This window comes from Gouania willdenowi, chromosome 15 (genome assembly GCF_900634775.1).
Source record: "Gouania willdenowi chromosome 15, fGouWil2.1, whole genome shotgun sequence".
Classification (NCBI taxonomy): Eukaryota; Metazoa; Chordata; class Actinopteri; order Blenniiformes; family Gobiesocidae; genus Gouania; species Gouania willdenowi.
In genome coordinates this window covers 12,092,068-12,314,713 of record NC_041058.1, presented here as the reverse complement: position 1 = coordinate 12,314,713, position 222,646 = coordinate 12,092,068, and the positions used below count along the sequence as shown (strand labels likewise).

The following is a 222,646-nucleotide window of genomic DNA, read 5'->3' as shown; positions in this document are numbered from 1 at the left end:
CAGCTTTGAGCAACGTGGTTGTGGTTGAGGCAGCCTTTATATGGGAGCCAACACTAGCCGTGGTTCTGGTCCTTGTCCCTGTCCCAGCCCTAGGTTGCCAAGAAGCAAGTCTCACAACTAAATCTAATGGATAGATGGAATTTTTGTTCTCAGCTACAACTCTGCCTCTTTCTTGTGCATCTGTTGATACCTTGCCCTTCTGGCAGGGCAGGCAGACATTAGACACATGAAAAATATTTGTCCACACGGCAACATAATTATTTGTTTGTGCTATGGTCACAGCTGTGTAAGCTCTGGATTATGGCAGATGAATGTACCAGTGAGTTTGAGCGAATCCACCTAAAAGTCGAAGGAAATGTCTCAGGGTTTGGTCCAGAATGTCAATAAGTAACACAAAATATTGTATTGTGGTCAGTTGTCATTTTGTTTGCTTTTATTGAAGGAGAAGCAATATACTACAACAATTTGTTTCTGTTCTAGCAGAGCAGATGAAGGGATTTTCTTTATACTGAAGTTAGTACAGCCAAGTTTCCTTCATGTGGTAAATGTTGGACTTTAACGGATGACTTCATCACAGAAGGACCTGCGACCACAGCGGGAATATGCAGGGAACACCAGCATGGATCAAACTAGTCATGTATTAGCCACCCCCGATGCACAAATCCAGTATAACAATTTGGTCCCTCCGACAGCAACAAGACACAAGACTGTGAACATTTCTAAGCACACATTTTAAGGCAAAATATTATCAATCAAACACATAATGGCCAAACTCTAACTCTCATTATTAAGTCAAACAAAGCTGTCATGTGTTTGTTTGAACAGAAAGCTATAAGAGCCTCTTATTAGAGCAGTTTTTTTTTTGGCTGATATTGAAGTGGGGTCAAGGCCAACTCTTCCCCAGCATGAAGCTCTCAGCATGTTGGCACAATGATAGACTTTTCAGGGTTGAGCTAGTTGATATTGCATATCGAAAGCATGCAACTTTTGGCAGGATAGTAAAGTATAGAAGACAGACAGGCTAAGCATTTGTTTAAAGAGTTACTGCAACATAGAAGACTGGCATTAGCTGGGCCAACTATGCACAACGATATGTTAGCACCTTTACGTCCAATTTTTCCAACTACAATAAATCACCATCTTGTTTCGTGTGCCATGATCCACTCACTGGATCATTTAGTGAGTAAAAAAGTTCAATGCCAACTTTTACTGCCTCTCAGTTTATTTCATGCACACGGTGCACGTCTAATTTTGGTCAAAAAGTGAGTTAACATAAATCTGATGACTTTTTCATTGAAATACTAACAATTTATGAATATTTTTGCCATTCTTGATTTGCCGGTGATTTTTTTTTATCCTTGAACAAAGTATATGTCAATATGAAAAGAATGACAAAATACCAAAATACTGGGAATTTGGGATGCTTGCGAGACTAGGTAATCAAATGTGTAAAACATAATAAAAAAAAAAAACGACTTTCTAATCAATGGCTCATTGTGAAAATCCTTCTTCTATTACTTGGAAAAGTGCAACAAACCATACTCTTCCTCTTCATTCATACAGTGAACATATTGAACTCAATGAGGTAAGCTTTTTATAACTATTATAAGAGACAGGGAGATTACCCCTTGTTGCTCAATCAAACTGATTTTATAGTTCAACGATGAATAGTGAGTATTGTGTTTGGTTTCAATGAAGTGATCAGTGCCAGCGAGCAGTCGTTTGGCATCGCCCTCTAGGAATTTGTTTACACAGGTTCTTGGTTTAATGCCAATAAGTTTGTCATCTCTTTCATCTGACAAAATAAAATGTGTTGACTTGGTGTACTTGGCCTGTTTCATGATTTCTCTTTCATCTCTGATGAACCTCCCATAAGTTTATTATCTCCGGGATATCTACTGGGATAAAAACACACAACAATCCTTTTCTTTTTGGCTACAACATAGAAACCACATGAGAACTGTTTTCTCCTTAAGTTTTATTGTAGTGTTGAAGCAGCAGCTCAACAATGGTCACGTTTACATGGGAGCTTTATTTCCTCTTTAAAGCGGAATAAAAGTTAATTCCCCTTTAACCTGACCTTGTAAACAGTTAATTCCTAATGCTAATTTAATTCCGAATTTAACTTAAATTCAAATCGAATTGGATAATTCCTCTTTCTTGTAAACATTTAACTTGGTTAAAGCCACTTTAAGGTAATTTGGATCATTTTGCGCTTGCGGCGATGACGCGCTGGTGACGACATAATCCAAGATGACAGCGGCCAGGACTCCAGCCAAGACTATTTAATATGAGCCATAAAAGACATGAATATAATGAAAAGCGTGGATGGACAGAGGCATAAACATGCAGACTTTCACATGGACCTCGGTAAACGCAGTAAACGGAACAGGCTTCACCGGACGGCTGGCACTAGTAAATGCATCCCTGCACTGCTTGTACAGGGTGTAATATCACCAAGTTTATCATTTTACCAGTTGTTAGATGTACTATCTTTACCAGGGAGCAAATATTTATTCCTGGTGATTGTTTCCAGAATTTTACTGGGCATAGCAGTGATTGGTTTCTATCTCCCTTCCGCTCCGTGGTCCAAACTGAAACCGTGTGTTATTGTCGAGCTGCTGCTTCAAAACTACAATCAAAATAAAAGTGAAAACAGTTCTCATGTGGTCTTCTGTGTTATAGCCAACAATAAAAGGTTTGTTGTGTGTTTCAGATGTGATACGTCATGTTCGCAAACTGTCCAATCAGAGCCTTCCCAACCCCCAGACCTAAACGGGATTATCTAAAGCCAAATAAACCGGTTTTCCATGTAAATCTCAGTTCGGGAATTACGATTACCATGTAATCATGAAGCAGAAGACTTAGTATTTTTATAAACGTATATCCACCATCCTCCATTTTTTAAAAGAAGTTACATCCACACATCATTGTTTAAAAAAAAATTCGACCCACACAAAACCTCCTTAAATGTGCTTTCCACAAGTGAATGGACTTGAGGTCCCAAGTGCACCGTTATAGCTTTGCACACCTGCCTAACAATGTTTGAGACCCGGTCCATGTAGGAGGCCTGTCTGGTGTGAGCCCGGCCCGTCCATACAGCGGGCCACCGGACAGAATAGAGGGCGCAGACGGTATGTGGCCGCTCAGGGACGGGTTACAGCGGGGCCGCCCACTGGACCGCTGGGTGGTGTGGCTGGCGCTGTACCTGGGGAGTGGGGGGTGCCACCGTGCTTTGTGGAGTTGGTACGGTTCGGGGGGTGCCGCGGGGTGGGTTTCGGCAGTGCTGCTCGGCGCGTACCTGGGGCCCGCAGTGTCCGCCCCGCCGCAACAGGGAGCAAGCGTGCAGCAGAGAAACCTGTGCCCGTACCTGAACCAGCACAGGCCTGCACGATACAACACTGTCCACTGGGAGGTGGCCCCCCCGATGAGAGAGGACGCCATCAACCACCCAAGCAAGGCTACAGTCTGCCAACCACAGACCGACAAGCAGGCGTACCGAAGCCCCCCCAACTCCTTGTCTCTGTTCCAAGGAACTGAACAACTTTCTGCTTTGGAACAAAATCATTGCCTGTTTGGCCTGTTGGAAGTTCTGCTGCCTCCCATACAGGATAATTGGCTTTAGATCCCACCCTGGCCACTCTGACCATTTAACTTCTTTTGAACCACCTTTCATTACTCCTGCTAAGTAATCCCCACATTCGCCTGGGGTCAGTGTATCCCCGCCTTGGCCTGGGGTTGAAGCATCTTGCGTCTCACCGCCTACATCAGTGCCTAAGTCAATGCCTAAGTCGATGCCCTGCAAAAAGCCAGAACCCAAAACCAGGATCCCTACATCACTCTGCAACCTCATCCCATCCCTGACCAATTGAACAGTGACAAATTTTGGACCAAGTCTCTCCTCATCTCCTGCTGTTCCGCTCTAGCATGTCTCCTTTGATCAGGGTTTAAATCCTACCTCAAACACTCTTATCATTCTTCCTGTCTTGTTTTGAACCACCTTAAATGACTCATGCGAAGCCCTTCAATAAATAATATCGTAAACTGTTTTTGGAGCTACTGTGTTATGTTTGAGTCCTGCCACACCCCCGTGATAGACAGGGATATGGCACATGTGGCAATGTATTGGGATCTTGCCAATAACTTTAAAGAATATGTCTGTTTGCTATATTTGCATGATCTCAACATACTTCTAAAAATTAACAGGTTCTGGAAAAGAAAGGTACATATATTAGAAATTAAAACACTTTTGAACATAAATCTAGGAAAAAGAAATAAAAACTAAGTGAATTACAGTGATTGATCATGAACAGCATGTTGTTTGAGATGTCAATTTTGTGCAACAGCAAGAAAATGCATGCCAGGGGAAGTGCTACTTCATTCTTGTGGTATGACAACACCGAGAGTTGTTAGTGAGGGTGCCGCTGCGTGGGCGAGTGTGCTGTTACACCAAAACCCTTCACACCCCAAGATTTACCCCTGAGAGGGTGTGTGACTGTGTGCAGATGTGTTTCTAAATGTGTAAAAGCTGTCAGGGTGGCATGTGGGGACATGACTACATTGTGGTTCTGTTGTTGTTGCTGTTGTTTCTCTGCCGTCCACAAAGTGTACCGTAGCTACATGTGGAAAGCACGCGCACACAAATTTGTGCTTGGGTACATGCCTGTGGCCTGTGTTAGTCTGTGGTTGGTGTAATGATGACACACGCACAAAACACACACACAAACATGCACACACACACACAAACATGCAGAGTTTCCAGGACCCCCACAAACATGACTTGGCTGAGCCTGCATGGTATATTGTGATGCTGACAATGCTCCCATTACTCTTAATTACTCTTAGGAATGGACACTAAATTGTTTAAATTGAGTGTGTCTCTGTATGTCTGCCTGCGTCTTGGTCAAAATGCCTATTCTCAAAAGTGCTGAGAGAAATATCCAGTGTTTACTAGAGTAAAATTAGAATTACCACAATGTAAATGCACTTGACTAAAAGCAAAATGTAATTAGGTAGTTATAGGTATAATAACCTAAATTATAAATATTATACTGGTATGATAATATTGTAATGATTTACAGACAGAATGGCTCCTGGCAGTGCTATATCATCTTATACTATACTATTGGGTCATTATTTTTGATCATAATCTCCACCTCTATACTTATCAAAAATGTTTCCTCTATTGTTCCAGGCTGTTAAAAATGTACAATCAAGTGTTTTATGCAAGTTTTGGGAACATTCTCTATCCATCCATCCATCCATCCATCCTGGACCCCATGTTTTGTTGTCTGTTCTCACTAATGCTCAATGACAGGCAGCTATTTGCTTCAGACAAACTTCAAATTAATGTCTTTGAATGTAAACAGATGAAGGTTCTCTGTCCCAGTGAGATATCAAGAGAGTCTTTTGCTCCCTTTGATCTGACAAGAGAATCAAACAAAAAGTACAGTAATTTGCTTGCCATCTTCTAATCCAAACAGGTCTAATTACAGGCACTAAGGTGTATTTAAACAGATTCATAGCCCACATATTAGAGCACATCCATCCATTGCTCAACAGTCAGGAAATGGGTTGGAGAGATGTTGAACCCAGATCTTCTTTTGGGGTTGCGTCACAAAAAAGCGCAGCGGTACACCTAATTTCATGATTCCTTGTGTAGATTGAGTAAGATGAAGTAATTAGAGGCTTCAGCTTGGATGGTTGGCTATCTGCTCTGCTGCACATGAAGGCAGGGAAGTTATAATTACAAACGAGCCAACACCAAAGCTTTAGGTGGCAAACACGCAACAGGACACATGTTATTAGCTCTTTGCAGTTATCATTTCATCCAGATCAGCATCCTGTCCTCTTTTCAATGGTGATTTGAAGACAAGGACCTGATTTCCCATGTTTCCATAACAGGATGTGGCTTTTTGAAGATTGAATACTGACTTGTTTTCCCTTTTGGCGTAGATCTTCTAACTTTTAGAATAAACAATCATTTTTAGCGTTTTAAAGTGAACACCTTTAGAAATATGAACAAAAACCCTTTAATTATGTTCATTAGTTGTCATGTCAACATACTGTATACCAACTATGAAGCATTGTTCAATATAGGTTTGAAATCTACATCATATATATCTTTATATTATATTTACCAGGTGGATAAAAACATGTTTTTGGCACAAACGCATTTGAACGTTATTCCCGTGTTAGACTGGAGTCCAGGGTGTAACCAGCCCTGTGCACTGAGTGAACTGGGATCGGCCCTATTCAGCATAAGCCATTATAAAAAAGGAGAGGAACGCCAAAGAACAAAGATGACAAGAGTAGTAATATTCTTAGATTACATTTATTAAAACAAATATCTTCAAATATCCTTTATAAGACTTTTATATATATATAAAAACAATACATATTTACAGGGCATGCAGCACTGTGTCTGTATAATACTGGTATTGACAGAATTCAGGTAAGTGCCACCTCCAGAATATTTACAACACAGTAATATACTGCAATAACAGCGGCAAAGAGTTCCATAAAAAGAAACCAAACTGTTCTCCATTTCCTGAAACCATTGAATGGATCTTTTCAACACTTTTGCAATGTCACTTCCTGACTTCCACCTTCTCATTTGTTAATGGGGAACTGGATCAGTCCATCTTGCACAGTTTCATCCCTCCGGACATATCACTTTTCCAGGAATCATGTCCGGGTGATGCGTTTGTGTCAGCGAGTTTAGCAGGAAAGAATGTCTCAGGTGTTGGATGACTGGGTGTGTGTATGTGTGTGTGTCAGCATCTCTCGTGCATGTGGTACTAAACGTATTGCTTTGCGGTGTGTGAGTGTCAGCGTCTTTGACAGGTGTGTAGGTTCCGGGCTGCAGTCCTGCTGACACTGTGGTCTCGTTCTCCTTTCTCTGGTCTGCAGGTCAGACCCTCGCCACAGTCACAGCGCTGGAACAGCTCCAAACCATGATTGCCTTTCCTGCGATGGCGTGTACACACCTGGCCCTCACTCAGCACAGGTTTACAGATGCGGGACCAGAAGTGCCGAGCACAGCAAAGACCCTCGGAGCAGTCTGCGGATCGGAGACACGTATCTCCTTCTTGTCCTGGGGAGAGAGAAAATCACATGAAAATTACTTTAATTAAAGATTGTCTGGTTGTTTTTCAAGGGAGATTGTTTTTGATCATCCTCAACCAGACAATTACCTTTGACAGAGTTCTGTTGATGGTTGTGGGAAGTGTGAGTTTTCTTGGCTTGATGCTCCCCAGTGACATTGTGCTTGTGCCCACCTGTGGTCTTTATTATATCTGTGCCATCCATGTCATTGGCCTGACAAACACCTGGAAAGTGCAAAAAAAAAAAAAACACAAAAAAAAAAGCATTTAAGTCACGCCTTTACCTCAGTAATCCATCCATGATGCTGATAATTAATCACACACATATTTAAAGGATAATGGCAAATAACCCAGCCTCTAGAATAACACCAGCAACCTAGTAATTAAAGTGTCAGTGATGATATGCAGTGCTTACCATTGCTGCAGCGGTTTCCTGCACAACACATGGAGTCCCTTGTGCAACGCTTCCGGATTTTACGGCATGGCAGACAGATGCCCCGAGCATCATTGCAGAATTCCTCCCCTTCACACTCTTCATCAACAGTGCAGACACCTGACTGCTGTCATGTGATAGAATAAAAGCACAGAATGTCAACAAACGCACAGCTACTACAAAGCTTAAGTTGTGCGTAAAGTTCTAGTTTTACGCACAGACTTTTACGCATCATTTACCTGCAAACTGTCCGTGGGTATTTTGTGTCCAAAGCTACCCGAGGCGGGTGTGCGCGGACTGGGAGTGACGGTGTCGGTGCCTTTGGCTCCGGGTGCACCGGGGAGGTTTTTAATGGCATTGGAGTTCATCATTGTTGGCCCTGCGTAAACCTCCCAAAGGTATCCAAACAGCGTGAGATACACAGCCAAGAAGCGGCGCGCTGACAGCATCATCACCAAAGAGGAGGAGAAAAAACAACTCCTGTTTAACTGAAGAGGGGAAAAAAGTCCAAAATGGTCCTGAATCCTCTGAGAGTTCCCTGGAAGTCTCAGCGCGATGCTGTGGAGTTTTCTCCCTCCTGGTTCTGGGATGTCCTCCTTTATACACGCGAACCTGTTTGTCTCCCCGCCCCTCGCTGTGTACTACAAAGGCGGAGGAGTGGAATTTCAGAGTCACTGTACGGGAACTCTTTATTCTCACTGCGCAGGAGACCGTGTGATTAATGATTATCTCAGTCTCCATCAGTAGATTTTAAAAAACAAAACGGACCCCATAAGACGTATAAAATGGGATTTAGTCATCACAAAATATGATTGTCTGTTTGGCATTCTTCTAAATTATATAAAATCACGCGTTTTTAAAATGCCATTGGGTGATCACAACAACTGGGATTTAGATTATACTTCATTTTATCCCGCAGTGGGGATATTTACATGGTATTGCAGCCAAAGACACAAAGAACAAGCAAGCAAGAAAGCTAAATACAAATATAGAAATGAAAATTAAGTGGGAAAAAAAATCAAATGAAAAACAGTAGATATTGGCCAAGATAACATAACAATACAAAAATATATAAATAAATAGAGTTTGCCTTTGATAAACATCACATAATATATTCCCCCCGACACAGATGGAAAAATAAATCATCAATAGAAACTAAAAATGTGTTTGTAGATCAGGATTTTAGCGAGAAATATGCATCCATGCTTAAATTGATTTTTAAAATTGATTGATTGATTTATTTTTAATACTGAGTGCCCATTCTGAGAGATGTCTTATCTGTGGAACTCATAAGGCTGCTGGTTTCATCTCATTGTTGGTGTCAAAGTTATCCTTATCATTTTCTGGAGCCACATTCTGACCAAAAAGCCAAAGCAGTTTTGTAAAGAAATAAGAATATTTTACTTATATTAATTTATCATTTTCAATCGTAAATTACTAGCCGACTTACAGTAAGTAAACTTCTGCTAAACATAGTCACAAACATCTGTAAATGAACTCCATAAAGTTAATGAAATTATGAATGTTTTTTTTTTTTCATTAATTTCATGCAAAATCATGACACAAATTAATATTGACGCAAGAACTGACTTTAACACATCCAACATTTGCTCTGCAGCATCATTAACCCTTTAGTCATTGGGGTTAGTGGTTTGAGACCCAGTGACACAACTATCATCATCTTTTATAAACATTTGATCAAAAACATTTAAGTATCATTATTCTTTCATAGATTTTTTTCCTTTGGATTCGAACCATTATTTCATAAAACTGCTTGTATGCAGATAATGTACTTCTTTGATCAGAGGTAAAACATGTTCAAAGAAATCTCCAAAAACTTCAATATTCTTACATATAAACTTGTTTTTCTGAAGTCACGTTTTTTTTTTTTTTTTTGTTGTGTTTAACCCTTAAGAAGCTGTTGGCTATCTTATTTAAAAGCTGCACAGGATTAAAGTGTTTTTCCCTTTGTAGTGGGACTTCTACACAGCGTGGGGTGAATTCATACCTGCTCATCTTTGTAGAAGCTGTTTAGTTCTCCACGTCTCTTTGACATTCAACCTGCCCCCCCTCGGCTGCGGCAGACAGTGATTGAAGTCACTCGATTAACTACTTTATTTGATCTTTCTGATTGCAAAAGGGGGGTAATTTTCCTCCAAAGTGTGCTTGATTACACCAGTGGCGGACGTCAACGTGTGGGATATGCAGAGCAGAGCAGAGCAGAAAGGCTCCGGCTGTGGAAAGTTTACCGAATTAATGGACTTCCGCTGTGAGGCCTTTCAGGACAGGCTGGCACTTGGAGATTAAACGTGACTCCTTTGCGTGCTGCTCTCTGACCCTTTCATCCTCTGATCAAATATTCCTGTTTAGAAAAACTAAGGTAGTTCAGTATCAATAAATGTTTATCCATTTTTAAATCATCAATATTTGACATTTTATTCTTGTCATCCAGTAATCTAAAAGAGTGTAATGCTTTTTCCCAGTGTCATTGAATGTCTCACAATTACATCCGAGTTTTTCATCTTTTTTTTTATATTTATATATTTTTTTTATTTCATTCATACGTTTTCAAATCTTATGGAGGTAGAATTGTGTCTTTATTATTCAATCGAAAAAAAAAAAACAAAAAAACTTTTCAATCAAAAAAACATTTTTAAAACGCAATAATTGCATTTAAACACTTTTTTTCTTTGATTGAAAATGTTTTTTTTTTAATTGAAAATATTTGTTTTTTTATTGAAGTTATTTATTTCTTTTATTGAAATTATTTCTTTTTTGATTTTTTTGATTGAATAATAAAGAAACAAATCTACTTCCGTACCATCTGAAATGCAGTGATGGGAATCATAAAGTAGGTTTATATATATATATATATATATATATGGAGAAAAAAAAATTACAATGCAATACAATACGATATACAATACTGGTGGGCCGAATGTGATGTATTAAAGGGGGAAAAGACAACAACAACAAAAAAAAAAACATTGCTTTTGAAAAATAACCATGCCTTTATTTAACTTTAACTCTGGATATACTTACATATTTACTCTGGGTTATACCTTTTCAACTTAATAAGAATATAAAAAGTAAAATAAACAATACCATTGAAAAACAAAACAATTTATTCCTATTGAAAGTGCCACTCTGTAAATAGGACACAAAAACAGACTCAATCTAAAATAAAACCAAATAATGTTGTCATCATCCCATAATTCATCTGTTGATCAAAACCAACAGATACAAACACTTCTTTATCACTTCTGACATTTCCCTTCTTAATTCCAGTAAAACAAGATAACTGACTTAATATATCCCTTTCTTCGCTGGATTTACTGTATATATATTTGTCCTATTGTTTTTATGTTACCTTGTGTGTTTAATGGGTCAAATTGTACTGCTACATGTTTTTATGTTGTTTATATTTTACTGTACCATTTACTCTAATGTGTTTCATTGTGGCGTGTATGTCTTTTATGCTCCCCCATATCTTTGCTCTCTGAATCGAACCTATTTAGGACAAATACAGTTGATTTATTGATTCAAACACATTTTCCCATCTGTGCAGAAACACGTTTTTTGTCAAATAATAAACTAGAACAGTCTACACAGTTCAGACTTAAGATGTAAAAATGTAATTTCTCAACAATATTAGAATGTGTATAATCTGGCAGCAGGGGTGGAGCAGCGATTTTAATAGTGAGAGTAGGGCAACCGTCACCTCCCAATTTAGTTTATTATATTATTTACTAAAACCATGATAAAGCTGTTATTAAGTCAGTGATACTCAACATGTGGCTCCTTGTGTCTTAATTTTAATATTTTTTCACCTAGAAAACCTTAAAGGAGAGACATTTTTAACCCCTTTTTTACCTTTTTCTTTGACCATTTTGCAACTTCCACTGTCCCATTTTTACCCCTTTTCCCCAAAATTTTAGCTTCCTTTTGCCAATAAAAATCCACGTTTTCCTGAAGTACTTTTTGACATTTGACTTGACTTTAACCCTTTTTTTGCCATCCAAATAAGCTTCCTTTTGCCCAATAAATAACACTTGTTTCTTTTTTTCCTACATTTTGCCTCTTTTTGTGCCACATTTTTACCCTTTTCCACTGTTTGCCACATTTTGGGCCCATTTTAGCTCCTCTTTGCATTACATACCACCTGTTTCCTCTTTCTTGGTCCATTTATTGCCACTCTTGACTGCTTTTGTCCCATTACAGTCACTTTTCACTCTTTTCCTGCCACGTTTTTTGCCACGTTTGGACCTTTTTATGCCACCTGTTACTAATTTATTTAATGTCACTTTATTTAAATTTTACTCATCGCCGTTAACTTTTTGTTTACCTTCTCGGAAAAGCAGCTTCGTCAAATGGCTGGTTGTGATTGGCTTGATCACCGTTCAATCCATCGAACTGGACCAATAGGTTCTCAACAACGAATCCCTCTGTAAAAAGTGAGGGGGGATGAATTTTAGTTTTTATGAAAGTGCGGGTGTCACATCCCCCACGGGTGAGACGCGCCTGTCTGGCAGCAATCGAGACCTTTGAACATTGACTACGTCTCCTGCAGTTGAAAAGAAGCTCGCCTGGGACAGATGTTGCAGTGGTGGAAAGCTATATGCTTCATCCCCCATTTGTGCCATTGACGATACATCTTGTGACATTTTAATATCACAATATGTAGCGCGATAAATCGTCCCACCTCTAGTACACATTACTTATTTATTCAAAGAAAGATTGTAGATTCATCAATGTGTCCAACTATTTAAAGAGAGCATATATTTGAGTCATTTTAAGCTTTATTCCATGAATGAATCCATGCTGGCACTTGGACGTCATCTGCCCTGGCCGTGAAAGTGATACGCGTGCGTGCGTGTTTCTGCTGACAAACACACTGGCACTTTGCTCGTTTGAATTGCTGCATATCTTTTGAAGTAGCGCTTTTATCTCCACTTTAGTAAATGTCAGTGCTGGTAAGGTGAGCCCCTTTGATGCACTTTGATCCTCTTTGATCTTGTTAAAGTGTCACCCTGTTGTTATGGCTGAAGCCATTTGCCTGTCCCCACAAATAGATTTGTTGTGCGAAAAACAAGGAGACCAGAGAGGATGAATCATCTGCACTTACCTCTAAGTGGATCACATTAACTCTTAAGACTGATCATTACATCAGGGAAACCTGACTGAACCGAAACTCTGGAGTCGGGATACATTAAAAGCTCATTAGTGGCTCCCCCTTGTGGCAGCACCTGTGAAAGCACAGACTTAAATAAAATAAAATAAAAAAAGAATAACAAGAGAGAGACTCAAACCACTCAAAAGTATTGTTTTTACTTTATAATTTCAAAAATCTTACAGGTGGCACTGCAAAAATTATTTTACAGCAGAAAAACAACATACTATAACACAAGGCAGACATCAGGTAACTTTGCAGAAGGCGGTCAGAAAAAAACATAAAATAAAAAAAAAATATCCAAACCCTTTTTTTTTTTTTTTCAAAAGTGGTACATACGTAAGGCTTTGTGACAAACACAACCTGCTTTTTAACATCGTAAAATACACAGTATATCTACAAATTTCATTTGTTTTTCTTTTCCTATACTATGTTGCTCGTTGTCAACAAAATCGCATAATAAAGAAATGCCAGTTTGCCTAACTCTGTGGGGTGAAGAGAGTTTGCAGACTCATACGACTCTATTTCAACATAAAAAGCGTGGTGATAAATCCCGAAGCACTATGGGTGATGTTGTTTTATTACAGATTGTCTCTAGTGAATATTATGACTTTCTTTTTAATACATATTTGAAAGTTATTTCAAGCTGCAAATCATCCTTGCCATCTCCGAGTGCTCAGATCATGATGGATGTAATGATGCTCACTGTGGTAAAGATATGATTTGCTACTTTGGATCCCTTTAGACATTTAGGAGAGAAGCATGTCATTGCAGCCAGAAACAAAAACAAAGCAAAACAGATCAAATATGTTGAGATAAATCAAATTCAGATTTTTGTGAGCTATTAAAGAATTAGCAATTTTTGTGGTGATTAATGTATTTATTCGATATAACAAAGATTGAAAAGCAGCCATTTTAAAGGACACATGTTTTTGAGGTGTATTAGTGTTCATGCAGCATTGAAAAGGTCTCGATGTTGAATCTTTTATGCCGTTCAATTAAGGCACTTACATACCACCATCATTTTAACGCTCTGGTTTCTGGATGTGATGAGCGACGAGCTCGGTGACAGCACAAGTTTTTTCACAAAATAGAACTTTTGTCTTTTGCTTGTTTGTCTTTACGAAATATTTTCACACGGTGCTAAGTCAAGATTAGCCTCAAGATATAAGGAACGTAGTCACGTGAAGCCTCTAAGGAGAACAGAGGATTGATACGGATAAAAAAAAAACTAAGTCAAACCGACTGGAAACACTGACTCCTCAAGTTCACCGAGTTACTAAGGTCTCCACGATTCAACGGAATGACGTCAAAATACATTAAAAACACAATACAAAAACAATACCCAGCACTAGTGTCTCATTATCGCTACCATAATTCATCAACAGCACCAAAGACATTGAAACCATGTTCACAGTTATGTCAGAGCTGTACAGGAGCAAACGGATGATTGTTTGAATTGAGTAAATGAATGGAATGAATGTCATTTGTGTGAAAATACAACTAAAGACAAATTTAGCAAGAAACACAATCGGGGAAGCTTTATGAAAGAAAAGTGACTTAAAAAGAGGCTTAACATGAGCTAAAATTAGAGGCAGGGTTGGGGTCAATTGTAATTGTAATTGATTATAAATTACAATTACGCAATACAATAAATTCATTTATTTAATTGCAATAACAAAACATGCATCGCTGTCTTAAAAAGACTGCACTTCTTGTAGTGTTGACCTCTGACAGCATGTGCAAAGAAAAAAAAATTATGACGTAAATATAACTGTAATTGTAATAATAAAAAATGCTGATGTGATACTCATAATTAATTGTAAAATTAATTATGATGAAAAATTATAAAAAATTGTCATTTATAATTCAACGCAAAACTGAGGAACCATGTTACACGGTTATTAAAATGTGTTATATCAAGCTTTCCCATGTTTCACCGTTTAAAAAACATTGAAATCTAGGGGTATAGTGACACAAAAAATGCCCACACCAAAAATAGTCAAACCTATATTTTAATTGATTAGGAAGCATAACAAGATAACCAATAAATAGCAAATAACTTAGACAATAGATACATGTATTTAGTGTATTTTACAGCTGATTTAGGATGCGTTATCATAACAGATGCTAACAGAAAGCTAACACAAGAGGAAGGTTAACTTTTATTAGATTATTTATTTCAGGCTCCATTATTGTGATTAATTGTAATTTAACTTTAGTAATTGGGAATGTAATTTTAATTGATTTTCGAAGAGTTTAGAAATCATTGTAATTTAATTTTAATTGGTTAAAATGCTGGTCACTGTAATCATAAGTGAATTGTAGTTGAACATGGGTAATTAAAAATGTAAATATAACTGAAAAATGTCATTGACCCCAACCCTGATTAGAGGTGAATGGACTTGAGTGCATATTGATACTTACTTTTTCTTAGAAACAATAAATGATGGTTTTATATGTGTGCCGGCATATGATCTATTAATTTTTAGAATAGGGCACTTTAGGAGTCACGTCTCCCTTCACAGACTGCACAGTGTTTGTGCTTTTCACGATAGAATAATTTCACATGTGTTACAAGTCTACTTGGTGTTTGTGTTCAGTGTGACAGTGGAGCTTGTAAATTCAAATACGCCGTTGTCCCGCTGCACTACATACTGTTCGTCATACGTAGGTTAAACAGATAAATCTGACATTCATCTTAGTCTTAAGCACTTAACGTCTGTGTTTCCTGCAGACTGTCGTGTACACCGAATATATCAGAGAAGCAAATCATCAGTTTTGCACTCTGAGAAAGCCCTCAAAGGCTCACCTTACTCTTGAAGTTTCCAAGCATTTAGCATCCATCCATCATTCTGGGTGTACTGTTATCTCGTGTGTGTGTGTGTGTGTGTGTGTGTGTGTGCGCGTTTGTAGCCCTGCACTTTCTCTGCCTTTTTTTTGTTTTTGTTTTTTTGACCCGAGTGTAAGACAACACTGAAGAAAAGCTTCAGCGTTCCCGTTAAAAATGCTTGATCCACAGCCACAGTGTAATAAAGGCATATCGGTGACCCAGAGGGCTTGACCATCCATTCCTTCCTCCTCTCTTTCATTTTGCAGTTGTTTTTTCCCATGATGCCCGTATGTTCCCCTAGATGGCCTCCAAGCCATCACAAGCCAACAAAAAGAAGAGTTTCTTTTGGTTTGAATGTGTTACTGTTGGACGTTAAAAATCAATGTCCCAGCCAGAGTTGTCATCAGGAGGAGGGTCTTCATTGTCCTCCGGGAAGCTGTCAAAGTTACTTGTGTCAGTTGCTGATGTCACCTGTGTGCGAAAGCACATTTCATCACAAATAGTGAAATACATGAACATGATAACAATCCGTGTACTGTTTGTTCTTTGGTGATTCCGTTTTAAAAGCAAATCAAAATAACAAATAAACAGTGTGATTATTGTGTTTCACTGACTTAAAACCATACGGAAAAATCAAAAACCAGACAAGTAGCGTTTTTTTTGTTTTAAAATTAAATATTATGTTTGTGTGATATTTGGGTATTTATGGGAAAACTATGGATGAGACCTTGGTGTTTTAAGCTCACCACGCAGACGGGACCCACAGACGGGGGCAGAGTTTTACTCTGCTGCGTTTGATAAAATGATCTTATAGCATGTTGTCCACCTCATATCGATGGTGTAATTTCTGTGTGGTGAGATTAAAACATGAAACTTGCGTCCATAGTTTCCCCGTAAATATCCAAATATCACACAAACAGAAGATTTAATTTTAAAACATAAAAACGCTATTCATCTGGTTTTTGATTTTTCTGTGTTCCTGCTTTGGCTTTGATTCACTAAAACAAAATAACCACAATGTTTATTTGTTATTTTGATTTGGTTTTAAAAACAGAATAACCGAATAATGAACGGTCCACGGATTGACAAGCAGCGTTTTTCAGTTTTAAAATTAAATCTTGTTCTGTTTGTGTGATATTTGGATAATTACAGGAAAACTAGAACGAGAGCTTCATGTTTTGATCACCACACAGTGGGGACCCACAGACGGGGGCGGACTCTTTCTCCCAGACAAAAAAAGGAGCAACGCATAGGTCACACAACTGATGAACTGGTGAACTGAAACGTTATTAATACATAAATGAATCGAAACAAAAACTTGAATGTTACGAAAAGCATGCACATGATTTGTGATTAAAGGAAGCAGAGGTGATGTAATGAATCTACTGGTGCTCCTTGTTTCTTGTGATCAACATTAGTGGCTCACGGTACTAAAACAAGCAAAAACAAGTTCTAACATCTATTGTTTTTCACACCAGCCTCACAGTCAATAGTAAGTCATCAGTTTATTTGGATACTATTTGGATTTTAACACAACAAAACATAAACGTGAGCAACTTTTTACGAGCTGAAACATCCACAGACAGCATGAAAACAGGAGCAGAATAAGAAAACTGCTGAAATAAATCTTAAACAGTCCTATTGTTTGCAGAGACCTGGTCCAGGACCTGAGGAGGGAAACCAGGTCCTGTTTGCTCTGACAGAATGTGACGTGCTCAAGCTCTCGCCCTAATTTTCCTGTAAATATCCAAATATCTCACAAACAAAACAAGATTTTGCCATTAATATTTCAATTTTAAAACAGGAAAAACGCTGCTTATCTCGGGCTTTTGTAGTTTCTGTATTTCTGTTTTGGTTTTAAGTCAGTAAAACAAAATAACCACACCGTTTATTTGTTAGTTTTGATTTAGTTTTAAAGCAGAATGACTAAAGAACAAACAGTACACGGATTGATAACACTTCTGTGAATAACTATGTTGTTTACTTACATTGGGAATAATAGGAGGCGTCAATGTCCCCTTCTTTAATCCCTCCCAGTTAAAGCCCTCAAACCACCTAAAAGAAAACACAAGTGTTCTACTCAAACACACTGATTCTGCAATAAAACACTTCTCACTGTCACTTTCTTACTTGTGCTTTTGAATGTCTTTGACACCATTTTTCAAGTTTCCCAGTCGTTCCGAAGGATTATCCCTGTAGTGGTAACAGGAAAGCTTTTGATGATCCAGCACTCTCAGACCACTTAAAAGTCTATCAGTCAAACTGCTCGAGGCATCAGCACATACCTGCATAGCTTTTTGATTAGGTTGGCAGCATTTTTGGTAATTTTCTTTGGAAATTCAATCATGTCAATGCCTCTCAGGATGATGTTGTAAGTTTTCATCGGATCAGGGCCAGAGAATGGAGGACTACAAAACAAAAGACAAGAGAAAAGTTTATGGTAAATAAAATTCACAATTTCCCACAATAGAAATCCTGAAACAATTGGGGCGTGCCCAAGCTTGTGTGTACCTGCCAGTCAATAGCTCAAACATGAGAATTCCTAGAGACCAGTAGTCTGCTGAGATGTCGTGGCCTTTGTTCAGGATGATCTCTGGTGCTACATACTCCGGCGTTCCACAGAAAGTCCAAGTTTTCTTTCCAAACCCAATTTTTTTGGCAAAACCAAAGTCAACCTGAAAAAAAAAAACAGAGTTTGTGGTTTTACATTTTTCTTGGAATACAAACTGATCATAAATCCACATCCTGTGTTTACACAGTGATTTCAGCTGCTGATAGTATCTGATTGCTACAAACTGGTTCCAATATATATAAAAAAAACGATTTTTATTTTACAAATTTGAGTTAAGAATAAAAAAAAATGTAATTTTTTTTTAAACATTTTTCTTTTTCCCACCACAGTTTTTTCAGACTTTTACGCATTCCGATGTGAGCCAGAACCCTCTTTGTTTACATTTGTTTACCCTTTGAGTAGGCTATATGTGTGCCACCGGCATGTTCAATGTTTTATTCACACTATGCTGAGATGCTTAGGGAAGAGTTTATTATTTTTTTTAATATTATATGTTATAAAATATGCAGTTATCTGATTTCTTAATCAGAAAATTTAAGCTACTGTGAAGTTGCTGTTGCACCTTTGCTTAAACCTGGTTTAAAGCTTGAAATTTCATTTCCTTTTTATTTTGGGATTGTTCTATGCATTTTAACTCTTGAGGACAATCACAGCAATAAAGTTGCACTTTTGACAATATATCTGCAGTCATTTTAAGTGCATTGAAAAACCAAAACAAAAAAATCAAATCAAAACTCGAATTTTTCTTTAAAAAAATCGGGGATTTTTTTTTAGGCAAAATCGTCTAGCCCTAGTTTGAGCATACATCGGTGATATTAACCATTGTTAAGCTTTACTAGTACTCTACTGGTACTCAATGCAGTGCACGAGTAGACTATACCAGTAAAGCAAAAAGAGTCACTAGTAGTACTAGTAAGCATTATATGTTAATAAGGGGTGGGGAAAACTAGTTCCAGCTTGTCATTGGCTTTCCAAAGTATTACAACCAATCAGGGACCTGGATTTGGTTATAATCCCTCCTACTTCATTTGCATTAGGTCTACTAGTACTACCAGTTGACTAAAAACGATCTATTTGTACTACTAAGTTTAAGTGTACTATAGTAATCGTAAACAAACACTTTGTCTTACTAGTAAAGGTTGTTTTGTGCACTAGTGCGAGAGGAGACCACACTAGTAAAGCAAAATATAGTTTTGTGTTACTAGTAGTACTAGTAGACTTGAAATATGTTACGGGTAAAAACTCTAGCTTTACTGGTAGTAGTAGTAACGGCTAGTCTACTCGTACATTAACCAAAATTTAAAACATGTACTTAAACTTTGAGCACTAGTAGAGCTTAACTATGGTTGATAATACTGATTAGGGATGTTCTGAAAATTTAATCGCAGTACTTCTTTTATTTATCCTCATCCAGAAGTGTTGGCGGTGGGCGGAATCTGCTACTACTTTCTTTCTGGCCGCTATCTACTCTTAAACATGTTCATAAATGATTCCTTACCCCTTTAGCACCGAAAGAATATCTGTAATATTACGTGAATATCTGTTAAAGTCACGTTTTTCTATTAGCTGTCTGCTAGCGCATAGCATCTCTTCTTCACTGCAATAATATCTGCATGCCAACCGACCACTGGGTTACCAGCGCCCTCTGCTGGTCCAAACAAATATCTGATGTAAATACAGTGCAGACTTTTTTTTTTTTTTTTTAATAGTTTAATTGTTAAGGCACAAAATATATTTTCAGTTACACTTTTAAAAAGAAAAATAACTATTATGTTGTTTTGCATTGTTTGCTATAGAACCAGAATTTAAATTAATAGGCTTCTTCTTCATTTGTATTATTTATTTCGTTCAAGATTTATTTTTAGTTAAATTGCATTGTTTTGAATAGTTTATCAAGGGATTCTTTTGACAATGAAATACAAAAGGAAAATAATACAGTATTTTCTAGTTTTATTTCCCCAAAAAAATAAAGGAATATTTTTCAGTCATCATTTGTCCACAGTGAGAGAATCGTATCGTGAACCCAGTATCGTAAATCGAATCGTATCGGGAGTTGAGTGAATCGTTACATCCCTAATACTGATGTAAAATAAATGTTGAAACTGAATATCATGGTGCATGAAGTAATAAATGGAAAGATAAAGGTTGTTTCTTTCTCTTACCAGTTTAGCATAGCCCCTGTGGTCCAATATAAGGTTCTCTGGTTTAAGGTCTCTGTAGATGATTCCTTTGGAGTGCAGGTAAGCAAACGCTTCCACCACACAGGCAGTGTAGAACCTAGTGGTTGCGTCCTCAAACGAACCCCTGGAAACATAAGAAAGTTGCACCGTTGTTTATCCATTAAACATTGCTCTGTAAATGCTTGAATATATCGAGTAATTCAAGCAATGTCAAATGAGAATGTAATCTGGTAATCAATAGACTATAGTTAATTAAATTAAGCTATAACAAGGTTTAGGTATAAAAGTACTAATAAAGCCCTCTTTAAGACAAATTAACGCAAAATCAATCTTACCGATCTCGAAGAATGGTCCACAATTCTCCTCCTAAACACGCTTCCATTAACATATAGAGGTACTTGCTGTCCTTGAAAGTTCTATAGAGTCTGAAAACACATCAGAGAAGTAGATTTTTAGATATATTTTAATAGAAAAATCTATAGATAAACCAAGTAAAGAAAAAGGCAACATGTGCCCAAAAAGTACTTTTTAAAATTCCAATCAGGAGACAAGCAAAGCAAAGCCAAGTTTTCCCCCTTTTCAAAGAATGTCAGGAACATATCTCCCACCTGGCAGACATTTTGAGGTTTGCACTCATCTTTTCATTCACTATTCTTGTATACCAACATACAACCACCTGCAAAAACCCTTCTCCATCTACCTTTTCCAAGTTTACTTCGTTACCAGCTTCAAGTTTTCCAGTGTGCAATACACAGTCACTCTTAAATTGGATGACATTGAAAAAAAATGAATGTAGACACACTCATGTGCTGCCAACACATGGCATCTTCCTTTTTTGTCATTTCCCTTTTCCTGCCTGGTTTTAATCTCTTAGATTTGAGCCATTTGGTCATGAATGGTTTTCTTGGACTTGGAAAGGCAGAATCTTGGGAGTCACTTTGCCACATTTATTCCCCTGAAACTTTATGCTCAGCAACTTTGTTTTGCAACTTTTATTTTCACAAAGTACCACAGGTAAACGTAGTTTGGTTCTACTGAAAATAATTGAAAAGTGTTCAATTAGAAAAGTACAAACAAACAGTGAAATAGTGATAGTGGAATAATTTGCTGTTTAATAAAAGAAGGGGCTCTTTGGAACCTTGTGTAATAATTTCCTGATTCTCAAGACCTGAGTTGTATATACTCCAAATGACTTGTTTTTCCTTATAAGGAAGCTTCTCTGTGGGGTATACCTAACAATGAAGTCAGAGTGGGCCTCTTGCATGATGAGTTTCTCTGAACGGATGTGCTCCTGCTGTCTCGTGTCAACAATGTGTCTCTTCTTCAAAATCTTCATTGCAAAGGTTTTACTTTCATCGCTCTTGAGCTGAACCTTAAGTGAAAAGAAAAGCCAGGAGACTTAAACACAAAGTCTGGTTATTCCTTTTTCAACACAAATGGCTGAAGAAGAGCGATTGTCTTAAGGGTCACGATCAAATATCTCATACCAGCTCCACTCGTCCAAAGCCTCCAACTCCCAGTGTGTCGATGATGTTGAAGTCTGCGAGATTGAGATTGAAGAAAAATGCATTTTCTGCTTCATATCTGTAGTAGCGCCAGGAGCGGGAAAATGAAAACACAGTGGAACAGGATTAGGAGATAAGACGAAGGATGAAAGAACATGTAATCCACTTTCAACAACTGAAGACTAAATATTCATTTCTCCTTGAGCTCATTTGTTTGCAAATCCCCCCCGTAATCTATTAGGGATGTTATTGAGGATGTGGTGTGCACAAATGTAGGTGAACAGGATGTGTGTGAGTTTTCTCAGCGGGTAAAATGACTTGCAACCGTCAACCAGTTTGTCCTCAAATCGGAAACAAATTTCATTTCTATCATCAAGTTGCCGCTGTGTGATCATTTGGTTTAGAAATTATTGGTTTGGTTTCACTACAGCAGAGTAAAACAAGCCACCGCTGACCTGCACATGCTGTCAGACAGGATTGTTTCCACGTGTCTATCCTATCTCCAGCTGCTCGCTGTCTTTTCTGGTTATTGTTTTATCCATTTATACAGTTTTATTAACTCAGTCTCTAGATCAGGCGACTTAGGACAGAAAAAAAATCTCCACGTCACTAAAATACACACATTAACTTGTTAATTAACTTGTTACATTTGTACACCCAACCGTTACTGAGTGAAAAAAAAGTGAAAGACAAGACATCAAATGCATCACATCATAGCCGATCAACCAGATTAAAAGTAATGCATGGCGCCAAAACAGCACTGAATGGCAGTTATTTACTGAGTTTTAAAGTTAATAAATTTAGCTATACTTAGAGCCTATATATATACTGTATATATATATATTTATTTAATATATATAATTAATTGGTGTTATTTTATTTAAAAATTATTGTACATTTTGACATCCTTTTTATACATTAGATGTTTACTGTATTCAAGGGAACCGTGGCAAGATTTATTACCAAAAATAAATATGGGAGGTGAAAGTAACTAGTAACTTTTACTTTGAGTACTATTTAATTGAGCTATTTTTTACTCGTACTTGAGTATTTTATGTATGACGTACTTCTACTTGAGTAGAATATATCAGTACTCTTTACACCACTGTAATTAACCTACATATTTAGGAAACACCTACATGAAAGACTGTTTTTTAATAAAATGTCATAATTCTTTGACTGAGGAGATTAGTTTTGATTCGACAGAAGCTCAACAAATTACATTTTTATAAGCATTTTATACTGATTTATGGTGGCAAGTGTTGGCAGGTTAATGTCACCGTTTAGGAATAATATTTGGTTACCAGGGTGCTCGTGCTGTATTTATGTGTCTCTAAAGACACTGGTAGGATATAACGTCAGATCTGTAGGTTATCCTTTCATCTTTATTTCCTATCCTCCACACTGGATGACTGCCCATAAATCTCTTCAAATCCCTAACTGATCTTGACTTCAGGGAAAATGACTGAAAGTAAAAACAAACAGTCCCATTCAGCAGAGTCGGTAAAACACGACTGTACAAAAAGGTAAACAGACAACTTTGAATAGCTTTAGACTGTTTAAAAAAATACACAGTTTAAGCATGTTGAGACTGGATTTTGTTTGCAAGGACAGTTTTCATATATTGGCAGATGTGAGAGAAAAATCTGGAGTTCATTTTTATAGCATTTGTTTGCCAGCAGAGGGCAGTGTGACTCTATCATAAATACCGACCATGTAAGGAAAAAGTCAGGAGATATTACTTTTTTTTGGCTGAAGTACCCCCTTTCTCTTATTTCTGAATCCAAGTACCTTTTTGGAAAGAAATGTTATTTAGTGCCTCCTGAATAGATCTATTTTTCATAGTTTTTATTATTTCTGGTCATCTTCCGCCTGGTGTAGGACCAATACTGACCCTTGTATTTTCAGTTCGTGTTCTAATCAAGATCATTTCCATCATTATTTTAATTTTTTAACTAAAAAAAACGTTATAAAATCCCAAATTTCTAATGTTTTCATTTGTCAATTTTTCAGTATCTCTCTTAAGTACCCCCTGTAGTGCTATCGCGTACCACATTTGAGAAACACTGTAATATAGTTACATTAATTTTTAAAAAGAAGACATACTATATCCACTATATATACTATTGTGGTGCTACAATGAATTCCATCAAATTCAGCCACTGAACATGGACACAAGGGTAGAGTTTCAGAACCAAGGCATTCAATCCAACTGTGACTCAATAAAGAAAAGGAGACATTAACAAAAGCAGGTTTTGTTCCTGTACATGGAGATACTCTGCATCCATGGAGTAGCCATAATATGTTGTAAACAGAGTTTGATTATAAACCATACATCCATCTCGAACTGAATTAAAATCAACCTTGGGGTGTCAGTTTTTTAAACTGAAGCATTAATTTCTACTGCCCGTAATGTTCTTTTTAATTTCCTCTTATGTGGAAAATGCATTTACATGGATACAAGGAAGTATCCAGTTGCACCCCAGACGGTGATAATCAGTATCAATAGGCAGATGAGGTCATAAAGATGATGTAATATGTGAGCAGAGCTCATGAGTCACCTGACCTCAAAGATAACTCTCCTTAATATTCACATTCAGTCTTTCTTACTTCATTTCTACAGTCCCAATATTTAGGCTAAGTCACATTCATTAATTTTCAGTTACGAAATATTTTCTTGCTTGATTAACATAAGTGGGACCCCAAAATGAAAATGACAGCTTGAAAGTTCAATGCAAAGTTGAGAGTAAATCAGGCCATAACTGTTGGAGGACGCTCAAATTACTTTGTTTAACTTTTGCTCAAATAAAAGAAAATTCTTTTGGAACAATTTATGCACTTGAGGAATGTGAAATAATGGAATTTTACATCAAATACATTTTTCTGAAAGAGACTTCTGACTTGTATTTTCCCTTTTTATGGTGGCTCTGCGTCGTCTGAGATATTCTTTCTTTCATCCGCAGTGATAGATCCTCCTGACAGCAGAATTAAATTCAAGTATTTCTTGCAGGTTGTGAAGGATGACTTCTTTATTTGATATATTTGCTACAAATAATACATTTGACAACCCTAAGATTCAGTTTTGCTGAAATACAACTATTACTATAAATAAAGCATTACATAATCACAATAGGCCTATATTGATATTTATCTTTAAAACAAATACTATGTAGGACAGACATGGGCAACTGGCGGCCCAGGGGGCCACATGTGGCCCTCGGTCTAATTTTGTCCGATCCCCAAAAATTGTATTTCTAAAAGTTGGAAGGAATATAAAGCCTGACAAAAAACACAAAATAACTTCCAAAACACACAAATCAGCAGCAAAATGCACAAAGTGCACAAAAAATACACAAAATGACAACAAGGACAGACAACAACCACTTAAACAAAATAATGACAAAAAAACACACGAGAAAACAACAACGCAAAGTGTTTTAATGACAACTGTCAATTGCACAAAATAGCAGGAAAACAACAAAAATACAGAAAATGACAGCAAAAATACACAAATCGACAACAAAAATGCAAAAAATGACAGAAAAATACACAAAATTACAACAAGAACACAAAAAAACTACAAAAACAAACACAAAAAATGACTAAAAACTGACAAAACAACAAAACCACAGACAGAGACAAAAAACACATTATTCTAAATGCTGACATGAATGCTTGGATCAGATACAATCACATTCGTGTGGCCAACGCTGTGATACAGTTGCCCATCCCTGAAGCAGGATATAAAAACTTCCTAAAGCAAAACCTTCATCCTGACTGTTTTGGTTGGATTAAATCCTTCAGCAAAGCCAAATTGTGATTATGTGTAAAAATAAATAAAAAAAAATAAGAGTTAGCATCCATAGTTTATAATCTAACTCAAACCAGCTGATTATCTACAGTTGAGTAGCATTAGCATATTGAAGAAGTCAGCGTTAATTGGAGAGGAACGAAATAATAAGTTGGGATAAATACTTTATGTCAGAGTGCAGAGGAAAGCGATACAATTATTATGTGTTGCTTTAGGAAAAAACTTGCCCTTTTATCACACTTTGTAAAATAAAAACTTAATTTTACAATTAACTTGCTTAATTTGGCTACTGTACAATTCCCCTCAAGCCCATATGCATGAGTCATACTGATAATAGCTGCTCCTCTAATCGAGTGATTATTGTCAAACCAGTTGGCAAGTAGAGAAGTCATCAAGTACACGGAGCCCTGAGGGACTCCATGCCTGGGCTGGAAGCCAGACATACTATATAACTAATGCACTCTGCATAAAAATCCCTTTCCAAAAAGCGGCCCCTCCCCAACAACACAGGTGCTCTCGTCAGGTTGTGGCCTTCGCTGACCAAACGCTACAGAGCTGCAGAAGATGAATGACACTCTCAGTAGTCTGTCAGAAATCCCAAACATTGGAAACGAGTCGGGTCGGCTTTGTCACTCTTCTTGTTCTCCCTCCCCCTCTGGGTCTCTACATTTCAGAGGAGCTGCTCTGCTTTCTCACTCCGTGTCATCTGTCGTTGGGGAATTCTTCTCACTCTCCACTTTGATACAAACATAGCGAGTGCCAAGTATTGTACCACATTACTGCAATACGAAAGCACGTGCCTGAGAGAAGCGCACCACAATGCTACAGTGCCCTTTGCCCCTGCATTTTGTTTCCATAGCGATGATCAATAGAATATATTTGAATTTGTCCAAGAATCATAGTGAGGGTCAAAAACTCTGCTCTCTGCTTAGCCACAGGGGTATTATTATGTACGAGACCTAAAGGCATGTGGCATTATTACCATGTTGACCTGGAACATGTTCATTCATGAGCTGTGGCAACGAGTTAGAGAGATTATAGAAGAATATTTCAAACTAAATTCATTTTCCACAAAGGCATCTGTATAAAATAGGTTTGTCAAAATATCTAATTATTTTTTGTTTTTGTTTTTTAATAAAAAAGCAACAATTAATTAGGAAAGGTAAAACGGAGAAAATAACCTCAATATATGTATAACCATCCAATAACCAATCAATGATGTTTTGGTTGCATTATAATCTGGTTGATCAGCTATGATGCGATGTATTCTATTGTTGTCTGGTCATTTTATTTTTTTTTTTGAACTTTCAAAATGTCCGTTGATCATTTCAAAACAAAAACAAAAATCATAATTTATTTAATAACGGTTTGGTGTAGAAATGTAACAAATTAGTTTAATTAGTTACCTTCAAGAGTAACTAAACCCCAAATACAAATGTATTTGGATATGAAATATTGATGTTGATTGTTCCTGGTCCAACTCTCTACATTTTAGTCAAAGTCAGAGTGACTGCCCTCTATGGGTTTAAACATGGCTATTGCAATGGATTTTTGCTGTTGGCTGAAAACAAGATCATGTGATGTTTTGCTGCCATCTTGCATCAAACAAGCACTGTTAGCCCCGCCCCTTTTATATAAACTAGCACCTGTGAGCTCTACAATCTGTGGTGAGTAGGTTGGATTGAGAGAAGAGTGAATAGAGACCTATATTGAGTAACAAATAGCTAGTTAACATAGCATAGATTGTTTATTGGAGATTTTATAGTATAGACTGGGCGTGTCTTAACTGCTCCAGGAGCCCCGCCCATAATAAAGGCATTTTTAAAAGTCTCCTCCTAGTGGCAGGTCAGGAGAAAGCAGGGGTTTTTAGTTACTCTTTAAAAATATTTAACTGATTGAAAAATAATTTAATCATTTACTTCGTACCCCACTTCCAAAAGTGGGGTACGCAAACTGTCATGGGGGTACGTGAACATTTTTATAAACAGCGGCACTCAGGAGCCTCCATGCATTACCACAAATGATACATTGGCCTCTGTAAGACTAGCCTCTAGCGGTGATAGAAAAACAATCTCATCAAAAAAGCACAAATATGGCAAGAGCTACATTGCTTTGTGCAAGCCAAACGTGCTTGACGCCCTTTGCCACCACTTACTTGTGTGAAAGTGGATTTTCAGCTTTGAAAAACATGAAAACAAAACACAGAAAACTATTTAAGAGTTAGATTTTCTCAAATTCAGCCAAACATTGCAGAGTTCTATACATCCTTTCAACCTCACCCTTCTTATCACAGCTGTAATCAGTTGCCTTTCACAGTTTCAGGGTGATCAATGTGCTATATGTTCAATCAACAAAGGTTTGGTAGATTTATTCTTCCAAAATAAGAGACTATTTCTCAATGAAAATGCCAGTAGGCAAATTAATCAAATACATTGAACAAGTGATAATTCTGAATAAGGTATTTTCTTGTGGATTGTTATGTTAATCAGGTATGAACCCGGTATGAAGCAGGTCTCTCAGATCTATGAACACAGGTCAGATAGTGGAGCCCAGAGCTCACAGTAAACATAGTGATGCTGCGTTTAGTTGTTATGTTGCAAAGAAGTGGAACAATCTGTCAGCAAAGCTGAAGTCAGCATCCAATGTGAACATTTTTAAATCAAAGTTAAAGTTGCACTGTTGCACTTTTTGATCATGTAAAGCACATTGAGTTGCCTTGTGTATGAAATGCGCTATACAAATACATTTGATTGCCTTGCCTTGCTTACAGATTATTACTATTTTTTTTATTTTATATATTATTCCTAAAGGATTGGTCAAATTCAGAGACAAATTTCCTTGTAGGAATACAATGTATATGACATTATATTATTGTGTTTTTTAGGTGTGCAGGAGTAGGGGGTACATGGCTTTAAACTAAAAGTTTGGGAACCACTGCTTTAATTCATATTTTTAGTCTTACTTTGCTTTGGCGTCGGCGTCCTCATGGCCTTTGTTGGACACGTCCTCCAAACCTCCGATCAGGTGCTTGAATGAGCTGAAACACACACAAACCAAGCCTTAAAACTCTTTGTTTCCAATTATCTAAAAAAAACACAAAGAAAACACATTTACCAAAGCCAAATGTTACAAATGATGAACTTCCAGGCATTAAAGCTATTTTAGACCTTGCTGGGACTTTATAGAAGTTGGTGCAATGATGACAATTACTGAGTTTTCAATAAACAACCGCATAAAACTTTTGTGTTTGCTTTTTGTTAGCATCTCTTATAATAACAGGTCGGTTTTGACTCATGTCTTAAATCAGCTGCAAAATACACCAAAAAATATGATCTATCATCTCATTAGTTTTTCATCTCTTGGTTACCTTTTTAGGCTTTCTTATCCATGAAAATATGGGTATTGATATTTTTGGTGTGGGTGTCTAAGCCTTTTTTCTGTCATTTTTAAATGATAAAATGATCCTTAAGAGAACAGACAGAAAGTGGGAAAAGTTTATATAAAACATATTTTATTTATTTATAATATATTTATATTTATTATAAATTACAAATTTTACAGAATTTCCATGCCAATTAGAATTAAAAAGTCAATTATCTGAACTCAATTACAATTAAATTATGATTACAACAGCAACATAATTTTCAAATTACAATTACTGTACTATAGGGATGTAAAGATTAATCGTGAGGCAATTAAAAATCGATTCAAATGTGTCACAGTTCACATCGATACTCTGAAATTGAATTGCAGTACTTTAAAAAATAAATATATATATATATATATATATATATAAAGATTTTTTTTTTTTTACAGCAAAGGGCGCGATCTATTCAGAATTTGAAATTCAGGACGCACCACCGTGTTTTAAATCAGAAGTGTGGAAGCATTTTGGCTTCCCCAAGACAAAATGAAAGAGGTGAGAAAGAAAGAACATGTGAAATCCAAAGTCAGAGGGGCACAGAGACAAAAGGGAGAAACACGGGAGAGAATGAAAACCATCGTTTGTTTATTCATATTATTTCTTTTATATGGGATTTGCTTTAAAGTCCAATAGTTAAAGGACAAAATACATTTTCAGTTGCACTTTTAAAAACAAAAGGAACTAATATGCAGTTTTGCATAGTTTACTGTAGAGCCAGAGTTTAAATGAATATGCTTTTTTTTAAATTTATTTCATTCAGGATTTATTTTTAATTAAATTGCATTGTTTTGCATAGTTTATCAATGGATTCTTTTGACAATGAAAGATGAAAGAAAATAGTACAGTATTTTTATTTTTGAAGAAAAAAAATGAATATTTTTCAGTCATCATTTGTCTACAGTCTCATTTTGTAAAATAAATCGTGAATCGAATCGTATCGGGAGTTGAGTGAATCGTTACATCCCTACTGTACTGTATTATAATTGTATTTAATTATCAATTACACGATTACAACTATAATTGAACCCAACCCTGGTGTAAAGCCTGACATATGAAGAATTATATAACATCTATGATTACTTTCTATTACTACATCAATACTGATGAGTAAATACACACCACATGTTTTTACTGAAAATAAACATTTTCTGCATTCATTAGGGAGACTGTAAAAAAATAAACCCCACACAGCGTTTTCATGTTAGTTTCTTCAAGCTGTCAGCGAGATACACACCATAGATCTGCTCTGTTTGTGACCATGATGGCAGTTTGTGCCCTGAGCTTTTCTTTGAGTGTTTGCTTACATCATCTCTCTCAATGCGTCAAAGACCTCTTGCTGTTTGCATATACTCACTCTCTACCTCCTGTTGCTCTGCCAATTATCCTCATCTGACCTCTTGAGCTGAACTGTATGAAGCCAAAGCATTACACCTTCCATTAATATACACCAAGGCCAAGCTAGGTGACATACTTAGAATGTGACTGCAATGAACCAGCTTTCAGGGCTGTGATGGCACGAGTTGCTTGTATGACAGTCAAGCGTGATCACCTTTTGCTGGATGACTCACTCACAATCCCCTCTGTGGGCTCTGATGATGCCCATTTGTGCCTCTTGCATTCCCTGAGGCCAGAGGGAGGCTCTGAGTGAGATAATAGTATATCTACTCTTTGCTCACTCCATCTGTTTCTCTCTTTTTCAGTAATCAACTCAAGGCTAGAGAGACACAAAGTCACCATCAACTGCTTTCGATATATGCTTTTATGCCAGGTCGTTACCATAACAACTTGATCAATGTAATAAAATGAGATCTTTTACAAGATGAAACTGAATCTTGCCTGTGATTCAAGCATGAAACGGTTGCAATTTCTTTTTGAGGATGGAAACAAGGACACATTTTTACACCCATCTGTCTGTGTTCATCTAACAAACCAAGGCCAGACCTCAGAGGCGTTTCCTACACCTGCAGCTGGAAAACATTCACAAGACAATGAAAAGTGACTCCTGGACATAAAAGCTGGATCAATCTGGAGATTTGATGAGATGGCCGTTTGTAGCTGTTACGTCTTCTCAGGGTTGTGATAAAAGTAATACAGCACTGCTTTGGCTGTCAGTTAAAACATAATTATAGTGATGATAAATGACAAACTCAGGCAAATGATTAATGGCAACTAGTAAAAGTAAGAGAAGACAAGTTTTTCCATCTACTACACAAGCTTTATCTAGAATCTAAATCTATGAGGTCACAGATCAGGGGTTCATTAAGAAATTACTTTTTGATTTCTAGTTTTCATCTGTATTCAGACGTTCATAAGTGATACAACTGAGGTAGATATAAATGTCATGTTGAATGGATGAATGGATGATCAGGTTAACAGACTATAACACACAACAACATTTTCTTTTATTCAGCTAGGATTGCTTTTCTTTGATGATATTTTATTGTGTTCTGAACATTTGCTTTTCTTCAACTGTGTCAGAAACAGTTAACAAAGTACTGATAAATAATCAGGGTCTGTTGATTGCACTCTGACTTTACTTTGCATTTCAATGAATAAAAAGGAAAGCAGCCCAAAAGTTGGGACAGAAGAATAGCTTTTTGCCGATATTGTCCAAAACTATTTACAATATTAACCGATACCTACTGTATATATACTCAGATACCCTCCCCACCAACCTGCATTTAGGTCACATAATATATATTTCCAGAGAAATAACAGGTTAAATCCCCATTCTTATTATCTGGGGACCACATGTAATAAATAAATGACCCCCCCCAAAGTGTGCTTTTTATGTGGCGCATTCGCACGGGATATTGTGTAACATTTGCTCACATTGTTTTCAACATGGTGGGCACTAAGAAGAAAAGTAAGTACTGGAAGCAAGAAGAAACCTTAAAATTAGTAACAAATAAACATGCGTCCCGGAAACAAAACAACGTGATTACCACACATAAGATCCCGCCCATTTCTGTCCAAATCACAGAGAGGCCTATTGGCATTGATTAGTATTATCGCAGGACCTCGGAGTTTAGCAAAATATAGTAGGAAATTTGCGGGGGAATTTTTACTTTACAAATTACTGACATGGCCGATTTGCACTGGATTAACATCACAGACATTCTCCGTGATTGATACAAATCACATGTGGTCCCTAGGTAAAACTAATCATGTGTGAATAGGGCGTAAGGCTACTTTTCATGTGACTCCCTACTGGATGGATTCCACAAAAAACATAATTGGTGCAAAATAAGAATACTTATTCTATAAAAGTGCCATATTTGTTTTGAAAATGTTGTCTCAAACAACATTTTTATTTACAGTGGAAAAAACGATACAGATATCAAACAATATCACATTTTATGGCTAATATCAGACGATAATGACGCCCATCTCAACTTTTATTGATACTTACTCTCGATCGATGACCAGACAGGTGACGGCCTCTGCTGCAATGACGTTGGCTGTTCTTACATCCTCCCTGGAAAAGATGAACACACAACATGGTCAGACACAACAACCATGTGAACATTTAATCTGGTCCTAACGAGCTGCAGGTCCTTTAATAAATCATCTTTAATGCTTCATCAGAATCATGGCGATAACTCTGTCAAGGCCCCACATTTAGTCATGTCTGACTCAACTTCACTCTCTCCACACATGGACCTTACCGACAAAAGATGCATCACTTTCATACCAAAGCACACATTACAGTCATTACTTCTTCCTCTGATAATTTGAGATTCTCTCGGAAGAGTCGTCTGAACCACATGAATCATCTGAGTCAGTAATCCTTGTGTTCATTCTTCTCTTTAAGCTATGACACTGATACAGTGATATTTTTTTTAATATTAAACCAACAAAGCAGGTTTGGTGCTCTCCTGTCTAATGCTATACACAGTATACCTGCTAACGATACTTTCTATCTATACCTTGACAACAAAATAAATAAATGCTCCGGGAAGTAATACTTCACGATAAATTTCAACAGTTTAAAATCCAGATGTTGAAAAGATCAAGAACAATAAAGACAATTAGGAAAAAAAAAAACATTGAATCCAACGAAAGGGCTACTGGCAACCACTGCTTTAAACAAACGGATTTGGCAACCAATTTCAAAGAACCGAGGCAACAATTTCCCCTCCAGCCAAGTCAATTCTCTCTGCTCCTGTTGTCCAGAATCAAACCCGTCTACACACCTTTAAAAGCACACACAGCCCTCTCTCCCACACACACACACACAGATTGACCTCTTTGAATAAAGGTCACAGCTGGTGATGGAACAACACATTCTGAAAGCTGTGGACTCCAGCGGTAAAACTCTGCAGAGGGAGGAGCAGGATTTGTCAGAGGTAAAGGCAGATGAGTACTGAAACTCTCGTACTGTATTACATTCACTTTGCCTCTGATAAGCTACTGTGACCGCCATCTACGCTCTGTGCTCAACAGTCTGCTCAACAGTGCTCCACCTGTCTCTGTTTCAGTATTATTTTACATTTTCTATTCTTTGCTAATGGGTAAAGTTAGATACTTTTGTCCTTCACCCAGCATTGACAGTTTTCCTCTTGTCTGCACAGACTGTATTAATCCAGTCGTCATATTATAAGGATGTATTTTGATTGATTTTGGAGCTTAACATGCATTCACCCAATCAGAAACCTTGCAGTTCTTCCTTTTAATTTAAAAAAAAAAAAAAACATCTGTGCCGTCTGTCTTTTGCCTAGCTTCAAACTTTACAACAATAAAGGGCTACTTAGTTGTTATGCTGCAAAGAAGTGGAACAAACTGCCAGCAGAGCTGAAGTCAGCATCCAATGTGAACATCTTTAAATCAAAGTTAAAGGCACTTTTTTTCTCTACTGCATATGATTGAGAGAGAGATTTTTGGTCATGTTGTTGTTGATGTTTGTTGATGCTTTTAAATGTTTTTACTGATGATTTTAAATGTTTTGTTGCCGACTTTAATGTTCTTATTGATTTTAAGCTGTTGTCTGTTGCACTTTTTGATCATGTAAAGCACATTGAGTCATGTTGTTGATGTCATGATGATTTTACTGATGATTTTAATTGATTTTTACTGATGATTTTAAATGTTCTTATTGATTTTAAACAATTGAATGTTTTATCATGTAAAGCACATTGAGTTGCCTTGAGTATGAAATGCGCTATACAAATAAATTTGCCTTGCCTTGCCTTGCCTAATAATGTGCTGCTGCAGCAATCGCAATTTGATAACACAAATGGACAATGTTCCACTTTGGGGCTACAGCCGCTACATCAAAAGGTGGATGTATAAGAATTGTCCTTGAGAGAACTCAAAGATTTAGATTTATTAGAACCCGTGTTACATTTGTAAACTGCTGCTTGACGGTGATTTAAAAAAACAAAACATCTTGTTGATTTCTTAACGTCAACGCAAATGACAAACTGTGAGAATAATAACACGTTAACAATACCTGTCAGTGAGATTAGTTTGTATACGAGTGATTTAAAGCCACCGACTGAGCCAATAATACGTTTGCTGTTGATAACTGCAGAACAAACAAATGGGAAAAGGAACACACTGCGAGGGACTATAAGCATCTGCACTCTGTGTTTGAAATACCCTTTGGACTTACTTAGAAGTATTTCTGTGTTGAATTTCAGTGGATTGTTGCAATAAGCAGGATAATTGGAAAGAGGGAAGATGGGGAGTGATGTAACACACAGGTCAGAACAGGGGTGTGCTGTGGGACACTGACAGCAACTCGTGGTGTGTCTCTGTAGATACTATGATTTATGGGGGGGGGGGGGGGGGGGGGGTCAGAGACCTTTACAAATACAATTTGTAAACAGGACAGACGGTAAGGAAAAAACATATGTTGCAGGAGGGTTTCTATTGGTACTCTATAACTCTGCATTTAAAAAAAAATGTAGTGCCTATTTTTCAGATTTCTGCATGGTTTCAAGGAAACTATCTTTTAAAATGACAAAACTGGAACCAGGTTTTTCTTGTGTCCCCTGCAGGTTTCTGTATGATAGCGTCATCTTCTGTCTATCTCAGCTGGTGATTAGGTGCAGTTTCACAGCTTCTCCTTGTTAGTTCTAAAGTCTATGCCTGCTCAAAACCGCTCTTGCAAGTTGTTCTGATGTAGAAACTTCTATTTTTTTTTTAAATTTTCTTATGGATTTTTCTTTTGATTAGAAAAATAAAATGTCAAACAACCGGAGCTGTCTAAATGTAGCCATGGTATCCAAACAAGACACCTTTGAGTCTCTGGCTGCCACTAAGCTACAGTATTATAAATATTTCCTATAGCTAGCCTTGATAATTCAACTCTCAGAATTAGATTAAAAATACACAATAAACTTTTTTTCAGGGTTGTGGATTGTACTGCTCTGCTCCATTATTGACCATTTAAACAAGCCTCAAGCCTTCACTCAGGCTGAAATTTCAACATTTAATCTCACTGTGAGTCAAGCCTTTTGCCGCTCTGCACAATCTGCATATCCTCACATAGCTGTAGAGTGACAGCACACTCTCAGGCTGATTTCATCTCCTTAATACTCAAGGAATTCGTTGCTTTCTATTCATGGAATGGTTTTAAAACATGTCCTTTTTTGTGCATTTGTGATTCTAATCAAGAAGGGTTTTTCAGCATTCAGAAGATTACTGGAAAAAAGATCACACCTGTAAAATAACTTCCATACACGGAATTAAAAAATAAATAAACAAGGAATACAGTTACACAATCAACCCCTTTTACAGAGTCATTAATCAACCTAGCAAACATAACTTTGGACTGGAGGTGCTCTTAGAAATCTTAATCTTGCAAAACCAAAACAGTCCATTGCAAATGTTACACTTTTTCCTCTTTGCTTAGAGAAATAGTTGACAGTTCTTTCACAGATGAATGGCTCGTGTACCAAATCTGACTCTCAGAGTTTAACTTTCCAACTCCCAAAATAAGATTTAGGACCAGCAGGTCAGGGCTCCATTGGTTTAGAACAGTTGTGGGTGTTTCCGAATTAAGAAACGCATGTGATTTCCTCTGTCAAAATATTTCCCAAGAAGAATCTCAAAAGGTTTGGGTTTGTGGGGTTTGATTTTTTTTCCCCCCAGTTGTGGATTGCGCAGAAGGAAATGTCTATTTTCTACTAAAGTCAACAAATCACACTACAAATCTACTAACAACACAGATTAAGAAAAAAGCCAATACAGACAATTGAAGATGGCAGATGATAAAGATGGGCTTTTGAGTTAAATTGAGTGGTCAAACTCAAGTGAGACATACAAAGTAACGGATAGGGTGCTTTGCACCTTAAGGGATTATAGAAGATGTATTCTGCATACTGAATATAAAAAATGAATAGCAGTTCACCTTAGATGCAATTGCACTCGTATTTTTTGCCAGAATGATTTATGAGTAGAAAAGTAATAAATCGTAAAAAATATTTATATATTTAGCAATAACACAAACGGGGTTTCTGAAGGTTTTATTATTTAGAACAGAGCTTTGCAGAGGAAAAACTGTCAGGGTTGGTGAAAGATGAAGTGTGTGGAGGTTTGGAACCAATTGCAGAGGGGAAAAAGGGGAGGGCAGGCATCAAAAAACAAAACAAAAAACAAAAACCAAGCCAGACAAAGTACAAACAAAAGGTTGTCCAATAAACATTAGTACTCACTGAAATAAAACTAACTCAAAGACTGGCTGACTAAAAAATTGTACCAGCTGCACGCCAACAAAACCAAGCTATTTATATTACAATGAACCTAAAAATGATTTATGTTCAAGCACACCTTAAGTAGTGAGGGAAAGCAATAAGTAAATTCAGCATACTTGAATGGTCTTGTCTCTTGCTCAACACATACATAATGACAAGACAGGGACTGAACTGAAATCATACCATCTGACAACAAAATACCTAGAAAACCAGCAAGATGCACAGAAATACATAAGAAGCATGATTAAAAAATCTACAGGACTTAAACTATCTATCTATCTATCTATCAATGAAGATGTAAAGAATACATTTTAAGAACTGGTCCTTATTATTATTATTATTATTTTTTTTTTTCTCCAGCATTTTTACAGTAAGCTACAAAAGAAAAATTGGATGGTCACATAACTCAATATAACGCCCTCCAACGTGAGCACAGTTTTTTTTTTTTATTGCTAAGGTGACTTTTAGCCTTAATTTGAAGGACACAATTGACTCTGCTATCAAACAGCACCTGTGAAGATAAACTTTTTTCTCTATGCCTTTTATGTCTTTATTCGATCAGTGGCAAACATGACCGCTGTAACACAAGCTGAATAGGTGATTTATCAAAGAGATGTTTTAAGGCAGAAAGAGCCAGACACGGTCACCAATGCCACCTCTGCCGGTGTTTGCACACTTTTTTGAGAAAAAAAAGGCATATGCTAACATGACTACAAATATCAACTGACATACAAAGAGAAAACAGGAGGTGGGTGTGCATGTTATCTGTGCCCATGCAGTCTATTCTGTTTACACTTTGATCTGACAGGGAGAAAGAGTCACATCAGATCGATTCACTCGGGGAAAAGACGTCCTTTTCTGAAACATCCTCCTACTGTAATGTTCTACAGTAGATTATTTACTCACTTATTCATTTGGCCATAATAATAACACATTATTCAAAAAGAAGACAAAAAGCTTGCTGGAATTATTACATGAAAGTCAAGGAAACATTAAAGTGATCAGCAGACGCCTCTGAAGAAAACTGGCAGTTGACAGTCTAAACGTGTCAGGAGACCAAAGTAAATTTCCCGAAGAACAATTGTCTGAATAAATGACACCTTAACATATTATTTAAAAAAAAGACTAAATTAACTTATTGGAATTATTACGCAAAAGTCAAGAAAACATCTATGCAATCAGCAGACGCCCCTGATGAAGACTGGCAGTTGACAGTCAAAACATGTCAGGAGATGAAATTAATTTCCTGAAGAACAATTGTCTGAAAAAAATAAACCATAACATATTATTCAAAAAGAACTTGCTGGAATTATTACGCGGAAGTCAAGCAAACATCAAAGCGATCAGTAGATGCCTCTGAAGAAGACTGGCAGTTGACACATGACAAGAGATCAAAGTAAATTTCCTGAAAACCAGTTGTCTGAATAAATGAAACCTTAACATATTATTTAAGAAAAGACAAAAAGAACTTATTGGAATTATTTCGCAAAAGTCAAGGAAACATCTAAGCAATCAGCAGACGCCTCTGATGAAGACTGGCAGTTGACAGTTGACACGTCAGGAAATCAAAGTAAATGTCCTGAAGAACAGTTGTCTGAATAAATTAAACCTTAACATATTATGCAATCTAATACATTCTCTGCTCATTGTAATGCATATAAAACAAACAATTATAGCTAGCAGGAGAGCAGACTTTGATTTGTAAAGATGTTTTTGTCGCTGATCAAAGGAAAATGCCTTCTATGGACAGAGCTTCTTTTGGGTGGATAGAAAGAGGGCTATTGAGTTTCATGAGCAAGACCACATGCAGTCACCACCTAATTAGTAAGATGGCAAAAGAACCCTCTGATCAAACGCCTTCATGCCTCACAGACAGCCAGTGTCACCATTATTTGAATTTGTGAGACACGCGTGACCATCAAAGGTGGAGGTAAATGAGATTTTCTCACTCGAAACTGTGGATGAAAAAAAGGTGTCTATGATGACGGATAGATGCCGAGGTATAAGGAGCCCTTTTGTTAAAGGATTGATTTTCTTCAATAAAAAAAAACAAAGGAGAGCTGAAGAAAACCAAAATGAGAAAACCATGAAACTAAATCACTATAAATTGAGCATTGCGTTAGTTCAGGCACGGAAGTCAAGCTAGCCAGTCCCACCAGCTGACAGTAGCAATTCCCTAATTAGTTAATCATCCAGCTGATCATGTCCCATGCTTCCCATTGGTTAGAGTGAGTCACAGCGCTGTATTTAAACCACCACAAACACCCCCACCCCAGTTCCTCCTCTTCTGTCTAATTAAACAGATGGCAACGGCTCAACTAATCCAGGGCACTCTGTTGTTCTATCTCTCTAACCTGTTCTGTTGTCTTCCTTTTGTCCACTAACCCCAACCAGTCGAAGCAGAGCCACCTCTGAACCTGGTTCTGCTGGAGATTTCTTCCTGGGAGTTGATTCTTCCCATTGTTGCTAATGCTTGTTCATGTGGATTAGTTTGGTTTTCTTTGTTCTTACAATTTATTTTTTTTATAACTTGATGACTTTGTTGTAATTTGTGCCAAATAAATTGAATTGAATTGAAGATACTAACGCCTGTGCATCTGTTCCAGGGGGTTCTGCGACCGCTCTCTCTGTTTATGCCTCTCCATGTAACTCATGGAAATGTGAATGGGAGCTCCTTTCGCTTCGGGGTTTCCATGCAGCTGCTTGAAAGGACAGAGAAGTCCCAGAACAGAGACATACTGCCAAATCAAAAATGCCTGCTAAATAAAGCTTTTTGACTAAAGTGATCCTGACTGAATTGATGTTATTCCAACCATGACTCTTACACATTACATGTTTTCCTGCTGTAGGGATTTTTATTTATCTTTTGGTTGCTCCAGTCATCAGTGTGCATTCTTTACAAGGTATAATTCAATATGAAAAGCTTCAAAGCTCAACACAAAAGAGAATAGCTGCTTAACTGAATAGAAATGTTTGTTTTTTTTCTAAATCCTTTCCTTCATCAAACAGCCAATATTTCAATACACGTTAACCAAAAAAAAAAAAAAAACTTGATTTATGTTTGAAAAGATACATGAAATCAGTCACAGATGTGTTAGATTCTTCACCCGGAATGCTTCAGGGCAGCTGTGGTTAGAGATGTAGCTTACCTTTTACCAGCTAATGAGTTTATCTTTAACACTTTCTTGAAGTTTGCTACATAAATGTAACTTTTGATTTCAGTGACTGAGAAATACTTGAATCCACCTTAAACTTTCTCCAACCACAAGGAGGCAATATCTTCTTCTGTTGTAGTTCAACCTGCTTAGTGCACGCACACATGTGCACGTACAAAAGCAGTTGTTATGGTACCTGACAGTACGTTTAAGGCTAGCTTTTTCTCAACAATTTATCTGTTTAAATAATACATTGGGCCTTCACAAGACAGGACAAACAGCAGGATAAAAATATCCCTTCAGGGCTGTCTTTTAAGGCAGATGGTCCAAATAAACTTTTACAGCAGAAGTTTGAAGAAAATACAAGCGAGATAAAAAATGTAAACAACCCACGTTGATCATTCTACTTCCATTTAGGCCCTATGCTACAAATCTAGATAATTAAATCCTGGAATAATCTCTGTTAGTGGGCTTCAACTAACCAAACATTCTGTGTCAGAGAGACGCTGTCTTACGACAGTCGATCACAACACGCTAATTTAAGCCAAGTGTTTTCAGTCTCGGTACGCGCGCGTTCACATAAAATGGGTGGAGATTGCACCGTCTGACTAATCACTACAATGGAGAAAACTGTGAGAGCAAGCGTGTTCACAGGAGGTACAGCTTATGATCTTAAACAATAATCATTAATTTAAATCCATGATGACCAGGCAGGAAGCTGCTGACACTATTAATGTGTAAAAGCGTGATGTTATTCATCATATTAATCCATTCAATGGGCTCATATCATAAATAATGAGACGTTTTTATGCATTCACAGAGTCAGCTGATGAAGCCTGTGTCTCGATCCGTATGCGCAGACGAGTGAAGTTATATATTAATTAATTGAATTAATATGACTTCATCCATCTGTAGATCAGTCCATCAGATATACATCTATATCTTTCCTAAAGGCTGTCATTTGTAAATGAAAGGATTGCAGAGAATATTTAGACATTGATGGTGTGTGGATCTGATTTGTTAGCTGTCAGATCAGATGCACACAGTGACGTGTCCTTTTTTTTGGACAGCTCGTTCTGTAAGAGAAATGATTGATCAGGATGTGGGACTCTATCGCTCGCTAAAATCCTAGCCAGAGCAAAACCTGCTCCCAAGCAGGCTAGGCATTCAGCACAAGTTTCCATGGTGATTTAGCTCTGTAAGATGTTAACGAGCTTCCTGTCCAGCACACACTGATGAAATCCTGGAAGTTAGCGCGATAAGAGGTAATCTTGCTTCGTTACATACCCCCAAAATGCTCAAGGCATATTGAAAACATTCTCTCAGCTGCTGATAGAGCCTTGCATTACAGAGGTGTGTCAACTTTGTGGAAGATACACACTAGTCTTACATCTGCTTACAGTAATCAATGCATTTCTCTGCAGACATTAAAAGGAAAGACCAGAGAAAACACTAGTTAAAACATAAGAAAGGCAACAAAATACACAAAAATTGCTTCAAAGACAACAACAATACACAAAGATAACTCCAAAAACTCACAAAAGGACAGAAGAATATTCAGGAGACCAAAAATAGACAAAAACAAAACAACAATGACTCAAAAACTCAAAACAACAACAGAAACACACAAAATGAGATTTCTTTTTAACAAAACAAGAACAAAAAAAAAACAAACACAAAACAAATTGAGCATAGCTTTAGTTCAGGCAGGCCATGGACGTCAAGCCAGCCACACCTCCAATCAACCAACAGCCCAGATTGGCTCCCTATTGGTCAAAGCATACAGTAAGCACTATTTAAACCTTGACAGCTGCCTCTAATGACCTCAGCAAGCATCTCGCAACCCACCTCCGCCCCAACTCCTCCAGGTCAGTATGTATCCAACTACCTGGGTGTCATTTTTTTTGTCATTAACATGCTCTGATCTGTTCCTTTGGGTTTCTGCTAACTGCTCTCCTTGCTTTAGCCTTTAGCCGGAGCTCAGGGAAGGTCAGGGAGGAGTGCTCTCCCTACCTCTGGCATGGAGGTCCCGGAACAGACCCATACGATTGCATGCCTATCCATGTAAAGGGCTCAAAGGTGCTATATAAATTCTAATGCACATTTATTGTAAATAAAAAAATTATTTTGACGAAAGCGGTCCTGACTGAAATTACATTTATAACAAAAATATACAACATGACTCCCAAAACCACAAAACCCTTTGTTATTCCCGTATTAATACTCAGATTGGTAATTATCCTAAATGCTGACATGAATGTTGACAATGTGGCCCTCGGATCAGATAATCCCAGTTGTGTGGCCCCACTATGATAAGAGTTGCCCATCTCTGCTGTTGTATGTGTGGCTTATTGTATTTTCAGTGCAGAGAGGTTTTGAACTGGTGATGTCATTGGCATCTCCGATAAATTGCAATGCTTTCTTTAAATCTTGACTTATGCAAAGTGCGAGACAGTAAGTGATATGTTGTTGGAAATATTTCTGCTTTGCAAAAAGAAAGCTAGAGATAACTATGTGACATCCTCAGTTGTACTCCTTCTATGGTGGGAAGTGGTTACATAAAACATGTCATAACACATTGTGAAATGTACAAAAATTAATGTATCAATACAAATTGTAGATACATTTCTTTTTCAGTGACTGTTTAGACTCTTACTTTAAATCGACTTTATCCAATGCCATATATTTACTAAATTATCAAAGCTGTGACTAGGAAAGAAAGAATACATTGATGAAGGCTGCAGGCTATTTTGATAGTAAATTTGAAGGCAGCATGTTTCAAATGCAAGGGGAGATATTGAAGACAGATTGGGAGTGGATATTAGATGGAAAACAGGGGAAGAATGCGAGACACGAGATGTAAATTGGAAGAGGCAGCGTTATTAGGTACAAATCCTACCCTTGAAGCGCCTTCTCTCCAAACCAGTCTCCTTTTCCAAGGCTGCGAATGTAGACGGGCTCTCCGTTGGGCAAGTCTTCTCTGGTCACATTAACCTGGCCAAAGAGCAAACAAAAAATAAAAAATCACTCGGAGACATCAGGAGAAAATTAGGGTGGCACAAAGAAGATTGAACGCAAAGTGGTAAGAAACAGGGCAACACAAACAAGTAAAAATAAAAGTGGCAAGTTAAATGAAGAAATCATCTATCATTTCAATCTCACTACCTACATGTGACAAGTCTGAAAAAGGCAAATTAAATGGCAGTATTACAAAAGACGGAGAAGCAGAGCTGTGACAGAAGCATGGGGTAGAGTCAGGTAAGGTGGGGTGTCATGTCGTTGCGCGGATGTGGGAGGCTTCTCTGAACACTTCATTTGCAACATGCCATGCGAGTGATGGCACTCTGCTGTGACAGACGGCTTTACAAATCAAACTGATGGCACTTCAGTAGATTTAGGAGAAGCTGAAGGGAAACAATCAGTCCGCGCCCTTGCAAAGGGTCTTGTCTTCCTCTATTATTTAAGCTCTGCATAGATGAAGCAGCAGCATGCCAGGATCTCCTCCACACCTGAGTGACAGTGTAATTATTCATGATCTGATCAAAGGGTGTGGATGCAGACAAACACAAGGAGAATAAGCCAAAGTGTGAATTGTGTGGAAAGAATGTGCAGCAGATTGTAACACCTGGAAAATTGATAGCTGGAGTGAAAGATGTGGGAATAACAAAAATAAGTAGCTTTGATGAAGTCTGGTGAGTACATACTTGTGTTAAAGTGCACACGTGCATGTTGTCTCCTCTGTCTTAGTGAAGCCTTCACAGATGTTGTGGTACAGGATAGCTTTGCTCATCAAGGGAAGGGGAGTACATTTGTTTTTTTTGCTTCATAATGTTTAATGACATTTCCTTATTTGATGAGTAAAATTGATTAAGCGTAAAATTATCATGACAATATGCCTTTTATCCAAACCATTCCTCATTGTGCTCTGTATGTATTGAAATTTGCACACTGTCTCTGTCTCTCTTGAAAATGTCCTCTAGGAAAAGGTTTACTGTCAATGAGGTTCTGGAACAGCTCTTTCACAGTGAAAGTGACGTAGAGGAGGATGTCTGAGACACAAATATGTTACAAAAAAGGATATAAAAATAAATATTTTTTTAGGAGAGGAAAGCGGGGGGGTCAACAACATCAATCATTATGGTTTATTGTGTGATAGTCATACATTACCGCCCCAAATTATAAAAGATATGAATGAAAGATTTTCAAGATACACTAACTCTAAAACTGAAAGTGAGACCTGATGGTGGCACTGCAGGAAAGTCATTTGTGTTCCTTATTGTTTCTCTATCAGCATATGCTCATAACTTTGTGCAAGGCATAAGGAATTAGGAAACTTTTCTTAACAGACGTTCTCCCCGAGATGTTCACACTTTGCTGCTTCGATTAGACCAAAATCAGATTGAGTGTCGTTGTTCTGTTAATGCAGCTGTTCATCAATTCAAAATTCAACTTTTTGAACAGCACCTCTGAGCACACTTCTAAAGCCATTTCCTAAATGAACTCAGTGTGACTCATTTAAAGCAGCAACTTAACAAGTGATAAAGACTTCTGAAGGAACCAAACAATTGCAAACATTACCATCTATGTACTTTTTTCAAGTATTACCTTTGCTTTCATGCTTTATTCATTTATAGGCTGATGTCATTGAATTCATGATGCAGCTCAAATGGATTAACTCTGGCAACACTATTTCACTCTTGGGTACTATTTTGAAAGTTGCTTTCATTATATCTGATGAGCACTGAGACAAGCTTTTACACAGGCATTGATGATTGTACACGGTGAAAATTAATATCACAGATATTGTATAAAATCTTAAAAAATACAATGTTGTTTTTTGACAACAAATACGAAAAGAAAAAAAAAAAAACATCTGGTTGAAAAATCAACAATGGATTGAAGGACAAGGAGCTTAAAAATGAGGGAGAAAAAGAAATAAAAAATTAGTCATCAAGAAAAAGTTAATCTTAAGTTTCAAAGCTGCGTGGTAAGAAAGCTATAGTTGTGATTATGGAAAGGTGAAATCAAAGTGACTCTGTTTTCCATTCTAGCTTCAGCTGGAGGAGATGATGAAAGAGGATGCATTTACATCAGTCTTCTCCTCTTATCATCATGACAGATGAGTGCCAAGCCCAAGCCTCCATCAGAAATATCACCCCATGCTCTGTGGATGACTTCCGGTGTAACTTCACTCAAATGTCTGTGATGATTAGCTCGTTGGTCGGCTTTGCTCACCTTTCCTTTGCTGATGATGAAGAAGGTGTCTCCTCTGGCCCCCTGTCTGATGATGTACTCTCCGTCATCATAATGTGTCTGGACGGAGGAGAAGAAGGTGATGAAAAAGAAGGGGAAGCAGAAGAAGAAAGAGAGATAACTTTTATTGAACCACATTTCAGATAATTAAAATACTTAATAAGAAGAAGAAGGAGAAGAAGGAGGAGGAGAAGAGAGAGGGAGAACCCTATTTACAGGACCATACTTCAAATAATTACAATTATTCTTAAACACATATCAACATTCAGAAATGACAAAATAAGAAAAAAAGAAAAAAAAAGAAGATGAAAAAGAAAAACAAAAAAGAAGAAAGAAGAAAAAAAGGAGGAGGAGAGAAAAAGGAGAAAAAGAAAGAGATAACCCCCTTCATAGGACAATACATCAGATAATTACAATTCTTCTGAAGCACATATCAACATCCAGAAATAACAAAAGAAGAAGAAAAAGAAAAAGTAGAAGACAAAAAAGAAGAAAAAAAAGAAAAATAAGGAGGAGGAGAGAAAAAAACAGAATCAGAATCAGTCCTTTATTAATCCAAGGGGGAAATTGCTTAAAAGAAGAAAGAAAAAAAAGAGAGATAACCTCCTTTATAGGACCATACATCAGGTAATTACAATTCTTCTTAAACACATATCAACATTCAGAAAACAACAACAAAAGAAAAACAGAAAAAAAAAAAAAAGAAGAAGAAGAATCATTATTATCCAGCAGTGAAATAAGCTAAAGATGAATTGAGCTGGACTACTTTCTTCACCCAGTGGCAAACTATCAGGACATTCCACAGCCATCCTCCCACTGCTGGTCTCTGTGACCTTGAGCTGGAGGTAAAACATTAATGAATAAGAGAATACCCCTACGTCCAATAGGAAGCTGTGAGAAGATTCGTCCCCCAGAGTAAAATTAATATAGGATATTCATCCATCCATCCTTCCATTCTATTTCTCTACCCTGTAATCCTCTCCTATTCAGGCTTGAGTGATTAAACATGGTACAGAGCAACATGCTATGGTCTGGAGTCTGGATTGGCTGCTACAGCTACCAGAACACGTCCACACTCACATTCAGCTCTCTGAGCCAAATAACCTTGAGCTGGAAACAGTTGCTAAGGACAATAATACAGTGCATGGGACATAATGAAACCATACATAAAATAAGCTAGAAAAAAAAACAGTGCAGCAGGAAAAAATACCTTGACATCCCATAATGGGATAATCTCAGGGACCAAAGTACAAGTAGTGTTTGAAAAACTGTCTAAGAACCTCAGCCATTATGTTGTTGTTCCACTTCAGACCTTAAGATCAGTTGAAAACCAGGGTTCACTGTTCTCTGAGAGCTCCTGAGAGGATTTCATGCTGCAGCTGAAATTTATGATGTTTTTATCTTCCTTTCATTTCACACAGGAAATAAAAGTTGCATCAAACATTACTATGATGACTATAAGTCATCCTGAGGCACATTGGTTCGGTGGGGGCGCTTGCAATTGTATTTTATAGTAGCCTACTAGTTCATCTATTTCTATCCTGGTGTGCTATTTTCAGGAATTCTTTTAAGCTCTGTCACAGACTCACTGAGCGTACGTTTCCACTGATCAAAGATCAATCATTGACGAAAATCAATCAGTCATTGCTGCTTATTTTTAGTTTGTCAAAAAATCTAGGGAAACCAGAGAGTAACTAAAAGCAAATATCACGCTACACAAATGCACTGCCTAATTATTGCAGCAGGTAAAATGGGATTTGACCTTTAACAAGAAAAATGTTTGTTGCCATTTCATGTACTTCTATGATTCATGTGCGGAAAGATCAATATCGTGATTAAACAATAACTGATTTGACATTAAATGTGTTGGCTAAAGTCTATAATTACAATGATTAACTCAGACAGACCTGCAACGTATAATTATGGAAAATTGCTGTTAGAGGTGTGACAAAACAACTCAATGTTTATCAAAAAAAAAAAAAAAATAATAATTGTTTCTTAAAATGTGGGATTAAATCAGGATGGGATTTAAAACCCGGTGCATCAGCAGAATTCCTCAACATTATTAAATTGTAAAAAGCAGATGCATTGATTTAAAAGGGGAATATTTTTGTTTAGTGAACAACCTGTCAGGTGTTACAGCTATTTAGGCATAAGGTTACATGGGTCAGGCCAACGATGTTTGTAAGGGTAATTGTAAAATACTGTATTTAGCAAGGAAGGATAACTTTTAGGATATGATTCTGTTTTACTAAATTCCGTAGGGTAGTTACAGCTAGTATAATACAGGTAATAATATAAATAAACCACAACCCCCAACCACCCCACCCCAAATATATAAATAAACTAGTACTGAAAACTTGACTTAACGGTACACTTTGTTTATCCTCAATAAAGTGGCCTACATGTTTGGGTAATGATTGAACCCATTAAATTAGTATTTGTTCTAAAGGAATAAGTTAGTCTGTATTTTACCCTTTTTTATTTTTATTTTAAACAACTGCTTTTAACGCCTGAAATATGCAGTGTGCTGAATTTTCATCTTGGCCTTGCAAATACCTTGGCACTCAGCTTTGAAACAAAATTACATTTTAAAATTACTTTTATTTTTTTGTAAAACGTGGACTGTTTTGTAATTAAATATTTACATGTTTCTGAGCTGTTATTCAAATCACTTTCATCCTCTTCTTCTTTTTTATATGAAGTATTTCTTAAGTAAATCAATTTGGAATAAAGGTTCTCACTTCCAAACTGGGGTAATCTGTCAATTGTTAAGATGGCTGAATGTATAAATACCATGTGTGTCCAAATATTTGTAATTATGCTAAATTGTTTAAATCTTAATTTCTTACAATGGGGTGCTCTACCCTGGCCCACACCGAACAATGTATGCTTAATATGGAATATGTCATTTCTACCTAATTAATCACATTGACGATGTTGACCTGACACATCAACATTTTTATGTTTTAGGTGGAAATGCTTTCCGCAATCTTATTATGTCCAGCCATCAAGTTATTGTTTGAATAAATCTGAACAAATAAAAGCTACACTCAATTCTTAGGTTGAAGTAACAAACTGCTTGGTTGTTTTTTTTTTGTACTTGTGAGGAATGAGAATGGTTTTCAGACTTTACTACACTTAGTATTTAACGCTCTGGCATAAATTTGTTCCTCAGAATGAGCAGCAAATCATTGAAGTGTGCAAACATAAGAACCATTTAAATGCTATTTTCTTCAGGCAACTGCCAGCTGTTTATGTTTATATGTATTTTTGAGAAAAGTATGAATAAATGAAAGTAAAAGCAAGTGTGTTGATCAATAAAATATTACATTTCTTTCACCGTGAAATACCGAAGCTTAAAAAACACAGAAAAGAAGATCATATAAATATATATAGCGATAAAAGGTGCTTTAAATGACAGATTATAATGATATAGGATCCAAATGAAAACAGGCATCAGCTCTTAACAAAACCATTACCATATACCTGAGCTTTCATAGGTAGTTTGACCTCCTTTTTATATGCTGGAATAGCTTGTGGAAGCTTTCATACGTGGACCATGTAGCCATACATCACAACGCAACTGACAAGAAACCCCAGTAAGATATTTCCTTGATCCTTGTCCGCTTGAACTTTTTGTTGTGTGCTTTTATTCTTTCCTTTCTGTTTGCTGAGGGAAGCGGAGGAATGGAAATGTAAACTGTAAACTGCAGCTGTCAGTGATTGAGTTGCACTTTAGTGTCTTTGTGCTGCAGATGTCATGAGCAATAAGGCACTTACCTCCTCTAGAACATCAGCGAGTTTGCTCAGAATATCTTCCTGGAGGCCGTGGAAGGAGGGGACGCTGCAGGAAGAGGACAGGAAAGAGTTTTTTAGACTGTACGAGAAGTAAAATGGTACATACCTATACATTTTAAGATTATTTGTGACGCTCATGTAGGTGAGACTGCGTTTTTTTTTTACTGGACTAGTACAGTACCCGTTGGAAGTATGCATTTATGTGGGAGCATAAGTGGAGTGGTCAAATATGTGTACATACTCTGTCTCTGTCGTGTTATAAAGGGGTATAATTGCCGGTGCAAAATGTGGGTGCAATTTTCCTGGTTTAATTCTATGGGACATGTGCATTGTTGTTGTTTTTTTACTCACTTTTATATTTTTTTGTTTGGTGTATTTTTCTGTGACGTATGTTTTTTGGAGTCATTATGTGCATTTGTGAATCTTTGTTGAGTTTTTGTGCATTTTTTGTATAATTATTGTTTTTGTTGCCTTCGCAGTGTGAGTTTTTGTGTAAATATTTAGTTTTGTGATGCTCAGGTAGGTAAAACTGCTTTCTTTATTTATTGGATATGCAAACAAATGAATGAGGCACATGGCTGGGCTGATGTTATGTACAAATCCCAAAAGAAGATGATATAAAAAAAGCATCAGAAAAAAATGGCTCAGTTGAAACTAAAAGTGAATGTGAACATAAAGATGAGGACTAGAGAGATTACACAGATGAAACAAAGAACCAAAGGGGTTTGCCAGTGAGTCAAACACAAACCCATAGAGAAACTGAGACGCCTGGTGATGGAAATGCTGAAGCATGGCATTGCTGCCTTTGCCCCGGGCACAGGACAGCTTGCAGGCACTCTTTCAAACACCAATTCAGTGTGATTTCAAAGAGTGCTTGAAGATAATGGGATACCATCTGTCCGGACATGTGATTTGAACCACAAGTGGACTTTTTATTGGTTAAGGATCATAGAAAAAAATGAAAGATCTATCAGAGGAGTATATGGGAGGAAAATAGAGCATATTCAAAGCCAAGTGGAATCAGAGATCTTGGAGTCATTTAAATGTTTCATGACTGATATGAAAAAGGGATACTGGATATGAATGAATTTTCCAATGCCTGTGGGTGTGTTTTTTGTGTAATTTACATTCATTCATTTTTCAATACCCCCCTAGTCCTTTACAGCAGTAGTTTTCAACCTTTTCAGCCCAGGACCCCCCACTGTACATGAAGGTGGTTGAACACAGACATGAAGGGGAAATAAAGGGGAGAACTTTTTGGGGCCGATCTGTAAAGTCAGCAAAATGATTCTCCATTGTTCTATGAATCTGTGATAACCACATGTATTTATTTATTTAAATAATATCCACCGTTATCTAGGAGGTTTGATATTATTTGCACCAAGTATATATTCATCTTAAAAATGGAAGTCTTTGTTTTAATCTGAATCAAAATGGGTTGAAAATGAACAAAAAATGGTGGAAAAGGTGGTGAAATGGGATTTTAAAAACCACAGAAATTGGTAAAAAGTTGCCAAAAACCGAGACAAAAAGTGTTACAAAAGGGTTAAAATTGTCAATATTGTCTTAAAAAGTGGCAGAAATTGATTGGGGGAGGGGGGTTGTGGCAATGTATTTTAAAAAGTTGGAACAGCTATTTAAACTGGCAAATAATGGGCATGACGAATCGTGAATGTGGTTAAATTGTCAAAAGTAAGCATGAAAAATGGTGAAAAGAGCTTAAAAGTAACAAAAATAGGTCAACGTATGAGACATTAGGAGGAAAAAGTGGTGAAAAGGGTTTATTAAAAAAATGTGCATAAAAAGCAGTGAAATTTGAGGGAGAAGTGGAAGAAATGGGAGTAATGTAGCAAAAAAATGCATTAAAAGGAGCAAAAAACTTGACAAGAAAAAGTGATTAAGATATGGCAAGTTTGGTTTAGTTGCAGAAAAATGGTAAAAAAAAAAAGGCAAAAATTATCTCTATCACTCCAGTCCTAAGGCCTTCTAGAGACTTCATACGTGCAGACTTTAGGGGAGAAACCAGCCTACCAGGAGAAAACTCAACCTTGAATCCTGCTCATCTAATTTTATCTTACTTGGTTTAATAATTAATCTATTCTCCCAATATAACATTATATGATAAACAAATGAAATATCAGCAATCTATCTTCATTTTGTGGAAAATTAAGATGCAAAGGACTTTACTAATCTGAATATTCTGATGTCTTTGAATCGCACTATATTTACCAAAAAAGTTACACACATTAATGGGATAAACATACCTATTCCCACGACCGTTTAAAGTGGCCATATTCAGACCAGTGGTCACACGGGAAAAACAGAAATGCCAGCAGCAAATCCTATAATCAATAATTTTCTATAGTAAGTGGCTTACATGGTGTATTGCATTACAGCAAGGGAAAATAAATATTTCAACAACAGCTGGGAAAAAATGTGCACTGCGCCGTCAGATCCTTGGTTTAAAAATACTGGCGTGACATAATGTTTGTGCTGTTGCTTCCTGGCAGCATGATTAAGCACAATGTGCTTCTTATCAAGCTTACTATATAAAACTGGCCTAATATTTATCAAGGAGGAAAGAAAACAACCCATGTTAATGAACAAAGTCTTATCACTCTGTGTCATCTCCACGGCCCACACACACACACACACACACACACACACACACTGACCCTGCTTTCAGAGCCAGTAGACTGGGTAAAAAGAAATCCGGTGCTCAGTTACTATTACCCAGGGCTTTGTTGCTGTGCTAATCTGTCACTGTGTGACCCTTTTTCTATGTATAACATTATGTTTGAACACTTTTAGCAGTAACGCTTTGGTTCTTAACCAAAACAGCCATATTCATCAAAGTCATAGGCACACATTATTATTCATTACACTAAAAGGTCAGACTTATTACTCTTTTAATGTGTAAAAATACAGATACGTCACCTTTATGCACATGTTACTGCTATCAATACACTATAGTGCTGGTAGAGGGATGACATTACAGTGAGGCTGATATCCGAAGTTTCTGAGAAATCTATGTTTACGTATGATTCTTTTGAAATGCGGAAAAAAACCTAACTAGTCTTTTACTATGTTCTACTGCCAGTGGTCGTTCATTTACATTAATGTATAGAAGTCCCTCCTACGTCCTACAGACCCCTATACAAATGGAAATGATCGCCTAGTGCATTCAACCAATAGCCTTCAACTTCCTGTTTTTGAGACTGTCAATCAAAGTGAATGCGGAACTGTGCACGGAAACAACAACAAACAGGTAAATATGATTTTGGCTCTTACCTGACCCATAGACCTATATCAATGCAACCTTATTATGTTCCGCGATGCGCGTGTAGAAAAGTAGAGGCGTGGCTTCTGGTAGATTGGCAGAGGCAGTGGGAGGAAGTGAGGCTGTTTAGGGCGGGACATCGAGACGTTTTTCAGAAACTCCAGTTAGCAGCTTTAAGGTAAGTGAGTGGAGAACAATTGTTTATAATTGTTTTCTGTAGACCCTTTGATTGTTTGTAAACATTGTGATGCATTTTTTTGGGCGGGGCTTAGTCTGGAGGAAAAATCACAATTGTCTTCATTTTTTCTGAGCACGAGTGTTGGCTGGAAGCCTATAAAACTTTAATTTACGTCCACTATTGTTATTCCTTCTATTCTTGCACCAAAACAAAAAAGCTGTAACATTACTAGTCTCCACAGTCTTTAGCCAGTGGCGCTTCCTGTTTTTGGTATGCTTGTTTTTGATGCACTATATCTCAGATTGTGCAGCATGGTTATGATTTTCAGCAGTAAAAAGCCAAAAAAAAAAAAAAAAAAACAGGGTAAAGGTAAAGCACGTCAGTGACCAGCTCACTCACTTCTCTCTGGCACATCACAGCCTGTTGTCCTATCAGGCAGCGCTCAGGGAAAACTTAGCTTAATCATGTGCCCTAAACATGCAAAAACCTTGTTTTTCAGGTGAGTTTCTTTAAACTTTTACACACTCCTGGCCCTATTCACAAACTGTAGAATCCACTACCAACAGAACTCAATACAATATCAAATTTCATCAAATTATCTCCAGATAAATTCAAACAAAACAGAAACTCTGATCATCGCTCCTGATAAAAAGATCCCACTGATTAAAAACTGGGCTCATCTGTGAAAACCAGCTTCAGAAACCTTGGGGTTGTGTTTGATCAAGCAATGTCCTTAAGTGACTAAAACTGTTTTTACCACCTGACAAATATCTCTAAAGTGAGGCATTTGTTAACAAAATCAGATCTCAAACTGGTCATACACGCGTCTATATCATCACGCATTGATTATTGTAATTCTGTTTTCACTTGTTTTAATAAGTCGACCCTAAACAGACTCCAGATCGTCCAGAATGCTGCTGCCAGACTTTTAACTGGTGCTCCCAGAACATCCCACAATATCCCCATTCTTTTTACTCTGCACTGGCTTCCAGTTAAGTTTTGAACAGACTATAAAATCTTAGTTCTTACTTTCCAAGCGTTACATGGTCAGGCCCCTTAAAATATCTCAGACTTGTTGTGCACCTACACTACAGGGCACAGTCTTCTGTCTTCAGGTCAGAATCTCCTAAAGATCCCGAAAACTAAATGTAAAACCCGAGGAGACCTGACGCTCCAGGCTGTGGCCCCCAGACTCTGGAATAACCTGCACCAGTCTCTCAGGGAGCTCAACTGTGTGGACACTTTTAAAAAACTGTTGAAGACTTTGCTTTTCAAAAAAGCTTTTAGTTAACTGGATTTTAATTTTGTATTATCCTTTTATGATGTTACTCCTATGATGCATATGCACCCATGTTTTATTATTCTATTATGATGTTGTACTTGTATATATTTCTCCACAGCTATGTACAGCACTTTGTGATTTTATCTGCTTAAAGCGCTTTATAAATAAATTACTTACTGACTTACTAGATTTTAAAACGTTCGCCTGTAGACTTAAGTCTCAGCTGGAAGAAAATTGAAATCGTACGCATTTGTAAATAGCTGTGTGTATGTGAATGTTTTTATAATCTTTGTATTGTGGGTTGGTAAGCTTTATTGTTTTGACTGTAGTGTAGAAAGGCCCAATCAGGGACAGGAGTTGTAAATTAGCACCAGCTACTGTACATACTGTACGTGCATCACATCAGCTGCAAACTTTTGTAACCATGTTGAATTGCATCGTCTCTGCCAAATAAATAAATAAATAAAATATGAGCAGTTTTTTTCATGTTTAAAGAGTTTTTTTTACCTTTACTAGCGCTGCTGTCAGTCGGCTCTCGATCACAGGTGTGAATTTGATTGGAAACACTCCGAGTCACAGTAAAACAAACGCTCTAGAATTTGCTTGCCTGATCTGCTTTAGACTCTTTTGTGTCCAAACGAAGCGGTCCGAGGCAGGGAACATGACATGGAGTAACCATGAACGTAAACATGTTGCAAAATAGCAGAGATTGTAGAATGTGATGTGATAACTTAAGGGAAAAAAATTGAACTTTTATGTAAAAATGTTTACTTGTATAAAAAATTTCATGTCACAAATGATGGGGGAAAAATGTGAACCTGTAGTTTTAGAATTTAAACCTAAAGAAAATATTTACAAATGCGTGATGTGAATGTGAAATAATGCTAAGGCAAATACATGCAAACTCCATAGATCACTAAAATTCCATGGCATATTTGTATGACAGGTAAGTGATTGCCAATCCATGTTAGCTCTGCTTCAGAGGGCAGAAGGTTGTAAAATAACAATATTGTATGTTGAACTGTGAAAGCCAGTAGAAACAGGAAAGCTGACAGCATCACAGCAGAAAAATAAACCTGACACAGAAAAAAGAAAGAGGTCAGGACATTGGAGTGAAAGAACAACCTTCTTCTCACAGAGGATGAATGATGCCCTGTGGTGAGGAACTCTGAAGGGCCAATATTTGGAACAGTTCTCTTTTGATGACATTTTGTTAGGAGTTGTTTTATTGTGTCTGCAAGAACAGCTACTGAGTGCACATATAGGTCAGGGTCAAACACCATGCTGCTGCTTATCTAGTAACTGAGTTCAACATTTGAAATACAGCCTTTCTAAGCACTCCCGCTGCAGTGGAATTTGTGTATAAATCCTTAATTGTCCTCCATCCAAAACCCATGAAAAGAACTACACTACATTGTAAAAGTCAGGAAGGGAATTAATTGAAAGGCACATGTGGGTGTATTTATAATTGATTTCAAAAGAACAAATTTGGCTCCCACAAGCAAAAGATACAATAATGATCTGCAGGCTGTGAATAAATAAATGTTCATTTTAATCATTCTCCCCCTTTAGACCACCCATTGAAAAGCTAAACACTCTGCCTGAGCCAAAAACAAGCACTACCAAGGTCTATCAAATATTTACTTTCCTTTTAAAATGTTATGCAAACGGTTACTGAGAGGCTAAATCTGCCCAGTTGGTCCTGATACAGTATATACACCAGATAAAGAAGCCGCAATTGCTCGCTGTCTTTATTTATGCCAACATGGGCCTGAAATAGCCTCCATCTTGACATTAATGATGAATTAAAATGTACGACGGAAATCCATCTTTGAGATCTAAGGACCTCTGACAACACAGCAAGGAATCAGAAGGTTTTGCTGTCCTTACATAACAACTGTATTCTGCTCTGACTTCAAAAGCCTGTTCATGAACAGCTTCTCTTTCAATTATGGTATTCTTTTATAGTTTTTCCATATTCTTTGACACATACAATAGATTTGGATGATTGCTTCCAAACAAATGTAACATTGACAACAGAAAATACCTATAATCAAAATGCAGTATTTCTTTAAACAATGGTGCTTTGCTGGCATTTAAAGTAACTAACATGAAACAAATTACTGTGAAAAGCATGGCCTTCTATTGCATTTGATGGAAATGCCCAATCACTGCATCACTTTGCCTGCCCTCTGTCAAAGAGTGAGAGTTTGGTCATGATCCCAGCGGTTAAGAGTATTTTATTTCACAAGAAAGACAAACCAAAAGAACAGATCCATGTGTGCATTTGACTTAAGAACTGGAACATTTTTAAATTCTAAAATAAAATAAAATCAACAAAGCAAGGCTCAGTGGCCCATGCATTAGATTGCAATTCAAATCCCGCTCTATCTCAGCCATTGTTGTTGTGTCCTTGGGCAAGGCACTTTACCCACATTGCCTGGCATGAATTGTGCATGAATGTTGGTGGTGGTCAGAGGGGGCAATGGTGTGAACTGGAAGCCAGCTTCAGTCAATAGGCCCCAGGTCAGCTGTGGCTACAGTGTATCTTACCACTACTGGTATGATTGGTGTGAATGAATAATGTTTTCTGTAAAGAGCTTTGAGAATTACATAAATCCAAGCCATTATTATTATTATTATTATTATTATAAAGATGCTTACCCCAGTCAAAAACTGTATCCACCACAATATAACTTTGTGAGCCTGGAAAGCCACAAGATTTTTGAATTTGGTGCAATTTTTTAATTTTTTTTCCATTAACATAAAATAGTACTGATCATTTCTAAGAAACAAGCACTTTATTCCCAAGCTTGGGAGCAGCAGAGTTTGTTTATGAGGTGTGTGTGACGTTCTGTGTGATTGCTCTGTAATTTGAGGTCAGTGCAAGTTGTGTTGTTTTATTTTTGCTCTTGGATAAAGATCTGCATGATGGTTGTGTGTATTTGTTCAAGTAACAAAGACTGGTTAATGTAGGTCACTTTGTCCATGTCTTTGATATGTTTAACTCTTAAGTCTGACAAATAGCACCAAGCAGTCCAACCTAGTCCTCCTGTAGTACAAGTGATCGTGTAGTTCCAAGTTAAAGGAGGTAATGCAGTTTTTTTTAGTTACATTACTGTAATAAAATCATGAGGAGGCTATTTAAAATGTTGATCTGAACAAATCGTGTGCTTTCCAATCTCCTTAAAACATTTTCATGGTTTAATATCTCCTTCCACTGCGTCAAGTGAGAAAATGTCCCTCTCTGTTTTCACTTATTCTAACATTATGTTGTTTTGTCAAAACTCAGGGAGGCACATGACATGCAGCTGCAGAAGGAGTTCTTGTACCTAGTTGTACTTGAGTGAACACACCTCATCAGAACAACATTTATCTCTTCTCACACAAATTTATTATAATGTAGATGTTGGTTATTTTTTTTGTTTTATGCTGATGTATCAAAAAATAATAATATATTTGTGAAGTATATCTGTAGGTCTTTAAAACCAACAATACTTTCAGGGTGCTAAAGTTGGTAAAACACCAAGAATAAAACTGCATTTATGTAACCTCATGTTCCAACTAACGACTAACCTATAATAATGATAATGCTATACAAATATATAATTTAGTAGTGGGGTAATGGAGTGGAAAAGTGATATGTTCTTGATAATTGACTTAATGAGAACCAAAGAATGGCAGTAAAATGGAAAAAGTTGAAAAGGGATCGTGACTGATTCTGTAATTGGGTCTCATGCATTTTGATGATCATTTTGATGATTATTGGCGGCTCTTTTGATGCGTTTCTCTTTTATTCTATATTTCAAGCAGGTCGAAAAGGAGCCTGTAGACCTTTCAAGTGACAATAGGATTTTCCATATGCGGTTAAGTCCAAGGATCCTTCTACAGAGAAGGTCAATAAAAGAAAAAGGCATCTATCTCTAGGTAATCTGCGTCACACTTAAACTCATGCATAGCATTTAGTGATTAAGTGTTAAAATAAAGTGAAATATCTTTTACAAAGTCCTTCATTTCTTCATATAATCACTTTGCTAATTAATTTGCTGCATGGCAGATCAAAGACCCATTGAGTCCACGCGTCTGTCACTGTTAAAGGGTTTGTCTTGGATCCTCACCTTTTCAGAAACTCCATATACTCTGTGTGCTTGATTAGACCCGTCCTCATCATGATCGTCTGAAAACACTGTCGGTCAATGGCCCACAGCTTCACGTTTGTTAGCGCTGAAAAAGAAAAATGCACAGAAACGCAGTGAGGAAGGAAAGATTTGTTTTTCTACCCTCAAGCAATCTGAATAACTAAACACTACATATCACACTACATTTCTGCAGTGTGCGTGCACAATGTAGACTTGGTGATTATATCTCTTGTCGAAAAGGGCAGAGGAATCAAAGCTGTCTCACTGCATGAGGCGAAGTGTGATTACATTTGAGAAAAACCTCTAATGAAGTCACTGCAAACCCTTCGGCTTAAGACACCGTCGTGAAAATATGTTTTCTAGATAATGTTTTTTATATCTTTCGACAAGTCGTGAAGAGAGAAAACAGAAGGTTTTCTTGACAACGACTTTTTACTCAGCAGTTGGGATACATTATGGTGCTTTCTAATAAGTATAAAAATTGTATTTCAGCAGTTGATGAAGTAACTTAAAGGTCTGAGTGAGTTTCTTTCAGGTTTCTGCTTTAGTGAAGGCAATCTAAAGCTGCTATTCTCCATCCGACCATCCACCCATCCATCCAGTTGCCAACCCAGGGTCGCGGGGGTCTGCTGGTGTCTATCTCCAGCTGTCATAAAGCACTACACACAGCCTGGACAGGTTTCCAGACCCCTGCTATTCTCATTAAAGTGAACCTCAATCATTGGGTTTCTTGTGAAGTCATCACATCTCCATCTCTAAAAAATAACACTCTAATTTAGTGTATAATTTTATATTTTCTGCCAACCTAAAATTGTAATTTTTGTTATCAATCAAACTACAATGACTTTAACGTTAGTACAAAAAGTAATTTATTTCCATTAAACCATGGTATTAAGTCTGAAACTGAGAGGTGTCTTAATGGTTATGAAAGGAGACTTGTAGCCAGTGGGTCATTGGTTTGAACCCCAATGTGGGTTATTGCTATGGGTCCTTGAGCAAGGCCCTTAACCTAACTGCTCCTCGGTGCTGCAGCATCAAGGGGTGTCGACAGAAAATGAGGAAGAAGATAGTGTCAGGTTAGAAATCTGTTTTTTTCATTGGTTTCCATACAAGTGAGTAACCACAATGTAAATAGGCCATCATATTACAGTGGGCAAACCCAGATAATTATATATACAGTACAACATTAGAGGAGGAGGAGATTTTGGTGTGCATTGTAAATCAATAAGTATATGTTAGTTTGAAATACAAATGAACTGTTTCATATTGTTGTGAAATTACAACGGGTTAAAAAGTGAAGTCACCCACCAGCTCCAATCATTGATCTACAGTCACACGTTACAATTCTTACTCAATTTGGATAAAGTACGCAAAACGGGAAAGGCACCAGGTAGGCGGTTGTGGTTACTTATGAAAAAAGAGCCACTGTATTGCCTTGCATATAGCATAAGTAAGGCTAAAGTACATACAATGCTTTGAGGTCACACATTTCTCTGAGTCTGCATATTTTAAACATCTAATATCACTTCCCATTAAGAGCAATCAAAGTTGAGGTTACAAAGATATGCAAATCTTCAAAAACACAAGCAGCAACCCAGATATCCTGTTATACAATTTACTGGAACACTTACAGATTATTAGTTCTCCCTGATTTTAATCTGTACTCTCTCTGAGGCACAAACAGGAAGTAGATAGAGGGGAAAATGGCTGTTTGGAAAGGATCTGAGTTGTTATCAGTATCTTGGATTTTACCTACTTAATATAGTTTAGTGCAGATAACCATGGTTTATCAGGGAAAATGTTCAGTAACAGTTGCTTTTTCGTTTGTAACTTTATGTATAAAAGGTTATTCTGTCATGATTTTCTTAAAAATAACCTCCAGGTCTGACATTAGTCAGAGTGGGGCATGTCTTATACTGTTATCCAATGTTTCCAGGACTCCTTCAGAATGATGTTTTGACAATCATTTTTGAACTGTTTTGAACTGTAAAAGCAGTGAATAAACTTGTGAAGGAGGCCTTGGTTGAGCATGTTTTACCTCAACAGTTCTTTGCCGAGCAGAGCACTCAATAGAATGCAGGCTTTATGAGTCGCAAAAGACCTTTTACTGTCACCAAAATAACATTTGCTTCTTACTCTCACTCACTTTTTTTTGTTAAGAACCCCCCCCCCTGTAAAAAAAAAAAAAAAAAAAAATTACATCATACTTCAAACCTTATCATGCTTTATATGATTATTAGCCAAACGTAACTCTCACAACTGTTAACTGCTTCAAGACCGTTTTTTTTTCGACTTCAGTGCTTCAATTGTCCGTGAACCAACTGTGGAGAATAAAGCGAGGGCAAGATGGAGAAAATTCTCAAGGTGACCCACCCAGAAATACTCAGAAACCCCCAGGGGGCCCTCTGGCCTCGGGAATGTGTGGCAATATTGGGTAAAAAAAAAAGGAAAAACAACATTGTAGATAACAGTCTACTTGGTAATTTGTCTCAGTTATTCAAACACATCCCTTCCCTGAGACACTCCAAGATGTTTTTTTTTTTTACAAAAGTCTGGATTTGTTGATAGAAGTGTGGTTGAATCGATTATAACAATATTTTTCACTTGTCAACAGTAACAGAAAAACACAACAGCAGCTGAAGGGGAACTGGTGTGACATTTCAGGAAAAGCATTTCTACAGACAAATCCTCCCAGGTGTAATTTCACATACTAAATGTGACGTGAACAAGGCACAGCTGGCACCGCAGTCTATTGGTATATTAATTCAGAGAAAGGTGAGACTGCTGTTTGTAAATGGCACACTTGTCTTGCAACAGTCCCTCGGTGCTCGCTTAATGCATGGCACCAGTATTTCCATAGGATTTGTTTCTTCAGGCCAAAATTTCAGCAGCTGCTGTATAAAATTGGGCCACCCCCACCCCCCACCCCCCACGAGAGATACTCTCATTACACACTTACCCTGTTTTACTCCGAAACTCTGACTGAAATGATCAAAATATGACCTTAAAAAAAACACAATGTAGTAGGATAAAGCTTAAACATGCAGACAAACAATAAACATACTATTCCGCAGAATTTAATATACTACTTTTAGTCTGTAAATGTGTGTGTTTTTTTTTTTTTTTTTCCTGTTTATTGTTACATTTACTTATTTGCTACTACAACAAGCACATTTGCATTTTTAGTATTTTTGTGTGTGTATGTGTGTTGTGGATTGTTACTTACACCAAGGTAGAAATGTTTTCACTTGAGTTTATTTATTTGTCTGTTTTTCTGTTAGCAGTGTAATGTCAAAGTACTTTATTTGTATTTTAACCAAATATAGACCTGATGCCATGGAAGATTACATACATTTTGGGTGGGATCCAGATCAAGATACTGATTCTAGATCAGTTTGAATAATCTAACAATCCCAATCTCTCATCATTGGTGGGATTTCAAAAAATCATGTCTCGGTTTGTAATTGACCAGTATTTATTAAATTTGACCTGTCGGGTTGGTTCCTCAATTAGCTCAACAAGTTTTATCCAGATCTCAGAATCAGATACACTTTATTTATCCCAGGGGGATATTGTTTTTTTTTTTGTTCACAGATGCTCCAGAAATAATTCAAATTAAAGGACGAAATACCAAAACATAGAAAAGAAAGAAAAGAAAAAGAAAGCAAACAATTAAACAAAAGACTCTTAATTAAATAGGGCTTATTTATTATTATTATCTCATCCGGATTGCTCATTTTATTGTGCATCTTACAAAAAAATGGGGGTGCCCATACATGTGGACCTACTGTATCATTATTAATAGGAAAATTAATCTCTTCCAAGCCTTTAAAGTGCAAATGATCCTAGTACCATGATCACTGATCCAGATACTGTAACTATGAATATCTGGCAGAAGATATTTGGCGCTTGGTGGAGGTTTGCTCTCTCTGATTGCTCTTGTTAAAAATGCTAAGTTTTGTGATGCTGCAGCACAATTAGAGCAGCTTGAGAACAACCCGCTCAGTCTCACTTGTTAATTTGTGTAATTTGTCGCATTGCTTAATAACAGATCTTGGACCTTTACTGGAGAAGTTTTCAGGGCAAGAAAACATGTTATTTTTAAAGAAGGGCTTATTATGAATCGCTATTGAAGGTGAATGTGAGGAATTCTGATCCAGAGGTCAGTTTCAAAACCCTGAAAAATTCTCATCTGAGAAGAAATCATCATCATTGCAGCCTTCTAACCCGACCCTAAAGCAACATGAGTGGGAGGCCTGGCGTCACTGGGCTCTGTGTAGTATGCAATGAAGCACTTTGGTAGGAAGTGGGAGTATAGGGCACTGGGAAATAAGATATGTGAACGAGCCTGCAGCGCACTGTAGTAGGTAAACGTGTTATTCAGAGACTTCGCTAAATTGCAATGAGATTTAGGGAGCTAGTTACCTTGTATGAGTACACAAATAAATCTCTTATTACTCGTGGGTTGGTGAACATTACTGTAGCTTCACAACCTGCTGACAGCACTGCAGGACATATTCTCCAATGCTGAGTGCAGTAAATACACCAGTGGGAATTTATTACAGATACAATGTAAATCCATGGCCACAATGTAAACTGTATAATTCAAACCTCGAGGAAAACATACAATATGCATGAAGAAGAGTGATTCTGAAGTGGATATATTATTGGATCACATGGGATCTGTATCACCCTAGTCACAGCGTGTGAAGACAATCATTAGCTTTAGCATGGAGGTAAATCTGTGCCATTAGAGTTTGAATTTGTATTTCTAAAGCTGAATCAAAATCTGACTTTTAATTTCAAAAGCATCAAATTTCTAGCATGTTTTTTTTAATTTTTTATTCCTGATGCTTATTTTTTAACAATTGAATATAAAAAAAATATACATAAAATAATTCAGTGTCAGAAAATGTACCTGCAAAAAATCAGTCATAATTCGACTGCAGTCCAAGAAAACATTCAGCCAACCAAGGAAAAGCCATTGATCTCCTCCACAATTAAAACCCCAACATTTTATATTGAATTTATAAAAACTTCTTAGAAATAAGTGTCAGGAATAAAAAAGCATGCTAAAATGTTGATGGTTTTATAATTCAAAGTCTAATTTTGATGCTTAAGAAAAAAAATCAGTTTTAAAAATAGAAATTTAAACTCTGATGGCACAGATTTACTTCCATTCTTTAGCCGTGTTTGCATTGGTTTGCTGTGAATATAATGATACAACGTTTCAAACACCCACATCTACTCAGTGAAAAACACAAAATACTGTGTGAGCACAAAACACCTTTGTCAGTGAATACGATAAAAGGGTTTTCTGTGTGTTAGTTGGCACTAAAATAGCACAAACACAAATGGAGGAGGATGAATTCGACTTTGAAAATGTGATCAATATGAGGTTTTTGTTGAAGCGCTAGTGCTGGGAAAGTACGGTAAGCACTGCCAAGCTTCTGTGTGGGTAAAACAGAATAGGTTTAGATTAATGCTGGAGTTTTTGTGTAACAGTCAGCTGATGTGTGCATGTGCGTGTGTGATCGTGGGTTCTTTGCACTTGTCAATGGTTGGATTTTGTAAGGTGAAGTTGTTTAATTAAAAGTTAAACCAATGGCACACTAATCTCAGTATTATACCCTTCTGATGACTATTTAACACCACTTTGTCTTTGGCCCTGAAAGCTCCTCTGAATTGATTGTAATCCCACCTCAGGATGAAGATCAGCTATTCATAGTCAAGCTTGCCCACAACTGGGACACGTTATCTTTTGGTCATGTTTCCTTCCCTCACCGATTAATTATTTGCATCAATAGACAAATACTTTCATCTATACAGCCAAACGTGAACAATGGCTTCCCTTTACGCTGAAAACACTGGAGCTATGATTAAAAATAGAATGAGATAAAAATTCAACTGGATGTTAAAGCCGGACAAAGAACAAATGCAATGGAAGAACTCAATCATTCATTGGATTCGCTCATAATTCATTTTGAGCAAACTTCCCTCGGTAGCATTATGTAAATGCTTCGTGCGTGGTTGTTATAATCTAATTTTAGTTTTATTAAATTATACAAACACAGGAGCACACGTGTTCCTGGTTGTGACACTTAAATCCAGAAAGACTTCTGCATTGATTTAATATATTTTATTATTAAAAAAAAATCAATATTTTCCACTGAGCATGTCTTAGATTGTCTACACGTGGCCCATATTTCGACTGAAATACAAATATTCCATTAGTATTGTACGAAATTCCTATTTATATCCACAGAGCTGCATTAGAGTGGTACTCAAAGAAGAGTTCCAAGGGAGATAAGTGGTGCAGAAAGGCCTATATACTAGCAAGCTTGAATATGGGGCTATATTAAGTGTACATCTTAATGTAAATAGTGCATACGGTAGAAAACATTGTGGTTAATAGGCTTCCCACTTCTTCAGTTCTGCATATATTCTGTAATGCTCTATATTTGCACACAAAAATACAGTAGAAGTATACTTTCCCCTCATAAATATTCTTCTCAAACCTAATATACAGTCAATGCCATTCCTCAGTACCTTCCTACTGTATTATCCTTGAAAGAGAAAGTCAAGGATTTTCCACTCACTGACTTGGACACACGCAGTCATATAAGAGCTGTGTTTACTAAAAATATATGATCAGCTAAGATGTCACTTCTGAAATGTAGGAGAGTGGATACAGCAACAGAAACTTTACCTTCCTTAATTGACATATCTGTGGCAGAATGCAGGGATTTTTTTCTCTCTCTAAGAAAGCTGAAATATAAACAAGAAAAAAAAAAAAAAAAAAAACAAACCGCCTAAATCTCAAGAAAACTCATGAAAGTTCCAACATGTGAGTGTTCCCAAACTCAAGGCAGCAGCTGCTGTGGAAATGCTGACCTGAGTCTCTTCCACCTGCTGTCTACTGCTGCCAGATCACATTATGCAGCTATGGTGAGCCATACGGAAAGCCATTTTTAAAGGTTTCTTTTTATGAATGTCAAAACACTTTAATTGTGACATTAAACACGGGCCATAGATGAGATAAGGCCATTACACTGCATTTAAAGACAAGTAGTGTTTCTAACCATGCAATATATGTTTGCTGTGATTCTGCTGAAGTGTTGTTGCCTTATTTACCACAAAACTCTGTAACATTAGGAAAACTCTTGACATAGCCTTAATTAATCTATTGCAAGTAGGGATGTAGCGATTAATCGTAAGGCAGTTAAAAATCGATTCATAGGTATCACGATTCACATCGATACTGTGAAAATTGATTCGCAGCTATCCAGAAGTATTGGCGGTGGACGGAATCTGCTAATACTTTCTTTCTGGCCGCCTTCTACTTTTAAATGTTTGAACGATGTTCATAAATGATTCCTTACCCCTTTAGCACCAAAAAATATCTGTAATATTACGTGAATATCTGTAAAAGTCACGTTTTTCTATTAGCTCTGTCTGCTAGCATAGCATCTCTTCTTCACTGCAAGATATCTGCATGCCAACCGACCTCTGGGTTACCAGCGCTGGTCCAAACAAATATCTGACGGAAATACAGTGAAATGACTTTTTTTTTTTTTTTTTTTTAAGTCCAATTGTTAAGGCACAAAATACATGGAGGTCTACAGCAGGGACCATTCTAGCTTTCTGAAACATACAGGGTTTAGGGTTTTAAAATGTTTCATAATGCTTAGCCTAATATGCAGTTTATTATAGCTTTAAATAACTACTAGACTGCTTATCCCCAGATGAGTTCCTTTCAAGTTATTTCAGATTAAAGTGAGAAGTGAGCGTTTTTCATCGTTCATTTAATTTATAGGGTATGTTGTTTAGGGTGACCGTATGATGATTTCCAAAAAAGGGACACTTGGGTCAACCTCTTCATACTCAAATGGCACCCAATGTTTTCTTGAATTTACCTTATAACGACAAAATACAATATAGTAGATAAATAAGTAGTTATTGTCCTTAAAATTTACATGAAGCTGGCCGTAAAGAGCAAATCATTAGCTTTCAGAAACTGGTGGATTTTCTCAGATAGAGCAAATGTTTGCAGAGTTACGGTGTTCCCCAAGATGCGTTCAGAGTCCCTGGAAAACCCAGACAAATTCATTAATTGAACAAACATCCCTGAGTAAATCTGGACATATGGTCACCCTAATGTTGTTGGCATCACAGATGGGGAGAATAAAGAGATTTTGTCACTCTGTTGTTGTGCGGTAAACAAGGGGCGTTCAAGGGCCATCGGAAAGTTGATTTAAAAAAAATAACAATATATATTCAAGGCTAAATGAATAATATCTGGGGCTTTAGCCCTGAATAAAACAGCCTAGTGACACTACTGGTCTACAGCTTAAATGAACATCTGATTAAAGACTTTAAAGAAGAATTGTTGGGTTTTTTTTATATAGGAAGGACATAATAAAGAGCAAGGTTGTGTGCAGGATTTGTGAATGCGAAGTAGAGGTAAATTACACTGTCAAAATTAGACCTCTACGTTATCTCTGTGTGATTTGCTCAAGTCATTTAAATATAGCCTGCTGGGATGTGCCCTCTTCGCCAACAATTAGTCATGATGCTGGATACTGTCACAGCACAGATCCATCACTCGCTTAAAAGTCACTTTAAGTTTGGTTGTGAACTCTAAAGTTAACCCCCCTATTTCGCAATAAGTGATGGCTTTATTTATTTGTATTTCTGTTCATTAACCCTTTGATGGCCTGGCGACCTGCCCAGGTTATCTACTGCTTTGCACAATCAAGGAAAAACTTCCATCCCACAACCCTGAATATGAACAGCGAGATAGCAATAACTCTCCTCAGGCATGTAATAGGGAAATGCGCACACACACGCACGCACGCCCTCACACACATGCTAGATAAGGAGTGTGTTGACTTAAAATATTATCTAATTAGAGCGGTTTCAGACGTAAACCTCGTGGGGGCTGAATATGAAGAGTTCATTTGCAAAAAGCAGATAAGTCAGTTATTTTTTATACATTTTCAGAAAGTAAGTTTTCTCATGATTTATTTTAGGTGATATGAGTCAAGTCTGAAGACCAGGTTGACCAAGCAGAGGATATCACCTTTCAAATGCTTCAAAAAGTTTGATTTGACCCAGATCACCTGAACTGATGAATGAAAAAACTCATTGACTGAAAATGTATCTGCTTTTGTAAATAAACTGTTTTTTGGTTATTACTGTAAGGTAGGATAATGTACTGTAATAGAAATATAACAACTGATTATATTTTTTAATAAGGTGGCAAAAAAAAAACTTTTTAGTTGAAAAAAAGCATTGATTTAGCTGCCACAGGTTAATATCAGTTAAAGAACAGGTTTGATGATGGTTGCTAAATAGTGCGCGAACACACGCACACGCACACACACACACACACTCCCACTAAAGCATCTATGAGTATTTCTAAAATCTTATTTCATCATATACTGACAGGCAGCTCCACTACCTCAGTGCAAATTATTGCCTATATCAACATGTTTGTTGGCCACACTTGGCTACATCCGAACACTGCTTTTAAATAAAACATTACATTTAGCGCAAATTGCTTTTTTGACAGATTTTGATACACATTTTAATTGTTTGTTGTCCTCACCATTACAAACAGCCATCCAGAAACTATTTGCCACACAGGAAATCACTTTGAATAACCTGATGAATATATGAGTCTGCCTGGCTGTGGAAAATCAAATGGAGGAAATGAATGTTTGTTATTCATCTGCTCAGAGTTTATTTTTAGGTGGTGAACCAGGTCGTATCAGATGAAATTTACTGGTGAGGACTGTTCAAACACAACTTGAATAATAATAATAATAATAACAATAACAACAACATTTATGGTGCATACAGTATTAAGGAATTCAAGTAAGCAAAGATGAGGTTCTTTGGAGGGTTTTTTTTTAACTGACAAACTCCTTTATATAGTTATAACAAAGCCCTGGCCCCCCAACTCCCCAAAACAACATATTAACAAAATAAGTAAACATTATTTATCTCCCTATAAAAGCAAGAAAAGTCTGTGTGCATGCATGTGTGTGCGTTTGTGGAGCAAATATCTCCCCGACGTGGTATCTGATCAACCTGAAACTTTGTCAATGGCTTCCAAATACCCTGAGTGTGTGCATCCGTTTTTTAGGAGTAATTCGGACAGAGCTGAGAGGGCGTGGGGGTGGGCTCTCCAGTGATTGGATAACAACATTAGAACATAGGGATGACATCATCACTGTAGAAAGTAGGACTGATGACATCATCGCTGGAGAGGTAGGACCAATGTTCTAATATTAATATACCAATGTTCCAAAATGGGTGGGGTGTGGGGGTGGGCTCTCCAGTGATGTCATGATAAACACCAGGTTAAACCAAACGGGAGAGGAGCCGCACGCACTACTATTATTACTTCTACTACTACTACTATTCTACAAATATTTGGTTGTACTATGCTAAAAAACCAACCTGCAGAGAAAGAGCAAAAACGCGAGGCAATGCGCCAGGCATGTGATGCTAAGTCACCTGGAGTCCGAAATACCCACCTGGCCTGCAACGCACAAACAGGTGAAGAACAGAGTAATGGTCTGGCCAGCAACGCTGCGCGTGAGGCAAGAGGGAGTGCAGCAGAAACACCTCAGCAGCAGTACGTACATCTCTTTGTACATCCAACCTTCAAACACCTACTCATTTGGCCATAGTTAACAACTCTAGTTAAGCTCTATATGAATACATAACCTCACATTGGACTAGCAGACCTTAATTGAGGGAAGTTATGAATGTTGACTGAAGTGCAAACACATATTTCAAAATAGTAATAATTATTGTTCTGAGTGCAAAAAAAAAAAGAATATTAATTTCATGCTCAATGTTCAACAACGTCACGCCCTAGTTGTCATTTATTCTAGTCATGTTTTCGTTATTTTCTATCTTGGCATAATTTACCATTTTTACTGTGTCGACTCAAAATCCACACATACATATATAATCGTGGATTTCCTCCCACACTGACAAAGAGGAAACAGTCTGATAATTTTAAATTTCACAGCCATTCTTTCATTCATGTCTCGTATTTTGCCAAAAAAAAAAAAAAAACCCTCTCCACCTAAAAAGAAAAATACATTTTTTTCATCCATTCAGCACTGTCACAATGAGATTAACAGATGCGTGTGTCATTGTGTGAGTGGCTTGATGAATACTGTTGAGTGAGCACAGGCATTGCCGTGTGCCTGAATAACATTTGTGTTCTTTTTTTTTTTTTTTTTTTAGATGAAATTTCAATTATCCTGATATGACGCCACGTTGCTCTGGCAGAGTGTGAACATTCCTTGAAGAAAGTGATTGCAGTGGGAGGAAGACAAATAATCACACAAACATTAGAGACACCGGTGAGTATAGCTCAGGAGGAAATATATTCTGTTATTCATGAAGTGAAACTGGTGAAGAAGGAAAATGTACATTCAGACACAGCTTCAGCGGGAGAATTTTTTTTGAGCACACTCCAATTTGTCGCCCTGCGGCCATTTTAAAGCTGTGTTATCTTACAGCCGCCAGGAGTTAGTTCCACTATTGACTGTGTTGCTGATAGCAAACATTTATAGCAGACATTGTAAATCCATTTGCCTCCAGGTGGGGCCATAGATGACTGTGCTTTATTTACAATAAGGAGATTATTTCTCTTCTGTCTTTCGCTGTGAAGTTTGCATGTTCTCCCTCAGTGTATGGGATTTCTAACAGGATAGCAGAAGATAGATCCATCAACTCAATGAAATCATTTAGAGATGTATAGAGCTGTATTCTACTTAGCTGATATTTCAAATACTGTTGGTGGACATTATGTTTAGATGTGAGGAGGTATGATGAGAATCTACTGTGGTTAATAATAAACATATCATTCAAAAAGAAGACAAAATGGAATTGCTGGAATTATCAACTGTGGTCAGTTCTAAAACACCCAATGTGTTAAATCGAAACTAACATTCCACCAAATCCCTCAAACTTGATAAAGTAGATCATTCATTTAATAAATTAGTTTCCTAAATTAAGTTTCTTATTAACCAGATAGAATATTACAAATGAAGCAGAGGAATTGGATACTTGATAAGATCTGCCTGTGTGTGAGTTTTCTTTGGTTACTTCAGGTATATCTACCTTTTTTCATTTTGGAGAAACATGATGGATGGATGAATGGATGGATGATGGATGGGTGGATGGATCTCACTACATTTAACTTTTAATAGTTCATCACTCAGACTCTCTTTAAAATCCAGACTTTTGAGCATTACTGCCTCTATTATCATGTCTTTCCTCCTCAATAAGCAACACATTTATGATCACTTCACTGTGTTTGATATTTGCTGGGAAAGGAAACATCACTAGAGGCCAAAACTTCATCAAGTTTTATGATTTGTAACAGACGCCATTTTCACCCCCTAACAGACACATAAGCATGCATCATATCCATCATATTTATACTGTTCTCGAGTCATTTCCTGCACTAAGATACAGTTTCTATAGCAGTGGCAACACGAGAATGACACAAAAACACGATAAAAAAAAGCAACACATTGATGATCCACCACACCGTATTTGGTAACCTTGTGACATAATATAACATCTTTTCAGTTAGAAGAATATTTAGTCATAACCTTTATTTTGAAGCAGTTCATTTTCTATGATTGAAGCAATTTGGTGACAAATGATAATGTGTGCCTGTGATATTTGTACAGCATCCTACAGCTTTCCCACAGGGGGAAGAGGCTTACTTTGACTTGATTGTCTATTGTATTCTGAAAAACCATGGTTTTTACATTAGTCTAAAGCAGGATTTGCCAGAACATCCACTTCAGCTAATGGGATGATATCACTTAAAGTCAAAATGACATTAAAAATATATTCCTGATGTGTCAAACTCATTTTATATCAGGGGAAACGTTCAACCCAGGTTGACATTAAATGAACCAGACCAGGAAATAAGAATTCGACCACAATTGTGCCTACGTTGACACTAATCGATGTAAAAAACAAAAATATAAATCTATTTAAACGTCAAAAAGAGTCTGCTGAAAAGCAAAACAGTGAAAAACATCTGAAATGTTACTATACAGGGTTTTACTGCTTCATTCCTGTTTTCCCAGTTCCTTCCTTAGATTCTATGATGGGTTAAAAAAAGACCACGGGCATTTGGTAAATTATCACATACCTTAGTTCCAAATATCTATAACTGCATATATTAAACCTTAAATAAATGTTCAAAGATAATGTCTGAGTAAAAAGACTCAGTTACTTCTGTCAGTTCAATTGTTAAGAAACAGATTATGCATCTACATTCCAGTATGTCTGCTTTGCTTCAGTTTTATGCATTTACATTCCATTCTGCTTGACATGTAAACGAAAACATATGAAGGAGCTGCTTTTAGAATTTTAACAAGCATGAACAAAAATGTTTTCTCAGTGTATAGATTTACCAAATAACCGTCAAACTTTCCCCAAGCACTACTGACATACTGATCAAACTAATTAGTAATTCTCAAAAACTTGATTGAAATGAGTTAAACTATCTGTGGCCTTGGGGGGATTTATATATGGGCAATGCAGTCTGTGAGAAGAAGCCTGGAATAACTTTTTTTTTTTTTTTTTTAAATATTTCATTGAAAGTTCTGCTTATTTATTTATGGAGCTGAATACAACACTGTCATCCCACGGTACACATATGAAAGATCTTTCAAACCCATTGAAAGGTCTAAAAGAAAATTCACCTTTGATGCATTGAAACCAGACGTCAGGGTTTCTGAGTCACGTCCCCGTTGACACCGGCGTGCGGCTTCAAGTTTTTTGTAAAGCAAATGTGTCCTTTATATCAAAAAGACACGTTATGCAAATCAGTCCTAGATGATGCAAATCAGTTAGACTGCAAAATACAGAGAGCGGCATTCAATTGCCCCCAGGAGCAAGCTTGTAGTTAGGCCAATCATATTGTCACAGGTCACAATAAGATCTGCATAGAGACCTTTAAGAAAAAACAGATGTTTGAAGATACATTTATAAGAGTGTTTTCTAATGGAGGTACCCGATGGCACTACAGAGGGTACTTGAGAGAGAGAGAGAGGAAGATTAACAAATGAAAGCATTAAAAATATGAATATGAATGAAATGATAATCATTCTAAATATTACCAGCAACTCACAAAACACCAGCATAAATACACAAAATAAGACAAAAATATACTGAATAATAAAAAGAACAGACAACAACAAAATGACACCAAATACATATGCACTAAGAGAGAAAAATACTTACTATTACCAGCAACACACAAAACAACAAAGACACAATATATGAGAGAAAAATAGACAAGATCACTATGAAATATACAAGATTAACAGAGAAACATACAAAACAACATAAGAAACAACCAAACGACACCAAAAACACACGTACTGAGAGAAAATAACCTAAATAATACCAACAACACACAAAAACGACAACAAAAAGACATTAAATAGAAGGAAAATATACTGAATAATAAAAAGAACAGACAAACAACAACATAATACACAAAATGAAACCAAAAAGACACAAAATGATGATAGAAATTATCTTGAGAACATGAACTGAAAATACAAATGTCAGCTTTGGTCCCACATCAGGCAGGAGATGACCGGAAATAAATCTACCGTAATCATTTATTTACTAAATGAGATTCTTTGAAATGTGTGTTATCACTCATTCATTCCATCATTACAATCTATAGGTGTTTTTTCACAATAGTCTCATTCAGAAATAAAAGAAAGGAGGTACTTGAGCCAAAAAAGTTTGAGATCCACTGGGCTGTTTTCCAACTGGCGTAACTATATATTGCAGCTGTCTGAGGTTTTAACCTTTCAAGCCATCTCGGCCGCAGAAAAGCATCTTGCTGTGGGCTCACACCTGCGCTCCAGCAGAGTATGAGAACAAAAACAGCAGCAGGGGCTCCACAGTCTAACACACACACACACACACACACAAACACACACGTATAGTCATACACCAACAGACCCAATGTATTTTATGCTGTCACACTTCAAACAGGTTGGTGAAGGCTATACTGCTAACTTCCCTGTTAACCATCACAAGCCCATGCTGCACACATGCGTTACCATGACAACCCCAATCTCATCCCACTGGAATTATATCTACCACTACATTTCCATGTGTATGTCTGTCTCTTCTATTTACTTATTTAATACATTCCATTGTCTCACGGCAATAGTGCCCCCCCCCCCTTTGCATACATCAACATGAGATTAGGTTTAGAAAATAAAATTTCACAATTGAATAGTTTGCAACATGTCAGGCACAAAAGATACATTTTAATTGAGTTTTCCTTAATAAGCATCCATTAGCAATTCCCCTCTTGCCGTTTTGTGGTTCGATTTAAGTTATTTGTGCTTTTCAAACAACACAGTTCATTGGTTTTTCTTCTCATTAGTGTGTTTGCACGTTTGACTACATTTGCCCGCCGTCACCATCAGTCTTTCACACGTCTGCACATGGAGTTCCAGTTACCAAACTGAACCCGTCGTCTGTATTGTTTGTTTAAAGCATGCTTTATGCATTTTGACAGGCCTTATCATGAACTCTTCACAGCCTGGTCCTGCCTAGTCATGGTACTAAAGACCACCCTGAACCACAGCTGGCTCCCAACAATGGATTTAATTACTGTAGCTTTGTTCTCCTAACAGCTTCAGGGGATATGGATATAAATCTTGCAAATGATATAATGTATGCACATATACGTATTCACATCAATTCATATCAATCAAAAGTAGACAAAATATATATAATTACCTTCGTCAATGAGGTATTATTGTCACCATGGTTTATTTATTTATTTGTTTGTTAGCAGGATTACTGTATATCGAAAGTACGGTATTTAATGGATTTTGACAGATTTTACCCAAAGATGGACCTCCCACCATGGAATATTCTATGAAATTTTACACGGAGTATGGGTCAAAATACTGATTCTGGATCAGTTTAAAAAATTTTAATATTCACAAAATTGGTGAAATTTCAAGATTTTGGTTCAAAATTGATCGATCATTATGAAATTAGACTCAGTTATGTTGGGTTGGTTCTTCAGTTACGCCACCAAGTTTCATCGGATCAGATTGGATTCGGAGTGCTCATTTATCGCTATTTTTTTTTGAAAAAATGTTGACGTCCATACATTTGGACCTACTGTATTGTAGCCTTTAAAGTGTGAATGATTATGGTACCATTATTAGGATCACTGATCCAGATAACGGTGAATATGTGGACAACTAGAACATGATGTGGCTAGAGAAAGGGATTAGTCCAACTGTGGCGTTATTTGCTAAATTGGAGTTTTTTAGGGCGATTGCCCAGTGCCATTATAGGTGGTGATTGAAAATTAAATGTAGTCATTAAAATAGCTTTAGGAAAAGAAAATTTAAATATTGATGCAGTAGGAAAACACACTCTTGGGTGTTTTCGACGGCACATGATGCACTGAACACGACCTTCCAGGGTAATCTAAGGAGACATCTTCTTGTCACTTATGCATTCTCACCCATTTACAGGTGTCAGCACAAACTGTGGACACATAAATGAAGGATTGCTAGGGGAGGGTGTGTACAGAGTGCAGATAGTATCATATCGAACAATTCAAATTGGATTAGAGATTAGAAAATAGATTAGATTATTCTATTATTTTTAAGGTATCCTGGAGTATCAATGTGCACAATCATAAAAAAAAGACTTTAATATAGAGCATATACATGGCCCAATGCTTGGTTCAGTGAAAAACAGTTATTTTGCTGTCACATTATAGTTTGTATGATTATGAATGCTGCCAACATACACACTTTTGGATATTACACATATCATAAATACCTTCGTGGTCTGTTCATTCTGTTTCCAAATGAACTCTAGTGGAGTTCAATTGGGCCATTAGTCTGCAAGGACCAGCATCAAAACACAGAGTGCAAAGGAAGCTTTGTCCACTTTTACGAACCTCTTGCGGCAGAGCTTAACAGGTGAGCTTTTGACCTTTGTATTGATGTTCTGATGAGTGCAAAGTAGTTAAAAAGCGTGATAGTCTTACAAACACATTTAGCTCTCAATAAAACTTAGTGATAAACCCTGCTGCTTCACAGAAGCAACTGGTTCTATGGTTAAAAAAATATCTCAATAACATGAACCAATGCTTTCATTTTTTATTTTTGATCTCATCCACTCCATATCAACACGTTAAAGCTATCAACATGCAAAAAGTGGCACAGAGCAAGAACAAGGCAAGTTTGCCAGAGTTTTCTCTTTCTTTTCTCATCAAACAAGCAATTGAGCGCTGTGCCAATGTGGCTCATGAGAAAAGAAAAGAGACGGTCAGAAATGGAAAAAAACAGTTGGTGCACTTACAGCAGTGGCGGATGCTTTAAGACTACAAGGGAACCTCAGCTTCCCCTAAAATCAGTGGTCAAATATGTAGTGTTGTGTGTACATTTCATTGACTAAATATATGACAGAACACATGTATGTTTAGTTCAGAATCAGCTTCTTATAACAGGAAAGTGACAGCGTGACGTTCTTCATTCATTACCGCAGCGTCACAGTGTTAATAAACAGTGGTGAAGTTCAGCTTCAATTGACTTCAATGGGAGAGGATTTAGAGGTTGATCCACTGCAGTCAAACTAGACGCTCATTGGATAAATGCTCGGTTATGACGCACTAAGTCCCGCCCATCGGACGCCGGGCTTCACAGGAGGTCTATGGAGCAGTGGGCTGGATCTGTCTGTTCCGGACGCTGGAATAATGGATGATGATTGGATGATCTGTCTCAGGCTAATTCAATTTTGATTGACAGCGAAATGAGCCAATCAGAGAGTATGACGTTGTAAGCACACAGGCGGGTTTTTCAAATATTTCAGTCCGTTGCTCTGTGTTGACACGGAGACATTGCTGATCCTCTCATAGCGAATTAACTTCTGACAAACCTAGTGTCTGTTTTTGGTGTTTGTGGAGACTGTTACTGCTTGTGTTGTGAGACTTTTGACCAAACACTCACACTCCAGTGCGCAGCAGCTACGCGCGTGCGTGCGTGATAATCTACAAATAGTTGTTGACAACAAAATGTGAATTCTACTAAAATTCACATTTAAATAAACAGATACATTTTCTGAAGTAGGCAGAAAATGAGCTTCCCCTGCATGAAAGACCAGCAGCCGCCACTGACTTACAGATATATATATATATATATATATTTTGTTATTATATGCTGTTAAACTCCACTGTTTAGCTGCGTAATTCCCAAGCAAATCCATTCAATTGTCATTTTCACATTTGTTGTGTTTTCCAGTTATTGTTTTTTTTTCCCTAAATTGTCTGTCCTACAGTTCTTACGTTTTGCACTATTATCCTGTGTTGCTATTTATTTTTGTTCTAACTGTTCTTTTTTATTGTATTAATTCTTTATTGCTGAAACATGTGACTTTCCCTTCCGGGGATCAATAAAAGTGTATCATGTTCTATTATATATACACACATGCACACACACACGCACACACAGGCTATAGAAGTAAAAATAGATTGACTGACTGTGATTTAGCATGAATCTCACTAAACAATACTTTGGCACCATGGTAAGTAATGACTGGATAACTACAAAGAGCCTTTCTTCAGTCCGGCTGAGGCATGGAAGCTAATTATCCTGTGGTGTCTTGACAGGTGACTGCATTTATGGTTTGTTCTGCTGGAAACCATGTCTGGCTCACAAAAAAGCAGAGCTTAACACTTGTATCCGGCGAATAAACATTCTTCAGGAACAGGAACAAGTGTATGACTGACTGCTACTAAGTGTTTCTGTGAACTTTCTACCTATGTGTGGGTTCTATTTCTAATCTTTTCGCTTGCTGCCAATCGCTAAGTGCCAGAATAAATGTAAAATAAAGCTAATAGTTTAGCCTGTATAAGCTTACAAAGCATTTGCGAAGTAAATTGAAAAAAGCTGCTTCAGTGGATTACCATTAAACGATAGCGTCACGTGCTTGCACTAATCTTTAAACAACTCAGTCGCAAAGTTTTACAAAAAAGGCTGATTTTCTTCAGTCACAGTTAAAACATATTGCAATAACTCCTGCTGTTTTCTTCGGCATCTAGCTATTGTTTGATATTCTGTTCCACATGTAGACTGTTGATGTTATGAAGTCTGAAATTGGCCAGGGAGGTTAAAAGAAAGGTGGGACGTGAACTTAATGTTTATAGTTGGAGTATTAGTAGAAGATGTGGAAAGAATGTTCTTCTTCTGGATACGTTTTACATTTCCCCGCAGTACATATAAAACATCCGAGATTAAAACATTGTGAATTACATTAGGCCCATGTAAGAAAAACCTGTCGAGAAAAACAGTTAGTCCTTGATTGAACACAACAAAAGCATTGTGCGGTCCTTGTGTTTGCCTCTGTGCCTGGTACTCCAAGGGGCTGAACCTGTAACGTATCTTTCTCTGGCAAAACAGAACTCACTCTCGTAAGACAGGCTAATTCCTGAGACTGAGCAGACGAGTTTACAGCACACACACATAGATACACACACACACACTCACAGAAAACTGCCTATTCCCCTGTAGAAGGGAGAGAACCTTTATAGAGACAAGTTATCTCTGTGTTGCAAGCACCATCCTCAAGGTGCTGTTAGTCTTGTTTAATAGTTTTTTTCTTTCTGTGATACTTTGGTATGATGTGATGTTTCCTCCCTATGATTATTAAGACAGCCCTACATTTTTCATTATCCCCTTGCTAGCCATTGTGTTACATCTTGCAGACATGTTTGCATCTAAAACTCAATGTGCACACACACACAGATGGTCTGTTGTTGTTGTTATTCACTGTTCCGTCTTTATGGATTCAGGACATATATGCCTTGTAAAGTTCACTGGAGCCTGAAACCAAGACAAAAATCTGTGAAAACAAGTTTAATATACTTTTATCAGTAGGCAGTTTTTTCTTTTTTCTTTTTCATTTTGCATTTAATCTGAAACATACTCATTAATGGTTTGCTTGACTGTCAGTTGTGGGAAATGAAAATCCTCCATCATACTAATATCGTCTCATGGCCACATTAGGTGGGAGAGAAATGGTATAAATGTAAAATAATGGGATCATTAGGCGAAGGAAAATGTAAATTTGAGATGATTATCTAAAACCCAGGATGATGACATTGAAATAGACGAGCTGAAATAAATATGTATTGAGCGCATTAATGCAAATGGTTAAAGTAGCGTATTCCCACACTCTTGTCATTTGTGCACAGGTAACTTTCTACCATTTTGTGATCTTCAGAAAGAGTACTTAACAAGGTTTTACGTACTGTACAGTCCTATTTATTTGCAGATTAGCCCAATTGTAATGAAATCAGGGAGATTCATCAAGGTCTCCAAAATCAATGGGATCACCCACTACCTCCATTAGTGGTTTGATTTCAATATGTGGAGCTGTAAATTGTAGGCTGCATTATTCTGCATGAGTTTCTATTTTGTCCATTGTTATTGCTATAACATGTATTTAAAAAAAAATCAGAATGATTATGAATAGACAAGATTGCACATATGCAAGGCCCATGAGAACCAATAGGCCAAAGCATGACTGCCTTATTTTCTCTCATTCATAGCATGTATAGCTAGTCTGTGAAAGCATTCAAACCAAGCATTTCAGTCTCTTTCAATAACATCACTGCAGTGCACTCTACACGCCTTTTAGCACACTGCTCTATTGCCATTAATGCTCATATAAAACTGTTGTTGCACCAAGAACCTTGCCTGATGACGCTCAGTTAAAAAGTCCCTCCCGTGAGGACTTGGCTAATTTGTTTGGTTGATAATGTGAGCAATGGGTGGAAGGTCTGATTGTAATGAGCTAATGACACCAGCTTAGCTCACTCTGTGCTGCACTTTGCACAATAAAAAAACAAAAACCTTTCGATATTTGTTCTTGTTCACAATCCCTGACTTCTCACTACCTCCCACAACCATAATTCTTTATTTGCTTGATTAGCATTTGGCATTATCTATATTCTCTGATGTCTTTATTTCCTTTATTACAGCAAAATAAACTTATTTATCAGCTATCGGTGGAAAAAATGGCCATTACCGATTATTAGAAAAATGACGATTTTCTGCAGATGTTATCGGCTGTGCTGATTATTGGTCGATCCTTAACATTTCCATTAAACTTTTTTTTCTAAATCTGTCCAGAATAGGTAAATTACTCCCAGGTGAATCTTGACTTCCTCTAACAAAGGGGAATCTTTGAAGCAATAGATCAACCAACAACACAATGTTAAAATACCTGACAATGGAAGGACAAGGAATTGGATAGGATTATAATAGCTAGAGAGAAGAAGAGGATGAGGAGTAGGGCTGGGTGATGGAGGAGATTGGAGGTAAAACAGAGGAGAATGAAGAAAAGGCAGAGGACATATGAGTGTTCCCAATGAGATTAGAGCAAACAGGTAGAACACGTTCTCAATCATTGGCAATGACAATGGCCGAGGCTGGTCCAGAGGAGCAGCCAAATGTTTGTAGAATACTGTCTTCAATCATTCAGACTTTTCATCGACAACATATCCCTGACTGTACTGTTTACCCAATGGAGATTGTTCTTACATGTTCACAATTCTACTTCACATTTTTTTCTTTGTTTATCGCAACGACATGGTCCGTCAACAAATTACAGTACAAACACTAAGGGGGTATGCTACATAGCGAGATGACCTCTTATCGCGCTAACTTGCGGGAGTTAATCGGTGTGTGCTGTCCTATGAAGCTCGCTAACGTCTTACGGAGCTAAATCTCCATGGTAACTTAGGCTGAATGACTAACCTGGTCGGGAGCAGGTTTTGTTCTGGCTATGATCGTAGCGAGTGCTAAAGTCCCGCCTCCTGACCAATCACTTCTCTTAGAAAGCGAGCTGTCCAATAAAAGGAGATGTTTGAACACATCACTGTGAGGATCTGATCTGACAGCTGACAGGAGAGAGAGAATATTAGACATCGATGCAATCCGTTAAAGGAACCAGACTGAACTCAACACGCTTAACTGCTTTGTAAGACAGCTTCTCTTTGACAGGTAATGTCTGGTTGGGTGAAGCCCGCTAACAGAGATCAATCCAGAATATAATTATCTAGCTTTGTAGCATAGGCCCTAAAAGTGTAAATGTCCAGTCTCTTACAATAAATGTCCCACATAACCTAAGACGTCCAAACTTTAGCCGTAGTTTACATCAGAACGTTCCTCCAGATTACACTGTTATACTGACGACATTACTAAGCATTTTCACTCTTATCTTTGCACAATGACACAAGGACTTGTTATTGTGATGCCACTGACATGTTCATTGACACAGATATTGACTTTTTGAGAGATGAACTAAGGATTTTGAGCACTAGACTGGCTTTTACAGGTGATCCACGGTGTTTTACTCTTCATACACATTGTTGTGAGGAATGCACTGTTGGGTAAATGTTGAGAATGATTCTAGAAATGTACCAAAGTGACAACTGTAAGCACAAAATGTACACTCCAGATTGACTTATATGACCTGCACTTGTTTATTTCCTCTTCCTCAATAATCTGTATGTGCATATGTGCACCAATATCTATGTATGTATAAAGATATATAGATTGATTTTGCAGAATACAATTTAGCCAAATAATTTTTTACTCTGAGTGGCTAACCTGTATGTTTTACCAGTGCATCCAATCACATCAATCTAGTATTTATGATTCATCTGCAAGCACAGCAACCACTATTTAGCCATTGGCTATAATCTGGCAAATTTACATTTTTTGAATGTTCAATAATATGTACTGTCCCTACTTAAATAAAGAAATAAAATAAATATTTATAGTGCTTCAATATACTGTATAGTGTATATATACTTCAATTGCTGTGTGTGGAGTTTCAAAGCTGAGTATGGCACTAGAGATCACACTCATGTAAGTCCAATTTAATTTATTTGTTTTCCTTATATACTCATCAATCTGAAACGTGATATTTCAGTAAATAAAGCGCAAACAGATGAGCCTCTTCACGTTTTTCCAAGTACCTTCTGGAAAGTAAAGTGGTATCCAATGGGGTAAACCTTTCAATAGCAGTGGTTAATATTGGTTTCCTATATATCATTATATACACATCTATAATATTACATTTGTTCATGAGCAGCGAGAAAACAATTAAATATTATTCCATTTATATTACTTGTTGTTAATTGTTTTTAAGAATAGTTTATTGAAACTCAGAACTCAACATTAAAAAACCATGCATGGAGGGAGCATGGCAAGGTTTGCTGATACGGAATAAGACTTTTCTTTTTATACTGATTTCACTTTTATGCACACATATGTGCAGCCTGCTCACTGGGCTTCTATGAGAAATCAGAAAGTAATAAAATATCATAATTATTACCCTTGTGTATTAATAAAATTAATAATAAATACTCAAATTTCCCTTCCCCCAACCAGACTGGAAGGTACCACTGTGCATGTACTGGCCACCTAAGTTATTATTGTTAATGTTTAGAAATGCAAAACATACTGTATATTAGTAAAAAATATGAATATTTTCTATACAAGTGAAGAAAAAAATAAAAGAAATAATGTGGTTGATTATATATATATATAGTATATTTATAAATAATAATAAGGGAATAAACACTTCTCATTTTGAACCTCACTATGAAGTCTCTTTCAGTTCTATCCATTATTTATTCTTATTATGAATTTTATATTTTGATAAGTGCATTGAGATGACTTTGTTGTAATTTGCGCTATACAAATAAAGCTGAAATGAATTGAATTGAATTATTTCTCACATAATTTTTTTTTATTGAATTAACTAACAATCTCCATAAAATCTGTGGAAAACTCAGGCTAAAGGCACTGACTATGTCTCCATGGCAACTAATGTGTTTTCTTTTTTGTGAAACAGCTGTTCGAGTCACTCTGCATGAAATTGTCGATAAAATGCTCACAATTATTATTATTATTATTGCAAAAAGCTTGTCAAAAGTGCTAAAAACCTGCTCTGCTCTTGGGTGAGCGTAGCAGTCTGTCTCTCACAGATGTGTGTCAAAGGGATGAGTATCGTATCAGTGCTAAGCAGAAGTAAGCGTAGCATGCAGCATGCATGCAAATGACAATGTTTGTTTAAAACCTATGTTGGCTGTCAACCTTTTAAGAAATAATATGATCTAAAGTCATATATGTATTAATAACCCATACATCACAAGTGACTTAACCCCATTTTTACCCTAACCCTTGTTTACTAAGCACATTATCGATATGGTTTTAAAATAGTCATGGTGCTTTTTTTATATGACAGATTGACTCAATCTTTGTTACAATCTCCTGCATCGGTTACTTTTTTGTTGATGGATTCATAAAAACATTGTGTTCAGACCTTCGCTCAACTTTCTGCCAGAAGACATTGAATTGCATCCTGTTAAGTTGTCCAAGATGGCAAGAACCGCTGACATTGAGATGCAATAAAATGATTTTTTTTTTTTTTGGAAGAAGGACAATGTGACTTACTACACATACACACAAAAAACAATATTTATCCCATGCTTATCTCAAGATGGTTCCCTCATTTTGGCTGTCGATGTTGTCGTGTATTTATCACCACTCTTTTTTTTAATCCGTCACTTACACCCACTTCATTGTCTGTTGTCTTCAGGGGTGTTTTTTTCTTTTCTGTTGTTACTATGTGAAAATGGTGTGATATGGATTTTATGATGAGATGGTTTCTTTGTACGGGCTCAGGCAACGCCAGGCTGATTCTAAGTTCCCGTTTTTACTGGATGAAAACAACTCCATTACGGCTAGACCGCCACGCTTCTGAGTTTTAAAACTAAATGCATTGATCGGTAGAGCTTATCAGTGTTGCAGCACAAATCTGGCACTTGCTACTTAGAATGTGTGCAAGTTGCTTCACAGTGTCCAATTATTTTAGGGTGACAGCACAATCCACACCATTGGATGGGAGAAATTCTTCCTTGTCCCTCGACACATTTACAACCAAGCAAATACAAATATTTGTATCTGTTTAAAACAATTTTTGTATTGGGTACATCAGTTTAAATGCGATACAGTCATGACAGAAAACCATACTATTTGAGGATCATTAAAAGGGGCTGAAAAAGGGAACTCTTCTCTTTAAAATACTGCAATGCAGTTACAATGTGGCCAACTTATTTACAGTATGAGTTTGTCCTGATTTAGTACAAACAAGATTTGTATTAAATTCCTAATTTATCTAAAAACGTTGCCTATACCCACAAGACTAAAGTGGTTTTAAGCAAAAAATAGAATAATTTAAAATACAGTATTTAACAGAAAACAAAACATTTTAACACCAATTTTAGATTTTACAAAATGCATTATTATAATAAATATATAAAAAGTGGAAGTATGCCACTCTCATATTGAGAAAATAGAGTTATAAATAAACCTATGGAGGTTTTTTGTTGTTGTTTTTGTTTTATTTTGAATAATGGACATAATGAGTCAATGTATTTATTTAAAAATTACAATTAAAAAAAAAGGGTTTATACAATTATAATAACATTTTGATTCATAATTAATGTTCCAGTTGCTTCACAGGGTCAAATTATTTTTGGGTGACAGTACAATCCACACCATTGGATGGGAAAATTCCTCCATGTCCCTCTACACACTTTCAATCCAGAAAATACTAATATTTTTACCTGACTTAAACAACTTTTGTATTTGGTACATCAGTTTAAATGCAATACAGTTACTATTTGAGGACCATTCATGTTATGTTAATAAAAAGGGGGACCTCCTCTCTTTAAAATACTGCAATGCTGTTACAATGTGGCCAACTTATTTGTGCTTTGAGTTTGTCCTGATTTAGTACAAAAAAGATTTGTATTAAATTCCTCATTTATCTAAAAATGGTACCTACGCATAGCAACAAGACAAAAGTGGCTTTCAGTAAAAAATACAATCATTTTAATAGAAAACAAAACACACAAATTTTAGATTTTACAAAAATAAATATATATATATAAAAAGTGAAAGCTTACCACTCTAATATTGAAGTAATAGAGTTATAAATAAACTTATTTTCTTTTTTGTTTTATTAAAGGTTTATACAATTATGATCATTAATGTACCAGTCATAAAAATGTTAGTTATATTATTAACTGAATTAAAATTATTGTTAGCTTTCATATTCTTTATAAAGGAGGCATTGCACCTAATTGTTTCCATGGCTTTTTTCTATAAGTGACAGACTGCAGTATCTTCTAATTATGCCAGCAGGCAGTAATGTCATTATCTTGTGAGTTACACTTACCGACAAAGGCAAGTTGAAGGGAAAATGTGCACAGTTTAACGATGAGATCCACAAGGTAATGAAGCATGTTCATCATCAGGTCTGCCAAAATGTAATAATTACTTATGCACATAACTTGGGGAGACCACACAGTCCCCGATTAAAATTCCACAGTAGATATACAGTCCTACAGGGTTTTTAGTGAATCAAATAAATAGGTTTTATTTGGAGCTCGGAAGTAGAGCTGTCACCTCAGATAGTGCAGCTGGCGGCCGAAATTCCAGTACATTCACGTGGAGTGACATATACGTTAAAACAAAGACAGTCATTCTTGCAGACAGAGCCAATGACCCTGTAAGACTGTAAACACACTCGAATCTGTGTACAATTACATCATTTGTTCCAGACGTGAGATTTTACAAACGACATAAAAAAAAAACGCTGAAGGGGTTGCTGCAGGAAGCCACGGCGCCGGTGGGCTGCAGGAAGGCGGAACATTATTTTACCAAAAAAGAAAAACAGAAAGGCACTCTGTCACCAGTGGGAAGAGGAATATTTTATCCCGTAAGATTTGGCTCGTCTCCCCCGTGGGTACCCGTTGCTATAGCAACAGGAGCTGGGAGTTTAGTCAGGTTGGCTGGTGAGTCGTAAGTGGGATCACTGGACTGGAAGAGGGTTCAACAGTCGGACAGGCAACCTCACAGTCCTACACCGTCACCTACATTTATGTTTCCTGCACAACTGGAGTGTGATTCTGTAGAGAAGTGCTTCTACTCTCAGATACTTTAACGTCTGCATCTCACACACAGCTGGAAATCACCAATGTGTTCTCACTGTTAGTAACTGAACAGTGGCTCCAATCTGCACAGGTGAAAGTACTGACGTTACTGTAGCTGAGTTGCTTTTATGGGTACTTGTACTTTTTTGAGTACATTTCTAAAAAAATAAATAATTTTTATTTTCTTTTATATTATTGTTATTATTATTATTATTATTATTATTGTTTTATTTTATTTTTATTATTAATTTGTATAATATACACTCTACACCAAACCGTTACTGAGGAAATTATAATTTTTTTTGTTTTAAAGTAATCCAGAGACATTGTGAAACTACAAAAAAAAATGAAATAACCAGACAACAACCTCATGCATCACATCATAGCTGACAAACCAGATAAAACGTAATGCACGGAACCAAAACATCAATGAATGGTTATATATTGAGGTTATTTTCTCAGCTTTAGCTATACTTAGAGCCGAAGAATTGTATTTATTTTGAATTTAATTTATTAGTGTTATTTTATATTAAAAAAAGAATTGGACATTTTGACAAACCTTTTATTTCATACAGATGCGTTCTCTTCCTTTTTAAGTTTATACATGAGATGTTTACTGTACGCAAGGGAACCGTGGCAAGATTTATTATTAAAAATAAATGTGGCTGGTGAGAATAACTAGTAACTTTGTGTACTATTTAATTGAGCTACTTTTCACTTGTACTTGAATATTTTATGTCTGACTTATTAATTTCAATTAAGTAACGGTACATCTACTTGAGTAGCATATACAGTATCAGTACTCTTTACACCTCTGCCAATCTGTGTGCTGCTCTCTGTAGACACTTCCCACCAATCACGTATTCTGATGGAAATAGGATGGAATAATGTGCATCTTCTTGACTGACAGCTTGTGTATTTTTTATGTATCATTCTGCAGTTTAAATGTCATCCTTTTTCTAACCCAAAAGACATTTTTTTGATCATGACTCACTAATGGAGGACAAAACCAGTGCCCAAATGTGTGTATTTCTGCCATCTGCTGAAATCTTCCAATCCTGAGTCTCTTCTGCGTACTTTGGACAGCTGACTGTTCGAAGCGGCAGTCTGATAGATTGCCCACTCGCCCACTGCAGACCCTTCACAGATACACTTTTGACACATGAGAAAGCAGACGCAGTAAGCCTTGACTTTCAGCTCCCCATGGGGCTCACAGCACTTTCTAACAGGGGGTGTTGTCAAAAATATAGCCAGGTGATGGGTGTCGTTTAATCACAAATTGGTGACAATGCTATCATCTGGGCTCCACCACAGCTTTTGCATACAATGATAGTGTAAATCACAGAGTGTTGACTATAGATACACAACTTTAAAGCTGCTAATCCCCACCGCCTGCCAGAGGCAACAGATTTCGATGGTTTTGAAACTGTGAGCGTTTTATCTGTCACTGACTGAGCACAGGCTGTATATAATTAATGTTTTTTTGGACTGAAAGCCCGTTGGACGTGTTTCAATCCGTATGTGGAGACTTACTTTTGACAGTAGCAGTCCTGGTGCAGTTGTAGAGAATGGCCAGCTCTCCAAACACCTTTCCTGGTCCCATGGTGCAAAGCTTCAGGCTTTCCTTTGTCACCTCCACCTTCCCGTCTGAAACAAGAGCACAAAAGCCAAAAAGCCATTAGCAGTGGAAGAAATCCAAAAATGGCATGTTGCTTTATTTGTATGCCTAGTGGTCAAAAGTTTTTTAAAAAAACACATTACTGTTATTTTCATGTCACAGATGTTAGTTCTACCTCAGGTGTGTAGTATAAGTTAGCAAATGGTTCCATACTTTTGAGACTTTAGGTTGGTTCGTCTTCTGTTGCGCAATTCTTCTTCACAATATTAAAGGTGAAGAGACACGGTGCCCAGCAGTTTATGTATGGTACTGCAGCAAAAATTAAGTCTGATTTTATCATGAATTTACAACATTGAACGACGTGTTGACGCAAATTTTTGCAGTCAACATCATCATTTATGGTATGTGCCACACACATTGTGGTTGGCACGAATGTTGAGAGAGTCTATATATTTAGTTCTATGTTTTCTTTTGCTCCGCCCTGGCAATAATCGCAAACTCTGCCTAAGTGTCTGAGAGCTTTTGCTCCATTCTGGAAGCTTGGAGTGGTTTACACTCACTGCACTAAAATAAATAAAAATAAAAACATTATTTTTGCAGTGTGGAGTCATACAGCTTTTGACCTGCTACCCAAGCCTGTGCATAAAAAGTACTTAAAGCCGCCGTCTTGTTAATTCAACACACTTCATGTGAAGACATGTATGTTAAGCAGGAGGTTTGGACAAGAATTTAAAGCAGTCAGAATGTATTGCTACCCATAACACCAATGAATAAACTCTTCCTCGTCTTACATCATTTCTGCTCAGAAAAGCCCAAGGTCGGATCAAAAGTGTTTCCGTCCAATTAGTAATGCATGAGAGCTTGTAATTCATTGTATTAGCATGTTGGCATACATTAACACAGAAAAGTATGTTTAAGACATTTTTTTAGGTGAGTTCAGCTGCATACAAAATGTTTAATCGAAAGGGGTCAGAGCAGGAAATTATAATAATGTATAAATCAAGGAGAACTTACATAATGGTGTTGTCTCTCATTTATCCCACAACTTTGAATACAAAGGCCAAATCACAGGATTTATCCGATGCAGAAAGTGGTAAATCCCACTCTGTATACTGCCCACGCTAACACAACATGTCTGAACAGCCACTTAGAAATGACTGAGAGAGGCCACTCTGAGTTGAACTGCAGTGCTATTATGTTAACTCAGGTGTAAGAGTGGTGAAAATGAGTGGAATTACTGTAGGTTACACAAGTTAGTCTTCAGTGTCCCTCAGTTGACAGGCCAATTTTCAAGTTCTCCTGCCACCCCCTCTGCTCAAAACCTGCACTCCCACTCAACACAAGAAGCAACTATGGCGGACACACGTTAAAGACGATATCCAGAGTTTCTGAGAAATCTATGTTTATGTATCATTTATGTTTTGAAATCCGAAAAAAAGGCCTAACGAGTCTTTTACTATGGCCTACTGCCGGTGGTCATTCATATACGTCAATGTATATTATATTATATTATAAGTCCCGCCTTCATCCCACAGATCCATATACAAATAGAAAATCGTGCCGCGATTGCCCAGCCAATAGGCTTCGACCTCCTGTAGCGGAGACTGTCAATCAAAGTGAATGCGTGTGTGTAAACTGTGCACGGAAACAAGATCCTGCAGCTACTGATATCTGTCACTTATTGCTTTGATATTATAAGTGCCTTACATACTTGGATTTTTTTTTTATTAGACGCTGAAGTGCAAACAAGCACAAATATGATTCAATTACTCATTTTGCCACCTAAAATCTGCCACCCAGTCAAAATGAACTGCTTTGCATTTGGCCCGTGAACTAAAATGAGTTTGACACCCCGGTTTTAGAAGGTGTGGATGTCACCCTACTCTAAAGACTATTTTTTCCTACAGGCGGACGTTCGGGCGTTAGTGTCCCATTATTACTACAATGTATAGACTGCATCTGATAAATAAATTAAGAAAAAGTGGTCCTGAAAAGAAGTGGAACAAACTGCCAGCAGTTCATTGCACTCAGCTCCAGCTCAAACTGTGCGACTCATATGCAGAGCCTGAATGTGCTCAGCTCAAGATGCATGTTCTCACACTGTACGGACCGACACACTGATTCGATCTGACTGCACACACTGTACATTCATACACGACACGTCGGGGTCTTGTTTCCGAAAATGCAACGTACAAATTAGAAGAAGAAGAAGAACTCTGAAGCGTCGCCATTAAAACAGACGAAGAAGAAGTGGAGAGACACACATAAATCTCAGCAAAAAGAGCTTTAAAAAAGAAAAGACAGCGATGTGATGGACCAGGAGCTGGATGGACAGACGTGGGCAGTACAGTCCGTCAATTTTACAGCGGCCCTACGGTGTTCGCGCATGCGCAGTCTGAGAGTTTAAGGCGCTGCTTCCACAGTGCGATACCCTAACGAGGAGCTCATGAGGAGTGACTGGATTTCAAACATATTTGATTTCCTTACGACCATACGATTGCTGATCGGGAGCTGGTTGTGAGGTGTTCATCGCTTCTCGTGACCCCATGTATACTACACGATGCACAACACACAATCTAGCAGTGACTTGCACAATCCCAAAAAACAGACGCACAAGTCGAAAATCGGCTCAAAATGGGCCAAAAATGGCACAGTGTATGCCTGCCTTTAGCAAACAACACTTAATGACAGCCTTCATGACACCTTATTCATGCTAATGTCAGCCTTCAGTATAAAACGTCTAGTAAAGTGTTACTCGTTTTTTTTTTTTCATTTTGTTAGGCATGGGATAGTTGAAAGTAAAAGAACACAACTCTTATTTGTCATGTATTGTAATACTTTGATGTATTTTGATTATAATGACTTTTTATTGGGTATATCGGGTAAAATACACCCGGCGATAGTGATGTTACTGATTTTAGCGATAGTGTTCTATAGGGTTAATGGGTGTAGACAACACCAACATGGGTTTGAGCTCAAAGCAAAGCAAGCAGGTTTATTTTCCTGCTGATTATGAGAGACTCTCTTCTCCACTGATGGCAGGGTTGGCAGCAGCTGCCGTTGTGTTTAGACAAGCCTCATGGAGGATGTATGTTTTCCTGCTAACTCAGTCCATTCCAGCACTATCTTTACACTGACTCACAAAGCAAAATCTGAAAGAAAACAATAAGATTCCGCCGTAGGCAACAGAACAAAGCCCTGGCTGGTGATGGGAGTGAATCGTCGATAATGAAACAATTTTACGCATTACCTTGTTAGAAGGTCGTGACACTAACTGACAGAAAGTCCCCAAAGAAACACCTCTTATTGCAGGAGTTCTTTGTGATTTGATTTGTTTTACTGAACTAATTTTACTGAAAAAAAAAAAAAATCGTGATGCACCTTTTTCACCAAGGCCACCATCACATTATCCATTAGCACCCAGCGTGAAGCTACACTTGGAGAAAAATCTTCAGCTCTCCTACTGTGTTGCCATCTCAGTGTGCACTCCCCCGTTGCTCTTGCTGTCACTGTTTAACAGCTCTTTTTGCTTTTCTCTTACCCTCTCTTCATTTTCCAGTGAAATGAAGAAACAGCTGGGGATGCGACAAAAATAATAACTAACCAATATCGCCTAATATAAACCTCATTTAGACAGTTAACCGTGTATTGACTCTGAATCTCATTCTTAATTTGTGAATTCTTGAGTTTTTACGATGAAAGTCAACACGAAAATTACAGAAGCCTGAGAAGCAGAGAAGGTCCATAAAACAGAATAGTGTATGAACACAAAACATTGTACATTGAACGTTTTCAAATCCAACTCAAATAATTACAGCTTATTACTATTTCTACTACTTCATTATTTACCATTGATTCCAACACCTTCAACCTTAAATAAATGATACAATTAATGCTTTCAGATATTTTGAAATTACATTTTAAATCTGAACTCAGTTAAGCCAGAATAATCATGTATGGAAGAGCAATGAATGGATGAATGGAATGATGGATGGATGAGCCATCGAGCATAGATTTTGATGCATAGTTCAATGACTGTGTTTAGTAATTTTGCAGTAGAACTAATTTAGACTATATAGTTACTTAGTGTTAGGATAATCATTGGAAAAGTTTTTTTTTTTTATCACATTCTCTTTTTTAAATGACATTTTGTAATTAATTAAATCTGGTAGTCGTTTATCATTATCTTTACACATTTATCACGTTGACAGACTGTCATCTCATTTGCAAACTGCACCATCTTTTTTTTTTTACTTTTTTTCTTTGAAAATTCCTTAATTTAGTTTACCAACATTAAAGGTCCCATATGATGCTATTTTTCACCCATTTCAATTTGTTCTAAGAACCCCAAAAACATAGTTTTTGAGGTTTATTTTCCCAAACTCGCCTGTTTTCAAGAGTTTTAGCCTCTGAAAAGTAACTTTCTGAGCAACTCTACACAAACAGGCTGTTTGGGCTCACCCTGCAGTAAGAAAGGAGCAAATCACCCTCTAACTAATGATTGAGGGAATCAATGAAAAAAACACTTTGGGCATGTGTATGAAGCCCAAATAGCACTTTTATGATGTTTAAAGCACAGAAAAGGTCATTTAGCTTAACATGGGCCCTTTAATTGACAAACCTAGAGAAAAAACGAATTGGTTAAACCCAAATTAGTGCAAAACATGTCTTTCCATATAGTCGTAGTAGTTATATAAGTGGATAAACATTGTTCTTTGTACTAACATGATCAGTTTCCTTCAAATTTTCACTTTACAACACCCACACACTTGAAGTTCACTAAATAACAACCCTGACCATGTGTTTTCCCATGCTCCCTTTTCTATTTTTGATTCATCCATTCATTCAAACAGATGTTTATCACACGCCTAAACCACATAACTTCCTGTGAAGCTCAAGAATTTTCCCCATAACTCAAGCTGTTTGTTTACTATATGTGGGATATTTTAACAAAGCAGCTAAAATTATGTCCTGCTGTTTCAAAAATGTCAATGTAAATTGAATAATTATAGCTTAGACTTATAACGGGGGGAAGCCATTGATTTAAAAAAAAAAAAATAAAAAATTGCTGAGCAGTAATGAGTGAACTGCTAAGATTATGATGCTACGTGTCACTTAAAAGAATTCCCCAGCTCCAATTACAAAGCAATAAAGCAAAGTGTTGCATAGTTGATAAGGGACTGTGTGACAAACAGCTGGGAAGAAAATTGCAGATGTGAATGCACTGCCTACAAGATTGCTTGGGTTAAGAAAGAAACATGGTTGAAAAAAAAAGAAAAAAGAAAGCTAAGCTAAGACAGTGTGTGTCGTTGACAAATGAAGTGTAAAAGGAGTTGTTGTTTGTATTCCAGTGCTTTTCTACCCAATTTATATGCCTGCTTAACCACATTCTGCCATGCAAAAAAGAACCTGCAGGCAGCAGTTGAGCCATATTGGAATAATCAACGTGCTTGAAACAATGAGTATCTCAGCTGTAGTGAGTAGATAACTACACAGATAATTACAGCCCTACATGAAAGGTTGCACAACACGGAAACTGGTAGGAGCGGTTGAAGAGCCAACCTTGATCTAAGCATTGGGTGAGTGGGTTCATGTGAGGAGAGACACTGGCCTGCATCACATTTAGTAAAAACCTCATGCCTCACTTTGGACAAAGCTAATAATTTCCTGTGGCAAGCCGTGTAATTAATTCCTCAGGAAGGTGAGTAGTGACGCATTGTGCTTATTTTGGATGGCTCACTAACCACAAGCAAGGACACTGTGTGGCCCTCTTCTTTTTTTTTTTTTCTTTACAGGTATCCAAAGGTTATTTATTTGGAAAAGCCATAAACATATATAAAAATGTACACAGCATTGTCCCATTTTTTAATTCTTAACATTTGTTTGTGTAAATATTCAAAGCACCTTAATTCTTCCTAAGAAGTTGGTTAAACACGGTATAATTGATTCCAGTGTATTTAAACTTACAAAGAAGCAAAAGCACACAGAGAGCACAAACCTCTGCCCAGTGCCAAATATCCTCTTAGCTAGATAATGGCAGTTATCTGGATCATTGATTCTGATCATGGTACCATTATCATTCACACTTTAAAGGCTTGGAGGAAAGTTCTATCCTTAATAATAACGATACAGATAATGTATGGGCATCTGCATTTTTTTTTTTTTTTAAAGATTGCGATGAAATATACAATCCGGATCCTATCCTTATAAAACAAACAGACATAACTCAAGTCAAATTTCATAAAGATTGATTAATTACAAATTGAGATGCGATTTTTAGAATTTTCACCAATGAGGAGAGATAGGGATTTCTTTTTTTTATTTTTCTTTGAAACTTTACTAGCCTACTGGAATTTTCATTGAGAAAAAAATCTGTCTTTTTCATCACCCTGAAACTGTGAAATACAACTCACTACAATTGAAACGAGATGGGTGAGGAGGTTGAGACAATGCACGCAACTCTGCAATGTATTTGAGAGAGTCTGAAATCTTTCTTTTTTTATTTTGTTTTCATGGTTGTCAAAGCTGAAAATCTACTTTCACACAAGTACGTGGTGGCAAAAGGCATCAAAGTCTTGACAGCACGTTTTGGCTAGCGCACAGCAATGTAGCTCTTGTCATATTTGCTCTTTTTTGTGTCATTTTGTAAATTTTGTGTATTTTGTGGCAATGCATGCAGGCTCTTGAGTATTGGTCTATTTATATTCTACTTTCTAATGTTGTTATGCTGTTTGATATTTTTGTTCCCGTACCCCCTATGACAATTTGCGTACCCCACATTAGGAACCTAGAGTGTAAGGTCTATCTTTGGTGAAAGGTTTGTCAAAATCTGTTAAGAGTAACTAAACCCCTGCTTTCTGCTGATGTGAAACTCACACACGGCCCAAGACACACTATATCACTCAGGGGCAAACAGCCCTGCTCTCCCACCATCAGCCTCCCACCACCTCTATATTAATACGGCAACCGTACGGATAGCCACTGCCTTACCACAATGCGCTACTCGTCTGGAGCAGAGTTTAATACAGCTTTGGTCTAAATCTGTTCGCCATGGAATCAAAAGTATGTCCATACTTTTGATTTAAATCGTACAGGTTTAATCACGGTTGTTGGTTTGTTTGCCAAAGGGAAACCCCAGCTGCTGCAACTCTTCTCACATACTACTGAGTCTTCCTCGTGTTTACACTCACTTGTTGGTGCATTACCACCACCCAGTGGAAAAATGTAATTGAATAAAAATTGATACTGGGAAGCAGAATCGAGTATAAAAATTGACACCTAAATGATCGCGATAAATCGTAAAATCGATTCTTTTTCCCACCCTTACTTAAAAGGCAGTCATTAACATTTTATAACTAAATACAGAAAATAAAAATACTTTTACCACCAGCCTGAACCATAACACATGACAAGATCTATCCATGCTTTCATACAGTTTGCACCCTACTCTGACCACGCGACCAGTGTGTCACATCAGTAGATTGTTAAGACAAGACACATTTCCAATTTTCCAGTTCCAATAACCCTGTCGGAAACAAAGCCTTGGTTTCCTGTTTGGTCCTGTTCTCACAGGAAGAAGCTCCCCAGTGGTGTTGTCTGCCACTATCCAGTTTTTTGTTTTGTTTTGAAGTTCAACGTCTTCTACGTAATGTTTCCTGCCATTAAAGTTTTTAACTGTCGATAAATCACAACATGTCATTGTCCCCCCAGAGGCTGTGTCGCTGTATTAATGGCTGATCATTTGAATGCACACGCAGGCTGCGCTTCACTCAGGAGGATGTCACGGCAGACAGTCTTCCCTCTGGCTGGAGATCAGATGTGATTTGGCAGCATTTCAACTCGCTGTTGTCTTTTCAACTGACTTTATCACACTCTGCTGCTGTAAACCTATTAGATAAAAAAGCAGCATCAATTGGACTCTTCTGACTCCTGACACAAATGGTTTGAATTTTTCTCTCTGAATGAAAACAAAATCTTATCACTTTTGGACCGCTTTTATTTTGGTAAATCAGGCCTGATGTTGGTAACAGAACATGCAATAATAATAATAATAATAATGTATCTCTGAGTGAATACAAGGGCATATTTATTTATTACTGAGGAGTGTTTTAGAGCAGTAGACTATGGCACAATGGCAATAAATAAAATACATAAAATGTGTTGTTGTTGTAGCTCAGAGTAAACATTGTAACGACGAGGTGACCCTTGACACATTAATACACAGGATGTCAGGGATTTCATAAGCCCATGTGCCACCTTCCCATCTTGGTAGGCCATAAACTTCAGTAAGTGAGCCAAGGCCAATGACGCACTGATCCTTGCACATTAGAGCAGTGGTTCTTAACCTTTTCAGCCCGCGACCCCCAAAATAAAGGTGCCAGAGACCGGGAATCCCCACTATACCCGAAGGTGGTTAAACACAGACATGAACATTGAAGAACAGTCATGTTGAGATGGGGCCATCTACGTATAAGAGGAAATAAAGGGGAGAGTGTTTTGGGAACTGATGTTTGATTGTTCTATGAATCTGTGATAACCACATTTATTTATTTATCTGAATAATATCCACTGTTATTCGGGAAGTTTATTATTATTTGTGCCATAGTATATAGTCGTCTTAAAGATGTAAATCCTTGTTTTAATCAGAAATAAAATGGGTTAAAAGTGACCAAAAATGGTGGAAAAAGTGGTGAAATGGGATTTTAAAAACCACAGAAATTGGTTAAACGTATCAAATTAGAGCGGCCAAAACCGGACAGAAATAGTGGTAAAAAGGGTACAAAGTGTGTTAAAAGTTGCAGAAATGGGTGGTTGGGGATATTTAAATTAAAAGTGACAATAATGGGTCAACAGACGCAACATTATGTGGGAAAAGTGGTGGCAAGGGTTTATAAGTCCCTAAAATGTCTTGTAAGTGGAAAAAACGTGCAGAAAAGGCATTGAAAGTGGTAGAAATGGGAGTAATGTAGCAAAAATGCATTGAAAAGAGGAAAAATATATGACAAGAAAAGGAGATCAAAATAGGTTCAAATATGGCATCTTTAGTGTAGTTGCAGAAAAAGCGTAAACTAAGCAAAAATGGCTTAAATTGTAAAAAAAATAAATAAAAAAAAAAATGCACGCAGTTTCTTATAGGCATGTGGCGACGCCCTTCCAGTGTCTCACAACCCCAAGGTTGAGAACCCCTACATTAGAGGAGGGGTTTAAACTCTTTATGTTTGGGAAAAATGGATCTAAAATCGGTGAAGTGTTCAGCAGCACTTTGGTTGACAGCTCTGATAAAACAATCTTTTTTTTTCACCTGAAAGCTTAAAATGCACAGCTAAAGAAATATATAAAAGACACAGTATTTGATTTTAATTTGCTGGGAAAAAGGTGGAATACATATCTCATTTAGATTATTCAAAATAAGTGGCGCACATGAATCAAAATTCCAGTGAAATGGTAACCTTTGAAGCCACTAACAGCAACTTTGTGTGCTTTGACCTTGTTGTTATTAAAAGTAAAGTACAAAAGCAACCTCTTAAAAAAAGAGACAAGCGCCTTTCGTTGAAAAGGAAATGTGATTCAAGCCTGGTTGCTGACGCCAGAAAATGAAAAGCAAGGCAGAGGTTTGAAGGTAAATGCCACACTGCACTTCAAATTTAAAATGAAAAGGTATTCAAAGGGTCTAAGGCAGACCTTGGAAAGTGTTCAGGTCTGGCTAATTAATAACAAATCATTTGAATTGAAAAGGAAGAAATTTGGAAAAATGCCTCACAAGCTGATTTAATGAATTTCTCCTGTTGTTCACAAAACCGTGACAGACTCAGCTGCATTGCAAGTAATGTATTATCCGTCGCCTCGGGTTAAAAGAAAGTACACCCTGGGGTTTAAGAAAACACGGATGTAAGCTGAAATGCATAGTAAAGAAAGCCAAACTGAAAATTGAGGGGGAAGAAGAAAGAGCAGAAGGATGAGAATAAGAGCAACTTTTTTTTTAGGGGATTCAGAGCACAAAGGCATTCACACAACAATCACAAGAAGCAAAGAATCCTTGTTTGTGAACGTGTGAGCTGAGAGAGGAATGGCAGTCTGCTCGTCTGATTAATGGCAAGACAAGGACACAGACTGCTGTTGATGAGGTTTGACAGATATATGGGCTCCATTAGAAAATTGGATTAGAAATGCATTTGATATGTTTTTCTCTCTGTGACGAAGGTGACTTTTTTGTTTGCAGTTTGGAACAGCCACGAAACTGACAGACGTGGTTTTAAACTTGGGTCTGTATCATAAAGGTGTCCATCAAAATCCTTATTTACAATCTGAAGGTAAGTATAAAATCTGTAAAGTAGGCCAAATCACCCACATGCTTATTTCAGTTTGCTTCCATACAAGTAAAATATGCATGTCATTACCTCCAGACCTTAGTTGTTCAAATCATCCAGAAAACGGATATTGGATTTTATCGGTCTGCATCTAAAATCACCGATATAAGCCCTCCGATAAAATGTTCCGCTTCAGCACATCTATTCATAGGTGACTGCGGTTCATACTGCAACAAAGTAGGTGGGGGTAATGCACCTTAACGGTGGTGCTGGTCTGATAATTTTTTTTTTACTTTATTCCATTGTAGAATACTGCAGATCTTATGTTGAAGGTTAAAATGTATGCAACCAATTGGTTAATAATGGGTCAGTTTTTCTCATACCTACTGTTGCTGACTATTGTTCTCTGTTTGAGTAACATCACTTGATCAAGCCTTTTCTAATATTCCACACTACAAAATAAGTAATAAAAGTATGTATGACTCATGCTGAAATAGCATCAAATCAATATCGGTATCGGCCAACACGCAAGGCTGCAATATTGGTATCGTATCGGAAGTGAAAAAGTTGTATCAGGACATCCCTAATGATGTTCATTGAGTTCCTGAGTTAATTTATTGTTGTTTTTAATCTGTTTAAACCCTATTGCCCCAAAGGGACATTAAAGATTCAACAAACTTTCATTCTTTGAAAGAAAAGAGGATAATTGCAATTAAAAACTGCATAATAACAAGAACTGTTGGCATGGCCCCTTTGATCTGCATTAATATTTCATTTGGTCAAGAAATCAAAAATATTTTCTCATTCCAACACTCTTTACAAAGTGTATTATAAAACATATGTGTGGGATTGCACTTTTGCCATTTCACCAACTACTGTCATCTGTTGACATGGAGGAGTCATTTTACTAAGTATACTAAGTATTCAAACGAAGCACATTGATTTGCATTTAAGTATTTGCAGTCGTTGCAATACAACATCTTTGGGCCAACTGAGAAAAATGGACATTATACATTTAATCAATTACTACTTAGCTTACACAATCATTGTTAAAACTGTGGTTTCATAGACTGGCTTACCCCTCATGGTCTCAAGTAAACCTTCAAAACACAAAGCCAGAGGAAAAAAAGGGACTTTTAATAAGGATACGTTGGAAATTAATTATAAACAATTATAACAAAACCATGCATTGTAGTTTAGTTTATGACATTATAGTTCTATCGTTTATTTTTAATGGATTTAAATATATTGTTCGACAAAGCACAGGTAATTTAGATTTATTTAGATAACTTTATTTATCCCAAAGGACAGTTCAGTTTTTGCAGTCCACCAGGCCATACATATAATAAAAACAGCAGACAAGACAAAAAAAAAAAAAAAAAAAAAGTCAGTACATTGACAGAAATGCTCATTCCACATCAGTTTCTGTCCACCATGTAGGAACATAATACACCTTTTTCAAATAATTAATAAATGTTGAAAAAGGACATTCTAAATTTAGTTGGATTTGAGGTAAACACATTTTTTAGGTTCAAATGTAAAAAAAATTAAATAAAATACAAAAAAGACTGATTATAGCTTTCAATAAATTCACATCCGCATTCTTTTCCGGTCGCATCAAAACAACAGCAGCAGCAGGGATGAAAACAACGATCTTTACAATTACCCAAAACACAAGCTGTCATTGTGCAATGAATGGGATGAAAAAATAAATGATAATTATAAAACCACTAAAGCATAGAAACAAGCTGAAAACATAAGCTACTGCTACTGTTTAAACAACACCATCAAATCACTCACTATCCATCGCAGCTGAACGGAAGCTACAAGTTCACTACACATGAGCGTCCATTTGCCCATTAAAGAGCCTGTTAATTCCTCCATCCAGGTTTTAAACTCTGCTTTTATGTCCTTCAGGTTAATGACTAAACAATTTCAATAATAACTTTAAATGTACTGGAAATAAGGACTGAAATTAGCTGCTGTTGTCAACCTGTCCTGGAAAAACTAGCTATCCAGGCACCCGATGGGCAATTTGGAGTTTTTTTAATAGGAGTTTTCTCGAGCTAGCACTCTGCACATGTCTAACAATGCTAAATACATTGCTTACACCAGTTGTTCTCAACCTTGGGGTCGGTACTCCATTTGGGGTCGCGAAGCACTTTTTTTTTTTTCATTTGCTCCCATTTTTGCTCATTTTTACCCTTTTTCTACAATTATACCAAACTTTTAACCCATTTCAGCCACTTCTCCATCAAACGTCAATGCCTTTTCTGCACATTTTATTTCCACTTTCCACATGGGTTGGAAACCGGAGGGTGGCCAGTTCAAGTCCCAATGCGGACCAAAATAAAGAAGTTGTTCTGGTAGCTGGAGAGGTGCCAGGGCACTTCTCGAGCACTGTCGAGGTGCCCTTGAGCAAGGCACCAAACCCCAACACTGCTCCCTTCATATTAAAACCAGGCCCATTCTGACATCTCTCCATTAATGTCCACAAGTCCTGTTTGTGCGTGTGTGTGAGAAACATGTCCCTAAAAAAATAACAGAGTGCAATGTAATTTTCCTTCAGGGATTAATAAAGTAATTCAAATTCAAAATTATTCATTATCCATTTTTAACCTATTCTCAGGCTTATTTTTGCCAATTTTTGCCATTTAGCCAAGTTTTTTTTTTGTTTTTTTTGCCACTTTTAAGCCAATATTGACACTTTGAACCCTTTTTTTTTTTTAAACCACTTTTTCTGTCTGTTTTTGCCAATTCTAATTTGCAACTTAACCAATTTCTGTGGTTTTTAAAATCCCATTTCACCACCTTTTCCATCACTTTTAACCAATTTTATTTCTGATTCTGGCCGTTTTTAAGATGACTATATACTAAAGGCACAAATAATAATAAACTTCCTGGAAAACAGTGGATATTTTTCAGATGAATAAATACATTTGGTCATCACAGATTCATAGAACAATGGACCATCGTTTAGCTGACTTTATGGATGCTCTCCCCTTTATTCCTCTTTATAGATGGCCCTGTCTCCACATGACTGTTCTTCAATGTTCATGTCTGTGTTTAACCACCTTCAGGTACAGTGGGGGTCCCTGGCACCTTTATTTTGGGGGTCGTGGGCTGAAAAGGTTGAGAACCACGATATCATCGTGTGATCCAGATGCTCGAATATCGTGTGAATATTCGAGCATTATTATCATGGTATGCTGATGTCACTCCTACATATGTTAGCCAACTATATGCAATTAAGCTAATTGTGCTAAGCCAAGGTTGTAGCTGAATCCGTTAGCAGTAACTGTTAGCAGACTTTGCTAACACCACTACTTATGCCAAAATTAGGCTAAAACTACATTCTTTATGTATTTTCTGATAGTGTTAAGAAGCTGTGTATCATTATGAACACCGACAGCCGCTGCAAACAGCTGTGAGCTTTCCCAGAGGCGCAGGTTTAAATCTCTCGACCCTTTTCCACCTCCAGCAGCTGTCATGTTTACATTTGAACATCCCTCTGAATCCTTTGGACCTTTTTCTACGGAAGTCTGCAAAGTCTCTGAAAATTGTGCTTGTTTATTGGAATCAGCTTTAAAGCTGCAATGTGGTAATAGCGCCAGACCTCTGGAGCGAAGACAATTTTCAGCAGGTAAAAATAGAAGCAGATGTAAAAAAGATCCTTTGCTCTAATGTAGGTGATACGCTGAAATCAAGTTTGTACAAATTGGAATCAAAATCACATTGGATATTGCTGCATTGCTCATTTCATCTTACTCTCGCACATTTTGAAGTGCACAAAGTCGGTCCATGACTTTAAAAAACAGTTAAGTTACGGCTGGTATTTCAGCTACAGATCCAGTTAGCTCAGTTCACCTGGGCTACATGTTTTAGTGTCTTGTTAAAACACACTGCTGTCACTTTTCATTTTGAAATTGACAAGCGCTGACAGGTTTTTTTTACTGGATGCTCAGCAGGGCGTCTGAGGGCAAACCCGCTGACGTCAAGCAAGCCTTTTCAGACACGCGCGGCATGTTTTCTCACATGAAGAAAGTCTCCAAGGTTGAGCAGGTTTGGATGAAAAGTCTCAGTGTGAGTACATTAAAGGGGGAGAAGAGAGGGACAGCAGGGGGAAAGAAGAAGGAAGATGAGGGGGTGCTTATTTCTATAGCTGAGCTCTGTTCAACATCAACTCATAAGTGGGACCCCTTGGCCTCTTTTTTTTTTAGTTCAACTGATGCACTGAGACACAATAACGACTGATCTAATCTTGGGGTCGCAAGACACTGGGAGGGAATCGCTAGATCCCTTCAACAAATATTTTTTTTTAATAATTTGAGCCCATTTTTGCTTTTTTTTTTTTTGCCTTTTTCTGCAACTACACCAAAACTTGCCATATTTGAACCTATTTCCATCACCATATTTTTCCTCCTTTTAATACATTTTTGCCACATTACTCCCATTTGAGCCAATTCTCCATCAAATCCCAGTGCCTTTTCTGCACATTTGTTCCACTTTCAAGACATTTTCAGCACTTATAAACCCTTTCCACCACTTTCCCTACCTAATGTTGCATATGTTGACCCATTATTGACACTTTTTTACCTCTTTTCACCACATTTCATGCTTATTTTTGCCAATTTAACCACATTCACGATTTGTCATGCCCATTATTTGCCAGGTAAATTTAATTGTTCCAATATTGACACTCTGAACCATTTTTACGTCTTTTTCTGTCTGTTTTTGGCCACTCTAATTTGCAACTTTTAACCAATTTCTGTGGTTTTTAAAATTCCATTTCACCACCGTTTCCACCAATTTTTGTCACTTTTAACTTTTGCTTCTGATTAAAACAAGGATTTACGTCTTTAAAATGACTATATACTATGGCCCAAATCATAGTAAACTTGATTATGATCTTCAATATTTATGTCTGTGTTTAACCACCGTGTTGTTCAATGTGAAAATCTGCACTTTTATGGTTGGACAAATTAAAAAAACATGAAAAGTGAGTCATTAATGGCACTCGCAGGAAAACAGATTTCCACATTTTACATCATTTTACTTCGGAAGCATGGATTTCCTATATATAGCGCCGTCAGTCTGATTCAGAGCACTATGGATGACCACTGAAAACTAACTTCTTCTTTAACGTTTGAAGTGGAATATGACAGTAAAATCGGGCGCTATCATGTCGTCTCCTCCTTTGAACCCCCTGTAACATTAAAAAAGGATCAGTAACACTTCGATTGTGTCTGTATGTTGATGACGGCAAAAATGATCATCGTGTCTTCACAAATCACGTCACAGCCTCGTAATTAGCTGTTAACATCCTTGCCTTGTGAACATATTCATGTTATCAATGCAGAACAAACTTAATTAGACATCATCAGCATCAGAATATAAATTAATAGCCCATTCTACCAGGACATATAATAGATAGAGCGCTTCTGTTGCATTAATAAGGGACATTGTATACAGCTACATTATGTCATCCCCGTGAGTGTTCGAAATGTTGAAAAATTAACTACTTTCACAAAGGTATACACGTGGGATTTTAATGCATCAAATTACAATGGCCACTAATAGGAAAAAAGGAGGCTGAACACAAACTGTCCATCTCTGTTTAGTTTGCAATAACAGCTAATGGGTGAATGTATTGCCTTTCAAAGAGCTGAAAGTGAAGGCTATCCTGATATATAACCATAATAGGTTTAACAAAAGACATGATTTGACAGCATAAGTAGTTGTTTACATGAAACCAAAATCAAACAGACCAAATATTGTAGGCGTCTAATTTTATGACTGCTCTCTCCTTATGTTTCATGGACATAATGGTAGAAATTTTATGCGACAGTAATGTATGTAAATGAGAATAAAATGTCATTTCTAGATAATATATTATCTGGTACTTTAGATCAGTGATTCTCAAACGTTTTTTGCTCGAGTACCACCTGTCTAACATTTGAATGCAAGTACCTCCTTTGTCTGACAACAACATTTTGCTCAGAATTCTGTGAAAAAACAACTATAGAGCATAATGATGGAATGAATAAGTGATAACACACATCTCAAAGAATCTCATATTGTAAACAAGTGGAATGAAACAGTATTTAGTGCCTCATTAGATTTATTTCTATATTTTTTATGAATTCCGGTCATCTCCCACCTGGTGTGGCACCAAGATTGACTCTTATTTTCAGTTCATGTTCTAATCAAAATCATTTCCATCATTCTTTTGTGTCATTTTGTGTATTTTGTTGTTGTCTGTCTGTTCTTTTTATTATTTCAGTATATTTGTCTCTTACTTTGTATGTTTTTGTTATTGTTTTCGTGTGTTGTTGGTATTATTTAAATACTTATCTCTCAGTGTGTGTTCTTGGTGTCGTTTCTTATGTCGTTTTGTATGTTTCTCTGGGTTTTCATGTGTGTATTTTGTTGTGATCTTGTGTGTTTTTCTTTTCTTTAGTGTATCTTTGTTGTCGTTTTGTGAGTTACTGGTAATAATAAATATTTTTCTCTCTTCGTGCATGTTGTTAGTGTCATTTTGTGTCTTTTGTTGTTGTTTGTCTGTTATTTTTATTATTCAGTATATTTTTCACTTAATTTGTGTTTTTGTTGTCATTTTGTGAGTTGCTGGTAATATTTAGTAGAAAGTGTCTATTTGTACGGACAACTCCCGGTGCTATTGGTACAGTTACCAAAGGACAAGTACGTAGCGTCTTATGGTTAGGGTTAGGATTAGGTAATAACCCAATATCCAACCATTTTCAGGATTAGGGTTAGGTTTAGGATAAAGTTTGGTCTTAGTCACGTGACCTAAACTGGCCAAATAGGGGCGCTGCGTACGGATAGAACTAAAAATTAACTAAAAAATAAACATTATAAAACTCCATGTTTTTAATGATTTTATTTGTTAATTTTTCCCTCTCTCTCTCTTTCTCAAGTACCCCTGTAGTGCCATTGTGTACCCCCATTTGAGAAACACTGCTTTAGAGTGAGTAAAAGTCAGTTTGTGTGTTAGCATTAGGTGCAGTGTTTTAAGTCAAACAAAACCCCAAAATATAACTTTCTAACTTGTATATAAAAACATAATAAACATTGTCTTCCAGATCACAAAATAAAGTTTTGCTTACAAAGTTGATGCTAAATGCAAAAACACACCCAAGATTTTGTAAAGTATTATGTCCATTAGGGTGGTTCACAATATGATGGTATAAGTAAAAATTTTCCAAATTTTGCCAAATCGCAATTTTCCTTGTTCCTATTGACTTTTTGAACATCCAAACGTGTTTTCACTATTTTTATTGCTCGACCAAAGAATGCACAACTTTCACAGATATCAGAAAGTTTAACAATATAAAGGTAAGTATAGTCATTAATAGTCTATCCCTGTATTTATACCAAATGAGTAAGAACATTAGAACAGTTCAAACACTTACTGAAAATAGAAAAAACATCACCATTGTGAAAAACTGTGCCTCCCCTAGATGTGCAGAAACTGACAACATTTTTGGTTCCGATGCTTACAACGTCAACTGGAACAAGGCAAAAAGCAATCTGGCAAAATATGGTGAAAATGAATTTTGTCCATTTTGAAGTTAAATTTCAGATTTTACTGTTGCTTTTTATGCAATGTCGCTTTGCTTTTCAGAGAATGACTGTATTCATACAGTACAGTACAGTGGTTTGTGCTACGCAAGCATATATGGATCTCGTGAGGTTTCTTCATGAAAAAAGATAACGTCAACATTTTTATCATTACAAGAACTACTCTGAAATAAGCGTCAATACTGTGTAGCAGCTCATTGAAAGAAGTTTTCTGTGAATGGAGTTTCCTTCATTGGCTCTGCGTAATGAAGCCTCCGAGCCATCATTCAAATTTGTCACAACATCCATCTACAACGAAAGTCATTGATAAGCATTGTGACAAATTATTTAACCCAACAGAATGATGGCCCGTGTTTACTTGTGAACTTCGGACGTCATTGAGGAGTTAAAGCCGGAGTCTTTAATGGCTTTAATATAGATTATAAAGCTCTACTATGAACTAATTATACTCTTCAGTAATTTCCAGACTGCCTTCTCCTACAATTCACATTTTTGAAGCGTATTCCTTCAGAAATCAAACTTAGAGTGAGAAACAGAGTTTCTCCACTGACTTTACTGGGATTTCAGCAAACCTAAAAGAGGACACTGGGTAGAAGTGAAATATTACATAGTTTAATTAAAGATTACAGTTAAACCAAACATAATTTGTCACTTTTATTACCGTATAATAGCATTACTCTTTTCATAGAATAAGTGTTAAAACATGAGATGTCAAAAAGTGGGTCATATATGAAGTTTGGAGGGTTTGTTTGACTTTAAGGCAGTGGTTAACACTTTGTGTTCACATAAACAAAGGTCCTGGGCGCTGCTTTTGAATTCAAGTGGAGTTTACATGGTTTTCTACATGTGTTGTGTATACAAAACGCAGGGTCTACATAGTGAAGCAAAGACTATTTGGTTTTGGCAATTGAAGTTCAGAAGGAAATCAGTAAGATGGACTCTGACTCATTGGCCCTGGTAGAATATTTGCAGCAAGATATTCAAAATTCCAAACCTCTATTTGTCCCAGAGGGGCAAATAGTTTTACAGCAGTAGCAGGACAAAAACATAAACGACAAAAATGACAACAGGAACAAGGTTAGTACACACACACACACAAAGTCTCATTAAAAAAAGACACCAAAATCAGGTAAAAACAAATAAACAAATACATCTTACTTACATAAGTGTTAACTGACGGTGTATTGTCCAGAGTTGAAGCAGTGAAATGACAAAGGGTATGAAAAAGAATTTGTAGCATTTGATTTCACAAATGGAGATGAGTAATCTACTTATGTGTTGCAATGTGAATGAACACAATCAGGTAGCTGACTATGATTACACACACAGGTGTCGTGAATAACACTGATTATCTTCTCGTCCTGGCACCTGTCAGTGATTAGGCAACATTAGTCAGCAAGAAAAACTCTAAAAGTCAGAAAGAAAAGTTAAAAAGAACTGAAGCAAGTTTGACAGGAAAATGAAACGTGCTGGTTTAGATGACAGTGTCAGAGCATTCCCCAAACGGCAGCTCTTATGGGGTCTACGTGTACGCATGAGATTAATATCAATCAATCACATCAACGGTGGTTTAAGAAGCAAGAAAGCTGTGAACTATGACAGAGGGTCATGGGTCGCTGCCATGGCTCGCTGAAGAATCTGAGTGAAAACGGCCTCATGTTTGATTCACGAGAAGAGCTGCTGATGCTTGAATTGCTGCAGAAGGTAATGCAGGTTGTAGGTGTCACAGGACATAATATGTCCAAGTCTGTTCCTCACAATAAAAAATAAAATAAAAAGTAGAGGACGTGAGCTTTTCAAATCTCTGGTTTTGTGAGCCTGAGCACCTTATAAACACACTCACACACACACACGCTCTCACACACACTGCTTTTATGTGGTTTTTAGATGAAGAATTTTCAGAAGCTGGGTTAGTCACAAAATAGGATAAAGGCTTAGGATTTTTTTTCATTACAAAACGCTTATTGCTAGTCTGGGGTGACACCACAAGACTCAGCAGTGAGATAATTTTAAATCCCAGGTCACAGACAATAAAGAACACAGCTTCATGAACTGACATATGAGAAAGGGAAAAATTAAAGTAAAAAAAACAATAAACAGAAAATAAAAACAAGCGCAAACCTCTACAAAGTGCCAAATATCCTTTTTGACAGATTTATCTTGAACCCTTTACAGGGCACTCATTGAAATAATTTTAAATTCATTTTAGAGCGCAATCTGATGATATAACAGGTCTTGATTACTGTTGTAAAAGTTTTGAAAACTTTTCATTTTCATGTAGAAAATTGAGTTTATTGAAGTCACCATATTTGGGTCCTTGCCCGTAAATGGTAAAAAAAAAAATCCAAAAAGTGTAAACATAGAAAATGTAAGAAAAACATAAATAAGGTCAAAGGAACCTGCATTTTTTAACATTAGATTATCACTTATAGAACAAGTTCTGATGAACTACGGCCGGCCCGCGCAACGTCTATGCACTGAATAGCACGTTCCGGAGAATTCAGTGAAATGACTTGGTTCCACCAAGTAAAACAAATGAAAATGTGCGACATAATATCCTAATCTACTTTGAATTGCCTTTGAAACGATATATCGCATGACTATGTTTGGAACATTTGGAAATGACCGGAAACGGGGGGTGGCCCCATTTTAAAAAAAAGGGCTCTAAGTGTCTCATCACATTAATTCATAGAGTATTCATACCAAACTGCATTCCGATCTAACAAGAACTAATGGAAGAGTATAGTCATTTGAAAAATGTGGGCCCCGGGGTCCACCTGGCACCCCGTGACACATACGGGGTAAAGGGCCCCATTTATATATTGGTATGTGCCAATGATTCGGTACCACCAACTGTCGTAATATTTGACTTGCAAATAAGTGAGAATGGGCTTTCTTTCTTATTTTCTTTTGGGGCCCCTTGGGGCACTTACAACATAAGTGCTGACTCAGACACCTGTCAACAAACACATTGTAAGTTTAGGTTAGGCTTGAAAAAGGACATTTCTATAACAACAAAGTAGGTCCAAATGTATGAGCACCACCATTTTCCGGAAATATTGCAATGAAATGGACAATCTGGATCTGATCCAGATGAAACTCACAAATGTAAAAAAAAAAACCCAACAGGACATAACGGAGTCAGTTTTCATAAAGATCGATCAATTACAGACCGAGATATGCATTTTTTATATTGTGCCAGTGATAAGAGATGAGCGACACTGATCCAGAATCAGTATATTGATCCAGATCCCCTCGAAAATTGTATGGAATCTTCCATGGCGTAAGGTCTGTCTTTGGGAAAAATTTTGGCAACATTTTTTTACGCCAGTGAAACTTTTACCTCCTTTGCCAACTTTATAAGGTGTAAGTGTGAGGCAATAAAAGGAGAAATGTGAAAATGAGAAGAGGATGACCGAGACAAAGAACAGATTGAGGTCAAAACTGTAAAACATCAGGTGGAGTGATGGAGGGAAACATCTCCATGTTTCAGAAAGGACAACTTGTAGCAGCCGAGTGTTTGTGAGGATGAGGGCAGGATGAATGTGACAAAGGGAACTACTTAGAGACGGACAGAGCAAATGAGAAAAGACACTCAGCAGAGAGAGAGTATTTCACTAGGTGTTGAGGGCAGATGGTGCTGTGCTCAGTGTGGGAGAGATTATTAGTCTGCCACACACGCATACACACCATTAGCACATAGATGACACATTAGCTAGTCATTCTCTTCTTGATTAAAATACTATAGATTATTAGCCCCGCCTGTCACAGTTTGAAAATACGTCAATATGTTTGCACAAACATATATATATAGCTTTAAACTAGAGGTGTAAAAGTACTGATATACAGTATCCTACTCAAAGTTATACATAAAATACTAAGTACAAGTAAAAAGAAGCTCAATTAAATAGTACTTAAAGTAAAAGTTACTAGTTACTTTCACCCCCTCACATTTATTTTTAGTAATAAATCTTCCCTTGCATACATTAAACATCTCATGTATAAACTTAAAGCTCATGCACTACCTGAATCTTGAACCATGACAGAGGGGCACGGTTGAATTCAACCGTAAATCCCGCCCCCCACTCTGATAATCCCTCCCAGTCTCCTCCTCTGGAAGTGCACGAAGTCGCGCACGAGCGCTGAACGTGCACACGCATAGGTTGACAGTCTAAAGTTGCATCCAAGCATCTCTTTCTTTTCTTCCTCCGATTTTCTCTTTTGGGTTTTTTTTTAGCAGTAAATGCAGTAACAGCAAGTGCAGGTATAGTGATCTTTCCTGGTGGGTGTTCAAGTTACAAGTTAGCAGCACGCACGTGTTTCACTATACATCGCGGCAGCCAATGAGGAAGCTCCATCGTGGACTCTGCTCACCCCTCCTTTCTCTAAATCCTGTGATTGGAGCTGGAGGGCGTGACCGCCGAGATTTTGTCTTCCGGGGTTTTATTAACTAAAATACTTACTTATAAGACACAGACGCACTTTTTTTTCAGAATTTACAGAATCTGCTGCATTTGATTGTTGTCTGGTCATTTCATTTTCTGTAGTTTGACAATGTCTGTTGATTATCATATAACAAAAAAAAATATTATTTACTCCATAACAGTTGGGTGAAAAAATATAACAAATTACTTTACTTCTTTTGAAACGTACTTAGGTACAAGTAAAATTACTGATTTAGAAATATACCAAAAAAGTACAAACATAAGCAACTCAATTACAGTAATGTGAGCACTTGTAATACGTTACTTTCACATCTGCTTTAAACTTATTAAACATTGATTTTACGCTTACATTTTACACAATAAAACTAACACAACAAATTGAAATGTCTTAGTATTGCATCCAAAATGTCACCTCAAAGTGTAAAAGAGTAAAAACAATAAACGTGAGTCTGGAATTTTTAAGGTTAGTAAAATGACAAATATTTGTCTTTTATATTTGGCTGACATTTGGCGGTGCTGTGATTCAAATACCATCAAGTTCAATGTGCTCGATGCCATTTTATTGCTTTATTTCCATCAGGTCCACATAAAGGTAAACAGGTTTGTTTGTAACATCTGATCCTGTCTGCTTCCTTTGTCATGTGCATAATTCAGTTGTAGATATCTCCAAAATAATACACAAATTTAATGAAATTCTACAATATTAGCAGGGCTCATATTTTCCCCATGCTTATATCACATGAAAGCAGTGACGTGCCGTGACCACTAGGGTTTGGGTAGGCACGTTGCAAATCATGACCACCAATGACAATTTCATATGTTTCTGCTGGCAAGTGTTAATTCAATTCAAATAATTTTATTTGTATAAAGCAATTTCCAACAAAGTCATCTCAATGCAGCTGTTCCAGGAAATAACGCTGTTTAGTAATTTGGACTATGAAACGCACAAAATGCGGACACTTTCAAACTTGTAGGTACTGTAGGCTATTGGAAATGGAAAAATAAATAATTTATAATTCTATTATAATTAAAACAAATAATCAAAATGTCAATTCACCCTTGGAAAGGCACTGCCTACCTTGCCTACCCTGACGGCGCGTCACTGTATAAAAGTCATTTTTAATCTCAAATTGTTAAAATAACTTTTTCCAAAAACCTGGAATTTTCTTAAAATTATTCCATAGAAATTACATAAAAATGGGTGACAAAATCTAAAAAATGTAAAGTGAATATTCTGCAGGGACTGATATCTGTCACTTATTGCTTTGACATTATCAGCGCTGTGAATATTTTATCATTTATTTATACGTGAAAATGCAAACTAGAGCACAGTATTGATTAAATTACAAATGTTCCCGCCTAAATTCTGATAAGAATAAGATAAACTTCTTCGTATTTAACCGCTGAACTTAAATGAGTTTGACACCCTTGGTTCACATAATGATCAATGTTGTAATTTTTCCTTGAGCCTGTATCAAACTTATTTTAGTTCATGGGCCGAATACGGATCAGTTTTATCTCAAGTGGATGTGGATTTTAGGCGGGAAAACAAGCAATTTCAACATTATTCTGCCATAGTTTACACTTCCTTGTATGAAATGAAATGTTACGTATGTTAGGTAAAAACAACATTTAAGCAATAAGAGACAAATATCAGTCCCTAGAGTACCTCCACTTAAATTTCCTGAATTTTGTGACCATTTTCTATTCAATTGGGGAATATTTTGTTAAATAATTTAAGGGAAATTGCAGAATTTAGCAAAAACTGAGAGTTCTTTCAACAAATTGTGCTATGAGCCCTTACAAATATAGTTAAATTTCATAGATCTTTTTCATATTTGGAGGGGCTGAAAATATCTACAACTAAGTTACACAACGATGCATGTTTTCTGTCATATTTACCTTCTCCTGCAGGCCGAATTCATTGCTCTACAGGGCTGAATCTGGCCCCCGGGCCTTGAGTTTGACACGTGCTTTGACGTGTCAAATTTGGTACACAGGCCTTGAGTTTGACACTCATGATATAAAATGTCATGGTAGAAAAATGTGACTTTAAACAGCCACCGCTGAGCTATTTTAGTCCCAAGTAGCTGAATCTGAGGTTCCTCAGATGTCTTCTCAGCTGACAGCGTGAATCTGAGCCTGAGGAGTGAGTTGTGGTTTATTATTAAATGACTATTGGCTTCTTTACAGAGGAGCAGTTGCTGCATCAAGTGATGGCTACATGGTTATTTCTCAAGAGTCAATCTAACACAAATGTGTGTGATCATCAATATTTCACTCCAACTTCTTTGCAACATAAAAATTTGATTGCAACAGCAGCGGCACTACCGGGTCTGCATTAGTTAAGTTGCCAGGCAACAATGCAGAGCAAAGTGTTTGTGCTCTCACGTTTCTGCAGCATTCCCTGTTTTCACAACACCTTATTATTATGCACATATATCACAGTAATTACATAACCAAAGGAGACAAACTGTGGAAGTTTTAGTTTTTACACCTGTATTACAAGTCCAAAAAACAGCATTGATATGAGCAGGAAAATTACTGAGCAGTGACGACAATTTCACTCTGACACTCTCAGGTGTTACAATTTGAAAATCAGCTCCTGAGAGGAAATCCCATCTTCCTCTTTTCTGCCTCGCTGAGCGGCGATAAGAGAGAGCATCTCTCAGGTTTTGGCCTACAGCGCAGCAGCAGAATGAAGCTCTGAATCTAGGGCAGGAGTCAGAATGGATGACGGATACAGTTGTTCATGCCGTCACCTACAAGCCCTTTAGGAAATGGGTTGGTTTATACACTGATAATTTGGGGTTCCCCATCATACTTTTATTACTTATTTTGTAGTGTGGAAATTATTGATCAAGTGAAAAACTGACTAATTTATTATCAACCAATAGGTTATATATATATATATATATATATATATATATATATATATATATATATATATATATTTAACCTTAAACATAATAATATTCTACAATTACATAAAATAAATTAAAAATTTTTTTTTCAAAGACCCTGAAAAACAACATTAATAAATCCAATAAAAAAAATTAAAAAAATATTTTTAAAAGCGCCAAAAACTCACTAATTTAACTTAAATATGAGAATATTCTAAGTGAATAAAATAAATAGAAAATAAATCAGAGGATCCTGACCAATAATCTCAAAACCATTTTTTTTTTTAACAAACAATTAAAACAAATTGTGTTTTTAAAGTGCAAATTAAAAAATCAAGTTCACATCAGTTAGTTATTTTAATTTTAACTAATGCTTGTATCAAAGTGTTTATATATATATATATGTATATATATATATATATATAATACTTTACAATACTGAAATATATTGTTATATTCATATTTACATATATTATATCTGACATTTTAGAAGCAGGCTGATATAATCCCTGACTGATATTTTGTCTGCTAGGCTTATTACCCATCCATCTGAAAAGAATATAATGCAACTTTTTCAGGCAAAAACACAAGAAAAGATCAATAAAGCAATAAATAAGAAGTGCTGAGCTACACTCAGCAATTTCTACCCATGTTATCAGGACCATTTCACCGCTGGCAACGAAAAGTACTTTAAAGTAGCAAAATTTTAAGCAAAACTAAAAATGTTTTAAATACATACAGTGATACAGGATGCGAAAGGTGACAATAAGTGATAAGGTGCTGGTAGAAAGCTCGAGGCAATTATAGCAGGATAAAACATGGAATTAAATGAAATTCAAACATGCATGTGCATATAATTCCCTGATAATGTTCACATTTTAAATAAAGATGCAAGCCAAACGCAATCATCATGATACTGAGCATCTCCAGTTTCACCTCAAAGAAAGTCAAAAACCCTTCCAAAATCCCTCCCCAAAAAGCAAACCACACTGCATAAACATTGGTGTTCATTGTTATTCTGAAGTATATCTGTGTAAGAGAAGCAGCAAAAGAAAATCTCTGTCAGGAGGGATTCAGTGTAAGCCTCCTACCAGCACATTGTGGGTTGCTGACAGTGAAAAAGGATTGAAGCTTCACTTAAACGTTTGGTGAAATCTTCTGAAAAAACTTGTTAGGCGAACGTTTGGTCTTAGCTAACAGCAGCTCAAACTGAATAATTGGAGATCCGTCCAATTTGTGGAGTGAAAATGTCAAATACATGTGTCAGGTACAGTCAAAATCCCCAGTATAACAGCATGTGCAGTGCATCCAATGTTTGCATGAAATATGGTTAAAAAATTTAAACAAAAAGGTTTGTAGAACATTTCTATATCCGCTGCGTCTTTTACATTTAGAAAACATGCAATAATGGGGCAAAAGCTGCAGTTTCACAAAGCATCAAAGTTTGTTTTTTTTGTAGAATAATTTGAGAAAACTTGCATGGATTTTGGTAAAAGTGTAGATTTCTTTCAATAACAATTTACAACTGAATTATTTGGTAATTTACACAATTACTCATGTTTTCTCTGTTATTTTCACTTTCTCCTGCGGGCCAAATCAGATGCTCTGAGGGGTTAAATTTGGCCCCCGGGCCATGAGTTTGACACATGTGGACTAAAGAGTCACTATTATTATCATTATTATTGAAAACACCATAAAACCGTCTGTCTGTCCTAATCAAAGACAAAGCATGTCGCCTTTGGGTTGAAACTCAGCTTAAGCAAATTAATAAACTGTCATTCCAATGCATTTCCTGGCACCAAAGGTAAAATAAAAATGAAGAAAAAAAAGCCTGAAGCAGTCATCAATAATGCGCAAAATCAATACTTGCATGCTAACATTTTTAAGTGCTGAACAGTAAGTGATTTGTCATTTCTTCTTGTCAGGGTAGCAGGCCAAAAGGGGGGAAATTGTCAATACACAGCAGAGCTAGTCAGCAACGAAGGTCATATACTCAGAGTTTTACAGACTTTATTCTGATAAAGGATCAATAAGGCGGGCAGACTGGAGTCGTGTAATCGTTTACGTAATCCTTCGATCACTGAACTTTCTGTCAAATGAAAAAAGATGAAGACCAAAAAGATTGGACAAAAAACCTTTTATAACCCCTCTTTTCATCAAACAGTTCATAACTACACCCATTACCCTTTTACATGACAACTAAAAAGTAACGAGAATTACATTATTCATCTTTCTATTGTGACCGATTAGTTAGTGGAATATATTAAAGCTGATGGACACAATCATTTTTTATTAGATGAAATCCTAGTGTGTGCCTCATACATCAATAGATTTAACATCATTGACTCCAAAAAAGAAATGAAAAAGGTCAAAGTTGCTGCTCCACTGGTAATTTACATTGTCGAAAAAGTTTTGCGAATTGCATTGTTGGAATGTGGAGTCGTGGAGACGGATGCATAGAAGTGCTTTTACGTCATTTTGATATCACGGAAACCATACTAGAACAAAACTGGTGTCAAGCAAATCATTGTCCACCTTGTCTGGTGAGGAAACACAAGAAATTGCGATAAAAATGAAGTAAAAATACTTCTACGCATCATAATTGATAATTTAATATCAACAGAGATGGATTGTCAGGAGGAGGAGTTTCCGATTTATGAAAACATTACTTTTTAAAAGTTGGCCCTCTGAATGAGACTAAAGGAATGTATATCACTGTAGCAAAACCATTATAAATTGATTTTTTGATAATACTGCCCCTTTAAATTTTTGTGCAAGTGATCTTCGATATATTGATCCATGAGGTCTATACTAGGGCTGGGCAATTTTTCCTTAAAATGTTTTTTTTTCCAATGCACTTAAAAATTACTGCAGATATCAGATATATTGTCTAAAGTGCAACTTTATTGTTGTGATTGTTCTCAAGAGTTAAAATGCATAGAACAAACCCAAAATAAAACTTAAATAAGGCAATTTTGCATATATATATATATATATATATATTTTTTTTTTAATTCGAATTTGCAAAATAAAAATAGTTGTCATCTACAAATTTGATAAATCAATTAAATCAATTTTTTGCCCAGCCCTAGCCTATACTATGGATTTATCGAATAAAAACAATGTTTGGGTCTTGTTGCTTTAAGCAGTAGGTGAACAAATACCATGCGTTTGGAAAACTAAGCAGATTTGGAGGTAAAAGTTCCACAAGTATCCCAAAAACAGCTCTTCTGGTGCCCGACGTTCCCAGTTTGCAGCTGAAAGAGTTCCAGTGATGGATGGATGAGTAGCTTGAGCTTTTTTTGGTGCGTAATGGACATCAAAAGGGACTCAAAATAATAACAAGCAGGTGGCCATAATGTTGTCGTGCCAGCATCCATTCATCCATCAGTCCACAGGTTGCTGTTAATTGAAACACATTGTAGCAAAGCTAAAGAAAACCGCACGTCTTTGACTTGGTGTTGATTTGTATTACCAAAGCATGTCTACATGCACATGAAGGTGGGTGATGTTAGAAATGAAGAGTTTAACTGTGTAGTGAAATGTTTGACAGTGATTAGATGTGATTACACCAGTTTATATCATGATTAGCCACCTGTAGGGGTCTAGCAGATGACACAGCCAATCAAAATCCAATCTAATCACCAAGGAGATGTGATCTTTTGTCTTTGTTGCAATCAGTGTTTTCAATGGGGAAAGACGTTGGTCATAGCACAGTAGATAAAAACGCAGTACAACAAACACTCATCATAGCAGCACATATTGTGCCTCTGCAGCTCTTGTTTGGTCTCCAATTATCAGGTGAATGTGAGACAAAAGAAAAGCACTCTGAAGCTTTTATACAGGAGGGCTTCGTTTAAGAGTTTAGAATTAGCTTTGTCGTTTGACCTTATGGTACATATAGTCATGTTTTTGAGGCTTTTAATGCAAACAGATTGTTACCACTAAGCTACAAAGTCTAAAATATAGATTACACCAGTAAACGGCTGGGTAGGGGTTTATTGATACAATATATTATATCAATAATGGATATATATATATATATATATATATATATATATATATATATATATATATATATATAGTATGTAGGCCAGGCCTACATTACCAAAAAAGGCTTAAATATGCGAGGAGAACGTGTAGACAGAAACTGAGTGTGTGTGTTTGTCATAGTGTGTACAGTATGTGTGATTCACACATCCATTCTGTGTGTAATGTGAGACGTGTGTAAAACAAAGTCTGTGTGTAGTTGTGAGTTGTGAGGGCACACGTGCACAACAGTGAGGTTGTGCATTAGAAACAAGCGATGCCACAGTCACCGATGATAATACTAATAGAAAAATAAGCCTTCCCGTGGGATTTAAAAATGGCAAAATAATTAACCAAACATTTGCTCGCAGTGTATGACCATTGCTGGAATTGAGGTTCTGTTTTCAATTATGATGCACTGACTTCTCTAAATCGCTGTCAGAGAGGAAACCACGGAGGCCCTCAACAATTATTTCCCATGCAGATCAGTATCTTTGCTTTATTTATGTTACACAGGAGACAAAGCTATTCATAATGTCAGTCTGACACTTTGTGGTTTCTGACCTCATGTGACCTGAGGGCATTTGTTTGACCTCAGGATTATACTTAGAATGTGAACATCATGTTTTTCATTTAAAATGTATTAATATCTTTTTTTATGTTTTCCCCAGTTTCACATACGGATCTTTATTGACATAGAGCAGTGGTTCCCAATCTTTTTTGGGTCCTGACCATAGGCGGAGTTGGAGATTCTTGCCGGGGGACAGCAAAAAAGTCAAAATAAATATATATATATATATATATATATAAAGTCTAGAGTTTTGCTTCAATCTAACTGCTTTTATTGTTAAATTTTCTGTAACATAAGTTTTGAAAGCTGTATTATGGACCTGCCAAAATAAATCCAAAATGCAGCTTGAAATGTTCAACACCCACTGTAACTTAAAGAAGGAGAGAAGTTGCTAAAATTAAGCAGTGCTATTATTTATTATATTCTACATGATATATCATACAACACTGGATATATGTGCTTTAATATGGGAGATACACTTTAACATGGAAGGACAGACTTGCTGTCAGGTGTAAATCACTAAGTTAAACAACAGGTAGGAGAGAATAAAAGGATCCATATGGATTAAAAGCATTTAAAAGACCAACAACGTAGATTATGGCACTAAAAGTCTCAATCAACGTTACTCCACAGTCCACATTCGCTGATTGTCTATGTGCTCCGGTGGCCGGTGGATGCAGCTTTTGTCACGGGGTAGGCGGGCGAGTAGATTATCACAACACCGCTCAATCCACCGGTTTGTATGTAGACATTGAGCGCAGGGTTTGCTCTTTCTCTGTTCTAGCTGACTTGTTTTCTTAGTTCATCACTACAAACAACAGACAAGTGAGTCTATGAAGCGCCCGCAGTGTCCGCCATGTTGTAAACAAAGCTCTGAGCTGCTACGGGAAGCAGGAGGGTCAAATGTCATTGGCTGCTGGTCCTTTAAAACTTTACTTGTTTTTTTTTTTTGTGAACCTTTCAATTTTATATCAACGTTTTTATTATTTCCTAGTCACTGTGTTTTTTGGCAACCTTTTGACCACTGGGGGGCAACGCCCCCACTGCCCACGCAAACTCTGCGTCTTGTCGTGACCCCATTTTTATATCATAAATTTCTGATGACAGACATTTTTCTCTAAAATTAGTTTTTTGATCATATTTGTTACAATGTGTAACAAATACAAAGTAGTAAGGATAAGTGCACAAAGTGAGTTTTATTTGAACTAGATTTATATTTGAGAAAGTGAAAGTATAGAAATAGTCGTTTGAGATTGTGTGTGGTGTTTTCATTTGAAAAAAATACGTTTTTGAGCTTTCTGCCTCTTGTCTATTTCTGTGATATAATGTTTTTTTTTTAACCTGTGCAAAATAGATAAATAAATACAAATTTAGAAAAATTTGAAAATATTATTTTAATCAGTCATTTTTTTTTTTAATTGCTAGATATTGCAGGTGACCCCACACGGGGTCATGGCCCCAAGGTTGAAAACCCCTGATGTAGAGTTTTTGGTTTTATGAGATCAAGCTTTGTTCCTCCACAGAGGCCGTGCTGTTATGTTATGGAACTTTTTTCGGACAGCAACAATAAAATGCAACCATTCCAAAAGCCTTTAAACATTCCCCATCAACCTTATTTGTAACGTAAAAATAAGTTGTAAAAAAGTTCTTCCTGTTTTAAATAGGTTTGTGTGACTACTGTTACGGTGAAATTTACGGTTACCTCGTCTTTGACTTGAAAACACACTCTGTGGTGATAAATGATGAAGACCAGACAGGAGAGATGATGAAGTAATAAAAAATGATTTAATCTAAACTAAATAAAAAGGTACAAAGCGGGATAGACAAAGAAGTGGTCTCCTCTGGCCAGAGGAGAGACGCGAAGAAGGGCCCAAATGTTCCTTTCACACACATTTATACCCCACTGTCCCACCTCCCCCCTTCCACAGACAGCAAAGAAGAGACCAGGGGGGAAGGTCAGTCTGCCGGAGGTGACACCTCCGATGTCGGGGTGAAAGTTAGATGTGTGTGTGTGTGTGTGTGTGGGTGTGTGAGTGAGTGTGTGTATGTGTATATGATGTGTGTGTGTGTGTGTGTGTGTGTGTGATGTCTGGGGTGGGTTTGGACGTGCTCTGGCCTTCGAGATTAAACTGAGGCCAACTGACATTCCTTTAGAGAAGCTGTATTATGGGAGTATGGGCCCACTGACTTTGCAGGAAGAGGAAAAGACATCAGACAGGAGTGGAAAGTTACAAATTGGGGTATTAAGTTGAATGAGATCAAAAAGCAAATATATGAGTATACATAATTAATCAATTTTGCCACCACACTGCCGACTTATGTCGTTATGGTTTTCCGACAAAAGTTAGCAGCAGTCACTTCCCAGTTACATCTTTTTACAATATTATATGTTGCTAATGTTAAGGTTTTGCATCTGATTTGCATTGTTCCACCTAAACTCTTTACATATCTGATGTGTGTGTGCAGCCTGATGTCTGTTTTTCCTATCACACTGTAAACAGAGCAAGCAGAAATACTATTTTAATTGTGACACGCTGAAGAATGCTGGTATTTGACATTGACTTGCTTTTTTATTGCTGAGGTGTTGTTATTAATATATATATATATATATATATATATATATATATATATATATATATATATATATATATATATATATATATATATATACATACATACATACATATATATATATATACACATACATATATATATACATATATATAAAAAAGACCTTCCTGAATTATTACATAGTTATTACACACGTTACCTACTTTAAAGTAAGGGTTGCACGATTATTGTCAAAATGATAATCACGAATATAATCACAATTATTGATCATATTTGGTAAAAAACGCAAAGAAAAAAACTGTTTTTATTACACTACTTTTAAACAATATGTATACAGTTTACATTGCAAATGAAAGCTTTAAATAAGAATTAGATTTTAAAAAATAATTTTAAAAAATTCATTGTTTTAATGGCTGGATTAAGCAGAGTGACAGTGGCTCGCTCAACAGCATAATTTTATAAGTTATGTTTTTTTTGTTTTTTTTTAATAAACAACAGCTTACATTAATGTGCCAGAGATTATCTATTCATAACTCCCAGGGTAAAAATGTCTTCTCAAACTAATAAGAAAAGTATGTGATCAACAATACAGGCAGCAACGCTCTTTCTATCAGTGAAAACATTAACCTTTAAATCCAGCCATCTGTGCACACTGCACCGCACCAAGAAATATGACTGCTTATCAGTTTATATACTCTCCCTCCATCTGACTTAAACGCTGTTGTTTTGCTTTTTTGGGGCAACTTATTAATTTTTTTCCAACCGTATCACTTTTCAAATACAAAATATGAACAAGGGAAAAAAGCTCAAATAAGAAATCAAGCTCTGGAATTGAATACAAATCCGTATATCATTAGTTTTTTCATTATGTAACAAAAAGGAGAAAACAAATAAAGGTGTTAGTTTTCTGTTTTTCGTACCGAAGCAAAAGAGCTTGAATTTAAAAAACAAGGCATTTTTCCATTTTTTCATTTTGGTTTTGGAAACATACATCAAATAATTAGTGTTTTTTTTTCATTTTTCATGTTTTTGTTACATATTGAAAAACAAATGAACGAATGATACATGGATTAATACAGCTTTTGTGAATTTACCGGAGTAGCGTCTGGGAGTTTTTCGAGTTCACCTCTCGGCGATGATGTGACTGAGGCCATTTGCTCTAAGGTCAAATCTATCGGCAGCGATGAATGCTCGCTGACTCTTTTATTGCACCATCGCTCATCACAAATCATGTTACAGAAAATCCTCTCTCGCAAAAACCGTCTCGAGTCGAGAAGACAATATACAGTACCTCCTGTCATCACTTTCTATATACTCTCCATAAGAAGAATATCAACCACACACTGAAAGAAAATCACTGAAAAATCACATGAATTTTAATAAATGAATGAATCATACAGCCATACAATGTAGTTTAGGTTCCAGATTTAGTTCATCACTCAGCCAGTTACATCAATGATGCCCTTTCATCTTTTTTCCCTTTTGAGAGCCACAATTAAAGACGAGCTGAGCCGCTCCGCTGTATTTCTGCTCATTAAAGCACGTTTTCAATCCATTCTTTGGTTGATTAAAATTTGCGTGTGCGTGCGTTTACCTTCCATGACGTAAACCAGCGATCCCACGTCGCCCTCTTTGATAATACAGCTGTCCTTCCCATACTCCACTGGGTACATGCAGTCCACGATCTCTTGGATCTGTGACAGCTCCAGGTTCTTCATGAAGTCATTGTCTAAGATGGCCTCTTTGATCAGATCCTTGGACCTGATGGAAGAAAAGGATGTTACAGAAACATGTTTAAAAAAATTCAAATTCACCGTGTAATTAAAGAGATCATGAACACAACTCACACTACAAAGTCTATACATCAGAGACAACATAAAGACAACGGCGTCTCTTTATTCTTCTGTCAGACTAAGAAGTGTTCACTTTTTAAGTAATACAATTAAATTAATTAACAAAAGCCTTATGTGTCAAACTCAAGGCCCGGGGACCAAACCTGGCCCTTTAGAGCATCCAATTCAGCCCGCAGGAGAAAGCAAAAATGACAGAGAATCATTGTGTAAATGAAGCTCAACAATATTTGCAGGTGCTCACAGTTTTCCCAGTGCTTATATAGCATGATTGCAGTCCTTTTTAATGTTAAACTCAAAACTATTACAAAATCCTTCAATTTTCCTTTAATTATGAGATAATATTTCCCTTAAATACAAACCGGTCATAAAATCTCAAAAATTTAAAGTGAAGATCCCATTGCGACTGATATCTGTCACTTATTGCTGGGATGTGGTCGTTTCTTACATTATTTATATTTTATGTATACGTAGAAGTGCAAACAAGGGCACAATAACGTTGAAATAACTTGTTTTTCCTCAAAAAAACTCTGGCCCATGAGTTCAAACTGGTCCGTATTTGTCCCTTAAGCTAAAATGAGTTTGACACCCCTGGTTTAAGCTTTCCCTGTGTCCCTCGATCATAAAATAATAATTAAATTAAGTCAGGAGATTGGATTTAGGTGCAAAAAAAAGCAAAAAAAGGAAAGAAAATAACCCTTAACTGAATAAAGTAGAGTCCGCGTTGGAAGAAGGAGATTTAAAATCAGTTCTGAGTTTAATTCAACATCAGTTGAATTGATGAACACAGTAAACAATGTTAAAAATGGATATGTTTTATTATATTTCTTTATCCACTTGTTGATGGAACATATCATCTCTGTGCTGTTATGTCGGAGACAAATAGTCTCTAAATGAAGCATCGGGACAAAAAAAACCAAAAATAAAATAAGCAGACTGGAACGTGTGACATTGAGATCTATTCACAACTGACAAATTCAAAGAGAGAGAAGACAATTAGTCCCACACTTCAGATAAAGCTGCAGTCTGAAATCAAAATAGGCCATTGATGGATGACAGTTTGTTGTTTTGTCTCTTCAGCCCTATAATCTTTTTCCCCAAATAATATGTTTCATTTGAAACACATCGAGGTGAAACCCTTTCTATTGCATTCAAAAGTTGAAAGTAAAATCTATGCCTAAAAGGAGTTGATAGTTGTTTGCATTTATAGAAGCACGTCTGAAAGCAGAGCTGGGAGGACATTCAACAGGTGAGTATTGAAAAGAAAATGTGAAAAGGTAATCTAAAGGCGCTTTTCACTTTTAAAAGTGGGCTGTCGGGTGATGACAGACTGTGTGGAATCAATAAGGACTCTAAGGACACAGGTTATGTGAGTGGAGTGGAGATCAGGTAAAAGGGGAGGTCAGAAGTAGGTAACTTAGAAAATCAATCTGTGGGAAAGACATGCAGATTGACCAAAAAAAGAAAGTCTGAGCTAACACCAGATCATGCACACTAAGTGAAGATCACTGACTCATCGAAGCATGTCACTGAATAACGTGCACAGCTCAGCGGAGAATTGCGTGGCTGGTTTTGAGAAGTGCCTGCCAAATGAATGAGGCTAATAATATGCATCAAGGTTAATCCGTCAAGGAGATCCTTTGCTAAGAAAGGAAGCTTTGTGTCCTAATTCATGAAAATACCCCCCAAAAAAAAGAAAAAATGTGAATGGTGAATGCCTTCCTGATAAATAACCTGGAAGGCATTTATGGGAATGGCAGAGGTGAAAGTAACGAATTACAACTACTCACGTTACTTTAAAACATTTCTCTGTGGTCTAAATGACATATCTGTGCTGGGGTTTGATCAAAAAATAACATGAATCCAGCAAAAAGGGAGGTTTAAGACCCGGTATAAAACAGCTCTTTCAAAGCATTCCGTTTTCCCCTGCCCCCACCCCTCTCTTCAGCGGGGTATCCCAAAAAGAGTAGAGGTTATGGAAACAGTCGGAGGTGAAGTGGTTGGCACACACTAACAAGTATTTCCCAACTACGGAGGAGACAGTGCCATTAAAAATGAAATCCATCCACTTCCTTCTTACGTCTTTGGCAGCTGGAGTTCGAAGCAAAGCCCGATTCAACTTGTGATGTCACAAAGTCAGAAAATATAAAACGGAGGACTTTTCTCTGTATTGTAAGACATACACAGACCACAAACAAAGGGCTGGATAGATTTATTTCACATTTTTTGTGTGCCGATGGACACTCATCCTGATAGCACACATACAGCTCGCCGATGTCGGCACGATGAATGAAGTTGCATCAGCAAGACGTATTATGGAGAGCGTTTGCTCATTGGGCAGACGTCGCGGAGACATCGGCGTTTGGCCGATGTATTAAAGATGCTCAGCGCGGCCTCTCTACAGCTTATATTAACCTTTATTTAGCTCGTATCATTCAATTAGTTTAAATATATCCATATCCATTGTCAAGTATTACTTAAATCTGATTGGAATATGGCAATATCACAAACATCAACAACAACAAAAAAACAATATACTACCACTAAATAGCTTATTATGTGTGGACAAAATAAAGAGAGACACAGTACATGATCATAAATGTATTTTCAGCAGCATATCCAAAAGAGCCCCAGCACAAAAACAGCTTCATGGAAGTGACATTTTACAGTTCTACAATTTTGAAAGTGGTATCACCGATATGAGGGGAAAAAAAAACACTCAAAATGACGCATTAGGAGTAGAATGCCGACGCATGATCTGAGGCCGACATCGGCAAGACGTATGTGTGTTATCAGGGAAGTTACCTCATATGTGTTCAAAAACACTGCAAAAGTGTTTTTTTTCATAATATGTCCACTATAAGCACATTTTCAAAGACGTTAAAGTACTTTTTTACATTTCTGCATCCAACAGTTACTGAATAAATTAATTTTTGTTTTAAAATGATCAACGGACATTGTGAAACTACAAAAAATGAAATGAAAAGACAACAATCAAATGCATCACAACATACACAACCTATCAGATTAAATGTACATCCAACCTTCAAACACATTTTAATTTGGCCATAACTGACAACTCAACTCACTGTACTAGTATCCTAAATCTCAATATATTGCCCAACCTATTATGTTGTTACCCACATGGCACTGTTTTAGAGTTCATAAATGTAGCCATACTTAGAGCCTGATAATTGTTTTTATTTTGAATTTAATTAATTGGTGTTAATTATTTAAAAGAAAAAAAAGGAATTTTACATTTTTCAGCTCCAAATGTGCCAGATTTGGTCTCTTCCTTTTTATGTTTACTGTATGCAAGGGAACCGTGGCAAGATTTATTAACAAAAATAAACGTTGGGGGTGAAAGTAACTAGTAACTTTTACTTTGAGTACTATTTAATTCAGAAACTTTTTACTTGTACTTGAGTATTTTATGTATGACTTATACTTGAGTACATTTTCAATAAAGTAACAGTACTTCTACTTGAGTAGGATACATCAGGACTCTTTATACCTATGTAACACACAGATTTCTGCTGCCTTCAGTTAAAACTTCCAGCTACTAACACATGCTTAACTTTAATACGCAGTATAAAACACACCACTATGGGATTTATATATAAAGGACTCAGGACTGCTTAAGTTGTAAAACAACAGCCACGTCTGCACAGTCACATGTTTACGAGGCAACCTTTTCTTTTCTTTTCTTTTCTTTTTCATCATCAGTGTCTTGAGCTTTTTGTGTTGCACTTTTAAGGTCACACAAATGCCTGTGCCATAAATCACAGGACACACCAGCTACATCAGAGTGGAAGCACTGAAGCTGGGTCAGATGGAAAACCTGCCAAAACAAGTGAGACGAGTCATGCCAATCTCTGCGGTAACATCTGGCACATCAATTTAATCTCTACCCAATCAATTCAAGGCCTAACAAATTTTAAATTCTTCTTTATCGTGGCGTAACCTGAAAACGACTTCTGTATTGCCTCAATATTTTGTAGCACATCTGTTGGAGTTTTATAGAGTCTCAAGCTACATTGATTTCCAATGGGAGCATCAGGGCTAGGAGTTGGTGATTGAAAAGACCTTTGCTTTCAGTCCTGCAAATAACCTAATGGACAATTCGCATCTCTAACAAAACACAGACTCAAAGTGTGTAAAACCTGCATATGCAAGCATTAATCATCCTTGGGGTCAATTTGACCCAATTTTATGTTTATCATTTCAAAAATAATAGTCGACTCGCTTCATATTTCATGACTTTTCCTAATTTGATGGGTATAATTCATTAGGCATAAAATTATTATGATGATTGTTTTTTTTTTTTTTCTCAATGTGCTGAACACATATTGCACGCATTGGTGTTCCGGCTGTTTTAGCTGTGTGAAATGTGACTGTCACAGTGAAAGTGACGTAGAGGACAATGTGTCTGAGACAGAGGACTTAATACTGAATCACCCCAAATATATTACAAAAGGGAGCTAAAAATGAGTAATAAAGTTGTTCATTGGGGGGGAGGGGCACCAACATCAATCAATATGGTTCATTGGGTGAGAGTCATGAATGTGCACCCCAAATTAGAAAAGATTTGGATGAAAACTATTCAAGATAAATTAATTCTAATTTAAAAGTTTGACCTGATGGTGGCGCTAGAGAACAGGTCAAGGTTTCATTATCAAGGAGTTATTTATGTGTTCAACAAATAAACAAAGTGCCTGACACAAAAACTTAGTCAACAATTTTCTGAGAATCATTTTCTGGAGGCAAATATCCCTGGGGTCAGATTGACCCTTAGGGTAAAACGTGTTGGTAATATTTAAGGAGAATAGGAGGGTTCAAATCCCATATCTGAGCCTGTACTTTCCTTATTTCTTCAACATTGGGGGAAAAACAACAACAATTGAATGTTGATGCTGAGCCAAAGGCTGGCAGGCAGATGATATTCGATCTGATTGTTCCTTTAAAGGTCAGTGATTAGAGGAGCTGATTACACGAGTGCTTGTCATGATATTTAAAGTTCTTGAGTATATTATCGATAAAAAGTAAACTTGAACACCTGTAACTTGATTATACTGTAGATATTTTAAGAGAATAATTACTGTAGATCTTAAAGATTTGGAAAGAAAAGGCCTTTGAGTGATGGCAAACATTGTCATTGAAGAATGCACAAGGAAATGTGAATCCATGTCACATCCATTGGTCAGAAGAGGCTTTAATGGGATGCATGGAAATCTATTTAGGTAAGGTTGTTTATTATGAGGCAGAACAAAGTGTCATCACATCAAGAGAAAAGAGGCTCTATCAAAGGATGACAATGCGTTTTCGCAGATCTTTCAACACTTAGGGGTTTTATAAAGCCAAGCATTCATTCCGACGTTACTTCCCTTAATTTGGTTTTTCCTATTTTCGTAAAGGTAGAATTCATTAAGCGTTGATTATCCACCCAGCTGAGTTTAGACCATTGTGAGAATGGTTAGTTTTACCGGAATGGCAATGATGTGTTTTTTTGTCTCTTTTAGTTTTTAGGCAATTTGCGAGACTAAAGAAAATGAGGAAGATGTTTTAGGGACCCGAGTGTCTTTTTTTCCTGGCCATTAACAGACCAATAGTGCTTAAAATAGAGGCTTTACAGCAGTGTGGCTCAAACATAACATGATTTGCTCTCGTATTTTAGAGTAAAAACTTCCTTGTGCAAAAGCAGCAAAGCAGAAATTTCGTGTTGCATCTGTATTCAAACCCCTTTCTGGCTATTGTCATTATTAAAAGTATGTGTCTGTGAACAGCAGGAAACGGGAAGGATAATGAGGATATATTTTGGACGAGCCTCATTAGCTGTTAGAAAGTAAACTTTGAAAAACTGTAGTGTAACACTTATGTCTTTGTTGGGACGCTAATGGCAAAAAGAGAAAAAAGACGCTTTGAGCTAAAAGGAAGGAAATGAGCTAAAGATCTTCTTTGTTTTGTTTAGTTTTTTTTCTTTAAGTTGACCAATTGACTGTTGGTACATTTACACCCCAAAGACTCATGACCTCCCTCATCGGCCATCGTTGAGCAACATCTTCCAGCCAGACTCTTAGAAAAACATCTGCCTTTAGTGACCGTGATATATTTGCTTTCATTTGCCAGTGATGTTTGCCGAGCAAGTCTAGTCTTCCTTAAAAGGAGAAAATATGCTCTTTTAGGAGCAAAAAAAGAAAAAGAAGAGGGGTGGCATAAATGTGGGAGAGGCTTACGGAAACTAGACAAAGACTGAGTGAGAGAGAGAGATGGATAGTGTTAAGAATGTTCTATGTGTCATGTCAAGACGTTCAAGTGGGTGAAAATGAAAGACTCATAAATATTTAGCTGAATCAACCAGGCGGAAAATGTAAAAAGTTACAAACAGATCAGTAATAAATAATATAAACCACAACTTTAACAAGGTAAAGTAATTAAAATGCGTAACCAACGAGGAAACGGAAACAATCTCCATTGGGTGATTAGCATTCAACAAACTGTCTGCCATCCAATCAATTTTTCCTATTGAAAGGAGAGATAATAAACAATGTGTCACCGACTACCAAATGGAGAGTGTGAAAAGGTATGGCAGCGAAATTCAATTGCTGGTTAAAAGGTTGATGAAGTTTAAAAAAATCACTTCAGTGAAGACAATCATTTTTGAGTTCTGGAGAGAAATAATTGTGCTCACTGTTAAAAAAAAAATGCTTTTTCGTAACCATGTCAAGTCTCACAATGTTGGAAAATCTCGTTTAAAATTCAGAGCAAGGACAACGCGCTACAATTTTACAAGTTGAAATTTGCATTTGTGAGAGATGGCTGCACCAAACACTTAAATGGATCATCAAATTTGGATTAGGTGCGTCTAGGAGAAGGTTTAAGATAATTATCATGATTTCACAGTATGATGGTCACATTACATTACACAAGCGTCATGTTTGTTGAAATCACCTGAGCTTTGTTTGTAACCATCTCAGCAGAAATGTATTACATTTACATCCAAAATATCTGATGTGAATGCATCATCTGAATTTGTTTTGTGTTTTAATAAAGCTCCCCTGAATATAAACTGTTTTCAAACCTGAGGTGACTACTTTACTGTGCATTGCAAAGCCAAACACAACATGTGCAATAATAGCAGCTTTTCCCAGGATGGAGCGACATCTTTTTTACAGTGTATGGTCTGGAGGAGTAGAACATGGAATTGGTGACTTTTCTGCTTGAAAGTGAATTACTGCTGCTTGATTTACATTATGTTTGATTTGTGATTGTTACACTAAACTCTGTGGTGCATGTGTTGTTCATGTGCGCGCAGCAGCCTCTGTGTGGGCTGCTGTAAGTGACACTGTGTTGTTGATGCTTCCGCTGAGGCGGATTAACGTTAGCTTGTTAGCTCCTCTGAGGGAGGGACTTTGGAAAGTTTGGAGGCAGGGCAAGAAAGCAGCGGGGAGGGAGGGGGAGAGAGGGATCTGAGAGTTGCGGACGGCACCTTTAACACAATTGTGCAATAAATAAATGTATTTCTTTCATTGCAATAATAAAACATGCATAGCTGTCGTAAAAAATACTCTCAAATTATTTCATGTTTAATGGTTATTTCAACTAAAATAGAGCTATCATCATATCCACTGAGGGTTTAGTGTTGACTCATTATGCATGGCACTAACTTTTGTAATCAGACTCTCACAGATTGTTGGACAATTCCTCTGCAGATGGGTAAGATTTATTGCCAGTTTATGTTAAAAACTCAGAGCTCATGTTAGACTCCTAATTCAGGATGAAATAAAAGGTTTAGAATAGAAGTTGTAAAAATTACAGCTTGGCTTTAGGTCTGATCCAGTCCAAACAATAGTCATTCACAATAGAATCTCTATTGTGGCTTGAATAATTTTGATAAAGTAATTAAACACTCTTTCACACCAGTACATGACCGCAGTTAGAAAAACAAGAACATGTTTTGGTCCTGATTGTATGATGGTACTGCTAAATACGCATCATTAAACATAATAAGTGTGCGATGGCTGAGAAGAGCTTGGAAACACTGCTGCCCAGAGCAGTGTTTATTTAGCTGACTAAAAATGTCCTTCATTGTTATTTTTAAATTTTTTTTTTAATAATACATGTGAAAGAAAATGAAAATGTAAATATTTTTTTATGTTTTTTGGAAGGTATCCTGTCAAAATTACTTTTGTTGTGTGGAAAACGGGACAAACCGTTAAGTGATCCAACAGGAAATAGGCTGGTGGCGTCTGCAGATGTACGACGCTCACATGGTCAAATATTAATACCATGCAATATCATATAAAAGGTTAATGAATGGCAACTGAAACTTCTTTTTTAAATGCAGAAACTCTTATGCTTTATATTTTAGTCGACTAAAATCTTAATGTCATTTACTTGCTATAGCCCTGAAGACTAAATTTTTCCTAAAACAAATTTTTGTCAAAAAAAAAAAAAAAAGAGCAAGATTTCACCAAATTTTGAATTGTAAGAAAAAAGAGAAAATTATGATATGAAAATCACAAATTGACTGTGTGTGAGTTTTGGGAGGGTCCCTGAGCTAAAAATACACCACTGCTTCCTAGTTCGGATACGTTTTAACGTAAACATGCAGAAAACATGCAAAGACAATCTGTCACAGAATCAGTTCTTGCATGTACTGTATATGAAAAAATATATATATATGTAAATATATATATATATATATATAAGTATATATTTTAAATGAAAGAAAAATTAATAGGTACAGGAATAATATACGGCGTTACCGCCATCATGCTTTTCATATGTGGAACAGCGTGCTCTCCTAAATCCCTAACTGTGGCTCAAAAATTAGCTCCCTAAGATTTCATTTACAAATTCAAACTAATGAGTGTAACTTAAAGTGTTTTTTTTTTTTTTTTTTTTTTTTTTAATACCATGCAAATTTGAAGTGATTACTTCAATATTACATAATACGATCTACTTTGAAAAATGTAGCTAATTATTGTCTCCTATTAACAGAAGTGTGATAAAATGGCCTCTATAGCATAAAATAATCCTGTTTCAATAAATTAAAAAGAAAATATAGAAATATTTTGGGCAGTAGAACTGTTAGCTTTTGGTGAATTTGTCCAAAAGAAAGCCAAGAAAAAGACACGAGGAACATTTCCTGATTATTTTTAAATTAATTGTTAAATCTTTCCAAATACCGTTTGCAATGTGCTCCTGTAGCCCGAGGATTACACGTACCACTATTTGGGAACCACTGATCTGGGTAAAGCCATCTCACATTTCCATCTTATTTCTCTAATTTTCCGATCTGAGAACATCACAACACATTCACCTTGTTCCCACCACCCACGGCCCTGTATATGTTAGCAGCGCCCCTGCTCTGTCACTGCTGCTGACTGCATATTAATGAGTCGTCATGCGTTAATGATCTGCGTCTTTGGATGCAGGAGCGTAATTTAGAGCTACAGAAACACATGAAGCAGGCATGCTGAGGCATGAGGGGAACTCCGGGTGAAGGATGAGGACGTGTCTCCCTCATGCACTCATCCATCCATCCATGAGCGCAGCTACAGGTGAACTACCTGCTGCGCCACACGCATTATTACGCACAGGAATCACAGGACGTGACACCGAGTGAATCGCTCCCAATATAAAACACTAATAAAAACACGATACTTCTTGTAGACAGTGTAAAGATCCAAACACCTACTCTGGGCTTTTGGGGTAGAAAGGCAGGGTGACATGGCTCAGATCCTGGATGTCGAAGGCTGTGGGTTCAGCTGAGATCGCCTGCCTCTTGGTGCGGTGCTGCTCCTGCAGGTCCTTCTGTTTATGGACCTGTTGGGTTGCGGGTTTGATGACGGAGCGGTATTTGTCCAGCTCGTTCTGTAGTCTCTGTATCAGCTCGTCCTTCTGGTCGAGCTCCAGCTCCAGCTCGTCGATGAGCGCGTCCCTCTGGCGCAGCTCCTCGATCTTCTCCTGGAGCGCGTACTGCAGGTCACGCAAGGTGCCCATTTCACACACAGCTATAGTTTCCTCTCCGACAAGTTTATGGACACCAACGCAGTCGGGTCTGTGTCCTCTCTCCTCATCCGCGCCACGCGCAAACTTTATCTGTCCATGAACAGCCCTCGGAGGACGCACCGTCTCACCTGGAGGGGATCGATCTGCGCAATGATCAGATGTTTAGGACTGAAGAGGAACGATGCACGGGGCAAAAAAAAAAAAAGGAAAAAAAAAAAAGCAAAATGTAACCGTCTCCAGCTTAGCAAAGTTCAGAGTCTGCCTGCATGTCTCTCATGTGACAGAAGAGAATCGGATCGCATGTTCTACTCCGAGTGCGTCAGGCTGCGACCCAGAGCGCATGGCGAGAAGGGCGCCAACAGGAATCTGTGGCACGGTGCAGTCAGCAGCGCTTCTCACAGTCTCTCATATATGAATAATGGAGTCTGTCTGCTCAGAGGACCATCACCATCATACCTCAGCAACACACTCACCCCCAGGCTGATGCGTTACAAACACACAGACGAAGGTGGAAGTGATGGAAAACTTGATGAAGCTTTGATGTAACAAATAAACAACAAGCTTTCAATCAGATGGAGAAGGAAGTGTCTGTGCGTGTGTGTGTGTGTGTGTGTGTGTGTGTGTGTATCCACATGTGCAAACATTAAGGGAAATGTAAAGATTTCTGAAGCAAAATCTCAACCCTACAGGGTCGGGAAATGTCAACTTTAATCTACAAACTATAAAGGCGAAATATAATGTCGAGATTAAAGTCAAAATATAATGTCGAGATTAAAGTCAAAATATAATGTCGAGATTAAAGTCAAAATACAATGTCGAGATTAAAGTCAAAATACAATGTCGAGATTAAAGTCAAAATACAATGTCAAGATTAAAGTCAAAATATAATGTCAAGATTAAAGGCGAAATATGATGTCGAGATTAAAGGCGAAATATAATGTTGAGATTAAAGGCAAAATATATTGTCAAGATTAAAGGCGACATTTCAAGACTAAAGTCTAAATTTCGAGAATAAAGTTGAAATATATTGTCAAGATTAAAGTCAAAATGTCAAGAATAAAGATGAAATACAATGTCGAGATTAAAGTCCAAGCTCCAGCAGCGGACTAGACAATTCACCATATACGACAACAGCCTCCATTAAAACTGGCCCTAATCTGTTCCCATAGCTTCGACTTTAATCTCTACATTATATTTCGTTTTTAATCTCTACATTATATTTCAATTTATACTCAAAATTTCGACTTTAATCTTGAAATTTCGACTTTAATCTAGACATTATATTTTGACTTTAATCTTGAAATTTCAACTTTATTCTCAAAATTTCAACTTCATTCTCAAAATTTCAATTTCATTTTTGAAATTTCTACTTTATACTCGAAATTTTGACTTTGTCTCAAATTTTTGACTTTAATTTAAACATTATATTTTGACTTTAATCTCAAAATTTCTATTTTAATCTATACATTAAATTTGGACTTTAATCTCAAAATTTCAACTTTAATCTTTAAATTTTATAATTAGACTTTATTCTCAAAATTTCTACTTTCATTCAAAATTTAGACTTCTTTGACTTTACTCCATCAAAATTGCCCCTAATACTCTTCAGCACAACCTAGTATAGCTTTTCATCTATTATGAAAAGCAAAGCAAATTCTCTCCACATGAACTGGTTCATTTTTAGAAGATTTCGGACTCAGTGGTAATTTATCACCATCTCACAGTTACTGATATTTGGCATGAGCGTGAAACTCTGCCAAATTCCCACAGCTAAAGGCACAACAACAAAATAAATGAGGAAATTATACAGAAATGATGGGAAAATATCCAAAATGACAACAAAAACAGACAAAAACCCTTTGCACATTTCACATTTGAATATTTCACAAATTGTGCTTACAGCAAAACGTCTGTGCTCCCAAACTGCTGTGTGGGACTGATGGTGTGTCCACATGTGCAAACACTAAGAAAAATGTAAAAAAAAATAAATTTTAAAGCAATATCACAACCCAGTAGCTTTTCATCTATTGTGAAAAAAAAAAAAATCTCTTCACATGAACTGGTTCATTTTTAGAAGATTTAGGGCTCAGTGGGTTTATCACCATCCTACAGTTAAGAAATATTTGGTATGAGTGTGAAACTCTGCCAAATTCCCACAGCTTAAGCCTCAAAAACTAAATATATGAGGCAACCAACAAAAAAACAGAGTACAAGCCAATACTGATGAGTCGTACATCTATTCTTAAACCATGTACAAAGAACAAAACCACATCCATTGTTGATGCTATGGACCCGCACTGTAGTTGGATGAGTATATTGTTTATGTTGTTCTATGGCAGTGTGTTCTGCTGTGATTGTGCTCAAGTCAAGTTTGTTTTAAAGTACAAATACTGTAACTTCATTGATCACATGGACTGTATGAATTGAAAATGACAGTTGTGAAAAATGTTGGTGTGGTGGGTTTTGGCTCCTAAAATGCTACCAGGTTGTTTAAATCACATTAAACCTGCTATAAGAGAAGTGTATAAATCCTTCTTTGTGACCACAGGACAAATATACAAAACGTCAACAAAAATATACAAAATTACTCCAAAAAGGTACAAAATGGCGAGAAATGCAAACAAAATGACTCTGAGAACACACAAAAGCACGGAAAATAAGAGAGAACATATAAAATGACTACAAAAAAATGAAACAGCAATACAAATAGGCAACAGAAATGCACAAAATGACAGCATAAATATACATAATGACTCCCAAAATGCACAATATGTTGATAAATATAAAGAAAAGGACTCTGAAAACACACAAAATCACAAAAAATAGGAGAGAATATATAAAATGACTACAAAAACACACAAAACAACAGTAAACATATACAAAACGACAACAAAAATATATAAAATGACTTCAAAAATGCACAAAATGGCAAGAAATATAAACAAAACCACTCTGAAAACACAAAAACACAGAAAATAGGTGAGAATGCATAAAGGGCCTGTGTTACGAAGCAAGATTACCTAACTTCCAGGATTTAATCAGTGTGTGCTGGACTACGAAGTTGGCTAACATCTTACGGAGCTAAATCACCATGGTAACTTAGGCTGAACGACTAGACTGGTAGGGAGCAGGTTTTGCTCTGGCTAGGATCAGCAAATGCGAGTGCTGAAGTCCCGCCTCCTGACCAACCAGTTCTCTTAAAAATCGAGCTGTCCAATAAAACGATAACTTTAAACTTAAGCAACACCTCACCTGGTCATGACAAAGTTATGAAGAGGATCAGATCTGAGCGAGTATAAAAGCTCACTGTTGCCCTTCCCTGTCATCATGGATTTAAATTCATTATATTTATTTAAGATCATAAGCTGTTCCTCCATTGTAAAGACGGTCGCTCTGCCAGGTTTCTCCATTGATTAGTCAGACGCTGCAATCTCCACCCCTTTTATGTGAACTCGGATTAAATTAACCCTGATCTGGAATTCTGAAAATACAGTGTTGGTGTCAAAATCTGGCCAGATACACTTTTGTTTTGTGGTTTTTAAGACAATTTAAAGAGATCTTGGAACTCTTTGTGAGCAAAGAATATAAGATTTTCATTAATCTTGGTTGTGTGAGTCTGGCACTGTATGTTCAAGTAGAATTAAGTAACTCAACTATTCTTACATTGTCTTCAACAAAATGTTTCTTTCCGGAAAGAACATAATGTGCAGCGAGTAAAAGGTGCTGAGGGCATAAAATGAACTCAAAGGGCGTCAAAGAGAAGCAACTCTGTGCGAAAATGTCAAAGCTACAGAGTCTCAGAACTCCTTAAAGCGGCTTTCTCACTCATCTAATCTGGTGCTGTACACACTAGTCTGTGTGGCTGTGGGTGCCTGGAGCTCTGTGAACAACATTTGGCCTCCCGTGCTCTGGACACACTCTAGAGGAGGATCAACTGCCAAGGACAATCTGATAGAATGAAGAGGCGGTGAGGCTAAACCAGCCATTACACTGCTGAGAATGTGGCCATTCACTGAGAGAAAAATACAGGATGGGATAAGATGAGGAGTGAGTTCAAATGCATTTCAAACCCCCCCCCATGTTAGAATGTAAACAGACGTGGAGGAAGCGGATGGTTTAATAAAGATCACAGCTGCCCTCTTGTGGTGGATTAAAGGATCGAGTCACACAACTCACCAAGAAGGCCCACAGACTCTTGTTCTGCAGCCATGATAATGATGAACATCCCTAATTGATCTCTCAGGCTACAGTGACTAATATTAGTGGATCATCAGTGCAATCTGTGATAGTAATTTAGAAGTATAATTAGGATTGGTACAAAAGCAAACAGTGACGCCGATGCTGAAAAGGCATGAGTAAACCCCCCCAAAAAAGTCCCAAATACAGCACGACATTAGGAAATGCATCAGCAGCAAAGCACACGCTGCGCTTGTTGTGTATCTGTGTGTCACAGCGGTGCAAATTCAGCTTTTCTATAAAGCTTTAAATAAGAGGAACTGATTTCATAAGAGAACACACAAATGCATTATTCTTAAAAACACCGGATTTAAAACTCCCAGATCTCATCCAACTTAAAACTGTTCAAATGACTTATAAAGCAAGCAAAGGTGCACTTCCAAAAGGGTTACAGAAAATAAATATATATAATAAAATACAATACAATATAAATCCGCTGCATTATTATAATTATTATTTAGGAGGAAAACTACATTTCAAAATGCAATATGCCAGAAGAACACTGAAAAGGGTGAGTATAACAATAGCAAGGGTTACATTATGGAACTGCCTAAAGCAGGGGTCACCAACACGGTGCCCGCGGGCCCCTGGTAGCCCACATAGACCATGTGAAAGGCCCTCAAGCCTGTTCTAACCACAGCACTAGTCACCACTAAAATCTGATTTACTTGGCAGGCTTCAAAAACTCACAAAAACAATATACAGACAACAGATTTAGTCAGAGCCTGAGTAGAGTTAAATACCATGGCACTTTATATCGTTTTTGTTATAAATTAACCATCTTTAAATGTTTGGTTTCACTGAAACGAGACAAATGTGTTCAAGTATCGCAGGTTGGATTTTTAACAAAGATACTGCAGATTTGGTAATAAAAGTCTTTAATAATTGTTGAAATGTAAGAACAAATGTAGAAACATGACAATTCCCTATTAAATGTTTCACATATAAATTAAACAATAGTATAAATTAAGAGAAATAAAGTTTTGCATGTTGAAATGTAAGTATATATACTGTATATAGGGCTGCTCCATTACAGAAAAAGATTATAATCACAATTATTTTAGTCATAACCAAAAAAGTTGTTTATTTTTGGTACAAAACAATGTAAAATATATCCTTTAAACATAAATTAAATCCTTTAAACACTAAATCAAGTATGTTCACTTTTGCACAAAACAAAACACTTCTTGCACGTGATGTGTCTTTACTCTAGGACCTAGAGTCCAGGTCTTCATCATCAAACCCAAAGTGTTCCAATATCAGAGAATTTGACTTGCCTGGTTTGTTACCAAGTGTTTTTGCTGCGTTTCTCCTGCCATGTTTCAAAACCACGAGCAACAACTGTCCTCGTGTTGGCCTGTAGGCTAGCTTTAGTTTAGAGGGGCTAGCTTTAGCTTTAGCTTTAGCTTAGAGGGGCTAGCTTTAGCTTTAGCTTTAGCTTAGAGGGGCGGGGCAGAGGAGCTAGCATGTGCTTGCATTAAACAACTCAAAGTTAGTATTAATAATCTTTTTTTTTTTCCATGTGTGCCAAGCTTTATTCTTTTTAGATGTTCAAAATCGTGGAAGTTTGTTTTATATATAGCAAATAAAACATGTGTAAAATTTAAATAAAAAATTTTAAAAAATAAAATAAATTTTTTTTTTTTTGCATTTTTGAAGTCATTTTGTATATTTTTGTTGTCATTTTGTGCATTTCTGTTGTCGTTTTGTATATATATATATATATATATATATATATATATATATATATATATATATATATATATATATGCAAAAAATTGCAAGAAATATGAACAAAATGACTCTGAAAACACACAAAAACACAGAAAATAGGAGACAATATATAAAATGACTACAAAAACATACGAAACAACAACAAAAATATACAAAATGACCTCAAAAATGACAAAAAATGGCAAGAAATATGAACAAAATGACTCTGAAAACACACAAAAACACAGAAAATAGGAGAGAATATATAAAATGACTACAAAAGTACACAAAACAACAGTAAAAATATAAAAAACGACAACAGAAATGCACAAAATGACAACAAAAATATACAAATGCCCATCTCTCTTATAGGCATTCTGCACTGACTAAATATGACAGCTGATCAGATGTTCCACACACCCTTTCGGCTGATTAGTTTGATAATTGAGCGTTTTTTTGTTTTTTTGCAGACTGCTGAAATAAAATTCTAATTCAAATGCTCATATACCTGCCATCCTCTGCATTTCATTTCTTTCATTCCTTTTTAAAGTAACAAAGTGTCCTTTGATGTCTCCTCAGATCTGATTACATCAAGAAGCAACAAAGTTTGACTTCATCACTAAAATGCTTCAATGTGACCACATCCTCCCCTATTATCAGAAGCTCCGCCCTCTGTCCTTCAAAGCACCTCTACGCTTTCAATTTCACCTCCCTGGCAATAGCTCAGCCCTTTTTTTCTCCTCCTGTATGGATCGATAGAAACAGGATCTGATGTTCCATGCAGCTGTAACCTGAGGAGTGGGGCAGGACGCCGCCTGGTGCCACGTCCCGTCTGTGATGGGGGGGGTCACACAGTCTCTGACCCCCAGGCGATGCTGCCAGTGCAGGAAAAGTGGCGACAGACGGTGGGTGAACATCCTTCTGGGAAGGACCATCTCACCTCATCATGAATGTAAACAGACTTATGACACAGTGGGGATTTACTGTATGTCTCTCAGTGTGCATCTTAAAGTCCAGGACAATATTTGATAGCATAAATATAGCTCAATGGGTCAAATTTATCAATGAACGTAGCCCATTCACCATTTTTATTTCCATAGGACTTTCATTCAGGACTTTCGAAATAATAAACCCTTTAAGACAAGTGGAACATATAAGGACACGCTCCTACAATATTCCTTCATTTGTCATTTGCACATTGTTGTGTTTTTTATGCTGTTTTTGTTTTGAATTTTATTTATATGTTTTTTTTTTTTTAATCTTTTCCTAATTTATGTCTGTTCCACAGTCGTATATTTGCACTATTATCCTATATATATTATATGTTGACATTTATTTTTGTTCTTACCATCTGCTATTCTATTGTGTTGCTGCAATGGGTGAATTTCCTCTACGGCAGGAGTCACCAACATGGGGCCCGCGGGCACCAGGTAGCCCGCACGGACAGTGTGAGGTGCCCTCAGGAGCTCTAGTGACCAATGGGCTCCATCTAAAATCTGATTTACTTGCCAGGTTTCAAACTCACACAGATGAATAAAAATGACAGATGTAGTCAGAACTTTAGTAGGGTTAAATACTGCTGGACTTGATAAGTATTTGTATCAAATTAACCATCTTTAAATGTTTATTCTTTTACTTAAAAAAAAAAAAAAAAATGTGTTCAATTGTTGCAAATATCTTGTTAAAGATGCTCTTAATTTGGTAACAATGTTGTTTTAAATAAACAAAAAAGAGGATTTTTATAAGATCTTACAAACTTGTTGAATTGTTACGTGTTTTACAATTGATTAAAATATTGTTAGTGGCTATTAAAATAGGAACATGATGGTCCCTTATGAAACGTATTGAAACAATTGCATACATTTAGAAAAAGAAAGTGTTGCGTGTTACACTTAGATATTTCTTGGTGTCCCTTCATTATCTTGTCCTCTGATTAAAATCAACTCTTAAAATCTCAGTAAATCAAAGTGGTAGCCCTTCGGATTACTCAGCACTTTTGATGTAGCTCGCAGTTTCGGAAAGGTTGGTGACCCCTGCTCTACGGGGATAAATAAGGTCTATTCTATTCTATTCTATTCTATTCTATTCTATTCTAAGGTGGTCAACCACTAACCTCTAAGAATTGGTGGACATCATTAGCTTAATGCAGGGGTGTTAAACCACATACAACCTAGTTTGACCTCAAGTGGGCGGAGCCAGAAAAATCCATGTTTTTGTGAATGAAAAGAAACACAAATTCAAACAAAATCCAGAATGTTATATAAGCAATTGGTTAAAAAAACAATTACTTGACTTTACAACTTAGTTTCTCAAAATTTGCAATGTAATTTGCGAGAATTCGGTGGGATAATTGGTAAGAATTTCCCGCATCATATTTTATTTACTTACAGTATATGGTAATTTAGAAAAAGTCCTATTTTTGTTGTAATTTCTACTTTGAAGAAAATCTTCCTGCGGGCACAACAAGATCATTTGGAGGGCTGAACTTGGCCCGCGGGCCTTGAGTTTGACATGTGTGGCTTAATGTGTATTGTTTGAAGTTTTTGGTCAAATTCTATTATATTTTTAGTGAAAACACTCTTGCACCAAACACAGAAGCTTAAAAAACTTAATGAAAAGTATGATTTAGGATATTTTACTTTAGTACCAAACTGGCCTCCTTTAGATGTAAACACAGATTGTGATAGTGCTGCTGGTGTCCAATTTATCCATATTTGTGTACTGAATTAGTCCTGTGAAATAGTGTTTCTGCTTTGTGCAATGACTCAGCAGGAAAAGGCTTCAGCAAACGCCACCACCCTGTATCTAATAGAAAAGAAATATATAATGTTCACCTGCGCGATCAAGTAAGCAACAAGTGCTTAAAAGAAAAGAAAAAAGGTATACGACGGGGGTGTCAAAGTCAAATGGGCCATAATAGATGATAGGTGGGAAAACAGATGTAAAGAATGTAAAGCAGCTAAAATATCCAAACAATAAGTGACAAATATCAGTCCTTGTGACCATTATTTTATTTAATTTGGTGACATTTGAGGAAAATTGCAGGATTTTGGAAAAATTTGAGTTATTTCAACAATTTTATGTAATTTTTTTTAAAAATGCAAATATTGTGGAGTTTTAATAAATGTGTGTATTTGGAGGGGCTTCATGTTGTATTTGCTTTCCCCTGTGGGCCAAATTGGATGCTCTGAAGGGCCGGATTTGGCCCCCGGGCCTTAAGTTTGAAAATGTGAAATATGGGTAATAAAACTGCTGTTTAGTTATTTCACAGATTTCTGGCAAATATTTGATTAATTTAAATGATCTTCTGTCATTTATAATCACTATTTCTATTTATCATCCAAGATGTGAAGTTTTTTTTAGAAACTAAAGAAAGACATATTTTTTATTTATTGATTTTTAATTCATTCTACCTGAACTAAAGAGACTAGAAGTTATGATTAGACTAATTCAGGTGAAGTTTTTGTTTGTTTGTTAAGACGTTTATTGGCATTTATGGGTCAATGTGTCTCTGTTCATGTTTTCCTATTTTAATAGAGTTCAAAACTCCCCAAATGGCAAAGACAGAAGGAAGTCAATTATATGGAATAAATATCTACAGATACCAGGGATCAAATGGGCAACACTTTACCAGCATCTAGTGGTGGGAGTGTAAACTGATTCTAATATTAGAAAACAGATTTGCTGAAAGGTGTGCTTGCCTATCAAACACACACTATCCCATTGGACTTTGGATCTGAAAGCACCAAAAAAAAAAAAAAAAAAGTGTTAAAATGTATATAATTGGAATTTTGATGAACTGTGATGAACTAATTTATGTTGGAAATTGCATATTTTTTCTTCAAACAACTTTAACATTATTGCTATGTACTGTGGAGCTTCTAAAGTTGGGGTTTTCTTTAAATTCAAAGAAGAAACCTGGTGAAATATGAATAATATATTGTCAATACTAAAGTCAAATATATGCAGATGATGTTGTAATCTAGATGTATGCATTGGTTGGAATAAATACTGAGTTCCTATGTGCAGAAAGAACAGAAGTAGAAGGGATGATCCTGAAATTAAACAATGGAGAACGGGACAAACATTTATGGAGACTAAAAAAAGAAGCACCTAAAGGTGATGAAGGAAGCATATGGTCAAACAAAAGCGTTTTCTAATGGAGTATTAAATATCCTCAGACATGCACTTCGGGTCCTCAGCGTCCAGCTACTAAAAGCCAATAATGCATCGCACTTCCTCCTGTCTGCGTCCTGTGGGACTGCTGTGATGGATCTGATCAATTAGAAGCTCTTTCTTTCTTTCTTTCTGGAGCTGCGTCATCGAGCACCAAGAATGAAGTGCTCGTCCATTCATGGTAAAGCTCTCACTCTTTCATGTGGGTTTTTTAAAAAAAAAAAAAAAATGGTGGAAAAATGGGATGAAAGGGAAGCGGGTCACTGAGGAGTCACAAACAGCTGTGTGAGTTTGTGTAAGCGGCACGTGAATCAAAGCGTTACACACTGTCAGAAACACTCTTTTTTTTCTTTTTCTTTTTTTTTCTTTTCTTTTTTTTTTAGGATGAATTAAAAGAAGACTTACCAGTCAGATTTGGCGTATTTCCGAAAGCATTGGCGCGTCAGGTCCGGGTGCGTCTGCGGCTCGGCGGAGATGCCCTGCGCACGGCGCGTCCTCGGCCCGATAAGTTGCGCGCTGGGCAGAACGGACTGACATTTGTGCAGTTTTCTCTTCAGTTCGTGGATCTCGTCCTCTCGGTCCGCCAGACGTCTCTCCAGGTCCCGGATCCGCTCCTCCTTCAGTAGAAGGATCTTCGCAAAGTCGTCCTCCAGGTCGCTCATGTTGGGTAAATCTAAAAGCAGAATCTGTCAGGCGACACAGATCCGACCTTTTAGTGTGAAAGGGTGATGATGAGGATGAGGATGATGATGATGGTGATGATGATGATGCTCCGTCCCCCCCTCACTGGTTTGTTAGCAGAGAGGAAGCAAAGTGGTGTTTGCTGTAAAAGCTCCAGTCCAGCGCTGAGGCTCCAGGCTGAGGATGAGTCCTCATGGAGAGACCAGTGACCAATGGTCAGCTTCCTCCACCGACACCGACACCGACCAGTCCACTCTGCCGTATCTCAGCGACCCTCAGGCTGCAGCACAGCGCACAGGAAGCCCCCGTTCCTCCACTGCTGCTGATGTCTGCTCACCATCTGCCACTGGAGCGCTCATCACTTCCCACAACACAGAAATCAATCGTCCCACAGGCTGCAAAGGTCACGTTAGTATAAAGTGCAAGTATAGACAGTCCCTTTACTTCCGACCAGGCATTTATGGAGGAGGAGGAGGAGGAGAGTCTGTTTCAGGACTAGCAGGGTTTTGTTTTTACAAGGAAAAAGTTTATGCATATCAGTTTAAAATAGATTTTGCCATTGTTTTTTGTTTTTTTCCAAGTTCCTTTTATTAATAGCAGGGACAATGGAAGAGAATTAGGGCCAATTTTGAGGGAGAAAATAATTTTAGGCAAATCAAGATTAAAGTTGACTTCGATTTTTATCACAACATGTTTTGAGTGTAATTTCAAAATTTTGACTTTAATTGTGTCTTTTCGACTTTTCTCGTCTTTTCGACTTTTCTCGTCTTTTCGACTTTTCTCGTCTTTTTCACTTTAATCTCGGCATCATATTTCAACTTTGTTCTCAAAATTTCAACTTTAATCTTGACATTTCGACTTTATTCTTGATTTGCCCAAAATTATAAAACCGATTAGGGCCGTTTTGATGGACGCTGTTGTAGTTTATGGTGAATTGGCCATAGTGATCTTCAATAGACTCTACTTTAATAGCAAAACTTTGACCTTTATCACGATAGTGTATTTTTAGTTTATTTTTCCGGAAGTTTGACTTTAATCTCAACATTATATTTCAACTTCATTCTCGAAATTTCAACTTTAATCTCAACATTTCGACTTTATTCTTGATTTGCCCAAAAATATTTTTCTTTGTCCCTAAATTGCTTCCTTAAAAAATAACTCACAAAGAGGGAAAAAACACAATAAAGTGCTTTATGGTGACAATTTTGGTTTGAAGGAATATCTTTGGGCCTCTCTGGAGAATATCACAAAGTTTACTCAACAACAATGGTCAGTATTCTATAGAGTTTATGGTGGATTTGGTGATTTTCAGAGAGAGCAATGATATTAAGATTTAAAAGCCCATATTTCAGCTTCCAACTAAAGCCCTTCATGTTTCACTTCCAAATACACAGACAGGACTCGACTGACAAATTTATTTTTATATTATTGTGCAACTTGAACCCAATACCTTCCTATATGAGTAAGCTGGATTGACTCCAATGCCTCGTGATCCTTAACATCCGAGATGAATGTTTAGAAAGAGTGCTTTGCTGTCATATATGCATTTATGACAAAATGTTTCTGATGCATTTAACCCATTTCTGAAGAGCTGTTGGCAGCTTCTGTGCAGTTTAAAGACAGGTGGTGTCCCTCCATCAACCCACTAAGCTCTGCTGCTGGTGTTGGATTCAAACTGAGAAGCACAGAGCGATGGGACCAGATCTGATGAGATTAGATAGGATGAGATAACAAGATCAAGTTTTACTTTATCAATTCCAAAGCTCATTAAAGCTGTCACTTGTGATGTTTACAACACCAATTGGTTTTATGTGTTTCTATTAAAGAGAAGGTGTGCACATTAATTCAGAAAACACCTTTAAAGTTGTTTTTGGAACAATTTCGTCAGGCAGGACTAATGCAGAGCAGCTATTTTGGGTCTGATGTGACGTCAAGTTGCTAATTGCGGTGAGCTTTCTGCAGGTAAACAAACCAATTTTCTCTGGTCGTTTGGTCCAATATGAACGTTTATCTGTTCCATTCAGCGTATGGAAAGCCGTGAGAGCAAAAAATTGATATCAGTGATATGAACCATAGTTAAGTTCTACTAGTTCTCAACTTTAGAGTACATGTACTCAATGTTGGTATACTAGTGCATGAGACCACTTTACTAATGAAGTAAAAGGTGTGACTAGTAGTACTAGTAAACCTTATCATGGTAATACAGGGGTGGGGAAAAGCAAACCCATGCTTCCCATTGGCTTTTCGAAAATGATACAACCAATCAGAGTAGGGTTTGATTGTAATTCCTCCTATTTCATTTGGCTTAGGTCTGCTAGTGCTTCTAATGAATCTTTTTGCTTTACTAGTAGTGTGTGAGTAGACCCTACCAGTAGAGCAAAATCATCAATGTTGTATTACAAGTAGTACAAATAAAGCTTTCCGTTATTACTAGTACCATATTTCAGGTCTCCTATTATGACTAGTAACTAGTAGTAGTGACACTTTTCACTTTGCACTAGTCAACCAATGTTTAGTACATTTACTACAAATTAGAGCCTCACAATGGTCAATATCAGCAATATAAAATGCATGCTCAAACAGCTTGTTATACCAGTGGGGGATGATAATTGTGAGGACAGTGGTCGTCACAATCTTGTGATTCCCCGAAGGAAAATGTTGCTACAGATGTACGCAATGGCAATCAGATGCCGGCATTGCAAGGTCATGAGAACTGACATGGAGTCTTACTGTTGTAAAGAGCATTGGAGAAAGCATGACATCTACAGTATGTCAAATGTGCAAGGATATGTTCCACACATGCTCAGTGAAAACGGCGTTCAAGGATGCAATGATCCACCGATACGTCCAAGGATGGATGGATGGATGGACGGATGGATGAATAGATGGATGGATTGCATCTGTGTTTGCAGGATTTATTTTCTCATATTCAAATTGAAAGAACAAACGCAAAAGATTAGAAAAAGAGTTTTGCTACAATAGAAAAGTGAGTTGTACTCAGGTGTTGTAAAACTTAACGGGCCCATGTTATGTGCTTTAAACATGATAAAAGTGATATATGGGCTTCATACACATGCCCAAAGTGTTTTTTTCATTGATTTCCTCATTCGTTAGTTAGAGGGTGATTTGCTCCTTTCATACTGCAGGGTGAGCCCAAACACCTCTCTCCAATTTGATGACTCGTTCCCACTTTGATGACGAATTTGACGCGGCACTGAGCTGGAGAAGCCACACCTCCAGGAAGCTCTCTGCCGTGATTGACTTGTAAACAGATACGCCCACGAAAGTGAGAATTTCAGCGTCCTTTCACGCAGTGCTATGTATGTATTTCCTACAGTCTATGTATGTACCGGCGAACGCCCCGCCTCCACGCTCTGTCTCGTGTTTATAAAGCAGAATGAGCTCGGCTACGGAGTGGGTGGGAGGAGGGTGGGCCGTCCTTTGGCCCTGCGTCACCGTGCGGGAAGGAGGAAGTCAGTGTCCCGTCTGTAAACACGCCCACTCATGAATATGCATAAGTAGGACGCAAATCAGCCTGTTTGTGTAGAGTTGCTCAGAAAGTGACATTTCAGAGGCTAAAACTCTGGAAAACAGGCGAGTTTGGGAAAATAAACCTGAAATTCTATATTTTTACAGTTTTTAGAACAAATGGAGATGGGTGAAAAATAGCATGACATGGGACCTTTAACATTAGATTTAAAAATAGATCATTTCTAGTTGCAGAAGTTTAAAAAAAACATCCCTTTTTTTATGCATCCAACATTAAGGTAATTACAAAGAGTATTGGTGTGGGATTCTTCTGATTTGAGTAATCAGTAATTACATCCTGAGTGTTCTGTATGGACTGATGGCTGTGTAGTCATGAATCATCACTTCCACTTCACTTCTTTTATTATTAATCACAGGACTCATTCCATGTGTTCTCTACTCTACCTTTTTTCTTTTTACAGTCTAAATTGGTTTCAAGAGAATGAATTCATTGAAAAAGGTGAGCTCATGGACGCTGGGGATGATGTATCATTAAAATCCTTTGTTAAAAATAGATTAAATGGTGCTCACTCAGCTGATGGAGTTTATACATAATCTTACACTGTGTACTGCTCAACTTCCCGTTATTACTACCTTGTCTGACTGGCATAAAGCTTTTTCTTTGAAAGTAGCACTAAAAAACTATTATATCTGATGTATCATAGCATGGTATCCACCATGTCCCAGTAAAACTAGAATTTAATCAATGTATTTGAGTGAGAATTAGCATAATAACTATTCCAAAGCCTCTGTTTCTCATGTGAGTCATCGTGATATCCCGCTTAGGTTGTGCCTGTCTTTATAACTGCAACGTGAATGCTCAGCCCTTGAACTTCACATGTTCTCCATCCTCACCCTTGACGCTGTTTCTGTAAGTGTGTCATATGTTGCGCGATAATTGTGAACAGCGAGTTCTCAAAGAAAGAGGCGAGCACCGGGGTCATGTTGTTATCGTTGTGAAAAACGGCCATTAATTAATCATGTATGCAGCAGACACTGTGTCCTTTATGAGAGTGGTGAATAAGGTGTCACCTTCAGCAATCACTATCTACTCCAACAGAGAATAAATGTGCACTGAAAGGTTGTGTTCTCCTCAAGAAAATAGCAATCAAGGGCAAAAAGAAAGGGGTTTGAGGATAATCAATACATCGCTATTATATCTTTGATCTTGCACTGCAGAGACCATTATCAAGGCAGCCATCTGTGTCTACTTGCTCAATACTATTTCACTATTTGAATAATTTTAGATTTGAGCGACTTGAGTCTTTTGTCATAAGTTGGGTGGTGCTACTCTTGTCTAAAAGCATGCACTATACTAGAAAGGCTAAATCTGTGATTAAATGTTGCAAATCAATAAATGTAAAATTATTCAGATGCATTGGCTCAGTAATGGTATGTTGAATGTTTAAGTATTTATTCTAATGTCAATTTAGTTGTTGGTTGACTGACAAATATTAGAGCTGATGTGATGAGTATCAGTGTCCAGATTATACATAAATATGTTTATGTCAGTATTTAAACATGGGGTTCTAATCTATTGTAATCTTGGTTGAAAAAAAAGACCAGTGATATATTTATGACTTTACATTTGCTTTTTTGTTTTTTTGTTTAAAGCTGCTACCCCCAACATTTTTTTCATCAGATAAAATCATCAAGTATGCCTTATAGATCGATGAATCAAGCACGGTTTACTCCAAAAGAAAGGCAAAAGGTAGAAATTGTCACTTGAAAGTTTGTTTTCACCTCCACTGTAAACACTACGTTTGTTGAAATTTTTTTACACATTGGTCGTAGGATGTGGAATCCTGAAATCCTGATCTATGAGACAGACACTATTATTTTATTTAATACAAATTATTGAGGGCAGCAGCTTTTTTATTGTCTGCACATGCTGTTGAAGGTTAACACTACATGCAATCTTTTTGTGACAGCTATGCATGTTTTATTACTGAAATGAAATAAATATGTCTATTTCATTGCATACTTGTGACCATCACCGGCCCTCCCTAAGTAAGGGTAAGAAAAACTTTATTAAAGAAAGAATACCAAAAGAGAGTGCAGTGTTACACCTAGGTGAGGGGGAAAGGAACGGGGAAGAGGGAGTCAGGGTGGGACAATGGAAGGGGTGGGCAAGAGTTGACTATTTTAAGGTGAGTGTGCAATGTGATGTTACGGTTGTGCATATTGGGCTCTATTCTCCCATGCGCGCAAGTCTAAAAAGCCGCTATTCTTCCCCAGGACTTAAGTCAGTCACTGTGCGCCTCCATCCTAGTTACGCACTCTAGGTGGAGCGGCCCTGAAATGTGGACATTCCCATTAAAATGTGGCCTTGTGCGTATTCTCCCGACTGCTTAAGCGCAAAGTAAAATAGTGTGTGCGATTTCCTTGGTTTAATTCTATTGGACATGCGCATGATAAATGTGTTTGTTGTTTTATTTTACTCAATTTCATATGTTTTTTCGTTTGGTGTATTTTTCTGTAATGAATGTTATGTGTATTTTTGTATCTTTCCGTTCTCTTTTTGTGCATTTTTTGTATAATTATTGGTTTTTTGTTGCCGATGTAGAGTGATTCTGGAGTCTTTTTGTGTATTTTTTGAATAAATATCTAGTTTTGTGTATTTTGAGTCATTTTCATATTTTTTGTTGTCGTATGGTGTATTTTTCTGTAATGTATGTTTTTTGGAGTCATTTTGTGTGTTTTTGGAGCCTTTTTTTTTTTACATTTTTGTGCATTTCTGTTGTCGTTTTGTGTACATTTTGTGTAAATATTGTTTAGTTTTTTATTTAATTTACTCATTCATTATATTTTTGTTATAACTATCTTATGTGTGGTGAGGACGTGTTTTGAGATGTGTGTGTGTGATTCGCTACCTGTCCTCCTGGTTGCCGTGTGGGACTTTCTCCATCTCCTCCTCTTCTCTCTCACGCACGCACGCGCAGCAGCTGCGCGCATGCACTCCGTCACAGGTTGTTGAAATGCGTGTGTTTTCAACAATGCCTGAGACTTAAGAAAGAAAAAAGAACGGAATATGCGCGGGAGAGGGGAACGTAAATGCAGGCGCATAAAAAAGCGCTTAAGTCCATACTGGAGAATAGAGCCTATTGTGCATATTGTGTTGAGGGCTGTAATCAGTTAAGCCAGTCTGGTGACAAGGACGCCAAGCTTTTAATACTTTTTAAAAGTTGCCTTCGAGTATGCATTTGAAAAGTGCTGTTTTGACTGTCATATGGTTTGTAAAGAATGAAAGACTGCAAGAGGCATGTGTTTTGTGATGATGGAAATAATGTGTTAATCTGTTCTGTACTTTAAAGTTTTTACACTTTGCACCTAAATCCCCTATTTGCAGGTCAAACGCACTGTTGATATAAACAGTGGAAGTTATACGGGAATACATCTTAAATGTCTCGCCCCAAAGACAGTTGGTAAATGTAGACCGTCATGCATATAATGCATATGTACAGTACATGTATAAACTGGGCTGGGACAGTGTGTTTTAGTTAGACACTTCTAGTTTGAATATTTATGATTATCACTGTTTTAAAATAGACTTTGTGCAACCTTTAGGTATAGTACAATAAAAAATAAGCTTTTGGGTCAGTAAATAATATGCACTGTTTGACATGATCTGGACTTTTTCCAGTGTACCTTTTTTATTTATCGAGCTGAAACATGTATCCCTGTTTGCCTCTGAACGAGACCATTCCCATGTTTACACAGTGTAAGTAATGCTGCATTACCAGTTCCAGTTTGTGGTGTCTGAGCACTACACGGGTCATCTCCCTTAGATGTTGTGGGTTGGGTAATGGACTCTAACAGACCTTATACGGAACGCAGCAATAGATCCTTTAGACTGCACAGGAGGATGGTCAGCTCATGGATGTCCCAGAGTTCATGAATACTGAGAGTGGAGCGCCCAGTAAAAAGGGTTCATGTGCTTTCTTTCAATGTTTGAAAGTATTTCCAAGCAGAGAAAATCTGGAGCCCTCTTGTTTGCCTCAGGGACAGATCACCGTGCAGAGAAGATGGGGGCAGACATTAGTCACTGTTTTCCTGCTGGAAGAGGAGGTGTCATATACTCAGACATACTGTATACCAGAGGTTCTCAACAATGGGGTCGCGAGACACTGAGAAGGGGTTGCCAAATACCTTTAAGAAACTAAAAATAATTTTGAGCCCATTTTTTCTTATTTCTACCTCTTTTCTGCAACTACACCAAACTTCAACCTATTTTGTTTTTATCACTTTTTCTTGCCATATTTTTGCTCCTTTTAATACGTTTTTGTACATTACTCCCATTTCAGTTCTTCATCAAATTTCAATGCCTTTTCTGCAAATTGTTTTCTACTTTCAGGACATTTTCCGCACCTCTAAACCCTTTCCACAACTTTTCCCACCTAATGTCACATATGTTGATCCATTATTGTTCCTTTTAACCTCTTTTCACCATATTTCATGCTTATTTTAGCCAATTTAACCACATTCATGATTTGTCACGCTCATTATTTGCCAGTTTAAATGACTTGTTCCAATATTGACACTTTGAACCCTTTTTACCACTTTTTCTGTCTGTTTTTGCTCCCTCTAATTAGCAACTTTTAACCAATATCAATGGTTTGTAAAATCCCAATTTACCACCTTTTCCACTATTTTTGGTCACTTTTAACCCATTTTATTTCAGATTAAAACAAGGAATTACATCTTTAAGATGACTATATAATATGGCACAAATAATACTAAACTTCCTGGATAACAGTGGATATTATTCAGATACAGTAAATAAATAAATGTGGTTATCACAGATTCATAGAACAATGGACCATCATTTTACTGACTTTATGAATGTGCCCCAAAACACTCTCCCCTTTATTCCCCCTTAGAAATGGCCCTGTTTCCACATGACTGTTCTTCAATGTTCATGTCTGTTCAACCACCTTCTGGTACAGTAGAGAACCACTGCTGCATACCATAACCACCCACACATACAGAGATTTATGTAACCAATCAACAAAGATGAAATGATGATCATGCCAGCAGCCTGTATGGTAATCCTAGAGGTGATTACTGTATGTGCAACAGTGGCAGCAGTCTGTTCCATTTCAGGAGTCCCCTGGTGCTGCTCTGATGAGGGTCCCAGTGAAACGGGGCCAGCTGGCCACCTGCCTGGGCCTGCATGCCATCCCCCGAGAGGTGATTTGTGCCCTGGGAGAAAGTGACAGCGAGACACATCATCATGGGATACGAGAAGCACTAAAAGAACACTCCAGCCAAAAGCTACACCCACTTCTTATAGAGCCACTGCAAATCCTGCAAAATCATTCGGCAACCACACAATGCATGGAGGTAGTCTCACATTGTAACATGATATCATATCGAGAGCTGCAGATTGATCGCTCAGCTCACACTGGAGACAGATAGGAACAGAAGTCAGGAAATTGGCTTAGCACATGCAATAATGATACTTCCTTCCTGCCTCCCTGCATTAGTAATGTCAAAATCAGATAGGTGAACAGGAGCTGTATTTTCTCTACATGGTGTCACTTCTTCAATTATTACATTTTAGTTATTATGAAACCATTAAAAAAAACCCTTATTTTAATATTTTTTCTATTGTCTGTTCTCCATGAACATCATAGTCATTCATTCATCTTGTGTTGCTTGTGGTTAAAGACAGATGGACGCTATCTCAGCTGCTAAAAGGCAGGGTGGACTGTTCACTCGTCTACCACTTATAGGACATACAGTATATCCATCCATCTATCTTCACTCTATACCATCTTGATCTATTCATGGCTTCACATGCAAAAGCCTCTCATCTCACCAAGAGCAGGATTTTTGGAAATTAATACAAAATGTACCACTTTAAATGAGTCTATATCATATCACATGTCGATGATGCCACATGCTGAGCTGTGATGAGAAAATCTACTGTATTTATCCTTCAAGTGAGACTTTGAATAGAATATTATTTCACTCCACCTTGAATTCAAAGAAAAAAGTGATTAATGTGTTCGAACTCGAGCTTTTGTTTAGTGTGTGAGAGGAAACACTTACTACAAATGTAATGTAGCAGCCCCACATTCTGCACTGGGTTGTATTCTTATGGTATATTGGCTTCATTAAAGGTTTCTCTAGACTTTTGGACTTAAAATTAGAGGTTGACCGATATATGGACTTTTTTCAAGATCGGCCAAAAAAAAAATATATACTATCACCAGTCCTCCTTATGGAAGCGTAGGAAACACTTTAATAATAGGGAGGATATAAAAAGAGAGGGCAGTGTTACACCTAAGTGAGGGGGAAGGGAACAGGGAGGAGAGACTCAAGGTAGGAAATGGAAAGGGTGGGGAAGAGTTGATTATTTTAAAGTGAGAGTGAGATGTAATGTTGTAGTTGTGCATATGGTGACATGTGTGAAGCTTATGTATAATGGTAGTGGCTGTGAACAGAGGGAAGGAGTGAGTGGTTATACCTAAAACAGGTATTTTGTTTAAAACGACTACTTGCACATTGTATATTGTTGTTGTGCTTTACTGCTACTTACCCGTCCTGTACTTTTTGTTGTACTTTGTTGTGTACGTGTATATTTAAAGTTCAATAAATGTTGAGAGTTCTATTGGTGTATTTAATTGCATTTTTAATATATACATTTATATCATGTGAGTGTTTCAATTGTCTTTCATAATCACTGTTTCATTACCTCCACCAATGGCGTTAATTTGTTTGTCTGTCTGTTTGCAGGATTTGGTAAAAAGGACTTAGCGGATTTTGACACATTTTTTAACAAAGATATAGACCTTGCGTTAGCCATTAAAGATTCCATTACATTTTGGAGGGGATCCAGATCAATATACTGATTCAGTTACAAAAATTGTAAAACTCCCATCTCTCATTATTAGAGAAATTTCAAAAATTCATTTCTCAATTTTGCATAACTGACCAATCTTTATGAAATTTTGTCTTAGTTATGTTGGGTTGGTCCCCAATTATCCCATCGAGTTTCATCCAGATTGGATACAGATTGTGCTTGTCATCCCAACTTTCCGCAAGAATGAGGTGCCCATGCATTTGGACCTACTGTATTGTTATTAATGGGAATAGAAATTTCTTCCAAGCCTTTAAAGTGTGAATGATCATGACACCAAGATCACTGATCCGGACAACAGCCAACAGCCAATACCTGGCAAAGAGGGTATATATACAGTATGTTGGCACTACGCTGGGCATGATCCAGCAATGATATAACAACCTGTCTGGATATGCAAAGTTATGTATTCCACCATGTTTCTGGGCCCTTCTCTAACAGAACCAACATTAGCTTCTTCAGCACTTTGATTTACAGTCGTTCATGTGTGAGATTAGACACTTTGACCCAGTGTTTGCTCATCATGAGTTCCAATGACATTGGCCTTTCATTGCACTCTTTCTCTTTCTCACTGATATTTGTTTTTTCTGTTTTTTTTTTTTAAATTGTTCTTTCTGTGGTGTGAATCATAAATATGATGCACAAATGCACTTTGTGTCCCCTCTTTTCAGTCTTCTGCACAGGATGTGTTTATTTATCAGGTCATCAAGCCAATTCTTCTTCTCCTTTCAGGACAGCTGATCATCTGATTGTTTGCCATATATTTCCTTGCTAATATATCCTAAAGGGGCTTCATTTAAAGTGTCCTGAAGCACTGAATATGTAGTATAGCACTGGTGGTAATGATGATAATAGAATGTATACAGTGGAAGGGTTAAATAGAAGAGCAGTGTAAATCTTACATACACATCTCATAGGTTTTCGTTTTCTCTCTGTTTCAAACTGTTAAAACCTGAGGGAATGCTAGACTTGCCTAATCAGACGTGTGCACACACCATAGCTGCTGTGTGCAATTAGTTTACAACAGTTCCACCAAATCAACTTGAAAGAAGATAATAGCCCATGTCTGTGTTGTTTACAGCTTGTTTCCACCACTAGCAACAGAAGAAATAAGTCAATGTTTCCTCGTTCCTGGTACCTGCTGAGCACCAGCCATTGATGTTTTAGTTACATTGTTTTTACCTAATAAAATTAAGTAAAGCATTTGATTCTTGAGATCACGTGGAAGGATTTGTTCTTTCATTATCTTCTGTCGTGAAGACGGAAACGAAACAGTGTGAAGAGAAGAGCACGCTGCTGTGATGAGAAGACAACAACGCGAGAGTGAGAATAAGGTGCCAGATCGGGTGTTACTGGGAGAAGAAAATGTGTCTGTGAGGTGAGGAGGGGGTCAGGGGTCATTGGATGGTATGCTGCACGCCACTTCTTCCAGGTGTGATGCTGTGCAGGGCTGGCATTGTAAATGTTAATGACCTCAGTCACATGTATAGAGCTCATGGCACTGGCACAAACTGAGAAAGAAGGGAAGAAAAACAACATCTCTGGCTGGGAAAAAAGACTGGAAACAGCAGGAGGAAACACATAATCAGTTAGTGCAAAACACACGCACATACATACACACACACACACACAAACAACACAACTAAAAATAAAACAGAAATGATTAGTCACCAACTTGTCAAGAACATAAATCCAAAAAGTCAAATGGAAATTATGAACACTCTAGGAGGGGTTTGTTTTAAAAAAAATGGTGTGGTTTGGCCAAAAATCTAGAAAAAGTACTTCATTTGGCCTACAAAAATTCAAAATTGCAGACTTCCTGTTCGATGTAGGTTATAGGTCCGAATTACGTTTTTTGCTAGTCATGGTCCAATGCATATACCTACCGAATCCAACCAGATAATTCAAACCACTGGAGACTTAACACTAGGTGGCGCTAACATGTCTCGAAGAGTTTAGAAAGAAGAACAAGTCCCAAATTTGCATCAATAAACTGCATATTTAATTTTTCACCAAGCTATACACTCCCGGTGTCATGGTCTGATTTCACATTGTACTGAGATTGTATATGCGCATATATGCACAAGCGCACACATGCGCACGACCGAAAAATTAATTTTTGCTAAAAAAAAAAAAAATTAATTAATTTTTGTTTATTTTTGTTTTCAAAGTGAACGGACACGTGTTTTATTTGTTTATTGGAATATGTTAGGTAAAGGAATGTGTTTTCTCGGCGAGACCCCCCGGGGGGATTTGGGGACCCCACCAGTTGAACAGGGAATCAAAGGCAGGCACGGGCAGACGCTTGTTATTCGTGGTTAGGGTTAGAATCTCAGTACGTAGATAAACTCAGACCACGACACCGGGAAGAGCCTCAAAAATCCAAAGTAAAGTGGTGGGAAGAAGAAGAAGAAGAAGAAGAAGAAGAACAAGAACAACAACAACAACAACAAGATTATTTATATTACTTTATATAAATAATTTTGTATTTGGTACATATTGTATAATATATAGACTGATCATTATTAGCCTGTATGCTAACATGTTAGCGGGTACTTGCTTATCATTAGGTTAAATGAAGAAAAATGTGTGTTGGACTCAAAAACAGGAAGTGAAAGCCGTTGGACTGGTTGTATTAAGCAAATATTAACTAATGCTGGAAAACTGTTTTTTAAAGCTGACCTCATGACACTGACACACATGTTGTCTAAACCTGAACACTCATCCATCTTCTCCACACATCACATCCTCCCTAAGGCTGTGAGGCAAAGCAGCGATGAAACATCAACATTTATTTGTTCAAGGCTCGACACAGAAAAAGCAAACAGCTCAAACAAGTAAAAAAATATTCAGTCAATGAGAAAAAAACATCATTAAATTTTATTTTTTGTTTTCTGAATAATGAAATTGTCAGTGTTACCAGTCGTAAGGTGTAAACTTTGCATGTTCTCCCAGCATGTTGCATGTCTTTTTGCAGGTAGTATAGTTCTCTCCCACCATAGGAATACATGCATGTGAGGTTCGTTAACCCTGTCACCTTATAAAGGACCCTGGGAGGAAACCCACCCACATTCTTCGGAATGTTAAATAGAGAAGCCAACGCAGAACAAACCCAAGACCTTCAAGATGTGAATCAACATTGCTCACCTCTGTGTGATTGTGGATAATTAAAGGTTTAAAGCATAATTGTCAAACTCATGGCCCGGGGGCCAAATCCAGCCCTTTGGAGCATCCAATTCTGCTCGCAGGAGAAAGTAACAATGACAGAGAAGACTCAGCAATATTTGTAGGGGTTCACAGTTCTCCAGGTGATTGCAGTCATTCTTAATGTTAAACTGTTATACAAAAACTCCAAAATTCTTACAAAATCTTTCAATTTTCCTCAAATTATTCCTTAATATGTCCCTTAATTTCCCTTTGATTTTAATATTCTTGTTGACTTTAAGCTGATGAATGTTTTCTGTTGCACTTTTTGATCATGTAAAGCACACTGGATGGCCTTGTGTATGAAATGCGCTATACTGATACATTTGCCTTGCCTTGCTTTGCCTTAATTAAATAGAAATTTCTCACGAAATCTAGGAAATTTAAAGGGATTTATCACTCTTTGCTTGGATATTGTCGGTTTCTTACACATTTAGTGTTTTATGTATACGTATAAGTGCAAATTAGAACGAAAAATGTTGAAATACCTAATAATTAGTTTGACACCCCTGGTTTAAATAAATTATGTAGGTTTTCTTTACAACAATATAGTTTCAGACATTGTATTTCAACATCATTTTTTGCACTTTACAAAGTACTTAATTAAGCATATAGCAGATTAACCGCTGGGTGACCCTTTATAGTTCATAATGATGAGATTGATAATCTGATGTTGCAACGGAAAGTGATTATCTACATTTAAAGCTCTATACCTTAGTTCTTCATGTTGTTTTGTCCAAACAAATGCAATATCTAATATTTCCAAATTCTGAACAAATACTATGTTTATTTTAGTTTTTTTCCTTTACAGTTTGTTTCAATAGGCTTTGAATGAACTGTTGTTTTTATATCTGTTACTCGCTCCCTAATCTAAAGGAAAATTCTGTTTTTTGATTAATTTTTTATAGTTTAGAACATCAGCCAAATAAAAATTGTCAGAAAGGGAATATAAATCAATGAAGCTTATTTCTCACCCACAGTGGCTATTTTGTGCCTGTGTCGACAACGGCTCGGACATAGAAGGCTTTCGTCTTGATAATGTGAAATAAAGCTGCGTGAGGCGTAAACAGGCAAATCTTTGGCCTTAATGTATTCAATCTGCAGAGATTGTTTTCAGACCAAAAAAAAAAATAAACACTCCATCTGCGTTTGCCTCATGGAGAAACAGAGTCGACAAGGGGAAAGGATTGGAAATGAAGTATATCAAGTCTTAAATCCATTGCCTGTCATTCCAGAAATCCCACCAAGATCAGTTGTTCGTTCAGGGAAACGTTGCCCTCTCCTCCCAGTGCTGTGCTCTGGATTATTTCCTTTCTTCACGCCTGTCCCGAGCTGTCTGAAGCTGTGCCATCAAATAGTCGCAACAAATCTGTTGTGATGTTGTCATTACAGGAAAATTGGCGGTTACCCCTCCGTGACCTGATTGTTGCTCATCAAAGCACACGGAGGAACATGGGCAGACACAGGTAGTGATGTCGTCCTCACGTTGTTGTCAATGGAAAAAAAGACAACCTATTGATGAAAGTCACCTCTGTGTCATCACAGCTATTTTCTTCTGTTATCATTTTCCAGGGCTGTGCCACATCTTATTAAAAAACACTAAGTCCCAGCACTCATCACATAAATAATGACCATGGAGGGTGATGAACCAACAATCACTCTGTGCTGAGTGATTGAAACACGTGGAGTAAACTGTGGAGAATCCCTCGCGTTTCTTTCCGGCACGTCTGACCGAGCAGACGCTGCTGTAAATCAACAAACTGATACGATGACTCGTCATGGAAGTAACTGATGGTTCTGAGTGAAAGAAAATGATCTTTTTGACACCTCCAGCTTAGCCCTCCTATTATCCTTAGGGTCAATTTGACCCCATTCAATGTTTATCATTCAAAAAATAATAGTTGACTTTATATATTGCATGCATTGGTGTTCCTCTTATATGTTATATCTACGTAAAACGTGTCTGTCTGTGTGTTGATACATGATATGGGGCGGCGGACGGACAATATTCTCATCAGAACTTTCACACACCATGGGTATGAATGTGTGTGTATGTGTATGTGTGACCTAATACTCACATGTGCCAAAGTAGAACTGATATTTCTCATGCTGTGGAGGGTGGGGTACTCCCACAAGGACATTGGTAGTTCATGCAAACTAAGGGAGGAGCAAACCTATATAAGCTAGCAAGGCAGCCCTTTATCCAAATTATTCCTCAGTGTTTATTGCAATCTGCACGCTCTCTCTCAAGTATATCCAGCTGCAGGCCAACGTGAAGGAAGTTTAAGGAAGTTGAACTTCCATGTATGGCCATTGTGCTGGCGACGACGGCAATGAAGCATTTGCAGCGTAACACACCCACTTTGAGAGACTCTAGCCTAAGTAAGTAAATCAGAAATAAATTTTAAAAAATTGCTGAAAGTAACTGTTTGAGTTAGGGTTAGGGTCTCATTACATCGTTTAACCACAAATAAAGTTCAGGTTAGGGTTATGGTTAGAGTCTCATAATATATAAATAAAAAAGTTTGTTTATAGTTTCTCTTTTTTCAAATGTTGATTAATATGCTAATTGTAGCCACTACATTGCTGGGTTATGTTTTGTAAGCTGCAAATGCTTCATTTCCATTGTCGCCGCCATAATGTCCGTGGTTTGGATGGGCGTGGTTTGGGGGGCCTGTGGGTTTGCAGCTGGACCATTCTCGCTCTTTCTCTCTCTTGAAAATGTCCTCTAGGAAATAGTTTACTGTCAATTAGGTTTTGGAACAGCTCTTTCACAGTGAAAGTGACGTAGAGGAGAATGTGTCTGAGACAGAGGATTTTGAGGCATTTTCATCTGAAGTTGTAAATAAATATGTTCATAAGAAGAAAGGGGGGGTTAACCAACATCAGTCAATGTGATCACATGAATGTTCCCCCATATTAGAAATTATTTGGATGAAAGTTTTTCATGACACACTAACCCTAAAAATGAAAGTTTGGCCTAAAGAACAGGCCAAGGTTTCATTATCAAGGGGTTATTTTTGTATTCAACAAATAAACACAAAAACTTGGTCAACAACATTCTGAAAATCATTTTCTGGAGGCAAATATCCCTGGGGTCAGATTGACCCCTAGAGTGAAATGTGTTAGTAATATTTGAGGAGAATAGGAGGGATAACTTACAATTACGATTGTCCAACACTTTATATTAAAACACTAACTGTTATAACTCTGCACATGTTTGTCACCAGTCAATGTTGAAGGTGAATTACTGCACGAGATGATGAGCCGTGTGGCTATATATAAATTCTAGATGTGTTGGTATAGAGAAAGTTGAATCTTCCATGACAACAATGCTGACACTGACGCTGACTTTGACTCAATCTGTCTTTGAGGTTCATCTGCTTCTGCTTCCTCCCCCTTTATGATGTTCTGTAAACACGACTAAGTGATGAGTCACACGGAGGGAGTGCTGGGATCCACTAGTAGCTATCATCAGGTTGTTTTTATGGAATGTGTTTTATGGAAGCTAGCTTTAGGGAAACCACGTTCCTCCCTGTGTGTAAACCATATCATGCGGAGAATGTATGTCAGTCTTCAGGCCAAAGCATTTCAGGATTTTTTTTTTATTTTTTGGGGGGAGGAAGGTCTACAGAGAGAGCTGAAGCTGAGTGCAGAAACCTTTAACTCACAAAGAGCTCACTGTGGCGGGAAACGCCTGAGATTTATTACCTTTCTTCACCTCATAACGGATTTCTTAATTATTTCAAAGCCATATTTAGCCGTGATATCTTGTTGAAATATATTATTTACTTAACCTTGGTTATGAGTCTGTCAACAAGCTGACTTTGAAAGCATTGTGTCTTTTAGTTTTTTTTAAATTTTCTGTATTTACTGTAGAGTAAGATCATGCTGATCTTGATCTTGAAAGACACTCATGCGAGATGACCTAAAGAGTTGTAAAGAGGATGCAATGGCTCGAAATTACTGTACATACAATAACTTAACACATATAAGGGGCGCCTCAAATGCCCTTGGCGACCCACAGTTCTCCCGTTCTTGTCTCCCATGTTATTTGTTACTGTTCTTCCATGTTTTCTTTAGACGGGATTATATGAAATTTGTGTAAAGCACTTTGTGGCTTTTACCTGTGAAAAGCACTCTATAAATAAAGATTACTTACTTACTTGGGTTGGTTAAAAAAAGGATGGAGTTGACATCTATTGACCAAGCTGGTCAGGCAGCATAAGGAGGCGGGGCCAGGGTGTGTGGTTGGTCCATACACTGTTGAATTAATTACTTTTTGAAAAACAAAAACGTTTTCATTTTTTTGACTTTAAGATACAAACACAGTGTCACGACTGGTGGCGATGGAGAACCCAGATGCAGAGAGAAGGGGGGCAGCAGGCAGAGATATCTTTTGTAAAATCAATCCATGATTTAATGAAAAACTCAAACAACAAACTACAAATACAGATTAAATTCTAGGGAATGGGAAGATGCTGCAGCAGACGAGGAGGGAATACATTGACAACGACAATGAATGAGCAAACACGTCGTGTCCAGACACTCAGATTAATAGTGAGGGAGGCCGAGAAATGTAACACACCTGAGTGTCAAACAGGAGGGAGCCTAATTAACCAACAGCACAACACTGACAAAACTGAGTGCAGGAGACACAAGCATGAATACCTGAAAGCAGTTAATGAACAGATTTAATAAAGAACATGAACTGGGAAACTTAGGCGGGAATGTTCAGGCAGCAGGTCTTTGTAACTTATATCAGTTTGTATGAACCGAATGCGTCCCTGAAGTGATCCGCATGCGCAAAAGAGGCCCTGAGATAAATGACCACGCAGGCAAGCCATGCATTTACGGAAGTAGTTATGGAGGCATCTCCTCTGTGTGTGTGTGTGTGGCACTGATAAAGTTTCTCTACAACGGAAGTCAGAACCATAACAGTCGACTAATGTCAAGAAGGCTGTTCTTTTTCTCCGTTGCTTCTCCTGGGAAGCAGAACTGTGATATGAATCACATTTCAATGATGTAAAGGTTGGATAAATACAACCAGGCTGTTCAGACATGAGTCACATTGCTAAATATCAGATAGGTATCAGATTTAGGGCCACATATTTAAGTGGCCTGGGTTGCTTTTTTTTTTTTTTTTTTTTTTAAACATCTGATTTTTGCTGTTTAAACTGCTTTAACATAATGCAGAATGAACGTAGCCTGAGCGCTACACCGAACTAAACAAACATGGGACAGAGCAGAATCAACTAAAGGAGGAACCACACAGGACTAAAAACAAACAAACAAACAAACATTAACACAGATCCTGACACAAAAAACACATCTGTGGTGGAGAATGAAGCTGGATGGATGATGGGATGAATAGATGGATGAATAGATGGATGAATAGATGAATAGATGGATGGTAAAGTAGGTCAAATTTAAGCATTTGAGGATTTTTTCTACTAAAATATTATTACAGTGCATAATAATCACATCCATACTATAGACATGTACCCCTAGGGGTATGCAACGGCACTGCAGAGGGTACTTGAGGGAGAGAGAGTGGAAAATTAACAAATATAGTGTCAGTCTTGGTCCCACACCAGGTGTGATATCACTGGAAATGATTAAAAAAAAAAAAAAAAAAACTATACAATAAATCTATTCAGTAGCCATTAATCAATGTTTTCCAACCTTGTGGGGTTGCCTGAAATTTCTGAAAAATTAAAATAGATTTTTTCTATTTTTTAAATATTCTTTTTTTATTATTAAAACAACACAATCTTAAACGACTATATTTCTTTGTGACTTTGTGAATTTAAATCCAGTGAAAAAATCTGATCTCAGACATTGTTTGGTTGGGAACCACTGCACTAAATAGTGTTTCTTTCCACTTATTTACAAAATGAGATTCTTTAAATTGTGTTTTATCACTCATTCATTCCATCATTATGCTCTATAGTTGATTTTAAATAGGTTTCTAATCAAAATGTTGTAGTTGAACAAAGGGGGTACTTGAGCCAAAAAAGTTTGAGAGCAACTGCTATACAGTAAGAAGGTATTTTCCACCATTGGTGGTAGAGGAGGGAACATTAATATAGAAGTTAAGGAAGTGACGCTCCAGGCGTTCACATTCCTGCGTTACATACCTTTCTCTGGAGGTCTCAGAGCAGATTGAACAGGCTTTCCACAGGAGATGATGGAGCTCAGCTGCTGTGGCCTATGGGAGCTTGGAGTGTCTTAACTTCAACACTTACAAAAGTCAACAAAAGCTAAAGTTAGATGTGGGCAGCATGGCAGTATATCAGCACGAGACCCCTGGGGGCCAGAGGAGAAACGGTCCCCAGATGTTGGAGCTTAACTCACTGCCTTTACATTGATTCTCAGCTAAACCCTCCTCATGGGATCTACTGTGACCTACAATCCATCTAGTACAGTCTATTGATATTCAGTCTATTGCTCTGATTGAGGCATAGAACACAAAACCATTTTATGTTTACCAATGATTTGTCACAGTATACAGTATGGGCTGTGATTTGTGCCACAAGAAACTGAATTTGAATAGGCATCCTCACTATTGTTATACGTTTTTGTTTTCCATCGTGGCTAACTCCTCTTTCACCGTTGGTCCGATTTTGACAAATAAGCTATCAAAAAATTCAGAAAGTTCCCAAGATGTTTGCTTGTACTTTTATGAATTGTAACTTTTAAACTTTGAATCGACTGTTTTGAAACTGAATTAGTACCTTGAAATTGTATTATTTTCCTGTTGAAAGAAATTCATCTTAGTACATTCCAAAAATTCAATATATTTGTGCTTCTCAAATTCAGATTCAATGCACGCAATTCAATTTCACTACACAGAGACACACTTCCGATCCGCAAGGTTGAGCAATCAATCACTGATTCATGGAACTGTTTACTGTTCCATGTTTACGTCTACAAAAAGTCCTTTACGACCCACTGAGGGTGTGTCCATAGGTATCTATAATAAATAAAAAAAGGAAAAACTACAATTTCAAGTTACTAATTCTGTTTCAAATTAAAAACCAACTATGCAAATTCAGTTTGTCGTGGCACAAATCTCAGCCCATACACAGCCAATACACAGTACCACTACCAAAACTGAACCCTCTCCTGCCTCCTCCAGTCGTCCTGGCTTCTCCTCGCCTAAAGGGCTTCAACATTCCAGCTTCAGCTGGACATTCAACAGGCCACCACCTGCACCATGTCAACAAACTGCACAGATTTAACAACCAGCATCAACCTGAAACCATTTCTCCACCAATCCTGACTGGAAGCGATTATTTTCTTAAAAAAAGACTAGCAACTAGGTCAAGGATAGATATCTAAGCAGTAGAGGAATAAACAAAAGCATTAAATGGATAAATGATATAATAGTCAGAGTCGAAGGTGATAAACATTAAACACAGCTTGAAGGCAGACTGTTTGACTGACACTTGCCGTTAATTGTTGGTGGGAGAAGTGAACCGATAATGTCTTGTCTTAGCTGTCACTTCTGAGCCTGTGGTGCAAAGATGTGTGAAAACTGCCCACACACACACACACACACACACACACACGCTGCCTCGCAGTCACATCCACACTGTTAAGATCTCTCCATCATCTTTACAAAACAGGAACATCTTTTGTCTTTCTCAGTTGCTTTGTCTCATTTCTATTATGGTCTTCTTCCGGCTTTGTTGCGATGCCTTGTGTGGTCAGGATAAACTCAAGTGTTTTCTGAGTTGATTTGCTGAATAGATTAAGTGGCTGATACAGAAATAAGCATCGTTCATTTTCTTATGCAGTGTAGTGTAGTTGTGAATACACCAATCGGCTTTGATGTCTCATTTAAGAAAGCATCCTTGAGCAAGAACGAGTCGGCTTGTTGTTGATCACGTGCAAATGTGATATCTTGAATTTACATGACAAAGACTGTTAGATATTAACTTGCCGCCTCTTAGGTTTGTTGCTGATTTACGCTGTTACAGTTGCCTAGTAGCCAAAGATGCCCTCTTCAGTTCCAATCGACATCACATGGCGTCGGAACATCTCACCCAGAATAACTAGACTAGGCTTCCAAAGGCAACTGGCCATCTCTAGCTTGGACCTTGTGTGAGAACTATATCAGAAACAGATCTGCATTCTTTACTTTATATCAAAGTTCAAGAGCATCTCTGCCAGCTACATATTACACAGCAGTGTGGACACAGATCTCAGTCAAGAGATTGCCTTCATCACTTTGCAATGTAGTAAAAATATGACTCCACTCCCATGTTGAGAACATACATCGCCATTCACCAAAGAAGAAAACAGACGGATGACTCAGCCTCGAGGCGTGTTTGGATGGCTCTGGTTGGGAGTCAGCTGTGGCTGCTGGGAAACACTCCAAGTGTTCATGTCTCAGGCGTGATCGCCCTTAGTTTGCGTGCTGGGTGGTGAATCAGTGAGGCATTTCTCCATTCTGTTAACCTTTTGGCCTCATACATGCTCATCAAGACAAACAGAACCAGCCAACACAGCCACTTGTATTGTATTGCAGTAAGATTGTAGCTGCAACAGTTCTCTGGTTTCTACCAATACTGGCTGTGTATTGAGATGTGCCAAAAAAGTATGTATTTATTCTGAGCTCCATTCAAATACTTTTGATCCTCTTTGTATCTAGATGAGTGTGCATTACACGTCCACATCCAGGAAAGGACAAATACTAGCTGGGTTTCCATTACAGATTTTTGCAAAATAAAAGCGAGAATTCTAAATGTCGACAAAGTATACTAACTATAGCTTTGAAAGTGTTTCCATTGAAGGTGGTTTTGGGCAGGAGCCTAGTACCTCCCGTGAAATCTCATCCTGCAAGACTTCTGCAGGATGAGAAGATGGACACAACAAACCTCCTTATAACACTCCTTATTCTTTTGTTGTTTGCTGTCTAATAATGTCTAGTAATCATTCTGTTTACGCTTACCACACCATGTTTTCTCGGAAAGAAGTTGTCATGTTACCAAGTACGTCAGGTCATGTGACCAGGTAGGTCATGTTCTGTGACGTGTAGAAGAAACAGATAGACAGAAAAAAAGAGGACTGAAGTAAAAGAATAATTAAAAAGATGCTAGAAAAAAGAAATGGAGTAAGGCTAAAGGCTAAAAGCATACCCTAAAAGATGATGAAGGTTTTTCCTTGGTGGTCTATTGGTGCTCTGAACCACAGAAGTGCATCCCATGATGCTGAAACTGATCTTGCCAAAGGACTCTTTATTCAGGGTGAATGCATTCATGTGTATACCAGTTCCAGTGCTCTCAAACACTCATTACTTTGTTCCCAGTAATTAACTGAACATTATTGTTAAACGCAATGTTATATAAGATGCTTTGAAGTCCACATACAAATTGCTCAAACTTTCCCATTTGCGCGGCAGATGACCATTGCTGTTCTCTTATTGTTTGACTCTCAAATGCCACCACGATGCTGTAAAAGTCACAGTGTAGCCTCAGATCAAAGGCTGACCCTTGCTTTCAGCTGCTTTTTGAACATCCCTGCATTTCAAAAGAGGCCAAATGCAGAAGCCAAGTCAGATAGCTGGAATTGATTCACAATGCACCACAATATGGCAATGGACCATCACGATTAGTTGTCAGACACTGTAGAAATAATCAAAGGATGACAGAGGATGATTTCAGACCATTCGATATACATCGAGTCAGTGATGATTGTCCTTTTTCAGCCACTATATGTTTAGGCTGTTTAGACTTAATCAATGAAAAAAAAGAAAAAAACAAATATATATATATATATATGTATATATATATTTTTTTTTTTATTTATTTATTTTAATTGTTCGTGCAGACTGTCACGCAGTATGTAAAGGATTCAGACTCTTTAATCAAAACATTGGTCGCCTATCCACAGACAGTCAGCAATTTCAGTGTACATACGTATATATTCTGTTTTCATTGTGCAATGTCCTTTCTTGCCACGTCTTCCCTTTTTCTCTCTGTGCTATGTACATGTCCATGTGTTCTTAAGGTTAATTTGTGAAATACAGTTGATAAAGAAATAAAAATGAGTGTCACACTATTTAATTTAAAAAAGAAAATGTCACTTTATATTTTAGAAAGTTATGTGAAGCAACAGAAATATATTTGTGTTCCTTGTAAAACTTTTTAAATAAAAAAGTACATGTGTATTTATATATACATATTTATTGTTTTGCATTATTTTAAAAAAGGCAACTCAAATGGACTTGCCGAAAGCTTGCATTTCTTTTGTGTCCATTATTGGAAAAGGTAACTTGAATGTTATAATTTATGTTGGGCATATGAGCATTTTTGCTTCTGCCTGTTTCAGTCTTGTTCAATATTTTTAAATTGTGATTTATGTTTGAGTATTTTTTTGTTAGACTGATACAAACACACAAACTATATATATATGTCTTCCATTTTCCATACGTTGTTTTATTTATCTGCTTCTGAAAGACTCCAAATTTTCCCCTTTTGGGACTAATAAAAGTTATATTTATATTTATTGGTCAAATTATAGAATAAACAAGTTTTATTGATTTAGCTTTAGCTGTGCTTGGAGATGTAGCTTTTAGCCAGACAAACGTCTACTCTGATCACTTCACGTTTGGTGAGGTTACTACCGGTAGTTAGCTTAAAAAAAAAAAAAAGTAGATTAACTTGCCTTGTGTTTGAAATGTACTATACAATTTATGTTGCATTTGTGATGGTTTGTGAGGTTGTTTGCTATGGATCATTTTTTAGTTTATTATTTCAGGTTCTAGATCCTGTGTTGGTCAATATTAACTCTTATAAACTTTGTGCTCTCAGGTATTCCTGCTAATGTTTTCACCCCTGTTCTCGTCATCAGTGTGTTTGTTGATTAGTTTCAGGTTTGACACTCATGTGTGCTGCATTCCCTGATTGGCCTTCCAAGTGTTTGGACACAACAAATGACATCTGGCTGATCTTACTTTTCAACCTCTGGATTTAACTAAACTGTCTTCTCTTTAAATCTATTGTGCACTGAGTAAATTGATGAAGAGAAAACTAAAATACCAAGCTCCAGATAACCTAATTCCAACTGTGATGATAATCTTGGTTGATAACCATGAATGTGTGCCAGATCCTTCTGACTTTAAGGGTTTTAGGAAGGAGATGTCAGAAACGTTACCGGCCCACCGTTCTTAGGGACGTCACTTTCTTGATTCTCCGATTTTGTGTTTTGTGAAACGGAATTTAGCAAACATTGAATTTTTTATCCACTATAGGTGTCTTGAGCTAGGTTTAAACCCCTGCAACATTTTGTATATCCGCTGCAGCAAGTTAAAAAGGATCTCCTAAGAGTTCCCAGGTAAAACCAATTTTGTCCTTTCTTTCCTCATTGGGTTTCCAACTACAGCCAGTGATCCCATTTAGGACTTCTTTACAAATTAAAAGAAAATGGATCAGAAATACAATTTAGACTCTATAGTATACAGTTCTAGCTATAATAGAAAACTAAGAGGATAACATGAGGGAAAATCTTCTAGGAATACATTTATTTTAGATCTTCAAGGTTCAAGGCTTTTTTTATTGTCATTTTCATGTTTCCATATAAACTAATTGTTTCCCCTGGAGCCGGCAGCATACAAGAAAGAAATAGTAATGGAAATATAATGCTATAAAAACATTATAAAACAGAAATAAATAAAAAAAAAAAAAATACAAATAAATGATAAAGAAAGTACACACAATACACACAAGGACAGTAAAAATTGGAGTGCAGGTATACCGAGGAGGATGTTGACGCCTGTTCTGCAAAATGTGTTTACCGTGTGGCTAAATCTGCTCTGTGATTACTGTCACTGTAACCATTATTACACATAAATAAAAACCTTGTTCATACACTTAAAATTAGCTAATGTGAAATCATTAACATTTTCTTTTCTAAATAATAAATAGTACATTTTCTCCAATTTGACGACAGTTCAGATTGTAGTGTTTTTGCTGAGCTATGGTTCAGTATTGGACTCTTCTCAAAATATTAATGACTGAAAACTAGTCACGAGTCACTCTCTGCCATCTGCTTAGAATCAAATGTGTCAGACGGGCCTCTTTTTAAAACTCCTCGATATTAATAAAATACTCAGCAGCAGCATACTGTATTAGAGCATCTGTCTGAGGCGGAAACATCAAACTATTGTTTTTCAGGTGATGTATAGAAAGATGCCTAAATTCATTTGTTGTGCTATGCTTACAGTGTTGGACTCCACTGTCCACAGATGGCAGTTTCTATAACTCATGGGACCATCCCTTCAGTAGGCGTGAGCACAATTTGGTTTGGTTACATCGCACCATGTGTCGATCACTGACAGATTGTTCTATCAGTCGTCGAGCCAGATAAAGATTACAGACCCTAAAGAAACAAAGTCACATGATTTATGCCATAAATTCTCTCAGAAGGGGACCAAGCCTGGTTATCAACCTCAGCTGGGTAGTATAAAGACCTCTGGACTGTGAGGCATGTCTGCAGTGGTAGAGGAGCTTGAAGTGAGACTGCTAAGTTCTTTTCTCAGAAGCTTCAGGGAGTGTTGGCCAAGCTGCCACTGCGTGATGTGACGTGTGATCTCTGAACAGAAGGATGAACTTAAAGCGTTTGCAGCTTGGAGGCTGTGATGTCGCCACTTCTGTAATGCTAGAGGTAATTTTGTGACCTCTGACGATACGTGCAGAGAATTCAATTCAATTCAACTATATTTATACTAGTCCAGTGCCCGTCGGAAGTATGTATTCATATAGTGGGAGCTTAAGTAGAGTATTGCCAAATGAGTATGTGTTTGAAGGTTAGATGTACAAAGAGATGTACATACTCTGTACATACTCTGTACTCTGTAGTGTTATAAAGGGGTATATGTGCGGGTGAAATGTAAAATAGTGTGTGCGATTTTCCTGGTTTAATTCTATGGGACATACGCATGATAAATGTGTTTGTTGTATTTTTTACTCATTTTTATAATTTTTTCGTTTGGTGTATTTTTAATGTATGTTTTTTGGAGTAATTATGTGTATATTTTTAATCTTTCTGTTGTTTTTGTGCATTTTTTTGTATAATTATTGTTTTTTTGTTGCCATTGTAGTGTGATTCTGGGGTCATTTTGTGCATTTTTGTATTTTTTTTGTATGAATATTTAGTTTTTTGTTCTATTTTACTCATTTATTATTTTTCTATTATAAATACCTTAGGTGTGGTGAGGGCGTGTTTTTAGAGTGTATTTCACGTGTTAAAATAACGTGTTTTTGACCTCGATAGCTTTCCATACAGCTGCGCACATGCACATACTCCGTCACAGGCTGTTGAAATGCGTGTGTCTCACTCCCAATGCGTGAGACTTGAGAGAGAAAAAAACCTGAGCCAGATGTATGATGAAAAATAAACGTTTTGCCACACCAAATAAGTCCAAAATAATAGATGCACACCATGAGGCCATTTGGTCTTCTTCTACTGATTACTAGAAGTTGTAAATGAACAGATTGGTGCGCTAGCGCCCCCTCACACTGAGGTCAAAAGCTGAATAGGTTTCACTTCTGGGTAGACGTGAATGTGCCGTCAAGGCAAAATAAAATTAAAATAAACATTTTGCAACACCAAATAAGTCCAAAATAACGGCTGCACACACTCCGGCTATGTGAAAACTGTTAAAAAAAAGTTTCAGGTCGAACAGACACCGCGTACAAACACACACGCACGCAAGCAGAACTTCCTTGCTTTTACAGAGATATGGCGCAAATTTCAACAAAGTTATCTTAGTGCGCTTAACAATATATAAAGTCCATAGTAAGAAAGAAAGAACCCAAAAATATCTAATAGAAGAGAGCATGACATGACATAATTGACCTCAGTCGCAGAAACAAGATTTATTCAGGATCTGGGGTGTTTAAATGATGACAGTGTCTAAACCCTCCAGTTATCCTTGGGGTCAGTTTGACCCCATTCAATGTTTATCATTAAAACAATAATAGTTGACTAGATAACAGGTCATGGTTTCATTATCAAGGGGTTATTTATGTATTCAACTAATAAAGTGCCTGACACAAAAACATGATCAACAATTTTCTGAAAATTATTTTCTGGAGGCAAATATCCCTGTGGTCATATTGACCCCAAGGGTAAAACGTATTAGTAATATTTAAGGATAATAAGAGGGTTAAGAGCATAGTCACTATAGTCAGTGTGTGAACACTGATAGTTAAATGCAGCAGAAACATCCAGAAACGTATAAACTCAGTAAAGTGAGGATGAATTCATTTATTTTCATGTAATTCAATTTGCAACACGAGACAAAGGAAATATGAAGGCAATCTTAAAACAATAAAACAAATGAAAAAAGATTTATTATCACAGAGAAGAACTTTATGAAGTCTTAAAACTGCTTCTTCAATACTTTTTGCCTGAATCCACTCAAAGGACCAATGATTACATTTCAAAGCGTTATTGTACACAAAGTGACAGTTTTACAGCACAAATCCTTCCTTTCTCCACCACCCACATTCAAAGCTATTTAATAATAGACTGAACTCCATGTATTATTGTTGTGCTATGGTGAAAGTCACAGAGGAGAATACAATAGTGTCTCGATTCTTATTTCCTCTTGCTGCATGGCATTGAAAGAGTCTGTTAAAGCAAAGCAGTGGCCGGTAATGTATGATCAAGTCTGAAATTACGTTATATTTCATCAGTACTCACTCGCTCAATTTAATAGTTCATTTGAAACCAGGAGAGCACAGACTGCAGTAGTAGTGTCTGTGTAGGAGTTGAGCTTGGTGGGCCAAATGCGTTTCTCCAGGGTGCCACCAAAGTCTCCAGTGAGTCAAGAAGCCAACTCAGAGTAAATATCTTCCTCTTCTTTCTTTTTTTTTTTTTTTCTTTGAAGGAACCAGGAAGCCCTCTGAGTTTTTATTTTTTTTATTATTATTTTTTTTTAGCATGTATCTCCAAAAGAGTTTATGCTCGCCCCCAGGCTGCAGATTATCAGCAACTGAGGTCGTGATCTAATTATTTTTACATGGATATTTCCTTTCCCAAGAGGCTGTGATGGCAAGAATCCACAATGATCCGCCCCAGAACTGCCCCTCGATAATCCATCACAGAAAAAAAAAAAAAAAAAAAAACAGTTCTGTTTCAAAGAGGTTTGACTCTCTTGTGAAATTGAGCAAAAGTTGGCAACTCACTTTACTTTTGGCTCCTATTTATTTGTATTTCTGTATTCTTGAGTCCAGTTTATAGAATGGTTTATAAGGGTTGGTACCATGTGTACCAAGGTTTCTGGATACTAAAAAACAGAAGTTAGTGTATTTTAGAGTCAGTAAATAAAAATAAAATGTACCAAAACAAGAAAGATTAACTGTCACAGGAAAACCCAGTTGTAAATGATTAAATCCTGTTTTAATATCTAACTCTAGAGAGCCATTGTACTGTGTCCATGCTCCAATACACCTGAATTCAATGAATGTGAAACCATTAGTGCTGCTGGTGGCCTTGTAAAGACCCAAGACTAGCTACTTATTACATACAGTTATGTTAAGGCTTGGAGACATAGCTATAACATTTGTGAATGCATTAGTGTTAGATTAAATCAAACTTTTAAATTGGCTAGATAAACAAATGAAATGAGGAAATTAGGTCTATTCGTACAGTTGCCGTACAGACAACCCCGGGTGCCATTGGTACAGTTACCGAAGTACACGTACGTAGCATCTTAGGGTTAGGGTTAGGTTATAAACCAATATCGCAACAATTTTTAGGGTTAGGGTTTGGTTTAGGTTTAGTCTTAGTCTTAGTCATGTGACCTAAACTGGCCAAATAGGGGTGCTGCGTACAGATAGAATGTGGGTATAATGATATTTGCCTCAACAAATACAGGTACATCTAAAAAAAAAAAAAACTTGAATATCATGAAAGTTCAATATTTTGTCCCTAATTTCAGAAAGTGAAACCCATACATGATATCTATTAATGATAGGCTACATGGAGTTAAATATTCCAAGCCTATATTTCTTAAAATTTTGATGATTAAGGCTAACAAAAACCCAACATTCAGTGTCTCAGAAAATTTGGCAGTTAATTAAAAGTCATGTGCTGCGTCTCGAATAATCCCTCCTATCTCCTTTCCTATTTACTTTTCCTTAACCCCGTAGATGACATCACGGGGTTAAGGAAAGGTGTTAGGAGAGGATTTAGGAAAAAAGTGATCGGTTTGTTCTGACGGTGAAGGTTAGTGACGTCTGCCATGGTGAAAAAACTACACTTTTCCAAAAATGGACTACTAAAAGCGCATTTATCGCCGCAAGGAATTGTGGGTCAGCATTATCTTGTCTCCTTTGGTAAATAATGCATCAGTGTTTCCTAGGCTAAAGGAGGTAAAAAAAAAAAAAAAGGATGCTTTGAGCCTCCCTTCCTGAGCTTAAAGACAATTTGGACGCTCTTTATCATGGCCACCACTTAAACACTTCCGGGGGGTGAAGGAGCAGTGGATAGGAAAGGAGATAGGAGGGACTATTCGGACTCAGTGTCCCACCTTAATCAGCTAACTAAGTCAAAACACCTGCAAAGGTTTCCTGAGCCACTAATTATCTCTCAGCCTGGTTCAACAAAGGCTACTTAATCAGAAAAAAGGAAAAAGTGGAGGAAAGGAGTGACAAAGATATTTATATAAACTTCTGTTATGAAAAACAATATAAATGTGGTCAGAGTAACAGAATTCAAAGTTATTCAAGAATAAACTGAAAGTCTTCCTCTGCCTTTTAAACTCTCAACAGATGTCTGCAGATTATTCAACACAGGTTTCTAGATTTTGGACCAATGACAGAAATTTGTATTGTTTGATGCTGAAGGAACAGTTTACACAAGCAGAAAAAAACTATCAAACAAAGATATTTGCTATTTTGTCTCAAACCCACATCTTCTTTACGTAATATTTAACATTTGATGTTCAAAGTTGTCACAGTCATCATAGAAAGGCATCGGGTTTGCTTACACTTATGAAATGAATACAAATTCATCATAGGAAATCAGACAAAGCGTCCTCATAATTGTATGAGTAGTAAATAATGTATGAAATGCTTTCTTGACCCAGAAATTTCATTTGATTTAAAAAAAATAAAAATGTAGTTGTAAGTTTGATTGGAAGGAGTTTTCCTGAGGATAATACACAACTACACAAAGTTCCTTTAACTTTTCTTATAAGTTCTATAATTCATCACATGGACACATAGTTATATTATTAGTCAAAATAACACTCTAACTGTGTGATCGAGTTACAACAATGATAAAGTGTTTGTATCCTCCTCTATGAACTAAATATGTTTTAATAGAGTAACTTTTGCAAGAAGTTCCATTAGGTAGGAATGAAAATCTCTGCTGTTCAATTCCTTTTTAGCACTTAACAGCAAACAGAAACAACAAGTGTCCGGCTGGGCAACACAAGCCTTTATCAGGATTCCCTCAGGAGGCAGTGGAGACCAAAAACAGCTCAGACTTTGAGAAAGCTTTTTTTTTTTTTTGGATTTTGTTTTATGACTTGGTGATATAAAACATCCTGCAGCTGAAAATGATATTCCCTCCATTTAATAGAAACAAATCAAGAAGAATCTTTAAATATTGTCAATGGTCAGACTTGTAAAAGGCAGGCAATGACATTACGTATTAGTTTAATCATCTTACAAAACACAATTTAACTTTAGTCTTGATTTGGTCATCAGATTAGTTTTTTAAAACTGTGTTTCTTGCATTAAAGCAATAAGATTGGTACTGGGGACCTTTCTGCGTGGAGTTTGCATGTTCTCCCTGTGCTTATGTAGGATTTTCTCCAGTTACTCCTGTTTACCCCAAACCAATAGAAATGTATGTAAGTGATGATCAAAAGAGACAGATTTCCTGTTCGCAGTCACTCAGCTGGTCTATCCAGTCTAATTTACAATTTTATTATTCAATTTGTTACACTATGGCAAACAATACATTAAATGTACCTTTACATTTCATGTTATTTTTTTTGTTTTATGAGTTTAAAATATGGTGATATTGCCTAAACTGATGGAATGCTGACTCATATACATGTGTGTAGGCAGTGTTTCTGAGGGGACTTAAGGCAGTCAAGCTGGATGAGGAAAGGCTTAAAGCAGTGAGAGAGATGACTGTCAAACATGTGTCCATAAGCACTAACAGAAGATACAACAGCCAGGAACGCATTGTTCTGTTCATGTTACAACTCCATGTGTCCATCTGCTGGCTGTTCACGGCTCTACCATGACGTAATCTTCTGGTAAGAGGAGGTATTACTGGGAACAGGAATGCTTTTTTTATGTTTTTTTTTTTTTTTTTGTTGAAATGTTAGAGAATGACACAATTTGGTTGAATGTTTTATTAAAAAAAAAAAAAAAAAAAAAACGAAATAAAATAATTCTGTCTCATTTGGACAAACACTTTGAACACAAAGAGACAAAATAACATGAAATTTACAGGTGGACAAAGAACAAAAAAAACCACATTTAGTAGAGACAAACATAAACGTGATCCTGGCTGAAGCCCTTCAACATTACAGAGCCACATTCAGAACTAAATACATCTCAAATAAAAATATGGAGTCATGTTATATTAAGCATCCTGCTGTGCTTTTGAAAACTGAGGAACAGTTTCTCTATGTACATGAAATGACTACGGGAAAGATGGCGAGCCTGGACTCTAATGTGTCGCTGCCAGCCTCACTATTTAACAGAGCAGCTACTGAGCAAGGAAATTATTATATCATCATCCATCGGTTGGATCCAACATGAACTAAAGATTAGTGCAGTTTTTTACTTTCTTTCTGAAATTTGAAACCAGTCAAACATTGTTTTAAAAGGATCAAATGTACGATAATACTCTTTACAGTTTAGTCAGAAAACAAAACTAAACATTCTTCACAAAGAAACCTGATGAGAATATGGACAGATTCACATTCAAGGAACTCAATGTTTGCACACTTGAAAATGAAAAAAGAAAGGAAAATTAAAAATATCGACTCAGCTTGTTCCCCTACAAACAAGTAAATTATCTGCAATTTTGCAAACAAAAAAAAAAAAAAAAAAAAAAAAAGCAGCCACATTTTATCCAAACAGGTAAATTAACTTTCAAAAAAGTAGGTTCAAACATGGCTGGTGTTGGTTAAACACTTGGACGAATGTTACACACACTTTAAAATTTAAAAAAATAAAATAAAAGCTAACGGTTCCTTTTTACGACTGCCCTTATGGAACGTCGTCAAACAAGTAGAGGAGTTGAAATGATGATGTTTAGGCCAATCTTTAGATAAGGCTGGCATTGCTCATGTGTTTACATGTAATACATTCATAGTAAGAGCGATGGTGCCGGGGTATGAGCCAACACCGCGGCATACAGACACAGAACATGTACGTACTCAATACTGCTATACAATCAAGCTAAGAAAGGCACTGGAGTCAAGTTTTAAATCACATTAGAATCTTATGCTTTGAATTCGATATCTATTAAAAGATAAAAATCTAGAAATCTTTAGTTGGACATTTTTGAAAAATAAAGTTTTACATTTTTAGAAAAATGTTTTTTTTTTTTTTGCACATTTCACTTATTTTTGCAAAGACCGTTTACAAAAAATAAGCAGCTATAAAAACAAATGCGTATGGCATTTTGGTTCATAAATGAGCCTAAAAATATCAAACATCCAGACGACATTTAGTATTTTTGTGCTGCGAGAGATGAACATTGATAGTTGATCGTTTTTGACCAAAACAAACATTTTTAGAAGTATCTGGAAATGCTTTATAGATCTGCCATAGATCCTATAAAAGGAAACATAACTACTATGTTAGTGCTCGGAGTTTCAAAAGAACTACCAGAACAAAAAGCAGGAGGTGGGCCACAGTGCTATCCATTAGGACAGGGACGTTGCTAAAGGACAGCGCTACATAGAACAGTGCCTTCTTCCTCTGAGAAAAGCAGCACTTATGGAAGTCAAAGAACCCAGGGCGAGCTCACTGGATGTCCAGTCTGCTGTACTTTACGCTGCGGCTCCACTGCAACGCTCGCAATGAAAACGGCACCTGATAGTTTCGGGGCACTGTGCCGCTCACGTTCTCCTCAAAGTACTGGAACATTCTGTACCACCACACCCGGGAGAACGGGTTACTCAGAGATGCCTCCTTCAGGGTCTGAAATACAATGAGAGGCCAGAATGCTGTTAGAAACTTAATATAAACCATCAATAATGTTGAGCTGGTGCTAGGGCTGCTCGATTATGACAAAGTCTTACCAGAAAGACAATTCTGGGTTAAATTTGCTGATGCAAAATGCCACACAGGTACATTTATTAACAAATAGCTGCACAATATGTCTCTCTTTTCAATTTTTCTCCTTTAAGGGACAGCACGTGTGAGTGAGATCTGTAGTGTGGCTTGTTTAAGGAAAAGTCTGGGTTAGGACGCATTTAGAAATCCATGTAAGCTTTTCATGCTGTATTTTAATACAAAATAAGCCATAATATATATAGATATATATATCTATATATATTAATATAGGCGAAATTGTCATTTTTAATATTGCCAAAATAGAAAACTCAATGTATCTTGAATCTCAATATATTTCCCAGCCCTAGTTGGTGCTACAGTGTTGTTCACACAGCTTTCATATTCAAATATTATTCATATTCAATATGTCAAACTATTTCACTTAGCTTCAACCATGAGATGAGACGCGTGTACTCACCCGTTGGTTTGCCATTGTGTGGTACCACCAGAAGAGACGTGTGGTGATAAAATATGCAACGACTACATCCACAGTGTAGTGGTCATGGGCCAAGAGGATGCAAAAGATTCCCACTGCAGATAAAGTCCAGCAAAACCAGTGATACCACCAGAACCGCCTCGGTGAGTCTGCCCAACAAACAAACAAAAAAAACCAACAAGAACTATTACAGCAGAGATTTTCACTCTATGATGGGGAAATAAAGCTATTCTCTTCACCACTAGGTGTCACCACAATATAAATAGAACACATGGTAGATTGAAACCTACATCTGAGCAAATACACATAGAAGTTTGTTTTTATCAACACGTGTTACTTGAATATACTGTACATAAATTGATCAATAGTACAACTTTTTCATCAACACAGTAGCTGAGTGGGTGGGTGACAGAAAATAGGTTTGAAAATGGAAATTCCTGCTTAGATAAAGATAAGATACGTAGCTACACAAATGAAACTATTATGTTAATAGATGTTTTAATTCTGTACACTTTTCCCTGTTTTCTTAGTATCTACACTTCTATGAAAGGGAGTTCGGAAAAAGCAAAACACCGCAAAATAAAAGAGAACCCTATGTTGAAAATTAGATCAGGGACATTATCGTGTATTAGTACAGTGGTTTCCCAAACAGGGGTACGTGTACCCGTAGGGGTACTTTAACACCTCTCAGGAGGTACACAAGCATTTGACATTATATATACAGTATATATATTTTTTTTTTTTCATCCATCAATAATAATTTGTGGCACAACTCTTTAAAATACACCAAAAGGTGAAGTTCAAATTCTTAAATGAGCAAAACATTAGAAATAAATGAATAAAATGGCCTTCATTCAAGGTTAATGTTGGACGAGACAGGAGGGAAGGAAAGAGTTAAGACGAGCATGCAGACACAAATATTGTATAACATGAGCAAAGGGGTACTTTTGATAAGAAATAAAGGCTAAGGGGTACATGGGGCAATACAGTTTGGAAAACACTATTAGTATAAAGCAACTATGCACACACACACAAGTCCCATTTAAATCAACAATCCCTTAACGTCAGCAGAACTTACACTCTTTGATGAAAAGGTAGGTCAGCGTTAGCATGACGGTGTGGCCGCTGTACAGATAGTCCCCACACATGTTGTGGGACCCTGTGATGGATAGACCCCCGCCGGCGATCATTTTCATCACCCTCCTCATCTGAGCCTCCCAGTTCCCCATAAGCTACAAGACAAAAAAGCCATTAATTTCAGCAGCTTTAGAAACAACAACAGTAAAAATATAATAATTAATACAGTGAGGGATCAGTGATTCCTGCAAGACAATGTTTTCTCTTAAAAGATGAACAGTCTTGGTTATGTTATACATATCATTCTGTCTGTATTCTTGTTTATGACCATAGCTCACCTTAGTTCAAAACTATAATTATTTTTCTACATGTCTTTTGAGGAAATCATCCATTACATAACTTTATTTGCTCTTTAATTATCTCTCTTGCTGCAGATATAAAAGGCACCCTTGACCACAAGTTTAACGTTACATTTACTTTGTAATCATGTTTTATTTTTGTTTTTCTTCAAAAACAAAACGTACTCCAGGAAAAATGGTTAATTAGTTTCAAACTTAATTTCTAAACTCCTGTAAAACAGACATAAGATTTTGTTTTGCACGATCCTCTTTAAGAAAACATTTGCAATCCTGGAAACATCACTTTTGTTTTCTCAAGCACTAGAAAAGCTTTTTAAACCCTTTAAGTCCTCACTGAGCAAACAAACAATCATTCAGGTACAGTACAGATTGTACAAAAGGAAATGCTGCAACTTCCTGTGTGGGAGTTACAAAAAAAAAAAAATTACTTGAGTTCTTGCTTTATTTACTCAGTAATTAAGTATCAATAATTCTTGTTTTATTATCAGATTTAGATTTTAAATAATTACATCTTTGAAGTAAAACAAAACCCTGCTGAAAACAAATGTAATTGAGTATAAAGTTGTGTTTATTTATTCTTGCCCAACTCTTGACATTTTAGTCAAAGTATTTCTATGTGCCATATTTTGATGTAAAATGTGAGAGCGACTGCCCTCTATAGCAGTGGTTCTCAACCCCAAAAATAAAGGTGCCAGAGACCAGGAACTGTACATGAATGTGGTTGAACATGTGGAGACAGAGCCATCTAAAAGGGGGAATAAAGGGGAGAGCTTTTTGGGGCTCATCCATAAAGTCAGCAAAATGATGGTCCATTGTTCTATGAATCTGTGATAAACACATTTAATGTGACATTTTGGTGGCTTCTTATGCCAAGAACCAATACTGTAGACCCCGCCCCCATTATAAAAACTAGCCCTTGTGGACTTTGCAATCAGTGTCTTTAGTAAGAATGCATTTGCTCAAAGAGGAGGTGGGGAAAAAAAAGTTACTGTTCAAACTTTGTGTATGCGTGTGTTACCTTTGGAGAGCATTTAAAGTGCATCCCTGGAACAGGCAAAGTAGTGATGTACATTGTCACACACCGGTAGAGATAAAGTGTGCCTACGATGAAAAAGAAACGTCTGCCTATAATTGACCTACAGGGAAAAAAAAAACAAAACAGGAAATAAGTAACTAAAGAAAAACAGACAATTTCATTGTTGATATTTGAGCAAAATGAATGCCTGAGTGTCTCGACCTGTGCTTGAGTAAAATCCACTGTATAAGCCAGAGTGCAACCAGCAGCATCCCATTGATCTCACAGATGGAGAAGGCCCACTCTACCCTGTTGAACAGGTCGAAGAACTTATCAGGCAGCGGTGGCGTGTGCTCCTTTGGTGGCACTCGCTCGTGAACCACTGAAATGATAATGGTGGTGGTGACAAAGCAAATCACGGCGTAGATGAACGCTACGCCCGTCTTCCCCCACTCAGTGGGGAACGTAAAGCGAGTGGCTTCTGTTGTGGGGATGGTAATCTGCACCATCTCCTTCCTGAAGTCCTTCATGCCGTTTCTCTGGGGCTTGCTGGTTCCGTTGGGTAATCCACCAACATGTCCGTTTGCGTGGCCGTTTTTGTGAGCCTCGATGTGCGTCTCGATCCGTAGAGTCTCGAGCCGCTCCAAAAGCTGTTTCCCACCGTCGGAGGACACCAGAGAGAGAGGAGGCTTCTGAAAATCCTCTTCAGTGATCCTGAGGAAAGTGGGCCCGTCCATCTGACGGAGGACATCGATGTACTCTGGCATCCCCTGTTGGCTCAGCCAGTTGGAAACGTCCTCTGATGACCATGTCACCACCTTCTTCATCTTCGTCTGTGTGCTAAATGGCAGATCAGGCCAGACCTTAGACAAGAGGCCGACGTTCACAACTCTATTGGCTGTCTACGGGGCAGAGGTAGTTCCTCTCCAGGTTTGGCACATTTTATTTGTTTTTTATTTATTTAGCACCCAGATGGAGCCCAGCATCCTCCAAAGGTGAAGAGGTACAGAGAAAGCAGCAGGGTCAGAAGATAATTGAGTAACAGTGGAAGCCTTCTTTAATTAATCGACTAATTCCACATACTGCACCCCTGTTGGAAGAAACAAACAAAAACAATATTATTTAGGGATGTAAGGATATATCCAAACCCGTTTCAACCTGACACTATATACTAGGTCTGCCGACTTTGGTCGTTTAGTCGACTAATTGGCCAACGCTGTCATGGTCGACCAAGACTTTCAAAAAAAATGAAATGCACTTATATAGGTGATAAGGATTAATTATCAAATATAATTTATTTAATGCCTAAACATGATTCTATGTCCAGCAACAGCTGTGTGAGTACGTGCTGCACTGCAAAAAAAAAAAAAAAAAAAAAAAGTGTTGTGCTTCAGCTGTCAGCACACACTGTGCACCTGTGTTTGTTTCCCCGTGCGCTGATCTGATGTTGACATCAACAGTTTATTAATAAAAGCAGGCTTACCACAAAAACAAACAAATATGTCATTTATATGAGGAAAAAATAGGTTTAATTGTCGGTTTCAGGTCGAGCACGGATATAAATACCTAATGTCGGTCCAACCTGTGGGTTTAACTTTTGCTTTGTCGGGTTCTGGTCAAAGCTTGAATAAGGTTCATATCATTAATGGTCTGTGTTTAAAAGCAAATCGGCACCACAAAACGCCAAAGCAGAATATATGTCTCTCTTTTTCCTTCTCCTCGTACTCCTCTGCACCTGCTCATTCATTCTCTGTTTTTTTTTTTTTGGGTCGACTAATCGCTACCAACCATTTCCTTGGTTGTCTACAGCCCTACTATTTATTGACATGCGTGCGCGACGAGTCAGAATCCATTTATGCGTTTTTCTCACGCTAATCGAAACACCACCTTATTTACCGGGCAATGTACCAACCTCGCCCGAAACAATCAAAAAAAGCCAGAACCGTTGGCACAGACACGCGACATACACACACCAACACATACACGCCTTAAGAAAAATATGTAAATTCAAAACCAGGAAATTAAGCAAACTTGTTTTAGATTTCCATTTAATGTTTTTAAAGATACATATATATATATATACTGTATATATATATATTGTACACTATATATATGTTCAACTTTGCACGGTGATAAATGAAGAAATGTGCAGTTTATTTTGGTTTAAGAGTTCAAACGGTTTGTAAGAAGGTTATAAGAGAAAAATATGTTAGTTAAACATTTTTTTTTGACAATTTAAATAAAATCTTAAGTATTTTGACTTTTCTCCAAAATATGATCTCTATGTATTCAAACTGAAAGAAGTTAAGCACATCATTACATCTCAATCTTTAATTTGAGGTTGTTGTTTTTTTGGTTTTTGGTTGTTAAATCGGGATTAGAATTAAACCGTTGGTTGAATGTATCCTTACACCCCTAATGTTAATCACATCTTTCCTTTGAGTGTTGTTTCAAATTCAGAAACAAAGACAAAAACAGTCTGTTACATTGCTGTCCTTATTCGGAGATTATTAAAAGCTTAATGTCTACCTATATGATTTCCTTACTTTTACAGAATTCTTTTTAAACTGAGACAAAATCTTGAACAAGCAGAATAACTCCCAACATCTGCTACACATCACTGGTTTGTTTACAGGCCGTGATGTCAGCGGTTAACTCGGGTGGGCCTGCCAGAGCCAGAGCTTGGAGAGCAAAGTACAGCTGGAGATAAGTTGTGATCAACAGCTTTTGAGAGAGAGGGAGAGAGAGAGTGGATGGGAGGGAAGCAGAGTTCAAGGAGGAACTCATAAATTAGAGTGAAGGTCGGCGCCGAGCGATACGTCAGCAGGGTCCCAGTCAGCAGAGCAGTCATCCAGCGAGTCCCGCCCCTGCTCAGCTCAGCTCAGGCCAGAAAAGACTAAACACATGGATGGCAGAACAACAGTGGACCAGTACCTCATCTCACCCCAGAGGCCTCTTTCTTTAGCCCCTCTAAGGTAAATAAACAAGACTGTAAGCTAAGTCAACATTCAATAGTCCATGAAAATAGATAAATAAATCCAGCACACAGAGCAACACAGACTGTATATTGTAATCAGGGTTCCTACAGCTTTCGTCAATTTAAATTAAAGACTTTTAAAGACTTTGTTTATTGCCATTTGAAATAAAATTTAAGACCAACTTCACAGTAAACATAATTGGAGAAAAAACCTACCAAATCAATTACACAGAGTTAGGGTAATTCTTTCCTAGTGTCTAGTGCAGATGTGCAACTGGTGGCGCCCAAAGTAAACACACAAAAATACACAAAATGACAGAAAAATACACCAAAAAAACAGACAAATAATCAAAATTACTCCAAAAACACAAGATGACTACAAAAATAGTCAAAAAATAAAAAACCATTAAGAAAAGCTTTTGTTGGATGGGCAATTTTCGTTTAGTTTTCAAAATGAAATAAAATCATACTTGTTATGTGTTCAAATTTAAGACTGTTTTAAGACTTTTAGGCCTTATTTTAATGCCTTTTAAGACTTTTTAAGGATCTGTGGGAACCCTGGTAATGCTGGCAAAGTGATAACAACTGTATGTCCACAGACTAAACTGGTGAATAATTTAGAAGTTGCAAATGAAAAAAACAATATTACAATAAACAAAAGATTTTATGCAGATGGCTTCTTTCAAGAAAAAAAAAAAAAAAAAATTACACATGACCTGCCTGTGGCCCAGTGCATACACATTCTTTGTGTTTGAAAGGGAGTGGGTGGAAGTATAAGCTTATTAGTCCCACCCCTTTTCCTACATTACAGTAAACAAAAAATCAAATTGTCAGCATCCTGATTTCTAACCATTGCTGCTGTTAATAAATTAATTTTGTCTTATCTTTATAAGATTTTGATTATAATACACACAAAAAACATTATGCACTTTCAAAATTGTCATACAACACAAAGATATTTTCTTTATAATTTATTTGAAATTACTTGATTTTTGTACACTGCTGCAACACAAAAAGCTTTTGCTTGTTGGACCTAAAATCTATTTTACTTCTCAGTTTGTAAGCCTTTCCATCTTATTAAAAAGCTTTTGAATGTTTTCAGGTAATAATTTATTCTTGGCCTTAAATACAACTTGAATTGTGCGACAAAATCTCTAAATTTATGTAACTTTGACTGCAGGAACAATGGGTTGGTATCATCTAAATACATTATCAAGCATTATGTAAAGTTTAACCACTGATTGTAAATTTTTTTGTAATTATTTCCTCCAAACTTCTGCGCAGTATGTGAGATATACATCAATCCATTAACAGTTAACAACAGAAATGAATCAGAGATTAGCCGTAGCTGAGTCGGCTGTTTGCTGAGGACCTTTGGTCAAAGAATCAGCTTAAGAAATAATCCCAATCGACAGAGCAAATGAGGGGAACAGGCCAACTGGAGCTGTGAAAGGTAAACACCAACCAGCTGCTATCAGTGGGAAACTTTGGATTATTGTTCCCAAGACATTGCATAATATGTTTATTGTGCTGCTTGGAGTAGATCTGTACCAAATCTCTGCAGCAAAACTAAGAAGCATCTGGTGACCGGTAGGTAGACTTTGTAACAGGTTTTCCAGGAATCATAGTACAAGTTGGCCTCAAGCATGATCCATTCTCAACATTGCTTTTGGCAAAGAACTACAAAAACTTGAACTGGTTTATTTTCCCTGTAGAATCACAAAAAAATGACATCAAAAGAAGATGGTCAGATTGTTGTGTCCGCCTTAGATAAAAACTTTTTCCCTACGTATCTTTTTACTGATCTGGCAGCAATATGCACTCTGCATTAAGAGCATAGCAGATGTTTGAAGTGTCAAGGAGAGTCGTTTTTCTGAGAGCCCACGAAAGGAAACTGAGGGCATGCCAACAAGCACACATAAAAATAACAGATGATGCTTATGAGTCAATGATGCCACAGCATTACTTCTTGTTTCCTTGTAGATTATGCCACAGACGCCAAAAGCCAATTACATTTTACTTTCGATAAAGACTCAAAAAATTAAAGGTTACGTGTCATCCTAAAATATCTAAGCTCTGTACAATGAATCTTGTGGTGCTACAAAAGACTCCTTAAGCTTAATAGACTGCACTGTTTCCTAATCTTACAATATTATCACGTGTCCCACTATGCGAGGTGGACTCATAGATTAATATAATCAAAGATAGTTTGCTATAAAAAAAATATACATATATATACATATATATATATATATATAAAAGGTTGAAATTGCAAATGGTTTCAGTTTCAGTTGGTGAAACACCAGAAATACAAACTTCTACAATGCATCCATCCACAGGACTCCACATCCCACAATTATTCTATTTTAATATTACCGGTACTTTATTCTTATGTGTATGTTTTGCTGCTAATTAAGAAGAGCTGCTAAACTGTTTTTGTTGTTTTAAACAATAGCAATAAAGATCTATTCTATTGTAAAGTGGGCAATAAAATTTGGGTTCATGTTTCATAAACACGCTAGTCTCTAAATATTGTGTTTAGTGTCAAATACAGTAAGATATTGCGTTGTGTCAATACAATTCCTGTCTCTCAGTGCTTAAAATAACTGAATAACAGTTAAAATAACTGAATTAAACCAAAATAATACTCTGAATCTGACCACAAATGTAATTAGAGCTGGGTGATACGCCTGAAAAGTGTATCACGATGTAAGCGTTTCATATCGGTCGATATCGATAATTATTCATTTGGTTTTTTAACCTGTTCAAAATAATGACCAGAAGAAAAAAAGGCCAAATTTAAATACTTTTATTTTAAATGTAATCTTTAACATTTAAAAAGAGGTCAACAAATCTATAGAGAAAAAAAAAAAACTTACTTAATTAAAAAAATAAACCTATAAATGTACAAATATAGACATTAAATAAATGCTTCATCAAAGTAATTGTACAACGCAAGTTTATAAATAATAAATCAGTGCACAACTGATGTAAAACTAACATCTCTGACATGAAACAAACAGCAGGTTATGTATTAAGAAAATATTAAAGGCAATTTTGGCATTCATTCTCTCATTTATAATGAAATTATTTTCTTAAAAAAACAAAAAGCACATGAAAAGGAAAAATAACTAATAGTGTTTTTACTGTTTAATATAAACCACTTCTGCTGAATCTTGTTTATCTTATATCTGATAATGAGTTATATATAGTTATGGTTGATAAATATCTCTCTGATTTCCTCTAATTAAACCAGATCAGGCTGATATTTTAAAATTAATTACTGAGAGCAGTACTAACAGGATATGTTGGTGTAACAATAATAGCAATAGTTACATTACGGTCTAATGGGACCAGCTTTTTCTGTGATCATGTGAAATATAATTAGAAATATTGCGTTTCACAACTTGGGACGGATAAATAGTGAAATAAGTTTAAGGCTAAACATTTAGCTTTTATCCTTCCATACAAATCTTAAATCTTCCCATAATTAAATCTGTGGCTCTTTGTGGTTTAATGAAAGTAAGCCATGTCTTTTAACTTGGTCTCTTCCTTTTATGAAGAGTTTAGCATTAGCTCTTAGCCCAGTCTCTGTGTTGGTGGGTTAGCTTAGCTTAGCATTAGGCTTTACACCGATCTGATCAGCTGTATCAGATCGGCCGATATTTAGCATTTTATGCAATTAATGTGATCAGCTGTAATGTCTTAATTTCCAATCAATGATGTCATTGTTGTGATGAAACTTTCTGTAGATGCTCCCATTGCATTGTTTTATCTGTCTCATTTACACCAAAGCGTTGTTTGCTTTACATGACACAGCTTTATTTCACTCGTATTTGTACACAAAGGTGAAAACCTATGAGTGAACGGCAAAAATGTCTAGCGGAGCGGCTGAGCACCAGTCTTCTTCCCCAGTCTACTGGCTCTGAAAGTGGGGACAGCATCTGCTGTTAGTGTGAGAGTGTGTGTGATTTTTTATTCAGCCCGAGCATGTTAAAAGAGAGTCCTAAAGCTGAGTGATGCCTCCCATTTACTTTCGCTTTCAAAGTGGACACGTCTGTCTGTTTCAGGGCGGTGGCTGACACAGAAGCGTGTGTGCCCCACCCCCCTGTGCACTTGTGAATATGGATTATAAGCAACGGCAGGTTTTGCGATGCTACAGTCAGTAAATACGTATTTGTTCCTAATGCTAATGCTAGTGGAAGCATCACATAGTTCCAGTGTGGTCTGCCTCCGCAGCTTCATCTCCAACTCTCTTGTAGTTGCTTCACAGCAGTCATTGAGTATCACATAGAACTCCGGTTTAATTCAACAGCTACAACGTTTATTTTGCCAATCACTAAAAACGGCATACAGCTTATAATCGATCTGCTCCATTCTCACACTCCCCACATGGTCGAGCGACTAGGGCAGGGGTCTGCAACCTTTACTCTCAAAGGAGCCATTTCACCTCATCTCACCCCGAATAAAGTCCTCCTGGAGCCAGAAAAATACCGCCTCAATGTAGACAATACAGTGTATTAAATTCTATACAGTTAAAATTATATAGAATAATGTTTGATTTAATTTGATTTATATTGATCAAGTAAATGGCAACTTAAAAACAGTTTAAAATAAAATAAAATGTATTGACATAAAAAAAATAACAACAAAACCGTGTCTTGCATCTTCAAATTCTTACACATTTCAGTTTACATGAACACAATTTATATAAATATTTTTTATGTTAATGTATTTAATGTATTAATGCATGATCATGTGGCCAACACATGCTAATTGCTAATTTCTTGCCACACATAAAGCATGCATATTTAACCGGCACATTGGTAGTTAAAAGAATCTGTTCCCACACAATTAAAATCTCTATTTTCTTCCAGAATAGTGTTTTTGTTGGTTTAGTTATCTTACCAGGGATTTAAAACTTAAGGTTAACCACAGGTGCAGGAAAGTTGATGTCTGTAGATGTTGCAGGAGATGAAGTAGGAAGGTGCACAACGTGATTTATTTTTAAGTTAACAAATTGTTATATCATGATTTTATTTGTCATTAATCATTAATAGCCTCTGTAAGAAAATAACTCTTTATTTCAGTATTTTTTTAAAGCTATATGGAGCCATGGCAAAGGACTCAAAGAGCCACATGAGGCTCCAGAGCCGCAGGTTGCAGACCCCTGGACTAGGGCATTCATTCGCAGTTAAAGGGCAACATACCCACCCACACACACACACACAACAAACGTTCCACTCCCTCACAGTCACAAGGCTGCGTTTAGGTCCCGAAAAATAGTATCATTTGATTTTCCGGGAATCTGTATCAAATAGTACCAAAAGAATTCAGTCGTTACCTAAAATAACAACCTGAATTCATATGATCGAATCGGTGATTGGTCATCATTTTTTTTCGGTGATCAGTAAAATATGAAAACTACTAATGTACGTGTACAGCTACTTTGGAGCAGCTCAAGCTGTTCATCTGCCTACATCCCCAGAATGCCTTGCGGTTCTGGGTCAGAGTTTTTTTTCCAGGTTAACGGAGTTCAGTGAAATTTTCGAACATTCTATGGCACATATTTTCTCTAGTATTGCGATAAATATCGTTGTAGTTTTATCATCAAGGCCTAGCTGTAATTGTAATTTATAAAGTAAGTGTTTCCTCTTTAAAAGTTGGATGAAGCCAAAAAGATTGAGTGGGAAGGACTAGTTCAATACATGTGGCGTGACCAAAGAGAGATCCCACCCAGGAGCAAGATTATGTCGAGTTGACAAAAAAATGCATACACACCATGTTCAGTGCCCCATGTTTAGTCAGGCCACAGATGACTCATTTACCACAGCTCTGTTAAGCCTTTTCTAGTAGTGGTGGTGAGTCAATCCACGACAGGCAAGAAGCAAATGTTTTACACATAAAAAGGGCTTTGCAACAAGTATCCTGCAGCCATAGTCTAATTAAACATTTACTCATATAAATGGTGGCTGAGAACCACTCTACTCAGAATGTGATTGTACACAGCAGCAAAGGATAGGACCTGACCATAAACTAGGTTTAATGTGGCAGCTGGATCACTTACTTTCTTGTCTTTTTTTTTTTTTATATTCCCGGCCTTATCTTTATTTCATCAGCAAAACTACTCTAGAGACCCAATTTTACTTTGTTCCTCTGCCAAATCTGACGTGTAAATATGAAAGCCTTGTCAGACTTATCATGTCAGTTGAAACTGGTACCAAATAAAAGATAAAATATAGGTAATCATCAAAAATAAAACAAGGCAACAAACTGAAATGTCTCTATTTTACATTTTACTATTAATTACGGCAATATACAGTACTGTACAATTTATACAATATGAATTTGTGATAATACATAATGTAAAAATAACAAATTTAATAGTCATGCCTCATGACATTATTACACAATATACTTTTTTATTATATCTTATACCATACCATCATTCATTGCTGGCCTGGTTAAAACCGCTGCTCCAATTCCTTGTATTTTGAACCAAATTCATACTGGTTTTATATTATTACTTTGCTTTAATTCATTCTTTAGGCTGTTCCATATTTTAACCATTGATATTGGTATACCCATTATTTTCAGTATTGATCTATGGCATTTTGCATCTTTAGATTTAGTTTCCATCTTAAATTACATTCTTGTGTTTTAGGAATAGTCCATGTGTGTGATAACTGCATCTTGTATTATTTATCAGTCTGATGACTCTTCTTTTCATTATGAATAATGGTTCGATGTTGGATCTATACGTATTCCCCAATACCTTTAAACAGAAACTAAAATGTGGTAACAAGACTGTACAACATAGACAGGTATACAGTGCTTTTTGTTTAGGAACATGCCTTGTTTTACCCAGGACAGCAATGTTTCTTGGCAAAATCACTTGGATACACGAGCATGTGTCATAAACACATTTGTCATTGTGAAAAACGCCAGAGGCATTTCCTGCTTTTTATGTACATAACTTAGTTTTTCTGAACTTGTACATATGGTTTTTTTTTTTGTTTTTTTTAATATCACACTTTATATTTGAATTCTCCTTCATCAAATCGGTTTGTTCAACATATTTGTGGTTTTCACAGTGAAAAATACCCATTTTTTTCTACTCGGATTTGGTGCTTTTGTGTGATTTTAAGTCCATTCTGATTATGAAGCATGTCAAAATGAACAATTAACACTAAATTCAAATTCAAAGTTGTGCTGCAAAGAATGATATCAAACAGCACAAGCTAAACAGTTTTTATGATAAAATATAAAGTAATCAAAAAAGGCCAGTTGTACCATGGACTACAGAGGGTTAAAGCTCTGAGCAACTTACAATTATTGTATTACTTGAAATTAGAGTAGTACATTAGGCAAAATTACAGGAAATGGAAACGCCATTGTAGAAAACAATCCTTCCCATGGCCACGAGTCAAATAATATTGTTCAGCGGTTAGAATCATAGTCATGAAATAAACAAAATAGATCTGTGGTTACTGGTCATTAATGGTCATTATGAAAACATCTGGAGTCAATATAGCCACTAGAAAAGGGTTTTATTTTTTTAGTTTTTAAATCACCAAGGCTTTTGTCTTAATATTGAGTAACACAAAGATAAACAAATATCTAAAAAATATCTAGCTCATAACTACAAAGATTGAACTGCTTGACAAAAACATCCCATAGGGGTTCAACTTTCTCATTTTAATCTGTTCAATAATGCTTGCATTTAAAACTGATTTTTGTTTCTCCATTCATCACAATAAACATATTTCTAAGAATACATTGTTGCTCTTCCTCTTGGCTCATGTTCTCGGGTGTTGTCCTTTGTATGCGCCATTGAAAGACCTTTCTTTTATTCTTTTTTTTTATCTTGTGGGACAGTGAGTAAATAGTAACTCCCACCTGTATCCCTTTACAGGACGTTATAAAAAACGCCTCATGGGAAGACAATAGAAGGCCAATATTTGCATACCTGGTCCAACCTGGTTAAAGAAAAACTCAATATGGGTTACAGATTAACTCCGTATATTTCAGGAGATCAGGCCATAGTTAATTCCTTATAATTAAACATACTTTACATAACAGCAGTTGATGCAAAGAAACAACTTTTAAATTATTGTTACATTTTAATATCAGATTATTTCACCATAATCAAGTTTTCTTTTGAAGAAATGTCCAGATTTCATCTTTTCCAACCAATGAAGCACACATTAAGCTTTTAGGAAGTGGTGTACTCAGCAATAATCAGCTTGGCTGTTAGATGAACAACATGCTTGGAATGTGCTGCATTGTACAGTTAAACATTCACATTGTAGTTGCCCTTCAGACTTTTACACCCTGACCGAGTAAATCTCAAAAAAAAAAGGAAAGCATTTGACAACTTCATTATGAAGGAGCCCATCAGTCTACAAAATCTCAACGAAAATGTGTTTTGGATTTAAAATATAAATTGAAAAACAAAGCATTTTAAAATTGCCATCAGGAAAAACAAATTAATAAACATTTTAATTTGTCAAATAAACAAAGCTAAAAAAATAAATAAATACATGTTAAACTGTCAAATTAGAAACAATGTAATTGAAACAATCTTTACATTGAGTGAGTTTGTGCATGTGTGTGGTCTAGCTGATAATCAAGGAAATACACAAAAAGCAAAAAAAATAAAAATCAATGAAAAATAATGTGTTGTTTTTGGAAAAAATACCTTTTTTAAATATGAAAAACTTGAAAAATAAATGAAAACCTTGCCTTAAACAATTTGGCTTTTTCAAGTTTACAATATTAAGACTCACCGATTACAAGCCCACTTCCTATACGCTGAGCCACACAACCACCACAAAGACAACTCAGCTCAGAAACTGAATCATGCACATTCATTTGTAAATGGTGGGCAAGTGCATTAAGCATCATCTATATACAGGGGTGGAAAGAGTACAGAAAAAATCTATTTAAGTAAAAGTATTGTTACTTTGATTAAATTTGACTTAAAGTAAAAGTAAAGTCACTGGTGTAAAATGTAAAATGTAAACATTACTTTTTTGGGGGGGGGGGCCTCTCTCCCATGAAATAAAAAAAATAAAAAGATGTGTATACTGATCGAACTAGGTTCTTTTTTTATCATAATTTATTAGAGAACATCATTTCAAAATAACGTGCATGAGAACAAGACATGGTGTGGCTAACCTGGATATATAAAATAAAATAAATGTCAAGGATGTCAATTTGATGAGGTAAGTGCTTGTGTCAATACATCCAATAAATCACCTCTGAAAGCAAGAAATGCGTACATTATGTTATATAAGTCTATAAAACATTCTAGGTGGAATGAGCCGAAGGAGCAAAAAAATGATACCAACGCCCCAGGGTGACATGCGCGTGCCAACAAATACAGTTTTATATTATTAATAATAATAATAATAATAATAATTAGAATCACATGATCATGGCGCAAAACTGCTGATCAATTGGCTACAACACCTGTATCTGTTATAAAAAGAAACACGCACACAATGCGTAAAGACGCACAGTGGCTTATCTGGCACTGCTGGAGGACGAGGTGCACGGGAGACCAGAGTTGGCGCCAGGCAGTATTAAATGGGGGGTGTTAAGAAAACTTCGGGGGGCACAAAAACGCTCCGCTCTGAGTCGCACACAACCTATATGCTATATAAACAGCCACAAAACAAAGTTACATAACATACCTCTGATCAACTGGTCGCTCAGACACAGCCATCAGCAGACTCTGCTCCTCCCGACCGCAGACGTAGGTTTAAAATCCACTTTTTACGGCTTTGTTCTGTGAGCTTTTTATATTTCTCACCTTTGTGAATTTTCAGTACTCTATAAAATCTCTTTTCCTTTTCTCGGTTAGAACAAGTGGAGCAGCCTAAACTCCACAAAACATGGGCAATTTGATGTTTTCAGAATGAAGATTCTCAAGTTTCCTGCTCTCCATCAGAATTTAGCGCTGTGAGTGACGTCACGTGAATCAACAGAGCAGGCCATAGACATATACACACTGATCCTAACAACAGCTCTAGGGTACGTTTAATAGCACAAATGTAGCAGACTCCCGTCCGCCTGCGGCAATTATTTTACTTTGTAATGGAATCTATTTCAAATGTAGCGAAGTACTGTTAATTGAAACAAAATTGACTTAAGTAAAAGTAAAATTACAGATTTTAGAAAGTACTCAAAAAAGTAGTACACAAAAAAGCTACAGTAACGAGAGTAAATGTAATTCCTTACTTTCCACCCCTGCCTCTTCACTTGAAGCTTTGCCTGAAGGAAGTGTTTACTCAGTGATCTTCCTTTTCATCCCGTGGCCTTGGGCATGACAAACCTCCAGTAACATATCAAAGGCAAATGCATGAGACCAATGCAATATCTACTGTATACAAAAATAATCCTTGCCCTGTTGTAATTTTGACATGTGCCATCATTGAGATAGCAGACCCTTTTATTCTTCATGGCAGACATAGTGGGGGCCATATACGACCCTCTGTCAAATTTTGCATGGCCCGCAAAAATCAATCCCCATATCCCATGTATAATTTAAGAAGTTGGAAGAAATTTGTAACACAAGATAACTATATATAAAAAATACACACAAAAATATATAAAGAAATTACAAAATTACTCCAAAGAATCAAAAAGTACAAAATAATAAAAACACCCAGAAATATTACAAAAATACACAAAATGACAGAAAAATACACAAATTTACTCCAACAATATACACAAAACAATGACAAAACTACAAAATATATAAAAATTACAGAGAACAATTACACAAAATGACAAAACGACAATTTAAATACATAAAATTAACATGACACCTAAAATCAAAAACAACAAAACACAAAAATGACTTCAAAAACACAAAAAACAAAACACACACACACACCAACCCTTTGTTCTTTCCTGTGTTAATGCTCAGAATGATCATTATTTTAAATGCTGACATGAATGTTGTTAATGTGACCCTCATATCACATTTTTGTGGCCCAGCTATGATAAAAGTTGCCCATCTCTGCTTTACAGGCTGGAATAGGAATGCAGTCCTGACCGTACTAACAGTGTGTTAAATTAGATGGATTTTGTTTGGAAATCACAGAATAACTTTCAACTGTTTCAAAGTTTAAGCTGTCGTCATGTAAATAAATGATTCAATGTTGCTACTGCCATATTAAAAGTGTTGTAAGAACCAAACATCAAAGAGAAAAACAAATAATAACCATAAAATCTTTTTTAAATGAAAGTTCCAGTTAGACTAGACGACACGTAGCCTAAACCACAGACTGCTCATGCAAACTGTCTCAGGATGTAATACATATCTGCCGCTGTGCTGATAGGTACCATTGGTAATGACAAAACCACCTGTGGCTTTTTGAGTCACTGATGAGGATGTCAGGTTCCTTTTGCCCCAGAGGCCTGACACACAAATTGCCTTGCTTCTCTCCTCTACTCATGTGTTGCGTTTGCATCGGAAATGATATCTGGGATAGTGCACAAGAGGCTTGAATTCAATAGGGAATAATTAGGGTTCTAGCACATCTTTAGCTTACCTTTTCACACAATAACAAAATAAATGTATTGTGTGAAGAAGGCTGCTTTTGTAAATATGACCTTGATATTAAATTCTCGCCTGTCAAAAATAAAGATTTACTACTAGAAATAAAGATTTTTGGCCGAAACCGAAAATCAAAAATGCATATGCTTCTTTGAAAAAAAAAGAGCAAGAAGTGGAATAAAAAACAGTTTTTTTCTCAATATCACTCTCAAAGGGGTCTTTTTGGTTTTTGGCAAAAAAATTTGGTGACCGAAATTTTGGTGCATCACTATTTATTACTACTACTAAAGTAAAGTGTTGTTAGATTACCAATAGTTTCCACAAAATATATTGCTGTTGAACCAAATAATCGACATGCAAATTCCTTTTTGTATACTATTAAACTGTGTTTAATTAAATAGTGTATAATTTTCCTTTGGGATTAATAAAGGACCTATTTTTAATTTATTTTAGGTGAACAATCTAAAGCTTAAGTGATTTGAAATATCACACTTGGTTCGATATCCATACTGTGCCCAAATGTGGTTACAAACTACTAAATATCTATATTAAATAAAAATGAGAAGTTAAAATAATGTCCTTGTCATGGGTTACAGCCCATTATTAAAACGGATGGTGGCTCCCACAGGCACACACGCCAAGAACTTGAATTTATCTATTGACGAGTCAAGTCTGATCAGGGTTCTGATCAATTTACCCATAAATTGAATGAGATAGGTTTTCTCAGCAGTTAAGCTGCATTCTAGTTCAGTGTAATGCCGAAATATGATCCTGCTTGTTTACTTCAAGTTGCCAAAGAAACTGCAGAGAGTTGTCTGAGCTTGTTTTAGTGGCTTTGCCATCTCTCTGCATTCCAAGGAAAAAGCCCAGCTCAGGTATACACAGACACAAACCAAAACGGATTTCCTGTCCTCACACTGACAGATGGTACTACTCAAAATTCCTAAGCAATACTCCCAACATTCACCACTCGCTGAAATGCATTTCTCACATTCCTGTATCATCCATCTGGTTGAGAGTAAAAAAATAGAACCTCTCTTACATCTCTGATTTGAAGTCAAACTGTATTAAATCCAGTTTGTGGGACTTATTGTTCTTTTTTTAAAGAGGGGCTGAGGAAAATAACAAAACACTGGCAAGAAGTCAACCTTTTCTCTAACACTGACTTTGAATTATACACTATGAAAAACTGCTTGTATGCATATGTGGAGCAGTGGAGTAGCCATGTGTAGATGCTTATAGAAACTCATGGGAATAAGAAGGATTTTGACAATGTTTGCGCGTGGAATGCAGATATGGATTTTAGGATTATTAGTCACACAGATATAGAACTATATAAAGGCACTATTAAGCCTGGATGATAAAACGCTAACGATATATCGCAATAGAGATGTAATCAATATCAATAGAAACTATGTGCGACAGAATGTTTGATAAATTCACTGAACTCCATTAGAAAAAACCTGGAAACGTCTCAACGTATCCGTTGCGGTTAATATCGACACTCCATGGTTTGAACTACAACACATCAAAAACTAACAGTTCTTGTAAGTGATGAGATTGGAGTGCTTTGACAGGTGCAGTCTGAATCCAATCAAGGTGTTAAAATTGGCCACCATTCTTCACCAATAATGGATGAAACAGCACTGAAGCCACAGTGAATTGTTGTCAAGAGGAAATCCAATGAAGGCCAATGCCATCTAAGCCAGGTTGACATTTAAAAGATTTACTTAAGTTTACTCTACTCATTCAAGCAAAAAAGTATGTGGCAAATATAGACTTGACTTCTCCCTCAAACAAATCTTGTAACACCAACAACTTAAATAAATACACTGCAAACATGTCTGTGTGTACAGTTGACCAAAAGGTCAGTGCAGTGTGTACTTGTGCTTTATCATCCTGCTATTGTTATACCTTTAGGGCATCCTATTTTCCATCAGCGTGGAAAACAGATGGACAATATGGAATTTACTTCCTGAAATGGAAATGGCAATATTATCATAAATTTTTACTAAATCAAGTGTAAATTGCAACATGACACTGAATATACCCTCACATGCATGTTTCGGGAAACTATCTCAAATTTACACACAATTTGTCTTTGTAAAAAATGTCATAATTTAATCATAATATTACACGATAAGAAAGCTTTCACCTTCTGAAATGTAATTAGCTCTATAACACTGACTACACATTTCCACAACACTTTTTGCCATAAACGGGTGGTCTGATGTTTAGTTCAAGCGAGTAGCAAAATGCTGGATGTCAAATCTTGCACAAAATGTTGTGTGATCTCAGTGCGTGCTTGTTGCGCTGCATTTCTGCTGCCGATGAAAATAACTACAACAGTTAACTCTATTAATCGTATTATTAAGCAAGTTTGGCACAATTCTGGGAAGTTAGCCTGTAATGACATCAGATTAGAGAACGCCAAATGAAACTGGAATGAAACTGAAATATATAAACTGACGTGTAAATGGGTGAACTCTGAATTGGAATAGGGTTGTTTTGAAACAGAAATCTGTATTGTGTAAGGCTGTTCCCTCTTCTTATCTTGAAAACATACTCAAGTAAAAGTCAGATAACGGAAATGGAAGCAAAAACGATTACAAAACGTTGAAAGTTTTAAAGAAATGCAGCGTTTTATTAGCATTTGTATGCAACACACCCCGTTTCTACATTAGGGAATACCAAATAGTTTAAAAGGCAGCGAGGCAGATATGATTTCTATTGATTGCAGTGCCACAATAGTGTGTGGATGTTAGCTTGATGCAACAGTTTTCAGCGTTCTGGAGATTGAGGCGATCTTCACGTACATTTGGTCCAAACACCATTTGTCAGCTGAGACAGTTTAGCACAGCTGCCTCAGAGCAGTGCCCACAGAAAAAGATCATTGTTTTCACTAGGGGACAAAACAGGCCACTGTGCCTTGCTTGCTTGTCAAATACACCCGTTTGCTTGTTGAGAGTCTGACACGCAGTACTTTGTCAACACGGCTTCTTCCGCAGCGGGGATAGATACAGTGCCAACAATAAAGCCTTTCTAACGTTTTTGCCATACTGACATTAGCCATAGTCAGGCTGTTTGTCTATGAAGAGCTGCTTTCTCCTCAGTTTTACCACTCAAGTACATCCCTTTGTATTTTGATCAGATCAGCTGATTTCAAGTTGAAAGTCTGAGAATCACTGCCAAAGATTAGATAACTCTCAACACTTGTCTACTTCATAGGGATGCATCTTTTTTTATGTAGTATTACCACTATGGTATTACTATATGAACTATGGTAAAACACTCGCAAAGATTCTTAAAGTGCCAATTTTATTGTAAGAACACAAACATCATACTTTGGAATCAATAAACTACTACAGCTAGACACATTTGTTTTTGTCTTAAGTAGTGAAAAAAACTAAAAGCATGGTTCATCTATAAAATACAGTATATATAAAATGTTATCTGTCATCAATTTAAAATTCAATTGGAAAAACATATTCCATGAAGCTCAGCCCTAGAAGTGACCATTTTTGCGCTATCTTAGTCTGACATTGAGTAAAAAAACGAAAACAGAACTATTGTGTTGAAATTGGTCATGGGACAGGTTTTTCCACTTTACTAAATGCACAGGTCATAGACAGATGAAGACACACAACACTGAAAGCTCACTTCCCTAATTCTAAAGCCATGTGATTTTCTTGGTTAACAAATTCACAATAAAGAATGGTGGCACAATTCACCCTCTGACAAATGTTACTACAGTCTCCTCTTCTTCACCCTAATCCAGTCCTGCTAATGCCACTAAGGCACATTTGTAAAACTATGTCTGTCATCTTGTTTACTCTTCCTATCTTAACAAGTGCCAGAAATGTTTCTCTAACCATTTGTGGCACAGTGGGAGGGAGGGTATCTCAGGCTATTTTTTTTCCACTGCCAACAGATGATGATTACATAAACAAAGGTCTGTCTCTGTTAAAGTTCATGTTACACAATATTTATTGCGTTGACATTATTTTTATTTAATTAACAATTAAAGTAGAACTGTACAGACCTAAAACAGCTACTAACAAATGGTAATGCAGTAGATATGTTTCTGAAACTTCAGTAAGTAAGTGAGGAACCAACCTGACATAACTGAATCAAATTTCATACACCTATGCCGAGAGATTGGGATTTTTTTTTTTTATTTTGGAAACTGATCCACAATCAGTATATTAATCCGGACCCTCTCCAAAATCTAATGGAATCTTCCATCTATCTTTCTTTCCAAAATTTGTCAAAATCCGTGAAGTATTTTGGACGTAATTTTGCTAACCGACAAAACAAAAAAACAAACAAATAAAAGCTGGTGAAAATATTACCAATAAAAAACCACCAAAGTCAAAGATTTTGAGAAAAATGTGATCATTATTATCAAAGTAACACAAGTACATTACACCACTTTGATTCAGAGGAATTCAATAACTGACCTAAATGTTGTGTATTAACTATAGGTGGAAGAAATCATCGATTCCGCGATATTTCACCGCAAGATTATGGTATTGAGCTAAAAAATTTCTGAATCGATTTTCAAGTTTTTAAATGAAAAAAACAATGTGTAATTGCGTTAACATGCATAGCACATAAACGCTCAGTCACTAGTTGTCAGTGAACTACATCAGACCTTGTTAAACTACCTCATACCTCAAAATACGTTTAGTTGATAGCACTTTAATGCTGGGCACTTCAATAGATGTATGTGGTTACTTTTTTTTTTTTTTTTTTCTTTTTAAGAATTTAATAACTTAATAGAATCAGAATCTGTTGTAGAACCAAAAGTTAAACTTTTTTGAAAAACGTAATTTGACAGTTTGATAAACATACGGAAGTGTCTCTTCGTACGTAATACGTACCTATATACCAGCAGTCTATCCGTACGAAAGATGACGTTTTCTGAACTTTTTCTACATGAGTGTAATGTGCCTGTGTTATTATCACCGTGTCAGGGTGGCGAGTGGTCTAAGGCGCCTGACTCAAGGGTTCCTGTCGTGGGTTCGAATCCCACTTTTGACATGTATATTTTTTCATTTTAACATATTTAACATGGCAAATTCCACCTTTAAAAATACATAATCGAAAAAAATAAACATTTAAGGGTTAGTGGGGTAGCAAAAAAATAAATATGAGCTATAATAAAACTGACGGAACTTTAAATCACATGGTGCACGTGACCTAAACTGGCGCTGCATACGATAAACTGTCACATACTGATAGTCACTGCCTAAACATACCACTTCACTTGCCAGCGATATTGGTACTTGAATTACAGTTAGTTACCATTTATACTTGTTCTCACAAGTTTAAAAAAAATAAATAAATAAATTGTATTTTATACCAAATTGTACTTGTAAAGGTTACATTTATGACTATTAATCTCGCGATATATCACATTGTTTAGTAACAGGATATTACTGGATGTAACATGCAAAATTGTGAATCGTATGGCAATGCACACCCCTAGTATTAACTAGATAAAAATATTTCAATTTCCAAATGAAATATTTACTTGTAAAATAAGATGTGGTATTTCAAAATATGTCTAAAGTGTTGGTTAGGAACTACTGTGTGAGTTAATGTTTCCGTCTTACAGGGAACAAGTCGTGAATGACACCGATACGTTATTTAAGACAAAAAGGAGAAACTTTTCCCAGGTGTATATTTATTTAGTTTTTATGTGTAATGGCTGCTGAAGTAAACACTAAACAGGTAAATAGTTTCCATTGTCCATGCTACTGGTTCACCACCACGGTGTGATAGTGTACACACGGGTTATTATTATTAATCATCTTAAATGAACACACTAAAACCAGGTGCTTTCATTGAAACAGAGGCCTCTCCGCCACACTATACTACCATGGCTTAAAAGAGCTTACAGTGTGACCACCTATAAATAGATAAAGCAAGCTGGCGTCCTTCGTGCGTTAGCTAGCTAGCATTCTAGCATGTTAAAAACATACACAAACAGTAGTCTCTGTTGACAGGAAGATGCATTTCACTTTAACTAGCTAAATATTTTTTTTCCAGCTCGTGAACACACCACCATCGAGGTTTCAATCGACAGCTGTTAATAAGCTGATTAACCACAAGGCCAGTGAGCGGGGTTGTGCTAACTGTAACTGTTATTTAGGAGGCGATAGGGCGACAAGGAAAGCGGCTTCCAGTTGTTCCACAGCGGCTGTTTTTAGCCCGGGAGTCTGGGCGACGCTAGCTTATTAACTAACGGATACCTTCGCACCTCACTGTCAATTAGTCACTCACTCAATCACCCAGGGATAAACTCATACTTCACACAGCCAAGGAATTAAAAAACAAAACCAAAAAAAAAAGCTACTGTAGTAGTAGAACTCACCGTGTCACCAAAAACGTAGGGAGGCTTGGTGTTTAATGGAGGTGTAAAGTCGTTGTGCTGTGGACTCCTCCGTGTGTTGTATGGGAAACGGATAGTGAGTGAGTGGAAAGCTGCCGGGGAGTTCCCTCCACTCCGTCATCGCTGCTGCGTTCACGGTACAATAAAGGATCGGGAAAACGAGGACAAACCAGGACCTCACCAACAAAAACTAGTAAATTCCTATTTGACATTAAACTTACCTGTTTTTATAAGTTAAAGAATATCCACATTAGTCTATACACATGTTAAAATATATTTTTATTTGCTTGTTTATAATCAGCTGTTCTATTACACTGCCTTAGTAATATCAAAGGCTGGATTGTACGTGGATATTTTAAATGAGCAATTTTGAGTAGACTCGCTCCTATGGGGCCATCTACTGGTGGGAATTGGAACATAATTTATAATTCCTAAAATATGGAGATTTTTTGCAGCTGTTGCAGAAAGGAGACACAAACTGTACATTTTCTTTTAATAAAGTAAGATAATGAATTTACAAAAAAAGAAAGTAAGTTGTAATTTCCGTTCTTAGTATAGAAGCATATTTGTACCATAATTCAATTTGAAATAGATGAACAGAAATGCTTTTTTTATTTTTCAGAATATAGCTGCATTTTTTTCAACTCGTAAATAAAATATAGGAGATGCATTAAAAGATAAAATGTTCTTTATCTGTGTGTGGGCTGTGAAATATGGATGCCCGTTTCCGCCACAAAAAAAATAAAAAATCACCAAGGAAAGTCATAATTATGAATTAGTAAAGTCATAATTATGAGAAAGAAAGTAATAATTATGAGTTATTAAAGTCATAATTATGAGTTAGTAAAGTCATAATTATGAGATAGAAACATTTTTGGTACCCATGACACTGACCAGAAATCTCCATTTGTTGTTCAATAAACTGAGCTACTTCAGCCACATCAGTTTTATCCTTTCGACGCCAGAGCCTCTTTTTGCTTAGTATCTTTTCAAGGGTGCGTTTACTCAGCATATTTCTATGTGAATTTGCAAGCAAAAAAAGTATTTCATCATTTGTAAAGCCCTGTAATTATGACTTTCTATCTCATAATTATGACTTTCTATCTCATAATTATGACTTTCGTTGGTGATTTTTTATTTTTTTTAGTGGCGGAAACGGGCTTGTGAAATGTATTTTGAACAGGAATTGAATTTAAAAAATCAGTTACATTAATAATATCAATAATAATGCAAATTGTTTTATATAGGACCTTTCATGGACACATTAAACACAAGGAACAGGTAGCATATAAAACCAAAAAGTAATTTGTTCAACAGTGACTCAGCAAAGAAATGGAATAAACTGATGGGTTACAGATACAGAAACAGTCCCAAAATACCAGCACAATGTTTGCATTTGGAGGCAATATGTCAGCTGTGGGTTTGTTGATGTTTTTGTCTCCAAGGAAACTGATTCCATGAAGAAAAGTCATAATACAATTTTTGGAAGGAAAAACAAAAACAACAAATGAAACAGGGTTTAGAGGTGAAACTCACATTTTAGTTTCATATTTACCATGTAAACAAAGATACAAGCCTGCAGATTTACTTAGCAAAATGTGTATTTACAGAGAGCTTGTTCCACACGCAGATTAAGAACATTTGATCTTTTAATGCATCTTTTATATTTGAAGCATTGAAGTCAACTCTATCTTACTGGTGCCATCAAAGACAATTATCATATATATCCAAACAAAATGTTTCCAATTCCAGTTATTTCATTCTGCTTTATAGACTGGAGAAGATCGAACACGAAAAGCAATGTTAATACATATTTGTTTATCTATAAATGCTAACACAGAAAAAGGGATTATACTGAACCACGGAATGCATCGTCATTATTAGATACCTGAGGAAACATTAGGTGATATCTCAGGTTTTAACTAGTGTTTACATCTACCCACTGCCTTTCAAACTGGCAATTGTATTTATCTTTTATTCTATTTATTTCACTGTTGTTTGAAATAAAACAACATTAATTCATTCAATCCTTGCACCAGTTTGGGAGCAACATGTTTTTAAAAATGCTAATGCTAATAGGAAGTAAATGAGTCTGAAAAGTGTCAGTTTTTCCTCTGACAGTTTAGTTATTTTTTTTCGATTCGTTTGTCAGCTGCCATCCATGACAATATTGCACAAAGTATGTTTAGTCTTTTTGCAAACACTGTGGGAAGTTTCCAGTAAACAACCCTAATTGGACTATGCTCTGTCAACATTTCTAACTTCGCCACACAAACAAAGTTAAGCTTCAAAGACCCTTCACAGATCTATTATGTCGAAGATCTTTGTGTTTCTCTTTATTTTATCAGGCTGTTTACTTGACTATGTTACTCTTGAGGTGGAAACATCCATTCCTTCAATCGTCAAGTATTTCAACACAAAAGGAAGGTATGAGGACGTTAATCTGTACCTCAGAGATGACGTACTCGCTGTGAATTCATCGGTTTTGCAGACACAATGTGAACCAATCCATCTAACTGCAATCATAAGACATGGAACAAGATACCCCACGACTAAAAAAATCAAGGAGATGAAGCAGCTTTACAGAATCATCCTGCACAGCAATGCTACTGAAGACCACGACTGGCTGCGTGAGATCCAGACTCAGTGGAAGATGTGGTACACAGAGGACATGGACGGCAGACTAGTTCAGAAAGGAGTGGATGATCTCAAACATCTAGCCGTCAGGTTCTCCAAGATGTTCCCATCTCTGATCTCAGAGGAGAACCTCAGAGGTGGACTCTTCCAGTTTACAACCAGCTCCAAACACAGGTGTGTCAACAGCACGATGTCCTTCAAAGCCGGACTGACTGAACTGTGGAACATCAAAGGCAAGACCAATACTCCTATTTTCTTATTGAAAGTGTCTAATTGTACGGTTGTCGTACAACCCCCGTTGCTAATGGTACTTTTTCCGAAGTACACGTAGCGTAGCATCTTAGCGTTAGGGTTAGGGTTAGATTATAACCCTATATCGCAACAATTTTTAGGGTTAGGGTTAAGGTTAGGGTTAAGTTTAGGTTTAGGGATAGGGTTCGGGTTAGGGGTTAGGGTTTAGGGTTTAGGGTTAGGGTTAAGGTTAGGGTTAAGTTTAGGTTTAGGGATAAGGTTCGGGTTCGGGTTCGGGTTAGGGGTTAGGGTTTAGGGTTTAGGGTTAGGGTAGCTATCAAAAAATAATAATAATTTACTCAGTAATGTTTGGGTGTAAAAATTTAACAAATTACTTCTTTTAAAACATACTTAAGTACAAGTAAAATGACTGATTTCTAAATATACTCATAAAGGTGTAAGTACCTATAAAAGTAACTCAATTACAGTAACGCGAGTACTTTTAATCCATTACTTTCACCTCTGTGTACACTGCTTACTTCTTGTTCTATTCCCAGATTTGGAAATCCCTCACACTGTGAATGATACGCTCATGAGATTTTTCCACGAATGCGACAGGCTTAAACAGGAAGTTGACAACAATTCATCTGCAGTGAGAGAAGTGGACCAGTTCAAGAATGGTCCAGAGATGAAGAGGGTCTACCAGAGGATCACAGACCTACTAGGAGTACCACACAGCTTAATAACACATGGTCTCTGAGCACCTTTATCCCATTATTTGAAAAATATTGTAGATATTGCATTTTAAACTGTATTAATTTTGCCCACTTTTTAATCTGACAAAACATGTTTATTTAAATTTGTACTTGTTTTGAAGGCCGTCACTTATATTATTCCTAAAGATATATACAGTAAATGTACTTTTTGATTGGCTATTGGGTGTTAATTATTTTTTTTTATTTTTTTGCTTGTATCAGCTTTCTCTCTACTTTTTGAAGAGATGAGTCTTGTTCAGCCCTTTGTTAACATCTCAACCTCTGGTCTGTAGATTTGGCTGAGGCTGCGTTTGACTTGTGTGGCTATGAATTCACAATCAAGGAGGTGAACTCTCCCTGGTGTCAGCTCTTCACTGAGGAGGATGCAAAGGTGGGTGTGTCCCTGGGGACTTTGTGTCCAATTAGGTTTTCTTAAATACAGCCCACACATTTTTTTGTATACCTTGTGGAAAATATAGCATGCAAATGTGAGTCCGTTTATAATGGAGCAAACTCACATTTAAAAAACATCATTTTCAAGCTAATAAGGAAAAACTGAAATAAAAAATGGATTACAGATGAAAAAATCACTAGCCCAGCCCTGTATTTCATAATATAATGTAAATAACTAGAGTTTATTTGCCTTAATGTCAGATCAAATCAACTTTCTAAACTAAATGATATCTTTAAAATCATGTTTTTACCAATTTTGATGTATATATCATTTATTTTTAATGTATTTGTTGGTGTAATTAAAATGTGTCTTGATGTAACTTTTTATGTAATGTTTTTGTCTATTTTTGAACTGTCACAATTTGTTTCTGTTCTAATATGTACTAGAATATTGATTTTTATGGACACCAGGAAGATTAGCAACCACCACGGTGGACGCTAATGGGATCCAATGAACAAATAAACAAATAAGGAAATGCATGTTCTTTAGGAAAATAGGGTGGTCTAAAAACTATAGAAAGCACTCACTGAATACACAACAGTTCAACTATTATGAACTTAGTAGCTATAGCGTAATCGTATGTTATTGCATGTGCCAGCTGCAGGGACATAATCCTTCCCAGTTACAGTTATCTATACTTTAACTCTGGTTACGATTTTAAAATAAACCTTCGTTGATGTTCATACAGCTAAAAGCTTTTGTATTCTATTATAGGGTATGAGCTGAACCCAAACTCAAGACAAGTTATCTTACATCTTTGAAAACAGCAGATTGCTATCTTGCGAGATTTGTGTCCTCAAGGTGCTAAAAGAACGATGACCTGGTTCAACAGGTAATGGAGTACGCGAGTGACTTGAGAGAGTTCTGGAAACGAGGCTACGGCCATGAGATTAATAGTAGAGCCAGCTGCGTTCTCCTCCGGGACGTGTTTGAGAGGCTGGATCGAGAAGCCATCAGGAGCAAGTAAGTGAAGATGGTGGAAGTACAGTACAGTATGTGAAGTCCAGGAATTCCTGAAAATTCCGGAATATTTTACTAAGGTTTATCATCATTCTTCTAATTTAATTTTGGAGTTTTTGATATGCTGATTGAACATTTCTTCAACATATTAAAACTCCACATGAGAATATTGTGTTCAATTACATCTATACTTAAGACATATTATCAATTTACTTCACAAATCATATAATAAGGTACATACAAGCTTTGATAAGAATACAAAAAGCTTTTGGAGTCTATATATTGACCTATGGGTGAATGTTTGTCTGCCTGTGATTGTCTTCCCTTTGTGTTATTCTTATATGAACCGTAAACCAGAGATGGACAACTTCAATCAGAGCGGGGCCACAAAAATATGTTTGTCTGATCCGAGGGCCACATGATCAACATTCATGTGTTTTTGAATTCATTTTGTCAAATTTATTTTCTCTTTTTGCGTATTTTTTTAGTCATTGTGTGTTTTTGTTATATCCTTTGTAATTTTGTGTATTTTTTTAGTCATTTTGGGCAATTCCGTTGCCATTTTGTGTATCTTTGAAGTCCTTTTGTGTATGTTGTTGTTGTTGTTTTTGTAGTCATTTTGTGTTGAAGTGGTTGTTTAGTGTGTCTGTGTTATCATTTTCTGTACTTTTGTTGACATTTTGTGCATTTTCTGTGTTTCTGGAGTTTTGTGCGTCATGTTGGGCTTCATTTTACTTCAAACTTCATGAATTACAACTTTGTGTTGGGGACCGCACAACATTCAACAGAGGGCCGCATGTGGCTCCCAGGCCGCCAGTTGCCTATGTCTGGTGTAAGCCATGCATTTTGCCATGAGTATGTTTGGGAGAGAGTAATACTCAATGAATTAGTAGATACAATTTAGCTTGTACATTTATATCTAAAAATAATAATAATTAAAAGGCCTCAACCTTTTTTTTGTTCTATGATCCCATTTTTCCAGGCATGATCAGAAGTCTATCCAGACTACTGCCACGGTCCAGGTGGGCCATGCAGATACGCTCCTCCCACTGCTCACCCTGCTGGGCTTCTTCAAAGACACTGAGGCCCTGACATCCGTTAACTACGCCTCACAGGCCAACCGTGCCTTCCGCACCAGCCACATGATGCCCTATGCAGCTAACTTCCTTTTTGTCCTCTACAAATGTGGCAGAGATGACCTCAGATTACAGATACTGCTGAATGAGAAACCTGTGACTCTCCCTGGTTCGACCAACCAACAAGACACAATGCCCCTTTACGAGGATTTCAAAGAGCTCTGCAAAGACCTTCTTCAAGGATGCGACTTTAAAACTGAGTGCCAGCTTTAAGGATCTTGCTGATGTTTAGGTAGTATAACAATAAAGAATATTTGGAGATTAGAGAGAGAAAAGCATTCTATAGCTCCAGTATTCTATGGACTGAATGCCAATCAAAGTCCAACATTGTATCTATTATCTTCCTCTTGATCCACTTGAGATAACATTAACTGCTTTGATGTATCCATCCCTTCTAATAAAGCAGAAAGGCGAGCCAAAAGCTCCTGAAATAACTTGAGCACCACTGTCTCATATCTACGAGTCTGAAGAAAGAAAAGAAAAAAAAAAACTCATCAGTGCTTTGTTGGACAGTTGTTGAACCTAATCAATCCTAAACAGCCACATTTATTGAAAGCTAGTTAAAATTGGATATGGCAGTTCAAATGAGCCTATTGATCTTTTCCTTCCAAATAAACTCAATCAAACGTCTTGCTGAAATATCTTTTACTGCTATGTCTGGGAAGAAATAGCATATTTTTACCACATAATTACAATTATAAAAGGAAAATATTAGAGATGAAATAAAATAACAAAAACACTGTACAAAATGATTTTTTCTTTTAAACATATATAAATTTAACCTCAGTATCAAATTATATAATTTTTTTGGATGGACATTTTCAATTTTATCCATAAATCGTTGAAACAAGAACATCTCCAATTTTAAAGCAGACCGTGAAGGTATATCTGCATTTGTGCATATAATATTTTGTCATAATTAAATTATTTAACGAAAATTGATGTTCCTGTTACCCAAGTAAATCCAAACGTCACTTCCGTTATCCTATTCCGTATTGTCTTTTTCCATTCCAGTCGCTGATTGGTTTAAACCACAGCCGTATGAGAGAGTTGCGACAACTCCGTTCACTCCATTGGTTCGGTTTTTTTTTTTTACAGCAATGGCGGCTCACGGAGCCTCACAATAGTTCCCGGAAGTGATCTGTTTACTATTGTTGCCAATGGAGCCAGAGTGGTTTAGACGCTTTGTGATGCACTTTTGAACGGTAAGACGTTATTATTATTATCATTATTATCAGCGTATCTAAACACATTAACGTGTCGATTAAGGTGTGTTAGTGGATTATCCCCCTTAAACTAGTTTTATTTATATTTTTTGTATTTTTGTTTTTTATTACTATAATTATTTTTTTTCATTGTGAGATACTGTACACTGCTGTTGTTTCCATGTTCAAAAGAAGAAAAACATTTCTAAATACTTCTTTAGCAGATACACAGCGTTTACTTCGCACAGTTTTATCTACCCACATAGGCTACATATCTTCTTCTGTTTTTTTTTGTTTTTTATCAAACCATAAGCTTTTCAATTGTGTTATTTGTGGAAAAAGTGCAAATGAAGTGTTTGAATCGCCTCAGAGATTTTTTTTATTGTTATAATCCTGTTTTTTATTTTTTATTTTTTTTTTTAGATTGCCCCTGCTGATTTAACCATTTATTTCTCCTTTTTTAGAACGAGTGGAGCATCGCCATGCAGCCCAGCAAACTGCATGACAAGTTATTAATGTTTCTGACTTTGTTAGACACTTATTTAATGAATTTATCTTGGTACATAAGTGCATAGTAAAATATCTAATGTCTATTTTTATATATGTATGAACATATTAAATGTGTTTTCAATGTGTCGTGTCTAGATGTGTTGTTTTTTTAATGACACCCCCCCCCCTTTTTTTTTTTTTTTGAAAATTCAAATAAATTCAAAGCAATACAACCTGTATACAATACATATTAACACATTTTTAAACCAAATTAATGTTGGCCTTAACTGCGTCAAAAAAGCAGGTAAGCTGTTCACAGTAATTATTAATACGAGTTTACGTTGGGGAAAAAAAAAACTATTTATGAAACTACATAACATATATTGTATATACACATACATATGACAGTGTACTGTATAAATATTGTCAATCATTGCAGTCATTGATCCCAGTTATGTCACTAGTGTAACGTCCGAGTTATAGGGGCTCTAACTTGCTGTGGTAGACAAGAACACACGACTGATGCTCTTGGAGCGCCAGGACTGACGCCTCCGTTTATTTATGTTGTACACAACACCTCCGGTATCCACAGGACGCATACTGATGACGTCACTCACATACAAGGCGCATCATAACAGCACAACACCAATTGCAGCGCTCGGAAGTTAGTGGCCCGCCACTAACTTCCGGGAACAAATCCAGTCATACATGAACCACGTGACGGTCAAGTATTTTGGACTTCCGTTGTCGTAACGCTCTCTCTCTCCTCTATATGGCTCAACGCCCGTTAATACCTGTGACGTCACTGGTTTCGCCGCAGACGGCTCCACGCACACGGACAATGCCGAACGTGTTATTGCACATTATTCCGTTTTATTTCGCCACATTGACAGGAATAGCTTGCTGTTCTGTCGATGATGGACCATTTAAGGACAAATCGGACATTCCATCTATCGCCAAATACTTCACCACCAAAGGACGGTATGAGGAAGTCAACCCGTATCTCAGGGACGACATACTCGCTGTAAACACATCTATTTTAAAGCCTCCGTCCGCACAATGTCAACAAATACATTTAACCGCTGTCATAAGACACGGTACGCGGTACCCGACCACCAAAAACGTCAAAAAGATGAAGAAGCTTTACAACATAGTTGTGCACAACGCTACCGAGGACCACAGCTGGCTGCGGGAGATCCTGACTGAGTGGAAGATGTGGTACACAGACGACATGGACGGTAGACTGGTTCAGAAAGGAGTGATGGATCACAAACATCTGGCTGTCAGGCTCTCCAAGATGTTCCCCACTCTGATCTCAGAGGAAAAACTCCGAGGTGGATTTATTCCGTTTATAAGCAGCTCCAAACACAGGTGTGTCAACAGCACCGTGTCCTTCATAGCTGGACTCACAGAACTGTGGGGCATCAAAGGTGAGACTCTCCATGTGTGCTTTTAAAAGTGCTATAAATTATTCATATCAGTTCTTCCCAAGATAATGTAGTTTGTTTTATGTTTTCTATTAAGCATCACACCCGTAAACAAAACAAAAAATAATAATCAGCAAACCAATGTTGAAGCTATTTTGCGATTTGACTCTTATTGTGAAAGGGCAGATAAGGAAGTTAATCTTCTTTGCGTGTATCTTGCTTGACTGTATATAAACAAAGAGTTCATTGAACTTAGCAAAGCTTTTGTATTTTATCAGTTATATTTTACGCACATATTTATAAGTCATGGTTGTATCGTATCTTGCAATGTTTGTAATAGAGGTGTAACGATCCATCGATTACATTTACTATTACAATTACAGCAAATGGGGAAAGGGGGAAGTATTGTTTTTAGAGTTCCTTTTTGTTTATGGATTGTAAGACAGACATTTTTAATTTCTTAGAGAGTTAACGAGAGTTTTAAAATAGATTTGTTTTTAACTTTGAAATTGACTCTAAATGTATCAGTTTTGAATGGTTTTAGAATCTGAAATTTACTATTTACTGTATGTATCGAAAAAAACATCCTTGTAAAATCTCTGTCAACAGTCACCAGTCAATAATATATTGTTTTAAGCCATAAAGTAACAAAAAAAACAAAACAAAAAAAAACTAAATGGATTATATTTGTTAATTTGATTTCTAATTATCCATATACCTACATTTCCTCATTTTATAATCTTTCTTCCATGTGGACACCAGAATCTTTTTTATTAAGTCAATTTTCTTTATATGTAGATAAACACACTAATAAATGGATATTTTTTTTAGTTGCTGCAGACATATGGCTGAGTCAATTTAGAATTTTTTTAAAATGTAATTATTATTATTATTATTATTATTATTATTATTATATCTTATTTCGCTATTAATATACATTTTTCCTCTCTTCATCCCATTGTTCTCTGGGTGTATGCTGTCGGTTTATCACATTGTTGTTTGTCCCTGTCTTTTCTCTTGTATGTTGAAAAAAAATAAATTATTATTATAATTTATTTTACTATTTTTTTGTCGTTTTTTGAAGTTTATGAATCGATTCAGAATTGTGGATGATTAGATTCGCGATTCTTACGTGAATCGATTTTTTTGTACCCCCACCCCTAGTCTGAACTGCAAACAAATCATCAGTTACAGGTGTGTTATAACGGCATGAATGTTGTTTTTCCATACATAAAGTAGCAACCTGGAGACAATTCCTGTCCTCTATGGTACAACTTAGATGGACACAAGGAGGACACGCAAAGTTCATTCACACATATGCTCAAATCATATCACTTTAATTACTACACACCACACCAACAATGCCTCGTATAGTTTCCCACCATAATGTTTTTTTTTTTTTTGTTCTTTTATTCAGATCAGGAGTTTGACTATGCAATGAACGACGCCCTCATGAGGTTTTTCGACCAGTGCACCAGGTTCGTGGAGGAGGTTGAAGACAACCCGTTAGCTATGACTGAACGGGACAAGTTTGTAGAAGGTCCGGAGATGACGAGGGTCCAGCAGAAGATCGCAGATCGCCTTGGAGTTCCTTACAGCCTCATTACAAGTGGTGAGATCTGTTAACAAACACAAATCTAGAAAAGTGCACGACCACAATCTAGTTGTGTCAATATTCTATTCTATTCTATATATATCCCAATTTAGAAATTCGAATTTTGCAAACATTTTCCTACCCCTACTACTAAAATATAATTATAAACTGAAGTAAAACAAACACAACATTTTCTTTCAGTGATGTAAAGGTGGTTTGTATAACGGGGTATTAGGCCCACATTAAAATAAAAAGAAATCTGAGCACTACAAGATTATAGTTGTATTATTTTGAGAATACAGTAATAATATTTTCAGAATATAGTCGTAAACTGATAACAGTGTGGTGATGATGGGCCAAAAACGCTCAGTATTTTGCATTGTGTGAAACCTAAAGCCCAGTTTATTCTCACTGAATGCTCCATATTCTCTATAATGCACGAGTGACCGCAACACAGACAAGATCCAATTTGTATTTCAATTTTAATTTGATAAAATTGTGACTTTATTCTCAAAATATTATGACTTTAATCTCATAAATTACTAGGTTATTAAGATATGACTTTTTTCTCATAAAATTACATCTTTATTCTTGAAATATTACTACTTATATCTTGTGGTGCCCAGATTTTTTATTTTATTTTAATGTCACCCTAATATGCCATTGTATGTTTGATACATCTGTGCTGTATTATTGTATTTACATTCATATCTGCAAGCAAAAAATCAGTATTTTATGTCTATAGGGACTTTTTAAGTTGTTTAATCTGTATCCATTATGGGCAGATTTATCAAACCGTCACTAGAGGGCGCTGTTTTTAAAGGAAATATATCAAAGCTGCTTCTGGAATATCAGAGTTAGAGATTTACTTTGTCCCATTAAATAATCACTCAGCCTTTCAACCTTGTCATAAAGCAACAGGCCTTAGAAGAAGTTTGTAGAAAGAAAGAAATGTTAACTCAATCAAAATATACACATTAGGTGTCCTAAGAGCTCATACTAATGTTTTACCTTCACTGCAATAACCGTCATTTTATTTCACCGTTTACTTCTTACACAACAACAAAGGCTTGGTTTGTAAAATACAACAAGTTAAATATTAAACCACCAGTTCTGAGCCCTTTGTAACAGAACATCAGTGTTGTCCTTTCAGGTTCAAGTCCTTGGATATTACTGGTTGTTCTTTGTTGAACCGTTTTACTTTGAAAGTCCAAATACTTTAGTTCCATGAAAAGATAGTGTTTCAACAAATAAGTGGGTTTGAAATATATATATATATATATATATATATATGTATATATATATATATATATATATGTATATATATATATATATATATATGTATATATATATATATGTATATATATATATATATATATGTATATATATATATATATATATGTATATATATATATTTTTACTCTATGATTATTTTGCTGCTCTTTGCAACACATATTTTTTAAAGTTTTGTGAGTCACTTACAGTCCTTGTATATTATATACATATTGTATATATGTAGTGCTTTATCATTTTTTTATGGTTCTTAACTTTTAATATGTTTATGCTCGTCTTAATGTTTTATATTTTAAAAATAGTTCCCTTCCCGTGATCTTTTTAATTGTTTTATTAAATTACCACTGTGTGCAGTAGTCTCTTAACCTTTTTAATCATTTTTAACGTTTGGCAATCATGTTTGCACATTTCTGTGCAGCTCTTTGATCTACAATTGAATTTGTAAGAAAGGTGCTCTATAAATAAAGTTTGATATATATATATATTGAGATTTTATATTAAAAAGTTGTCATTTTTATTTCTTAACTTCATTAATGTTCTGGTTTTTTTTTTCAGACATCAAGCCTGGTAAACTTTGCTCTTGTTCTTTTATATAATTTGTATTTTCATTAAAAATGTATTGTTTTCAGATATGGCAGAAGCTGCGTTTTACCTCTGTGCCTATGAGTTCGCCATCAAGACTGTGAACTCACCATGGTGTCGACTCTTCGACATGTCCGATGCACTGGTAAAAAAAAAAAAAAAAAGGCCCTTCTCTGTTTCCCTTTGATTTTATTAGCTTATAATAAATACTTATGGCACTGCTTATGATGTTTGCTCGTCAGTGACGTTATCGTTTGATTGCTTTAACGTGTAGATTTACACCAGGGATGTCAGCTAGTGCATGAAGTCCTGAGGAAAAGAACATTTTGAGATAAAATCCATGTTATTCTTAAAAGCAAATGTAAATAATAGCTGATTTTCTATTTATTTTTGTGATTGCACTTATCTGCTGTGTCACAGTTTGACACAGTTATTGCACTTTGACTTTGACAGAGGAAAGATACTCTATCTGCGCTTAAATATATTATACCGTTTTGAAAACAACTTTCAGAATAACAGAAATTATCAGCAATAAATCAATGGTACAAGAACGTCTTGCTATCACAAGAACATTAAACACACCCGTTTTTATTCAGCCAATAGCAAAAAAAAAAACACCTGCATCATGTTTTTATGTTGCCTAACTTCAGGGCTTGGGTCAATTGTAATTGTAATCGCGTAATTGATAATGAATTACAATCATGATGTAGGGTTAGGGTTAGGGTTGACTTTGTAATTGTAATTGCCATGAGAATTCTATAAAAATTGTCAGATAATTTAATGCAAAACTGGGGAACCATGATACAGTTCTATGTACAGTTCTACACATATGTAGTTAACAATTATTACAATGTTTTATACCAAGATTTACCACATTTTACTATTTAAAATGCATTTACTGACACAATAAAAGGCCCAGACGCACACAACAAAAATATGAAAACGTGTATTTTCATTGATTAGGAAGCCTAATAAGGTAACCAATACATAAGAAAGAAATTAGATGATAGATATTAGTTTTTACTGTAATTTACAGCTGATTTATGACCTGTTATCATAAGAGATGCTAACAGAAAGCTAACACAAGAGGAAGGTTATCACTTTCATTAGGTTATTTATTTCAATCTCAGTAATTGTAATTGAGAACATAATTGTAATTGACTTTCTGAGGATACAAAATAATTGTAATTTATTTGTAATTGAAAAATTGAATAATTGAATTTTAAGTGAACATTGGTAATTGAAAATGTAATTGACCCCCAACCCTGTCTAACCTTAACAATTTTGGTCCCTAACATTAAAATATAAAGAAAATAAAAGTGCATCTGGGTGTTTTTTTTTTTTTTTGCTTAGTCACAGTGTTGACCCACTGAGAGGCTGGGTGAGGTAACAAACAAACAGTTAAAGCTCTCCGTCTTTTGTCAGCAGATTATTTAATACACTCTGGTAAATAGAACTGTTATCTCGCTGAAATCTACTCAGAAAAATCCCTTCACTCTGTAACTGGAGCCACTCCCACACACACAAACAAACCGCTCCCACCCCAAATTCTAAAGATTCTAGAACAAATATTGACATAAAACCTTACAGATTATATTCCCGTATTGTTTAGTCAGGTAATCAGTTTGTTGGTTGCCATTCGTGTGATCATTTATCAATGCACAGAAAGAAGTATGTTAAAAACTTGAATATAGAAGTACCTCATTTATCCCAGGGGGAAATTACTTACGTTACAGAGGCTCAAGAAATATTACAAATAAAAAGAATAAACGCTAAACAGAGAAAGAAAAATGTACATAATTACGTAAAAGACTGTTAATTAAATACGGATTAAATACAAGCGCACAAATTACAGTACAAAAACATTAAATAAGATAAATAATAATACAAAAATACAAATGTTCAAATATAATACAGATATATACAACAATCAATCAAAGCTGTAAGGGTTAAATTATTAATAAATAGTAATAGGAATATACTGTTTATGGACCATTGTAGAATATTCTTCTTTTCTGCTTGAGTAAACATATTACCAGTACAAAAAGGAACCAAAGGGTTATTTTATTAGTGGGTCTTAACAGTTCATATTACATCATGTAAAGCAGTTGAATAGTTTTTACATTGGGCATGGTGGTTATACAATTATGATACAGGAAGTTTGTTTAGTGAGATTTTTGTCGGGTAAGACGAGAAGCTCGCCAAGATAGCAGTTACTGATGTTTTTAATTCGGAATTAAATAATTCAGAATTAAAGTATTCTGCTTTGTGTTTACATTGAGGTTTACATGGAAACACGTTTATTCGCCTTTATTCAATTGCGCTTTAGTTCTGAGTGTTGGGAAGGGTTCTTATTGGACAGGGGGGGACGTGACATATTACATCTATCGAGAAAAAACACACAACAAACACTTTGTTTTCGGCATAAAAATCAGGAAAAAAAAAAACCAGCCACTTAGTTCGGATTCAAGTTTAATTCAAAATGGTCATTTCCATTCGGAATTAAGTGTTTACAAAACTTGTTTAATTCTGAATTAAAGGGGAATTAAACTTGTTGATTTACACCAATGATGACAGATAGTGAACATTTTGAAATAAACTCCATGAATTAAAGGGGAATGAAAGCTCTCATGTAAACGTGGCCAATGATGAAGCACGAAACCAGTCTTTTACCTTCACAGGTGGGGGCATGTTGTGTGCTTTCATACCAGTCGGTGAAAAGAAAAGGACAGGCAAGACAAATGATTGTAGCTGATCCACTATTGACCCTGAGGGCTGTTTGGTTGGAACAGAGCAGACGGTATCGCTCACTATAGAGTTAGTTGGTGTAGCGTTATTCTCCAGAAACTCTTTTTAGAAATCTTTAGGATTAATATAAAGGTTTTGGATTCTTCACTTTTTTTTCTGCTGATACATAGTCCAAGCATCGGGTCCAAAAGGCTTGCATACATTCTGTACCTATAAAGTGTCCTGGAAACGGAAAATAAAGAAAACATCATTTAAACCTTGTTCTATAATTTTTTTTTAAATGTAATTTATTTAAATTAAATTCTATTTAATCAGGCAAAGACGAATCAAAAACACAGTTCTTCTTTTCAAAACGTGGCCTGGCAAAAAGTAAGGCCTTTGAAGGAAAGGGAAAGAGTGGCTAAGAAAGTAAAACAAGATTAAAAAAAATTAAACAAGACAATTAAAAAAAAAAAGAGATTAACAATACAGTATAAAGATATATACAAGACGCAGATAAAATATGTATACATAAAGGTGGCAGCAACATTTTTCTATATAAAATAGTCAATAATAAAAGCTGTAAACCTGACTGTAATGACTGATAGGCATTAGTTAATAGATAGTAAATAGGTTAAATCTTCCTGTTTTGGTTCAAATTTATAGTTTTCTTTCTTTATTTAAAAATGTTTCCCTTGTGTTTTTCCTCCTCACCATTCATATCTTGATCTCTACTATTAATATTGTTGTTATTATCATTATTATTATTATTAAATGACAAAGGAATGCTTGTTTTTCTACAGTGACGTGTAGTAATTTGTGTAATAGCTTGTTTCTGGTCCTTCAGGTTATGGAATATGCAAACGATTTGAAGCAATTCTGGAAAAGAGGTTATGGCTACGATATTAACAGCAAGTCCAGCTGCATTCTTTTTCATGATGTCTTCAGTCGACTGGAAAAAGCAGTCAGTGAGAACAAGTGAGTCAACCTCAAAGGTGTGCTGATGGTGTTTGGAATCAATTCCCATATTCTGATTTTAGTAAAGTTACGTGTACAAAAATCCACTCATCACTTTCTAACAGCGATCAGCACTTTTCCTCTTACTCTATATTGTGGTCTGAAGTTGTAAAATAGACATCTGCGTAGCTACATCAGTTTTTACAAGAGCACTGTACGTGTCGTTCTAGTTCTCGTGTTAATATCTAATCTGTATAACAGCACTCTGATTTTAATGATTGAACTCCTCCAAGTTTATAAAAATAAACACAAATAACCCACTGTAGGAATGTAGGTGTTTAAAAAAACCTGCTGTTTGCAATTGTCTGGCAATGGCGTACTAAGGGTGTAAGAAAGATATGATTCTGTGATATATATTGCAATATTTAACCACGCAATTCTTGTATCAATTCAAAAAATGTCCAAATTGTTTTGTTTTTTTTTAATCATGTTTTTTCACGAAATTTTTTTTAAATTGCGTTAACGTATGCATAGGACGTAAACGCCCGTCACTAGGTGTCAGTGAACCACATCAGACCTTGTTCATCTGCCTCAGACACTACTCAGTATATTTTACTTTGGAAGTTTTTTTTTTTTTTTTTTAATTTTTTTTTTTTTTTTAGAATTTCAGAGACTTTTAAAAGACTCTGAATCTGTTGAAGAAGCAAAATAGTTCGATAAACATACCGCTTGTTGATATCAGTATTTGTTTTACAGTTAATTGCCATTTACTTATTCTCGCAGGTTTAAAAAAAAAATTATATGAATTGTATTTCACACCATTTTTTACTTATATATATTATTTAGATTACTTAGATATATTATTGCAATGTATATCGTATTGTTTAGTATCGGAATATATTGTATCATGGCTAGGTCTGAGCAATATATCAAGATTGAATATATATTAAGTTTTCTATTTTGACAATATAGGAAATAACAATATCACCTATATCACTATGTTTTTTATCTTATAGCGTATTTTGTATTAAAATACGTGTTTTAGGAGTTACTGCTTTCACTACTTCCTGGAACAGTGTGAAAAGCAGAGTTAGATGGATTTTTGAGTGCGTCCCAACTCAGACCTTCCCCTAAACAAGCTACACTACAGAACTCACTCACACGTGCTGTCCCTGAGAGCAGAAAAAGACTAAAGTGAAACATATTGTGCAGCTGTTTGTTTGGATTGTTGCAAATTTGGATTGTTTCTAATGAATCCCTTTCTGTGTTTTACCTTCTAAATATTCCAGGTCAGGGAAGCAGGTCAGTGAAACTGCAACGATCATGGTTGGCCACGCAGAGACCATCCTACCGCTCATCACTCTGCTGGGCTTCTTCAAGGACTCCGAGCCTTTGTTGTCCACTAACTTTGCCAAACAGAGCCAACGCTCTTTTCGCACCAGCCGCACGTTGCCGTACGTGGCTAATTTACTGCTGGTGTTGTACGACTGTGGGGGGGGAGACATCCGACTGCAGCCGATGCTCAATGAGAAACCCATCCTCTTCCCAGGTTTCAGTGGCCAGAATGCATCCATGGAGCTTTACCAAGATGTCAGACAGCATTACAGGGACCTGCTGCACGGTTGTGACTTTGATGCTGAATGTCACATGGCTACACATTTTGTTGAACTTTAGAAAAGACATGTAGATTCTATACATACATATGTGTATTTTAAGGGGGTTTTTTTCTAATTATTTGGTGGTTGGCAAATTGATCTTTCCTTTTACTTAAATGAAACTCTTTTTCCTTTCCTCTTGCAGCTTATTTTGGGCGTACGGTGGCTTAGTGGTTAGCATGTTCGCCCCACAGCAAGAAAGTCCTGGTTTCAAGCCCTGAGGTGAACACTTGGGGCCTTTCTGTGTGGAGTTTGCATGTTTTCTCCGGTGGTTTCTTCCTCCCACCATCCAAAAACTTGACTGTTAGGTGGATTGGAGTCTCTAAATTGCACGTTTGTGTAATGCGATGGACTGGCGCCCTGTCCATGGTGTACCCCTACCTATAGCACCCAATGAGACCTGGAGATAGGCATCATCAGACCGCCTGAAAAAAGGAAGCGGGTCAAAAAGCAGATGGATTGATGTAGCTTATTTTAAATCCGCTACATATTTATTAATTTTATATTTGGCATTATTGCATTTTTTTTTTTTTTTAAAGCTGTTGTTGAATAACTGCATTATTTTAATGGATTGATGAATAAATAAATTATTTTTGCAGTGCATATATTTTCTGTGTATATTTTTATTGTCATTCGACTTGATGGCATAATTTTTCAATACTTTAATACTTTTTTTCAGTTGCACTAAAATAAATCAACATGTTGTTGCTCGTGTGTAGCACTGTATGAAACCTCCACCACTCACTTACCGCCACATAGGATTTAATCAACATAACCTCGAAATTTGATAGTGAAGAGCTATAATGCACTGATCAGGCTAAAAGACAGTAAAGTAAAAATGACTGTGCTGAAGGAAAAGTGATTTTTAGAATATAGAATGTCCAGATAAATTATTTAAAAAAATTATAAAATGAAACATCAATGTCAGGCAAGAAAAAAAGACAACTCTTGCAAATAGTGAAAATGCAGTAAAGAGGTTTAAAGGAATACCAGGAAAACACAAACTACAAAATTGAGGTAGATTAACTACCTCAAAATATACAGTAATAATAGTAATCAGCAGCATTAACCTCCAAAATGACATTAAATTGCCTCCACAATAAAGAATGAAAGTAATAACCCTTTGTGTGCCAAATTGAGAAATGGTTTTTAAAGAGGTTTGTGTACCTACAATAATTTAGAATATCACATGTCATCAGTAGCAAAAGAAAGAGCGAGAGAGTATCATCTTTTTAGGCCTAGAAAAGTTATACAAAATGTGTTTTTATTTCAGATTTCTAATCAGATGGTTAAAAAAATGGCCTTGAAAGAGTTAAAGGCATCAACCTCGCAACTTTTAGTTCCCTGTATTAGTTGGCAGCCAAGCTAGCAAAAAGATACCATTAAAAAGGTTCTAGACGATAAAGGTAAAATGTATAAAAATTGCCAGCAACAACTGAGCTAAATCCTGGAGGTGGGACGATACACTGAGTTCACTATCATGATGTGATAGACGATAACGGGCCGATAGCGATACGGTACGATTATTTTGCAAAGGAAAAAAGACATGGTAGGAACAAACTTTAACTCTGGACATACTTACTAGGTATGACCTTTTCAACTCAATAATAAATATTGATAAAAACAAATACTGATGTTCGATATTCGTCTTTTGCCGATATTGTATGGTATATATAAGTGGCTGTGTTGAGACTAGTGTGAACCACAGATCAGGAACTGTCATCATCAGCTTCATGACACCTGAAACAGAGAAGAGAGAGAAGGAGGAGGAGAAGGCACTGACTGCAGAAAAACATGATACATTATTATCAAGTCAGTCTGCCTTGGCTTTGGGCCTCACTCCCAGTGGCCTAGTCTACACTTATTATAAAGGTGACAAATCTCTTCCCGTTTATTGGTAAGCTGACAGCAACTCCAAGGTCTGTAAATGCGACTGTTCAAAGCCCATGTCCGCTCAACGGTTAGGTTGTGTTATGATTCAGTCCTGTTTATGTGGACTGTAAATCATAACCAGCGACATCAGAATTTCCGGACTGCAGTTACATAACAAAGACGTTACAGAGTAGTTACACACTAGCCAAGTCATTATCGTTGTGTCCTTGGGCAAGGCATTTTACCCACATTGCCTCATCTAAATGGGTATGAAATGTGTATGAATATTGGTGGTGGTCAGAGGGGCCGTAGGCACAAAATGGCAGCCACGCTTCTGTCAGTGTGCCCAAGGCCGTTGTGGCTACAATATAGCTTACCACCACCGGTATGACTGATGTGAGTGACTGGTGTGAATGAAAAATGGTCTCTGTATGAGCATTGAGTCTCCTAGAAAAAAGTGCTATAAACGTAACTCCAAGCCATTATTATTATTATTATTATTATTATTATTATTATTATTATTATTATTATTATTACGCATCCAGGGGATATCTGTTGTTAGTGAAATATAACAAGTTTATTTATCAAACTTCATTTTTTATCTTTTTTCCTTTTCCGAAAATATCGCCCAAGTCCGTTATCGTATTGTATCATGAACTTTGCATATCGTCCCACCACTAATAGTTATTGTTCAATAGAGTAGGTTAATAGACAGACTTCCATTGGTAGTAGGTGGGTCAGTTTGGGGTATAGCCTACGTAGTGTTTCATGGGAAATGTAACCCGAGCAGGTTGGTCGGCTATTCGACAAAACGCAAGTTTAAATATATAATTTAAAATATATTATATAATTTTTACCTATTTGAAAGAATGGCAGCCGGTTCTGCCAGTTTATTTGCTTCCCGTTCAGTCTTCTTTCTTCAGTATTCAGAATGTGGAGGAGGAGGAGGAGGAGGAGGAAGAGGCCGGTCCGGAGGCAGGGCCAGCGGAATGCTACGTGTCTGTAGTCCCTCTTTAAAACCCCCCATTCGCCTTCCTTGACCATAGTACAAGTAGAAGTTTAAAGCTTCAGAGCTCAGCGAGCGGCACAGACCTCCAGACCTCCTCCAGACCCCGTCCAGACCCCGGTGAGAGTGACACACAGCGCGGAGGCGGAGAGCGCGATGTCCGGACTGAAGAAGCTTCGTACGGTGAGTAGATGTGGAGAAAAGGGCGAGAGAATTAAACTCGGCATGTTTCATCCACTTTTTGCTCTTAATGTTTGTCTTAAACGCAACCAAGTGTTGTTAAACTACTTCCAAGTGTTTTATTTCCCCCACACAGACGCCATTTGTGTACAATTCCACCTTGTTTGTTTTAGTTGTGGATGAAATCAGTGGTAGTCAGTCAGTCAGTCAGTGGTTATTACTGTGTTCATTCACTCCCATGTCTCTAGAACTTCCAGGTGGGATGCTATTGGTGCTGGTTTTGGCCCATTTAACTGGGCGAATATAGACAATTCATATTGGGAAAGAGTTTGTAATGATAAGAGATGTTGAACAGGGTGGAGAGCAACTCAGAGAACACCTGAAAACTCATCAAAGCTTTCAGACAAAGCTTTCAGACTTAAAAGTGCTTGATATGAAAGGTTGGGCACTGTGAAAGTTTTATGATCATTTTTACATATAAGAGTTCAGTCAGCAGCTGGTTGACTCTCCAGGAAGGAAAGTAGGAAGTATTTCTTCAGTTGGTTGACCAATATGATGAATCGAGAAAAAGAATAAAAAAAAAAAAAAAAAGAGAAAAATCAACAAGATTAATTTGATTTTTTTTAAAAAAAAAAAAAAAAAAAAAAGAAGAAGAAGAAGAAGAAGAAGAAGTTATTAATAATCCAATTTGTTTGGTTTAGTGTCTTTCGAGGACACAATGTCAATCACCTGGATGGCTTTTGTATTTGAACCGCAAACCCTTTGATTTATTGGATAGTTTGAACTTGCTGATGATTCAAACATACAATGTTGTGTTTGTTTATTTTCCTTGACGTGTGTCAATATTTGTGTTCCTTCAATCCCAAACTTTCTAAAGCTATCTGCGGTCTATCCTGTTACCTGTAATTATTGTCTTAGTGGAATTCATTAGGTAGCCATATATTAATCAGGCCGTATTAGAATGTTATTTTTTTCCATTTGTCCAGATTTTGACTTAAAATGCCACTTGAATTAAAGGGCCTGTATCATGATTATGAAAATCAACTTTTTTTGAGCTTTTAGCCGTGTTACAATGTTAATTCCTTATCAAAAACACCACCAAAGTGTTTTTGGGCTTCCTTCCTGCATCTCTGAGAAATCCTCAATAATCCTGCTCTCAAGCGGTTCAAATGCTAGTGACGTCACAAGCGTTCTGAACCGCCCCCTCCAGGAAGTGCCTGCTGCTGGTACCGCCCCTCCACAGTGAACACCGCAGCGTAGGCACCCAGGGAATAGACATCGTATCGCCTTTGACTTGATCTGACGTGTTTGTGTCCCAATGCGATGCAACGGTTGAGGTGACAAACAAATAATTATCACCTTTAATGCACTATTGCTGTATTTAATAAAGATGAGGAGGAGAAGAAGGTGAATTAGCAGCTTAAAACTCTGGTGATTGTTTGAGGCTGCTCTACTGCTGGATGAACACATTGCGGAGATGGACTCACACAATAGTCGCCTAAACATCCATGTGTTTTACTGTAACGTGCAGTTTTTTGGCTGAAAACAATAACAACAGTGTGTGGGTAGCAAGATAAAATCGCTTTGGTGATCACTGATCTGCCTCAGAGCGAGTCATGCAGGCAAGTTAGTGTATAGACACGCCCACTCATGAATATGCATAAGCAGGCAGCAAACAGCCAGTTGGTCAGAAAGTCACTTTTTAGAGGCAAAAACTCTGGAAAACAGGTGACTTTGGGAAAATAAACCTCTGGTTCTTAGAACAAATGGAGATGGGTGAAAAATGCATGATATGGGACCTTTAAATGTGCCTAAATAAAAAGCAAGGCAAGAGTAAGGCAAGTGTATAGTTACACAAGGCCATTCAATGGGCTTTGCATGATCAAAAAGTGCAACAGAAAACTTTCAATAGCTTAAAAATCAATAAGAACATTAAAATCTGCAGTAAAAACTTTTAGAATTAGCAATAAAAACATTAAATCAACAATAACATAATTAAAAATCTCTCTCTCCATCATACGCAGCAGAGAAAAAAGTGCCTTTAACTTAGATCTAAAAATA

The 222,646-nt window shown here is 36.7% G+C and overlaps 6 protein-coding genes across 7 annotated transcripts in view; 3 read left to right on the top strand and 3 right to left on the bottom strand.

The window, feature by feature from the left end:
* Positions 1-6,410: 6,410 nt before the first annotated feature.
* On the bottom strand, positions 6,411-8,100 carry LOC114477059 (dickkopf-related protein 1-like). Its single transcript, XM_028469137.1, has 4 exons — positions 7,779-8,100; positions 7,522-7,666; positions 7,197-7,331; positions 6,411-7,096 (listed from the first exon to the last, which is right to left on the bottom strand). The coding sequence occupies exons 1-4, from the start codon at positions 7,989-7,991 to the stop codon at positions 6,831-6,833; spliced, it is 759 nt and encodes a 252-aa protein (XP_028324938.1). The 5' UTR covers positions 7,992-8,100; the 3' UTR covers positions 6,411-6,830.
* A 6,898-nt stretch (positions 8,101-14,998) lies between these two features.
* LOC114477116 (cGMP-dependent protein kinase 1) lies at positions 14,999-142,101 on the bottom strand. Of its 2 annotated transcripts, none has more exons than XM_028469225.1 (18): positions 141,396-142,101; positions 120,596-120,762; positions 86,489-86,602; positions 57,802-57,907; positions 48,926-48,989; positions 45,125-45,202; positions 42,789-42,883; positions 32,447-32,512; positions 28,573-28,647; positions 21,782-21,878; positions 21,527-21,666; positions 20,630-20,719; positions 20,277-20,418; positions 18,054-18,217; positions 17,828-17,950; positions 17,673-17,735; positions 17,531-17,597; positions 14,999-16,013 (listed from the first exon to the last, which is right to left on the bottom strand). In XM_028469225.1, exons 1-18 carry the CDS (start codon positions 141,650-141,652, stop codon positions 15,915-15,917), a joined length of 2,007 nt encoding a protein of 668 aa, XP_028325026.1. In that variant the 5' UTR covers positions 141,653-142,101; the 3' UTR covers positions 14,999-15,914. The 2 variants fall into 2 exon arrangements, with proteins under 2 accessions (XP_028325026.1, XP_028325025.1); XM_028469224.1 differs by lacking the exon at positions 141,396-142,101 and adding an exon at positions 130,552-131,023.
* Positions 142,102-173,759: 31,658 nt separating this feature from the next.
* Positions 173,760-199,653, bottom strand: sgms1a (sphingomyelin synthase 1a). The gene is made up of 6 exons (XM_028468596.1): positions 199,408-199,653; positions 178,705-179,572; positions 178,486-178,603; positions 177,110-177,263; positions 176,014-176,180; positions 173,760-175,460 (listed from the first exon to the last, which is right to left on the bottom strand). The coding sequence occupies exons 2-6, from the start codon at positions 179,307-179,309 to the stop codon at positions 175,284-175,286; spliced, it is 1,221 nt and encodes a 406-aa protein (XP_028324397.1). The 5' UTR covers positions 179,310-179,572; positions 199,408-199,653; the 3' UTR covers positions 173,760-175,283.
* A 2,083-nt stretch (positions 199,654-201,736) lies between these two features.
* LOC114476924 (multiple inositol polyphosphate phosphatase 1-like) lies at positions 201,737-205,811 on the top strand. Its single transcript, XM_028468940.1, has 5 exons — positions 201,737-202,295; positions 202,851-203,045; positions 203,342-203,439; positions 204,335-204,465; positions 205,445-205,811. The coding sequence occupies exons 1-5, from the start codon at positions 201,737-201,739 to the stop codon at positions 205,809-205,811; spliced, it is 1,350 nt and encodes a 449-aa protein (XP_028324741.1).
* A 2,166-nt stretch (positions 205,812-207,977) lies between these two features.
* On the top strand, positions 207,978-218,130 carry LOC114476732 (multiple inositol polyphosphate phosphatase 1-like). Its single transcript, XM_028468595.1, has 5 exons — positions 207,978-208,722; positions 210,137-210,331; positions 212,236-212,333; positions 215,763-215,893; positions 217,162-218,130. The coding sequence occupies exons 1-5, from the start codon at positions 208,065-208,067 to the stop codon at positions 217,544-217,546; spliced, it is 1,467 nt and encodes a 488-aa protein (XP_028324396.1). The 5' UTR covers positions 207,978-208,064; the 3' UTR covers positions 217,547-218,130.
* Positions 218,131-220,351: 2,221 nt separating this feature from the next.
* Positions 220,352-222,646, top strand: part of LOC114477111 (bifunctional 3'-phosphoadenosine 5'-phosphosulfate synthase 2-like) — a 17,877-nt gene continuing 15,582 nt past the window's right edge. The window contains exon 1 of the mRNA XM_028469211.1: positions 220,352-220,588. Coding sequence (XP_028325012.1) covers positions 220,562-220,588 — 27 coding nt within the window. The 5' untranslated portion in view covers positions 220,352-220,561. The remainder of the gene's footprint in view (positions 220,589-222,646) is intronic.

Coding starts and splice junctions, on each gene's coding strand:
- sgms1a (XM_028468596.1), bottom strand. CDS start 179,309: ATGAAGAAGGTGGTGACATGGTCATCAGAGGACGTTTCCAACTGGCTG. Junction 178,604..178,704: donor TGGATTTTACTCAAGCACAG/GTCGAGACACTC, acceptor TTTTCCCTGTAG/GTCAATTATAGGCAGACGTT. Junction 175,461..176,013: donor ACACAATGGCAAACCAACGG/GTGAGTACACGC, acceptor ATTGTATTTCAG/ACCCTGAAGGAGGCATCTCT.
- LOC114476732 (XM_028468595.1), top strand. CDS start 208,065: ATGGCTCAACGCCCGTTAATACCTGTGACGTCACTGGTTTCGCCGCAG. Junction 208,723..210,136: donor AGAACTGTGGGGCATCAAAG/GTGAGACTCTCC, acceptor TCTTTTATTCAG/ATCAGGAGTTTGACTATGCA. Junction 212,334..215,762: donor TCGACATGTCCGATGCACTG/GTAAAAAAAAAA, acceptor CTGGTCCTTCAG/GTTATGGAATATGCAAACGA.
- LOC114477116 (XM_028469224.1), bottom strand. CDS start 130,856: ATGGGCACCTTGCGTGACCTGCAGTACGCGCTCCAGGAGAAGATCGAG. Junction 57,908..86,488: donor CAGGACTGCTACTGTCAAAA/GTAAGTCTCCAC, acceptor TTTCTTTTTCAG/CGCTAACAAACGTGAAGCTG. Junction 28,648..32,446: donor TGTCTGGTCATCGATCGAGA/GTAAGTATCAAT, acceptor TGTGTGTTTCAG/CTCATTCAAGCACCTGATCG.
- LOC114477059 (XM_028469137.1), bottom strand. CDS start 7,991: ATGATGCTGTCAGCGCGCCGCTTCTTGGCTGTGTATCTCACGCTGTTT. Junction 7,667..7,778: donor TACCCACGGACAGTTTGCAG/GTAAATGATGCG, acceptor ATCACATGACAG/CAGTCAGGTGTCTGCACTGT. Junction 7,332..7,521: donor AGGAAACCGCTGCAGCAATG/GTAAGCACTGCA, acceptor TGCACTTTCCAG/GTGTTTGTCAGGCCAATGAC.
- LOC114476924 (XM_028468940.1), top strand. CDS start 201,737: ATGTCGAAGATCTTTGTGTTTCTCTTTATTTTATCAGGCTGTTTACTT. Junction 202,296..202,850: donor TGAACTGTGGAACATCAAAG/GCAAGACCAATA, acceptor TTCTATTCCCAG/ATTTGGAAATCCCTCACACT. Junction 204,466..205,444: donor CGAGAAGCCATCAGGAGCAA/GTAAGTGAAGAT, acceptor CCATTTTTCCAG/GCATGATCAGAAGTCTATCC.